Source organism: Microcaecilia unicolor, chromosome 1, assembly GCF_901765095.1.
Source record: "Microcaecilia unicolor chromosome 1, aMicUni1.1, whole genome shotgun sequence".
NCBI lineage: Eukaryota > Metazoa > Chordata > Amphibia > Gymnophiona > Siphonopidae > Microcaecilia > Microcaecilia unicolor.
In genome coordinates this window covers 306,596,931-306,810,335 of record NC_044031.1, presented here as the reverse complement: position 1 = coordinate 306,810,335, position 213,405 = coordinate 306,596,931, and the positions used below count along the sequence as shown (strand labels likewise).

The window sequence follows — 213,405 nt, the reverse complement described above, 5'->3', positions numbered from 1 at the left end:
AGAAAATACAAATATGCAATAAGACAGACCAAAAGGTCATACTACAAAACTAAAATAGGACCGGATTACAAAGACCTGAAGAAACTATTTCAACCGTAAATAAGCTACTAGACACCACCCCTATCACCACAACCAACACAGACATCCCATCCACAGACAAACTTGCTAATTATTTCAACGAAAAAAATAATAAAATTACGCAACTCGCTTCCTCAGCACAACACCAACATCGAAAATTTCATCAACAACCTGGATCTAAACCCTGGCAGATACCCAGCTGACCATATTTGGTCTAAATTTACTCCCCTCACCACTGAATCAGTTACACAAGCGACTCATAGGTTCGCCAACACCCACTGCAAACTGGATATCTGTCCCAGCCATCTACTTAAATCCGCCCCGATCACTTCATAGCAGACCTCACATCCCAACTAAACTTAATGCTACAACAAGGTCTCTTCCCTGAGGAATACGGCAACATCCTACTCACCCCAATACCAAAAGACACCAAGAAAAATACTAACGATCTCACCAATTACCGCCCAGTGGCATCTATCCCACTTGTAACCAAACTGATGGAGAGCCTGGTGACTAAACAACTTACTGACTACATGGACAAGTTTTCAATACTACAAGACTTACAATCAGGATTCCGCCCCCACCACAGCACGGAAACAGTACTAGTCACTCTCCTGGCCAAATTCAAAAAGGAAATAGCGACAGGTAAAAGCATACTTCTCCTCCAATTCGAGTGCATTCGATATGGTAAACCAAAATATATTACTAAGACTCCTTGGCCACTTTGAGATTGTTGGAAATATAATTTTTTTTTTTTGTTACATTTGTACCCCGTGCTTTCCCACTCATGGCAGGCTCAATGCAGCAGGCAATGGAGGGTTAAGTGACTTGCCCAGAGTCACAAGGAGCTACCTGTGCCGGGAATTGAACTCAGTTCAAAGTCCACCACCCTAACCACTAGGCCACTCCTCCACTTAATTGGATCAAAGGTTTTCTAACCACCAGAACATACCAAGTAAAATCAAACTCAACCATATCACCACCGTGGAAAGCAGCCTGCGGAGTACCTCAAGGATCACCATTATCACCAATACTCTTCAACATAATGATGATCCCACTGGCAAAGTCCTTATCCAGCCAAGACCTCAACCTGTTCATCTACGCAGATGATGTCACAATCTATATCCCCTTCAGACATGATTTGACAGAAATAACCAATGAAATCAAGGAAGGACTGAACATCATGGACTTTTGTGCAAATTCATTCCAACTGAAATTGAACACTGAAAAAATACACTGCCTCATCCTCTCATCTCAACATAACAAGTACAAACCCACAACCATAAACACTCCAGGACACACCCTCCCCATCTCAGACAGCCTAAAAATACTCGGCGTCACAATCGACTGCAACCTTACTCTTAAGAGCCAAGTAAACTCCGTAATAAAGAAAATGTTCTACTCAATGTGGAAACTTAAACACGTAAAACCTTTCTTCCCAAGGGAAATTTTTCGAAACCTAGTAATCTATGCGGGATGTAAAGAACAACTCACAAAAAAAACCTCCAAACCGCCCAAAACACAGCAGCCAGGCTGATATTCGGCAAAACACAATTGGAAAGTGCAAAACTCCTCCGAGAAAAGCTGCATTGGCTCCCAAAGAACGGATCATCTTCAAAATCTGCACCCTGATCCACAAAATTATCTACGGCATAGTACCAGGATACATGATAGACCTCATAGACCTACCAATCAGAAACAAAACTGGATCATCAAGAACATATTTAAATCTACATTACCCAAATTGCAAAGGACTCAAATACAAAACAGCTTACGCATCTAACTTCTCCTACATAAGCGACCAACTATGGAACGCACTCCCAAAAACTATGAAAACAATCCATGACCACCTAAACTTCAGGAAATCACTAAAAACCAACCTCTTCAAAAGGCTTACCTAGGGGTGTGCTGGTAAATTTTTAACAACAGGCTCTTTCTCCGGACATAGCCAGATCTGCAGTTGGAAGGGCCAGGGGCGGCATGGGGGGGGGGGAGCAACACTTGCCTCTCTCTCCTCCCTCCCTTCATGCGGGCACGCTAGGCATACCTTTGCTGGCAGCCAATAAATGGACTGCCACCACTCCCAACGTCTTGCTCTGAGCACCATGCTGGTACTTCTCTCATATGCTCGAGAAGTCCCAGCCTGCTGCCCAGAGCTGGAAACAAGGAGCGGGGAGCAGCAGTAGTCTATTTACTTGGCTGGCAGGGCTCAGCATCCCTACCAGCAAAGTAAAAGAGAATTCAGCAGGGGGCCCAAGCTCACATTTTGGGAGCCAGTTGTTAAAGTAGCCATGGAGGGCCCTACTTTAACAACCAGCTCCCAAAATTCTTAAAAACTTAACAACCGGCTCTTGCGAGCCTGTGAGAGCCTGCTCCAGCACACCACTGGGCTTACCCCACTGATCCAATGTAAACCCCTATGCCAGGCAAAACAGCAATACCAATGATCGTACTGCACAATATATAATCTCCACTCACCTCGACCCTCATTGTCCCGTTCCCCGGTCCTACCTGCGCTCCAGGTGGAGGGGGCGATGTTCAGCGACCCCCGCGACGCCCAGGGTGGCGAGGGGGGACCTCCGGGGAGACCGACGCGGTCGCGGGGACCGGCGAACCGCTAGAGCGAGCGCCGGCCTCGGAGAGCGGGGCATTGCGCCAACTAAGATGGCGGCGCCAGCATCGACGCCTCCAAGGGCGGACCAGCACAGAGGCTCCGCCCATCTCACGCCGGATTGGCGCGCCGGTCCTGAGGCCCCGCCTGGAGAGCGGGCCGACCAATCCCGAGGCCCATTGCCTCCTGGGGTCGAGTTGGTTGGTTCCTCTCATGGGGAGGGGGCGGGACGGCGCGATATTTAAACCTGCAGACAGGGGAACTCACTGCTTCCGGTTCGTTGGTTGCTGAAGCCGTCACAGTGGTTCTCCCTGTGCTAACTTGCTAGCTGTCCTGCTAGCCCCTCCTTCAGAGACTGTGACTTTGGCTAGCCGCCCTGCTAGCCCTCCTTCAGAGATTGTGCCTTTGGCTAGCCGTCCTGCTAGCCCTCCTTCAGAGACTGTGACTTTGGCTAGCCGCCCTGCTAGCCCTCCTTCAGAGATTGTGCCTTTGGCTAGCCGTCCTGCTAGCCCTCCTACAGAGACTGTGCTTTTGGCTAGCCGTCCTGCTAGCCCTCCTTCAGAGATTGTGCCTTTGGCTAGCCGTCCTGCTAGCCCTCCTTCAGAGACTGTGACGTTGGCTAGCCGTCCTGCTAGCCCTCCTTCAGAGACTGTGACGTTGGCTAGCCGTCCTGCTAGCCCTCCTACAGAGACTGTGCTTTTGGCTAGCCGTCCTGCTAGCCCTCCTTCAGAGATTGTGCCTTTGGCTAGCCGTCCTGCTAGCCCTCCTTCAGAGACTGTGATTTTGGCTAGCCGTCCTGCTAGTTATCCTACCGAGACTGTGCTTTTGGCTAGCCGCCCTGCTAGCCCTCCTTCAGAGATTGTGCCTTTGGCTAGCCGTCCTGCTAGCCCTCCTTCTGAGACTGTGACGTTGGCTAGCCGTCCTGCTAGCCCTCCTTCAGAGATTGTGCCTTTGGCTAGCTGTCCTGCTAGCCCCTCCTTCAGAGACTGTGACTTTGGCTAGCCGTCCTGCTAGCCCTCCTACAGAGACTGTGCTTTTGGCTAGCCGTCCTGCTAGCCCTCCTTCAGAGATTGTGCCTTTGGCTAGCTGTCCTGCTAGCCCTCCTTCAGAGATTGTGCCTTTGGCTAGCCGTCCTGCTAGCCCTCCTACAGAGACTGTGCTTTTGGCTAGCCGTCCTGCTAGCCCTCCTTCAGAGATTGTGCCTTTGGCTAGCTGTCCTGCTAGCCCCTCCTTCAGAGACTGTGACTTTGGCTAGCCGTCCTGCTAGCCCTCCTACAGAGACTGTGCTTTTGGCTAGCCGTCCTGCTAGCCCTCCTTCAGAGATTGTGCCTTTGGCTAGCTGTCCTGCTAGCCCCTCCTTCAGAGACTGTGACTTTGGCTAGCCGTCCTGCTAGCCCTCCTACAGAGACTGTGCTTTTGGCTAGCCGTCCTGCTAGCCCTCCTTCAGAGATTGTGCCTTTGGCTAGCCGTCCTGCTAGCCCTCCTACAGAGACTGTGCTTTTGGCTAGCCGTCCTGCTAGCCCTCCTTCAGAGATTGTGCCTTTGGCTAGCTGTCCTGCTAGCCCCTCCTTCAGAGACTGTGACTTTGGCTAGCCGTCCTGCTAGCCCTCCTACAGAGACTGTGCTTTTGGCTAGCCGTCCTGCTAGCCCTCCTTCAGAGATTGTGCCTTTGGCTAGCTGTCCTGCTAGCCCCTCCTTCAGAGACTGTGACTTTGGCTAGCCGTCCTGCTAGCCCTCCTACAGAGACTGTGCTTTTGGCTAGCCGTCCTGCTAGCCCTCCTTCAGAGATTGTGCCTTTGGCTAGCCGTCCTGCTAGCCCTCCTACAGAGACTGTGCTTTTGGCTAGCCGTCCTGCTAGCCCTCCTTCAGAGATTGTGCCTTTGGCTAGCTGTCCTGCTAGCCCCTCCTTCAGAGACTGTGACTTTGGCTAGCCGTCCTGCTAGCCCTCCTACAGAGACTGTGCTTTTGGCTAGCCGTCCTGCTAGCCCTCCTTCAGAGATTGTGCCTTTGGCTAGCTGTCCTGCTAGCCCCTCCTTCAGAGACTGTGACTTTGGCTAGCCGTCCTGCTAGCCCTCCTACAGAGACTGTGCTTTTGGCTAGCCGTCCTGCTAGCCCTCCTTCAGAGATTGTGCCTTTGGCTAGCTGTCCTGCTAGCCCCTCCTTCAGAGACTGTGACTTTGGCTAGCCGTCCTGCTAGCCCTCCTACAGAGACTGTGCTTTTGGCTAGCCGTCCTGCTAGCCCTCCTTCAGAGATTGTGCCTTTGGCTAGCTGTCCTGCTAGCCCTCCTACAGAGACTGTGCTTTTGGCTAGCCGTCCTGCTAGCCCTCCTTCAGAGATTGTGCCTTTGGCTAGCTGTCCTGCTAGCCCCTCCTTCAGAGACTGTGACTTTGGCTAGCCGTCCTGCTAGCCCTCCTACAGAGACTGTGCTTTTGGCTAGCCGTCCTGCTAGCCCTCCTTCAGAGATTGTGCCTTTGGCTAGCTGTCCTGCTAGCCCCTCCTTCAGAGACTGTGACTTTGGCTAGCCGTCCTGCTAGCCCTCCTACAGAGACTGTGCTTTTGGCTAGCCGTCCTGCTAGCCCTCCTTCAGAGATTGTGCCTTTGGCTAGCTGTCCTGCTAGCCCCTCCTTCAGAGACTGTGACTTTGGCTAGCCGTCCTGCTAGCCCTCCTACAGAGACTGTGCTTTTGGCTAGCCGTCCTGCTAGCCCTCCTTCAGAGATTGTGCCTTTGGCTAGCCGTCCTGCTAGCCCTCCTTCAGAGACTGTGACGTTGGCTAGCCGTCCTGCTAGCCCTCCTACAGAGACTGTGCTTTTGGCTAGCCGTCCTGCTAGCCCTCCTTCAGAGATTGTGCCTTTGGCTAGCCGTCCTGCTAGCCCTCCTACAGAGACTGTGCTTTTGGCTAGCCGTCCTGCTAGCCCTCCTTCAGAGATTGTGCCTTTGGCTAGCTGTCCTGCTAGCCCCTCCTTCAGAGACTGTGACTTTGGCTAGCCGTCCTGCTAGCCCTCCTTCAGAGACTGTGACGTTGGCTAGCCGTCCTGCTAGCCCTCCTTCAGAGATTGTGCCTTTGGCTAGCTGTCCTGCTAGCCCCTCCTTCAGAGACTGTGACTTTGGCTAGCCGTCCTGCTAGCCCTCCTACAGAGACTGTGCTTTTGGCTAGCCGTCCTGCTAGCCCTCCTTCAGAGATTGTGCCTTTGGCTAGCTGTCCTGCTAGCCCTCCTTCAGAGATTGTGCCTTTGGCTAGCCGTCCTGCTAGCCCTCCTACAGAGACTGTGCTTTTGGCTAGCCGTCCTGCTAGCCCTCCTTCAGAGATTGTGCCTTTGGCTAGCTGTCCTGCTAGCCCCTCCTTCAGAGACTGTGACTTTGGCTAGCCGTCCTGCTAGCCCTCCTACAGAGACTGTGCTTTTGGCTAGCCGTCCTGCTAGCCCTCCTTCAGAGATTGTGCCTTTGGCTAGCCGTCCTGCTAGCCCTCCTTCAGAGACTGTGACGTTGGCTAGCCGTCCTGCTAGCCCTCCTTCAGAGACTGTGACGTTGGCTAGCCGTCCTGCTAGCCCTCCTACAGAGACTGTGCTTTTGGCTAGCCGTCCTGCTAGCCCTCCTTCAGAGATTGTGCCTTTGGCTAGCCGTCCTGCTAGCCCTCCTTCAGAGACTGTGATTTTGGCTAGCCGTCCTGCTAGTTATCCTACCGAGACTGTGCTTTTGGCTAGCCGCCCTGCTAGCCCTCCTTCAGAGATTGTGCCTTTGGCTAGCCGTCCTGCTAGCCCTCCTTCTGAGACTGTGACGTTGGCTAGCCGTCCTGCTAGCCCTCCTTCAGAGATTGTGCCTTTGGCTAGCTGTCCTGCTAGCCCCTCCTTCAGAGACTGTGACTTTGGCTAGCCGTCCTGCTAGCCCTCCTACAGAGACTGTGCTTTTGGCTAGCCGTCCTGCTAGCCCTCCTTCAGAGATTGTGCCTTTGGCTAGCTGTCCTGCTAGCCCTCCTTCAGAGATTGTGCCTTTGGCTAGCCGTCCTGCTAGCCCTCCTACAGAGACTGTGCTTTTGGCTAGCCGTCCTGCTAGCCCTCCTTCAGAGATTGTGCCTTTGGCTAGCTGTCCTGCTAGCCCCTCCTTCAGAGACTGTGACTTTGGCTAGCCGTCCTGCTAGCCCTCCTTCAGAGACTGTGCTTTTGGCTAGCCGTCCTGCTAGCCCTCCTTCAGAGATTGTGCCTTTGGCTAGCTGTCCTGCTAGCCCCTCCTTCAGAGACTGTGACTTTGGCTAGCCGTCCTGCTAGCCCTCCTACAGAGACTGTGCTTTTGGCTAGCCGTCCTGCTAGCCCTCCTTCAGAGATTGTGCCTTTGGCTAGCCGTCCTGCTAGCCCTCCTTCAGAGACTGTGACGTTGGCTAGCCGTCCTGCTAGCCCTCCTTCAGAGACTGTGACGTTGGCTAGCCGTCCTGCTAGCCCTCCTACAGAGACTGTGCTTTTGGCTAGCCGTCCTGCTAGCCCTCCTTCAGAGATTGTGCCTTTGGCTAGCCGTCCTGCTAGCCCTCCTTCAGAGACTGTGATTTTGGCTAGCCGTCCTGCTAGTTATCCTACCGAGACTGTGCTTTTGGCTAGCCGCCCTGCTAGCCCTCCTTCAGAGATTGTGCCTTTGGCTAGCCGTCCTGCTAGCCCTCCTTCTGAGACTGTGCTACTTGCTGGCCGCCCTTGCCAGCTATCCTTCGGAGATGGTGCTACTTGCTGGCCGCCCTTGCCAGCTATCCTCCAGAGACTGTGCTTGGGCTAGCCGTCCTGCTAGCCCTAATTCTGAGACAGTGCTTTTCCCGCTCGGAGTGCTAGCCGCCCTTGCTAGCCCTCCCTTAAAGACTGCGTTACTGACTACCAGCCAGGTCAGCCGTCACCCCGCGGTTCCAGCAGTCCTGCTGGCCGCCTGCAGCTGAGGGCTCAACCCTCGGTGAACGGCGGCCGCCGCGGGTGAAGATTCGGGGTGCTCGGCTGTCCTCTGGGGCCTTGCGGGGCCTTAGGGAACCTAAGGGCTCACCACTAGAAACAGGACACTCATAATATCTGATACACATCTTCCTCATTCGACCACAATATAACCTTGTATTTGTTTCTCAACCGGACTTGGTGAACGCCTTTACGGTACTATGTAAGCCACATTGAGCCTGCCAATAGGTGGGAAAATGTGGGGTACAAATGTTAACAAATAAAATAAAAATAAAATCCCGATAGTGAGGTTGCAAAAGAGATCATAGTAGATCAGGTGTCCTTAAATAAAAATAAAAATCAGACAAAAGATTGCAAATTAATACTGTCAAGTACTGAGCATGATGTAAATAGGAACAACAAACAGTTTGAAATGTCTATGTACGAATGCCAGAAGCCTAACAAATAAGATGGGAGAGTTAGAATATATTGCACTAAATTAAAAATTAGATATAATAGGCACCTCTGAGATCTGGTGGAAGGAGGATAACCAGTGGGACACTATCATACCAGGGTACAAATTATATCGTAGTGATAGGGTGGATCGAATTGGTGGAGGGGTAGCATTGTATGTTAAGGAGGGCCTTGAATCAAATAGATTGAAAAATCTGCAGGAAACAAAACACATCTTGGAATCCCTATGGATTGAAATTCCATGTGTAAAGGGGGAAAGGATAGTTATAGGAGTGTACTACCATCCGCCTGGACAGGATGAACAGTGTGATAAACACAGGCCTGCCCTACCCTGAGGAGGCTGCTAGGGGGCGCTCCCCTACAAGAAATAGGGGAATGCCATGGTATGGTCCCTAGGGGGAGCTCCAATTGGGACATCTGGGTAATGACCTGAAGGGGCCAGCAGAGGGAGCTCCTGCTAAGGCCTGAACATGGGGACCAGGGAGTATCTGTAGCATAGGTTCCCTGTTAAGAGAAGGGCACCCAGAAGGCTCTGCACTCTTCCAGAAGTGGGAGGAGGGGCCCAGAAGGGGTGTGGTGGGCTAGTCAAAGCCCTATATAAACAGTACCTCCTGAGGAGCTAAAAGGGAAGAGAGGGGAACCTGGTGCCTGGGAAGCCTGGAAGAGGGAAGAGAGCGAGAAGGAGACCCTAAAAGTGAAGGTACTTACCAGGCCATGTGGTGGATGGACTTGTGAACCAGGCCATGTTGTTGATGGACTTGTGACTTATTGAAAATGAACTAACAGCCGTGGGGTGGAGGATAGTAACATAGTAGATGACGGCAGAAAAAGACCTGCACGGTCCATCCAGTCTGCCCAACAAGATAAACTCACATGTGCTATTTTTTGTGTATACCTTACCTTGATTTGTACCTGTCCTTTTCAGGGCACAGACCGTATAAGTCTGCCCAGCACTATCCCCGCCTCCCAACCACCAGCCCCGCCTCCCACCACCAGTTCTGGCACAGACCGTATAAGTCTGCCCAGCACTATCCCCGCCTCCCAACCTCCAGTCCCGCCTCCCACCACCGGCTCTGGCACAGACCGTATAAGTCTGCCCAGCACCATCTCCGCCTCCCGCCACCAGCTCTGCCACCCAATCTCGGCTAAGCTCCTTAGGATCCATTCCTTCTGAACAGGATTCCTTTATGTTTATCCCACGCATGTTTGAATTCCGTTACTGTTTTCGTTTCCACCACCTTCCGTGAGAGGGCATTCCATGCATCCACTACTCTCTCCGTGAAAAAATACTTCCTGACATTTTTCTTGAGTCTGCCCCCCTTCAATCTCATTTCATGTCCTCTCGTTCTACCGCCTTCGCATCTCCGGAAAAGGTTCGTTTGCAGATTAATACCTTTCAAATATTTGAACGTCTGTATCATATCACCCCTGTATCTCCTTTCCTCCAGAGTATACATGTTCAGGTCCGCAAGTCTCTCCTCATACCATTCTCGTAGCTTTTCTTTGCACCACTTCAATTCTTTTTACATCCTTAACAAGATACGGCCTCCAAACTGAACACAATACTCCAGGTGGGGCCTCACCAATGACTTATACAGGGGCATCAACACCCCCTTTCTTCTGCTGGTCACACCTCTCTCTATACAGCCTAACAACCTTCTAGCTATGGCCACCGCCTTGTCACACTGTTTTGTCGCCTTCAAATCCTCAGACACTATCACTCCAAGATCCCTCTCCCCATCCGTACCTATCAGACTCTCCCCGCCTAACACATACGTCTCCCGTGGATTTCTACTCCCTAAGTGCATCACTTTGCATTTCTTCGCATTGAATTTTAATTGCCAAACCTTAGACCATTCTTCTAGCTTCCGTAGGTCCTTTTTCATGTTTTCCACTCCCTCCGGGGTGTCCACTCTGTTACAGATCTTAGTATCATCTGCAAATAGGCAAACTTTACCTTCTAACTCTTCGGCAATGTCACTCACAAATATATTGAACAGAATTGGCCCCAGCACCGATCCTTGAGGCACTCCACTACTCACCTTTCCCTCCTCCGAGCGAATTCCATTCACCACCACCCTCTGGCGTCTGTTCGTCAACCAGTTCCTAATCCAGTTCACCACTTCGGGTCCTATCTTCAGCCCATCCAGTTTATTTAAGAGCCTCCTATGGGGAACCGTGTCAAAAGCTTTGCTGAAATCTAAGTAGATTACGTCCATAGCTCGTCCCTGATTCAATTCTCCTGTCACCCAATCAAAGAACTCAATGAGATTCGTTTGGCACGATTTCCCTTTGGTAAAACCATGTTGTCTCGGATCTTGCAACTTATTGGCTTCCAGGAAATTCACTATCCTTTCCTTCAGCATCGCTTCCATTACTTTTCCAATAACCGAAATGAGGCTTACCGGCCTATAGTTTCCAGCTTCTTCCCTATCACCACTTTTGTGAAGAGGGACCACCTCCGCCGTTCTCAAATCCCTTGGAACCTCTCCTGTCTGCAAGGATATATTAAACAAATCTTTAAGAGGACCCGCCAGAACCTCTCTGAGCTCCCTCAATATCCTAGGGTGGATCCCATCCGGTCCCATGGCTTTGTCCACCTTTAGCTTTTCAAGTTGTTCATACACACTCTCTTCCATGAACGGTGCTCTATCCACTTCAATCTCATTTGTACTTTTTGCAGTCCATCGCGGTCCTTCTCCAGGATTTTCTTCTGTGAAAACAGAACAGAAGTATCTATTTAGCAAATTTGCTTTTTCTTCATCATTATCCACATAGCGGTTTGCAGTATCTTTTAGTCTCACAATTCCTTTTTTAGTCATTCTCCTTTCACTAATATACCTGAAGAAAATTTTGCTACCCCTCCTTACATTTCTAGCCATTTGTTCTTCCGTTTGCGCTTTCGCCAGACTTATCTCTGTCTTGGCTTCTTTCAGTTTCATCCAGTATTCCTCCTCGTGTTCCTTTTCTTGAGTTTTTTTGTATTTCTGGAACGCCAACTCTTTAGCCTTTTTTTTCTCAGCCACTTGCTTGGAGAACCATATCGGTTTCCTTTTTCTCTTGCTTTTATTTACTTTCCTTACATAAAGGTTTGTGGCCCTATTTATAGCTTCTTTCAGCCTGGACCACTGTCCTTCCACTTCTTGTATTTCCTCCCATCCCATCAGCTCCTTCCTTAGGTATTCCCCCATTTTACTAAAGTCAGCATGCTTGAAATCCAGGACTTTGAGTTTTGAGTGGCCACCCTCCTCTTCAGCCGTCATATCAAACCAAACTGTTTGATGGTCACTGCTGCCCAGGTGGGCACCCACTCGGACATTTGACACATTATCCCTATTTGTGAGTACCAGATCTAGCGTCGCTCCCTCCCTCGTGGGACCTTAAGATTAATGAGAGTGAAGAAGGTCCTATCCAGGGGTGGTGGCTGTTTTACCCTGAGACCCCTGTCTCCCAAAGTAAAGGGGCTCAGGGTATTTGCAAGGGAATGATAACAGGAAAGAAGTTGTTCCCCACAAGACTGAATCCAAGTACCAATAAATTGAATTTGCATTTGTTGACTGCCTAATTTGCATATTGATGAAGGCTGGAGAATCCAAGTTATAGTCCCAGGTAAAGTGCGGTGGGTCATTATCCATGAATCAGAGGAGTGACCGGGGCGCACTGGATCTAACAGGGAAGGATATCCAGCAGGAGGAGGGCATGTCGGAGCAGTCACCCTGAGTAAGGGAGGAGCCCAGGATATAGAGGTGGGTGCTTACCAGTAACTGGGAGAAGACCAGTTGGAGTCCTGCTCAGGAGCACAAGGCCAGGTGGAGAGCAGGAAGGGCACATGTCTCTACAAACTGTCCCAAAGCCAAGTGCTAGAGAGCCTCAAGAGGGCTTAGCTGAAGAATACCCTGAGGGGGGTTATAAAGGAAACCACCTTGTTTTGAACTGTTTGCTTCTGTGCTGTTCTTGCTGGAGTTACCAGGGATCTACCACTGGTTGTTTTGGAACTACCTTGGTTGGAACCACCTGTAGCTGAGCAGTTTGCCTGGCCAGTTGCAATATGTAGCTTGGCTTGAGAGCCAAGAGAACTCCAAGGAGACTGGCAAGTGAGACTCCAGCCAGCAGAGGGCCACATTTCCAAAGCACCCAGTGTCCAGGAGCTTTACAACAGACAGATGTAGAAATGTTATCGGAAATTATGTTATCAGAAATTAGGGAGGCTAACAAACTGGGCAACACCATAATAATCAGTGATTTCAATTACCCCAATATTAACTGGGTAAATGTAACATCAGGGCATGCTAGGGAGGTAAAATTCCTTGACGAAATCAAGGACTGCTTTATGGAGCAGCTGGTACAGGAGCCGACAAGAGAAGGAAACATTCTAGACCTAGTCCTTAGTGGAGCACATGATCTGGTGTGGGAGGTAATGGTGATGGGGCCGCTTCATAACACTGATCATAATATGATTGGATTTGATATTAGCTTTGGAGTAAGTATACACAGGAAATCTAATACGTTAGCGTTTAACTTTAAAAAAGGAGACCATGGTAAAATGAGAAGAACAGTGGAAAAAAAAATTAGAGAGCAGCTACGAGGGTCAAAAATTTACATCAGATGTGGATGCTGTTCAAAAATACCACCCTGGATGCCCAGGCTAAATATATTCCATGTATTAAAAAAGGAGGGAGGTAGAACAAACGACAGCCGGTTTGGTTGAAAAGTGAGGTGAAGGAAGCTATTAGAGCTAAAAGAATATCCTTCAGAAAATGGAAGAAGGAACCGACTGAAAATAATACAAACAGCATAAGGAATGTCAAGTCAAATGCAAACCGCTGATAAAGAAAGCACAGAGGGACCACAGGAACAGCTGAAACAGAAGCGAAAGAAAAGGCTGATGGAAGCGGTGTCCCTGCGTGCAGGAGATAAAAACTTTTAAGCAGACAGCTCTTACGAAGGGGAGGGCCAGAGAGGGGTGGAGTGGGAGAGGGGTCATGAAACGACAGAAGGGGGGAGGGGGGTGTTTGCAGCACCATTATCAACACGACAGATCTCTCACCTCCAACATGCTTTCTTGCCTGGGACCGTGGCTCCCTGGGAGTTGGTCTGCTAGGCTCACGTCATAATGCGGCCAGTGACGTCAGTCTGATCTACGGAGCCTTCCTGACCAACTCCGAGGGAGCCACGGTCCCAGGCAGGTCAGAACGTTGGAGGTGAGAATTATTATATAGGATGTACTTAGATCTCAAGGAAAAATAGAAAAGGAAATTATACTATACTAATATACTACACTATTCCGGCATTTATAGCCTGCTTATATCAGCTCTGAAATCAAAGCAGGTTACTTACTGCCGGATTCTATATAAAGCGCCTAGAGATTTGCGCCAAAATCCAGGCATATTCTATAACAATGCACATAACTTAATTAGCTTAACAAGCTAATCAGCATTGATAACAGCACTTAGTAAGCAATAATAAGCACTAATTGGCAATAATTAGAGTTTACATGCACAACTCACTAAGCGTATTCTGTAATGAACTGCGCCTAAATTCTAACGTGTGCAGTTCAAAACGGGCATGGCTATAGGCAGGGAAATGATTATTCTGTGGGCATTCCCAAATTTATATGCATAGTTATAGAATATGGTCCAGTGCACAAAAATCTACATGCAGGGACTTACGCCATGTTTTCGCTGGTGTAAATGGAGGCATGTAGTTTTAGGCACCGGGATATCAACTAAATGTATTTTATATACCGCACCTAAATCTAGGAGCCACTTACAGAATATGCTTAGGCGGAAATATTTATCACACAGAATTTTTAGTTGCCTTATATAGAATCTGGCCCATAGTGTCTAACTACTTATAGGCTTTATCATTTTATAGTTAAAACAATGTTTAGAATACAGAAGTTAAAACACTCTCTCACAAAATAGGATCAAAATACTTACTAAAAAGATAGGTTTTCAAAACTTTACAAAATTGAAAGTAGTTAGGTAAAAACTGAATTTGAGCAGGTAAAGAATTCCATATCTTAAAAGATTGATAATGAAAAGAACTATTTTGAAAGCGCTTCAACTGAATACTTTTAACGAATGAAAAACCCAATTTAAATATGGAACTAGAATGATGTGTAAACCAAGAAGGAAAGGTTAACAGCTCTGTAAGAGATTGAGGGCAGCAACCAGATAATTTTATACATCCAACAGACAACCTTAAACTCGACAAGGGCCCCAACAGGCAGACAATGCAAATCTTTCAGCAGAGGAGAGGTCTGATCAAATTTCTTGCTTCTATATATCAATTTGGCAGCAATGTTTTGCAAAAGGTGAAGTCTATTTAGGAATTTTTGATGTATTCCTGCATTTAAAACACTACTGTAATCTATTTGAGTCAAATTACAGCGCAAGGTTATGGAAAAGCTGCGGAAACCCAGTCACCACTGGCCAAAAACAGACAGCTCGTGTGCTAAAATCAGTCAGAATAGGCTGCAGAAAACAGATGGGTTTTCAAAGCTACCTTAAAACTTTGGTAAGACTGTTTGGACCAAAGCACAAACGTGGAAGGGAATTCCATAGGGATGGACTAAGAAAAAACAATGCCAAACAACTTGTAGATTGAAGTCTAGTGTGAGCAAGAGCAGGAATAGAAAGTTGTTGAGTGGCAGAAGAATGCAGGGTGTGTAAGGAGGTGTATGGGACAATTAAAGCAGATAAATAAGAAGTTATCTGTGAAAAAAAAAACTTTGTGAATTAAAGAAAGAATTTTATATTGAGTGCAGAAGGGGATAGGAAGTCAATGATACTGTTTAAGAAGTGGTGTAATATGATTGAGAAAGCAGATCGCAGTATTCTGTAGATTGTAATTTCTTGGTAAGGGAAGAGAGGCCAGTATAAGAAACATTACAGTAGTCTAGTTTAGATGCTACCAGAGCTTGAAGAAGTATAGCGCAAGAGCATCAGTATCAAGGAAAGGGCATATCGTGCAGATGGAACATAATGATGAAAAACATGATCTTCCTACAGATGAGATTTGGGGAAAGAAGGAAAGTTGGAGGTCCAGAATGACACCTAGATATTTGAAAGAATCAACAAGTTGAAGGGGGAAACTACGATTTGATGGAGATATAAGGGAGTATGAGGAATATCCAGTTAGGTGTGCCTAAGCCACTAGAGAATACAAAGTTAAAGCTGTGTTGGTGTGCCAAAATTTAGGCATGGAAACAAACCAGTGAGGTAGGTCCAAAGAGGAAACTTTATTGAAACTGAAAAACGTCATTTTTCAATTTCAATAAAGTTTCCTCTTTGGCCCTACCTCACTGGTTTGTTTCTGTTTCTCATGGTTTCGTGAGGTCTTTTCCTCCTCCTCCTTGTTGGTTTCCTGTTCCAAAATTTAGGCATGCCCACTTATGACAGGCCAATGGCTGGTGTAACCTGGCACACCTAAATGTGCCATGCAATGTACACAGTTGATAGTATTCTGTAAATTGTGTGCATTGTGTGGCAATATGTCCATGATCCATCCACCCAGTTGTGTTTTAAGAAGGAAATTCTATAAATAGTGCTCAAAATTAAGTGCCAGAAAAGATCAGAAATCAAAGCAAATTGTGCCTGAGATATTCTAGCAGCAAGTTTGTCAATTCTTTCCTGGCACAGCTTAACTTCACCAACTTGTACTGCAGTCTTTACAGAGACACCAGAAAAAGTGGATGTTAAATAAAGAAATTGATATATGAAAAGAAATTAGAGCCTCCCATACAGCATCCAGCATAATCTGTTGTATCTTCTCTAAAAGAGAAAGATCAGTACTCAGTCACCTAAAGTCTATAGAGGCTCCACCATCCCGACTCGGGAAGTTCCAAGAATATTGGAACTAGCACCAGAGATAGTACTCACGGGATCTCTAGAAGGCAGAATGAAGAATTTGTGGTTCTCTAAAGCACTGACAAGTTTTCTGGTGACTTCGGTATAGCAAGGATAGTTCCTTCCAGGAGCGGTATGCTATTCTCCAAACCCAACCGCCCAAACTCCACACTCCCACAATGCTTCAATAACTGCAGGCAGGGCCAACCTCTCACCCGGTAAAAGTGATGTCTCGTGTTCCATGGGAGCTGATGCTCCTCTTGGAACCCCTGCAACTTCGAGTGAGTCGTTGTTGTTGTTGTTGTTGTTGCGACCTCTAGCGGAAGCCTTGAGGTACTTGTACTGCTGCAAGAGGTCATGGCAGCCAGTACCGGGCAGAAGCAAGTGGGCATCACTCCTGCTTGTTTCCCACAGACCACCAGGGACCAGCAAAGGCAAACTCAGGGGGGCCTACTGTGGTGGCAGGGCTCAAGCCTCCTGATTTTTTCTTTGAGAGGGGGAGAAAGAATCAGAAGGTGGGGTGCAGGAACAAATGTGCCACTACCCCGGTATACGCCCTAACAACATTCTTTCGCTTATTCTGCCTGTGGCAGTTAAAGAGGCAGTAAATTTGAAATCTCGTTGGTTGTCACGCGCCAATCGGCTTCCATATTCCATGCGCACGCTTATGCGGAGTCTTTCTTGCAGAGCAGCGGTCTTGAACCATGCATATAAGCGAATCTTGCACTTATCAGTGGTGCGCTAAACCGAAGTTTGTCCCCATAGAAACTGATGGTGCCAAAAACGGGACCGAAGTACGGCATGCAGTTAAACAGAGCATGCAGTTATCCGACATGCACTTAAATGGAGTACACTGTAGATCATTCCAAACTGTAGATCATATCAAGCAATAACAGACCAGAACATAGAGACAAAAATTACAGAAAAGAAAGGAGACAAAATAACCAACCATAATCAACCCACTTCAATCTAACATTCTAAAAATAAAATCATTGGGAGGATAAAAATGTTTTCAACTTCCTTTTAAAGAACATAAGATGCCTCTCTAATCTCAAATCTAAGGGAAGTATGTTCCATCATACTGGTGCCTGATCATGTGGACTACTACCTGATGTTGGCCACACTATCACATGGGCTCTGACCTCAGCACCTTGTAGCAACAAGAGGCACCAGCAGTTGCTCTCAAATGTGCAGGAGCACTTTTCTAAGAACATGTTTGGTCACACATGCCCAGTGGCGTGCCTAGCTTGTTCACCACCCGGGGCAGGTCGCCGCTGCTCTCCCACGAGTGTGTCACACCCCCAAAGCGTGGCACCCCCCCCCCCCCCCCCCAAAGCACATCACCCCACCACCTTTCCTCCTAGCAAGGGGGTGTGCGGAGCATGTGCATGGCTGTCGGCTCTGTCAGACCCTGCCCCGGAACAGGAAGTAACATCAGAGAGGGCAGGAGACCAGCAGAATCAAAGGCCGTGTGCCTGCTCCGCACACCCCCTTGCTGCCTGCACCTGGGGCGGACCGCCCCCACTGTCCTACCCTTGGTACGCTACTGCACATGCCCCTCTTCTTCCTAAATGCAGCAAGAGCTCTGAACTGTGGGAATTAATAGGCAGCATGTAGAGTATGGATAGCTAGGTCCTGTTTGGTGCAGCACACCCAGGACAACACTGTACCACCTCCTCTTCCCCTTCCCCCCTTCTGAGCTACTTCCTTTAAATCCTTTCAGATTTTTGGAATACTTCTATAATTGTTCTTTCACAATGAAACTGTAGAGTATGTTGTGTGGATTGTGAAACAATCTCCTGCTTTAATGCTCTTAGAAGTGTAGTTTTTAGACAGCAGAATGAGAAAAATGTATAAGGGTGTGAAGACTTTTGGTATGGAGATGTAACAAAACCACAAATAGATCAGCTACCCACGACAAATCTCACTTAGATAGAGTGTAGATACATACTTGTAGTAGGTATTCTCCGAGGACAGCAGGCTGATTGTTCCCACGATTGGGTTGTCGTCCGCAACGGCCCAGGAGGCCAGCAAATCCATAAGAAAAAATAAAAACTTCTAGAATGCACCTGTGCGCAGGCAGAGCGAGCCGCGCGTATGTGAACAGCTTCCTGCCCACAGTGCGAGCGTTCCCTCTCAGTTTAACAAAAAGCAAAACAGAGAATAGAACAACTCCAAAGGGGAGGAGGGAGGGTTTGTGAGAACAATCAGCCTATTGTCCTCGGAGAATAACTGCTAGAGGTATGTATCCACACTTTCTCCGAGGACAAGCAGGCTGTTTGTTCTCACGATTGGGGTATCCCTAGCCCCCAGGCTCACTTAAAACAATGAACACAGGTCAATTGGGCCTCGCAACAGCGAGGACATAACATAGATTGACCTGAAAAGAAACACAACTAAGTGAGAGTGCAGCCTGGAACAAAACATAAATGGGCCTAGGAGGGTGGAGTTGGATTCTAAACTCCGAACAGATTCTGCAGCACCGTCTGCCCAAACCGACTGCCGCGTCGGGTATCCTGCTGAAGGCAGAAGTGAGATGTGAATGTATGGACTGATGACCACGCTGCAGCCTTGCAAATCTCTTCAATGGAGGCTGACTCTAAGTGAGCCACGGACGCAGCCAAACATTATGAGCCGTGACATGGCCCTCCAGAGTCAGCCCAGCTTGGGCATAAGTGAAGGAAATGCAATCTGCTAGCCAATTAGAGATTGTGCGTTTTCCGATGGCGACTCCCCTCCTGTTAGGGTGAAAAGAAACAAACAACTGGGCGGACTGTCTATAGGGCTTTGTCCGATCCACGTAAAAGGCCAATGCTCTCTTACAGTCCAAGGTCTGCAACTTGTCCTCACCAGGGCGGGTGTCTGGACGGGGAAAAAATGTTGGCAAGACAATTGACTGGTTCAGATGGAACTCTGACACCACCTTCGGCAAGAACTTGGGGTGAGTGTGGAGGACTACTCTGTTATGATGAAACTTGATATAAGGTGCATGAACTACCAGGGCTTCGAGCTCACTGACTCTACAAGCTGAAGTAACAGCCACCAAGAAAATGACCTTCCAGGTCAAGTACTTCAGATGGCAGGAATTCTGTGGCTCAAAAGCAGCTTTCATCAGCTGGGTGAGAATGACGTTGACATCCCATGACACTGGTGGAGGTTTGACAGGGGGATTTGACAAAAGCAAACCTCTCATGAAGCGAACAACTAAAGGCTGTCCAGAGAGGTTTACTCTCTACATGGCGATGAAAAGCACTAAATCGCACTAAGGTGAACTCTTACGGAGTTGGTCTTAAGACCAGACTCTGACAAGTGTAGAAGGTATTTAAGCAGGGTCTGTGTAGGACAAGAAAGAGGATCTAGGGCCTTGCTGTCACACCAGACGGCAAACCTCCTGCATTTGAAAGAATAACAACTTTTTGTCGAATCTTTCCTAGAAGCAAGCAAGACTCAGGAGACACCTTCCGAAAGACCCAAGGAGGCAATTTCTAAGTTCTCAACATCCAGGCCGTGAGAGCCAGAGACTGGAGGTTGGGATGCAGAAGAGATCCCTCGTTCTGGGTGATGAGGGTCAGAAAACACTCCAATCTCCAAGGTTCTTCGGAGGACAACTCCAGAAGAAGAGGGAACCAGATCTGATGGGGCCAAAGGGCGCAATCAGAATCATGGTTCTACGGTCCTGCTTGAGTTTCAGCAAAGTCTTCCCTATTAGAGGTATGGGAGGATAAGCATACAGAAGGCCTGTCCCCCAATGTAGGAGAAAGGCATCTGATGTTAGTCTGCCGTGGGCCTGAAGTCTGGAACAGAATTGAGGGACTTTGTGATTGATCAGAGTGGCAAAAAGATCCACCGAGGGGGTGCCCCACTCTCGGAAGATCTTGCAGACTACATCCATGTTTAGCGACCACTCGTGAGGTAGCATGATCCTGCTCAACCTTTCGGCCAGACTGTTGTTTACGCCTGCCAGATACGTGGCCTGGAGAAACATATCTTGATGGTGTGTCCAAAGCCACATCTGGATGGCTTCCCGACACAGAGGGTGAGATCCAGTGCCCCCCTGCTTGTTGGTGTAATACATAGTAACCTGATTGTCTGTCTGAATTAGAATGATTTGATTGGACAGCCGATCTCTGAAAGCCTTGAGAGTGTTCCAGATCGCTCGTAATTCCAGGCGGTTGATCTGAAGATACTTTTCCTGAAAAGACCAAGCTCCATGAGCCCCCCACCCCAAGAGGGATGCATCCATCGTCAGCACGTTTTGCGGCTGAGGAATTTGGAATGGACGTCCCAAGGTCAGATTGGATCGAATGGTCCACCACTGAAGGGAACTGCAAAAGTCAGTGGAGAGATGGATCACATCCTCTAGATCCCCTGTGGCCTGGCACCACTGGGAAGCTAGGGTCCATTGAGCTGATCTCATATGTAGGCATGCCATGGGAGTCACATGAACTGTGGAAGCCATGTGCCCTAAGAGTCTCAACATCTGCCGAGCTGTGATCTGTTGAGATGCTCGAGCAAAGGATACTAGGGCCAGGAGATTGTCTGCCCTTGCCTGGGGAAGATAAGCTTGAGACGTCCGTGTGTCCAACAGAGCTCCAATGAACTCCAATGTCTGAACCGGGACAAGGTGGGACTTGGGATAATTGATTACGAACCCCAGTAGCTCTAGCACTCGAATAGTCATCCGCATGGACTGTAGAGCGCCTGCCTCCGAGGTGCTCTTCACCAGCCAATCGTCGAGATAAGGGAAGACATGCACTCCCAGTCTGCGTAGCGATGCTGCGACAACTGCCAGGCACTTTGTGAAGACCCTGGGCGCAGACACAAGGACAAAAGGCAGTACACAGTACTGAAAGTGCCGAGTTCCCAACCGAAATCGAAGATGTGGGTAAAGGCATCCTTTAAGTCCACAGAGCATAGCCAATCGTTCTCCTGATTCATGGGAAGAAGGGTGCCCAGGGAAACCATCCTGAACTTTTCTCGGACTAGGAATTTGTTCAGGGCCCTTAGGTCTAGGATGGGACGCAGCCCCCTGTGTTCTTTTGCACAAGGAAGTACCTGGAATAGAATCCCAGACTTCCTCCCCTGGTGGAACGAGTTCGACCGCATTGGCCTTTAGAAGGGCGGAGAGTTCCTCTGCAAGTACCTGCTTGTGCTGGGAGCTGAAGGAATGAGCTCCCGGTGGACAATTTGGAGGCATGGATTCCAGATTGAGAGTGTATCCTAACCAGACTATTTGAAGAACCCACCTGTCGGAGGTTATAAGAGGCCACCTTTGGTGAAAAAAATATCAACCTCCCTCTGACTGGCAAGTCGTCCGGCAGAGACACTTTTTCTGAGGCTATGCTGCACTGGAGCCAGTCAAAAGCCCATCCCTTGCTTTTGCTGGGGAGCCGCAGGGGTCTTAGTAGCACGAAGTTGACGGGAACGAGCGTGCTGGGACTGAGCCTGGATAGGCTGCCGAGAAGCAGGAGTGTACCTACGCCTATTGTAGGAATAGGGAGCACTCCTCTTCCCTCCAAAAAACCTCCTAGATGAGAAGGCGGTAGCAGAAGACGCCCGGCGGGAGAGAGAATCCATAGCATCATGGTGCTTCTTGATCTGGTTGACCATGTCCTCTACTTTTTCTCCAAAAAGATTATCCCCCCCGGCAAGGAACATCCGCCATTCGCTGCTGGGTCTTATGATCCAGATCAGAGACACGCAGCCATGAGAGTCTGCGCATCACTATAGCTTGAGCAGCTACTTGGGATGCCAAATCAAAAGTGTCTTAAGTACCCCAGGCCAGGAATTTGCAACATGCCTTCTGTTGCCTGACCACCTGGTGAAAAAGTTCAGCAAGCTCCGGAGGAAGTGCTTCGACCAAACTGGACAGCTGCCTCACCGCGTTCCGCAAGTGGATGTTCGTGTAGAGCTGGTATGTTTGGATCTTGGCTGCGAGCATAGCGGCCTGATACGTCTTTCTCCCAAAAGAATCCAAGGTCCTAGACTCTCTGCCTGGGGTCGCCGAGGCATAGTCTCTAGTACTCTTGGCTCTTCTGAGAGCAGAGTACACCACCATGGAATCGTGAGGTAGTTGGGCCTTCACCATTACTGGTTCTCCATGGACTCTGTACAGAGACTCAGCTTTTTTGGGGACCACTGGATTAGATAGAGGGAACGACCAGTTTCGCATAAGAACTTCCCTGAGTCTGTTATGCAAGGGAGCCATTGCAACCTCTGTGGGCGGAGAAGGATAGTCCAAGACCTCGAGCATCTCAGCCCTGGGCTCATCCACAACCTCCATAGGGAAGGGAATATCCTTAGACATTTCCTGAACAAAGCAGGAAAAAGAAAGACTCTCAGGGGGAGACATCCTTCTTTCAATAGGCAGAGTAGGATCAGAGGGGACCCCATAGGACTCTTCTTCAGAAAAGTCTCTGGGATCTTCCTCTTCCTCCCAAGAGCTCTGATCATCGGTATCGGACAAAAGCTCTCTAAGAGCAGCCCGAACCCAAGCCTGTCTTGACGTAGAGGAATGACGGCCTAGAGGGGGATATCGAGAAGTCGACTCCTGCCTGGACTGTGGCAAAGCTTCGCCGACGTCGAGGGAGAATAGACCCAGGTGGCGGCCGACACCAATGCCGCAAGCGGCACCAAGGACGGGGACCTCACCACAGGCGAAGGCCCAGATGCTGCTTCCACAGTCTATGCAGAAGGCACAAGCACCACTGGCACCGAAGCAGACTGGTGCAGCAATCCCTCCAGAAGCTGTGGAAGAAGGGCCCTGATGTGCTCATTGAGAGCCTCCATCGGAAAAGGCTGTGGGGCCGGTGCAGGAGCCAGTGGTAGAATCTGAGGGGGCTCGAGAGCCGGTACCAAGCTGCCAGAAGATCGACGCATCAGCAGCTCCTGTATAGAGGGTAAGCGGTCCTCTCGGCGCCGACGCTTCTCAGGTGCCGAATCCCTCGGCTCCCCGAAGCTCTCGGTACCGCTCATGGAAGGAGAACGATGACAGTGCTTCTTAGCCTTTGCTCGACGCCCGTCATCGAGACTCCTCGGTACCAAAGAGGAGGACGTGGAATCCTCACGCCTCTTCGGGGCCGGGTCCAACGAAGGTCGGTCCCAGGGGGCCTGCATAGCAGTAGGCCTCGAGACAGGTGGAGACCCACTCGATGCCTCGCTGCTCCCAGCGCAATGTGGTCATTTGGCAGCCATTACCTGCGCTCTCGAAGTCGATGCTTCCCTCAACGTTGCCGCCGCTGACCTCAGTACCGATGTCGAAGCCGACGTCGAAGGACCGGACCGATCAGCAAAAAGTCTTTCACGTTGAGCCTCCCAAGACACTTGGGTCCGCTTTTTCATTAAGGAGCACAGCTTACAAGCAGCTGGCAAATGTTTGGACCCAAGGCACTGGAGACACCACGCGTGGGGGTCTGTACCCAAGATGGTCCGGTTGCAGTGAGTACAATGCTTGAAGCCGCTGGGAGTCCTCGATGGCATGGACGGAAATACGGCGGCTGCAAAATTAAAGGACTCGATCGTGCCAAATAAAAAGGCACAAAAAAGTAAAAAGAAGACCCGGCCGAGCAGCCTAAAAGGCGGCCGCAACAAAAAAAGAAGGAAACTTAAAGAAGTGAAGAAAAACTAATAAAATAAGGGAAAAACTAACTTTTTTTTTTGTAATAAACTACTACAACGAAGAAAAAAGAAAAAGGGGAGCGGTAAACGCTAAACTAAGTCTCCTGAGCCAAAATTGAGCACAATCGAAAAAAAATATGTCACTCAAGATGTGGATCAAAAAAACAGAGGGCACGCTCACGCTGCGAGCGGGAAGCCGTTCGCTCTGCCCGCGCACCGGTGTGTTCCAGAAGTTTTTTTTCTTATGGATTTGCCGGTCTCCTGGGCCGTCACGGACGACGACCCAATCATGAGAACAAGCAGCCTACTTGTCCTTTGGAGAACAATAACTTGCACATAGTTAAATAACCCCATGCACACTAATGGCCTAATTCTATAAATTGTGCTAACAATTGCGGGTGGAAATTTGGACATGCGCCTAATTTCTGTGCGTGATTTAATTGAATAAAGCCAATTAGCATCAATAACTGGGTGCTAATGATCAATTATTGGTGCTGACATTGATTACAATTTATGCGTGCATTTTCAGGAGTAGGGATATGCATGTAAATTTTAGGTGCGATTCTAAAAGGGGCATAGCCATGGGAGGGTCATGGCCAGATCAGTGGTGTTCCTGCAATTTATGCACGCTCTGTTATAGAATAATAGGGATCCATAAATTTAGAAGCGAGGTTATGCACTGGGATTTAGTTGGTGAAAATCCTCACGCCTAAAGTTAGGTGTGGATCCTGGCGCTAAGAACTATTCTATCAATGGCACCTAACTTTGTGCGGTTTATAGAATAGCACTTAGCTCATTTTTTTGTCAGTGCCAATTTTTCAGCCCCATTTATAGAATTGAGTCCCAAAGGCCCACACACTCAGACACTTACCTTCTCGTAAGTTTTACTTGTCGTCAGATAGAAATCTCTGTCACTGGTGTTAGTTTGTCTAGTTAGGGGCTGTTCAGAATATAGTGAAGGGGGCATTTCTGAAGACTGGGAGTGGGATTTGTATGAGGCTGGTGAGAAGGATCTGTCATAAGTCCAGGAGGGGGGCCTGTCAGGAGTACAGGAAAGGGATTGTTGAAAACTCCATGAGGGACACTTGTCAGAAGGTTGGAAGGGGGATCTGATGGATGCTTGGGAGCTCTCAGAACATTGGGAGGGGGATCTATCAGAATACTGAAAGAAGGAACAATCAGACTGTCTGGAGGGAGATCTGTCAGATCGAAAGGATGATCTATCAGAATTTCTGGAGGGGGAGCTATCGGAATTTCGGGAAAGGCATCGGTGAGACACTTGGGAAGAGGATCTGTCAGAAGGTCGAGAGGGGGGCTTGTTAGAAGATTGGGAGGGGGTTCTGTTGGAAGTCCAATATAAGAATCTTTCAAAACTCTGGGAGGAGAATCTGGTAGAAGTCTGGGAGGGAACACTGTCATGTTGAGACTGTAAAAGAAAAAGAAAATGCAGAATTCAAACACATGGACCTATCTGGTATGTATGTATACATGTATTATGCATGTGTATCCCTAGGTATGTGTGCCTTATGTGTATGATTTATGCATGTGCAAGTTTAGGTAGGAAATGTGTCTGTGAATGTGTGTATCCACGTATGTATTTGTAAGCATGAGTTTCTGTGTATACTTTCAATATGTGCAATGTTCAGAAAGTATATGCATATATGTGCCAAATCAAATAGCTGATTTGCAAACCCAATAAATATTAAAGTGGCTCTTAAAGGAGCAGTCACACTAGTGGTGATTCTATAAGTGGGCGCCTCCTTTTAGGTGTTCCAATGCCGCACATAGAAAGCCTATTCTATAATGGCATCTGGTTTCCCACATTCCATTACAGCATACTAGTGTAACCTGTCGCACCTGCAGTTACTGCTAGCACCTCAATGCGGCCAAGGCGTGCGTATAGCGAATATACTTACCTGTAGCAGGTACTCTCCAAGGACAGTAGGCTTTATATTCTCACAAGTGGGTGATGCCGATCCGCGTTGCCCGATCCGGCTTTTGCCATAGTAAAAAAGAGAGCTTTGTAGAGTGCGAGCTGCGCTCCACCATGCATGCTCGAATGCAGTCTCCTCAGTTTAATACTAAAGCAAAAAATAAAGTAAAAATAACCAAGGAGACAACTCCAAGGAGAGGTGGGTGGGATTATGCAAATACGAAGCCTGCTGTCCTCAGAAAATACCTGGTACAGGTAAGTATCTTTGCTTTCTCCAAGGACAAGCAGGCTTCAATCTTCTCACAAGTGGAAAACAGCAAACATTGGTCAATTGGGCCTCACAACAGCGAGGACATAAACAGATTAACCTGAAACTATATACAATCTGAATGAGGGTGCCACCTGGAACAGAATAAAATGGGCCTAGGAGGGTGGAGTTGGATTCTAGACCCCAAACAGATCCTACAACACTGACTGCCCGAACCAACTGTCGCATCAGGTATCCTGCTCAAGGCAGTAGTGTGATGGAATGTGTGGACAGCGAATGATACATACCTGTAGCAGGTGTTCTCCGAGGACAGCAGGCTGATTGTTCTCACGACTGGGTTGACGTCCACGGCAGCCCCTCCAACCGGAGCAAAAATCTCGCGGGAGATCCCGCACGCAGGGCACACCCACCGCGCATGCGCGGCCATCTTCCCGCCCGTGCAAGACCGTTCCCGCTCAGTTGAATGACAAGCAAAGGAATGAGGAAAAACGCAACTCCAAAGGGGAGGAGGGATGGTAGGTGAGAACAATCAGCCTGCTGTCCTCGGAGAACACCTGCTACAGGTATGTATCATTCGCTTTCTCCGAGGACAAGCAGGCTGCTTGTTCTCACGACTGGGGTATCCCTAGCTCTCAGGCTCACTCAAAACAAGAACCCAGGTCAATTGAACCTCGCAACGGCGAGGGCATAACAGAAATTGACCTACAAAGAACAACTAACTGAGAGTGCAGCCTGAACAGAATAAAAACAGGTCCTGGAGGGTGGAGTTGGATTCAAACCCCAAACAGATTCTGCAGCACCGACTGCCCGAACCGACTGTCATGTCGGGTATCCTGCTGGAGGCAGTAATGTGATGTGAATGTGTGGACCGATGACCACGTCGCAGCCTTGCAAATCTCTTCAATAGTGGCTGACTTCAAGTGGGCCACCAACGCTGCCATGGCTCTAACACTATGAGCCATGACATGACCCTCAAGAGCCAGCCCAGCCTGGGCGTAAGTGAAGGAAATGCAATCTGCTAGCCAATTGGAGATGGTGCGTTTCCCGACAGCGACCCCCTTCCTATTGTGGTCGAAAGAAACAAACAATTGGGCGGACTGTCTGTGGGGCTGTGTCCGCTCCAGATAGAAGGCCAACGCTCGTTTGCAGTCCAATGTGTGCAACTGATGTTCAGCAGGGCGGGTATGTGGTCTGGGAAAGAATGTTGGCAAGACAATTGACTGGTTAAGATGGAACTCCGACACCACCTTTGGCAGGAACTTAGGGTGAGTGCGGAGGACTACTCTGTTATGATGAAATTTAGTATACGGAGCATAGGCTACCAGGGCTTGAAGCTCACTGACTCTACGAGCTGAAGTAACTGCCACCAAGAAAATGACCTTCCAGGTCAAGTACTTCAGATGGCATGAATTCAGTGGCTCAAAAGGAGGTTTCATCAGCTGGGTGAGGACGACGTTGAGATCCCATGACACTGCAGGAGGCTTGACAGGGGGCTTTGACAAAAGCAAACCTCTCATGAATCGAACGACTAAAGGCTCTCCAGAGATGGCTTTACCCTCTACACGATAATGGTAAGCACTAATTGCACTAAGGTGATTCCTTACTGAGTTGGTCTTGAGACCAGACTCTGATAAGTGTAGAAGGCATTCAAGCAGGTTCTGTGCAGGACAAGAACGAGGTACTAGGGCCTTGCTCCCACACCAAACGACAAACCTCTTCCACTTGAAAAAGTAACTGTTGTTAGTGGAATCCTTTCTAGAGGCAAGCAAGACACGGGAGACTCCCTCAGACAGAAGGGCGGAGAGGTCCTCTGCAAGTACCTGCTTGTGATGGGAGCTGAAGGATTGAGCTCCCGGTGGACAATTTGGTGGGGTGGAGACCAAATTCAGGGTGTATCCGCACTGCACTATTTGGAGAACCCACTGGTCGGAGGTTATGAGAGGCCACCTTTGGTGAAAAACTTTCAACCTCCCCCCGACCGGCAGGCCGTCCGGCATGGCTACTTTGATGGCGGCTATGTCCCCATGGATCCAGTCAAAAGTTCGTCCCCTGCTTTTGCTGTGGAGGTGCAGGGGGCTGCTTAGGCACACGCTGTTGACAGGAACGAGCGCGCTGGGATTGTCCCTGTGCCTGAGGAGGCGTTCGGGCCAGCTGGGTGTACCTACGCTTGCTGTAGGCATAGGGAGCAGCCTGCCGGGCCCAGGAAAAACGTCCACCTGCGGAGGTGGATGCTGAAGGCGCCTAGTGGGAGAGCTTGTCAAGAGCGGTTTCCCACTGGTGTAGTTGGTCCACCAACTGCTCGACCTTCTCGCCAAAAATGTTATCCCCCCAGCAAGGGACATCCGCCAGCCGCTGCTGGGTGCGGTTGTCCCGGTCAGAGGCATGCAGCCAGGAGAGTCTGCGCATCACTATACCTTGGGCCGCAGCTCTGGATGCCACATCACAGGTGTCATAGATACCCCTGGACAGGAATTTTCTGCATGCCTTCAGCTGCCTGACCACCTCCTGAAATGGCCTGGACTGCTCCGGAGGGAGCTTGTCAACCAGGTCCGCCAGTTGCCGCACATTGTTCCACATGTGGATGCTTGTGCAGAGCTGGTATGATTGTATTCTGGCCACGAGCATGGAAGATTGGTAGGCCTTCCTCCCAAACGAGTCCAGAGTGCGAGACTCCCGCCCAGGGGGAGCCGAGGCGGTATCCCTCGAACTCCATGCTCTCTTGAGAGCAGAGTCCACGACCGCCGAGTCATGAGGCAATTGAGGCCGCATCAACTCCGGGTCTGAGTGGATTCTGTATTGGGACTCCGCTTTCTTGGGAATGGTGGGATTAGATAATGGCTTCAACCAGTTAAGGGTATGCATTGCACAAATATGTAGAACATAAATCTCCTGCTATAAATGTCACTGCACGCCACCTGCACTGAAATCAGTGGAGCATTTTGAGCACACATTTAGTCTAACACTATTCACCTTTAGTGCTGGCATTAAGTTTTGATCTTTGGGACCTCAGAGAGAGAGAGTCCCAGACTCCCACCTCAGACTAGAAGTCTTCTCCTCTGCTGGGGAGCATCTTTCCATAGGAATTCTGTCAGATTCAGCCCCTCCACCTACGAGGATCTTCTCCTGTTATGAGGACATCTCTTACCCTATATTTGTGCAGTAAATGCCATGGGATATTCACTTTCCACTACAGCAGAAGGCAAAACTTAGAACTGACATCTTTAGACTTTTAAGATTCATAAAATCCACAGTGGTATCTCAAGTCCATGGTTTACTCAACAAATGCTTATGTGAATGATCTCAGTTAGACTTTACATGCAAGGTTCAACCCAATCATGGTTTTAGCAAAACATAGCTTTCACATACTTCTAGCTGAATCAGCTATAAAAACAGAAAAGTAATGCAGACTATTCAAACACACCTGTAGTAATGTGATCCATGGGTGTGGCTTGGAATGGGCACAAACTCAGTCATACGCACAGGGTTTTCAAGAAAAAAGGAAAATATTTTATTGGCTCAACATGCGCACCATTGTTACTTCACAGGTTTTAATCCACCACAAGTACAGTCTCTTTATTTCTCTCTATGGTTCCTTACATGTCTCTGTCAGCTTTCATTTTCTAGGGATGGCTCCCCGCATAGCCCAACACAGTATCCATTAACCCCTCCCTGTGTTCCCTCTGGAAATGCATCAAAACAAATACTTTCTATATACAATTCAAGGTTCTCTCCTACCTTGATAGTCTTCATACACTCCAGAGGGTTAAGCTTGAGCCACACTAGCCACACCCTGATGCTCTCCTAAGGTACTGCAGCTTAGCTTAGAATGGAGTTCTCTTCTCTCTGGACCTTCTTCCTGAAAGCCTCTACACTCGGGGCTTCTCTATCCTGTTTTTTTTTTTTTTTGTTACATTTGTACCCCGCGCTTTCCCACTCATGGCAGGCTCAATGCGGCTTACATGGAGCAATGGAGGGTTAAGTGACTTGCCCACAGTCACAAGGAGCTGCCTGTGCCTGAAGTGGGAATCGAACTCAGTTCCTCAGTTCCCCAGGACCAAAGTCTGTTCTGCCAGAGAGCTTTTGAATCCAGCCTGGTCTGAGCCCGCCCCTTTGACTCAGCTTCAGCAGACTAGCGCCACCTGTTGTAAGGTGCCTAAGCTGCATCAGTGAGGGAGTGTTTCTAAGGAAATCCTGCCTTGAACCATCCACTCCATCACACCACCACTAGGGAAAGACTCCAGACTCCTGGATCACCTTAGGAAGAAAGCAGTGGTGTGCTGGTAAATGTTTAACAACAGGCTCTCTCCCCGGTCCACCTCTGCGCCCCCCCCCCCAAATTGCAGAGCTGGCTATAGCCGGGGAGAGAGCCTGGGGGGGGGGGGGGGGCAATGCATTACTCCAGGAAAAAAAATAGTTTATGATCCCAGGTTCCAATCTAATTCATGTTTAATGTGGGATAAAATGCCATAAATAAGTAAATAAATATAAACTTTTAATGTTGAGCACCTGATTCTCAAAGTGGACATATTCCAAACACTATAATGAAAATAAAATGATTTTTTTCTACCTTTGTTGTTTGGTGACTTTGTTTTTCTGATCATGCTGGCCCAGTATCCGATTCTGCTGCTATCTGTCCTCTTAACTCCGTTTCCAGGGCTTCCTTTCCATTCCTCCTTTCTTCTTCATTTCTGGTCCTCCGCAGACTTGACTGTCCAGTGGATCCAGCTTCTATTTTCTTCATCCATGTGCAGTTTTTCTCCTCTCTTCCTTTTCCCTCATCTCATCTTCTTCCTCCCCTCCATCCATGTCCAGCATTTCTTCTCTCTCCCTTCCCTCTGTTCCATCCATGTCCAGCAATTCTCTCCCCACCCCCCCCTCCAGCCATCCATACCCACCCAGCGATTTTCTCCTCTCCCCTGCCCCCTCCACCCATCCATACCTACCCAGCGATTCTCTCCTCTCCCCTGCCCCCCTCCAGCCATCCATACCCACCCAGTGATTCTCTCCTCTCCCCTGCCTCCCCTCCAGCCATCCATATCCACCCAGCAATTCTTTCTGCTGCCCTGCCCCTCCTCCAGCCACCCATACCCACCCAGCGATTCTCTCCGCTCCCCTGCCCCTCCTCCAGCCATCCATACCCACCCAGCGATTCTCTCCGCTCCCCTGCCCGTCCTCCAGCCATCCATACCCACCCAGTGATTCTCTCCGCTCCCCTGCCCCCCTCCAGCTATCCATACCCACCCAACGATTCTCCTCGCTCCCCTGCCTCTGTCGCAGCAGCTGCAGTGAAAGCCCATCTCTAGCCTTCACTTCGTTCCCTTCAACGTCCCGCCCCTGCGGAAAGAGAAAATGACGTCAGAAAAAGGTGGGACACTGACGGGAACGAAGTGAAGGCTAGAGACGGGGTTTGACTGCATCTGCTGAGGTAAATCAACAATTTAAACCCCCCGGAGCAGTGGGGAATGAGGTAAGCATGGCTTGTGGCGCCCTCCTGCCACGCTTACCTCACTTACCGCCAGGTTGCGCCGCCCCTGGGAGCCGTCTCGCCTGCCACAACAACCGGCTCACAAGAGCTTTAAAAATTTAACAACCGGCTCTTGCGAGCCGGTGCAAGCGAACTCCAGCACACCACTGGAAGAAAGCCTCCCAAGGAATCATTCATTCTGCAAGGAGTGCTTCTCATCAGTTATACACGGAGTCATATAAGGGCAATTTCATAAAACAGGCATTCATATTTATACACGTTATGTTCATAAATGTGTTGAATAATGACATATACAAGCATATGTGTGTGCATACACACGCAAATGCCAGTATGCGGCCTAAGCGCTATTCTGTAAATATCTGCTTAACATATAGTAAGGGGCATAAACAAGGATGAAGCATGGACAACCCCCTAACCCACAGATTCTATATTAAGCACTTAGATTTAGGTGCCGAAATCAGTGTGGATTCTATAACACTGCGTATAACTTAATTGGCTTAACAAGCTAATGAGTGCTGATAAGAGCATAACTACACTGGCTCCCAATCAAAGAACGTATTGCTTTCAAAATCTGCACCCTGGTTCATAAAATTATCTTCGGCAAAGCCCCGGGATAAATGACAGACCTCATAGACCTACCAACCAGAAACACATCCGAATCATCACAGACATATCTAAATCTCCACTACCCAAGCTGCAATGGACTTAAATACAAATCAACTTACGCATTCAGTTTCTCCTACATATGCACACAACTATGGAACTCCTTACCTGAAGCCTTGAAAACAACATACGGCCACCTAAACTTCCGGAAATCACTAAAAACTAACCTGTTTCAAAAGGAATATCCTACCGACTCAACCTAAATGCCTGAACTCTGCAACACAGCAAAACTAAAGTACGTAATGGACGTAATACAACTCTTCCGCTTTACGATTCCCTAATGTGACCGTTCCTCATGAACCTTATCTTACCACAACATCACTTTGTATTTGTTCACACCGGAGTCTGCGAACGCCTCTCAGGTATTATGTAAGCCACATTGAGCCTGCAAATAGGTTGGAAAATGTGGGATACAAATGTAACAAATAAATAAATAACTATACCATCAATATACAATCAAATGATCAGGCACATAAAAGTGGAAATGCTAATTCCTCAAAATGGCAAATGGCATTTCCAATTCTTTTATGTGCCTGATCATTTGATTTGTTTGCAACCCCTGATGAAGCTCATGGAAGCGAAACCTGGATACACATCGGGGTGGATTTTGTATATTTGATACACATTATCTATTAGGTAGCTCTTCAATGGCAGTTTCCAGAATCAATACTTGACCCGAAGGATTACAAGATAAGTGATGCTGAACTCAGTTTCTATTATTGACGAAGAAGTGTTATATTTTGTGGATTGAGGTACCATTGGGGATTAATACTGCTCTGGATTGCTGTCTTAATTAATGAGGAACTGCAATGATAGATAACGGTGACTGTATGTGTGATTTTTCACTTTTAGTCACAGTGGGTTTCTGAGCACATTCACAAAAAAAGTCATAATTTTTTTTTGTTGATACTTAGGTAATGGAGTCATATTTATGATATTTGTTTACCTGGGCTATTGTTTTATTTTTTTTATTTTGTTCCCATTTGATTAATTTTTGAGAATGTAGGCAGTTAGGCACATAAATACCCCTATACCCAAGGATGCAAAGAAAAATGCTAATGAACTAACGAACTATAGACCAGTAGCATCTATTCCCTTAATTACCAAAATAACAGAAGGCTTGGTAACCAATCAACTCACGGATTATCTAGACAAGTTTTCAATTTTATACGACTCCCAGTCAGGATTTCGTTCTAATCACAGCACTGAAACCGTACTAGTCACGCTCATGACCAAACTCAAACAACAATAATATTCTACTGTTACAATTCGACATGTCAAGCACATTTGACATGGTTGACCATGGAATTTTACTACACATCCTTGAATACTTCGGAATCGGAGGTAACATTCTTAATTGGTTCAAGGGGTTCCTAACCTCAAGCTCATATCAAGTGACATCAAATTCGACCACATCAGCTACATGGACACCTGAATGCGGAGTTCCACAGGGATCCCCCCTCTCACCAACCATATTTAACCTAATGATGACGCCCTTGGCCAAACTACTATCGAATCAGAACCTAAACCCATATATATACGCTGATGATGTAACGATCTTCATACCATTCAAACAAGATCTAAGAGAAATCTCCAATGAAATCACGCAAGGCCTACACATCATGAATTCCTGGGCAGATGCATTTCAGCTGAAACTTAATGCAGAGAAAACCCAATGTCTGGTACTCACCTCGCAATACAATAAGAATAAATTTACCACTATTAACACACCGAAACTAAATCTACCAGTTTCGGACACCCTAAAAATTCTTGGAGTCACCATTGATCGACACCTAACACTTGAGAATCATGCGAAAAACATAACTAAAAAGATGTTTCATTCAATGTGGAAACTAAAAAGAGCTAGAGCATTTTTTCCAAGGACTGTCTTCTGCAATCTGGTACAATCATTGGTATTCAGTCATCTGGACTACTTAACTCAATCTACGCCGGCTGCAAAGAGCAAATACTTAAAAAACTCCAGACGGCCCAGAACACGGCAGCCAGACTAATATTCGGTTCATCAAAATACGAAAGTGCGAAACCCCTACGAGAAAAACTGCACTGGCTCCCACTAAAAGAGCTCATCACATTCAAACTCTGCACCCTAGTCCATAAAATAATCCATGGTAACGCCCCAGCCTACAAGTCAGACCTAATAGAATTACCACCCAGGAACGCAAAAAAATCTTCTCGCACATTCCTTAATCTTCATCCTCCCAAGTGTAAGGGTCTGAAATACAAATTGATGCACGCATCTACCTTTTCCTATACGAGCACGCAGCTCTGGAACGCGTTGCCACGGAACCTGAAAATGACTTATAAACTGACCAATTTCCGAAAACTACTGAAAACCTCTCTCTTCGACAAGATATATCACAAAGATCAACATGTGCAACTGTACTATCTTTAAAACTTCCAGAATTGTTTTTCAATGTCTGCTGCTTTAACACTATTATGTATTTCACCACCATGTAACACATAACCCTCTGTGAACCAAATGTATATTCTCTTCTACTTACAGTATCCATGATGAATTGTAAGCCACATTGAGCCTGCAAAGAGGTGGGATAATGTGGGATACAAATGCAATAAATAAAATAAATAAATAAAATGCCAGTATTCTAGAAACCGTGCATGTAAGTGCTGAGCACGCCCCTGACCAGCCCATGCCTCTCCTAGGTCCAAGTCCTCCTTGCAGTTGCATGCTACGGGTTTTGCGCTCACCATTTGTAGAATTCCGACTAGTTGTGCATGTAAGTTCTAATTAGTGCCAATTAACACCAATTATAACCAATAATTTGTAGTTAATGCCAGCCAGCAGCTAATTATTATATTAAGTTATGCATGCAACTGACACTATTCTATAACTTTCATGTGCAACTTTGAGCACTAAGTGTAAATTGTGCTCCCAAGTTTATAGAATTAAGGGGTAATTGCTTTAGAGATATGTCAGAGCTGATATAAAGGAACTGCATTAGAGTTTGCTGTGATAAATTGGTGTTTATTGAAATGATCTATGGTTTAGTGGATGTGGGTTCTAGCTAGAAATTTTATGTACTGTATTGCCTAGAACTATACTTTTTTTTTTTTTAATGCAGCTAAAAGCAGATACTAACCTTGATATACTTGTCTGTAGACTGGATCCAGTCCGAGTGTCCTAGCTGTCTCTGCTTCATGTCTTGGGCTGAAAGAACAACAGTCTGGAAAAGCAGAAGAAAACAAGGGGATAGAAGGTTCAGACAAATATAATGTACATAACTTCAGTCCCACATCACCAAGCTTACTGCTGTACATCTGGGAACCATCACACCTTCAATAAAAGTGACTACGCATACAGTGCAGCTGAAAGGGTCCTTCCTACAGAAGCAATGGAAAGCACATCGAAAGAATGGGAAACAAAGAATTTAGGGGAAAAGGAAAATGTATTTTTCTGTTCCATTTGAGAATTGTGAATCGAAAGTCTCAAGGGAAGCATGAAGGAGCAAGGACACAAAAGGAGGACAAGGAAATTATAACATGTAAGTGTGGATGAGAAGTATTAGTGAGACACGGGAAAAGTATAGGGATCAAAAATGTAATACATACAATAATCATGAGGTACACTATGCCTCCTCCCTCACTGTCCCGGCATTAGCAGTACCTGCCTGTCACATCATCACTAACAAAGACAAGTTACTGCTGACACTTAAGTCAGCTCCCACTTGTTTATGTCATGCAAGAAACAAAGGACACTCTGGAATTTCTATGCTTAGAAATTCCATGAGTGACCGGGAGGAGTACAGCAGTGCGAGTACACTATCATTCACCACACCATGGTGAGAAAGACACCGAGGGACCATTTTACCAATCTACGGCAAAAGGGGGCCTGTGCTGGCATCGGCGTGTGTTTTTCACATGCACCGAGGCCCCCTTCTACCACAGCGGATAAAAGGGAAGTCTCTCTTTCCCGCAGGAAATGGCCATGCGGCAAGTAAAGCATTTGCCACGCACCCATTTCGGGGGGATCCCTTACTGCCACCCATTGAGGTGGCGATAGGGGCTCCCACGCTAACCTGGCGGTCAGATATGACAGCACGCTAGGGGTGGGAAGCGCTACTTCCTGTTTAGTGAGTGGTAAGCCCGCGTTGGGCTTACCGCCGCTTAGTAAAAGGAGCTCTGAAATGCTAACAGAAACTAGAAAGGTTGCTTTCTAAAAATCCAAATACAATGTATCAATCAGTTCACCTTTGTCCATTTTGTTTACACCTTCAAAGAAATCTAATAATTTGGTAAGGAAAGACTTCCCTTTGCTAAACTCATGCTGACTCATGCCCATTAAGTTATTATCTATCTACTTGATCAGTAATTTTGTTTCTTAGAATAGCTTCTAACATTTTTCCCAGCAGTGGCGTAGCCAGACAGACAATTTTGGGTGGGCCTTAGCCCAAAGTGGGTGGGCACAAAGTTTTCTCTCTGCTCCCCCCAAGCACCTCCCAACTCAAAATATAAATACTTAGCTGATGAGGATCCCCAAGCTCTGTCAGCTGAAGACTTCCTCCAAAGAAGACGTGACAAAATATTTCCTCCTATTCATTTTAAAATATGTGCCTAAAATGTCAAATTAGTGCCAATTAGCATCTACTTATTTGCACTAATTGGCAATTGTCTCATTAGTCAATTTAGTTGGGTGCACATCTTGGCTCGGCACCCAATTTTGGGCACCATATATAGAATCCAGGACAGAGTGACTACATTCATGGTAAGGCTCTGTTGCTTACTGCATACTAGAACAGGAAGAAACAGGAGACAAAACCACTGCAACGTCAGACAACAAAAATAGCAGCAGTGATCCAGGGAATGAAGAACAGGCAAAAATTCATCCAATAAAAACTTAAATGGAATAAAAAAAAAAAGTATTCACCATGGTAGTGTCCATTTACCCTTTTTATTTTTTTAGATGAGAAGGGTTTCTATAGAAGGTTTTTTTTAATGTTTTATTTTTATTTAGCTTTTAGCCTGACACATTTTCTGACCAACACCAGTGTTGTTATGTGTAATATTCATTTACTATGTAATTTGAAATTATATTACTCATATCATATTTAGTTGGATATATAACTCTGATTACAGTGTACATACAGAGTAACAATGGAAATATTTTTTATATCATAAGTATCATTGAGAAAATTATGTTTCAGAAACTTACTGAATTGCTAAAATAAATTAGTCTTCTATGTCTTATATTGTTCACAGGGAACTGCAGCATAAGCAATGTTCATCTGTGATTTTGTTTCAGCAACCCATGTGGTAAAGTGTTTTGTTACATCCATTTTTAATTTGCATTATTTTTCATATTTTGTTTTTATTTGATGATCAACGCAATATGATATTATTTTATATTTATTTATTTGTAATTGTAGAACCCTGATGAAGGTTTTTCGAAACTTGGCCAGGTCGGGTCTTGTTTCCATTAAAGTTTTTATTGGATTAACTTTTGCCTCTTCTTCATTGCCTGGATCGCTGCTGCTATTTTTGCTGGCTTACTGCACACTCACATGTACATGTCTTGATGGAAGCCCATGCTGATAACTTCTCCCCTAAATGTCTGTGTGTAGGGTACACAAGTATTTGCATTGATTATAAAAGACACTAATCTATGAATGTACTTCATGGCACCGCCAGCAGTGCTTATGGTACAAGTATGCCTGACCTAGGTTTATAAAAGTATAAAGTAAACCTATCACTTATCAGACTTCTGAATTCCAATTTATCAATTTTCTAATTTTTTAATAAATGTTTAAACTTTCTAAATTTTTATCAAGCCTACTACTAAAAAAGGAGGAAAAGACCTCAGAGGTCCAGAGCTAAATGGACCAAATTCTCTTTCATAGGTCAAAAACCTCCTACTTTTCTTTATAGAATACTAGTGTAATTGACCAAAAACACATGTGCATTTACGCACGACCACATACACCAGCCATATAACTGGTGTAAATGTCTGTGCCTAGATGTAAAGACATTTTTTGGAATCTCAGACGGCCAATGAGTATTCATTCACTTCTCGAAAACTCAACCATGGCCAATATCTTCATTGATCCATTTTTCTTAATTTTTTAATGATGTTGTATTGTTAATATTATCTACTCCTCTACTATTTGTGACACAGATATTTTCAGCACTGTGTGCCTAGATCTATGCTAGAAAGCACATAAATGATAATAGTCTATATACTTGTGCACACTACCCACACTCCATCCAATTCCACCCATATACAAGCCCACCAGCCAAGTACACAAAACTAGAGGACATTTATGTGTGTAAGTGGCCACTTACGCATTCAAATGATAGGAATACCACCATTTATGTGTGTTCCTGTGCAGGGCAATTCTACATAAGAACATAAGCATTGCCATACTGGGTCAGACTGAAGCCCAGTATCCCTAATGAGTAAAAACAAATGATATGCTGCTTAATCCATGAACTTGTCCAAACCTTTTTTAAAAATCTTGCCTTAACGAATTCCAGAGTTTAATTACCAAGTTGAGTGAAAAAAATATTTTCTCTGATTTGCTTTTAAATTTTACTTCTTAGTGGCTTCACTGTGTCATCGTCTCCTCCCCCTCCCCCCCGAGTCCTTGTATTTTTGGAAAGAGTAAACAAGTGATTCATATCTAGGCGTTCCACTCCACTATCATATCTCCCCTCAGCTGTCTCTTCAAGCTGAAGAGCCTTAGCCGCTTTAGCCTTTCCTCATAGGGAAGTCGTCCCAATCCCTTTATCATTGTTGTCACCCTTCTCTGTACCATTTCTAATTCCACTATATCTTTTTTTGAGATGCGGTGACCAGAATTGCACACAGTATTCAAAGCACTCACCATGGAGCGATACAAATGCACTATAATATTCTTTAATAAGGTGCTTAAAATTATGCACCTTGCCTGGCAGAAGCGTGTTCTACAAAGAAATGCGGGCACCTACTTATCTTTATAGAAAACTAGCCCCTGAGTATATACACACTTAACATTTAGGTGTGCGCGCTTACATCAACCATACAGCTTTAGCACTTAAATGCTAGAGATACACACAAAAATTCCAGTATTCTACAATTTACATGTGGAAATGTGAGCTCCACCCATGCTCCACTCATGGATATGTCCCCTTTGCAAACACATGCTATATAAGTTCAGTGTATATTTACAGAATAGTGCTTAGGTGCAATTTTGGCACTCAAGCACATGCACATACATGCATATACACACATAAATGCCTTTATTCTAAACCAGGCTTGTCCAACCTCATCTATCGGGAGCCACATTTTATATGTTGTAACATTTGGAGGGTCAAAACACACACCACCACATTTTGCTCCATGTTTCATCAAATAGCAGCAAATTACAATGGTGCATTGTTCACTTCCCAGCCTTCACCCGGTCTCTCTCTCTCTCTCTCTCCCCCCCCCCCCCCCAACACCAGGTACCCCCTAGCCTTCACCTAGTCTCTCTCTCTCTCAAGTACCCCCTACCCCAGTCTTCACCCAGTCTTTTGACCCTCACCTGGCTTCAGCTGCAGAAGAAACAGTGGGATTCCCACTTCACCACTGTGACACAGCTCCCTGCAAGCTTGGGCCTTGTGGTGCTGGAAGTTCAAGTTGGTCTTGTGAGACTTGAAACTGCAAGACCAACCCGAACTTCCAGCCCTATGTGGCTCAAGCTTACAGAGAGCTTGAGTTGCAGCGGGAAAGCAAGAATCCTGCTGTAAGTATCACAAGAATTGCCAAGCTTCTGAGGGCCAGAAAAAAAAGCACTTGGTGGGCCGTAGGTTGGACAAGCCTGTTCTAAACACTTGTGCGTGTAATCGGTGCATAACTGTTAGCACCTATGTTATAGAATTGCTCCTATAGGGCTAGATTCTATATATCACACCTAAAACATCAGCGCTGAAAACAAATACGCCTAGGCATATTCTATAAACTACGTCTACATTTAGGCACGGTTTATAGAATATGCCCAAATCCATGTGTAGTTTATAGAATACACCCAACGCCCATTTTCTTCGACTATATTTAGTCGCGGCCATTTAAGCCAATGAAAACCTGGTGTAAATGTCAATGCCTAAATTACGCACGGAACGGGCATATTTATTTATTTATTTATTTCATTTGTATCCCATATTTTCCCACCTATTCGTAGGCTCAATGTGGCTTATATAGTACTGGAGAGGCCTTTGCAGGCTCCGGTGTGAACAAATACAGGGTGATGTTGTGGTAAGATCAAGTTCATGTGGTACAGCCACATTAGGGAATCGGAGAACAGAAGAGTTGTATTATGTCCTTTACGTGCTTTAGTTTGGTTGTGTTGCAGAGATTAAGCATTTAAGTTGAATCCGTAGGGTATGCCTTTTTAAACAGGTTGGTTTTTAGTGATTTCCGGAAGTTTAGGTGGTCGTACGTCGTTTTCAAGGCTTTTGGAAATGCTTTCCACAGTTATGTGCTTATGTAAGAAAAACTAGATGCATAAGTTGTTTTGTATTTAAGTCCTTTGCAGCTTGGGTTGTGCAGATTTAGATAAGATTGTGTTGATTTGGATGTATTTCTAATTGGTAAGTCGATCAAGTCTGTCATATAACTTGGATGATCTTGTGAACCAGGGTGCAGATTTTGAAGGCGATGCGTTCTTTGATTGGGAGCCAGTGTAGTTTTTCGTGGAGGGGTTTTGCGCTTTCAAATCGCGTTTTACCAAATATAAGCCTAGCTGCCGTGTTTTTAGCGGTCTGAAGTTTCTTTAAGGTTTGTTCTTTACATCCCGCATAAATTCCATTGCAGTAATCTAAGTGGCTTAGTACCATTGATTGTATCAGGTTGCGAAATGTTTCCCTCGGGAAGAATTGCTTCACGCATTTGAGAGTGGCACTTTTTTTTTTGTTGTGGATGCCACTTGGCTCTCTAGTGTTAAGTTACGGTCCATTGTAATGCCAAGGATTTTCAAGCTGTCTGAGATAGTAAGGGTGTGATATTGGGTGTTGATACTTGTGGGGATGTCCGCACTGTGTTGGGATGAGAGGATGAGACAATGAGTTTTTTCTTTATTGAGTTTTAGTTGAAATGCATTTGCCCATGAATCCATGTTGTTCAGGCCGAGCTTGATTTCATTGGTGATTTCTGTCAGTTTGGTTTTGTAAGGAATGTATATTGTGACATCATCTGCATATATGAAAGGGTTAAGGCCATGGTTGGATAAGGACTTGGCAAGTGGGATCATCATTAAGTTGAATAGGATCGGTGATAGCGGTGATCCTTGTTGCGTGTAAATTCAAGGAACACCCACAACCTGCCCATTTTCCTCTCACAGCCATGCCCCCTTTCCAGATCTGCATCTTATAATTTACACGCATCACTTTATAGAATACACAGACAGTTTTGCACATAAATTCTAATTAATGCCAATTAGTGTCAATTGCTTAAGTTCAATTATCAGCGCTGATTGGCTTGTCCAGATTTGCAAACACAACTTAAGTCCACTATATAGAATCCGTGAGATACATAAGAACATAAGAGTAGACATACTGAGTCAGACCAGTGGTCCATCTAGCCCAGTATCCTGTTTTCCAAACAGTGGCCAAGCCAGAACACAAGTACCTGGCAGAAATACTGCAAATCCCTGGGCAAGCAGTTGCTTCACATGTCTGTTTCAATAGCAGACTATAGACCTTTCCTCCAGGAATTTGTCCAAACATTTTTTTAAACCCAGATAAGCTAACCGCTGTTACTACATCCTCCAGCAAAGAGTTCCAGTGCTTAACTATTCATTGAGTGAATTTCCTCCTATTTGTTTTAAAAGTATTTCCATGTAATCTCCTCAAGTGTCCCCTAGTCTTTGCGCTCTAGAAATGTTAAATAGTAGTAGTAGTAGTAGTAGTATTTACTTCTACTCGTTCTGCACCACTCAGGATGTTGTAGACTTCCCCTCATCCGTCTCTTTTCCAAGCTGAAGAGCCCTAACCTCTTTCGCCTTTCCTCATACGAGAGGAGTTCCATCCCTTTTATTATTTTGGTAGCTCTTCATTTAACCTTTTCTAATTCCGCTATATCTTTTTTGAGATTCGGCGACCAGAACTGAACGTAATACTCAAGGTGCAGATGCACCATGGAGTGATACAAAGGCATTATAATATTTTCGGTCTTATTCACCATCCCTTTCCTAATAATTCCTACCATCCTGTTTGCTTTTTTGGCCGCCACCGAACTCTGAGCAGAAGATTTCAGTGTATTATCTACAACGACACCCAGAACTTTTTTTTATATAAAGTTTAACATTGTTTTCCAAGCAACCCAGATCTTTTTCTTGAGTGCTGACCCCCAAAGGTGGATCCTAGCATCAGGTAACTGTGATTTGGATTATTCTTTCCAATGTGCATCACCTTGCATTTGTCCATATTAAATTTCATCTGCCATTTGGACTCTTCATTTACTGCCATATACTCAGCCCCTGTTTACAAAGCTGTGCTAGCGGCTGCGATGCACTAATGCTGACACAACCCATTCACTTTGAATGGGCTGTGTTGGCATTGGCGTGAGGCAGCTACTAGCGTGGCTTTGTAAACAGGGGGGTTATTTTTTTCTTCATTCACATACATGCATTTGAAAAGCATTTTTCCAAAACTTACTCCCCCTCGACATAGCTGCTGACTGGTTAAATAGCATATTGGTGCCTAACCATGGATATTCAGTGGGAGATAACCAGTTACTTCTGCTGAATATTGCCAGTTAGCACCTAGCACATTATCAACTATATCGCACAACTTATCTGTTTACTAGCGCTACTAGATGTACGCAGCGCTGTACACATTATATGCAGCTGTTTAGGCACTGAGTCTGGTTAGGCGCCGATACTCAGAGCCTAACCGGATAAGTTTAGTGGTCAAATAGGACCACATAAATAGCTGTCCTATCTTTAACCACTAAAAATTTAACTGGTTAAAACTGAATATCAGTATAGCCAGTTAACCTTTTAGAGGTTAAAAATACTCAGATATTCAATACTGGTTGCCAGAAACAGCCCGTCGGACAGCAAAAGCGCTGCTCACCGCCAGCTGAATAATCGGGCCCACTCAGTCCATTTTTTGTCAGTTTTGAATTATGTGATTAATTTTGTTCATCAAGACAAGATTTATTTACAGTATTTATTTTATTTTATTTATTGCATTTGTACCCCACATTTTCCCACCTCTTTGCAGGCTCAATGTGGCTTACAATACATCGTGGATAGTGGAAATAAGAAGAGAATAGACGTTTGGTGTTACAGAAGGATTTTGGGTTACATGGTAATAGAATACACGATAGTAATATGACAGAAGGCATTAGTAAACATTTCTGGATATATCTGTGGAGTTTTACATGTGTTGATCTTTGTGGTATATCTTGTCAAAGAGATTGGTCTTCAGTAGTTTGCGGAAGTTGGTCAGTTCATAGATCGCTTTTAGGTTGCGTGGCAATGCGTTCCAGAATTGCGTACTCATATAGGAAAAGGTTGATGCGTGCATTAATTTGTATTTTAGACCTTTACAGTTGGGGAAATGAAGATTAAGGAATGTGCGAGATGATTTTTTAGCATTCCTGGGTGGTAGGTCTATCAGGTAGCTTATTCCTATGCCAAAAAGTCTCTAAGTCCATGTTTTTTTAATGACTTTGTGTTAAATACTCTATGCAAAACTCACTCAGTCAAAAGCCACTACCTATTTTTCTCAAAACTGCTGCTGATGACTCCGTGAGTTTTGGAAAAGTGCCCTTCATTTTAAATAAACATTTTTATTTTTCTTCACAACTTGCCTAGCAGCTGAAGGGGATAATTTGGAATCAAGTCTCTCTGTTCTTTGTTGTTGTTGTCGTTCAGTCTTTTTATGGACGCTTGAAAATGCGATACAGTAAACTTAAATGTTGTACTAAACAAAAAGTATAAAGTAAAAAAAAAAAATAATAAATAAATAAAAAGTTGCTGCATACATGAAATAATATATAGCAAGATCTATCACTGGGTACATCACCGCTGCTTACAAAAATTACCCAAAGGTGATCATATCTTCAGAAAGGATGCAGTGTTACGCCTCTTAAGTGCTACTACTTCCTCCTGAGGCATAGCTGCTCCCACCATTCACACACAGAGAACTCCGTGTTATCTTTCCAGTGTGAAAAGATGTAAAGCAAAGGCTAACATTATATCAATTAATTTGGTTTGCTTCTCAGGAACAGGGATCCCAAGTATAGAAGATCGCAAAACAACTATTTTGAATGAAAGATCTTGGAGAGAGAACATTTTTTATATCATTTCCCATACTGACTAGGAAAACACACAGGGCCCGATAATTCAGCATGCGGCAGTCATCGCTTTTGCTGTCTGCCGCCGACGTTAAACCTGGTTATTTAATGCTGGGCTGTTTCCAGCGACCGACATTGAAAATCTGGATGGTTTTAACCACTAAAAAGTTAACCGGTTATGCTGATATTCAGTGCTAATCGGTTAACTTTTTAGCAGTTAAAGATAGGCCTGCTACTTATGCGACCTATTTTAACCACTAAACACAGTCAGTTTAGCGCTGAATATCCACGCCTAACCGGATACTTAGCAGGAGATAACTGGTTATTTCCCACTGAATATCCACAGGCACTAAAATGTTACTTAACCAGCCAGGAACGGCTCCTGGCCTGTTAAATAGTTTTGAATATTGGCCAGACAGAAACTGGGGGCTATAACTGCCCAGAACTCACCTTGCTGCTCTTCTCTGTGCGCTGGGAAGGGTTCCTGTCCTTCCATTTCATCTGGTTTGATTCCATCTGCTTTGTGTTGTATCGCTCAACCTGGATCATTTGGAACCAAAAAAAATACAGAGGACAACCAAAGATGGAACAAGACTTTGCAAGTAAGTTTGTAGTAAAAGAAATCATAATCATGTTGAGCCTCAGAGTCGTACAGATACCTTTGACATTTTTTTGTTAAAGAAGTAATCTGTTGAGAGATGGGCTGAAAAGTTCCAGATATCAGCCCATGGCTGGAGTTTTTATTTATATATATGTTTTTTTTTAACTTTTGTTTCATCACATTTTACATTTTTTTCAGTATTAAAGGTGCACAGGTTTCATTGTGCAATATCTCCCACTCTGAGTCCGTGCAAGAGTTATGTGGGCTTTACTATATGCTAAATGTTGGTGTGGTATAGCGGGATTTTGTAATCCCCATTGTTATCCAATAACAATAAGCAAATGAGGTAGCAGATAGTATATATGATTCTCTCATATATACTATCTGCTACCTCATTTGCTTATTTCCGATCTGAGGAAGAAGGGCAACCTTCGAAAGCTAATCAAGAAATGTATTAAGTTATGTCCAATAAAAAAGGTATCATCTTATTTTCTTTTCCATGTTTTATTTTGTTTGATTTCTAATGATAACCTTTAAGAGTGGACTAACACGGCTACCACACCTCTTTACACATTATCAGTAAATTAGTGTGAACACTGCTGAGCTGTTGTGCTGGAGCAGGGCAGAGTTCAGATGAGCAGGGATGTTTAGAGTCATACAGAGTGCACAGGCAACAGAGAGAACAGGAAGGAGGGAGGAAGGTACAGAGGGCCATAGCAGGGTCACATCCGATTATGAGTTCCTTTAAGAGGAAACTGCACTGTGTGTACTGAGCATTAAACAGCCAGTGATTCCCTCACTGCCACTCAGACCTCAGTGCTGCTACACACAGAGGAAAAGCAGTCAAACTCTTCCACTGTACTTGGGAGCTGATAGAGAAAGTCACATGGTAGAAACACATGCTGATGGATCAGTGTGCAGCTTCTGCTGTGAAATTACCTCAAAAATATAATGCAACGATGCAGTAATCAATGAGCCTGCAAATTACTGCTGAGTTAAGTGTGCGCTGTCAGAAAAAAACAGTATGCATTGCGGCACTAATCCAAAGTTCATTGTGAAAATGTCCTCCTTCTTGTCTGTGTGTCCATGATCAGTTCATGCACTGACAGGAAAGGGGACATTTTAAAAAATGCTGTTAGTTCTGCATCTCCCCCCCTCTCCACCCCATCACGCTTCTGTATGGGTGAGCCCTTGGGCCATGACCAAGCGCCGCCGATGGTCTGGAGCAGTGGTGTAGCCAGACAGCCAATTTTGGGTGGGCCTGAGTCCAAAGTGGGTGGGCACAAAATTTTCTCTCTGCCCCTACTCCCCGCCCCCTTCCCCCCCCCTCTCTCCACCCCTCCTACGGCACCTCCTAACTAAAAAAAAGCAACTTTAGCCCATGAGGATCCCAAAGCTGATGTTTTGCACAGTCTACATGTAATAGCGGCTTCGGGTGGTTTTGTATCATCTGCAAATTTGATCATCATTTTCATGTCATCCCCATTTCCGGATAACTTATAAATGTATTACAAAAAGCACCAGGCCCAGTGCGGATCTCTGTGGCATTCCACTGTTCATCTTCCTCCACTGAGAGAATTGGCCATTTGACCTTGCTCTCTGTTTTCGATCTTTTGGCCAGTTCCCGGTCCATGGCGGAGCGCTGCCTCCTGTCCCATGGCTTTTTAATTTTCTCGGAGTCTTTTGTGGGGGGCTTTGTCGGAAGCTTTCTGAAAATCTAGATGTACAACTGACTGGCCTTTGTCCAGGTGTGTGTTCATGCCTTCAGAGGGTGTGGAGGATTTGTGAGGCAAGAGTTCCCTTGGCATAAAGGTTCCAGAGGAGATCCGGGAAATTATAGACCGGTGAGTCTGACGTCGGTGCCGGGCAAAATGGTAGAGACTATTATAAGAACAAAATTACAGAGCATATTTAAAAGCATGGATTAATGAGACAAAGTCAACATGGATTTAGTGAAGGGAAATCTTGCCTCACCAGTCTACTGCATTTCTTTGAGGGGGTGGGCGGACATGTGGATAGAGGTGAGCCGGTTGATATTGTGTATCTGGATTTTCAGGGGGCGATTGACGGGGTGCCTCGTGGAGGACTCCGGGGAAGGTTGGAGAGTCAAGAGATGGGGGGTAGTGTTCTGTTGTGGATTGGAGGCTGGTTGGGGGATGGAGGACAGAGAGTGGGGTTGGATGGTCGTTATTCTCAGTGGGGAGGGGTAGTTAGTGGGGTTCTCCAGGGGTCTGTGCTAGGACCACTGCTTTTTAACATATTTGTGGATGACCTGGAGATGGTTGTAACTAGTGAGGTAGTTAAGTTTGCTGATGACACAGGGTTATTCGGAGTCGTTAAATCGCAGGAGAATTGTGAGGAATTGCAGGGGGACCTTACGGAACTGGGAGGCTGGGGGTCTAAGTGGCAGATGACATTTGGTGTGAGCAAGTGCAAAGTGATGCATGTGGGAAAGAGGAACCCGAATTATAGCTATGTCATGCAAGGTTCCACCTTGGGAGTCATGGACCAAGAAGGGATCTAGATGTCGTCGTTGATGATACGTTGAAACCTTCTGCTCAGTGTGCTGTTGCGGCTAAGAAAGCAAATAGAATGTTAGGTATTATTAGGAAAGGAATGGAAAACAAAAATGAGGATGTTATAATGCCTTTGAATCACTCCATGGTGCGATCGCACCTCGAATATTGTGTTCAATTCTCGTCACCGTATCTCAAAAAAGATATAGTGGAATTAGAAAAGGTGCAGAGAAGGGCGACGAAAATGATAAAAGGGATGGGACGACTTCCCTATGAGGAAAGGCTAAAGTGGCTAGGGCTCTTCAGCTTGGAGAAAAGGCGGCTGAGGGGAGATATGATAGAAGTCTATAAAATAACGAGTGGAGTTGAATGGGTAGATGTGAAGCGTCTGTTCACGCTTTCCAAAAATACTAGGACTAGGGGGCATGTGATAAAGTTACAATGTAGTAAATTTAAAACGATTCAGAGAAAAGTTTTCTTCACTCAACGTGTAATTAAACTCTGGAATCTGTTGCCAGAGAATGTGGTAAAGGCGGTTAGCTTAGCGGAGTTTAAAAAACGGTTTGGACGGCTTCCTAAAGGAAAAGTCCATAGACCGTTATTAAATGGACTTGGGGAAAATCCACTATTTCTGGGATAAGCAGTATAAAATGTTTTGTACTTTTTGGGATCTTGCCAGGTATTTGTGATCTGGATTGGCCACTGTTGGAAACAGGATGCTGGGCTTGATGGACGTTTGGTCTTTCCCAGTATGGCAATACTTATGTACTTCCTCCAAAGACGGCCATAACTCCCTTTCACCAGGCTTGGCAAGCAGCAGCAGCAACTCCTTGAGGCACCGATATCAGCATCCCACACATGCTTAGTTAATCGGTGGCTCAAGGATGTTGCCGCTGCCGTCTGCCAAGCTTAGTAAAAGGGAGTTTTGTCTGTCTTCAGAGGAGGTCCTCCGTTGATGAGGCTTAGGGATCTCCACCAGCTATAGCAAGGGTCAGGGCTAGTGTTAGACATGCTAGGGCCCAGGGCAGAAAATAAAGAAGGTCCCCCCCTCACACACACACAATTCCCTCTCCTCTCTGTCTCCCCTCCAATCTCCCCACCTGCCATTAGAATCACACCAACTGACCCTCACCAAATACAGAACAAGGGATCACAAATTAGAAATTAAAATATTTTTATCACATTTGTACCCCACATTTTTCCACCTATTTGCAGGCTCAATGTGGCTTACATCAAACCGTAGAGGCAATCGCCAATCCGGTAAATATATAAATACAATATAGTGTAGTGATCAGGGAGCATCAAAAGAACAGGGTATACAGGTAAAAAGGAGGGAAAGTTAAGAATGTCCAAAATGGTCCATTAATTTGCTGTGTTGCAGGATGTAGGGACGTATGTTGAATCCTTGGGATAGGCCTTTCCAAATAAGCTGGTCTTGGGTGATTTCCTGAAATTAAGATGATTGTGAATAGCTTTTGACAGTGCATTCCATAGTTGAGTACTAATAAAGGAGAAGGTGGAAGCATAAGCGGATTTATATTTGAGGCCGTTGCAGCTAGGGTAATGAAGGTTTAAGTATGAACGGGATGATCTGGATGTATTCCTGGAAGGTAGGTTAATTAAGCTGGTCATGTATCCTGGGGCTTCTCCGTAAAGAATTTTGTGGACTAGGGTACAGATTTTGAAGGTGATTCGCTCCTTAATTGGAAGCCAATACAGTTTCTCTCGAAGAGGTTTAGCACTATCGAATTTGGATTTACCATAAATTAACCTGGCTGCAGTGTTTTGGGCGGTCTGAAGTTTCTTTGTAAGTTGTTCTTTACAACCTGTGCAAATTCCATTGCAGTAGTCTAAGTGTCTTAATACCATTGATTGTATTAGATTATGAAAAACTTCTCTCGGGAAGAAAGGTTTAATTCATTTAAGTTTCCATAACAAAAAGAACATTTTCTTTGTAGTGGAATTTATTTGGCTTTCAAGTGATAGATTGCGATCAATTGTTACACCAAGTATTTTTAGGCTCTCTGAGATTGGAAGGGTAAGATCTGGGGTGATTAGAGTTGAAGGTTTTGACTTATTGTGTTGAGATGAAAGGATAAGGCAGTGCGTTTTCTCAGTATTCAGTTTCTGGAAAAAATTGAACTGGGAACCTCGGCATGTACTGCAACAGTGGAGAAATAAAAATAGAAATGTATTTTCTTTTCTACTGAACGCAATAAAATTACATCTGCTACACACATTTCTCAAGCAAATATATTTCAGTTAATAAATTCAAAATAAAAAGTGCCTTTTCTACCTTTTGTTTTCTGGTCATTTTATTTTTCCATCATGTTGGTTTCAGATCCTCTTTTCCACTTTCCTGTCTTTCTGCTAATTCTCCTTCAAGCTGCTGCTGTCCATTTGTCTTTTCTCCTCTCTCTTTCCATTCCCTCACTACACTTGCTCCTGACATATTCATCTTTCCATTTTAGCTCTTTCCTCTCTTTTTTCTCTTCTGCTGTATGTCCACTCAAATTTCACCCTAACTCCTTACTTTTCAGATACCTATCAGATTTCCATCTCCTTCTTTCACCCATTAGCTCTCCTATTCCTCATCTCATTCCTTCCCCAGCCTTCCATTCCTTTCCATCTTCGATCTACTCCACATTATCATATTTCTATCCCCTGTAATCACTATCCTCCTCTCGTTCATTTCCTTGCCACCCTCCTTGGCCTTTCCCATATGGTTCCACCATTCCCAGTCTCTCCCGCCACCCTTCTAGCCCAGCATCTGCTCCCTCTTTCTCCTATCCCCATCCTCTATTGCCTCCCAGCATCTTCCTGTCCCTTCACTCTTTCCTCTTGCCCCCCCCCCCTCGGGGGCCAGCATTTCTCCCTCTCTCTTCCCTCCCTTTAGGGTCAAGGAGTCATGGACTTGATACATTGCCTTTCTGCGATACAAACAAAACTGTTTACATATTCTATGCAGGTACTTCCTCTGTCCCTCCTGGGCTCACAATCTGTTTCTGTACCCCATAATCCAGCATCTCTCTCACTTCCTTCTGCCCCTGGATCCAACATCTCCCTCCTTCTTCCCCCCTCCTGTGCAGCATCCCTACTTCTCCACCCTCATGTCCAACATCATTCCCTCTCTTTTTCCTCTTCCCTCTTTCCCATTGTCCACCATCTCTCTCTCTCTCTATCTTGCATCCCAAGTCTAACATCTCTCTTCCCCCCTGCAGCTTCTCTCCATCACTCCTTCCCCTCCACCAGCATATCCAACATTTCTCCCTCATCCCTCTCTCCCCTATGCAGCATCTCTCTCTCCCTCCCAGGTCCCACATTTCTTCCTCTCTTATCCTTCATCCCTCCTGTGCAGCATCTCTCCCTCCCTCCCCAGTCCAGCATTTCTTCCTCTCTTATCCTTCATCCCTCCTGTGCAGCATCTCTCCTTCTCTCCCCACCCCACCCTACATCCAACAATAATCCCTCTCTCCCCCCTTGCAGCATCTCTCCCTCTCCCCCCTCATGTCCAACAATTATTCCTCCATTCCCATGTCCAATTATCCCTCTCTTCTACCCACACCATGCAGCATCTCTCCTTATCTCCCTCCCTTCCACTCCCATCCTCCCATGCAGCATCTTTCAAAGGGTCAGCGGCAGTGTGTAAGAATCGCTACTGCTGCTGCCAGCTGACGCAGAAACCTTCTCTCTGCCACATTTCTCCCAGGAAATTGCATCAGAGTTAGAGGGGGCACAGCAGAGGGAAGGCTTCTGGGTCAGCCAGCAGTAGCGGCAGAGATTCTTACATGCTGCCAGTGACACTTTAAACAGACACCGAGAAACATTAAAAAACAGATGCAGGAGCTTAGCTTGCTCCCTAATGACAGTTTTGGCAAGGGTGCACCGCTGCTGGGGGGGCCCAAGCCCAAACTGGATGGGCCCAGGTCCACCTGTGGCTATGCCTCTGGTCTGGAGGATCCCGGTTGATGGCAGGCAAGTCACTGTAAGTAGAAGCTCATGGGTGGTTCTGTGAAGAGTTCTTGGGGGGAGGCCTAGTGGGATCATGACCAGGGTGGCCGTGAAAAGGGTCATTGGGGGCAGGCCTGGTAGGACCGGGGCCTGGAAGTGGAGCAGGAATCAAGGTTGAAGACAGGAACCAGGGCTGGGGACAGGAGCACTAAGGCAAGCAGGATGATCTGTTGTGAAGGCAAGGCAGAGGGGGTTCAGCTGCCTTAAATGGCTTCAACCGGGTGATGTCATCAAGAGGCACTGGGCTCTGCCTCTGGCTGCTGACCCTTTCAAGTATCTTCTTTGGTGCATGTGCACACCTAAGAAAGCCGGCTCCTGCTGGTGCGATGTGAAGGCCTAGATGCTGGGCCTGAGGGACGCCCCAAGGCGCAGGAGACAGACTCACAAGCAGCCTACCAGGACAGGGTTGCCTCTGAACCCCTGAAGAGGCTGCAGGGCAGTCCCTCGGAAGAACAAGGTGAGTCGGGGGGGGGGGGGCTGGAGCACAGCCATGGCCGTGACAGTACCTCCTCCCGGGTCCAGGCTTGGCTTCTGAGAAGCACTGGAGGCATGAGTCCAAGATCACAGCTGCAGCCATCAGTAGACTCAAGAGATGAGCTCCAACAGATCTTGGCAGGGTCCAGGATGGTCTATAGCTCAGTGCTCTCTTTGGTAGTCTCCAGAGATTGAGGAAGAGTCAGCCCATACATTCTTTACGGCCGGGCGGAAGACCACCCAAAAGTCAAATCAGGAAAAGAACAAAGACCACCGGGCCTGGCGAGGGTTATGTCTTCGGGCCTCCTGAAGATACAAGAGGTTCTTATGGTGTGTCTTCACGGTAAATGGGTGCTTGGCTCCCTTCAGGAGTTGGTGCCATTCTTCTAGTGCCATTCTGATGGCCAAAAGCTCCCCATCTCCTACAGTGCAAATTTTTCGGCGGATGAGAATTTCTTAGAGAAGAAAGCACAGGTTAACAACCTGCCCTTGACGTCAGACTGGAACAGTATGGCACCCGTTCATATGGAAGATGCATCGACTTCAACAAAGAAGGGCCTCTCAGGATCAGGATGACGGAGTATTGGGGCTGTCGCAAAGGCTTGTTTCAAGAGGTCGAAGGCAGCTACTGCCTCCTCTGGCTGGCCTCAGGTGTTAGCCTCTTTCTGGGTCAACACGGTAAGAAGCGTGGCAATAGGAGAATAGTTCTGGAGAATCTGGCAATAATAATTCGCAAAACCCAGAAAACGGTGTAAGGCTCGTCGCCCCTGGGGGACGAGGCCAGTCATGAATGGCGGAGAGCTTGGCACGGTCCATCTTCAGGCCTTGGTCAGAAATAATGTAGCCCAAGAATGGTAGCTCGCTCTGCTCAAAGATGCAGTTCTCTAATTTGGCGTATAGGTGATTCTCGCGCAGGAGCTGCAGGATCTGTCTGACCTGTTCCTGTTGTTGGGCCAGCAAATTGAGGAATATCAGAATGTCATCCAAATACACCAGGACACACTTTTGTAGCAAGTCTCAGAAGATGTTGTTCAGAAAATTCTGAAAAACAACTAGAGCATTTGAGAGTCTGAATGGAATAACTAGATACTCATAGTGACCGTCCCTGGTGTTAAACGTGATCTTCCATTCGTCTCCTTCACGAATGAAGATCAGGTTGTAGGCTCCTCTAAGGTCCAGATTTGTGAAAAGGCGAGCCCCTTGAAGGCGGTTGAACAACTCAGTTATCAGAGGAAGCGGATATTTATTCTCGATCGTAATGACATTCAACCCACGGTAGTCAATACAAGGGCATAGAGTGCCATCCTTTTTCCCCACAAAAAAAGCCCACCCCAGCTGGGGAAGTGGAGAGTTGGATGGAACCCCTCTGTAGGTTATCTGCAAAGTAGATCGACATAGCATGCATCTCCTGAATGGAAAAGGGGTAAATCTTTCCCCTAGGTGGAATCTTGCCCGGCAGTTCAATGGGGCAATCATATTCCTGATGTGGGGGAAAGGTCCTGGCCTGCTTCATGGAGAACACATCGGCATAAGCCCTATAAGCCTGTCCAAGGTCTCCATCCCCAAGATGGCTATGGCCATAGCCAGAAGCAGAGTCAAGACAACAGTGTTGGCAAATGCACTCCAGGCTGAGAGCTCCCCACTGCTCCAGTCTATTTCTGGATTATGTTTTTGAAGCCAGGGAATCTAATATAATGGGGTTAACTGCTGTCTGAATGACGTACAAGGTAATAGCCTCTCTGTGGAGGGCCCCAATTCACAGGCAAAGGGGTACCATCTTGACTTTAATATGCCCCTGAATACTCCCATATACCGAGAAGACTAGAATAGCCTTGGAAAGTTCCTAGGTAGGGATGTTGTAGTGCCGGACAAGGTCCTCATTGATGAAGTTCCCCCCTGCTTCAGAATCGATGAAGACCTCCACAGTAGCCAATATTTGGTCAAAATAGAGATGCGGAGACCAGAAATTGCATGCAGGGAATCCAAACAAAGGAACCTAGCGCCGTTTCTCCTGCCAGGGGTAGGCCCAATAATTTCCCAACTTCTTGGGGCTTCTGAGAGCATAGTGACCTTTCTCCCCACAATACAGACACAACTTCAGAGATTGGTGTCTCTGCTTTTCCTGTTCCGAAAGAATGGAGTGGTCCAGTTGCATAGGCTCCCCTGAATTGCAAGGAGGAGTCTTTTTAGGCACCTGCAGGGCACATTGGAAGCTAGGTGCCAGATTAATCATTCTACAGTCCGCTCCTGAAAATGAATATCCACTTGATTGCAGAGGCAGATGAGCTCATCTAGGGATGAAGGAAGATCACTGTTCCAATTCACTTGAGCAGCTAACATGTGGAAATGGATTGCACAGTTCACAAGAGTTTGGGAACCTTGCCTTAGGTTAAGAAGCTTGGCAGTTGCAGAGGAGGCTTTTCCGGGTTCTTTGAAAACCCTGCGGAATTGATCAAGGAATCCATCCAAACTATTAAGCAAACTCCCAGAGAGGAAATGCCCAGGCTAAGGCTTGGCCTGACAGGAGAGATATGATGTAGGCCACCAGGCTTTATCAAAAATGAAGTCTCAGGCTTGAAGTTCAAAAATTATCATACATTGGTTAAGAAAACATCTATAGGTTTTGGGATTCCCTTTGTAGCGAGGAGCTGCGAGCTGTATCCCTGACACTGCAATAGGAAAGGCACACCAGAGCACAGGCCTGAGGTGTTGCCAACATCTAAAAGGTGGTCCATGCGAGTAGGCAGTTCTTGAACTGAGCCTGAGAGTTGTTGAAGCTGAAGGGCCAGTTGTTAGAGCAACTGCAAGGCCGGTGACACACCTGACTTCATGACCTTCACAATCTGTCATGCTTCAGGATGGGTGAGCCCCTTGGGTCGTGGACTGGGTGCCGATGGTCTGGAGTGCCCCAGTTGATGGCAGGCAAGTCACTGCAAGTAGAGGCTCACATGTGGCTCTGAGAAGAGCCCTTAGGGGCAGGCCCGGTGAGACCAGGATCTGAGGTGGCCCTGAAAAGGGCCCTTGGGGACAAGGCCCAACAGAACCGGGACCTGGGGTGGCTCTAAAAAGAACCCTTGGGGGCAGGCCTGGCAGGACTGGGACCTGGAAGTTGTTAATAATTCAAAGTGAAGCAGGAACTAAGGCTGGAAATGAAACAGGGCTCGAAACAGGAACCAAACCTGAAGATAGGAACCAGGGTGGCAGACAGGAACCAGGGCTGGAGACAGGAGTGCTAAGGCAAGCAGGATGGCCCATTGTGAAGGCAAGGGTGAGGAGGATTGTCTGCCTTAAATGTTCCCAGCCAGGTGATGTAAGCACTGGGCTCTGCGTCTGGATGCTGACTCTTTAAAGTATCTTCTTCAGCACGACCACGCCTATGCAAGAAGGCTCCTGCCGGTGAAGTACGATGGCCTCAACGCTGGGCCTAAGGGACGCCCTGAGGCGTGGGTGACAAATGCACAAGCAGCCTCCTAGGACAGTGATGCCTCTGAACCCCCGAACAGGCTGCCAGGTGGTCCGTCAGAAGAACAAAGTGAGTCCAGGGGTGGGGGTGGGGGGGAACCGGAGCAACCCCCATTACCACAAAACTACCTGGTAATCCAATGGACCCCACTTCCCTCCCTCCCTCCCTTTTCTTCCTGACCCAATCCCTCTGCTCCTAACATACAAACAAAATCCCTGCTAGTCTAGTGTTCCCCTGACATGACTCTCCCCACCTTAAAAAAATCCCTGGAAGTCTAGTGTACCTCCTCCCCTCCTCAAATCCTCCAGACCTTCATCACCCACCTCAGAAAGTAAAGAGGCAGGAGTGATGCTCAATTGATCCTGCCTCCAGCACCGTCATTAAAAATGGTGATGCCTGAATCCTGACAGTGCATTGCAACACACCACTAGGGGTCAGTCTAGCAAATAAGGCAATAAGTCTTATTTCATTTGGTAGGTTGCCTCTGGTGGTGAATCAGAGGCAGGAGCAAGTGGGCATCACCCCTGCCTAAATTTTCTGAGGTGGGTGGTGAGGTTCTGGGTGATTTGGGAGGGGGAGTACTCTACACTACAAGGGCTGTGAAGTTGCCAAGGAGTTTTTATATTTCCTGTGCTTGCCTACAGTCCCTTCTTACCTAACTCTATGCACTAGAGCCTGACCAAAGCCAGGATCTTTGCAGGCCCCACTCCCGAACAGCCTCCCACCCCTGACCAGCAGAAGTCTCACGAGTCCACCATTGGAAGTCTCGGTGCCATTTTGAACAGCGATCCGGCAGCGGGGGAGCGTCAGCACCAGCGCCAGCAGCGGGCAGGCAGGACCAGAGATCTTTCCTGCCTGCCTCGAAGAATTGGTTACACAACCTGAGTGGATGAAGGAGGGGCAGGTGAGAGAGCAGGGTCGTTGGACATGGTGGCTGGAGGGAGGGCAGGGGGAGAGTATGGTCGCTGGACATGGATGGATGCAGGGGGGGCAGGGGGAGAGGAGGGTCGCAGGACATGGGTGGCTGGAGGGGGGCAGGGAAGAGGAGGGTCGTTGGACATGGGTGGCTGGAGGGGGGCAGGGGGAGAGTAGGGTCGCTGGACATGGGTGGCTGCAGGGCAGTGGCGTAGCCAAGGGTGGGCCTGGGTGGGCCCAGGCCCACCCACTTTGGGCTCAGGCCTACCCAGTAGCAGCACACTTATGATGTGGCTGGCAGGGATCCCCAAGCCCCACCAGCCAAAAACTCCCAAACACCTGTCCCTCCTCCTACAAACCTTGTAAAAAGCAGATCTTCGCCTGCAGTGACAAGTGACTGATACATACTGCTTGCACCAGCCCCACAGCCTTCTCTCAGATGTATTGCCATAGGATGAGCAGTGTGTATTAGTTGCTGCTTGCTGCCAGTAAAAATCTGCTATTTAAAAGGTATGCGGGAGAGGGGAGATGTATGAGAGACCATATGGCATACAGGTGAGAGGGAGAGACCAAACCACTTGTGGGACAGGGTGGAGTTCTTCTGCCCACCCATTCTTGGGCCAAGGCCCACCCAAAATTGGGTGTCTGGCTACGCCCCTGCTGCAGGGGGGGCCAGGGGGAGAGGAGGGTCACAGAACATGGGTGGCTGGAAGGGGGACAGGGGAGAGGAGGGTCGTTGTTTGATGTGCCACTCCCTGCCACTTGTTCCGCGTGTTTCCCTACTCCTCCCCCTGCCTGGGAATCAGCTGTGAGTGACGTCAGCCTGGGTGGCTGGAGGGGGGGCAGGGGAGAGGACATGGGTGACTGGAGGCAGGGGGTGAGGGGGGCCCTGAGACCAGAGAGGTGGGGTGGAAGGGGGGCCTCAAACTATAAAGGGAGGGGGGGCACACACTCACTCACTCTCTGTCTCTCACATACACTCTCTCTGACACACTCTCTGTCTATCATACTCTCCATCTCTCACACACACACACTCTCTCTCTCTCTCTCAAACATATACTCCGAGGAAAACCTTGCTAGCGACCGTTTCATTTCTGACAGAAATGGGCCTTTTTTACTAGTAGTTGATAAATGTAGACTGGTAGCGGGTATTCCTTGGTTAGCTAAACTAATGCAATTCACAGTTTATCAACAATGACATGATTTTATTTTATTAATGATTCATTACATTTTTCTGAACATAGATTCTGCCTGCTACATAGTACAGAATCATTATTATAGACTCTGACTACTGAGATTAAGGATATTTTGAGTAGGGGTGGCCAAGCTGTTCTACAGTTTGATATTTTATCAGCCTTTGATGCAATGGACCTTTCATTGATGCTTTATAGGCTTAGGAGCCCTTTTACCAAGCTGCGCTAAAAGCGGCCCTGCAGTGGCATCAGCATGTGGATTTGCTGTGTGCCGAGGCCTCTTTTACCAAAGCAGATTTGTTTTAAGGAAATGGTTGTGCGGTAAGTACAAACTTGCTGCGTAGCCATTTCCTGGGGAGCCCTTATCGTCTCCTATTTAGTGCGTGCTGGGGGTGGCACTTCCAACAGCTCCCGCGGTGGGCCAGCAGCTGTGCCGGATTGGTACAACGCCAACACCACAGTAGCTCTACCACAGCATTGTAAAATGGCTCCTTAGTGAATGGGGTGTTGCTGGTAAGGTGATCAAATGGTTTGAGGATTTTTTAAGGAAAAGATCATATAGGGTTCAGAAGAATGGGGTTGTCTCTGTATCTTGGTTGCCTGGTTGTGGCGTCCCTCAGGGGTCATCTCTTTCCCTCTTGTTATTTAATGTTGATATGAGGCCGTTAGGTGAGATTTTAACTTCTCTTGGTATTCTAATGTATGTCTTAACACTGATGATATATTTCTTCTTTGTCCAGCATTGGACACTTTTGAGAATACTAGGGATATGTTGGGTAAGAATAGTCTTCTGGTTGATTCATGGGTCCATAAGAACTTTTTAAAGCTCAACAGACAGAAAACCAATGTTGTATGGTTTGGGGATTTGCAGCTTGCCACAGGTGAAACTTTAAAAATTGAAAATATAGAGATCACGTGACGCCATGCTGGAGAGTGGTAGCACCTGAACGCTGCTCCGGCGCCTGACCTCTCCCCCACGCGCATTGAAACACGATTCTGACTTGCTGTAAGCTATTCCTGGAAGGGGAAAAAGAGCTGATTTCGGATACGGAATTAATAGAACAAAAGCGAAGGGAGATGGCGGCTAAAACGGCTCAGAAAGATAAGCTGCGCCAAAAGGCAACGGATTCTAAGATGGCCGCCGTACCCAGCAGCGCGGACCCGACAGTAGCGTCGATCTGGGTCTCAGAAATAACGACAGAGATGACCGCGGTCCTAGAAGATCTACTTGAAAGACGCCTCACACCAATTGACACGAAATTGGAGAAATTACAAACGAGAATGGAGGATCTCACACGCGAATGTGTTGCCTTCCAGACTAGGACCGGAGAGGTAGAAGACCGGGTTACTGTAGTAGAAGAGACACAAAATACACTTTTACGAACAGTAGAGACATTGGAACAAAAGATAGAGGACTTGGAAAATAGGTCCCGCAGAAACAACCTCCGATTGGTGGGCCTACCGGAAAAGCTGGGAGGTAGAGATCTAACATCGGCTCTGGAGCGCTGGTTAATGGAGCAAGTGAGATTTCCCCCTGATCTAGGCCCACTAAGGATAGAAAGGGCACACCGCTTGGGGACACGCAGAGATACAGATTCTCGACCTCGGGTGGTCATATTGAAGGTGTTAAACTTTGCCCATAAGCAGTGGATTTTACAAGCCTCACGAGGAGAGAAGAATCTAACATTTGAAAACAAACGGATTATATGTTTTCAAGACTACTCAGTGGGAGTGGCGGGAAAGAGGAAAGCTTTTTCACCCATTTGTTCCAAATTATTTGCAATGAAGAAACGCTTTACCTTGATGTATCCAGCGGTCTTAAGGATAATGCACGAAGGAACGACTCGCACTTTTGAAAAGCCAGAAGAAGCCAGGGAGTTTGTGGATCAGATGGAACAGGAGGAGAGGAGTAATCGGAGCGGAGGCTTACCGGATTGAGTACTGGCAAAAAAGGACGCCAAGAGTCAATATGGAATATATGGAATATATGGACATTTATGTCTGGTAACTATTGATACAGAGGATAGTCTTGGACTACTAGAGGAAATAACCGGAGTTGATATAAAGTTAACAGGTTTGAGAGACTATGTTAGCAGGAGGTCAAGTATATGGCTTGGGAGGGGGAGGAAGGACGGAAAAAAGGAGTGAGTAAAGTATGTATGAGAATATGGGCGAGTTATAAGAATATATATGTATGTTCAAATGTTTAAAGGTTAATCTGTTAGATTTATTGTTTCCTCACTCCCACGGTTATAAAGAGACAAAAACAGACATAATGGGAGGAAGGAGGGACCCGGGGTTTTCTTAAAAAAAACGGCAAGCAGTGTATAGGGGGGAAAATGAGGGAGAGAGGTTGGGGGGCGACTATACGTGATGAGTCCCTATCAGGGAACGGTCAAAGGAGGGGAGGAGGGGATGAGGGGATGGGAGGGAGTAAAGGGGAGGAGGGATAGGGATAGGAATGGGGGGAGGGAGGGGGGGAATGGGAAGAGTGACGGATACATTAAAAGAAGAAAGAGGAATCAAGTGAGGGGAGGAGGTTCAGGCAAAAGGGAGGGAAGGAGTAATGTTCGACGAGTCTATGGGTACAACACAAATTTTGTCCCGGGAGGGCAGTGGCTGGGATGCCCACCGGGTAGAGTTAGGAGCAAGAAAGCATGCAATATTAGTCGCAGACCAACCAAGATTCCATGGTTAAACTGATCACCTGGAACGTAGGCGGGATCAATTCACCCATTAAGAGATCCAAAATCCTACAGCAATTGCAAAGATATAAAATAGATGTGGCACTGTTACAAGAGACACACTTAAGTCAGGAAGAACACGCTAAGCTGCGCACCTGGTGGGTACAAGAGTGCATAGCGGCAAATGCTCTGGGAAAAAGAGGAGGAGTGGCGATTTTAGTCCGCAAAGGAGTGGCGGCCACAGTGAAAACCCTCATGATAGACCCCGGGGGGAGATATGTCATAGTAGAGCTAGACATAGATGGGCATAAATGTGTGATCTGCAATGTATACGCACCAAATCAGTATGACAAAAAATTTTATAACTCGGTGATAGGACATCTGATGAAATATGCTGGGTCACCTATAATAGTGGGGGGAGATTTTAACACAGTATGGGAACAAACGATAGACAGCTCCCAAGGACAGAGGAGGGATGTGGTAGCATCTAACCAGGGATTAAAAAGACTGGGGAAAATGATAGACTTGATTGATATATGGAGGATGCTACACCCCTTGGAGAGGGATTTTACACATCATTCTCGAGCTCATGCATCACAAGCTAGAATAGACTATTTCCTGGTCACTAGAGATCTGTTTGGACAGGTAGCCACAACCAATATAGGACCCTACACGATTTCAGATCATGCCTGGGTATATATGGAGTGGGAGGTGCCTACTAGAAAGCCTAAACAAAAATTCTGGCAGTTCCCACTGGAATTATCTACAGATAGACAGTTGGGTGAAAGGCTTCAGAAGAGTTGGGAGGAATATAAGACCATTAACAAGGAACACGAGACTGACCCTTTACTGTTCTGGGATGCCGCCAAGGCGGTGCTTAGAGGAGAAATTATTAGTCACACACATCATGTCCGAAAGGCCCGAAATAGAGAAATACTAAGATTGAGTTCTATGATTTGTAGGGCAAGACAGTCATATGGGAAGACAAATCAGCCTGAGCAACGCACTAAGTTACTGGAGTTGCAGGTGGCCCTGAATGAACTACTGCATAAGAGAGCGGCTAAATCACAAACTTATTATAGATTCCAATTACATAGATATGGTAATAAATCAGGTCGCATGATGGCTCGCTTGGCTAAGCCTAAGTCACAAAACAGGAAGATACTACAAATGAGAAATAACCAGGGACAGATGGTACGGCAAGATGAGCAGATAGGAGAAATCTTTGCCAGATTCTATGAACAATTATATGAAACGCCAGTTGACCAAGGCCTCCAGGGCTCTCTTTATTTAGATACATTACAACTCCCAGAAATAACGCAAAGTGAGAGAGAAGTGTTGAATAGTCCAATTCAAGAAGAGGAAGTAGAGCTGGAAATAACGAGAGGGAAATTGTCGAAGGCTCCAGGACCGGACGGGATGCGTATGGAGTTTTATAAACTTATGAGAGAGAGCATTACTCCCACGCTTGCTAAGTACTTTAATCAGATAATAGATACAGAGCGTTTGCCATTCAATCTTTCTAGGGCACAAATTACAGTTATACCAAAACCTGGTAGGGACCCACTGGTTCCGGAATCATATAGACCAATATCATTGTTAAATGTTGAGGTGAAATTGTTAGCAAAAATAATGGCAAACCGGTTAGCGAAAGTGCTGCCAAAGTTAATCCATGAGACACAAGTAGGGTTTGTAAAAGGGAGGACGTCTGCAAAGAATCTAAGACGAATATTAGGGGCATTGGAGATGAGAAAAAGAAATAACACACCAGCACTACTTATCAGCTTTGACGCAGAAAAAGCGTTCGATAGAGTGCATTGGGAGTTTCTCTTTGCCACGTTAGAAAGATACGGAATTACGGGACGGTTCACTTCAGCCATTAAAGCGTTATATCATGAACCGAGGGCTACAATTCGAGTCAATGGATTGGAGACAGAGTCGTTCCCGATAAGAAGAGGTACCAGACAGGGGTGCCCATTATCTCCTTTACTCTTTGTACTGACGTTGGACCCCTTGATCCGTACCATCATAGAAAACCCTTTGATAAAAGGGATGCCCATTGGTAAACATCAATTTAAAGTAGCAGCTTTTGCTGACGACCTACTAGTGATGATTACGGAGCCCCAGGATTCCCTTCTTAATTTAATGGAAACGTTTGAAGAATATGGAGACTATGCGGGTTTTAGATTGAACCTCCTAAAATCGGAGGCATTAGCCTCCTCAGACGAAGTAAAGAAGGGATGGAGACGAGAATTTCCCCTGAGTTGGGCGAAAGACTCATTCAAATATCTAGGGATTAGATTGACTATGGACACCAAACAGTTATACTCGCTTAATATAAATAGCCTATTAACGGACACGAAGAAACATCTAGGTAATTGGGCGGGATTACCCATATCTTTGAGAGGCAGAATAAATTTAATTCGCATGATGATTTTTCCTAAATGGCTCTACGCCATGCAAACACTACCCCTCCGTCTATTGCAGAAGGACTTGAAGAAGGTTAACAGGGCTTTTAGCCAATTCTGCTGGGCAAAGAAAAAGCCCAGATTGAAAATGCATTTTTTGATGGGGGGCTGGCAAAATGGAGGACTGGGTTTACCGGACCTTCGTAGTTACAACTGTGCCTGTTTACTGAGGCATATAGGAGACTGGGTGAATCAGACAAGTGAATACACCCCATTAGAGATTGAACAAGAATACTTCTCGCCCTACGACCCTTTAACACTTTTGCATCAAGAACGGCGAAACCTGCCGATAAACCTTAAACACTGTGTGATATTACAGCCATTGAGAGAGACTTGGAGAGGGTTCATGAAACTTATGAGGGGAAAGGCCACAATCACTGGATTATTATCTATAAGGGGTAATTTGAACTTCGATCCGGGACGGGAAAACGTGGCATTTCTAAGATGGGAAGCCCAGGGGATTTCAAGGATAGAACACATGTTGGATGGGGAAGGGAAGATGATAGAATTTGAAATGATACAAACCAGACTAGGTACACATTGGGGAGATAGGTTTGCATATGCTCAGATTAAGCACTACATTCTTAGTTTGGACCAACCAGCTTTGCAGTTGAAAACGGAGGAGAAAGTGAGAGATTTCTTCCAAAAATTGGAGATTACTGGGGTAACAGTGTCGGCTATACATAGGGCATTAACATTAATTTCCACACCCAAGGACTTTCAGTCCATTAAGCACATGTGGGAAAAGGATTCTGGAGGGAATTTAGGGAATTGGGATGTAAGAGCCACTCTGAGAAGTATTCCTGCCCTTACGGTAGATGAGAGGTTGAGAGAAAGTGGATACCGAGGAGTAATGAGAGCTTATTTCTCCAGACAGCAACTTGCACATATAAACCCCAGAAGTAGTGATAGATGTGTTAAGTGTAATGCTACAGTACATACATTGTATCATGCATTTTGGGGTTGTGTAAAGATCAGAGCTTTCTGGAGTCGGATCCAGACGTATATGTCTACTATAGCGGGAAGGGTAATAAAGGGATCCTGGGACCACAATATTTTAGATACACATTCAGGTTTTCGGATGCTGGATAAGGGGATAAGGACTTGGTGTCGAAAAGTATGTTTAGTGGCCAAGAAAACTATACTACAACACTGGGTTTCTCCAGATCCCCCGTCCTACTGGCAATGGAGGAATCAAATTCATTTGCTAGCCACCTGGGAGGCCAGAGAGACGCGGGGATCCCCCAAAAAGAAACAGGCCTTTATGCAAGTTTGGAATGGATATATAGATACGTTAAGCCCGCGAGGACGCAGTCTGCTTTTGAATTTTACCTGTTAAATATAAGATTATATATTTGTACCTATGGCTCTCATTGTTGAAGTAGAGGGGAGATTATGCTCCTTTGGAGGGAAGTAGGGGGGGGGAGGGGAGGGGGGGAGGGGAAGGGGAGAGACGCCAATGGGGCCCAGAAGAGTACAGGGCTCATTTGGGAGATTCATGGGGACTGGGAGGAAGGGAGGGGAGAAAATGTTTAAAAGATTGATGAATGATGTTATCACTGTTTGTAAGGTTGGAAGCATCTGGGGCGAATTGTTGTAGACCCCTGATTCTGGTTGTGATACGATGTGTACATCAATAAAAATTGTTGAAACATAAAAATTGAAAATATAAATCTAAATTCTAGCTAAAATATCAGACCGCACCTTGAGTATTGTGTTGAATTCTGGTCGCCGCATCTAAAGAAAGATATAGTGGAACTGGAAAAGATGCAGCAAAGGGTGACTAAAATGATAGCGGGGATGGGACGACTTCCCTATGAAGAAAGACTAAGGAGGCTAGGGCTTTTCAGCTTGGAGAAGAGACGGCTGAGGGGAGACATGATAGAGGTATATAAAATAATGAGTGGAGTGAAACAGGTGGATGTGAAGCGTCTGTTCACGCTTTCCAAAAATACTAGGACTAGGGGGCATGCGATGAAACTACAATGTAGTAAATTTAAAACAAATCGGAGAAAAGTTTTCTTCACCCAACGCGTAATTAAACTCTGGAATTCGTTGCCGGAGAACGAGGTGAAGGCGGTTAGCTTGGCAGAGTTTAAAAAGGGGTTAGATGGTTTCCTAAAGGACAAATCCATAAACCGCTACTAAATGGACTTGGGAAAAATCCAAAATTCCAGGAATAACATGTATAGAATGTTTGTATGTTTGGGAAGCTTGCCAGGTGCCTTGGCCTGGATTGGCCGCTGTCGTGGATAGGATGCTGGGCTCGATGGACCCTTGGTCTTTTCCCAGTGTGGCATTACTTATGTACTTATGTAATTCTGGAGGATCAGATTAATGCTCTTGTTAAGAAATTTAAATACTTGTACTTTTTTGGTATCTTGCCAGGTATTTGTGACCTGGATTGGCCACTATTGGAAACAGGATGCTGGGCTTGATTGACCTTTGGTCTGTCCCTGTATGGCAATACTTACATACTTCTGTACTAAATTTTGAGAGCATTTCCATTTCTCAGGCAATTCTTTTATCTTACATGGATTACTGTAACTCTTTATATGGGGGAATTACTATAAAGCTATTGAGGAGATTACTTCAAAATACGGCAGCTAGGTTAATTTTTAAATTGAATAAATTTGAGAGAGCATCTCCTCTTCTTAAGAAATTGCACTGGCTTCCAGTTTCCTCTCATATAAATTTTAAGATTGCTTATATGATTTTTAAATCACTTGAAGTCAAAATCCAGTGAGTTTAATAAAGTACAGTACTGTCTTTTATTATCTTCCAGTAGGGCTTCTCAAATAGCCCATTCTTATACTTTGGTCTTTCTGAGCTGTAAAGGAATGAAATTAAAGAGATATTTGGATTCCTCTTTTAGGGGCATTTTTACTAAGCTGCGGCATCTGTTTTTGCCACGCACCAGGGCCCCTTTTACAGCAGCAGGTAAAAAGGCCAAAAAATGAAATGGCCGTGTGGTAAGTTTGCACTTGCCAAGCAGCCATTTCAGGGAGAGCATTTACGGGCTCCCACGCTAGCCGCAGCAGTAACTGGGCAGCGCGCAATGCTGCCCGATTACCGCCGGGTAACCTCCTGCGGAACTACTTTTTAAATATTTCCACTAGCGCCAGAAATGGCATGCACTGGGGGTGGAACTACCGCTGGCACCCGCATTGGGCCAGAAGTAGCTCCAGGTTGCTGTGCGGCAACCCTTTAGTAAAAGAGCCCCTTAAATATTTGCCTGTGAAAGTCTAGAATAGGATACTGAATTATGTAAAATCCGCTTACTCTTTTCCTTTATTTAGAAAAAGTTTGAAGACTTATCTGTTTTCAGATATGGATATAGACAAATTTATGATATGTTTTAATTGTACTGTTTTTGGATTCTACCAGTACTATGTAATTCCATCCGTTTGGGATGTTTTTCTATTTTGTAATCCTCAATGAATCTATATGGAGATACTGCGGAATATAAGACATGTATTGTATAGTATATGACGATTATATCACCATTACTATTCCATTCATAAATGATTTACAAGGGATTTTACCCAAAATCCAGAATGGCTTAAATGTTTTGGAATCCTGGGCTACAATATCTAGATTGAAATTAAATAGGAAAAGAAATTCCTGGTATTAAGGTATTCTGGTGCTTGATAAAAAAAAATCTGGTAATTGATAAAAATCTCATATACTTTAGAATCTGAACTTAGGAATAATCTTTGACAAGTTTCTTAATTTTGAACTTCAGATACAAGTAGTTACCACAAAAGTTTTCAGATTGCAACATGGACCAAGAAGGATGTGTGGCGATAGAACACTGCTGAAATTGCAAGTAACCTTCTGATGGTCCATATTACTACTTTGTTAATGCAAGTGAAGTTAGAAAATTTGATATGATGCTGGGATATTTGTGTGTTTGATTGCAATATCCCTTGTGTATAATTCAATTCTTGGACTAGTTTTTTGTACACAAGCAGAACAGGTATGCATACATTCAAACTCCAGCCCAGAGCTGTCAACTCACCCAGGGGGCCTTTTACCAAGCTGTGGGAAAAAGGTCCCTGTGCTGGCAGCAGGGGCCGTTTTTCCCGCGCCCCAGGGCCCTTTGTACCATAGCGGGTAAATAGACCCCAGGTACACATGGCCATGAAGTAAGAAAACTCTTACCGCATGGCTATGCAACGGAGAGCCCTTACCATCACCGAGGTGGCGATAAGGGCTCCTATGGTAACTGGCCAGTGCACAGTAATGCCTGATTCCCACTGGGTTATCGCCGCGCAAGCCATTTCCAGGGATTTCTTTTTTCCCCGGAAATGGCACGCTCAGGGCAGGACTACTGCCAGTGGCCGCATTGGGCCAGCGGTAGTCCCGAAAGAGCGAGCGGTAAGCCCGCATTGGGCTTACTGCCCTTCTGTAAAAGGGCCCCCCAGTACCATAAGAGAAATTTTAGACCTTTTCTGGATTTTTGACAGCTCTAGCTTGATGCATGTAATCCCTGATTTCAATTGTCAGAATCAGGGATTACAAATACCAACCTGCTTCGGGATGTAAATTCAAAAGCAAGACTGGCTAAAGTCTTCCTCCTGAACCTGGGTAACTTGGCAGCTCTGCTATAGATGGGGAGGTGGAAAGGGTGAGCAATATCTTGTGTAATGCTATCTTACCTGTGTCCTCTGCCTCACCTGATTAGATTTTCCAACTGGTTTTAAGACATTCTCCCAGTGCCTCTTTTCAGCCATAGGGCTCTTAGCCAGCTTCTGATTGGTCTAGGGAAATTTAACAAATTAAAACAACATGAATTTATCCTGATTTAAAGTTTAAAATCTGCATGGTTGATCAAGAATTAAAAAAAAACCCACAAAAAACCCTCAGTCACCCAGTTACAGAGCTGCCAACTTACCCATTCCAGGAGGAAGACTTTTTGGCTAGTCCTGGATTTCTGCAAACCTCATCCTGGTGCATTATGGGACCTGCAGCACTGATTTTAATGGATAGAATCATGGAGTACAAATACTACACTGCTTTGGGATGCAAGTTTAAAACCAGAACCAGTCAAAAAGTCTCCCTCCTGGAATGGATAACTTGGCAGCTCTGCAGTTAGTAGTGTACCAGCTGGGTATACAACAAAGACACATCAATATAACTATTCACTTGTACATTAAGACAGAAAGCAAGGCCTCTGGGATCAACATTAAGGATACAACACAAGCAGCTGTCTGATCACCATGACAAACATATCTATGGCCAGAACAGAGAGTGTAATTCTCCTGCGTGTCATAATGTCAGTGCAGCACATATTCAGGATGACATCTTCTGAGCCCCTCACCTTATTCTGCTTGCATGTTGGGTGAAGGAGCCCATCTCTGTTCTTCCAATCTGGCTCTTTTGGCCTTGAAGCTTTCTCACTCCCCTAAATCCAAAAGTAAGTCACAGAGAAGTGTTAGGAATAAAGAAGAATACCTCCTAGTACCTACCCTCCCCATAATGCACTGCCTCTCTAGCCTCCTATCTCCTCATTGTGCACTGTCTCTCTGGATCCTGAGTCCTGGGAATTAAACTGTCTTGGAAATAATTGTGGGCAGTGCTGCAATGACCGCACCTGGTGTAATCTGTTTGCCAAACCCTGGGTCTGGATGTTTTCCTCCTAGAGATAAATTCTGAGAGAGCAACAAATTGCAGCCCACCAAAGCAAAAACCTAGCAGAGAAGGGGGTAGAATGGGAAATCTTGCTTGTCATCCTAGTAAATCTGACTGCACTCACTCTTATTCACTGAACAGTAAATTAATGTCACTGAGAGCTCATTAGTTTTATCCTGCTGCTCCAGTTCTAGCTTCTCTAACCCCTTCAGACACTGAAATTTAGCTTGTTATTTCCAAGTAAAGGTAACTGAGCAACTTGCTCTGCTCATTTCTGTGGGGCTGAATATCTGGTTTAAAGTTAACCCCCAAAAAAACAAGGAGTAGGAGGCTCTTTGAAAACAGCTTTAATTTTACATTGGGAGTCCTGAGTCTGTTTTCAAAGAGCCTGGTCCAGTTCCCACTCCTTGTTTTTTGGCTCTGTTTCATCTCATGGGACTTTTGTGTATTTTCCATTTTTTTGTGATTTTTTTTATTTTTTTTTGCTTTTTTTAAAGTTAACCCAGACTTGCCAAGTCACAAGCATTTGGTGTGTAACACACACAACTGGACCCCTTCTCCAGCTCACATGCTTAAGGGGCCCAATCTCATTAATTGGCTTCCGGTGTCCCGCGCAAGTCTGGCATTACCTCACCTCTCTTTCCCCTCCCCTCCCGCAGGTCCGGCATCTCCCATTCCATTTTATCTGCCCCCTCCCCTGCGTGTGCCCTACAAACTCACCTGTTTATTTATTTATGACATTTGTACCCCACATTATCCCAAATAAGTTTGGGTTTAATGTGGCTCACAATCAAGCAGAACAATTGACAACATATTCAAGCTACATTAGATATACCGTCAGAAACGTGTTTAAATGCAATATAATTAACAAAATAGTATGCGTAGAATTAAAAAGGAATAGTACATTTTGAAGATTATACAATGAATCAGTTATTTTTGTCAGTGAGAGATGATCTTACCAACTGAGTTTTTAGCAATTTGCGAAAAATGAAATAGTCAGTTGTTTGCCAGCACTCTTATATCAGCCCTCTCTAGCTAGCCCTGGGATCCTGCCCTCTGTCGCAACTTCCTGTTGCCACGTAGGCAGGATGTGGCAGAGGGAAAGAAGCCTCAGAGTGGCCGGAGACAGCTTGATATAAGCACTGCTGGTAAACCTGCAAGTTTGTAGGGCCCATGCTGGGGGGGGGGGGGGGGTTGCAGAGAAAAGGGGAAAGGAAAGATGCCATACATACAGGAAGAAGGGGTAGGCATACTGCACATAAATGGAAGGAGTGGGAACGGGGGTGGGGGAGGAAGTAATGCTGCACTTCAATGGAAAGGTACAGAGTGGGGGAAATGTGCATGAAGGGAGGGGTGAAATGCTGCACTTGGCTAGGAGAGAAGGGAGAGGGTAAATGTTGCACATGGATGGGACAGCGTTGGGGGAGGAGAAAGGCAAGGATGCCAAGATGGTGGGGGGGGGGAGAGGAGAGAAGAGATGCCAAGGTGGTGGTGGTTTGGGGGGAGAGGAAGAGATGTCAGGATCTATGGGGAAAGAAGGAAGAAGGAGAGGTGCTTGACATGCAAAGGGGAGACAGAACAGGAACGAGGAAGAGGAGCACTTGCTGGACCTCTGGGTGGTGGGTAGAGAGATGAAAGAGGGAGGGAGAAATTCTGGCTTGGGGGGGAAGACAGGAGGGAAGGAAAAGAAAGAGAGAGTGAGAGAGATGCCAACACCTGGGGAGGGGGCATAGGGACACAGAACAGTTATGTTGGATAGGGCAAGAATAGGGACACAGAGATGGGAGATGCCCAACATGGCGGGAAGATAGGGGCAAGGACACAGGGGTGATACTGGATAGGATAGATAGGGATGCAGCGAGAAGATGGATGGTGGACATGGAGAGAAAAGAAGTGCAAACTGAAGAGGAAAAAAGTGGGGAAAGGACCACGGACTCCAGAAGCAGGAGGGACTATCTTGTGCTTAAAAACGTTTATTGATCAAAGATTCGGCACAATGCTGTGTTTCGACCCAAAAGGTCTGCATCAGGACTCTTATGAATGGAAAGATCTAACAATCTTCGGATGTTAAATATTTCTGAATGTATCAATCAAGAAGATAGTCTTGAAAAAGACCTTAATGACGGACAATACTAGCCTTCAGATAAAGTCGGCAAGCAGTCAGAACCAAACGGACAAGGAGACTCTGGCAAGATAGTTAAGAAAAAACAGAGGAAAGCAGAAACCAAAGACTAGGACCAAAATCATTAGAAAAATAATGACCAGACGACAAAGGTAGAAAAAACAATTTCATTTTCTGTTTAATGATTAGAATATGTCAGTTTTTGGAATCTGCTTCTGCCAGAACTGGTTTTAGACATGGCAGGGGACCACAAGAAAAACTTCACTCATTGGCCTTCATTCTCCAGCAAAGTGGTCATAAATCTCCAGTTTTGGGATGGGCCACCCTTGGCATCTCTGTTAACCAGTGTAACACTGACAGAAATTAAACAGATTAGCTGTAGGAATTTTTTTTCACTTTAAATGTTTTTATTAAAGAAGCAAAATACATCTTGCAAAGCAATACATGTAAGGCAAAATCACTCTAGAATGTTGATCTTACATTTGATACCACAGGAACCGACAAAACAGCAGCCCAGTTACCCCTACAATTAAGCACAAAAGCGCTTGGACTGTCAACACATAATCCATACATCCAGGGGTCTACCCCTTCAACTCCTCCCTGCCCCCTGTAACTTATTGGAACATGTAACTGCTTCACATCCCTCCCTGTCCCTCCCCTTCTTAGCTGTAGGAATTTATCCCTGCTCTTCCCATATTAGTTTTGAGCCTGTATGCCTATGCAACCTTTTCTGTTTTTGACTTTCAGCCAATGAGAGCAGGCTGCCTGCAAATTCTGAAGCATTTTATTTAGTGGCACTAGAAATCCTAGGCTGCCCTTTTGCAGAACTTTATTTCCTGCACTTGCTTAGGAACTCAGCCTTCTGGCACCAGAACCTCCTAGATATTTGGGGAAGTCTCTGGAAGGAGATGGAAGTGAAGGAGGGATTTTGAATTTTTAAGGATGCTCTTGGTGGCAGCCATGAACTCCCTCCCCCCACCACACACACACACACAGTAAATATTGCTATTTCATCTGGTTTCATCAGTTGAAGTCAGGTAAAGTTTTGTTGGTTCAAGTTGATAACGGATGTAGACTGAATTATTCACAGTACATAAAGTCTGGTGTTGTGCTTGCAATCAACCTACCAGGTCATATTTGAGCCCAGCCCTAGTCCCAAACAAATAAATTATTTGTGTGTCCTTTCTTACCAACATCCTGGGCTTACACTAGGCAGCCACCTAGGTGTACAATAACAGCAGGGAACTTACACATAGTTGTCTGATTTAACTTTACACATGCCATTTTGCCAATCTGAGTTACTTGGACTATCCATGCTGGTTGGCCAAGTGAAACCACATCCCAGGGCAACCCCCAGTGCCACCTTTCTTGCCAGCCCAGATATAGACATATGCAACACTGGCAACTGCCTAGGGCACCAAATTGTGAAAGAACCAAATAGCTGGACTAAACAGGAGCCTGATTCTGCTTACTATAGGACTGTGTTGTATGATTTATGGGGGAGAAACTTCCCCTCCCTACCATTCTCAAGTCCTCCCTTGGGTGTCAATATCTTAAATCAGGCCCTACATTTTTGGCCCAATAAGGTTATTCCCAATAAAAAGTTTCCTCAAAATAAAATGTATCTGCTGAGCAGGAAGACATTTCAGCCATTGTGATTTGCCTGGCTAACTTCAAAAGATAGCCCAAGGAGGTTAGATTGAGAACAGGAGACGGCATGAGTCTATCTAGCCCATTATGTGGCCTGAAGCCAGTAGGTGGAGCTTGCCAGAAGCAGGGGTGCAGGGGAGAGGAAGGTTGCTGGACATGGATGGAGGAGAGAGAAGGGAGAGAGAAGAAATGCTGGACATGGATGGAGGGGAGAGAAGAGTGAGGAAGGAGATGAGATGAGGGAAAAGGAAGAGAGGAGAAAAATTGCACATGGATGAAGAAAATAGGCAGAAGCTGGATCCACTGGACAGGACAGTGAAGTCTACGGAGGACCCAGCTTTTACTTACGGATGTAGGGCAAGAAATGAAGAAGAAAGGCGGAAAGTAAAGAAATAAATGGAAAGGAAGCCCTGGAAACGGAATTAAGAGGACAGATAGCAGCAGAATCAGATACTGGGCCAGCATGATCAGAAAAACAAAGTCACCAGACAACAAAGGTAGAAAAAATCATTTTATCTTCAGTATAGTGTTTGGAATATGTCCACTTTGAGAATCAGGTGTTCAAAAAGTTTATATTTATTTACTTATTTATGGCATTTTATCCTACATTAAACATGAATTAGATTGGAACCTGGGATCATTTAAAAAATTTTTTCCTGGAGAAAATAATGCATTGCCCCCCCCCCCCCCAAGGCTCTCTCCCCGGCTATAGCCAACTCTGTAATTTTGAGGGGAGGCGCAGAGGTGGACGGGGGGGGGGGGGGGGGGGTGCAGAGGTGGACCGGGGAGAAAGCCTGTTGTTAAACATTTACCAGAAAACCACTGTCTAGTGCCCACCCATCCAACCTTTTGGCCCACCCAAAAATTGCCTTCTGGCTACGCCACTGGCCAGAAGTAGGCAGATCTTACTACTACTACTTATCATTTCTATAGCGCTACTAGATGTATGCAGTGCTGTACACTTGAATATGAAGAGACAGTCCCTGCTCAACAGAGCTTACAATCTAATTAGGACAGACAAACGGTACAAATAAGAGATAAGGGAATGATGATAAAATAAGGGTACTGAACAAGTGAGTGAGGGTTAGGAGTTAAAAGTAGCATCAAAATGGTGGGCTTTTAGCCTAGATTTGAAGACAGCCAGAAATGGGGCTTGACGGATCGGCTCAGGAAGTTTATTCCAGGCATATGGTGCAGCAAGATAAAAGGAATGGAGTCTGGAGTTAGCGGTGGAGGAGAAGGATGCAAACAAGAGAGATTTACCCAGTGAACAGAATTCCCGAGGAGGAGTGTAGGGAGAGTGGAGAGGTACTGAGGAGCTGCACAGTGTATGCACTTATAAGTCAATAAGAGGAGTTTGAACTGTATACGGAAATGGATAGGGACTGGAGCAGAGGGCTAATATGAGCATAGCGACACTGGCAGAATATAAGTTGTGCAGCAGAATTTTGAACAGATTGAAGAGGAGAAAGATGGCTAAGTGGGATTTCTGGTGTGGAGAGGTAGATCTGGGAGTCATCAGCATAAAGGTGGTACTGAAAACCATGGGATGAGATCAGAGTACTAAGGGAAGAAGTATAGATGGAGAAAAGAAGAGGTCCCAGGACAGATTCCTGAGATACACCAACTGACAGTGGGAAAGAAGTGGAGGAGGATCCACCAGAGTATACACTAGAGGTATGATGGGAGAGATAAGAAGAAAAACAGGAAAGAACAGAGCCATGAAATCCAAGTGAGGACAGCGTATCAAGGAGTTGGCTATGATCAACAGTGTCAAAAGCAGCAGATAGATCAAGAAGGATAAGGATAGAATAGAGGCCTTTGGATCTGGCCAGGAACAGGTCATTGCACACTTTAGCAAGTGTGTAATAAAAAGGATTTTAGAGATTGTTTTTCAACTCTATATGCCTTGACCAACAAGTGCACTTGGGGTCTGTATTTGTGATTAGAAGTAATTCTTTTTCAAAATGATTGTTTAACTTTGATTGTGTGAAAACAAGTTAGAATATAGAAGATAAGACACAGCTCTAATTAATTTGGTATGTGAAGAGGGGGATGGAACTTGTTTTCAAGTTCAGATTGGCCACCTGGACTTGAAAACATGTGACCACATCCCCACAATATGGCTTGTTTACCTATTCTCAAGCATTCTGTAATTTTCCTTGGCTCTGAAAATAAGCTTTAGCTTAATAAAAAGGGGGGCTTGTTGCAGCAGAGCTTTGAGGCTCATCTGTGGGTGGACGCATTGCGCAGAAAAGACTGTTCCTGGTCATAAAGAGACTTTGGGCTTTCACTGCAACGGGCCTCCCAGCTGATGAGATAAGGGCCTGAAGTTCCTGACCAGTGATGTTGTATGTATAATATGTATATATTGTCTTATAGCTTTCTTTTAGTTAGATGATTTAATCATTGTTTATATGTTAATCATTGTAGATTTTAAAACCTCTAATAAAGGTCTCATTTACCTAATACAAATCCAAAAGAATCCACAGTAATTATTGAGTAGTCTGTGTTAGTGAAGCAGGTTGTAAATCCATAGCAGTACAAAGTGCTCACCCAAAACAATAGAGAACACTATTGAAAATAATATCAAAAGATTATTAGAAATAAGGGAGTGCCTACGTGTGGTCCATCTGTAATAAATCTAAAACTGTTCCAGATGGATAGGCAGTTCCTTAAAAGGTGAAGGATAAAAGATTTTGTTTATTTGACAACTTTTTTATTTCTTTTGAAAGCTTCCCATATCTAGATATATATAATGAAATAAAAACTGAATATCACTAAAACAGCTTAAAAATTATTATAGCTGGTAGAAACAGCAGTAATAAACTCTGTTTTGTGCTCATTTTTCTATTCTGTTTTATAGAATACAGTAATACATGGCCAAATTTAAGTGAGGATATCCTGTTTTCTGATAGGTTCATCTTAACTGTTGTTGTAATCTGCCTTGGGAAGCCTGGTATTATAAAGATGGAATATATTGCAAGTAAATGGAAATAAAATTAAACTCTCCTTTCATTGGGCCACATGGAATCACATCCTCACTTCATCTTTTTTGTAGAGGTTTACATTTTAGATACACAAATGGATTTTTCTGTTTTGAGCATGTTTCAGGGACAAGTGGTTTTATAAGTCACAATAATAAAAATACACATTTTGTTTGATACAGATCTCTCATTTGTTGAAACATAACTATATGGGCTATAAGCCCCTAATGCAGTCCATTGGTTTTCTTATATTTTGTTCTTGTGATGACTTATACAGTGCCAAAACTGAAAACTCTTATCTCTTCTACCTGATCAATAATAAAAGGAGCTCATTGTGAACACTATCCACTCTAAAAGCTTGTACATGAGGAATTGTGATATTGAATAAATAAGTGTATGAGGCAGTGCCTTAAAAGATGAAAGATAAAGGATTTTTTTTTTACATTTATATCTCACATTATCCCAAGCAAACTTGGGTTTAATATGGCTTACATTTGAAAACACAGTGAGACAGAATAATAAAATTCAGTAACATCATGGGAGCAAGTAGATGAATATATTAGAAACATTTAACAAAGTTGAGATTAGCATATATATACAACTGGGTATTTAAAAGTCTGTCCTTTAATGATGCCGCATGTTCAGAAATCAGTCATAAGTATAGACAGTTATTCAAACATTATCACACACACACAGGCATCCACATACACATTTCAAAAGTAAACACAGATTACATCCAAAACTTAATTTTTATTTCCTCATTTCTCTCTTCCAAAATTCTAGGCAGCAAATGTACAGTTCAGTATGACCCAAAGCAGTCCAAAAGATGTCAGAAGCAATACAGATTATACCTAATTGTTCAATCACCCTTAGGATTCACCTTTGGGTTTAAAAAGCAATATCATGTGCATGTAAGGTCTAGATAAACGAATTAAAACAATCAAAGTTAAAAGAAAATGCCCGTAATATGTAATACCTGGTAGAAATAATGAAACAGTGATGGAATATTCACATAGCAAACACTCTGAGCCAACAGACTTATTTTCCACTGAACATAATTAACTTTGTATGAACTTGGCAGCTGATAGTGTGCTGAACTGGACAATGTTGGCACATTTAGACTGACTCTGTACAGAACTTCTGCATGAAGGAAGCGCTTCCTTCATTATTTAATACCTCTCTGTGAAATAGTAGTAATAAAAAAAGCAAGTGCATTTTTATAATATATCACTGCAATGGTATGGGATTTGCGTTACAAGACGTATGAGGAGAGACTTGCGGACCTGAACATGTATACTCTGGAGGAAAGGAGAAACAGGGGTGATATGATACAGACGTTCAAATATTTGAAAGGTATTAATCTGCAAACTAACCTTTTCCGGAGATGCGAAGGCAGTAGAACAAGAGGACATGAAATGAGATTGAAGGGGGGCAGACTCAAGAAAAATGTCAGGAAGTATTTTTTCACGGAGAGAGTATGATGCTTGGAATGCCCTCCCGCGGGAGGTGGTGGAAACGAAAACGGTAACGGAAATCAAACATGCGTGGGATAAACATAAAGGAATCCTGCTCAGAAGGAATGGATCCTAAAGAGCTTAGACGAGATTGGGTGGCAAAGCCGGTGGCGGGAGATGGAGATGGTGCTGGGCAGACTTATACGGTCTGTGCCAGAGCCGGTGGTGGGAGGCGGGGATAGTGCTAGGCAGACTTATACGGTCTGTGCCAGAACCGGTGGTGGGAGGCGGGGCTGGTGGTTGGGAGGCGGGGATAGTGCTGGGCAGACTTATACGGTCTGTGCCCTGAAAAGGACAGGTACAAATCAAGGTAAGGTATACACAAAAAGTAGCACATGTGAGTTTATCTTGTTGGGCAGACTGGATGGACCGTGCAGGTCTTTTTCTGCCGTCATCTACTATGTTACTATGTTACTAAATCACTGCATTCCACAAACAAAAGGAGCAAGTCCCCACATACCATCTTTTTCTTTTGATGTACACACAGGAAAAAAAGATGTTAAATGCTCCCAGGTTTCAACCTAATTAATGTTTAAAAAACCTTTGTACTTATAAATAGTGACTCTGATTGTTGAGCATCTGATTCTCATAACATGTCTGTTTTGGTGGCCCTTTACTAGGTGAAAACATCTCTTCACAAATACAGGGAGTCCCTATAACCAGCCCGCCACATGACATAATGATTATGATTTAGAACTAATTACTAAGCTAACAGATGAAACCAATACATCCTTTATGTAAGTCCATATGCTGCACAAGCTAGCATGTTTGGAAATATAAGTGAAATCAAATAAAAATGCTACCAACACCAACAGTAAAGAACAACAACATGGATGCAGCAGCTCATAGGTTTGTTTGCTTTGTTTTTGGTGTTCAGGAATGACAGCTGTGCGGGGGAAAGAGAAAGGAAGACTAACCTTTTTTATTTCAGCTTTGTGACGTTATGCCATCTCCTGTCCCAGTCTAACCCTCCTTGAGATAGCCAGACAAACCCTTTGAACATGAATCTATGCACTGCGTTCTATGGAAAATGAGTAACTTTGTTCCCTCTACTGTTCCCATTCATTCATTCTTGCATCCATTTCTTCTATTCACTTACTATATTTATTTATTAGGATTTATTTACTGCCTTTTTGAGGAATTCGCTCAAGGCGTTATACAACAAGAGTAAGTCAAACATAAGCAATAGACAATTACAGCAGTAAAAATATTTAAACAACAAAACAAAGTATGGCATAGTATGCTACACTACAATGTCAACACCATACATTTTCATAGACAGCCTAGGGTATAAGCAAAGCCTACTAAGGGGCCAATGCTCAAAACTACCTGCGGCATTAACACGCACGTTGTACAGGACCAAATGCTCAGTGGGCTTGAGTGTCACTGTTAATGTGTGTGCTAAAGATGGCTGTACTTAAATGGATGTTAATGAGGTCAGTAAGTGTTCTTTCCCCAATGGCCAAATAAAAGCTTTGCAATGCACAGAAGGAAATGATGGCTCACAACGCCACAGGTCAGGAGCAGTGTAGGTGATTTTTAGGAGAAGATTTCTTGTCAATTTCTCACGTTAAACTGAGAGTTTTGTATTCTTTTGCAAGCAAAAGGATGCCCATGAAACTTTAAGTGCTGATAGAGAGAAACAAACATGCACGCAAATCTGAGCAAATCCAAAAGCAAAAGCACACATCAGCACTTGTTTTTCTGCACTTGAATTTGAGTCTTTCAAAAGTGCAAACAATTTTTGAAAGGCTCATATTTAAAAGTGCAGAACAACAACGCCGAAGCGTGCTTGCACTTCCTGTTTTGTCTGGACATGCGCACAGGAGCCACACTTACCACAAAACCTTTGCCCATGTGCACCAGCACATTGCTTTCAGTTTCTTAGCACAAATTAACTGTGCATATTATTTACATACTAGTAAAAAAGGCCCGTTTCGTATACAAATGAAACGGGTGCTAGCAAGGCTATAGAGAGAGTAAGAGTGTGTATATGTATGTGTGTCTGTGTGTGTGTGACATAGAGAAAGTGTGTGTGTGTGTGTGTCTCTGTGTGAAAGAGAGTGTGCACAGGTAGGGTGAAAATGAAGAGACAGCAGTGAAATTTTTCAAAGGACAGCTGAACCATTTGAGGCGTGCTTGTGTGACTGTGTGAGAGAGTGTGTATATGTGTGTGGGTACGTGAGATACAGACAGTGTAAGTGTGTGTGTATGTGTCTGTGTGAAAGAGAGTGTGAAAGGGTAGGGTCAAAATGAAGAGACAGCATTATAATTGTACATAGCACAGCACAAACATTTGAGGCAGTTCTTGCCTTATCTCCCCTGCCGCCCCCTCCATACCCAACGATTCGTTCCTTGTCTTCCATCCCCTCTGTGTCCCGTGTGTATGTGTGTGAGAGAGAGAGAGAGAGAGAGAGAGAGGTGCTAGCAGTCCCTGTGATAGTGGCAGGTCAGTTGCTCATTATAGCCAGTTAAGAGTGAGAGTGTATGTGTATGTGCTGGTTTTTTTTCCTTCTCTCATATGCCCTCCGTGTCCGTTGTTTGTGTGGAGAGCAGAGATCTATATGGTCCTTTTAGCGTTGCTGTTGACGTCGCGTAGCAACTGTGTGCTGCTGGTTTTCATTGTTCCGCGATGTGTCTTATGTCAAATTCCGTTGCTTAGTAACAGGTTTGCGATGCGATTGGTTGAGTGTCATTGGTCCGCCCTCGACGTCATGACGTTTTACATGGGGGGCGGGGCCAACACTCATGGGCGAATTCCTGGTTTCACCACCATGCATTTAGAACGTTGGGACTTGTGGAGGCTTCAGAACATTGGAGGTGCGTTTTATATAGAGAGATTTTTTCCTTTGAGCATCACTTAGCTATTTTTCTGTGCTATTGTTGCAGTACAAGGCTTTGAATTGTGCTTTAATGTCCAGCCTTAAGCATCAGCCCCCAAGTCTCCTACAATCAGCAGGGGACTCCAGCTTTTTAATGGGTCATCTCCTGCATTCCTCTTGCCCTAAGAGACTGGAGACTTTTTGGCCAGTCTTGGCTTTGAACATACATCTCAAAGCAGTATGGGATTTGTACTGCCTGATCCTGCCCATTGAAATCAGTGCTGCAAGTACATTATGCACCAGATAGGGATGTCAGAAATCCAGGAGTGTTCCAAAATCTGCAGCCTGGCTGGAACTGGGTAATTTGGCATCTCTGTGTGCCTCAAGGATCTACTGAATTAAACAGGAATTCTGTTTACTGTTGTAGCCCCTCCCCTCCAGGTAGCTTGTAGAAAAAAAAGGAGTGGAGGGGCAGGAGAAGGCACCAGAGCAACAGTTTTCTTCTTTGCTCTATCTACTCCAGCCTCATCCTCTCCTTCTTGTCCGTCCCCATGTGAACAGATAGCATGTGGGGAGAAACAGGTGGAGAGGGGCTAGAGAAGGAAGCAAAGTCCTTGGTTTCTACTCTACTGCATCCCACTCCAGCCTCAGCCCTGCCACTTGTCCCTAGCTAGAGCAGTATTCTGGGATCCCAGGACAGGGACTTATCTGTGAACAGAATACAGGCGGAAGGAGGAGGCATCCTGGACTGGAAGTCAGAGAACGGTAGTGGTAAAGGGAGTAAGGAGAAGAGGAGGGAATGCTTGAGAGCAGGGGCGTATCTGAACTTCAACGGTAGGGGGGCCAGAGCCGAGGAGAGGGGGCACATTTTAGCCCCCCCCCCCGGTGCCGCTGACCCCCCCCCCACTGAAGACGAAGACGACGCCGATGCCACCACCACCCCCCCGCCCGCCCGCCTACTTTAAAGCCCCCCTCTCGCGGAAGACAGCTCCAACTACTTTGAAACCCCCTCCTCCCGCCGTCACTCCGCCGTCGCGCCTCACCTCCCTTTGCTGGCGGGGGTTGGCCCGCCAGCCGAAGTCTCCGTCCTTCCTTCCTTTGGTCACTCCGCCGTCGCGCCTCACCTCCCTTCGCTGGCGGGGGACCCCAACCCCTGCCAGCCGAAGTCTCCGTTCTTCCCTCGTTTGGGTTTGGTGGTTTCTGGCGTCCTGCATGCTGCACGTTGTACATGCATGTGTGCAGGACGTCAGAAACCACCAACCCCAAATTGAAGGAAGGAAGGACGGACGGAGACTTCGGCTGGCGGGGGTTGGGGTCCCCCGCCAGCGAAGGAAGGTGAGGTGCGACAGCGGAGTGACGGCAGGAGGAGGGGGGGTTGAGAGTGTCGTCGGTAGGGGGGTCCAGGGGCAAATCTGCGGGGGCCAGGCCCCTGTGGCCCCATAGCAGATACACCCCTGCTTGAGAGGAAATGACTGTTGGAGAAGGTGAGGAATGGATGAATGTGTTAGGGAGATGGCACAAAAGGGAATGATCACTAGTTGAGGCAAGGAAGGGTAAATTCATAGGAGGAGGAAGCTGGCACAAAAGGAGGTGAATGATGGGGATTTGTATGACCCACAATATAGGAAGAGAGGATGGGGAGGAGTAAGTTGCTTTGGGTGAGTGGGGTATTAGATGCTCTTAAGGGTGATTGTGAGTTGCTGGGAATGTTAGTTGTGCAGGATATTTCACTTGGGGTGGGGTAGGGTGGGGTGTGAAGGTGTCGACAGTGTCAGTTACTCCAGAAGTGTCAGTGTGTTGTTTTTTTTAATGACCAGTGGAGGAGGGGAGTGAGCAAGTGAGGGCCTTAGTGCATGTGCACATGCTGAAAATCCCCCTCTTAACAATTGCTATTTCTCCCCTTTTTCCTTTTACTCTGCTCTTGTCTTTTCTCTAGTACAGGCCCTGACTCTTAAGACTGCCGTGGTCTGTGCTATTTTTAAAAAGTCTTTTTCAGACCCTTATTTTTGCAACCTATTCTCCCTCAGATATTGATCTGAGATCCTACAATTTGCCTTCTGTTTGAGTTTCATCTCGTCTTGCATTCCAGGTCCAGAACTTCTCTCTACACAAATTGCCTTTTCCCACTTATTCTCTTCCTGTTTTCCCTGTGCAAGGCAGCATTCTCCTATTTATTCCAGCCACACTCAAGTTTTTCTGGGTTTGCCCCTGCCTGTTTCTCCTCTTATCTCAGATTCATATTTTAGAGTGTTGATGTTTGCTATCCATTTCCTTCCTCACTTTCTGCTGGTGTCCAGCAAAGCTCTGTCCAAGGTCCTCTGCTGCTATATGAAATATCTGAGCTCTCCGATTTCCTTTTGTTGTTTATTCCTATCACTGTTTTCCTGATCGACATCCAAATATTTCTGTTCATTCTCCCACCCTTTTCCGTCTCTTTCCTCCAAAGTCTCTTGTGTCTCTCAGCTTGTGTCCTCGTAGATGGGTTCACGCTGCCTGATGCTGAAGCAGAGTAAAACCAAAGTCTTACGGTTCCCTACACCTTCTAGTGTTCTCGGCTTCACATACCCACCAGGACTGTCTCCTTGGCAGACCGACAAAGGACGCCCCTTCCTGTTACTCATCTGTCCATCCGATTTTGCCAAAAGCACTTCCCATTTTCTCCACGCCCATGTATCCACACTTTCCACTTTCTCCATAATAGAAACATTAATAAGTATAGAAACAGAGAATTCACCAGCAGGGAAGGACTGTAAATTTCATCTAATCTCCCCCCTATACTTCCTTTTGATGCGTCATATAGCCCAGCTGACCCCTGGCTTACCTTTCACAACTAAGGATTCTCTGTGTCTATTTATTTATTTGGATTTAGCTCCCACCTTTTCAGTAGTAGCTCAAGGTGAGTTACATTTAGATACATAAGTTATTTCCTTGACTTGAGGGCTCACAATCAGGAGAGATACTTAATTTTGAAACATCTTCAAGGGTGTTGGGTGTTTATCTGATTTTCCATATTCAATTGTGTATCAAGTTTAACAGTTTGATTAAAAGGATATTTTTTAGGCTACGTCAACTGAGGGCAGTGCGGTCTTTCTTTTTTTCCAGAACAGTTTTGAGTGATAGTTCAAATGATAATTCTTTCACAGATTGACTATTGCAGTGTTTTGTAGGCTGGTATACATCAAAAATTGCTAAATAGACTTCAATTGATGCAGAACACTGCAGCAAAATTAATATACAGACATAGGAAGAATGATCAGGCATCACCTTTATTGAAAGAACTTCACTGGTTGCCGGTGAGAGCTCGGGTGGATTTTAAAGTGGCCTGCTTGGTTTATAAGATCTTTACAGGTTGTTGCCCAGTTTCTCATGGTCAGTTATTAACTTTTCCCTCTGGTAGGATAGTGGCCTGCTCTAGCTCCTTTATGAGACTTGGTTTTCCTTCAGTTAAAGATGTACGCTATAAGTACTTTCATGATAGTCAGTTTGCGTATCAATCTTGTAAGATCTGAAATATTATTCCTGTTTATATTTGGACTATTCCTATTTACTTAATGTAGAGAAAGGCTTTGAAGTATTATTTCATAAACATTTATTTATTTTTAATATTTATAGCCCACCTATTAACTAGGAGGGTTACAAACAAAACACAATACTCCAATAAAATCACATACAAACAACATACTCAACATATAACCCTTTCATCTTCATAAAATACAGAGGCACTGAATTAAAACCCTAAATATGCCTGAGCAAATAAAAAAGTGCCTTAAGCTATTTCTTAAAAATGTCAAACTTCTGCAGCAGACGTAATCTTAGCAGTAATTCATTCCACCCACTGGGGCCAGCATAAGATAATACTGTCTTTGCTACAGCAGAAGAACACAAGCACTTTAAATGATGGAACAATCAAGCGCTGTGTATTTTCAGAATGTTCCTCCCCGGGAACTCCGTTCCCTGGGTAAATCTCTCTTGTCTGAACCCTTCTCCTCCGCTGATAACTCCAGACTCCGTTCCTTTTATCTTGCTGCACCATATGCCTGGAATAGAGTTCCTGAGCCGGTACATCAAGCTCCATCTCTGGCCATCTTCAAATGTAGGCTAAAAGCCCACCTTTTTGATGCTGCTTTTAACTCCTAACCCTCACTCACTTGTTCAGCACTCATTTTTAGCATTCTCACCTTAGAAATTCCCTTATTCCTTATTTGTCCTGTTTGTCCTAGTTAGATTGTAAGCTCTTTCGAGCAGGGACTATCTCTTCATGTCCAGTGTACAGTGCTGCGTATGTCTAATAATGCTTTAGAAATGATAAGTAGTAGTAGAACGTAATACTCATGTAGGTTTATAGTACTGCAATACCTTCCTAAAATATTCGGAAACGGAATCATGCAAAGTCTTAAAGGCCAATGATAGCAGTTTAAAATGAACTTTATAGGCAACAGACTGCCAGTGAAGAGCTTTCATCGCACCCATAACTGATTCAAAACATCTTAGACCAAAACTCATACGTACTGCAGCATGCTGAACTACCTGCAGTGCATGAATTCTAGCCCCTGTAATACCCAATAAAAAACTGTTAATCTAGTTTTGTAAGCACTAAACTCTGAACCACAATCTGAAAATCATGTTTTGACAACTGGTGTATTCTTTTTATGTAACCCACTTTGATTCCTTGGTTGATTTAAGTGGAATATAAGCAACGGAATCAGATGGAATGGAAAAGGGAAATTCTATAACTATGTGTGTAAGTGCTGAGATAATTGGTACTTGTGCACTTATGAGCACTATGCACTATTCTGTAAACCAGCACATACTTGTGTAATTTCAAGGGGCATACGTATGAGTGGAGCATTGCCATGTAATCTGTAGTGTTTATGCACACTCATTTACGCCTTCTGTTGACCTGGCATAAGTAGGTGCGCTTAATATTTTTTCCCCACTTTTTCTCTTTAAGTATCTCATATACCATATTCCCCCGTCCACGTCTTATGTTCATCTCAACAGCAACTTCTTACAGTGCCCTCGTTTCTCCAAATCCATTCACATCTCGCCAGAACCACTTCATTTTCAGTTGTTTCATCCAGCTTGCTGGATGGGCAAAATGGAAGTCCTTTGGAGAGTACAGAGACTCCATGCTGTGATGAAATTCAATTATACTCAGACCTGGAAGAATTCTTTAGAAAACTGCGCCTGAAGGCACATTTTCACAACAAAGGAATTCCCTCCCAACAGACCGGAATACAGTTTTAAACAAAACAACATTTATTTCACCCCACAGGACGGATAAAACAACAAGCTGGACAACTACATAGAAAGCTTCAGACATAGGGTAAAATCACAACTTTCCAGCAAAAAAAAGAAAATTCTGTACAATCTTACTCCACCAGAAAGAGCAGCCATAAGAACTCTACAAAATAACCAACGCATTATCATCAAACCCGCAGACAAAGGAGGCTCAGTGATGATTATGGACACACAAAAATACATTGAAGAAGGGCACAGACAGCTCTCAGACAATACATACTACAGGAAACTAACTGAGGATCCCACACAGGATTATACAAAGCAGCTGAAAGACCTGATCAGAACATTTCCTAAACAAGTACAGCCACATCTGAAGAAACTCATACCAAACCAGCCTTCTGTGGGCACATTCTACATGCTACCCAAAATCCACAAACCTGGAAACCCTGGAAGACCAATCATATCGGGTACTGGCACACTCACGGAGGAAATATCTGGACTCATAGAGGGCATTCTGAAACCTCTCATGCACAAAACAAACAGCTTCATACAAGACACCACAGACTTTCTGAATAAATTGAAAAATATCAAGCAATTACCACCGAGTACCATTCTGGTCACGATGGATGTAGAATCACTATACAGCAACATTCCCCATACAGATGGCATAGTTGCATGTGAGAAGCTCCTAAAAACATCCACACTGGACCATCAATACTCACAAGAAACTATTACAAAATTAATCAAATTTATTTTAACTCGCACCTATTTCCGCTTTAACAATGATATCTATCTACAAATAAAGGGCACTGTGATGGGCACCAGGACAGCACCCCAATATGCCAACCTCTTTATGGCTGAGCTGGAAGAGACATTTCTAAATACATACCAGACCACACCCTTAAAATACTACCGGTACATCGATGACATTTTTATGATTTGGACTGAGGGGGAAGGAACTCTGAAACAATTTTACAATTCCTTCAATACATACCATCCTACAATCAGATTTAAAATTGACTACTCCCCAGAAAAAGTAAATTTTTGGGACACCACAGTCTCAATCAGTGATGGCTCTAGACAAACATCCATATACAAGAAACCCACAGACAAATGCAGCTACCTCCACAACTCCAGCTTCCACGCTTCACATACAAAAAGATCCATTATTTACAGCCAAGCCACAAGGTACCACCGTATCTGCTCTGACCCAGGGGACAGAGATAGACACCTTGAAATCCTGACTGCATCCTTCGAACAGAAAGGCTACAACCCCAAAATAATCTCCAAGAATATTGCCTCCTCCCTCAAAACACCCAGAGAAAATCTGCTACAGTACAAAGAAAAAAAAAGCTACAGACAGAATCCCCCTTATAGTGACATACAACCCAGAGCTGGAAAAATTAAGAAAAATCATAAAAGATCTACAGCCTCTACTTCAGGAGGATGAATTACTGAAAGAGATATTCCCATCCCTACCAGTGCTGGCCTTCCGACAGCCACCTAACTTAAAACACAGGCTAATTAGAAGTAAGCTCCCAACACAGACTCAAAAAGAAGAGAATGGCACACATCCTTGCAATATATCCAGCTGCAAACTATGCCAAAACATTTCACAGGACCCCACAGTCATTCACAAAGGAAAAATATTCAACATTAAGGAATCTTTCACGTGCTCATCTTCCAATGTGGTATATATCATTCAGTGTAAAAAATGCAACAAAGGCTGCTACATTGGAGAAACAAGTCAAATGCTAAAGAAGAGATTTAATTTACATAGACACCATATGAAAAATGCTAGTACCGATCAGGATGTCACCTCTGTGGGGCAGCACTTTACAAAACCAGAACACTGTACCAGTGATTTCATGGTAAGAATCCTGAAAGGGAACTTTAAAACAATACAGGAACGTAAGACCTTTGAAGTCAGAATGATTAAATATTTTGACACCCACCAGATAGGACTTAACAAAGATCTGGGTTTTCTAGCCCATTAAAAACCATAAAATTGTACTGCTTTGTCACCCTCCTATCTCCATGCATATCTCCCTGTCCCTCAGCCACCAGACTCTTCCTGTCTCTCACTCATCCACCCCCATCCTGTTAGACCGTCACTGAAATGCTTTGATGTTTCACTTATATATACTTTCATCTACCAACGTTTGCTTATTTCCGATCTGACGAAGAAGGGCAACCTTCGAAAGCTAATCAAGAAATGTATTATGTCCAATAAAAAGGGTATCATCTTATTTTCTTTTCCACATTTTATTTCTATTGATATCATCCACAAAGAGGCAAACATTACCAGCCAGCCCTTCCACAATATTATTACAAAAATGTTAAGAAGAATTGGACTAAGGACCAAACCTTGCAGAACACCACTGGTAACATCCATATCCTCAGAGTGAGCTCCAGTTACCACTACCCTCCATTGACTTCCACTCAACCAAATCTATCTCATGCATATTCATTGAGGATTTCCTGAAAACCTGACTGTCTGTGTGTGTCCCGAAGACTAGGTTGAGAATCACTTGATTTAGACTGAAAAATAAATAGTTTACAAAAATTAATAAATAATCCAAGGGTTTGAGGGGCCCCTTTTACAAAGGAACATTAGGCTCTATGCGCATGCAGTGCACACCAAAACAAGACTACCACCAGGCTAGTGCATCCTCCTGGCGGTAATTTCAGATTTGGTGCGCGCACATACCGCCGGGACAAATTATTTTTTTATTTCCTCCATTAACATTTCCAGCATCAATCGGTAGTTGGCATGCACCGACCGGTCACTGGTCACCACACGTTTAGTACGTGAGCCTTACCACTAGATCAATGGGTGGCGTTAAAGGCTCAGGCCGTAAATAGGCGAGTGCTGGTTTCAATTTCAATTTTACCACAGGCCTTTTTCCTGGCCCATTGAAAAAAAGCCCTTTTTCCCAGACACGGTAAAAACTGGCCTGGCGTGCACCAAAACATGTGCCCACACTACCACAAGACACTTTTTGCCACAGCTTAGAAAAAGGGCCCCTGAATGAACAGCATGGCCAGGAAACAATTCTCCCATCATCAATCCACTTGTCTTATTGTTGCTACTCACTTTGTCTGGATGGGATAAAGGTCGTAGGCTCATCCTCCTGGACATCATTTCCTTCCTTGCCAGGGTTGCTTCCTGCCATCAAATATGAAACAATAGATCACATCATATAGGGCATACTTCCTAGCTAACAGTGACAAAAGAACGTACCAATCATATTTGTCCTTCTATGCATCAGACCATCTTATTTCTGTATGAGCACATAACATCATAATGCAATCCAGGAATAAAATTCTGTAATTACTGTAGTTCCATATGTGCCATAATGATTTAACAGGCTCTCGCCAAAGTCAATAATGTAAACCATGTCCAGTATAAAAGACTTCCTTGAAATATGCAAGAGCTCTAAGTTAAAACTGACTATTCCATAAAGACTGTAGTCCCTTGGGAGGCTCCCAGGAGGCACTGTTCTACTTTAGGGTTTGGGCTAGTTATGTTTTGTTCAGTTCTTGTTCTCACCGATCCTTTTCTAGGGGATATACTGCTCATTTCCAGTCTCAGGCTCTAATACAGCCATTCTCAACCCAGTCCTTGGGGCACACCTAGTCTGACTGGGTTTTTAGGATATCCACAATGAATATTGTGATAAACACAGGACTGTCCTACCCTGAGAAGGCAGCCAGAGGGCACTGTCTTAGGGAAAAGACTGGAAAATGCCCTGATCTGGTCACTAGAAGGAGCCAAAGGGGTATACAAGTGGGATGACTTGAAGGGACAGCTAAGGGGTGCTCATGGGATAGGACTTGCCCTTCCCTGAAGGGGCCACCGGGGGGAGCTCTCAGAATAGGAGATGGAAAGATAGAGAGAGTTGTAGGCCTGGACCTTTCTGGAACCAGAGGGAGGGGCCTAAAGAGGTGGGAAGGATTATTAGTCACCCTATAAAGAGCACCCTCCATGAAGAGAGAGAAGGAGACCTTCAAGAGGAGCTAAGGAGGAAACCTGCTGTAAGAGAACTAGCGTTGGCTAAGGAAGCTCCAGAAAGCATGAGAAAGAAGGTACTTTACTTACCTGGATATGATGCTAAGGGTAAATGCAGAAACCAATGTGGAAGGAACATTGGGCCCGAGGGAACTGAATACTATTTGAACTGGACTAACAGCCGTGGGGTGGAGGACAGGACTGTAAAGTTAAAGTGAGTGATGAAAAGTCCTGTCCAGGGGAAGAAATAAGTGGGCTCAATGGAGAAGAAACAGGATGAATGATTTGGTGGAAAGAAGTTGTTCCCCCACAAGGCTGGATCAGTGATGCTAATAGAGTGGATTTGCATCTGCTGATTAATTTGCATATCTGGAAAACCTGAGAAACCAGGGTTATAGTCCCAAGGAAGGTGTCAGGGGCGCAGCAGGTGTACCAGAAAGGTGATCTGTTACCCAAGGATACATCAAAGAAGGACTCTAAGAAATTATGATAAATGAGGAACAGTCACAATGAGTTGAAAGAGGAGCCCAAAAGATTAGACTGAGTTTACAGAGTGCCATAGAGAAGAACTGTCTCTGAGCTTTTCTTAGAGGCAAAGTTCTGGTGAGTTCTGGCTGTGGGTTTATAATGCTAGATAGGAGCTGCCAGGTGGCCCTTGGTACATGACAGTACCAATGGGGGATTATAATATATACAAAATAGATGAGTATTCATTGTGGGAATTTTGAAAATTGATGGACCTAAGGATTGGATTGGAAATGGCTATTCTAATAGCAAAAAAAACAAACCATATTCTCTAAAGTCCTGTTGCAGATTCCTCCTGCATCTTGCTCCGAGTATGTAGTGATAGGTTTGGTTTAATTGAGATCTCACAGATATGGTAATGTTTAGAATTTTATTTAGAAAAAATACAGTATTTTTGATCATTTGTATATGTTACTGTCCTCAGACAACCAGTTCATGTGTATTAAAAAATTAATGATTCATAATGGACTCTTACTGAAATTATACACTTTTTTACAATGAAGAAAATGTCATTTTTGCTGTACATTCCTCTGCATATGAAATACCACTACAATACATCAAGTATTGCAAAAGTAACATTTCAATACACACAAACTCACAGAGATGAATACCCAAACACACATGCTCATGCAGATGAATACACACACAGACACAAAAATACCTGATGCAGTTTTTGAGTACCTCCTCAGGTGATCTCTCTCACCTGTCTCCCTCAGTCTTCTTACCTCTCTATACAGTATTGGACTGGACTGTCTCCTCCTCTGCAGACCCACAAAGGACTTCCCTTCCAGTCGGTGTATTAGCCCCGCTTCCAGTGCCTGAAATGCTTCCAGAACATCGGCCTTCCTGACAGCCACAGCCAGGGCACAATCCAAAGAGGGAAAAGGAACATTAAAAAATGAACAGAATCTAAGCCATGAAATTGCAACGCAGCCTGGTATGCTGCAGGAATTTCAAGTTACTCAGGTTCAGGAGGAAGATTTTAGGTCAGTCTGGGATTTTTATTTATTAAACAATTTATTATACTGCTCAAAGCCAAGCATCAAGGCGATGTACAATTAACCAAACAGGGGATAAGAGACAAACGCACAAACATCACATAAACAAAGGACAGCAGAGGTTTAAAATTATAATTTGTTTCATAAAGTATTAAACGCAAGGAAAAATGGTGTTGTTTCTGGGCCCTGGATTCCTGGGTGTGGTGTTCCTCAGGGGTCCCTCTTGCCTCTTTTGCTCTTTAATGTATATATGAGACCATTGGGTGCATTCTTAACTTCACTTAGTGATATCCAGACATATTTCTTTTATGTCAAGCGTTGGACACCTTTGAAAACACTGCAGCTTTGCTGAGAATATTTGATTGATTGACACATGGGCTCATAAAATTTTTCTCAAATTAAGTAGGCTGAAAACAAATATTGTCTGGTTCGGGGATTTCGATTCATTGTTGCAAAAATTCCTGCAACGTAATACAGGGGAAATTTTAAATATCGCAAAAGTCTTAGGTATTATACTGGATTTGAAGTATTAATCTTCGAAGATGAGATTAATGCATTTGTTAAGAAGTTTCATTTTTGTCTTAGTCAATTAAGGGCAATTCAGTCCAGTATCAGTGTAGAAAGTTTTAGAAGTATTGCCTTAGTTTGATTATTGCAATTCTTTATACAGGGGAATTACCATGAAACCTTTAGGAGATTACAGCTACTCCAGAACACTGCAGAGAGATTCATTTTTAAGCTGAATAAATTTGTGTTTCTTCACGCCTTAAAAAAAATTATACTGGCTTCCAATCTCCTCTCGTATAAAGTTTAAAATTGCTTATATAGTTTTTAAATCTTGATGTCAAAACTCAGCAAGTCTATGTAAATATTGTCTTTTGATTTCCTCGGGTAGGACTTTGTGTGTGGTTCACTCCTACACTTTAATATTTCTGTGTGCTAGAGGCATACGCTTGAAAAGTTATTTGACCAATTCTTTTAAATATTTGGCTATAAAAATATGAAATGTTATTTCCCACCAGATTAGGGCTGTTTGTTCTTATTTAATATTGTTAAACACAGACATGCCATACCCTGAAAAGGCCACCAGAGGGCGCTCAAAGTGAAAAGCTTGTAAAATGCTGTAAAGAAGTCATTAAGGGAGCTCCAGCAAGGGTCAGGAGCATAGGGGCTGGGAAGGGCCCTAGCAAAGGATTCCCCTTTAGGAGGAAAGCACCCAGGAGAAGGTTCTGGACCCTTCAAGAACTAGAAGGAGGAGCCCAGAAGGGGTGTGTTAGGCTATTACCAGCTCTATAAAAAAAGCACAGGAACTGATTGGAGCCAGGACTAGTAGACCAAAGAATGTACTTTCCTTGATGTTTTGTTAAGACAACTGGGCCAAAAAAGGTACTTATCTTGATGTTGTGATAATGAAGTTTGTATTTAGTTGGGGAACCCCAGTATGAGGCAACACTGGGCTGATGGACTTAAAAAGTGGACTAACAGCCTGGGGTTGTGGACAGGACTGTAAAATTGTGCTGAAAGTTGAGAAGTCTTGTTCAGGAGTGGAGGCTGTTTTACTGAGACTCCAAATCTTCCTAAGGAGTGCTCAGGTGTAGAGTATTTGATGACTTATTGATGTGAAGAAGTAATTCCCCCACAAAGTAACTTTCATTAAAATGCTATAGGAAGCTAATTTGGATATTGGTGGAGTCTTAGAACCACTTAATTTGCATATTACCTTCAGCCTAATAACCAGTGTCTTAAAGTGAATGAAAGAAGCCTGATGACCAAGGGATGGTACCAGAACTGTTATATAATCCTTGAATAACCTTCTCAGAAAAGTTGGGAGTGAAGAACCAGAGGTGGAAAAAAGTCACCTAAGGTGGAAGGAAGGCCCTAACATTGACTCTGATTACATTAGGTGACAAAGGGAGAGCTGTTTCTGAGCCCTTTTGTAGAAACTAAGCTCTGGTTAGCCTTGGCAGGGCCATGAGGAGGGCCTGTCATATAGTAGCATTCCAGGTAGAACTTGTTGAAGAGTCAACACACAGTAAACAGGCTACAGTCAAGTCTATGAAGAACCAGGGAACTCACACTAAGTCCTCAACTGTCTAAGAAAGTGGTTAGAATCCAGTGTCTTAAGAGAGAGAGGAGATCAGGTGCAGTGAACTCTTGGCTACAAGGTGCTCATCATAATATTTAGAAAGTACTTGAAGGCTTTTATGTACTCAGATACTGATTCTGTTTCATATTATAATTTCCTTTTTTGTATGCTTTGCTTTGTACTTCCATCTGAATGTGACATTTTCTTCTCTTGTAATCCGCAATGAATCCATGTGAGGGTGAAATATAAGCTTTGACTAGAATGGAAGGGAACTTACAGTCTACAACTGTTATGCCATCTCTTGCTTTGGCCAAAAAACCTCCACAAATAACCAAAGGCCTAGTATTCAACAATCATTACATAGGGGATCTTTTACCAAGTGTCGGTAAATACGATGCGGGCTTACCAACTGCTAAATTGGGACTACTGCTGGTCCAATGGAAATGGCTTATGCGCTGGTAACCCAGCAGTAATTGGGCATCGCTGTGCTCTGACCGGTTACCGCGGGAGCCCTTATCGCCACCACGATGAGTGGCGGTTAGGACTCCCTGCTGCATGGCCACGCAGTAAGAGTTTTCTTATCGCATGGCCAAGTTTGTCTGGGATCTTTTTACCTGTTGCGGTAAAAAGGGCGCTGGCACACCAGGAAAAACAGCCCCCGTCACTAGCGCAGGGCTCTTTTTTCTCGCAGCTTGGTAAAATGATCCCATAGTGCCTTTCTAATTACTAGTGACAGGTAGCCATGTGCCTTAAACTAACTACATAAGGTCTTTGCATGACATCTACACTCTATCTGCATCAAACAAATCCTTTGGTATTGGAGGAGTTGTGAAAAAGGGATACTATCATTCAAATTTTTTAATATGCCCAGTAATTAGAAAAGCATATTGAAGGGCACTATATAATGATCATGATTTGTCATTACAGAATTAACGCATTTCTGTTGAAGATCAACTAGTTTGTGTGACAAAATATTCATCTTTATCAGATCAAATTACTTTGATTAAAAGAAAATATAGGCCCATCCTGTCAGTGCACTCCGGCTTTTCCGAAAAAAGACTTCTAAGGGCATATAATAGAAACAAAAATATAAAAGAAATACTTTTGCATCTGTTGAATTGAGATTTGCAAATGTGCCGCAGAGTGATTAGAGTGAGATAGGTCACTTTAAATATAGTAGCTATAAGATATGACATCATACCGTTCTGATATGCAACCTCAGTCCCCTCTCTGATAGCCATCACCCCCCCCCCCCCCTCCAAAAGGCAAAAGTACCTCACACCCCTCATGCGTTAATCAATATTCGAATCAGGGGCATAGCCAGACCTCAATTTTTTTGAGTGGGGGGCACATTTTGCCCCGCCTCTCCGCTGCTCTCTGCCCCCACTGAAACCCCACATACCTTGGTTAGTAGGGGTCCCCAAGCCCTGCCAGCAGAAGCCTTCCTCCCATAGGCGGGCAGTGACATAGATGTTTGGGGAGGATAAAGTGGGGTGGGGCTGGGAACCAATTTAAATCTGGAAGGACAAATTTAAATCTTTGGGATAGCAGAGAAGGCCCCCTTTACTATGTTGCTCTGGTGCAGCTGCACCAGCTGCCTCCCCCAGTATCAATGTTACTGATGGTAATATGGACAATGAACATATTCCAGTGAATTATGTGCCACAAGTCAAAATAAAGCACCAAAATAGAACACTTAAAACAGAAAATGAAGATACATACCTGTAGCAGGTATTCTCCGAGGACAGCAGGCTGATTGTTCTCACGACTGGTTGATGTCCACGGCAGCCCCGAGGAATGGAAATCTTCCTAGCAACAAAAGTTTGCTAGAGCCTTCAAGCGCGCATGGGGGTGGCCATCTTCCCGCCCATCGTGTGAGAGTCCCAATCAGTTCAATAACAAAGCAAAGAGGAAAAGGACAACTCCAAAGGGGAGGCGGGCGGGTATGTGAGAACAATCAGCCTGCTGTCCTCGGAGAATACCTGCTACAGGTATGTACCTTCATTTTCTCTGAGGACAAGCAGGCTGCTTGTTCTCATGACTGGGGTATCCCCAGCCCCCAGGCTCACTCAAAACAAGAAAGAAAGGTCAATTGGGCCTTGCAACGGAGAGGACATAACAAGGATTAACCTACGAAGAAACATCTAACTGAGAGTGCAGTCTGGAACAGAACAAAATGGGCCTAGGGGGGTGGAGTTGGATTCTAAACCCCAAACAGATTCTGCAGCACCGACTGTCGCGTCGGGTATCCTGCTGAAGGCAGTAATGAGATGTGAATGTGTGGATAGATGACCACGTCGCAGCCTTGCAAATCTCTTCTATAGTGGCTGACTTCAAGTGGGCCACTGACGCTGCCATGGCTCAAACACTATGAGCCGTGACATGACCCTCCTGGGCATAAATGAAGGAAATGCAATCTGCTAGCCAACTGGAAATAGTGCATTTCCCGACAGCAACTTCCCTTCTGTTGGGATCGAAAGAAATAAACATTTGAGTGGACTGTCTGAAGGGGCTTGTCCTCTCCACATAGAAGACCAATGCTCTCTTGCAGTCTTGAGGTTTTAATGCCCCTGTATAAGACGTTGGTGAGGCCCCACCTGGAGTATTGTGTTCAGTTCTGGAGGCCATACCTGGTGAAGGATGTTAAAAAAATGGAAGCGGTGCAAAGAAAAGCTACGAGGATGGTATGGGATTTGCATTCCAAGACGTATGAAGAGAGACTTGCTGACCTGAACATGTATACCCTGGAGGAAAGGAGGAACAGGGGTGATATGATACAGACGTTCAAATATTTGAAAGGTATTAATCCGCAAATGAATCTTTTCCAGAGATGGGAAGGCAGTAGAACGAGAGGACATGAAATGAGATTGAAGGGGGGCAGACTCAGGAAAGATGTCAGGAAGTATTTTTTCACAGAGAGGGTGGTGGACGCTTGGAATGCCCTCCCGCGGGAGGTGGTGGAGATGAAAACGGTAACGGAATTCAAACATGCGTGGGATATGCATAAAGGAATCCTGTGCAGAAGGAATGGATCCTCAGAAGCTTAGCTGAAATTGGGTGGCGGAGCAGGTGGGGGGAAGAGGGGTTGGTGGTTGGGAGGTTAGGATAGGGGAGGGCAGACTTATACGGTCTGTACCAGAGCCGGTGATGGGAGGCGGGACTGGTGGTTGGGAGGCGGGAAATACTGCTGGGCAGACTTATTCGGTCTGTGCCCTGAAAAAGACAGGTACAAATTCAAGGTAAGGTATACACATATGAGTTTATCTTGGGCAGACTAGATGGACCATGCAGGTCTTTTTCTGCCGTCATCTACTATGTTACTATGTTAATGTGTGCAACTGATGTTCAGCAGGGCGGGTATGAGGACGGGGAAAAAATGTTGGCAAGACAATTGACTGGTTCAGATGGAACTCCGACACCACCTTCGGCAAGAACTTAGGGTGCGTGTGGAGGACTACTCTATTATGATGAAACTTAGTATAGGGAGCATGGGCTACCAAGGCTTGAAGCTCACTGACTCTACGAGCTGAAGTAATAGCCACCAAGAAAATGACCTTCCAGGTCAAATACTTCAGATGGCAGGAATTCAGTGGCTCAAAAGGAGCTTTCATCAGCTGGGTGAGAACGACGTTGAGATCCCATGACACTGGTGGAGGTTTGACAGGGGGCTTTGACAAAAGCAAACCTCTCATGAAGCGAACAACTAAAGGCTGTCCAGAGATAGGCTTACCCTCTACACGATAATGAAAAGCACTAATTGCACTAAGATGAACTCTTACGGAGTTGGTCTTAAGACCAGACTCTGACTAGTGTAGAAGTTATTCAAGCAGGGTCTGTGTAGGACAAGAGCGAGGATCTAGGGCCTTGCTGTCACACCAAACGACAAACCTCTTCCATTTAAAAGAGTAACACCTCTTCATGGAATCTTTCCTGGATGCAAGCAAGACCTGGCAGACACCCTCAGAAAGACCCAAGGAGGCGAAATCTACGCCCTCAAAATCCAGGCCATGAGAGCCAGAGACTGGAGGTTGGGATGCAGAAGCGCCCCCTCGTTCTGAGTGATGAGGGTTGGAAAACACTCCAATCTCCACAAAGTCTTCCCCACCAGAGGTATGGGAGGATACGCATACAGAAGGCCCTTCCCCCAATGCAGGAGAAAGGCATCCGACGCTAGTCTGTCATTGGCCTGAAGTCTGGAACAGAACTGAGGGACCTTGTGATTGAGCTGAGTGGCAAAAAGATCCACCGAGGGGGTGCCCCACACTCAGAAGATCTTGCGGACTATGCCTGTGTTGAGCGACCACTCGTGAGGTTGCATTATCCTGCTCAACCTGTCGGCCAGACTGTTGTTTATGCCTGCCAGATACGTGGCCACATCTGGACGGCTTCCCAACACGGGCAAGAACCGGTGCCCCCCTGCTTGTTGATGTAGTACATGGCAACCTGATTGTCCGAATTTGAATAATTTGATTGGACAGCCGATCTCTGAAAGCCTTTAGAGCGTTCCAGACCGCTTGCAACTCCAGGAGATTTATTTATTTATTTATTTTGTAGCATTTGTATCCCACTTTTTCCCACCTATTTGCAGGCTCAATGTGGCTTACATTTGCCGTTATGGCTATTGCCATTTCCGGACTTTAGATATGCACATGATTTTGCAATCAAGTGCGTACATACATGGTAGAAGAATGCATTGTGTGCTTGCGTACTTGTTAACACGTGGTTTGCAAACAAGTGCATATATGTGTGGTAGAAGAATACATTGTGGTCTTGTGTAGGTGTCGGCTTTATGTAGTTGCTCAGGTGATGGTATTATGGTAAGAGTAATAAGTGTAGGGCAGTGGTTATGTCGTTTCGGTCTTATTCTTCATTGTTGTTTAGAAGTTAGGATGATTGTTTGTTGTATGCTTTTTTGAATAGGTCCGTTTTCAGTAGTTTACAAAAGATGGTTAGATCTTGCGTTGTCTTTATGGTCTTCGGGAGCGCGTTCCATAGCTGTGTGCAAATGTAGGAGAAGCTGGTTGCGTAGGTGGACTTATATTTTAAATCTTTGCAGTTGGGGTAGTGGAGGTTAAGGAATGTATGTGCTGCCCTTTTAGCATTCCTAGCAGGTAGGTCTACGAGGTCTGACATGTAGGCCGGAGCTTCTCCATTTATAATTTTATGGACCATGGTGCATACTTTGAACACAATTCGTTCCTTTAGTGGAAGCCAGTGTAGTTTCTCCCTTAGCGGTTTGGCGCTTCCGTATTTTGCTTTCCCGAATATAAGTCTGGCTAAAGACCTGATTCCTGGAGGGACCAAACTCCCTGGGTGTGAAGCCCATCTACATGTGCTCCCCACCCCAGAAGGGATGCATCCTTTGTCAGCACTTTTTGCGGCTGAGGAATTTGAAATGGACGTCCCAAGGTCAAATTGGATCGAATCGTCCACCACCGAAGCGAATTGTGAAAGTCGGTGGACGCTGGATCACATCCTCTAGATTCCCTCCAGCTTGATACCACTGGGAAGCTAGGGTCCATTGAGCCGATCTCATATGAAGACGAGCCATGTAAGTCACATGAACTGTGGAGGCCATATGGCCTAGAAGCCTCAACATCTGCCGAGCTGTGATCTGCTGAGACGCTCTGGCCATGGAAACGAGACAGAAGGTTGTCTGCCCTCGCCGCGGGGAGATAGGCATGAGCTGCCTGTGAGTACAGCAGAGCTCCTATGAATTCTAGTTTTTGAACTGGAAGAAGATGGGACTTTGGATAATTTAGAACAAACCCTAGTAGCTCCAGGAGTTGAATAGTCATCTGCATGGACTGTAGAGCTCCTGTCTCAGAGGTGTTCTTTACCAGCCAATCGTCGAGGTAAGGGAACACATGCATCCCCAGTCTGCGTAGCGACACTGAAACCACTGCTAGGCATTTTGTAAACACCCTTGGCGCACACGTGAGACCAAAGGGCAGCCCACAATACTGGAAGTGTTGTGTCCCCAGACGGAATCGAAGATACTTTCTGCTCACAGGAAGTATCAGGATGTGTGTATAAGCATCCTTTAAGTCCATAGCCTATCGTTTTCCTGAATCATGGGAAGAAGGGTGACCAGGGAAAGCATCCTGAACTTTTCTCAAACCAGGAGTTTGTTCAGGGCCCTTAGGTCTAGGATGGGACGCATCCCCCCTGTTTTCTTTTGCACAAGGAAGTACCTGGAATAGAATCCCAGCCCTTCTTGCCCGAGTGGAATGGGCTCGACCGCATTGGTGCTGAGAAGGGCGGAGAGTTCCTCTGCAAGTACCTGCCTGTGCTGGAAGCTAAAGGATTGAGCTCCCAGTGGGCAATTTGGAGGTCTAGAGACTAAATTGAGGGAGTACCCTAACCGGACTATTTGAAGAACCCACCGATCGGAGGTTATGAGAGGCCACCTTTGGTGAAAAAATCTTAGCCTCCCCCCCCCCCCCCGACCGGTAGATCGTCCGACACAGGTACTTTTAGAGCGACTATGCTCATCTGGAGCCAGTCAAAAGCCCGTCCCTTGCTTTTGCTGGGGAGCTGTAGGGGCCTGTCTGGGCGCACGCTGTTGACGCGAACGAGCGTGCTGGGGCTGAGCCTGAGAAGGCTGACGGGAAGGTGGATTGTACCTACGCTTATTGTAAGCATAGGGAGCATTCCTCCTTCCCCTGAAAAATCGTCTACCTGTTGAGGTAGATGCTGAAGGCGCCCGGGAAGAAGACCTGGGAGAATGGCTCGGATGCGCTCGTCCAGAGTGTCTGCCGGGAAAGGCTGAGGGGCCGGTGCAGGAGTCGGAGGCAGAATCTGCAAAGGGCGAGGAGGCGGTACCGGGCTATCCGAGGACCAACACCTCTTGAATGGAGGGTGAGCGGTCCTCCCAGCATCGATGCTTCACGGGTGCTGAATCCTTCGACGCCCCAGAGCTCCCAGTACCATGTCTAGAAGGAGACCAATGGCAATGCTTCTTAGCCTTCGCTCGAGGCACGTCATCTGTACTCCTCAGTACCGACGAGGAGGACGTGGAATCCAAGCAGGAAGTTGCATCATATGGGAGTGGGACCGACAGAGCTGTCAGTGACGTGCAGACTCTATGGCCCCACACAGTTTCTACTGAATCAGAGGCAGCGGGCCAGGCAGAAAGGCGGCAGAGAGAGAAAGCTCCAGCTTGTTTTTCTTTTTGCTGTGGGGAGGAAAACTGAGCAAGCATGGGGGGGGGGGGGGGGGAAGACAAGCAGCGCAGGGCAAATACCCTAGAGAAAGGCTTCTGCTGGTGGGGCTTGGGGACCCCTGCCAGCCAAACCAGTAGACCTTGGGGGGGCAAGCCCAACTTGGGGGTCCCAGGCTCCCAAGGCCCCCTCTTGGCTACACCACTGATTCAAATACTTTTTTATTCAGACAGCAAGGATTCAAACTCTCTTCTTGAATGCACATAAACAGGTAAATATTTAAATCACACAGTAATCATTTGTTTAAAACACTGGCCAGCGCATTTAAAAAAAAACAAACACACACACACAAGCATGGAAATGGTGCTTAAATTTATGCAACCTGTTTGCAAATGTGACCTGTACAAAACCACACTGGACACATACACAGAAGGTTCTGCAGCATAACAGTACCTGACAACTTTTTCACAGTCTCAATGAAGAGCATGGACACACATCTGCTAGAGGGCAACTGGAATGTTTTTTTCTTATTCTTTTTTTTTTTTGTTTCAGCCAAAACTAAATCTGTGGCTGAAATTAGTTGATCGGTTTTAGCCAAAATTGAAGCTGAAACCGAAATTGGCCCTGCTCCTAAACCGGATGCAGTGGTGATCCCAAAATACAGCGGCAAGACTTATCTTCAATAAAGCCCGGTTCAATAGTGCAAAGCCTCTTCTTGCTAAACTTCATTGGTTTCCAATCAAGGAGCGAATTGTATTCAAGGTTTGCACCATGGTACACAAAATCATCAGTGGGGTTGTACCAAGTTACATGCTGACCATGATCGATTTGCCTGCCAGAAATGCTGACCCGACATCGCGATTGTATCTCACCTTGCATTACCCAATCTGGAAAGGATGTAAGCATGGCTCTATTCAGGTGTCAAGCTTTCCATTCATCAGTGCGCAAAGCTGGAATGCACTTCTAAGAGCAATAACAAGTCTGAGTGACTACCTTCTCTTTTGCAAGGCACTAAAAACGCATCTGTTTGCAAAAACATTTTCTACAAGACCTATGTAGGCCTATAACCCCTGCAAGCATGCAAACGTGGATTCTGGTTGGACCAATTCTTTTGTACCGTTCTATGTAAAGTGTCTTTTCTTTCTTGCACTTTTGCTCTTTTCTAATTTGTCTCTGATATCACCCAGAGATCTCTGTCTCTCTCTGGTTTTGTAAGCCACATTGAGCCTGCGTGTTTGTGGGGTATAAATACATTGATAAATAAATAAATAAATCCTTGGTCGGCTGCCACTCAGGGCGGATCACTGCTGCTCACCCCCCACCGGGTGCAGCACGGCACTCCCCCCCCCCCCCCCCCCCCCCGGGTGCATTCTTACCTGCTGGGAGCAACCGCGCGGCCTTTGGCTCTGCTTGTTCCCTACTCCCTCTGCCCCAGAACAGGAAGTAACCTGTTCCAGAGCAGAGGGCGCAGGGAACCAGTGGAGCCGACAGCTGCGTGGCTGCTCCCTGCACCCGTCCAGCAGTTTGCACCCGGGGCGGACCACCCCACCCTCAGTACGCCACTGACTGGTTGTAACCACCCACTCCCTCGTATTCTTCCCCTTTGTTTTATAATTTTAGCTATAAGCTATAAAGTTTTACTTCAGATATACTGCATTAATTCCCACCCCCCATCTCTCTTTTCCTATCAGCCACATGAAGGAATTTCTGGCTGGTCACATGCTCTGATGGTGAAAATGTTGCTAAGGCAACTGGCAACTCAGATACCTGGTATATCCTGGTACAAAAGTAATTTACTGAAAAGAGGAAATGGCAAGGACAACAATTGCAAGCCTCCAGCACATATGAAAGTCCCAATTACAAGTCTCCAGCCCATATGCAGCACCTATGATTGGTCCAGGGTAGAGGAGAGGTGGATGCTCACCACAGCCTATAAAACCACGCTGCAGACAAAGGAACTCTGAAAAACTAGGCTTGGAGAGAGTTTCAGAACCGTCCAATGGCCTATGGTTTTTCCCGAAGGGGTTTGCCTCCCCACCTTCGTAGAATCTAATTCTCAGTATCTAAGAATCCTTCTTTCATTTACTCTTTCTTTCTTTCTCTGCTTTCTCTCTGTTCTGTGACTTTTGTATGAGGAACAAACTCTCCTTCCTTCTTTTTCTCTTCTTTATATAATTAGTCTAATTACTTATAATTACCAGAGGTACTGATGTTAGATTTTGTATGTTTTGTTATAACTTTACAACTGATGTCAGATGCTGTGATGGTGGGTGAGTAATTAAAGACTTTTAATTCTCTCTAATTCCTGTAAATTATTTCTATAATATTTTATAAAATTTCATAAGTTGTTTAGCGAATGCAAACCAAAATACGCAGCCTAGTACACCTTGAACAATAACAGCCTCCACTCTCCTCCCTCTCTCTCTTCCCCTGAACAAAGATAGCCACCACTCCCTCCCCTCCCGGGCCTACCTTAGAGTCCTTGGAAGTCTAGTGGCTAATCAAGGCAGGAGCAATCCCCAGTCACTCCTACCCATGCCATCTCCGACTATGGATCACTCCAGCCCATGCCAGCTCCAATCTCCAAAATGGTTGCCGAGAGGCTGCTGCTAGGGTTCATGTCGTCCATTTTGACGGCGGAGATGGCATGGGCAGGAGCAACTGGGGCTCAATCCTGCCCCAACTAGTCACTAGACCACCAAGGTAGGCCTGGGGGGGAGGGGCAAGCCCTCTCCTGAGGCCTATTCAAGGGGGGAGAACACACACCGCACTACACTACATTGATTTTTTTTTTTTTATTATTATTATTATTATTTCAGCTGAAACTGCACCAAAACAAGACCAAATTTGGATTTGGGTCTCGTTTTGGCACCAAATTTGAAACTGAAATTCAGTTGACTTCTAATATTGTACATGTGCTGAAATGTTATTCTTTACATAAACATCAGCACTGCAAACATTTTATGCAGAGCATTCAGCATATGTGAAGGAGGAGTATCCTAAGGGTTAGAGCAGAGGGCTGAGAACCAAGTTCAATTCCCACTACAGCTCTCTGTAACTCTGGGCAAGTCACTTAACCCTAAATTGCCCCAGGTAGAAAAAAAACTTAGATTGTGAGTCCAGTACCACAGAAAGGCAGTATACCAAATCCATAGCCCTTTAGCCTTTACAGACGTGTGCTGATACAATTTTTTTCTGCTCGGCCCTGTGCACAGCTGTAGCTGCTCTTAGTGCAGAACCATCATCTCTCCCATTCTGTCTTTTTGGTAACCATACTGTTCATGGAGGCCATAACAAAGTTTGCAGGTACTTTTATGTTCACAGCAAAAAAGGAAATGGACATTAAATCCTCAGACGCTACTGCAGAAGAATGAACTAATCTATGCCTCCTCAGATCTGGCATTCATGCTCCTGTGTTGTGCTCAGCCTTTAATCTTCCTCGCACTTCTCACAGTGGAATAGCTAAAAGCATCATTACTATTGATTTTAATATTCTGTGCACTTGTGTCTAATGCAGGGTTTTGTGCAGAGTTAGCTTCTCAAAACCTTTTTCTGCATCATGAGAAAATTATGTGGAGATATTACACTAACCCATGCTACCATCTGTGCAAGCTTTCTCTATTGGCCCCTCAGCCAGGAAGACTACAACAGCACTGTAGTATACGGCAGGAATTCTTATGCAACTGTAAAACAGATGGACCCTCCATCTCCTTTGATCAATGAGCAAGCATTCTCCATCTCTCTTGAGATCTGTTCCCAAATCCCATTCCCTACATCGCCAGGATACACTACTTACTTGCGCTCCTGTCCAAACATGCGCTCCACCTCTGCTCTCCCTGGGCTCTGAGTTCGTAGTCCAAGCCCAGCCTGTTTGTGCTTCCGATCAAAGCCCTCCTGGCTACTGAGGCGCCTGAGTTTGGGGATGTCAGCCAGTGCTGTGTAGTTATGCCTCACCAGTCCATGCCCACTGCTGCTTGTCACGGTGCCCCAATTCAATTCCGAATCCAGAGATCTTACAGAAGATGTGAGCTTTCTGCCAGTGCCCAAGCTGATGCTGCTGGCAACAGGGTCTTTGCAGGAGGGACGGCGGCTGCGGCTTTCACTTGCTGGATGCACAGGGGAAGGAACCCGGTTGGACTCTGACTTTCGTCGCTCCAGGGAAAAGTAGCCACTCTCCATGCGACCCTTCTTCCAGCCTTCACTCTGGTTCCTGCTGTTCATGTTGGAGTCTGAAGGGTAAAGAAGAACCAAATTATCAGAACACAGAGCTCTATAATGTCTTTATACCACTGTTCCTCCCACAATCCTAGAATCATCTAATAGTGTAAAAGAAATATTTCTCTGCCTTGGGTCAAGGACTTCAGCACAATCATCTCTATTAAGGATATCTTAACCTAAAGGCCCCCAATGTCCTCCATACATATGTGCCACTGAGAGTAGCTTTAAATTAAAAGCAAAAACATTTAATTTTTTTTGTAGGCCACAATGACTAAGTTAATTCCCTCAATATTAAATCACAAAATATGTTGTTTTCTTGCCAACAACAGTACAGAAGCTATAATAGCACAGCCTGATATTAAAGAGGAAATAAATGGACCTATTTATTAAGCACAATACACAAATTACACTGTGTAATTTTATATTAAGAATAAAACTTTGGGTCCCCAGCACGTAGAACAAAATTTGCTACAGACTGATATGCATTTGTTATGTATGTTTTTATATTTGTATCCAAACCTAGGTGGTGAACTCTCTAGTTCCTGAGCCCAGTTCTTGTTCTTTAGAGCACTAATCGGTTCCCCCTCCCCCCCTCCCCCGGAGAAGGGAATCTCGATCATTGTACAACAACAACAACTAATGGCCAGGCTCAAGGTACATGCAGAATCCTGAGGAAGACATCATCTGTAGCCGCTGGTCACTGCAATGACTGGACTACACAAGGGACTGGGATGGAAAAATGGAGAAAAAACAACCTAGGACAAGAGGGTAATGTCAAACATAGTAAATAAAAACAGATAAAGACTGCATGGTCCATCCAGTCTGCCCAACAGTTGCATTCATTATCAAATCATTATTGAACCAAACATCCACTGGTATTACAATTTTTTACTCCTAAGCTCCACTTTATGATGTCTTCCCCTCCCCCAAGGAGACATACAGCACGCATAGCATGCAATATGAATGTGGTATAAAATGTACATATTTGATCCTGATCTGTCCTTGCCATTTTCAAGGCTCAGACCATAAAAAAAATGTCTGCCCTGCACTGGCTCTACTTCCCAATTACCGGAGTTGCCGTTGAAACCCACTCCATCCCATCCTGATCTGATTGTCGAATACAGAACATAGACCATAGAAATCCATCTGGTATTGGCTTCACTTAATCATTGATCACTACTTCTGCCCATCATAAATTAACTTACAGCTCTTGATGTTTTAAGTTTTGTTTTGATATTATCCTCTTTCTATTAAGGGATCCTTTGTGTTTAAATTATGCATTTTTGAATTCCGTCACTGTTTTTGTCTCCACAACCTTCACCGGGAGGGCATTCCAAGCATCTACCACACTCTCTGGGAAAAAGTATTCCCTAATGTTATTTCTAAGTCTACCACCCCACAACCTTAAATTATGTCCTCTTGTTTTACTGCTTCTCTGTCTCTGGAAATAGATTTGATTATAGACTATCTCCTCTATCCCTTCCTTCCTCTACAGTGTACATATTCAAGTCCAAGTCTCTTCTTGTACATCTCTTGGCCTAATTCTGATCTCATTTTTGTAGCCTTCCTCTGGACCACTTTGAGTCTTCTTACATCCTTAGCAAGATCTGGCCTCCAGAACTAAACACGATATTCCAAGTGGGACCTCACTAATGACTTGTACAAAGGCATTAACAGCTCCCTTTTTCTACTGGTGATTCCTCTCTCCTTGCAGCCCAGCATCCTTATGCCCACCACCTTGTTATGTAGGGTTTGAGGATCTCAAGATTCTGGTATGCCAAGTACCACTATGAGCTAAGTAGCAGTACTTGTCCTTATATTTTTAACAGCTGTTGGATGTAATTGACAAATGAAACATAAGTTCCATACTTTGTGCAACAGAAAATAGGTAGGGAGGTGGTGTGCAATGATGTTTTAAAGGGGCTATGGCAGTATGTACTGCAAGTGAGTCCTGTGGACGTAACCCCCTCCACTGAGCACTATCAGCATATTTAAAAATGATAAAAAAAAGTATTGGTGTTTCACAGTGCACTATTTTAGGCTTGATAGGTTTCTTGATATATTACTTAGAAACAAGTTAAAATTTAATGCCAAGAAGTGCTGAGTAATGCACTTGTGGAGTAAAAATCCAAAGAAGTTGTATGTGCTAGGGGATGAGAAACAGACCAGGAGAGGGACCTTGGGGTGATTGTTTCATGGCCTTGGAATCGACCAGTGAAGCCGATGTAAAGGGGAATCCCTTGGGGTAGGAGAAATCCCTAAAGTATGGAACCCCTCCTGAAGGTAAAGAGAGTAGAAGGTAGAAACTGCTGCTTTGTGATTTAACTGTGATGATGAACTGAATGAACTGCTTCTATTTGGAACTGAACTACTGCTTATTGTGCACTGCATAAAGAGCCCAGACTGAAGCTGACTGTGAGTCTGTATTGAATCCTGGTATGTGCTGATAGCCTACTGCTTAAAGGGGACTATTTGCCACACACTTTCAGGTGGCTTATATGTGCTTAAGATTGAAGGTGAATGCTGCTGTTGGAACTGTGTATCAGGTCTACTAGAAACCTGCATGGAATAAAGTCCTTAAGATTGAAGTTGCTGGTGGACATTTATTTCTTGACTGTACCGGGAGCCTGTGGCTGGAGGAGATTGTTCTATCCTTGGCTGCACCTAGAGGTACCTGGTTACAAAGGGGACGCCCAAGTTTTTCTGAGGACGTCCCTGTGAAGGGGCGGGGAAACCTGTATTATCGAAACAAGATGGATGTCCATCTTTCATTTCAATAATATGGTCGGGGACGCCCAAATCTGGAAATTTCGGTCGTCCTTAGACTTGGTCATTTCTGATTTTCAGCGATAATGGAAACTGAGGACGCCCATCTCAGAAATGACCAAATCCAAGCCCTTTGGTAGTGGGAGGAGCCAGCATTCGTAGTGCACTGGTCCCCCTCACATGCCAGGACACCAACCAGGCACCCTAGGGGGCACTGCAGTACATAAGTACATAAGCACTGCCACGCTGGGAAAAGACCAAAGGTCCATCAAGCCCAGCACTCCGTCTCTGACAGCGGCCAATCCAGGCCCCAAGAACCTGGCAAAATCCCAAAATTTAATAACGATCAATGGACTTTTCCTTCAGGAATCTGTCCAGACCCCCTTTAAAGTCAGCAAGGCCAGCTGCCGTCACTACCTTCTCCGGCAATGAGTTCCAGAGTCTAACCACGCACTGAGTAAAGAAAAACTTTCTCCGATTTGTTTTAAACCTACCACATTCTAATTTCATCTTGTGTCCCCTAGTTCTATTATTGTTAGAAAGAATAAACAAACGCTTCACATCTGTCCGCTCTACCCCACTCAAAATTTTGTAGACCTCTAACATATCACCCCTCAGCCGCCTTTTCTCCAGGCTAAAGAATCCTAGCCTTCTTAACCTCTGCTCATAAGGTAGTCGTCCCATCCCTTTTATCATTTTCGTCGCCCTTCTCTGCACCTTCTCCAATTCCTTTATATCTTTTTTGAGATGAGGCGACCAGAACTGAACACAATACTCCAGGTGGAGCAATATAACGGCATTATAACATCCTCATGCTTGTTTTCCATCCCTTTTCTAATAATACTCAACATTCTGTTCGCCTTCTTGGCCACCGCAGCACATTGAGAGGAAGATTTCAACGTCCTATCCACGATGACTCCCAGATCCCTTTCTTGGTCCGTAACTCCTAAAGTGGAACCTTGCATGACATAGCCGTAATTTGGGTTCCTCCTTTCCACGTGCATCACTTTGCACTTGTCAATGTTGAACTTCATCTGCCATTTGGGCGCCCAATCCCCCAGTCTCACGAGGTCCTCTTGTAATCTTTCACACTCCTCCTGCGACGAGACGACCATGGATAACTTTGTGTCATCTGCGAATTTAATTACCTCACTAGTTACTCCCATCTCAAGGTCATTTCTAAATATGTTAAAAAGCAGTGGTCCCAGCACAGACCCCTGAGGGACCCCACTAACTACCCTTCTCCATCGAGAATACTGACCATTCAACCCTACTCTCTGCTTCCTATCTTTTAACCAGCTCTTAATCCATAATAATACACTGCCTCCGATCCCATGACTCTCCAGTTTCATTTGGAGTCTTTCATGAGGCACTTTGTCAAACGCCTTCTGAAAATGTAGATATACAATATCCACCGGCTCCCCTTTGTCCACATGTTTGTTCACCCCCTCGAAAAAATGCAGATTTGTGAGGCAAGACTTTCCTTCACTAAATCCGTGCTGACTTTGTCTCAGTAGCCCATGCTTTTGTATGTGCTCCGTAATTTTATTCTTAATAATAGCCTCCACCATTTTTCCCGGCACTGACGTCAGACTCACCGGTCTATAATTTCCCGGATCTCCTCTGGAACCCTTTTTAAAAATCGGCGTTACATTGGCCACCCTCCAATCTTCCGGTACCACACCTGATTTTAGGAATAAATTGCATATTACTAACAGTAGCTCCACAAGTTCATTTTTCAGCTCTATTAATACTCTGGGATGAACACCATCCGGTCCTGGTGATTTACTACTTTTTAGTTTGCAGAACTGCCCCATTACATCCTCCAAGTTTACAGAGAAATCATTTAGTCTTTCTGACTCGTCCGCTTCAAATACCTTCTCCGGCACCGGTATCCCTCCCAAATCCTCCTCGGTGAAGACCGAAGCAAAGAATTCATTTAATTTCTCCGCTACAGCTTTGTCTTCCCTGATCGCCCCTTTTAACACCACAGTCGTCCAGCGACCCTACTGATTCTTTAGCTGGCTTTCTGCTTTTAATATACCTAAAAAAAATTTTGCTATGTGTTTTCGCTTCTAACGCTAACTTTTTTTCAAAGTCCTTCTTAGCCCTCCTTATCTCCTTTTTGCATTTGGCTTGACATTCCTTATGCTTTACCTTATTGTCTTTAGTCGGTTCCCTTCTCCATTTTCTGAAGGATTGTTTTTTGGCTCGAATAGCTTCCTTTACCTTACCGTTTAGCCACGCCGGCTGACGTTTGGTCTTTTTTCCTCTTTTTCTCATACGCGGAATATATTTGTCCTGTACTTCTAGGATGGTGTTTTTGAACAGCATCCATGCCTGATTCAAGTTTTTTACCCTTTCAGCCGCTCCCTTCAGTCTTTTTTTCACCATTCTCCTCATTTTATCGTAGTCTCCTTTTCTAAAGTTAAACGCTAGTGTATTTGATTTCCTGAGTTCACTTACTTCGTAGCCAATATCAAAACCGATCATATTATGATCACTGTTATCAAACGGCCCTTGCACCGTTACCCCCCGAACCAGATCATGAGCTCCACTAATGATTAAGTCTAGTCTAGTATTCTCTTGTCGGCTCCTGAACCAGCTGTTCCATGAAGCAGTCCTTGATTTTATCAAGAAAGTTCACCTCCCTTGCGTGTACCGATGCAGTGGACTTCACAAATTGCTCCCAGGTGCATAGCTCCCTTACCGTGTGCGCTGAGCCCCCCCAAAACCCACTACCCACCACTGTACACCACTACCATAGCCCTTATGGGTGAAGGGGGGCATCTAGATGTGGGTACAGTGAGTTTCTGGTGGGTTTTGGAGGGCTCACATTTACCACCACAAGTGTAACAGGAAGGGGGGATGGGCCTGGGCCCGCCTGCCTGAAGTGCACTGCATCCACTAACACTCCTCCAGGGACCGGCATAGTGCTGTGATGGACCTGAGTATGACATTTGAGGCTGGCAAAAAATATTTTTAAATAATTTTTTGAGGGTGGGAGGGGGTTAGTAACCACTGGGGGAGTAAGGGGAGGTCATCCCCGATTCCCACTGGTGGTCATCTTGTCAGTTCAGGCACCTTTTCGTGGCTTGGTCATAACAAAAAAGGACCAAGTAAAGTCGTCCAAGTGCTTGTCAGGGACGCCCTTCTTTTTTCGATTATGGGTCGAGGACGCCTCCGACACGCCCCTGGGAACTTTGGTCGTCCCCGCAACAGAAAGCAGTTGAGGACGCCCAAAAGTGGCTTTCGATTATGCCAATTTGGGCAACCCTGTGAGAAGGACACCCATCTTGCGATTTGTGTCGAAAGATGGGCGTCCTTCTCTTTCGAAAATAAGCCTGATGATGTTTTAAAGAAGCTCTTGTGAGGAGAGGTTTTTTTCTGCTTTTATCTGTTTGGTTGCAGCTGGGGTATATAAATGTGCATTGGCAGCAGTAATATGTAAGCTGTTTTTTTTTTTTTTAAATATTATATTCTTTTTTGTAGTTACTGTTTACTTTGTGAGCTGAACATTGTTGACAACCTTATGAGGTATTATAGGTGGTGGCCTAAGTAAATATACAATATTCTATATTTTTCTATATGCTTTTTTTTTGGGGGGGGGGGGGTCTTTTTATGTGATGCTGGGTGTTCCTTAAAGTTCTTATCCCCTGTTCTTTCTGTTTATAGGTGGTGTGTTGATTCAACCGTAGCCGAAACATATTGGGCTAATGATTTAACTAAAAGTATTTTGGATCCACTATTTCCATTTGTCACAAGGCTGTTTTGGGAACATTAAAGATTTTTATTTAAAAAAAAAACAACAACTGGCATGTTTGTGACTTATTTGGATTGCAGCATATTTGGATTTCTTTTTTTGTTTGCTAAAAACCTAAGGGCCCTGTTTACTAAGCCGCGTTATAGGCGCGTTAGTGTTTTTAATGCGTGTTAACAGTGTACACGCCTATAGTATCCTTATAGGCGCCTACAGAGTTAATGCGCACTCTAATTGTAGGTGTGTTACAAATGCTAACGCGCCTTAGTAAACAGGGCCCTAAATCTGCCATAGGTGGCAGGGCCAAACAAATAAGCAAGAAGGATTTGAAGGCAAAAACAAAGAGGATGTGGAAGAGTGGAAGACATACTGGGGGGGGGGGGTGGAAGTTGGCAGGGTGAGCAATGGTGGAAGTGTGAAAAGAGAGGAAGGGTGAACCTTTTCCTGAACTTGAGAGATGATTTTTATAATCTATGCTAGGCTCAATAAGAGAAGCACTTGGTCTGAATCATTCTGGGCCTATTTAGTGATTGACCTCTCAGCTGCAGGCTCTCCTGTCGTCCCACTGGAAACATTCTGTCTTGCTTTTCATATGTGGATACAGTAGGCACCATGAGTCTAGTCATTTCCCAAGCCTGCAACAAGGAAGAAAAAGGCTTTCATTCAACATGTACATACTATACAAAGCAGTCAATATTAAACAGAATAAGAAAAATGCATATCACCCCTTCTCAGCAGGAGTCCCTGAAGTATGAAAGACCTCCTGGGCCCTCCTATCCCAACCTTGTCCTTCTAAGGAATTGTCCTAGGAGGGCTGAATGTGGGGACTCTCAAAAGAAGGTGTAATAACACTGAAGGTTGAGGAACTTGTATGAAAATACAGCAACACATGAAATGGATAGGGCACTCAGAACAGGATGTAAGAGAACTCAAAGGAACAGGATATAAGAACACTCTATGGAAAATGCTGCACATCCAGTAAAAATATAAGAAATACTATGCTGTGTTACATCACGTGTCCATCAATCTTTGACAAACAGCCAGTCGCAAATCCCAAAGATTAGACTGACTCCCAGAGTTAAGCTGTGGTTTTGGTAAGCATAACTGGCTAATAAAAGTTAATGGACTTTGTTAAACCTAACAGTGCTAGATATTTTGACTATATCCTCCAGCAACTAACTCCACAGCTTGATTGTGTGCCAAGTAAAAAGATACTTTCTTTAATTTGTTTTAAATCTGCTACCTGTTAATTTCAAGGAGTGTTTCCTAGTCTTAGTAGTCTTATTCTCTGTTCACTTGTTCCATCTCATTCATAATTTTATAGATCTCTATCATATCCTCTCTTAATCTCTTCTTCATGTTGAAAAGCCCTAATATCTTTCTTCATAGGAGAGCTGTTCCATCTCATTTATCATTTTGGTCGCCCTTCTCTGTACTTTTCTTAGTTCTGCTTTCTCTCTTTTGAAATGGGGTGGCTGGAACTGCAAATTAATATATTGAAAACTGAACTGTATCTATATTTGGGTTTAAGCATCTCTTTTTATAGATGAATACATCTATATAAATAATTCCCACCTCCAACATTCTGAAGCTCACTCCGTGGCAGTGAAGCCCTGAAGTGTTGTAGGGTCTCAGCACCAATCATAGACCCGCCCTCAGCCCCGCCCCGCCCCATAATTCGCACCTTCAACGTTCTGACGCTCACTCTGTGCCCCTGAAGCCCTGTAGTGTTCGTAACCTCTCAGCACCACTCATACAGCCGCTCTCAGCCCTGCCCCCTGCACAATACGTCACTCGCTACGCAGCCCTACTTCACACCACACAGCCAATCACAGCACCCCTCTCACTCCCACTCCAGCCAACCTGCATCTTCTCATGTGATCGGTCTCAGTGTCCCGCCCTCTGATTACGCTGTCACTGCCCCCCCCCCCCTCGGAGATCTCCATCTTCTGATTTCAACAACAACTGCCTGCAACGGAGACCTCCATCTTTTGATGTGAAGAAAAACTGCCTGCAACAAGCCCGCCTGATTACAGTCTCAGTGCCCCGCCCTCAGACACCTCCATCTTCTCAACTCATCGGTCTCTCAGTGTCTCACCCTCGGAGCTCTCCATCTTTTCATCTGAACACAAGCTGCCTGCGACTGCGATGAGCCCACCTCACCCCACTGTCACGCGACAAACCCGCCTGATTCAACAAGCGCAACTGCCGAAATTGTGCTGCTCAGCTGTCCACATAATTCCCCCTGCTGGCTGCCTTAACACCTACCCCACCGTCACGCCTCGCACTGAAATCCTACTCACTGATCACAGGTTCAAAGATATTTGGTCATGTCACCCTTCTTAAACTTGGTACTGCCTTGCCACCCGAGTTCGATCCACTTTGGTGCTCCACATCCTTTGCTTTTGCTCCCATATTGGCAGACCGGGAGGTGACAGATGAGATTCTTTTACAACTGGCACGTGCCACTTTCTACTCAGCAGGGCTGCAGGATATTTTCTAATTGGTTCTAGCAACTGGAGAGGGTCCTTTGGGAAAAATGGAAGATCTACCTTTCAGTTTTTTAGCACAGAAGGGTGTGGATGTCTTTTCTGCTTTCCCTTGATCACCAAGCTCATATTTCTCAACATCATGATCTGTGGTTAATAGGAGAAGGTGATTACCTTGCTAGTGCCCATTTCATTTCAATGAGAAACGGGCTTTTTTTTACTAGTTATCAATAAGAAACATTTCTTATTCTCAAAGGGTAAATCTAAGTTCTAACTACATATAATAATAATGTCTATGCAAACTCTTTTCTGAAGGGAGTAACAGTCTGTGATTGCTGGTTGAAAACTATCACTGTAATGGCTTGATTAGAGAGGAGTTAAGGAGTTTAAAATAGAGAAAATTCTTGGATAGTTGTGAATGAAGCATAATGACACAGTAGTAGGGATAAGCTGTCACTTGCAATGACATGGAAACGTCACCAACATATCCCCTGTCGTCATATGACGTTAAAACCTGAAAATGTGCAGAAGTAAAACACTAAAAGTCATGTTTTGTTTGCTAATAATTGTGCACACTCTTTTGGAAAAGGATGCACATACTCTTTTCCTGATAGAGTGCCATAGTACATGTACAAACCGTTGCACATGGGTGAACACTGTGCATGCGCATGCTAACAGAGAAAGAGTCTGCCCTTTTTCCTAATTGTGCATCCTCTTTCAAAAGAGTGTGCATCCAACTTGACTTCCAAAAAAAAAATGGCCAATGAAAATGATTGAAACAAACATTCCAGGAAATGAGACAAAAGAAAATTGTCTGGCGGTCCATCCCTATGCAATAATCCATTGAGTTTGTTCCCAATTAAGAAGGCAAAAAGGGACAAGAGCCTGCTGAGCAAAAATACAAAATCCAAGAAGGAATACAGAAATCTTTACATGGAACACTGGTCTTAGCAAGCTTGAGTAATGGTTGAGTTTGGTAACTATTATTCACTACATGATTACCGAGTTGTGTTATTATTACATTTGTACCCCACAGTTTCCCACCTCTTTGTAGGTTCAATGTGGCTTACATAGTGCCGGAGAACAGTTGCAGACTCCAGTGTATACAAATACAAGGTTTAGTTGTGATAGGGTAAGGTTTATGTGGTAGGACCACATAGAGGAATCGTTCGACAGGAGAGTTCAGTGATTACAAACGTTTGCGTTGTTGTGTCGCAGAGATCAGGCATTTACGTTGGATCTGTAGGGTATGCCTTTTTAAACAGGTGGGTCTTGAGTGTCTTTCTGAAGTGTAGACAGCTCAGGCAGCAGTACACAGTGGAGAGCGAGATAATGATGTATACTAGGCAGGGTAGAAATCCTGGGGTGACTGTATCTGAGAACCTCAAGGTAGGGCTAGAGCAATACTGGGTGGCGTAAGGACAGCTGTAATCAGTAGAAAATAAAGGAAGTAGTAATGCCTCTCTATCAGTCATTGTTGAGACTTCATTTGAAGTATTGCTTCAAATTCTGGAAGTAATCCAAAAAAGAAAACCAAAATGGTGCAGGGTCTGTATTCTGCACCAAAACAGCTGTACAACAATATTTAAGAAGCTAGAAATATTAATCTTCAGCATGTTAGCAATGTACTCTGGCAAAGTGCCAAAATATTCTCAGTATCTCACTGAGTAATGAGGGAGTTTGAATAGTCTTGGGAGGGGGAGGGGGACTGACATAGTCTCATCTTTAGACCTATATTTTTGCTTATTGTATCTGATTAACTGTTCCTCACTAATAACAACTGAGCAGTTTATAATAATATATATCAATTATATCCTTACAAACACAGACGGAACATATGCAATAAACTAAAACATGCAATAACTCAGGTAACAGTAGCCAGTACCTGCCTTCACCAACACTATCCCAATAACAAGTCCTGCTCCAGATTAAAAATGCTGACTAAACCACCGTTTTTGCTGCATAGTGTACTACTTTGCCCACTGAGGGAAGTGTAGCAAGTTAGGGTGCAACAGCTGGGGGGTAATCCTAAAGAATCTGATCAACTTCCTATCACTGGTACCTTCACTTCTCCCCGGGCAGGGAAAATCCTAGTTTTAGATGATGGGCTCAGAAGGGGGTGACCTTTTTGCAACATGTCTTACAGGAGAGGCGTCATATGGTCTCTTGGGCCAAGCTGCAAACACGTGGTATTACTGAGATGTGAGATTTTTTAGCATATAGGTAGTTATGCACTATATTGGATCTTTGGTCTCTGGGGGTCTGGCGACTTCTTTGGGAGACAGATTGCAGGCAGTTTTGGAGAGATTGCCAGAGGATGGTATTTCAGTATTTTTGCTGCATGAGGAACTTCATACATTGTCTGGGGATGGAGCTGGGCTGCTCTGTGTTGTAGGTGGAGTGTGGACCCAAGGATCCCTTCAGAGGCTTTAGAGTTAGGCTGGCTGGCTTTTCAGCTTGGAGAAGAGACGGCTGAGGGGAGATATGATAGAAGTGTATAAAATAATGAGTGGAATGGATTGGGTGGATGTGAAGCAACTGTTCACGCTATCCAAAAATACTAGGACTAGAGGGCATGAGTTGAAGCTACAGTGTGGTAAATTTAAAACGAATCGGAGAAAATTTTTCTTCACCCAACGTGTAATTAGACTCTGGAATTCGTTGCCGGAGAACGTGGTACGGGCGGTTAGCTTGACGGAGTTTAAAAAGGGGTTAGATAGATTCCTAAAGGACAAGTCCATAGACCGCTATTAAATGGACTTGGAAAAATTCCGCATTTTTAGGTATAACTTGTCTGGAATGTTTTTACGTTTAGGGAGCGTGCCAGGTGCCCTTGACCTGGATTGGCCACTGTCGGTGACAGGATGCTGGGCTAGATGGACCTTTGGTCTTTCCCAGTATGGCACTACTTATGTACTTATGTACTTATGATTAAGAGAATTCCAGAACTTTCCATCAGTGCAGACTTGAGGGAATGTCAATTTTGCATCATACATTGTGCGTATTTTACACAAGAGCAGTTGGTTATACTTCCTACAGACAGCAGATTCAAGCCAACCAGATTTAAGCAAGGCACAAATTTTTTCTATCATGCTATCTGGAGCTGCCTGAAGATAAAACATTTTTGGTGCACTTTGGTCAGGTATGTGGAGGATCTGCTGAGGTGTCCGATTCCTTTGTCACCTGTGGGTTTGCTATTAAATATGAGGCCTTTCATCTTCAACACAGAGGTCACAGGCTTTTTTTTTTTTTTTTTTGCAGAAAGCAGGGTGTTCTGTCCCCACATTCATGGAGGCAGGGTATATTGTGATGTACATTTAATATGAGTATTATCTGTATTCAATCGTGTATAGATAGCACTGTGTTGTAGGGTTGCTTTTCCTATAGTTTGCAGTATCCTGTGATTGACTTCTTGTGAGCTTTCCCTATTGACTCATAGGTCTGAGCAAAGGCCAGCCCTCCCTCTCTGCCCCTGTGAGCTGTGTAAGAAAACCAAGTATTCCTAGCATGCTTTGTGATCAGCAGATGTTCTAGGGCTGATCTCTCCTCAATCTCCCCAAGTCATTCCCCTTTTATTTACCCTGAATTTCTCCCCCTTATTTCCTTTGAGAGTTACAGCTTTTCCTCTCAGCTGGACTGAGGTTCTGGCCAACTTCAGAGCACATTACACACAATTTGTTAATAAGGTTATAGGTTTTAAAAATTACAAAGTCTGGTTTGGAAGTATTAGAGTGCAGAAGATCTTCGCCAATTATACAGAACAATAGTCTAAATCTACAGAGAAGCATTACACACATCAACAGCTGTATATCTTTTTCCTCTAAAAAACAAACAAATTGCTCAAATCTTCCATAGAGCAAGGAAAAAAAAAAAAAAGATTGTACCACCACAGAAGTCTGTTAATGAAACTAAAGAGCAGGGTCCAAACGCACTCTTAAGTCTTAACCAGGATTACCATATCCCCAGTAAATGGGAAAAACCTCAAAGCTGACTTCTTGGGGAGCCAACATTTTCTCAGGTTCAGCTTAAGCCAATCAGCTACCACCTTCAAGCATGCATTCAATGTAGATAAGTCAGGAGAACCAGGCCCAGTATAAGCAACAAGTTGTAAGTCATCTGCATACAAAGGTGCTGGAACTCCAAACTCTTATGGCAAAGTAAAGTAGCAAAAGAGTTATTTACTTATTTATTTATTTATTCATTATGACATTCATCTCCTCTAAGAATACCCTCAATGTGATGTACTTATATATGTTAAAAACATATACCAACACCTTGTTTTTGGACGCTTTGGTGAAGTAACTGTATTTCTGCAAGAAGTGTATACTTGTGATGTTATTTTTGAAATATAATAATTAAAAAAAAAACATACACCAACAATAAACAAAAAACATAGGTGACTCTGGTGGAATCCCACGCTCCAGGGGGCAATCAGATGACACTTCACCGTTCCACTCTACTTGAATACACCAAGTATTCAAACAGGAACATAACAACTGAAGGAACATCCCCCTGATTCCAAGTTCTACAATGCACGTAATTAGCAATAAATGATCTTTGGACCAGCAATAGAAATTGTGGGGCCCTGTGCAGGCTAGTTTGGTGTGTTCCCCCCTCCCCCACCCAGGACTTAAGACTTCAAATGAGAGTCAGGGATTGATTTATTTAAGTTGGCGCTACAGCAGGGCCCACCCACATCACGTAAGGAGGTGAAGCCAAAAAGACAATAAAATGGTGCTGTCTGAGAAGCACATACCAAATTTGCGAGGGGGAGTGAGAGGAAGAAGAGGTAAGAACTGGCCAGCAGCGCAGTGGGAGGAGCATAGAGTGTCCGTGTTGACAAGCACAATTAGCAAGGGGGAGGGGGAGGAAGAGAGAAGGAGACAGAGAGGGGGATGGAGATGGAAAGGAAAAAAGTTTTATCTTTTGGTCAGCCATCAGTTTCAAAGCTGATTTGGTTTAGAAAGGGGTTCCTACAGCATGGGGTCTTTGCAGCTACCCCTGTTGCTCCTGCTTAAGGCTGGTCCTGAATGATCTACATGATCAATGACCAATACTGCATGCAGCCCTACCCAAATTCAGCTTAACAAAAATGTAATCGATGGAGGGGTCCAGGGGTCCAATGAATCTCCATATCCTGCGTTTGACAGGTCCGGGCTCAATCCTCCCAGACTTTTACCTTATAATTAGAGATAACAGCATGCCTAAAGCTCTGATCGTACGGGTGAAGCTCACTAACTGGATCTCCAGCCCCCCTCCTAACCCTCCCCACACCCAAAAAAATCCCTGGTGGACCAGTGAGCTGCAAACCTAAACCCCACCCATCCTGGTGGTCTAGTGGCCCCCTACTCACGTACCTCTGTGATGGAGGAGGGAGTAGCACTTCCTCCTCTTCCAGCGCCGCCTTCAAAATGGCGGTGCCAATGCCCACTGCATCCTGGGATGCGCTGGGCGGGGCTTCCCTACCATATAAGGGACGCACTAGGCAGGGTAGGGTGCCGCTATTTTGAAGCAGAGCTGGAAGAGAAGGGAGTACTACTCCCTCCTCCATAGTGGAGGTATGGGGGGAGGGGGCTGCTAGACCACCAGGGTTTGTGGGGGGTTGGGTATGCAGCCCAAAGGGCCACCAGGGATTTTTTTGGGGTGTTGGGGGGGGGGGGTTAGGAGAGATCCACTGGATCTCCAGCCCCCTCATGCCCTTGTGTTGGGAGGGTGGGGAGTCTGGAGGTTCACTGTCGCTGTCTGGGTGGGCTTGGGGGGGCACTAGGCCAACAGAGCCTCATCGATTGGGGGGGTCCAGGAGTTCAATAGACCCCCAGGACACAGTGGTAGCCCAGGCTGACAGTGACAGCCTGGGCTCCCTGACTCTGACTGGGGGTGGGGGTGGGAACAGAGGGAGCCTTAACCCTAACGCCAGCTCTGAGCTGGCATAAGGTTAAGGTGCTATTTCGCCCCTATGATTGGAGTACTGTTCTCTGATTATAGGGGCAGAATACCGCAGAGCTCATTTAAATCTAATTTAAATGAACTCTGTGCTATTGCCTGGCGCGGGTGCTGTTTGCTGCGCCAGACCCCTCTGATCATATGTGAAAAGGTAAATCCGGGCGCTAGTGGCCTCTATTGCCCGCATTTACCTTTGATCATCTGGGGATAAGTTCATGCAGTGGTGTTAAAATACCCATTATGAAAATAAAGCACCAGATCCCTTAGCTCCTGAGAACAGGCTTCTAAAGAGACTATGTTATGTCTTCATACAGGACAACATTCATCCCCTTTGTCTTACCGAGAGAACATCAACATTAGTGCTCGCCTGTAGACTTTCTGCTTTGCCTCTCACAAGGGTACATGTTAAGGTTTCCTGGCAGCTGTGAAAAGACAGAGGAGACTCATGACAACCACTGTGCTCGACCAAACACCTGGAAAGACAGCCCACCCCTTCAGCCCACTCCGGTCCCCTCACATTTCTCACCCTGTGCTTCCCCTCTCCTTATGTGCCACAACTCAGACCACCTGCTCGCCTTGCGTCCTTATCTGTCTCATTCCTTCAGACTGCACCTTTCATCTCTTTTTTTCCCCTCTTCTACTTCTCTTCCTATCCCCGAAAGATAAAATCACCATATTGCACCAAGTGTGGACCACACAGAAACACTAGTGTCTCAAGTCTTAGCTTCATTTAAAGAGGTGAAAATTTGTGCCCCTTCTCTTTTTTTCTGTTGATAATTGCCAATTACAGTTTATGTCTCCTGATGCGCTGCCCCTATACCCACCTGTCTGACCTTTCCTCCGAGCTCTGGCAGATGTACAGATCACACTGGGGGGCTAGAATGCACAGAGGGTCCTGGGCCTCCGATTCACTGGCCACATCATAGTACGAAGCTTCCAGAATGGCGTGGTCCTCTGGGTGCTGTGGGAGCACAAATATGGGTCATGCATTTGATGCACTGCCTTTCTGTGGTCATTAACACATGCACACACACATACAAAAACTATGGAAACATACACACAAACATCTATGCTCTGAAACTAGTAGATAATGATAGATTTGAATCTATCTTATATTGTCATTCTCTTTCTATCCTGTGTTGTCCATGCCATCAAATTATTGATTCCGTATAGTCCTTCTGGCACTAAAATGTTGTAACGTTTCTTTTTCAGCTCAGATCCCTCATACTTCAGTGTTCCATTTAGCTTAATTTAATGTAATAAGGACATTTATATTTCACTTAACCAAAAACAGCTCAAGGTGGACTGAAATTCAATTTAACTACATAACAATAAATTTGAATACACATTTTTACGAAGTCCAATAATTCAACTCCTTTAAATATCTACCTAGCAATCATACTTACATATATATTAGGATAATCAAAATTAAAATATATAAATCTTTAAAACAAAAGGTACATATCTTAGTAACATCTTTGAGACCAAGCCAACAGAAAAAATATTCAATTCCACACATTAAGGTCACCACACCTCATCTACATGTAAACATTATCCGACTACTGTATACCTGCAGATATCTTTGGAATAACCAATCCCCCTGTTTACTAAGCTGTGATAGCGGCTGCCACATGGCAATGCTAGCGCGCCTTAGCAAACAGGGGGGCAAGTCTTTAAAGGGCATCTAAAATCTTTATAGGATGTCTGGCACATAAATCATTTGGCAATGGATTCCAAACCTCTGGGCCCCTTCCTCAAGCAGTTTTACAACGGATTTCCCCCAAGTTATTGGTGTGATGTTAGGAATCTGTAAGCAAACCTCCTCTACAGAATGTGTCATCTTGGCACATATACTTTAATGTAACATGTTTGCTTAAGTATTCTGGGGCTAATCCAAATAAAATCTTCAAAATAAACACTCTTAACGGTTTAAACATAATTTGCACCCTAATCAGAAGACAGTGCAATCTAATCAAATATGTGTAGCCCTATTTGTTCTTTTCTCTCCAAAATCAACTTAGCTGGGTACAGCTGGCCTACAGCTTTCTCCAGCAATCCTCAGAATCCCCCTCCCCCCCCCCCCCCCCCCCCAAAAGCTCTTCATGTGCATAAGAAGTAAGAAAAGCCATGCTGAGTCAGATCAAAGTCCATCAACCCCAGGATCCTCTCTCCAGTAGTGGCCAGTCTGGGTCAAAAATACATGGAGGGGCATAATCGAAAGGGACGCCCAAGTTTTGTTGAGGATGTCCTTGCAAAACATCCCGATGGAGGGGCGAGGAAACCCGTATTATCGAAACAAGATGGACGTCCAAATCTTGAAATTTAGGTCGTCCTTAGAGATGGTCGTCCCTAGACTTGGTCGTTTCTGATTTTCAGCGATAATGGAAACCAAGGACACCCATCTCAGAAACGACCAAATGCAAGCCCTTTGGTCATGGGAGGAGCCAGCATTTGTAGTGCACTGGTCCCCCTGACATGCCAGGACACCAACCGGGCACCCTAGGGGGCACTGAAGTGGACTTCATAAAATGCTCCCAAGAACATAGCTCCCTTACCTTGTGTGCTGAGCACCCCCCCCCCCCAAAAAAAAAAACAACCCTAAAACCCAGTAACTACCCACAACTGTACACCACTACCATAGTCCTTACAGGTTAAGGGGGGCACCTAGATGTGGGTACAGTGGGATTGTGGTGGGTTTTGAAGGGCTCGCTGTTTCCTCCACAAACTAACAGGTATGGAGGGGGATGGGCCTGGGTCTGCCTGCCTGAAATGCACTGCACCCACTAAAACTGCTCCAGGAACCTGCATACTACATCTGAGACTGGCATAGAGGCTGGCAAAAAATATTTTTAAAGATGTTTTTTGAGGGTGGGAGGGAGCTAGTGACCACTGGGGGAGTAAGGGGAAGTCAACCCCGATTCTCTCCTGTGGTCATCTGGTCATTTCGGCCACCTTTTTGTGCCTTGGTCATAAGAAAAACAGGACCAAGTAAAGTCATCCAAGTGTTCATCAGGGACACCCTTTTATTTTCCATTATGGGTCGAGGACATCCATGTGTTAGGCACCCCCAAGTCCTGCCTTCGCTATACCTCTGATATGCCCCCTTGAACTTTGGCCGTCCCTGCGACAGAAAGCAGTTGGAGACGTCCAAAATCGGCTTTCGATTATAACGGTTTGGACGACCCTGTGAGAAGGACCCCATCTTCCGATTTGTGTCGAAAGATGGCCGTCCTTCTCTTTCGAAAATGAGCCTGATAGTAACATAGTAGATGACAACAGATAAAGACCTGTATGGTCCATCCAGTCTGCCCAATATGCTGAACCAAGTATAAGGTATAATGTGATACTACATAAGCATACTTGATCTTGATTTGTCCTTGCCGTTTTCAGGGCACAAACCATAGAAGTCTACCTGGCACTGGCTTTGCTTCCCAATTACTGATGTTGCCATCTAATCACTGCTAGACTTGTTTGGTTCCATATACCTTCTATACAAGATTTCTTTGTGTTTATCCCATGCATCTTTAAATTCTGTTACTGTTTTCATTTCCATCACCTCCCGCAGGAGGGCATTCCAGGTATCTACCACCCTCTCCATGAAAAAATACCTCCTGACATTATTCATGAATCAGCCCCCCTGCAACCTCAAGTCATGTCCTCTAGCTCAAACACTACCCTGTCTCTAGAAAAGGTTTGTCAGTCTGCCCAACAAGATAAACTCATTTTACATGGTATGTGATACTTTATATGTGTACCCGAGTTTGATTTGTCCTTGCCATTCTCAGGGCATAGACCATAGAAGTCTGCCCGGTACTGTTCTTGTACTAAGTTCTGAAGCTAACATCAAAGCCCTTTAAAATTTACACTCCAGCCCATCCCTATCTATTAAGTCACGATCAGGGCGTAGACCGTAGAAGTCTGCCCAGCTCCCATTTTGTTTCCCAATTATCGGCGTCGCCACTCAAACTCCGCTAAGATTCCACGGAACCAAACAGGATTTCTTTGTGTTTATCCCATGCTTGTTTGAATTTCATTACCGTTTTCATCTCCACCACCTCCTGCGGGAGGGCATTCCACATATCCACCACCCTCTCCTTGAAAAAATACTTCCTGACATTAGTCTTGAGTCTGCCCCCCTTCAACCTCAATTCATGTCCTCTAGTTCTACCGCCTTCCCGTCTCCGAAAAAGGTTCATTTGCGGATTAATACCTTTCAAATATTTGAATGTCTGTATCATATCGCCCCTGTTTCTCCTTTCCTCCAAGGTATGCATGTTCAAGTCAGCAAGTCTCTCCTCGTACGGTTTACAACGCAAATCCCATACCATTTTTGTAGCTTTTCTTTGCACCGCTTCCAGTCTTTTTACATCTTTAGCAAGATACGGACTCCAAAACTGAACACAATACTCCAAGTGGGGCCTCACCAACGACTTGTAGAGGGGCATCAATACCTCCTTTCTTCTGCTGGTTATGCCCCTCTCTACGCAGCCTAGCATCCTTCTAGCCACGGCTGTCGCCTTGTCACATTTTTTCTTCACCTTCAGGTACTCCGACACCAACACCCCAAGGTCTCTCTCCTAAGTCGAGCTTACTAATCTCTCCTCTCATATCCAGTATCTCTCTTTTGGGTTTCTGCACCCCAAGTGCATCACTCTACATTTCTTGGCATTAAATTTTAACTTTAAACGCAAAAGTACCCTGCATCAATTTATAATACGTATTGTTTAATCCAGAGTATCAAACCACACACATATACATATACATATACACATAAGGTACCCACGGAACTCACTCATACAAACCTTTCATACCGCCACCCTTCAGTAATGCATGTGTTACAGATTTTTTCACATTGCAGACAGCTGAATATGTAGGTCCATGTCCACTTTCATTGATGGGAAAATAGCCCCATTAAATAGTTCTACTAACAAGCACCATTCTTGAATATCAGCACAGCGCTAACTCTCCCGCGTTGTAATACATAAGCAGATCTCCATCCACTGGTGCACACATCCAAATATCTTATCAGCTACATAGTTGAACTCAGCTCTCCATTTCAAACGAACATTCCCATGTAGACAATGTAAGACGATGTGATCAATTTGTGTACCCTAATATATGTACAAGCTCATTTTCAAAGCACTTAGCCTCCCAAAGTTCCATAGAAACCTATGGAACTTAGCCTCCCAAAGTGCTTTGAAAATATGCCTTGTAGTATCCCCCATTGTGTTATAGACTATTAAATTTTAACTGCCAGACCCTCAACCATTCTTCTAACATTCGGAGATCCCTTCTCATCGTTTCTACTCCCTCCAGGGTATCCACTCTATTGGCTATTTTCGTGTCATCCGCAAAAAGGCACACCTTTCCTTCCAACCCTTCAGCAATATCTCCCACAAATATATTAAACAGAATAGGCCCCAGCACCGATCCCTGAGGAACTCCACTGCTCACCTTCCTTTCCTCCGAGCGAATTCCATTTACCACCACCCTCTGCCACCTGTCAGTCAACCAGTTTCTTATCCAGTTCACCACTTTCGGTCCTAAGTTCAACCCTTTCAGCTTATTCACGAGTCTTCTGTGGGGGACCGTATCAAAGGCTTTGCTGAAGTCCAAGTAGATTACATCTAGCACACGTCCCTCATCCAGTTCTTTGATTACCCAGTCAAAAAAGTCAATAAGATTCGTTTGGCAGGATTTTCCTTTGGTAAAGCCATGTTGCCTCGGGTCCTGTAACCCGTTGGCTTCTAGAAAGTTAACTATCCTTTCTTTCAGCAGCGACTCCATTATTTTTCCTACCACCGACGTGAGACTTACCGGTCTGTAGTTTCCCACTTCTTCCCTGTCTCCACTTTTCTGAAGAGGGACCACATCCGCTCGTCTCCAATCCTGCGGAACCTTTCCCGTCTCTAAAGATCTATTAAATAAATCTTTAAGAGGTCCCGCCAGGACCTCTCTGAGCTCCTTCAGTATCCTGGGATGTATCCCATCCAGCCCCATAGCTTTGTCCACCTTCAGATTCTCCAGCTGTTTATAAACTCTTTCTTCCGTAAACGGCGCAGTATCCACTGCATTCCCAGATGTTCCCTCGGCAGCCAACCACGGTCCTTCTCCAGGATTTTCCTCCGTGAACACCAAAGAGAAATAATTGTTTAGTACGTTCGCTTTATCTTCATCACATAGCCATTCTCATTATCTTTCAGTCTCGCAATTCCATTCCTATTGTCCCGTATGTGGCCGTGCCACCCTTCAGACTTACCCTGTTTCTGGGAGTCAGTGTCTGTGCTGGCTTCTGCTTGTCTCTGTGTCTGTGTCTGTCTTAGGTTCTCTCTGGCTCTGTGTGCTGATTGCCCTACTGAACCTCACCTGTGTGGGCTATGCCTCTTCCAAGATGGCTGCCGCCTCTTCGTCTCTGCCAGTATCCAAGATGGCTCCCGCTGTTACTTTCCATGGGATGCCTGCTCTGAGTGTCAAGCCTCTGTTTGGTTGCAAGGTGATTGCTGCACCTGTGGCTCTGGTGTTGATGGGCTTTATTAGTCACCTGAAGACTACAGTCCTGGCCTTTGTATCTCATCTCATCTAATCTCATCCAAAGGTCCTGGAGTATAGAGTGCTCTGTACCCAGCGTCAGTGTTTGCTCTGTGTGAGTGTTCTGTGTTTGTTTCCAAGGTATGACTAGTTAGCTTAGGCACCGTCTGGCTTGTTGCCTGTGCATAGCTTTACTGTTGCAGGAATTGAGATAGGAATTTGTGATACTTCAGGAGTCAGACAGCACACACCAGAATGAGAGAGTAATCTTCTTTATTTGCCAGCAAACAAAGCAGGACATCAGTTCTAGCTCTCTTCTCCTCTGTCTCAGCTCTCTGTATATTATGGCTTTTTCCTCAGCTGCTTCTCTTCTGCTGTCTCTCCTGTTGTCTTCCAGCTTTCTTCCTTTCTTCTGAGCTCCTTCCTACATAAACTGCTTCTGCTCCTACTTAAATAGGGTCCTAAGCCCTCCTCCTAGCCTAGCCCCCTTTACTCCCAATTGGTTAAGGAATAGATTGGTCACCTTGCCTCAACCAATCATTACTTTTGAAATATCAGTTACATAGGTTTGGTATTCCTCAAACTGACCTCTAACCTGGGGCCCCTCAAGCCAAACAATATGGCACTAGAACTCTTATCTTCTCATCATGATTGATTTCTCATCTATAGCTTAAATTGCTTACTGGACTCTGGCATTCATTAAAGGGGTCAAAGGCTAATCTTATTTAATAGCATACGGCTATGGTCTGTTATTTCTTTCAGGAGGCCAGTCCTACACTTAGCTTATAATTAATCAAGGAGAAGAGAGCTAACTAGCCCTGACCTCGTTCACCTATCAGCTTATACATTGAACCAGCCAGAACTGCAGATAAGTCAAAACACATGTTTGACCTCTTCACTGCAGTCCTTGCTTAAAAATACAGCAGAGAGTAACATTAGATTTAAAAAGGTATTCTACATTTAACTACACAGAATCAGTATTTCTTATAAGACATATTCTAAATATCAAAAACTTGTAAATACTAATCTATTGCCTCTCTCTAAACAGTATTTCTTCTAAGCATTTTAAACTAATCCTAAACAAACAGCCTGCTATATACCGGCTCATAATAGAATACATGTGTTTGCTTAGCAATCCATTACTCACAAGGGTGAAAGAAATTCCTGTCTCTGACCTTTCTAACCCAGCCCGGCAAACGTAAATAACCTAAACCAGATAACATTCCTTCACTTGCTAGCAGAACTGAGAATTTAAAATAATATCTGAGCACCTTTAAACAAAATTAACCCTTCATATGATTTCTCAGAATTATTCAATTTCTTTTGCTCACTGCCTCATTACTAGTGCTCTATGTTTGTTTCCAAGGTATGACTAGTTAGCTTAGGCACCGTCTGGCTTGTTGCCTGTGCATAGCTTTACTAGTGCTCTATGTTTGTTTCCAAGGTATGATTAGTTAGCTTAGGCACCGTCTGGCTTGTTGCCTGTGCATAGCTTTACTAGTTCTCTGTGTTTGATTCCAAGGTATGACTAGTTAGCTTAGGCACCGTCTGGCTTGTTGCCTGTGCATAGCTTTACAAGTGCTCTATGTTTGTTTCCAAGGTATGACTAGTTAGCTTAGGCACCGTCTGGCTTGCTGCCTGTGCATAGCTTTACTAGTGCTCTATGTTTGTTTCCAAGGTATGACTAGTTAGCTTAGGCACCGTCTGGCTTGTTGCCTGTGCATAGCTCTACTAGTTCTCTGTGTTTGTTTCCAGTGATAGCCTAGCCAGCTTAGGCACCGTGTGGCTTGTAGCCTGTGCATAGCTCTGCTAGTTCACTGTGTCTGTTCCTAGTGTTAGACTAGCCGCCCTTTGCTAGTCCATATCCCAAGACTGTGTTTGTTCCTAGTGTTAGACTAGCCGCCCTTGCTAGTCAATATCCCAAGACTGTGTTTGTTCCTAGTGACAGACTAGCCAGCTTAGGCCCTTCTGGCTTGTAGCCTGTGTTCAGCTCTGCTAGTGTTCTGCGGTTGTGTCCAGGGCATGACTTGTTAGCTGGGGCACAGCTTAGTTGTTAGCTGGTGTATAGCCTTCCAAGTCTCCTGAGTTTGCTCTGTGTATGTTCTTGTGTATGACTGGTTGGCCTGGGTATAGCGTTTCTATTAGCCCGGGTACAGTCTACTAGTCATTGTGTTGATTCCTGCCGCCTGCCAGAACCCGGACAGTTCCTGCTTGTCTGCCTTGCCTTCGCCTAGGTGCCAGGGGGCACTCCTGGATCTTCATTCCTGCTGTTCCTGTAAGTCCTACCGGCTGCCAGAACCTGAGGGCTCAACCCGAGGGAGAAGGCAGTCAAGTGTAGGTGAAGCCTAGGTCCAGGGTGTTCCAGTTCCGCGGGTTCCGCTCCAGTGTGTTCCAGTCCAGCGGGTTTCACTCCTGTACGTTTCAGTCCAGTGGGGCCACTCCAGTGTGTCCAGTCCAGTGGGCCCCACTCCAGTGCGCACCGGTCCGGTGCGTTCCAGTTCCGAGTGTTCCGGTGTAGTACTCCAGTCCGGAGTTCCGGTCCAGTCTTATCTCCTCTCTACCTGGAAGGTGATTTTGCCTAAAGGACTCACAAACCCCGCGCTCCCGGGGAAGAAGCCTGAAGGTATGCCAAGGTCCTCGAGAGCGCGACCAGCGCGTGAGGCGCGACAGAATACAAAGGCCATGAGTTCGGCGAGACCATCAGTCCAGGTGGGCTTCATGCCCATAAGTCCGTGCCCTATGGACAATCCGAGGGGAAAGTCTGATTATTTTTCTTTTGATCCCAAGGACTACCTAGTTTCTTCTTATGGTCCCGAGTTAAGGCTGTGGAAGTACCGAGAGGATTTCCAGGACTGCTCAGTTTCTTTTTTTGATCGGTCTCTCAACCCAATTTCTTGGGTGAGCGGATTGGTGACCCTCCGCGACTACCGGAAGGGACTTTTGGCTGATCCAACCCTGAGAGAGACGTTTGAAGCAGCGGCTGAGAGAAAGCGTCTCCAGGGGCGTGGGGTCCGCCATAGCCCTGTTTCGGATATTGATCCTTCGATTGAGGTTGGTAGATATCGTCAAAAACTTATTGCGGAGCCAGCCCTGTGAGATACTCTAGAAGCGGAGGCTGAACGCATACGCTGTGGACGCCCCACGTTTGAGGCTCCCCAGCGGGTGGTACCGAAGAATCGGGGTGTTCCTCGCAGTTCAGTTCCTGTTCGGGATGTTAAGTCCAGCCAGGCTCATAAGCCGGTACGAGGGGTACTTCCCATCAAGCCCCTGACTCCAGTTCAAGTAGCGCGGCCTCCTAAGCGCTTGAGTCCAGTCCAGGGGATGCTTCATACTGAACCTCCTATTCCAGTCCAAGTAACGAGGAGGCTTAAGTCTCCGAGACCAGTCCGAGGAAGGCCTTCAATGGAGCCCCAGATTCTTATGCAAGTGGCCCTTCGGGTCGAGCCTCCAGTCCTCCTTCAAATGGCACGCCCTTTGAAGTTTCCGAGTCCCGTCCGAGGGAAGCTGTCGATGGAGCCTCAGATTCCTGTGCAAGTGGCCCTTCGGGTCGAGCCTTCAGTCCTCCTTCAAATGGCACGCCCTTTGAAGTCTCCGAGTCCAGTCCGAGGGAAGCCTTCGATGGAGCCTCAGATTCCTGTGCAAGTGGCGCTTCAGGTCAAGCTTCCAGTCCTCATTCAAGTGGCACGCCCTTGGAAGTCTCCGAGTCCAGTCCGAGGGAAGCCTTCGATGGAGCCTCAGATTCCTGTGCAAGTGGCGCTTCGGGTCAAGTCTCCGGTTCTTGTTCAAGTGACCCGTCCAGTCAAGCCACTGAGTCCAGTTCGAGGGGGGCTTCTAACCAAGCCTCCGGTGCCAGTCCACAGGGTGGTTCAGGTGGCACCACCGCTTCCAGTCTTGAGGGCACCTCCAAGCAAGCTCCGAAGCCCAGTTCGAGGGGCGCTTCGGATCGAGCGACCGATCCCTGTCCTAAGGGTGTGTTCGGCCAAGCCGCAGTTAAAGTTTCGTCCCTGCCAGGAGGCAGAGGGCGCCTCGAGTTGCAAGTCCAGTCAAGATGCTGAGTCTGGACCGAGTTGCAAGTCCAGTCAAGATGCTGAGTCTGGATCAAGTTGTAGTTCCAGTCAAGATGCTGAATCTGCACCGAGTGCAGAGGTCAGCCACGATATTGAGTCTGCTATTGAGGAAGAGATGACGTTCCCAGAGGACTGTGATAGACCTTGTGTTGATTCAGCCTGGGAGAAGACCTCCGAAGCAATAGCTGAGAGAAAGTGTGTTCAACGGCTTGGGGCCCGGAGAAACCCATTTTCTGCATTTCAGCCTGCTAGCATGCTCTGGGGATACCAGGACCGTCTCCTCTTGAACCCTGCTCGGCAGAGGCCGCCTGAAGCTAAGGTTAGAGAGACGTCCCAGTCCGGCCAGAGGGGTGCGTCCAGCCCTGCAGCTGAATCTCTTCCAAGTTCCAGTTCTAACCAAGATGCTAAGCCTGTTCCGAGTTCTAGTTCCAGCCAGGAGGCTGAGTCCGTGTCTAGTTCCAAGTCCGACCAAGATGTTGAGGTCGTCCTAAGGTCCAGTGTCCGTCAGGAGGCTGACTTTCTGTTGAGTTCTCGTTCCAGTCAGGCTCCTGAATTCAGTTCCAGTCAAGGGGTTGAGGCCAACCCAGGTGCTAGGTTCAGATCCATTTCTGTTCAGACTTCTAGCTCCTGCCAAGATGGGAATGCCACCCTGAGCCTCAGCCCAGCTTCTGATGTCAGCTGGGGTAGTAACTTCAGCCCTGTTCCTGTCATTTCATGGATTTGCCAAGAGGGTCAGGACATTGTGGGTTCCCTCAGGGGAGGGTTACTTTTGAATTGTGTTCCTCTTGATGCATCCATGTTCCTGAGATTGCCCCGTGGTGACTCGAAGGAGCTTCCTGGTCACAAGTTCTATTTTTGTTTGCCAGTTTTGATCTTCCTTGTGACTTCCAGCCCAGTGATCTATGTCTGGCTTTTGAGACCTATCAGGAAGTTTCATCATAGTTACCCCTGGATACCCGACCGCCTCCGGTAGACCGAGAGGGGGGTCTTGAGGAAGGGATACTGTCCCGTATGTGGCCGTGCCACCCTTCAGACTTACCCTGTTTCTGGGAGTCAGTGTCTGTGCTGGCTTCTGCTTGTCTCTGTGTCTGTGTCTGTCTTAGGTTCTCTCTGGCTCTGTGTGCTGATTGCCCTACTGAACCTCACCTGTGTGGGCTATGCCTCTTCCAAGATGGCTGCCGCCTCTTCGTCTCTGCCAGTATCCAAGATGGCTCCCGCTGTTACTTTCCATGGGATGCCTGCTCTGAGTGTCAAGCCTCTGTTTGGTTGCAAGGTGATTGCTGCACCTGTGGCTCTGGTGTTGATGGGCTTTATTAGTCACCTGAAGACTACAGTCCTGGCCTTTGTATCTCATCTCATCTAATCTCATCCAAAGGTCCTGGAGTATAGAGTGCTCTGTACCCAGCGTCAGTGTTTGCTCTGTGTGAGTGTTCTGTGTTTGTTTCCAAGGTATGACTAGTTAGCTTAGGCACCGTCTGGCTTGTTGCCTGTGCATAGCTTTACTAGTGCTCTATGTTTATTTCCAAGGTATGACTAGTTAGCTTAGACACCGTCTGGCTTGTTGCCTGTGCATAGCTTTACTAGTGCTCTATGTTTGTTTCCAAGGTATGACTAGTTAGCTTAGGCACCGTCTGGCTTGTTGCCTGTGCATAGCTTTACTAGTGCTCTATGTTTGTTTCCAAGGTATGATTAGTTAGCTTAGGCACCGTCTGGCTTGTTGCCTGTGCATAGCTTTACTAGTTCTCTGTGTTTGATTCCAAGGTATGACTAGTTAGCTTAGGCACCGTCTGGCTTGTTGCCTGTGCATAGCTTTACTAGTGCTCTATGTTTGTTTCCAAGGTATGACTAGTTAGCTTAGGCACCGTCTGGCTTGCTGCCTGTGCATAGCTTTACTAGTGCTCTATGTTTGTTTCCAAGGTATGACTAGTTAGCTTAGGCACCGTCTGGCTTGCTGCCTGTGCATAGCTTTACTAGTGCTCTATGTTTGTTTCCAAGGTATGACTAGTTAGCTTAGGCACCGTCTGGCTTGCTGCCTGTGCATAGCTTTACTAGTGCTCTATGTTTGTTTCCAAGGTATGACTAGTTAGCTTAGGCACCGTCTGGCTTGCTGCCTGTGCATAGCTTTACTAGTGCTCTATGTTTGTTTCCAAGGTATGACTAGTTAGCTTAGGCACCGTCTGGCTTGTTGCCTGTGCATAGCTCTACTAGTTCTCTGTGTTTGTTTCCAGTGATAGCCTAGCCAGCTTAGGCACCGTGTGGCTTGTAGCCTGTGCATAGCTCTGCTAGTTCACTGTGTCTGTTCCTAGTGTTAGACTAGCCGCCCTTTGCTAGTCCATATCCCAAGACTGTGTTTGTTCCTAGTGTTAGACTAGCCGCCCTTGCTAGTCAATATCCCAAGACTGTGTTTGTTCCTAGTGTTAGACTAGCCGCCCTTGCTAGTCAATATCCCAAGACTGTGTTTGTTCCTAGTGACAGACTAGCCAGCTTAGGCCCTTCTGGCTTGTAGCCTGTGTTCAGCTCTGCTAGTGTTCTGCGGTTGTGTCCAGGGCATGACTTGTTAGCTGGGGCACAGCTTAGTTGTTAGCTGGTGTATAGCCTTCCAAGTCTCCTGAGTTTGCTCTGTGTATGTTCTTGTGTATGACTGGTTGGCCTGGGTATAGCGTTTCTATTAGCCCGGGTACAGTCTACTAGTCATTGTGTTGATTCCTGCCGCCTGCCAGAACCCGGACAGTTCCTGCTTGTCTGCCTTGCCTTCGCCTAGGTGCCAGGGGGCACTCCTGGATCTTCATTCCTGCTGTTCCTGTAAGTCCTACCGGCTGCCAGAACCTGAGGGCTCAACCCGAGGGAGAAGGCAGTCAAGTGTAGGTGAAGCCTAGGTCCAGGGTGTTCCAGTTCCGCGGGTTCCGCTCCAGTGTGTTCCAGTCCAGCGGGTTTCACTCCTGTACGTTTCAGTCCAGTGGGGCCACTCCAGTGTGTCCAGTCCAGTGGGCCCCACTCCAGTGCGCACCGGTCCGGTGCGTTCCAGTTCCGAGTGTTCCGGTGTAGTACTCCAGTCCGGAGTTCCGGTCCAGTCTTATCTCCTCTCTACCTGGAAGGTGATTTTGCCTAAAGGACTCACAAACCCCGCGCTCCCGGGGAAGAAGCCTGAAGGTATGCCAAGGTCCTCGAGAGCGCGACTAGCGCGTGAGGCGCGACACCTATCTCTTCTCCTTTCTCCAATATATCTGAAAAAGGTCTTGTCACCTCTCTTTACATCTTTAGCCATTTTTTCTTCCGCTTACGCTAGCTGTATTTCCCTCTTCGCTTCTTTGAGTTTAATACGATAATCTTTTCCGTGATCCTCTCATTGCGTTCTTTTGTATTTCTTGAACAAAGCTTCTTTTGCTCTTATTTTTTCAGCTGATCAGACACTGCACAGTGTATACAAGGGAAATGTCCCTTATCATCATCTCCTAATCCTTGTTTGGTCAAAGGTGGCAAATCAGAGTGGACCAAATTGCACAGGTGATATATGTCATTTGGTGCCCATGTTCCCTGATGTATGTGGACAAAACTTGGAGACCATTGAAGATTCGTATGATAGAACACCGGAGCTGTCTACAGTGCCAGGATCGAAATGCACCCCAAGTTAGTGTCCCACTGTTTATCTCATATGCACTCTTTCAGTGATCTATGTTTTAGTGTATTAGAAGTGGTGACAACTTCCCGCCGTGGTAGGGATGCAGACACTCTGCTGCTTCACAAGGAAAGATGTTGGATCTTTTTTCTGAAAAACGTTGAGCCCTATGGTTTTTAAATAGGGAACTGGACTTGTGATTTATTTTAGTAAAGATTTGGTGAGCTGGTGACATCAGTACATCATGCGGCTCTCTTTTTAGACACTTTTTTTTTTCATGCACGATGTTCCTCCTTTTCTTACTAGCCCTGAGTATTGTGAAGCTGTAGGCATTGTTATGCCAGGTATGAATTGATGTAATATTCTATTGAGTGATAACGTTACACATATGTTGAATATATATATTGATGCACGTTGTTTTGATGTTTTTACAGCAAGTGCATGACTGCTGCCGAACTGCCATTCTACACTCTCCTGTAGGCGTCGGGTGTGGGCTTGGTTATCAGCACTGGATTTTTTAGAACAGATAAGTGATTGTTTCTTTAGATATTATAATGGACATTTAATGTTTGATGTTGTGTCCTAAAAATGTTCTTGAGACAATTATTTCTTGAATCACAGCAGTGATGTTTTTTTGAGTTTCCGCGTATATCTAGGGTTTCTTGTTTCCTTTATTCGATGAAGGTATAAAAGACTGACCATACCAGGTGGAGGAACAAATGATTGTACTCATGCTTGTTGATTGTGACCTGTAATAGCTTTGTGCTATAAGAGGTCTGTTGACCTGTTTGGACTGTATTTGGTCTTATATGATGTCCTCCACTCATTAAAAGTAAAACGTTATCACTCTATGACCTATCTCTGTTTCTTTAGATCTTGAGAAACCTCATACATCAGAGGATGAAACCAGATGGTTCTGCACATACACCTGTCCATGAATGTCAATTCTCACATACACCACTATTGCCTTCAAATGAGTTACGTCCTCATCAAGCACCAAATTCAGTATTACAATGTGCCAGTTCTGTCTATGCTCAGCTTTTCTCTTTGCTCGCCCATGTTTCCACATCTGGATCTTTTTATGTCGTCATTCCAGGCTGGTTCAGGCTGTCAAATGGCCCAGTTTATGGAGGAAGCCTTTTAATGAGTCCTGACTTTTTGGCATCTTCCCTCCTCTTGATTCATATTGTTACCTGTAATGCTGATTTCAAGTAGAGAAGCAGAAGTACCCCTGCTACAGTGCACTGGGATAAAAGTTGCAATGATTGAAACAACAGGAACAGCCAGAAATCTCCTTCTGTTACCCCCCTCAAGCCTATTATCAGTGATATTTGCAAGACAGGAACCATAAACTTGTCAAATAGTTTTCACAATCTCCCTTCCCAAATGAGAAGGGAAATGCAAAGGATCTCCAACAGTTTCTATGGGGAGAAAGCAAGGCCTGGAGCAGCCACCAGGTAATTGTGTCAGACAGGATATGCTGGGCTGAGAGAAACTGCAGGAAACACACACCCACACAATGAGGGGTTTGCCTTCACTCGCTTTCCCTTGGCTACTGGGGTCTGTGACAAATGTCCTGACTCTCATACCCCGGCCATAACTGAAAAGTATAAACAGAGGTCAGAAACTGCTATGCAGTGTAAATCAAACCATGCGATTCCCATGTCATACAATATTCTTCCTTCATTATAAGGCTTTCTCCATTACATATCTCCCTGCTGTAAGGCTGCTGCCCTGGGATCTCTATTCAAACACTTTTTCTGAAAGAAAGTTGCTAAATTTCTATTTCCAATGACTCCAGACCCCCCACTATAATCCGTAGTGTTATGTAATAATCTCTGTAGAGGGTCATGCCCGTGTTTGTTCTGGCATGGCATCAGAGGGCACTAGGACCAGCTGCTCCGAGTCATGCTCACCCTGTCACAAGCTCCCCCCCCCCCCCCCATAGCCTACCGCTTTGCATGAGATAAAAGAATTAGTTGAATTTCAAGCTGGTACCGTCTTGGCTGTCAGTGTCAGCTGGCCTCCATTGTCATGCTGCGCTTCAGGATGTGGAACCGAGACAGATAGATAGGTGCTGTCACCACTGCCACAGTGCAGGGGGATGGAGGCAGAGAAGCTGTAATCTTACCTAGCTGAGCTGGAAGCCTCATAATTATTTCAGCAGTTCTATCTGGCACCTCGCAAGAGACAACAGCAGCTTTCAGCTGGGAGACAAAGCTGGAGAGGAAACCTCCAGTACATATGACACCTGTAGCTGGGCATGGCTTTGTGTGATGATGGGAGGAGGGTGATGAAAGTACTCTGAGCCCTACAATAAACCTGCTCTTTCCATTATTATACAAAGCAGACTTTTTTTTTTCCTTTCTGAGGGGCAGATTAAGTTGGAGAAGTGAATTTAAGCACAGAAAGGGCTTCCAATTACATATAAAACAAAACTTGAACCCTCGATTAATTGTTCTTTCTCTTTAAAGTTTGAGATCTCAGTGTTATTTTAAATCTGGTTAATGCACATATTTCCATTTCACACAACTTAAACTGAACTCGGGAACACGGTGAATCTGACCTCTCTCTTGAGGAGAATAAGGAGGCTGGACAATCAGGTTGGAAATTCCAAGGAGGTTTTATGTCAAAATATCTTTTATTGAGTTTTGAATACCATTGCAAAAGATGCAGTAAGTGGCTGTAGAAACATAACAAACCATATACACAAAAACAATTATAATGCAAGTCAGCCAACCTCCAACTACTACACATTCCCCCCCCCCTTTTTTTTTGATAACAAGGCAGCACAAACAATCCCGAACATCCAAGTCATTGAGTATGATAGAACGTACACGTAGGGAAAGTGTGTCCAAATACGGCGTCCAAAGGCGGAGGAATTTACGTTTCATATGTGTGCCTCTCGCTCCATGCGCAAGAGCTCATACATATGGCACTTCCACTGCGTCAACTTTGGTGGGTCTGGTGATTTCCACTGAAGCAGCAAATAACGCTTGGGAATTAGAAATACTTTTCTCAGGAATAATCCTGTATGTCTAGTACCTTCTTTAATCATTGTCATATTTTCCAGCAAAGCTGCTTGTGAGGTGGGAGGCATACATATGGGCCACAGTGTGCCACACAATCTGTCAGAGACACTGCATTGGTGCACAGTCCCAGATACAGTGTTTATAGGAGGCATCTGGGATGCCACACTTCAAAAAGGTACCATCGGATAGGAATCCCATTTTCCTAGCCCGAGAGGGATGGATATACATACACATCAAGAATTTGTAATGAAGTTCTTGCAATTGCACTCTCTCAACAATCAAAGGCACAGAATGCAAACTAGCTGGAATTTTTCAATATCCTGGTATCCAAAATCTGTAATCCAACGCAATGCTACTCGATACAATGGGTGGAGTCCAAGGGGTCATTTCAAGATTTCATAAAAGCGAACCACCAGGTCTTTCATGACCGCCGCTAAGGGCAGGGCATCCTCAAATGTGATTCCTCAAAAGTTGCACAATGATCCCTCAACACGGTCGCGGCATAAAGATGAACTTGCAGGTAGTCATACCAGTCTTGAGGATGGAAATCATAGACAATATGCACCACTTCATACGTCAATAACACAGGTTCATCCTCCTCAACTAGCTGGTGAATGTGGGTCAATCCCCTTATCTGCCACATCCGGAAATGTGGGTTCTACTACCCTGGAGGGAAATCCACATTATCAACAATAGGATGATACTTAGAACAACAACAAGGCAGGTGGAAATTAGATATTTCCACCTGCCTTGTTGTTGTTCTAAGTATCTTCCTATTGTCCAAGCCCAGCACAAAGGTCTCACCAAGAGATGTTGTTTGAAGTTTACAAGGTAGTTGTCATGCTTGAGCATGTAATAGCGAGGATAAGGACATGTCCGCACTTAGCATGGATTCAAAAGCTATATCACTAAATACAGAGATGTCACAAACACAGTCACACACAAAGAGCAACTGACTCGCTATAGCATAGGTCGTAAGGTTTCCCCTTCCCAGCACAGCCGTCATCCCCATTCACTCAAAACAAAGCAAGCAAACCTATGAGCTGCTGCATCCACCTTTATTGTTGGTAGCATTTTTATTTAATCTCACTTATATTTTCAAACATGCCAGCTTGTGAAGCATACAGATGTACACAGAGGAAGTATAATAACAGAATAACCTTTCATAGGTAGAATAGTAATATGATAAGTAGTAGTAGTAGTAGTAATTTGTTACAAATCTTAATCAGTGATCAGTTGGAGGGTCTGGCTATAGGGACACCCTAGCATGTGTTATATTCGTGCAGAGATTTTTTTTCTCCAGGTAATGGTCACTAAAACAGACATCATGTTATGAGAATCAGGAGCTCAACATTCAGAGTTTCTATCTATTTATTTATTTATGACATTCATATCCCACATTTAACATGTATTAGGTTGAAACTAGGGAGCATTTGAAAGCTTTTTTTTTTTCCTGTGCCTAGATCAAAAGAGAAAGATGGTTTGCGGGAACTTGCTCCTTCTGTTTTGAAGAATACAGTGGTATATTATAAAAATGCACTTAATATTGTTTATTACTATTATTTATTACTGGTTGATATATAGCAGAAGTTAACCAAGTCAACTTCATGCTTTGTAATATAATTTTTAATAGCATTTTCTCAGTTATTATCCAAATACAAATAAAATTATAATGTTAATTATATGACCGTGTCTGCCTCTTATGGTAGTTAGGCTAACCTGGTCCTGGAGTTACCCAAAGCAGTCAGGTTTGTCAGGCTATTGACAATGAATATTCATGAGAGAGATTTGCATACAGTGGAGGCAGTGCTTGTCATGAAATGCTTTGAGTCCTACTGATCTGTACATCTGTTGTGTTATTTTGGCGGGTGGAAACAGTCAGGTGGGCTTATAGGGAGGGAGGGGAGTACGGGAGGGGAAGGGTTCTTGGGGTATGTTCTCTGTAAAAGTTTTTATTGTGCCATGTTTGATGGTTTACTGTTTTTTTCTTGTTCTGTATGAAGCTTATCAACCAACATGTTTTGCTTTTAATAAAGATGAATAAAACATACAAAATATGTTTTGGATGTTACTGAAATCTATTATTCTGTCTCACTGTATTTCCAGTTTTGGCACAGTATAAGCCATCATAAGAACAACCATATAAGCCATATAAGAAAACCAATGGACTGCATTAGGGGCTTATAGCCCATTTAGTTATGTTTCAACAAATGAGAGATCTGGTTCACAGAAAATATTTTATTATTTTGACTTATAAACCACTTGTCCCTGAAACATGCTCAAACAACAGAATAATCCATTTGTGTATCTAAAAGGTAAACTTCTACAAAACAGATGAAGATGTGATTCCATGTGCCCCAATGAAAGGAGAGTTTAATTCTGCTTATATTTAATTTCAACATATTCCATCATCTTTATAACATCAGGCTTCCCAAGTACAGAATAACACGGGGATAAAGTTTGTCCCCGTTCCCGCCCATGACCCGTCCCCGTGGGTTCTGCCTTCATCCCCACCCCATCTCCGCAGGCCCTGTCTCCATCCTCGCCCCCTCCCCGCAGGTTCTGTTGTCCCCGTCTAAGCCCTGTCCCTGTGGGTTCTGTCCTCATCTACAGAAGCCTTGAACACATGGTTTTATATTTACATCTTTTTATTAAAGTATAAAACGGAACAATATGCTATGCAACTGTTGTGTATAAATTACAAATAGAAAACAATAATAACAATGAGCAGCTATAATAACCCTCCTTCCCACCACCACCCTTTACCCTTCCAACTAGAAAATGACACAGGGACAAAGTTTGTCCCCGTAGGATCTGTCCCCATCCCCACCCCGCAAGCTCTGTCCCCGTCCCCATCCCCGCGGTTCCCCGTCCCCGTGTCATTCTCTATTCCCAAAGCAGATTACAACAACTTTTAAGATGAACCCATCAGGAAACAGGATATTCTCACTGAAATTTGGCCATCTGTATTGTATACCGTGTATTTATTTAGTTTTTAGTGTAGAAAAATTAGCACAAAATACAGAGTTTAAAATAGCTGTTTCTACCTATAATAATTTTTAAGCTGTTTTGGTGATATTCAATGGTTATTTCATGATATTTATAACATGATATTTATATCTACACTCTCACTGTAAGCCTACACTTACTTTAGAACTGTTAAGCTCCCACTTTTACAGCAGCCTACACTCTTATTAGAGCTGCTGTGGTCCAACCTTTATTGTAGCCTGCTCTTGGGGAAGGCTTTCCTCAGCCATCATCTTTCACAACATAATTTCAAACCAGGCAGACAATTGGCAATACCAGAAAGCACCTCCCACAATAGGCAGCTTGCTTCTGAGGCTCTACTTCTATCAGAACTGCTGAACTCTCACTGTGAGCCTGTATTCCCATCAGAACTGCTGAGCTCCCACTCTCACTGTAAGCCTGACTTATAGGTATCCAGGACTCCACTCCTGAGCATCTGACTTGTGACTAACCTATATATCCTAAATTGACACCAAAATGAACACAATCAAAATACTTCTGGTAATCTACTCCCTTTCACTGATCCACCTAGCACTATCCATCCCACCCACAGAACATTACTTCATACCCACGCTACAAAATCACCAAAGACTGATCAAACATTCCACAGTCCACCAAACTGACTCTCATCACACTAAAGAAAAATTATCTAAACATAGACATCACCAACAAAATGAGAGGAAAGTCCACAACAAACACACATCACCCAAGGAACGACAACTAGCAAAAATACACATAACACCAAACCTAGATGCCCCATACCCAGTGCATTTTTTGTAGAAAAAAAGGTGCCAGTACTCATTATAGGCGGGGTCACCACATATGGCCCCACCCCTGTGATAGCCACACCCACATTAGCCACACCCCTTATATCAGCCATGGCGCATATAAACAGACATCATTAAAAATATACTAGTATAGGAGAAAAATAACGTGATTTTTTTTCATTATAAATCATTTCTGTAAGATGTTACAGCTCCAGTATACCCAGTGCAAAATAAGACAACAGATGTAAATTCTCAAATTGGACAAATTCCAAACACTAAAATGAAAATAAAATAATTTTTTTCTACCTTTGTTGTCTGGTGACTGTTTTCTATCCATACTGGTCCAAGTGTCTGATTCTGCTGCTATCTGTTCTCTTAACTCCATTTCCAGGGCTTCCTTTCCATTTATTTCTTTACTTTCCTCCTTTCTTCTTCCATGTCCAGCATTTCTCCTCTCTCCCCGCCAACCCCTCCATCCATGCATGTCCAGCAATTCTCCTCTATCTCCTGCTCTGCTCTCCTCTCCATCCATTTCCAGCATTTCTCCTTCCTCCCCTGCCATCCCATCCATGTGGATCTCCTTCCTATCTTCCCTCCCCTCCCCTCCATCCATGTCCAGCATGTCTCCTCTCTCCCCTGCCCTGCCCTCCCCTCCCATGTCCAGTGATTCTCGCTTCCCTGCCTTCCCCTTCCATCCATGTCCAGCAATTCTCCATTCTCCTCTCTCCCCTGCCCTACTATCCCATCCCCTCCATGTCCAGCGATTCTCTTTTGCCCCCTATCCTCCCCCTCCCTTCAATGTCCAGTGACTCACCCCAGCCTCCACCTGCCCCCGAGATCATTCAAACCCCAGCCCCATTTGCCCAGCCCCCTTGCCCATACACACATACACCCAGCCCCCTTGCCCACACACACACACTCCCAGCCCCACTTGCCCACACACCCCCAGCCCCACTTGCCCACACATCCCCACACATCCCCGACGAAAATGATAGTGGGGATGGGACGACTTTCCTATGAAGAGAGGCTGAGAAGGCTAGGGCTTTTCAGCTTGGAGAAGAGACGGCTGAGGGGAGATATGATAGAAGTGTATAAAATAATGAGTGGAATGGATCGGGTGGATGTGAAGCGACTGTTCACGCTATCCAAAAATACTAGGACTAGAGGGCATGAGTTGAAGCTACAGTGTGGTAAATTTAAAACGAATCGGAGAAAATTTTTCTTCACCCAACGTGTAATTAGACTCTGGAATTCGTTGCCGGAGAACGTGGTACGGGTGGTTAGCTTGACGGAGTTTAAAAAGGGGTTAGATAGATTCCTAAAGGACAAGTCCATAGACCGCTATTAAATGGACTTGGAAAAATTCCGCATTTTTAGGTATAACTTGTCTGGAATGTTTTTACGTTTAGGGAGCGTGCCAGGTGCCCTTGACCTGGATTGGCCACTGTCGGTGACAGGATGCTGGGCTAGATGGACCTTTGGTCTTTCCCAGTATGGCACTACTTATGTACTTATGCCCACACACACCCCCAGCCCCACTTGCTCACCCTCTCCCCTGCTCGCTCCCTGCCTCTAAAACTTTTATTTTTTTCGCGAACCGGCAAACAAGAAAAAAAACAAACAGCAGACAGGCTTGCCTCCTTCCATCGCGTCGGCCGCTTCGTTTCCCTGCATTCTCAGCGTGTCCCGCCCTCGAGGAAAGGAAATGACATCAGAGGAGGGCAGGACGAGCTGAGAATGCAGGGAAACGAAGCGGCCGACGCGATGGAAGGAGGCAAGCCTGTCTGCTGTTTGTTTTCTTTCTTGTCTGCCGGTTCACGAAAAAAATAAAAGTTTTAGAGGCAGGGATCGGCCGGGTGCAAACAGCAGGGAGCGAGCAGGTGAGCCCCAGAAAAAAGGTGCTGGTATGCCGTACCGTCGCGTACCGGCACAAAAAAAGCACTGCCCATACCAAAACATCCAGGTAGGCTACATCAATGCTAGATCCGTAATCAACAAAACAACAACAATATCAGATTGGATCACCTCAGAAAACCTCAATCTCATCTTTATCAATGAAACATGGATTCACAACCAAAACGAGCCCATAATCCTTGAACTGTGCCCGCCAGGATACAATATCACCCACCGAACCAGATCGGAAAAGAGAGGTGGAGGCATAGCACTAATATACCGAGAAAAATTCACCACCAAAACCACAGCCGCCTCCATAACACCCCAACTAGAAATTGCCTCATTTAGAATCCATAACAACTCCATAACCAATCACCTGAATTGCGTATTATTCTACAGACCACCTGGCAACTGGAAGGAAAGTCAGCCCACCTTCATGGATTTCATATCAAACAACTGTGTAAACAACAACAACATACTGCTACTAGGCGATATTAACCTTCACCTAGAAGACCCCAACTCCACAAACGCACTTGAATGTAAAGACTTCCTACAGTCCTGGGATTTTAAATGGCCCCACAGGCAAACTCCCATGTCAAAGGACATACATTGGACCTCCTATCACATAAACTACCTACAGACAATAACCTATTAATAACAGACATCAAATGGACAGCAATACCTTGGACTGACCATTACAAACTGAACCTAACTCTAAACTGGCGGAAGAAGGGTTCAAACAGTACACCAGAACGTACTACTTACACTACAAGAGGGTGAATCGATCCACAAATATTCTACTACTACTATTAAACATTTCTATAGCGCTACTAGACTTAAGCAGCGCTGTACAAATTAACATGAAAAGACAGTCCCTGCTCAACAGAGCTTACAATCTAAATTGGACAGACGAACAGACAGCTAGGGGTGGGGAAATTGCAGTGGTAGGGGTGATAAGTGAGGGTGTTGAGTAAGAGAGTCATGGTTAGGAGTCGAAAGCAGTAGCAAAGAGGTGGGCTTTAAGCCTAGACTTGAAGACAGCCAGAGACTGAGCCTGACGTACTGGCTCAGGGAGTCTATTCTGGCAACAAATATACGAAAACAAATGGACAACACACACTGATTCCATACTTTATCTCAACCACTGGGATGGCAGATGCAACAGTGTACTAAACAAAACAGAACCCTTAAAAACAAAAAATATCAAAAAGACAAAACACTATACCTTGATTCAATGATGAACTAAAAAAACTCAAAACACAATCTAGAAAACTTGAACGAGTATGGAGAAAGACAAAAGATGAACACACACTCAACGCATGGAAACAAATACATAGAAAATACAAATACGCAATAAAACAAACCAAAAGGTCCTACTACAAAACCAAATTAGGACTAGACTACAAAGATATGAAGAAACTATTCCAACTCGTAAATAAGTTACTAGACACCACCCCTATCACCACAACCAACACAGACATCCCATCCACAGACAAACTTGCTAACTACTTTAATGAAAAATTAATAAAAACTACGCAGCACACTTCCTCATCACAATACTGACATCAAAATCTTCTTCAACGATCTGGACCCATCCTCCGAAGGATACCCAGCTGACCGCATTTGGACAACATTTAATCTCCTCAGCACCGAATCAGTTACACAAGCGACTCACAGGTTCGCCAAGACCCACTGCAAACTGGATACATGTCCCAGTCATCTACTCAAGTCTGCCCCAGACTGCTTCATAACAGACCTTACATCCCATCTAAACTTCATGTTACAACAAGGTCTTTTCCCTGAGGAACAAGGCAACATCCTACTCACCCCAATACCAAAAGACGCCAAGAAAAGCACAAACGATATCACCAATTACCACCCAGTTGCGTCTATCCCATTAGTAGTAAAAATGATGGAGTGCTTCGTGACTAAACAGCTTACGGAATACCTGGACAAGTTCTCAATACTACATAATTCACAATCAGGATTCCGATCCCACCATAGCACCGAAACTGTCCTAGTCACTCTCCTGGCCAAATTCAAGCAGGAGATTGCCACAGGCAAAAGCATACTCCTCCTCCAGTTCAACATGTCGAGCGCATTCGACATGGTAAACCACAACATACTACTAAGAATACTAGGCCACTTTGGGATTGAAGGAAACGTACTTAACTGGATCAAAGGCTTTCTAACCACCAGAACTTATCAAGTAAAATCAAAGTCAAACATATCACCACCGTGGAAAGCAGTCTGCAGAGTACCTCAAGGATCACCATTATCACCAATACTCTTGAACATGATGATGATTCCACTGGCACAGTCCTTATCCAACCGAGGCCTTAACCCATTCATTTACGCAGATGATGTTACAATATACATCCCCTTCAGACATGATCTGACAGAAATAACCAACAAAATCAATGGTAGTCTGAACATCATGAACTCCTGGGCAAACTCATTCCAACTGAAACTGAACACCGAAAAAACACATTGCCTCATCCTCTCCTCTCCATATAACAAATACAAACCCACAACCATAACTACTCCAGGACATACCCTCCCTACCTCGGACAGTTTGAAAATACTCGGTGTCACACTCGATCGCAATCTTACCCTCAAGAGCCAAGTAAACTCTGTAACAAAGAAAATGTTCTATTCAATGTGGAAGCTCAAACGATTAAAACCTTTCTTCCCAAGAGCAACTTTTCAATACCTAATACAATCAATGGTCCTAAGCCATACAGATTATTGCAACGGAATCTACGTGGGCTGCAAAGAACAACTCATAAAAAAAAAACTCCAGACCGCCCAAAATACAGCAGCCAGGCTGATATTCAGCAAAACACGCTTCGAAGGTGCCAAACCCCTCCGAGAAAAGTTGCATTGGCTCCCAATCAAAGAACGGATCATCTTCAAAATTTGCACCTTAGCCCACAAAATCATATACGGCGTAGTCCCAGAATACATGATAGACCTCATAGACTTACCAATAAGAAACAAAGTCAGATCATCAAGATCCTACCTAAACCTACAGTACCCAAATGGCAAAGGACTGAAATACAAAACAACTTACGCAGCCGGCTTCTCCTACATAAGCGCACAACTATGGAATAGGCTCCCAAAAGCTGTGAAAACAATCCACGACCACTTGAACTTCAGGAAATCACTAAAAACCAACCTCTTCAAAAAGGCCTACTCCAACGACCCCACGTAAACTTCTTCACCTACCAACACAGCATGACTAAGATCGAACAGGACAACACGCAATCTTCATCCATTCCGACCCTCCACTTATACCTCATACGATCACTATACAACTTTGTATTTGTTATTCACCGACTGGGCAAATGCCTTTGACAGTACTATGTAAGCCACATTGAGCCTGCAAATAGGTGGGAAAATGTGGGGTGCAAATGCAATAAATAAATACATAAATACATATGGGAAGCTTTTAAATTAAAAAGCTGTCCAATAAGTTAAAAAAAAAAAAAAACAACTTTTGTCCTCCACCTTTTAAGGCACTGCCTATCCAATTGAAACAGCTTTAGACTTGTTACAGATAGACCAACAATAAAAAAATGACAATGTGGATGCAGCAGCTCATAGGTTTGCTTGCTTTGTTTTGAGTGAACAGGGATGACGACTATGTTGGGAAGGGGAAACTTAGACTGGCCTAATTGGCTTCCTTGCTTATAGTGGACTAGATAGGCTCACTTCCACTCCTGTTTATTAAACCTCCTTGGTTCTGCCCAAGGGTTTTTCCTTCCTGCCTCATAGCCAGGCAGCCTAACATCCCTATACTAGATCAGCTTTGCAGTTCAGCCTCTGACATAGCAGGTTTAGCGCCACCTGCTGTAAGGTGGCTCAACTCTGTAACCTCAGTGAAGGAGTGTTTCTAGGGACACCTGCCACTATGTCACTCACTTCCTCACAGACGGTTTAAAAAACTAAGGCTGATCCAAGGAGAGGTTTCTTCCAGCAAGCAGTAATCGTGGAGTGCTCCAGGTGGGAAATAGGGGATCCCAGCCTGGGAGCAGGCACAGGGAAGTGCCTGTTGGAGCCCAAGGTAGTAGCCTGGAGAGGTACACCTAGGGGAAGCATGTGGACAGAAGGGAGGACTGGACCATAAGAAGATCGCTTGTTGCACCAGTGCTGCAGGTACAGCCTTAGATTGTTCCACCCAGAAAGGATGGGTAATGGAAAGGAGGAGTTGTAAATAGGTACATACTGTTGGATCTACAAATTGGATGAAAGGATTTACACATTTTCCGTAAGTTGGCTTGTGACTGGTTTGTACGAAAGTATCAAGTTGGATTACAAACTAATTGTCTTATTTTTGGAAGGATTTAAATTGCTTGTTGCAGCATTTTCGTTAAAGTTTTTGTTGTTTTATAAAATCCTATCTTTTCATTTGTGAGAGAGAGAGAGAGAGAGAAAGTGATTGACTCCTAGAACTATCAAAAATAAAGCAGAAGAAAGGAGGATAACTCAAACCCTTCGACCTGCCAGATTTTATCCTGCCCCTGGCCTGCGCCCAGCTCAGTATAAGGTATAAGAAAAGGAAGAAAAGTACTATTATGTTTTGTGGCTTGGATTGAGGGTGCTCAACCCTGACAGCTAGTCAGTGCCCAGGACACTGGTGAAAGTATGAGACCAGGGTTACATATGCTAAACTGAGGAACTTTCCAGGCTGGTAGGGTTCTGAAGTCAGAGAGCAAGAGATGCTGCCCTTTTTCCCCAAGGATGGGGGTCAAAGTATAAAAGAGAGACTTAAAGATCATTTGATGTTTCTGACTAGAGCAATCATCAACAATCACCTTTTCTATTGTTGTGTGCATGAGTTTTTCTTTCCTATTTCATTTTCTGTTTTTATAATTATTGTACACCGCTTTGAACTACTAGTTAGCAAAGGCAGTATAGCAAATCGAAATAAATAAATAAACCAGGAAGGTAACACGGAAAAAGTGGCTAAGGAGGAGGAGAATGAGCAGACTGCTTATTTTGTCCAGCAAAGGAGAGAATCTGTTTCTCTGTTATATGTGTGTGAATTTAGAAGTCTGTGTGGGTGCCAAGAAAGGCCCATTTGCAAGCAGTGCTCTGTAAAGACTGGGAGGCAGGAAGCACCAACATTGTTCCACATTAATCAGAGAAAAGAGACTTTGAGAGGTTTCCCCAAGGAGGGACCACCTAAGGGAGAATTCTAAGAGGCTCAGCTTTACTAAAGTGACCCTCAAGGAGTGAAGGGAAGTTTGGGAATGTTCCTGCTTCATAACCCTAATACTAAAGAACTTAAAGAACCCTAATACTAAAGAACTTAATACTAAAGAACCCTGAGCACTACACAGGCAGAACAGACTTTCTACAAGTTACTTCTTTCTTTGGTTTACCTTTCCTTTTCTGCTTAGAATTCAAACATATAACACCCTACCGGTACACAATTGTTCTTACAGTGCACCAGCAACATAATGACATGCAGCTTCTATGGGTTTCCACTTTACCCTCACGTGCTTTGCTTCCTTTTCTTGAAACTTAAATTTTTGGAACCACAACAAATCATGCCTATGCGATGCATAATCTCTGCATTAACAATCCACAAAAATCACTATTCTTTACATACCGACTTTTTTAGGTTCCCATACTGGATCCCCTCCTTCTTCCGCCCCCCTACACAATTCTTTTGACTTCCCTTTCTCTCTTCCCGCCTCCTCCCCCTCTCACCTGACTCCATTCTCCCCTTAGAGATTTACAGTGCTAAAAAAAACTTTTACAGTTTTGCATACTGCACATACCATTCAAACCTCTCCCATATTTCCCAGTGGTGATTTATTTTATGACTCTTCCATGCCCCTATTCTACAAATTACACTTATCCCTTGGAGTCTATCCACCAGCTCTGCTTTTGGAAGTGGATTCTCTTGTTTCCATCTTGCTGCAAGCAGGCAGTAGTCTACTAATCTGTTCACTTTTATATCCTGTCCCATGAGTGGGACATCCAATAACAAACATATTCTTGGATCTTTCTCTGTTTCTCTCTCCGCTATAATTTGTACAAACTCCAACAATTATCCCAGAATTGCAGCACGCTCCCACCACACATGTAGAAATACAAGCAGCTTCTGTTTGGTTTTGGATTGCCACATGTATAGTTCTTGACCTACTAACGTATCACTCAGAAGTATGACATATAAATACTCTGTAGGTATAAATAAGAAAGAAAAAGCCTCAGAACTTCTTCAAAGCACTCACTTCAACTCTCATGCTTAATAAATCCAGTCACTGGCAAAAAAAAAAACCTTTCCTGTTTCATAATAGTGAGAAAAAAAATAGTTGACTTCATCTTAAATACAAAATCTGACCCTGGAGTTCCTGTTTCTGGCTGCTATTTTACTATTTTTTTAAGCAAATTTTCTTTGGTTTTGGAGTGAAGATTCCTTCTTCAAATGACTGCCTGTGATCCTCTTGGATTTCACAACTAACACCCTGTGTTTCTCTCTTATTTTTTAAATAATCTTTATTGAAAACTGATATTACAAGAACAAGACAGCAAAAGTCAAAATCCAGACAGAATCCTAAAAGTACCAATGACATATTGCCAAGCCTTGTTCCAACAAAGATAAATAACATAAATTGGGTTGTTTAATTTTTAATCCAATTTATACTCCAAAATACCACCCCACTCTCCCTCCCCCTCCTGTTAATAACAACATAGGAAGAAGTCTGAATCCCACAGTGTTCCTTACACTGGAATCAGACCCAACTGCAAAACAAGAAGTAAAAGACCTTCTGCGTTAGTAATTAAGAATCTAGCTGTGTTGCCCTATGAGGCATCTCTCTCCAAATTGGCTCCATATTTTTTTGAAACTTGATCCATCTGGCATCTTTCCAGCCCACTCTATAATTCTCAAAAACAATCAGAGCATAGACCAGGTTCAGCTATTGTGTCATATTCGATGCAATATCGTTATGCCATTGTAGGAACAGACGTGAGTCATGTTCTGCTGAGACTCCTGACGGCGTGCTCAGTGCTGGAGTACGGTTGGTAAGAAGATTTAGAAATTAACGGTTCTTTGAAGTATTTGTATGATATTTTGTGTCTCTAATATGTATTGATGTACATGTTTGTTAAGGATCTCCTGAAGAAGCTAACGATTGAAACACGGCCTGTGTTGGGATCCATTAATTTGTTTTGGAAAAGTGTGGAATACGCTACAGACACCTACAATTGGACATTGACTGGTGGATTTTGAATTTACATGAGGATCATCCTGGTTTGTCTTTGTCAATACATGAACAATGGAATTTACTGATAGCTAACCATGAATACGGTCAACAAATTATTGCATTGTTTGGAGAGTTCTTAATGATTAAAGAGTCTACAGTGAGCAAGTGGACTGACATATTGGGATATCAAGTGACTTTGCTCCATTTTCAGTCATAAATACTGGGATTAAGATCGATAGAATTATTTGTATGGTTGATCTGTTTGTATTTTTAAAGCAGGAATAAATGAGATGTGATATATTGAGTGTATGTATAAATTGATATATGAAAATGATAGTAGAACTTTGAAATAGTCATATGTAATTGATTGTAGGAACAGACATACATTTCCTAGCTAGAGGAAACAAGTAATAAAGCAGTTGCTTTTCTGGTGCAGCAGTAGAGCACCTAATAACAGAACAATCATGAAATAGAAAGAGCCAAGGACTTAATGGAATTTGCTTCTACAATACTCGAATTATGTAACAGTGTACGCACTCCTAAAATCTTTGGATGCATTCACAAGACCAAAATAAATACCCCAATGTAGTCCCCCGTTCTTCTGTCACGGTTCAACCGTGACTGCTCCTGGTCCAGCGCACTCCTCTCCTTTCTGGGTCGCTGGTCACGGACCTGACGGGACATCGAACCCAATCGAAGTGGCATCCTTCTGCACCTGTGCATGCCTTTCCCTTGAAGGGGGCACGCGCAGGTCGTGATTCACTAGATTGGAGCTGACGGCAAGAACGTCAGAGGCAGGGCACGCCTGGGCGTCACAGGGGCTGAGGATTATTTCAAGTTCAGCCCTGCTTACAGCGTCTTCGCAATGAGTTAACCTTGTTCCTGAAAGCCTTGCTTCTGGTTCCTGTCAAGCCTTGCTCCTGGTTCCTGCCTAGCCCCAGAGATCCAGCTTCCTGCTTCTGTCTCTCTTTGTAGGCCTTGGTGATCTGTCTGCCACAGTAGACCCTGCTTCCATGGTCCAAGGGCTCATTACCCTGAAACACGGGAAAACTTTATGTTTCCTTTGAGCTGCTGAGTAATTGGGAGTTCCCTATAAAACCTGGTGTGGAGTTGTGCTCCGGGACTGGACAAGGCAGAGCACAGCCAAGCCGTAGAGAAGGGGTGACATATTCCTTAAATTAATATGTTTGTTCTCTTCTTCTGACTTTGTGATGTTTGTCACTCTCTTTGTAAGTACTGTGTCATCAATTTTCAAATAAAAAAAAAAGAAAGAAAGTTGCCAAACAAAGGGGGTCTTTTACTAAGGTGTGCTACCGTTCTTAGCTCGAATTAAAAATCAACTGATAAAGCTGAGACACCGATAGGAATATAATGGGCATCTCAGCGTTTAGCAGCAGCTGATTTCTAGCGTGAGCTACAAATGGTAGCACACCTCAGTAAAAGACCCCCAAAGGGAGGAAAAATTTATTTTCTATTATTGATTAGAATATGTCAATTTTTGGAATGTACACATGCTAGACTTTAAGACTTGGAAATCTCACTCATTGGCCTTTAAATCTCCAGCATTGCAGTGGTAAATCTCCAGCTTTGGGCTGGGCCACATTTGGTGTCCCTGATTGTCACGTTTTCCAAAACGCAGGAACTAGGATTGTGAGCCCTTGGGCCACTGCCGAGGAGCAGCAGCGGCAGGCAAAACCACCCCACACAGGGATAAGGCAGAACTCTGACAGGGCCAGCTAGACTTCACCTGCACTTAGCCACCATTCCTCAGGAGTTGAGCCCCTGAGTGCAGGTGGCCAGCAGGGCTTACCAGACAGGGCAGAAACTGGATACCAGCAGGATACACACAGGGACTAGAACACACAGGGAGGCTAGGCAGGATACTAGACTAGGACTCTCAGACAGACAAGGGATAGAACTGGAAGCTGCAAGCAGCCACTGAAACAGGGAACAAACACTGGTAGACCAGAGACAGAACTGAAAAGCTGCAAGCAGCCACTGAACAAGAAACCCAGACAACCCAGCACTAGACAAAGACATACAAACAAGAACAAGACTGGGCAACAAGCAGTACAGAACACAAAGCTACACAAAGACTAAGCTAGAATCAGGCAAGAATACAAACTATAAACTGGACTAGGCAGAAGTGCAGCAAGCACCAACAAACCAGAGCCTTAGATGATGCAAAGGCAAAGCAGAGAGTTTCCAAATGGCTAATAAGCCCAGCAGCAGCTGAGATTCACTGCAGCAATCACCAGACAACTATGGGTGCTGTGCAGGCTCAAACAAGCCAAGCAAGTCTGGCAGGCCGGAAGATCTGGACTGGACTGAGCTGAAGTCTGGAATGGGAAACAGTACACAGAGAATCCAATGCAGCCAGCACACAGAGACAGAACTAACTCAGGAAGAACAGACAGGTGCCAGCTCAGAAGCTGACCACCGGAAATAAGGAGAGTCTGAGAGGGGTCACGGCCACACAGACGTGACACTGATATTGTGCTTTCCAGGTTCCCTGGAGTCCTGCAGAGCTTGCCTGTACCTCACTATTGAAAATGTGATAATGAAACAGCGCCACCCACTGGCAGAACTGAAAGTGGAGGAATGCCGCTCAGCTTAGAGCAAACAGTGGTGCTAAGCTACTTACATGTACCCTTACAGAATAGCACATAACTGTTTTGCTGCCACTTACGCACATAAGTGTGCATTTACTTACGAGTGTGCCGATATTCTGTACATTCATGCATGCACATGGAACTCAAATGTGGGTACCCAATTATTCAATTTCCTCCTTTAAGGCTATTGGTTGCAGTAGTCTAAAAGCTGCAAACAAACTCACTGTAAAGTTTAGTTTATTAGCATTTCATATACCACTTTTCAAAATACAAATCAGAGCAGTTCACAAAATAAAATCAATATTAAAATACAGTAAAAGAACTAAAAAAATGTAAAGAAAAGTAAAGATACAAAAATCATAGGAAGAGAAAGCACCACAGCTTCACTGAACACAGACCACCCAAATTAAGCAAAACACTCAAATGTTAAGGAAAATAAATGGGTCTTGAGAAAGGCCTTAAAACAAGGAAAAGAGGCCTCAGCATGTAACTCAGGCGGAAGGGAATTCCAAAGGGATGAGGCGGTAAAAATCGTAGAGTGTCATGTGGACTCAAGCCTGGAGCATGTTACAGGAGGAGGAATGGATAAATGATTCGCAGTAGAACACCGTAAGCAGAAGGCCTATATGGGACAATGAGTGATGACAAATAGGATGGAGTTCCTGTATGAAGAACCTTACGTGCTAGGGTTAAAACTTTAAACTGTACACGATAAAGCAATGGAAGCCAATTGAATTGTATGAGAAGCAGTGTGATATGATTAAAGCGACGGACCCCAGAAAGGACACGAACAGCAGTTGTTTGAACTGTCTCCAGTTTTTTAAGAAGAAGCTGAGGGCTGCAGTACTCAAAGGGATACAAGCCAAACTGCAGTGAGCAGATTTTGGAGGGGATCCAGTTATAGAGGCTTCTTCATCTTTCCCCAAGTAGTCCTTTTCAGACCTCCACCCCACATCCTGCTTCTCCATACCCACCACAGTGCAGTCCTCTCTCATACCTCCTGCATGATTCTCTCAAGAGGTCGACCGAATTTCAGTTTTGGTGTCGAAAGAAGCCCAAAATTAATTTTATGCTCAGTTTCAGATTCAGCCGAAAGGTTATTTTAAATGTCGTCCAAAAATGACCATGTGTTTACAAAAATGACCATCAGGCTTATTTTTGAAAGAGAAGGGCGTCCATCTTTTGACACAAATCGGGAGATGGGCGTCCTTCTCACAGGGTCGCCCAAATCGGCATAATCAAAAGCTGATTTTGGGCGTCCCTAACTGCTTTCCATCGCGGGGATGCCCAAAGTTCCCAGGGGCGTGTCGGAGGTGTAGCGAAGGCTGGACTTGGGCGTGCCTAACACATGGGCGTCCTCGACCCATAATCGAAAAAAAAGGGCGTCCCTGACGAGCACTTGGCTGACTTTACTTGGTCCCTTTTTTTCTTACGACCAAGCCTCAAAAAGGTGCCCGAACTGACCAGATGACCACCGGAGGGAATCGGGGATGACTCCCCTTACTCCCCCAATGGTCACTAACCCCCTCCCACCCTCAAAAAACAACTTTAAAAATATTTTGTGCCAGCCTCTATGCCAGCCTCAAATGTCATACTCAGGTCCCTCGCAGAAGTATGCAGGTCTCTGGAGCAGTTTTAGTGGGTGCAGTGCACTTCAGGCAGGCGGACCCAGGCCCATCCCCCCCTACCTGTTACACATGTGGTGGTAAATGTGAGCCCTTCAAAACCCACCAGAAAACCACTGTACCCACATCTAGGTGCCCCCCTTCACCCCTAAGGGCTATGGTACTGGTGTATAGTTGTGGGTAGTGGGTTTTGGGGGGGCTCAGCACACAAGGTAAGGGAGCTATGCACTTGGGAGCAATTTGTGAAGTCCACTGCAGTGCCCCCAAGGGTGCCCGGTTGATGTCCTGGCATGTGAGGGGGACCAGTGCACTACGAATGCTGGCTCCTCCCACGACCAAATGGCTTGGATTTGGTCGTTTCTGAGATGGGCGTCCTCGGTTTCCATTATCGCCGAAAATCAGAAACTGCCAAGTCTACGGACGACCATCTCTAAGGTCGACCTAAATTTCAGGATTTGGGCGTCCCCAATCGTATTATCGAAATGAAAGATGGGTATCCATCTTGTTTCGATAATACAGGTTTCCCCGCCCCTTCACGGGGCCATCCTGCGAGGACATCCCCAGAAAAACGTGGATGTCCCTTTCGATTATGCCCCTCCATGTGTTTTCAGTGGACACTGCAAATTTGTGCTTTGACCCATTTATTCTCACTCCCTCCCCCAAACAGGGGTTGCCCCTTCTCCCAGACTCTCCCCCCTCACCCATAGGCAGTGGTGTGCTGGAGCCGGCTCACACTGGCTCACAAGAGCCAGTTGTTAATTTTTGTGACATTTGTGAGCCGGTTGTTGAGACAGAGCGAGCCGGTTTGCCTTTCCTCCCCCTGAGTCGCAGGGTCCCAGCACATACCTGAAGGCAGTCGCCCTGGTGGTCTAGTAGATTCTTCGGGGCAGGAAAGATCCCTAGTCTTTCCTGCCCACTGCCAGGGCTGACCCTCTTGCTGCCGCATTGCTCTTTAAAAATAGCTGCCAAGACTTCCAGCGGCAGTCTCACGAGACTTCCGCTGGAGTCTTGCGAGGCCGCCCTTGTAAGTCTCAGCAGCCATGTTAAAGATGATGCGGCAGCAGGAGGATCAGCACAGGCAGCGGGCAGGAAAGACTAGGGATCTTTCCTGCACCGAAGAATCCACTAGACCACCAGGATGGCTGCCTTAAGGCATGTGCTGGGACCCTGGAGATCGGGGGACCGGGGAGGAGGTCTGGAATTGGGGGGGGGGGGGGGGGAACATGAGGAGGATACAGTAAAAAAAAAAAAAAAAAGAAAGTTGTATTTTCAAACATGCCTGCTTTTGAATACAGATGTACACGGAGGAAGTATAATAAGTATAATCAGGGCTTTTTTTGAGGGGGTACTCGGGGGTACTGAGTACCGGCACCTTTTCCAGTGTTTGCTAAAATTGACCCATGGACCACAAGTTTTAATGAAAGAGCTCAGGCTCAACACACCAATTCTGCCTTGTCATAGATTCTGTGACTGGTTGCAGGGGGCCTGGCTATTGTGGGGTGAGTCCCTCAGTGATCACCCCATCCCTGAAGGGTGGCCTGGCATTTGAGTACCGGCACCTTTTTTGCTAGAAAAATTGCACTGAGCATAATAATGAGCCTGCAAATTGTTGGGAAAATGTGGGATACAAATGCTATAAATAAAAAAATAAGAGAATAACTTTTCCTAGGTAGAATAGTAATTTGTTACAAATCGTAATCGGTGTGTCATTTGGAGGGGCTGGTTATAGGAACACCCTAACTTTGTTATACTGGTGCAAAGATTTTTTTTTCTCCTGGTAAAGGGCTTCTAAAACAGACATCATGTTATGAGAATCCAGTACTCCATATTCAGAGTTTCTATCTATTTATTTACTTATTTATGGCATTTTATCCCACATTAAACGTGAATTAGATTGGAACCTGGGAGCATTTAAAATCTTTTTTATTTTTTCCTGGAGAGAGTAATGCATTGCCTCTTCAGGCTCTCTCCCCGGGTATAGCCAGCTCTGCAATTGGGGGGGGGGGCTCAGAGGTGGACTGGAGCCCCCAGTCCACCTCTGCCCCCCCCCCCAAATTGCAGGGCTGGCTATTCCTGGGGAGAGAGCCTGTTGCTAAAAATTTACCAGCACACCACTGCCCATAGGCTTTCATCTTACAATCCCTGGTGGTGTAGGGGTGTAGTTAGGGCAGGAGCAGTCCCCAGTTACTTCTATCCCATTCCAACTCTGCTCTCAAAATGGCTACCGCGAATGAGACATCGTTCCTGTCTTGTCTACACCACTAGACCTCCAAGAATTGTAAATTGGACTAGGCAAGGGGTGGGGGGGGGGGGGGGGGCTATTGTTTGTATTCTATATTCTTTTTTTTGTACTGCGATTGCAAATAACGCAGTTATGACCTCGCACAATAGTTTATATGGTAAATATAGTGCTCCAAATGTAGAAAAGTGTTCAGCAATGTGGCTTTCTCATAGACATAATGATTTAAGAGTTTTTCCTGGGATTAATGACCATCCTTTGTCACTCTCCCCAAGTACAGTTTCTTTGGGAGTTCATTGTGATAGTGAACTGTCATTTTCATCTTCAGAGAAGTGATGTACTGAAATCAGGTTAAAGCAATTGAAAATTATTCTTATTAAAGAAAATTTGACAAAATTGGTTCATACATTCATCACTAGTAAGTTAGACTACTGTAACTCATTATTAAATGGCTCGAGCAAAGTTAGCTTAAAACATTTAGAACTGGTACAAAATAACCCTGCAAGATTGCTATCAGGAGCTAAAAAATTAGATCATATTACACCAATATTGTATGAACTGCACTGGTTGCCTAGTGAAAAACTGATAGAATTTAAGATGTTGTATCTTGCTTTTAAAGCATTGAATATAAACAGTCCTGAGTACTCATTTAAGAAGCTAATCAGGAACTCTGCTTTAACGTTCTCTCAGAAAAGATTTCTTAAATTGCCCAGTGTGGACATTGCTAGACTAACTTCGACTCGACAGCGGGCCTTTTCTTACAGTGGACTAGCTTTATGGAACTCCTGGTTGCGTTGTTTTTCTGACTGTTCTTCATATCATGGCTTTCATAAAGTATTGAAGACTTTATTTCAGCAACATTTTAGTTGATTTTATAATTGCATGATGAATTTTTAATTTCTCAGTGTTAAGGATTTACTAATGTGTAATGTATATATTTTTTGGTTGTAAACCGTTCGGACACATTAGTATTGAGCGGTATATCAAGCTAATAAATCCAATCCAATCCAAACACCTTGGTACAAAATTTTAGCTGGAATTCAAGTCTGTAAATTTGAAAAAAGCTTCTTAGGAATTAGCTAAGGAGTTATGAATTCTGCTGTCACTCCGAGTGTGGCGTAATGTCAGCTACTGTAAAAGTACCATAGCTTTTAGTTTCAGCTTTTATTAGCTGCGGTCCATGTGTGTGGAGGGCTGGAGGCTATTTTGCTTGGAAGTAAAATACAATCTTTCTTTATTATATTATTATATTCTGGCATGGATACTGTGGGTTTAGCAGAGGGATGAGGACTGCAAACTCTGACAGTCCCTAATAGCCTTCACTGGTTCACATTCACACAATTCACCTTCTTGAGTTTTTGAGTTGAATTTCAGTTTTGGTTTCGAATGGTGATGAGTTTCAGCTTCAGCGGAAAGCTTTCACACAGTTTCAGTGGCAGCTTTGGTTTTCGCTGAAACTGAAATAAAACCAGTTTTGGTTGGCCTCTAATGCTCTCTCTGATCCTTCACACTCTGCAAGATTCTCTTCTCTTTCTGTCAGCTCCTGTTCCCCACCTTCTCCCTCTTCCCCTCCAATCCCAACCCCAGCCAGCAGGAGGAGAGCTATAGTTCATGCTGAATCTGCCTCTTCTGGTGACAGGGTTCACTCTGGCACTTTGAACACACAATGCTAGCAGGTTCCGTGAGAATGTGGGGCCCTGTGCATTTAGACAGTAATTTTATAACAGAATGCCTGAGCAGGAAAGGCACATAGGCTCCTATGATGTGCCTTGATAAAACAGCTGCTGCGTAAAGTTACAACTGTTCTGAGACAGGAGGAACATTATTCCACAAATTCTACAAAAAGCACTACAATTTGCGTGCACAATTTAACTGAATAACAAGCTAATTAGTGCTAATTGTTTTTTAAAAAAAAGCAATTACTGCAACTAATTAGAATTAAATGTACACGTGTAAATTTAGACATGGGATACGCCCCTAAATTTTACATTCAAGTCAAAAAAGGGGGTGCGGAAATGGGAGAGTTATGGATGGGTTAAGGGCATTCTTTTCAGTCACGCGCATAATTATAGAATAAGGTGGGATCCACGCTTAATTTAGACGTTAGACACAGGCATTTGCGTCACATTTCCATTGGTGTAAATGGCCATGTCTAAATGTATTTGCAGTTCCTGGGTGTAAGAGCTATTCTAAAAACTGCGCCTAACTTTAAAACGTGGTTTATATGCTGAGTGGGTTTTTGGCAGGGGTGTAGACAGACCTCGGCGGGAGGGGGGTCCAGAGCTCAAGGTGGGGGGGGCACATTTTAGCCTGCCTCCCCCAGCTGCCGCTCCCCCACCACCACCCCTACCCCGCTACTTCCGACTCCCCCCCAGCTCCGCCGCCACAAGGTACCTAGACGTCAGGACTCAAGAAGACAGCAGCACAGATCAGCGAACGCGCCAAATGCCTTCACCTGGCGGGGGGATGGGGACCCCTGTCAGCAAAACCAGGGGCCAGGATTAAATATGTGGGGGCCCATATCCTCGTGGCCCCATGTAGCTACACCCCTGGTTTTTGGGCACCAATTTTTTAAGCACTATATATAGAATTTAGTCCTATAAGAATCAACACTTACACCTGTAGTTTGTAAAATAAAAGCCCAAGTGGTGATCACTCCCCACCTTCCTATGATAGTAAGAATGTGCTTCGGGGGGGGGGGGGGGGTGTCAGCCGCCCTCGCTACAGCACTGGGACCAGTTAATGATTTTTGGTGGCATCTTCTAGATCAAGTGTGGGCAATGTTTTAGACAGAGGGCCGCGTGAATGTCGGTACTATCCTTAGCAGGTTGCATATAGAAAATTTACAAATGTACTATATAATTCACTGTCAACAAAACTCAATGCGATGACTGAACATAAATGTGACCACCTCTGAGAAAAGGTGTTTAAAGACAGTCACCAGAAACCAAAAATTAGGTTTTAATGAATTATGTTAGAGCAAACAATTTGTAATACAACAGTCCAAACCCCATCCCTTTATGAGAAAAAGTTAAAATGTTACAGAAGTTCAAACATGTGACTGTTTTGCAGACTGCTTATGGACGCATGGCATGGAAAATCAGCTAGTCTCAACATTTTGGGATCTGCTACGTTAGTCACCTTTTCCCAGAGACAGTCAAAAATGATTACCAAGGTGTTACTGTATATTTCTGTCATTACTTTAAATGTTTAATGAGAACTCTGCTGCTGTTCCGAAAATATATACAAAATACAGTATTTAAACCCTCCCAAAACTCTGGTTAAATGATGTTTGTGCAAGCTGTTTTCTGTGTATACTTCCCATGTCTCACAGGCTGCATAAAATTCAGTGGCAGTCCACAGGTTACCCATCCTTGATCAGTATAATCCCATGGTAAATCACTGTAGACTGCCCTAGTACTATATGAATAGCGCCGGGATGGTCCGAGGGTGCAGTCAGAATAAAATCCAGATAGCAGCAATATTCAGCACTGGTATCTGGATGACTATCCAGATAATTCAATTCAAATCAATTCTTGTATACCACTAATATCCCCTTTCCAGGGTTCAGTGCAGTTTACATTCTAGGTGAGACAAAAGCAAATAGTGTTAGTGTGAGGTTTGAGAAACAGAGACCATTGCATTAATGCATGAGACAAAAAAATATTAAGGAAAGAATAATGGATGATGCTAGGAGGTAGAAATCATGATGGATTGTTATGAAGCAGTCTTTGGGAAGAGAAAGGTTTTTAGCCTCAGTAAAGCACAAATGTATTCTAAGTTTTTTAGTTACCAGTGCTGAACATCAGATAACAGCAGCAGTTAGTGACATATCCTCTCAGTACCCTTCTCCACCACCGCCAACTCCAGGCTCCGCCCTTTCTGCCTCGCCTCATCCCATGCTTGGAATAAACTTCCTGAGCCCAGACGCCAGGCCCCCTCCCTGCCCATCTTCAAATCCTTGCTCAAAGCCCACCTCTTCAATGTCGCCTTCGGCACCTAACCACTACACCTCTATTCAGGAAATCTTGACTGCCACAACTTGACATTTCGTCCTTTAGATTGTAAGCTCCTTCGAGCAGGGACTGTCCTTCTTTGTTAAACTGTAAAGCACTGCGTAACCCTAGTAGCGCTCTAGAAATGTTAAGTAGTAGTAGTAGTATATCCAATTGGCAGCCAGTACTGAATATCAACGTATACGTTTAAACATCACAGCTAGTGCTTAAAAGAAAGACTGACCACAGAGTTTAAATACTGCACATATACCTCCAGGACATTCTGTAAGTGCCTACTTCAGCGTGTAAAACACCGCTCTGTACGCTCATAGGGTTTATAGAATTACCTCCTCAGACTGCAAAGTAAAGCCAGCCAGTGCTACAGGTTTGAAGACCTGCCCTCCTCCTCCTCCTCCTGGGAACTGGAGAGAGGGAAGGGGCTGCCACCATGACCACGCGCCTAAAGGAACAATCGCTGTCTACCAAAGCTCAAAGAAAGAACAACATGAAGTGGAATGTAGAGACTAGGGAAGGATTTTCTAACAGCAGGAAAGGGTTCTTGACGATTAATGACAAACAGGCAGCCTAAGTCTCCTGAATCATCTGGGGGACTCCTGGGCCGCTTGATCCTCTTCCTGCCTCCTGAGTCCCATGCCATATTGCCTGAGTATTATCAGGTTTCAATTACTGTTGCCTCTAAGCTAGAGAATGGCACGGGGACAAAGTTTGTCTCAGTCCCCGCCCCGTCCCCAGGGTTCTGTCTCCGTCCCCACAGGTTCTGTCCCCGTGGGCTCTGTCCTCATTTGCAGATGCCTTGAACACTTATGATTTTATATTTAAATTTTTTTATTAAAGTATAAAAAGGAACAATATGCTGTGTAACTATTGTGTATAAATTACAAATAAGAGAACAATAATAACAATGAGCAGCTATAATAACCCTCCTTCCCACCACCACCCTCTACCCTTCCAACCCCAACAATAGGTGACTTCTACTACACCAAGGAATCCTAATTCACACTGTTAGAATGTCCAGGGGTATAAAATACAACCCGTTCTATATGCTCTAGAGGGGAAAAATATGCCCTATAAAGCACTGTTATGGGTTTTTAATCTGTGGCAGGGGCGTAGCTACGAGGCCCACCCAATTTCAGCCCAGGCCCGCCCGGCACCAGCGCCAGCTCCCATTGCCGGCCACTGCTGCTTTTCCTGATGAGCAGCAGGGCCGGCGCTACAAAAAGAAGAAGCGCTCAGCTGACTGAGCTGAGCGCCAACGCTAACGACGACTCGACGAGAAAAAATGTTTTTTAAAAAACGCGGCACCGCAGGCAGCCTCAAATCATTGGCTGCTGGCTCTGCCCGTCTCTTACGTCATTGCCCCTGGAGCGAAGCAGGGGCAGTGACGTAAGAGACGGGAGGAGCCTGCAGAGCCAGCAGCCAATGCTTCGAGGCTGCCTGCAGTGCCGCGGTTTTTTAAAAACATTTTTTCTCGTCGAGTGAGTCGTAGTTTGCGTTGGTGTTCAGCTCAGTCAGCTGAGCGCTTCTTCTTTTTGTAGCGCCGGCCCTGCTGCTCATCAGGAAAAGCAGCAGTGGCCGGCAATGGTTAGCTGGGGCTGGTGGGCCTGAATTGGGAGAGGGAAAACGGAAGGATGGGGAGAGAAAGAGGGAAAACAGATGGGAGGATGGCAGAGAAAGAGGGAAAACGGAAGGATGGGGAGAGAAAGAGGGAAAACAGATGGGAGGATGGCATAGAAAGAGGGGAGATGGATGAAAGGATGCAGAGAAAAAGGGGAGAGACTGGAAGGATGTGGAGAGAGAAGGGACACTGAACAGAAAAGGGTAGAGAGATAGACACTGGTTAGAAGGAGGGAGAGAGACATTAGATGGAAGGATCAGGAGAGAGGGTAGATGGGTGGAAGGATGGGGAGAGAAAGAGGGAAGACGCTGGATGGAAGGGTAGGGAGAAAGAGGTGACACGATGGAAGGATGCAGAAAGAAAGAGGGGAGACTATTGGAAGGATGGGGAGACAGAGGGGAGAGACTGGAAGGATGGGGAGAGAAAGAGGAGAGCTGCTGCATGGAAAGGGGGAGTAGTGAAAGATTGTAGAATAAGAGGAAGGGGCATGGGGAGAACAAGGGTGAGAAAAAGATGAAAAGCCATAAGTAGATGAAGGAAATTAAAGAATGGATAGTAAGAATGAATTAAATCTGGACACAGAGAGAGGCAGAAAAATATTGAAGAAAGCAAAGAAAAAGGAGAGAAAAATGACAAATGGCCAGGAAACCCTGGCAGAAGAGTTAAGCGAAAACTAAGGAAAGCAGAATCTAGAGACTGGGAGCAACACAATGAGAAAACGTAAATGGCCATACAACAAAGGTAAAGAAAATAATTTTTTTTAAATTTAGGATAAAGTAATATGGTGTTAATAAAGTTTCAGAGTCCAATACTTCCTTCCTTAGGTCAGGAAAGGATACCGTAACAGCATTATACTGACCTGAGGCAGGAGGTTTTGGCCTCTGAAAGCTCACTGAAAAGGATTAGGCTATTAAATAAATTGTCTGAAATCAGATGCACTGAAAAGCAGCACTTTACCCTGTGTGATAAATGCATCTGAGTGTGACTAAATTTTGCTGGGGGGGGGGGGGGGGGGGGTAGAGAGAAAATTTTGTGCCCACCCACTTTGGGTTCAGGCCCACCCAAAATTGGCAGTCTGGCTACGCCACTGATCTGTGGATAAATAAGAGGTCATCAACAATCTCAGGATTCAATCTAGCTCTCCTGTCTTCCACAGTCCTTCCTGGAATAGAAGTTGTCTTCTTAGAAGATGTGCTGGTAGCAGGATGTACAGGATCCCCCCATGCAAACTTTGCTAGTTGTGGCCAGTATGTTTGCTTGTTTTTCCAAAAAAACTAAATATCTTTGTAGGCATCACTTAAACATAAATAATAGTCCAGTTCATTAACAGGCTTCAAAGTAGAAAATGACACGGGGCTCTGTCCCCATCCCCGCCCTTCCCCGGATCTGTCCCCACCCCATCCCCGCGAGCAATGTCCCAATCCCTGTGGTTACTGCGGTTCCCCGTCCCCGTGTCATTCTCTACTCTAAGCTGAACGGGGGTCCTCCATCTATAGTCCTGCCAGTGGGTGGTACTGTTTCACTATCACATTTTCAAGTGAAGGGCAGGTAAGCTCTGAATGACTCCAGGAAACCTGCCTGTCCCTAGTGAATGAAAACACAATGTTGAAGCACCATTCCCCACTGGCAGCAATGTAGTTGGAAGACTCCTGCTCAGCATAGAGGGAACAGTGGCTTCAATTAAGGCAGAGATAATTGCCTAGGGCACCAAATTCTGATGGTACCAATCGCTAAACTGATCCTGTTTGTAATAGTACCAAACTCTATAATCTCTGGGGGAGAAACTTGTCCTGCCTATGAGCATTAACGTCTTAAATCTGGCCTTGATTATTCTGACATTGGGGAGGTGGCCATGATTAGTGGCAACACATCGGTTCACCTCCAGTAGTCCTTAGAATGACAGTGGGTGGTAGATACCTGGAACCAATTTCCAGCAGAGGTGGCAGGAATCCAAACCATGATAGAATTTTAGTTTGCTTGGGACACACAGAAAGAGCTTTTGAGTTTGCTCTCCCTATTTTCTTTTCTTGCCCTTGCTGGTACCAAGAATAGCTCCCTGTCATGATAATCTTAAACAAGAAGTTTTTCAAAACACCCTCTAATGAAACAGTCAACATTTTGCAAGGAAAGATGATACCTCCACCACGTCATCAGGTTGATGAAAACGTAGGCTGCGCAAACAGTTCTGGCATCGACTGCTGGCAAATACATTGGCCTCAAACTTCTCACATGGTTGGGAGTTGTCCGTTGGAGGCAACATGTTCAGCTCCACGCATCAAAGGATTACGAAAGACCTGGAGAGGAAACAAGGAGAAGACTCAGCAAAAGACCCTCACCTGTCTAGTCCTAGAGAGTTACAATTACATCCGACTGGCCTGATCCTTCACATTGCAGTTACGCTACCTGCAACAAGCATCAAGGGGTTCATTTTATAAAAGTGGTTGTTAAGAAATATATATGTATACACATATGTTCTGGTTGGAGTAAATACTGTGAACAGAAACTGATGTGATTTTGCTGCAAGACAGGATTAATCTTGTTTTAGCAGTTTTACTGAATGTATAGTTTCTATGGGGGTTGTCACTCACACTATATAATTTTTATAAGCTTTTTATTGCATTTATGTCTATGTTTTGAAGTATGACTTTAAAAAGATTTTTTCAGTATGGTTTGTTTTTATTTGCAGTTGTAAAGTTAATAAGCATGTTTTATATGATTTGTTGTTAGTATGAATATTTAATTCTTATGATTTATATGATTTTAATACAGATGTTTGTTTGAATATTAGTTCCTACCCCTGATGCAGCCTGTGGGCGAAATGTGGCCACATCGGGTTACTGTCCATAATAAAACTGCACATCTTTCCAGTAAGATAGCACAGGGGTCATAATCATAATCCACAAATCATTTAGGAAAACGAGTTAAAAACTAGACTACCCTACACGCCTTATGTATTAGAGATCGGCTGCATATCCCCCAGGTATCCATAAACAACTTTTTCTATTTAGCAGTAAGTTTGGCTTGTCTCTGCTCCAAAAGCATCAACATGCGCAACCAGTTTCGCCAAACCCAAAAAGAAGGCATTTCGTTATTTAGCCGAACAGTAAGAATAATCTTTTGACCAAGTGCCCCAGTCTTCCAAAGCGGGAGATGATTAGACTTTGACATCAGTCAGGAGAGCTTTAGACATTGTCACAGCATACTGCACGATTCCCGCTAGTGTGCATTTTAGTGCAAACTCTATACTATGCACTACAGGACCCCTGATGAAGGCTTGTTAGCCAAAACATGGCCCACCTCTGACCAGAACTATACACCTCTTGGGCCTAGTGTTGTGGATTTGAGTATTTGTTAAAGTTTTCACTCCTGGATCATGTGTTTGGTCTTTCCCACTGTTTTTGTACTTTTTCTGTAATTTAAAGGCCTCATATTTGTCCAAGAGCAAACCCACCTGTGAGAGAGGAGTACACTGGCCCACCAATCTTTCCTGCCCGACAAAAGCCTTTAATTTTCAGGCAAGACCAAAAAGCATGAAAAAAAAAAAAAAAAAAAAGAGATATGCCCTTGAGTACATTTTAAACAAACCAGGGTGTCTACCCTACCAAACTTGTAAGCTTGTTGTTGAGTAAAATATACTCTGTGGAGCACTCTAAATTGGTATTCTCTCAATTCTGCACTTACTGAGATCTCTGCAACATGTTTGACCAATTGGTTCAAATCCAGAGCCTCTAATGAAATACCCAGATCCATAGTCCACCTCATCTTTAAAGCCGCAGTCTCTTGCCAGGGACAATTTTTGTAATTCTCAATGAACTGCAGCAACAGAGAGATCATTATCTGGAACTTCATCAAACAACTCTTTCAGATGGGTCCCCAAATGGAAACCCAAGTCTCTAGGGTCTAGGGATTGTATATAATGTTGTAACTGATAAAAAGCAAAACAGTCCTCTGGAGCCAAGGGATGTTGATTTTGGAAATCCACTCAGGTGAGCATAGAGCCACCTTCCTGTAATACATGCTTTAATAATGTAATCCCATGTTACAGGCAAGGAATGAAACTTTGATTTTCCAGGCCTGGTGAAAATTTAATATTACCCTGAACGGGCAACTGATTCGACACTACCGGGTTCCCCCCCCCCCCCCCCCCCCCCCCCCCCCACCTCTTCTCCCATCTTTAACAGGTCACACCAATTATCATGCAGCGGTCGAAGTAACACATTTTTCCATTAGTATTTGGGAAGGCTGCCAAGGGGAGCATGTAACAAGGAGTTAAAATGCCACGGCTTAAAAATTTCACCTCATAGTCCTGTGGAGTAAAAGTCTGTCTTTCTAAAAACCAACCCCTAAAGTAATGGATAATGCAGGCTTGACTATATTTATGAGTGTACATCTTCAGCATTTATGGTGAGCACTTACACCAAATCATTCCTGTAAAAATCTTACAAGAGAAATGAGTTAAACATATAGACTATGAAATCAAAGAGGACCAAGAATGAAAATACACAGGAAAATGGATATACATCTAGAGAAACAAATAAGTGTAAATATTAAGACACCCCATAATTTTAAACAGGTGAAATGTAATTAAAGAAGACCAGTCCCACAATGAAAAGGTAACCCTTTTTCCTTCCAAAAAAAAAATCTCAGTTGGGTTGGTTCATATAATGATTATTTTAACAGGAATTAGATCTCCCTGTAAATATTTTATTTCCTATCACAATAATTGTTATATATTTCATGAACCAGCTCAATTGAGATTTTTTTGGAAGGAAAGGGCACCGCATAGGCTGTACACTTGGTTTGTCAGCAGCTTGTGGGGAGGGAGGAACTCTAAGCTTCTCCCTTACATTTGGGCATTGAAGTAAAATAAAATAAGACAACAATAGAAAAAAACAACAACGATTTAAAGCACAAAATGCTTGGACAGCCAGCCTCTGCGTCTTACTCAGATGCCATCTTGATCCTCCTGAACAAAAGATTTCAACTTATTATCCACAGTAACACCTAGATTTTTTTCTTGAGTGGTGACTCCTAATGTGGAGACTAGCATCAAGTAGCTATGATTTAACTTTTTTTTTTTAACGGTTTCTTTTCTTTCTTTCTCCTTAGAAGCTGTAGTGTGCTGGTGCAGTCAACTAGAGCAGCCTTTCAAGGAAGTGCAGAAGCCTAGGCAACTCCTGTTACCTCTCACAACTTCTCGGTTCCTCCTAGTACATTGGCTAGTCATTAATCTTAGTCCCCCTTGCATTGTGGTTCAATGGCCAGTGAACCAGAAACCAAAAACAAGGATTTCAGATGGGGCAGAGGTTTGACACCCGTCCAAGCTTCTCTCCAAAAGGGGTCTCCTCCTAGCATTACCTCACTGGTCAGGAAAGCCTTACCCTGGGTCTGGAAACTACAAACAGGTCAAAGTATAGTACAGCCATTGGAGGTCCCCATCTTCCACCCAAGCCAGAATTTTAGGGATCTCTATACAAAAATATCATAACATTTCTAAAAAAAGTTCTATGTGTGCCGTGAAAACATTATAAATAACGGGGTCAATGTTCAAAGGAGTTACATGTTTATTAGTGGCCAGTACATGTAAAACTCTTTCAGCTGCTGGTTTTCAAAGGCACGATGGACCCCTTTTACCAAGCTGCGGCAAAAGGGGGCCTGTGTTGGCATCAGCGCATATTTTTGATGACCGGTTAGCCTGACATCGGTGCCGGGCAAAATGGTAGAGACTATTATAAACAACAAAATTACAGAGCATATTCAAAAGCATGGATTAATGAGACAAAGTCAACATGGATTTAGTGAAGGGAAATCTTGCCTCACCAATCTACTACTTTTCTTTGAAGGGGTGAACCAGCATGTGGATAAAGGTGAGCCAGTCGATATTGTGTATCTGGATTTTCAAAAGGCGTTTGACAAAGTACCTCATGAAAGACTCCAGAGGAAGTTGGAGAGTCATGGGATAGGAGATAGTGTCCTATTGTGGATTAAAAACTGGTTAAAGAATAGAAAACCGGGAGTAGGGTTAAATGATCAGTATTCTAAATGGAGAAGGGTAGTAGTGGGGTTCCCCAGGGGTCTGTGCTGGGACCACTGCTTTATAACATATTTAAAATTATCTAGAGATGGGAGTAACTAGTGACATAACAAAATTTGCTGATGACACAAAGTTATTCAAAGTTGTTAAATCACAAGAGGACTGTAAAAAATTGAAAGAGGACCTTACAAGACTGGGAGACTGGGCATCCAAATGGCAGATGATGTTTAATGTGAGCATGTGCAAAGTGATGCATGTGGAAAAGAGCAACCTGAACTATAGTTACGTGATGCAAGGTTCCCCATAGGAGTCACTGACCAGGAAAGGGATCTAGGAGTCATCGCTGATGATATGTTGAAACCCACTACTTAGTGTGTGGCAGTGGCTAAGAACACAAATAGAATGTTAGGTATTATTAAGAAAGCAATGGAAAACAAAAATGAGGACATTATAATGCCTTTGTATTGCTCCATGGTGCAACTGCACCTCGAATACTGTGTGCAATTCTTGTCACAGTATCTCAAAAAAGATATAGTGGAACTAGAAAAGGCACAGAGAAGGGCAATGAAAATGATAAAGGAGATGGGATGACTTCCCTATGGGAAAGGCTAAAGTGGCTAGGGCTCTTCAGCTTGGAGAAGAGATAGCTGAGGGGAGATATGATAGAGGTCTATAAAATAATGAGTGGAGTGGAATCGGTAAAGGTAAATCACTTGTTTACTCTTTCCAAAAATACTAGGACTAGGGGGCATGCAATGAAGCTACAAAGTATTAAAATTTAAAACAAGTCGGAGAAAATATTTCTTCACTCAATGTGTAATTAAACTCTGGAATTTGTTCCCAGAGAATGTAGTAAAAGCAGTTACCTTAGTGGGGGTTTAAAAAAGGTTTGGATAGTACATAAGTACATAAGTACATAAGTAGTGCCATACTGGGAAAGACCAAAGGTCCATCTAGCCCAGCATCCTGTCACCGACAGTGGCCAATCCAGGTCAAGGGCACCTGGCACGCTCCCTAAACGTAAAAACATTCCAGACAAGTTATACCTAAAAATGCGGAATTTTTCCAAGTCCATTTAATAGCGGTCTATGGACTTGTCCTTTAGGAATCTATCTAACCCCTTTTTAAACTCCGTCAAGCTAACCGCCCGTACCACGTTCTCCGGCAACGAATTCCAGAGTCTAATTACACGTTGGGTGAAGAAAAATTTTCTCCGATTCATTTTAAATTTACCACACTGTAGCTTCAACTCATGCCCTCTAGTCCTAGTATTTTTGGATAGCGTGAACAGTCGCTTCACATCCACCCGATCCATTCCACTCATTATTTTATACACTTCTATCATATCTCCCCTCAGCCGTCTCTTCTCCAAGCTGAAAAGCCCTAGCCTTCTCAGCCTCTCTTCATAGGAAAGTCGTCCCATCCCCACTATCATTTTCGTCGCCCTTCGCTGTACCTTTTCCAATTCTACTATATCTTTTTTGAGATACGGAGACCAGTACTGAACACAATACTCCAGGTGCGGTCGCACCATGGAGCGATACAACGGCATTATAACATCCGCACACCTGGACTCCATACCCTTCCTAATAACACCCAACATTCTATTCGCTTTCCTAGCCACAGCAGCACACTGAGCAGAAGGTTTCAGCGTATCATCGACGACGACACCCAGATCCCTTTCTTGATCCGTAACTCCTAACGTGGAACCTTGCAAGACGTAGCTATAATTCGGGTTCCTCTTACCCACATGCATCACTTTGCACTTATCAACATTGAACTTCATCTGCCACTTGCACGCCCATTCTCCCAGTCTCGCAAGGTCCTCCTGTAATCGTTCACATTCCTCCTGCGACTTGACGACCCTGAATAATTTTGTGTCATCGGCGAATTTAATTACCTCACTAGTTATTCCCATCTCTAGGTCATTTATAAATACATTAAAAAGCAACGGACCCAGCACAGACCCCTGCGGGACCCCACTAACTATCCTCCTCCACTGAGAATACTGGCCACGCAATCCTACTCTCTGCTTCCTATCTTTCAACCAGTTCTTAATCCATAATAGTACCCTACCTCCGATTCCATGACTCTGCAATTTCTTCAGCTTCCTAAACATCCTAAACATCTATAAGCCATTATTAAGATGGACTTGGGGAAAATCCACTACTTATTTCTAGGATAAGCAGCATAAAATGTATTGTACTGTTTTGGGATCTTGCCAGGTACTTGTAACCTGGATTAGCCACTGTTGAAACAGGATGCTGGGCTTGATGGACCTTCGCTCTGTCCAGGTATGGTAACACTTGTATTCTTATATTTAAAGTTCTTTGTTTGGATCATAGAGCACTTCACCAGGGATGTCTATTTATTTGTCAACAGTCACAATCCCATATACTCCTTCCCAATCGCTTCGTTCCTTGGATTCCTACAGGTTGGTCCTTCCATCTTCTAAGAACGTTCACTATGAGCCTACCAAGCACTCCACTTATTTTTTCTTGGCACCTTCTCAGTGGTGTAGGAAGGGGGGGCGGTCCGCCCGGGTGCACGCGCTGGGGGGGGGGGGGTGTCGGCGCCGCTGGTTACCTGCTCTCTCTGCCCTGGTTACTTCCTGTTCCGGGCAGAGAAAACAGGGAACCAACGGAGCCGACGCAGCTCCCAGAGATGACGTGCACTCGGCAGGGCGGAGTGCCAGCGGTAAAGATGCACTCCGGGGGCGGGTTGCGTGCGCTGAGGGGGGGTGTGCCATGCTGCACCCTGGGGGGTGCACAGCGGCGACCCGCCCCGGGTGTCAGCCGGCCTCGCTACGCCGCTGCACCTTCTCTCTGGAACAGTCTGCTTCCCTATTTATGCTCTGAACTTTCTTTTGTAGGATTTAAATCCCTTCTCAAAGCATATTTTTTTGAATTGGCATTTGGAACAAAATTATCTGTATTGGAGCCTAGCTGACCTGTAATCCGCCTGAGCATGTAGGGTTAAGAATTTTTACTTATTGTTTCTACCCTTTTTAAATTAAATTTGTATATATGTGTGTTGTGACTGAACATCCCGTCCTATTTTCAAATGGTGTTCCTTTCTACTTTTTTTTCCTATTTTTATTGTTTGTCGACTGCCATGACCCAGCTTTGATTTGATGGGTTATCAAGAACGTAATGGACATAAACATCAAATTTTGAAACCCCTGAGATTAACCTAGTTGATGCTACAGGTGTCATCTCTATATAGGTACAGTAGGATTTTGGTGGGTTTTGGAGGGCTCACACTTTTCACCACAAGTGTAACAGTTAGAGTGGATTATGGGCCTGGATCCCCTTCTCCACAATGCATTGCATCAACCATTAGTCTACCTCAGGGATCTGCTTGCTGCGACTGGTCATAACATCTGAAGCTGTCAGAGAGGCTGGTCCGTGAGAGGATCAGTGACCACTGGGGGAGTAAGGGGGGGTCATGCCTTAATCCCTTCAGTGGTCATCTAGTCATTTAAGGCACCTTTCCCCAACTTAGTTATGATAAAAACAGGTCTAGACCAAAACATCTAAATTGTAACCCAGACATTTTGTTTTGTTCCATTACAGCAGAAAAACGTCCAGGTTTTGGGAACGCCCAAATTCCGCCCCCTTATGATTTGAACGCACTGCCTCCAAACTGCATAGCAAACATTTAAAAAAATGGGTTTTGAAAATAGCAATTTGAATATTTTGGCAAGCAAAACGTCCAAATGCCGCTGTGTGTCACTTTTTGAACATCATTCTGTTTTGAAAATGAACCCCTTAAGCACACTATTAATAGAATAGTGCCTAGCAGTTACAAGTGTAAATGGTAGTACAGCAACTGGTAATAAACTATAAACAATCATTTGTGTGCATATGGGCTGCTATTCTATAAAGTTGTGCACACACTTGGCGCCTAAACATAGGTACCCTGTATAGAATTGCTCTCTATGAGGGTAATTCTATAAGGTATGTGCTGACATTTACGCACTGATTTGTGTGTAAATTATTAGAATAATCACTGGGGGGGGGGGGGGGGGGGGGAAACCATGTGATGGATGCTGAGGAGTGATGATCCAGGCTCCTGCTATAGCTTTGGGCCTAACTGCTCTCAATCCACCTCATCTGCCATTTAAAGTTGGTCACAGAGACTTGAAGACGCTATGCCTCTCTGCTCTGACCCTAAAATGCAGACCAAGTCGTCTGACCTTCTTTCAAGATGGCGCCTCAGCTCCCTGGCGCTTTCTACCACCAGACACTGTTTGCAGCACTCCCCAACAGAGGAAGCCCATGACTACCAGGTCTCGGAACTAGAGCTAGTGCTTTGGACCATCGAAAAAGGTAACACAAACCTTTGCCTCAGCTCAGAAAGATAGATACAAACTTGGCAGGGATTCAAGAGGAATTTCAAGCATATCGCCAACACACCGAAGACAACCTAGTGCTGGTTAAAAGTACATACCAATTCACATGACGTTGTCATTTGCCAAACTCTTGTACAAAACTGATGACTTAGAGAACAGGTTTCATGGTACAAATCTAAGAATTTTAGGCCTACTGGAGGGGAGCGAATCGGGTCCAATAATGGAGTATGTATTTTATTTATTAACAAAATCATGATATACCACCGATCACATATGTTGCAGGAAAGTGGTTTACAAAATATAAAAACCCAGTGTAAAGTCAAAAGAAAAAAGGAGAAGGTGAAGTAGGAAGTACTCCTGTAGCCAGGACCTGCCCACCAGGGGATGTACTATCCTCTCGGACCGAGGATATGTCTCCAAGTGCTGCCCGGGAGGGAAAGGTTAGGACAGCTGTTGTAGTTGGTGAGTCGATCATTAGGCATATAGATAGCTGGGTGGCTGGTGGACATGAGGATCGCCTGGTGACTTGCCTGCCTGGTGCGAAGGTGGCAGACCTCACGCATCACCTAGATAGGATTTTAGATAGTGCTGGGGAGGAGTCCGCTGTCTTGGTACATGTGGGTACCAATAACATAGGAAAATGTGGGAGAGAGGTTCTGGAAGCCAAATTTAGGCTCTTAGGTAGAAAGCTCAAATCCAGATCCTCTAGGGTAGCATTTTCTGAAATGCTACCTGTTCCACATGCAGGGCCCAAGAGACAGGCAGAGCTCCAGAGTCTCAATGCGTGGATGAGACGATGGTGCAGGGAGGAGGGTTTTAGATTTGTTAGGAACTGGGCAACATTCTGGGGAAGGGGGAGCCTATTCCGAAAGGATGGGCTCCACCTTAACCAGGGTGGGACCAGGCTGCTGGCGTCGGCATTTAAAAAGGAGATAGAGCAGCTTTTAAACTAGAAATGGGGGGGAAGGCCGACAGTCGCTCAAAAGCGCATGGTTCGGGAAAAGGTATGTTGCAAAGATACCTCACAAACAGGGAAGATAGGGTTTCTGGATAGTGAGGTTGCACAACAGACCGTGGTAGACCAGGTGCCCTTAAATACAACTAAAGATCAGACAAAAGATGTCAAATCAATAGTGTCTGGTACTAAGCATCATGCAAATAGGTAGAACAAACATACTCTGAAATGTCTATATGCAAATGCTAGGAGTCTAAGAAATAAGATGGGAGAGTTGGAATATATTGCACTAAACGAAAAATTGGTATAATAGACATTACTGAGACCTGGTGGAAGGAGGATAACCAGTGGGACACTGTTATACCGGGGTACAAAGTATATCGTAGTGATAGGGTGGACCGGACTGGTGGAGGGGTAGCATTGTATATTAACGAGAGCCTTGACTCAGATAGATTACAAATTCAGCAGGACACAAATCACACCTTTGAATCATTGTGGGTAGAAATTCCATGTATAAAAGGGAAAAAAACGGTGATAGGAGTGTACTACTGTCCGCCTCGCCAGGATGAGCAGGTAGACACAAAAATGATAAAAGAAATCAGAGACGCGAACAAAATGGGCAATGTGATAATAATGGGTGACTTCAATTATCCAAATATAGACTGGGTAAATGTAACATCGGGACACGCTACAGAGATACAATTCCTTGATGAAATCAAGGACAGCTTTATGGAGCAACTGGTGCAGGAGCCGACGAGAGAAGGAAAAATTCTAGACTTGGTCCTTAGTGGAGCGCATGATCTGGTGAGGGACGTTATGGTACTGGGGCCGCTTGATAACAGTGACCATAATATGATCAGTTTTGATATCGACCTTGAAGTAACTGTACACAGAAAGTCAAATACGTTAGCATTTAACTTTAAAAAAGGAGACTATGATAAAATGAGAAGAACGGTAAAAAAAAAAACTTAGGGGGGTCAACTGAGAGAGTAAAAACTGTACAACAGGCGTGGACGCTGTTCAAAAATACCATCCTGGAGGCCCAGGCCATACATATTCCACGAATTAGAAAAGAAAGACGGAACTCCAAAAGACAGCGGGCCTGGTTGAAAAGTGAGGTGAAGGAAGCTATTAGGGCTAAAAGAAACGCCTCCAGAAAATGGAAGAAGGAACCGTCTGAAAATAACAAGAAGCAGCATAAGGAGTGTCAAAGCAAATGCAAGGCGCAGATAAAGAAGGCCAAGAGGGATTACGAAAAAAAGATAGCATTAGAGGCAAAAAAACATAGTAAAAAATTTTTTCGGTATATTAAAAGCAGGAAGCCGGCAAAAGAATCGGTTGGGCCGCTGGATGACCGAGGGGTAAAAGGGGCGATCAAGGAAGACAAAGACGTAGCGGAGAGACTGAATGAATTCTTTGCTTCGGTCTTCACCGAGGAAGATTTGGGTGGGATACCGGTGTCGGAAATGGTATTTCAAGCGAACGAGTCGGAGAAACTTACTGACTTCAAGGTAAACCTGGAGGACGTAATGGGGCAGTTCGGCAAACTGAAGAGTAGCAAATCTCCTAGACCGGATGGTATTCATCCTAGAGTACTGATAGAACTGAAAAATGAGCTTGCGGAGCTACTGCTAGTGATATGCAACTTATCCTTAAAATCGAGCGTGGTACCGGAAGATTGGAGGGTGGCCAATGTAACACCCATTTTTAAAAAAGGCTCCAGGGGAGATCCGGGAAATTATAGACCGGTGAGTCTGACGTCGGTGCCGGGGAAAATGGTAGAGGCTATTATTAAAAACAAAATTACAGAGCACACCCGAGGACATGGATTACTGAGACCGAGTCAGCACGGCTTTTGTGTGGGGAAATCTTGCCTGACCAATTTACTTCAATTCTTTGAAGGAGTAAACAAACATGTGGACAAAGGGGAGCCGGTTGATATTGTGTATCTGGATTTTCAAAAGGCGTTTGACAAGGTACCTCATGAAAGGCTACAGAGGAAATTGGAGGGTCATGGGATAGGAGGAAATGTCCTATTGTGGATTAAAAACTGGTTGAAGGATAGGAAACAGAGAATGTGGTTAAATGGGCAGTATTCACAATGGAGAAGGGTAGTTAGTGGGGTTCCTCAGGGGTCTGTGCTAGGACCACTGCTTTTTAATATATTTATAAATGATTTAGAGATGGGAGTAACTAGTGAGGTAATTAAATTTGCTGATGACACAAAGTTATTCAAAGTCGTTAACTCGCGACAGGATTGTGAAAAATTACAAGAGGACCTTACGAGACTGGGAGACTGGGCGGCTAAATGGCAGATGACGTTTAATGTGAGCAATTGCAAGGTGATGCATGTGGGAAAAAAGAACCCGAATTATAGCTACGTCATGCAAGGTTCCACGTTAGGAGTTACGGACCAAGAAAGGGATCTGGGTGTCGTCGTCGATAACACACTGAAACCTTCTGCTCAGTGTGCTGCTGCGGCTAGGAAAGCGAATAGAATGTTGGGTATTATTAGGAAAGGTATGGAAAACAGGTGTGAGGATGTTATAATGCCGTTGTATCGCTCCATGGTGCGACCGCACCTTGAGTATTGTGTTCAATTCTGGTCGCCGCATCTCAAGAAAGATATAGTAGAATTGGAAAAGGTGCAGCGAAGGGCGACTAAAATGATAGCGGGGATGGGACGACTTCCCTATGAAGAAAGACTAAGGAGGCTAGGGCTATTCAGCTTGGAGAAGAGATGGCTGAGGGGAGACATGATAGAGGTATATAAAATAATGAGTGGAGAGGAACAGGCGGATGTGAAGCGTCTGTTCATGCTTTCCAAAAATACTAGGACTAGGGGGCATGCGATTAAACTACAGTGTAGTAAATTTAAAACAAATCGGAGAAAATATTTCTTCACCCAACGTGTAATTAAACTCTGGAATTCATTGCCGGAAAATGTGGTGAAGGCGGTTAGCTTAGCAGAGTTTAAAAAGGGGTTGGACGGTTTCCTAAAGGAGAAGTCCATAAACCGCTACTAAACGGACTTGGAAAAATCCAAAATCCCAGGAATAACATGTATAGAATGTTTGTACGTTTGGGAAGCTTGCCAGGTGCCCTTGGCCTGGATTGGCCGCTGTCGTGGACAAGATGCTGGGCTCGATGGACCCTTGGTCTTTTCCCAGTATGGCATTACTTATGTACTTATGTAGGCTGTGAATATGAACTTTATGAGATGAAGGTTTGACTGAATAACCAGGTTTTGAGGAGTTTCTTAAATGTAATGCAGGTAGGTTCAGTCTTAATTTTAATTGGTAATGTGTTCCAAAGTTTTGGGGTGGCACAAGCGAATGCTGTCTCACAGGTTATATCCAAATGGTGGAGGGAGTTGTAGAAGCAAACTTTGGGAAGATCAAAATGTGTAAGTTGGAGCATAAGAAATGAGTAGGTTAGAAATGTAATCTGGCATATTCCAATGTTATGAGTTTGAACTGAATTTGAGCTGAAATTGGTAACCAGTGCTTTGTTTTGAGTAATGGTGTAACAAGGTCAAATGTATGTGCTCCATGAAGGAGCTTCACTGCTGTGGATTGTACAAGTTGTAATTGTTTAAGGGAAGAAAGTGGAAAACCAGAAAATGAATTGCAATAATTTTGCTGTGGTTACAGCTGCTCTTTATTATGCTGGCCTCCCCCTCCTAAGAAGCTACCACCTAATTTGCCCTGTCTCCTTTCCTGTTAGTAGTAAGCAGTGGCATAGCCAGTTGGCTGATTTAAGATGAGCCAGAGCCCAAAGTGGGTGGGCCCATAATTTTGTCTCTTCCCCCCAGCACCCTCCAAAACTAAAATAGAAATATCTGAGCTGGCGGGGATCCCCAAGCCCCAGCAGCCGAAGACCTCCTCCTGGACAGAACGCTTCCAATCTGGACAGCTGATGGCAATGTCCCTAAGCTACCGCCACCAGCTGCTGCCCCTGTGTGAAAACTGAACAAGGGCAGGGAGGCGTGGAGCGGGGGGGGGGGGGGGGGGGGGGGGGGGGGGGGAGGGGGGGGGTCAGAATCCAAGGGAGTAATTCTGTAATTCTGCCAACCTTTAAAGAGGCAAGCGAAGCGAATGCAGAGCAGCCGGACATAACATGGCGGCTGCCGCATGCTCGCTCCCTGGTCCGAATTGCCCCCTGCTTCCGGCTTCCCTGCCATCCCAGGTGACGTAGCGGATGACCCGCTGCGTCATTGGCAGAGGGGCCGGAAGGGGGCGGGGTCACAGCGGGTGGGCTGCAGACACAAGAGAAAAGGCTGCCGAGCGGGTCTGAGCAGTCTTTTTGAAGCGGTCAGAATCCAAGGGAGTAATTCTGTAATTCTGCCAACCTTTGGTTGCCAGTAACTACTAATACTTATCATTTCTATAGCACTACTAGATGTTTGCAGTGTGAGTAGAAGTGAACCGATTTTTCGCTCTTTCCAAAAGTACAGAGGACACTCAATCTAGTTACATGGAAATACTTTCAAAACAAATAGGAGAAAATATTTTTTTTTACTCAACAAATAGTTAAGCTCTGGAACTCGTTGCCAGAGGATGTGGTAACAGTGGTTAGTGTATCTGGGTTTAAAAATATTTGGACAAGTTCCTGGAGAAAAAGTCCACAGTTTGCTATTGAGGCAGGCATGGGGAAGCCATTGCTTGCCCTGGGATTTGTAGCATGGAATGTTGCTACTATTTGGGTTTCTGCCAAGTACTTGTGACCTGGATTGGCCACTGTTGGAAGCAGGATACTGGGCTAGATGGACCATTGCTCTGACCCAGTATGGCTATTCTTATGTACATAAACACATAAGAAACAGTCCGTCCTCTACAGAGCTTAAAATCTATTGAAGACAGACAAACAGGACAAATAAAAGATTAGGGAGTTACGCTTACAGGAACAATTAAAACAACATGGAGAACGAACAGGTGAAATAGGGGCAAAGAGTTAAAAGCAGCCTCAAAAAGATGGACTTTTAGTCTAGATTTGAATAGGGCCAGAGACCAAGCATGATGTACCAACTTAGGAAGTCTATTCCAGGTGTACGCTGCAGCAAGATGGAAGGAATGGAGTCTGGAGTTAATAGAGAAGGGTACAGATAAGACTACTACTACTACTACTACTTATCATTTCTATAGTGCTACTAGACATACACAGTGCTGTACACTGGACATGAAGAGACAGTCCCTGCTCAACAAAGCTTACAATCTAATTAGGACAGACAAACAGGACAAAGAAGAGATGAGGGAATTACTAAGGTGGGAATGATAAAACATGGGTACTGAACGAGTAAGGATTAGGAGTTAAAAATAGCATCAAAAAGGTGGGCTTTTAGCCTAGCTTTGAAGATGGCCAGAGATGGAGCTTGAAGTACCGGATTAGGAAGTCTATTCCACGCATATGGTGCAACAAGATAAAAGAAACGGAGTCTGGAGTTAGCAGTGGAGGAGAAGGGTGCAGATAAAAGAGATTTACAGTTCCCGGGGAAAAGTGTAGGGAGAGAAGAGTGGAGAGGTACTGAGGAGCTGCAGAGTGAATGCACTTGTAAGTCAATAAGAGGACTTTGAACTGTATGCAGAAATGGATAGGGAGCCAATGAAGTGACTTGAGGAGAGGGCTAATATGAGCATAGCGACACTGGCGGAATATAAGTTGTGCAGCAGAATGTTGAACAGATTGAAGAGGAGAGAGATGGCTTAGTAGGAGACCTCTGAGAAGCAAGTTGCAATAGTCTAAGCGAGATGTGATAAGAGTGTGGATAAGGGTTCTGATAGTGTGCTCAGAAAGGAAAGGACGAATTTTGGTGATATTATAGAGAAAGAAATGACAGGTTTTAGCAGTCTGCTGAATATGTGCAGAGAAGGAGGAGAGGGAGGAGGCGAAGATGACCCCAAGGTTACAAGCTGAGACATGGAGGATGAGAATGTTATCCACAGGACAGAGAATGGGGAAGAGGAGAGATTGGTTTAGGGGGAAAGATAAGAAGCTCAGTCTTGGTCATGTTTAGTTTCAGATGATGGTGAGACATCCAGGAAGCAATGTCAGACAGGCAGGATGATATTTGGACCTGGATTCCTGCTGAAATTTCTTGTGTGGAGAGGTAGATCTGGGAGTCGTCAGCGTAAAGATGATACTGAAAACCATGGGATGAGATCAGAGTACGAAGGGAAGAAGTACAGATGGAGAAAAGAAGAGGTCCCAGGACAGATCCCTGAGGCACACCAACTTATAGTGGGCTAGAAGTGGAGGAGGACCCACCAGAGTATACACTAAAAGCGCAATGGGAGAGATAAGAAGAAAACCAGGAAAGCACAGAGCCCTGAAATCCAAGTGAGGACAGCATATCAAGGAATAGGCTGTGATCAACAGTGTCAAAAGCAGCAGATAGATCGAGAAGGATGAGAATAGACCTTTGGATCTGGCCAGGAACAGGTCATTGGAGACTTTAGCAAGCGCTGTTTCAGTTGAAGAGGGCGAATGTCAGGGCCAGTCCAACCCAGTAAGTGAGGTAAGCATGGCAGGAGGGCGCCGACCTCTGGAGGGCGCCACCATGCCATGTTTACCCTTGCCGCTTACCTCAGCTCCCGGACCCCGACAGCAGCCCTGCCTTCGGTTTCCTGCTCCAGTACCCGTGCAGCACTGGGGCATTTAAATCTTGTATTTAATTTTACCTCCGATGTCGCAGCAGCTGCACAGCGTCAGTGAAAGTGCTGCTGACCGACGTCTCTAGCTTTCCCTTCACTCATTCGTTCCCTCTCAGTGTCCCGCCCTTGTAAGGAAATGACGTCAGAAGAAGGTTGGACTCTGAGGGAACGAACGAGTGAAGGGAAGGCTGGGAGACGTTGGCAGCAGCGCTTTCACTGATGCTGCGTAGCTGCTGCGATGTCGGAGGTAAATTTAAACACAAGATTTAAACCAGAGAAGAGGGCGGGCAGGTGGACATGGGAGCGGAAGGGCAGGGGAGAGAGGAGCATTGGACATGGATGGGAGGGTAGGGCCCAGGGAGAGAGGAGAAATTGCTGGACATGGAGGGGAAGGGAGGGAGAATTGCTGGATATGGATCGATGAAGGAGGGAAGGGGAGAGAGGAGCATTGATGGACAAGGATGGACATGGATGGGAGGGCAAGGCCCAGGGAGAGAGGAGAAATTGCTGGACATGGAGGGGAGGGCAGGGGAGAGAGAGGAGAATTGCTGGATATGGATGGATGGAGGGGGGAAGCCGGGGAGAGGAGAATTGCTGGATATGGATGGATAGATGGATGGAGGGCAGGGGAGTTGCTGGACATGGGTGGATGGAGGGGAGGGCAGGGAGAGAATTGTTGGACATGGATGGATGGATGGAGAGGCAGGAAGGGAAGACAGGTGTAATATTTTCAATGATGCCATGGCTAGTAAAAGGGGTGTGACTACTGTAGGGGCGGAGCCATAATGATCCCGCCCCTGGATGGGTAGGGGCGCTGACTAATAGGCTGCAGGAGGGCGCCAGAAACTCTAGGACCGGCCCTGGCGAAAGTCAGATTGAAATGGATCAAGAATAGCTTCAGATGAAAGAAAGTCAAGACAACGGCAGTGAACAACACGTTCAAGTATCTTGAATAGGAAGGGAGGAGGGAGATGGGGGCGATAGTTGGAAGGACAGGTAGGGTCCAATGAAGGCTTTTTGAAGGAGTGGTGTGACTACAACATGATTGAAGGCATCAGGAACAGTCGCAGTGGAAAGTGAAAGACTGAAGATATGACAGATAAAAGGGATGACACTAGGAGAGATAGTGCTAAGTAGATGGGTGCAGTGGCGTACCAAGGGCGGGGCGGTGGGGGCAGTCCGCCCCGGGTGTCAACGAGTGGGGGGGTGCTCTGCTGGCGATCCCTACCAGCTCCATGCACCCAGCAGCTGTGTGGTGCGGTGCAGCGCCTCGTCGGCCCTTCCCTCACTCTGTCCCGCCCTCAAGGAAATAGGACATTACATCAGAGGGCAGGACACAGTGAGGGAAGGGCCGATTTTCTTCTTTTACAGCAGTGCAGAGTCGCGCAAGGCGTCAGGTGGACGGAGCTGGTAGACAGGTGGGGACTGGGTCGGGGGGGGTGCCCTGTTGCCCTGCAGCCGGGGGGGGGGGGGGTGCACACAGCAGCGATCCACCCGGATGGCAGTGAACCACAGAATGCCACTGGATGGGTGGGAATAGAATCAGAGGAACAGGTAGTTAGTTTCAAGCAGGAAAGAAAATGTGCAGTTTCCTCTTCAGTGATTTCAGAAAAGGAAGCAGGGGTTGAAGGAGAGTTGAGAGAATGGACTTAGGGAGGAACAGAGCTGGAGAAGGGTGTAAGGAGAGACAAGAGAAGAGATACTCAAACACATAAATGCTAATAACCAGCTATGTGCTATTTCATAAACTGTCACTTGAATCAAAGGTATGTAGTTTGAAGGCCAGTGTATACTTGGGTGCAGCATGGGTGGGGCAGTTATGTGAGGAAATTAACTGCATTTTAAAATAATTAATCTTGGTGCAAGCATTTACACCGGCTCTATGGCTGCTTTAAGTGTGCAATCCTACATTAAATATGCATCTGTTAACACTAGTATTCTATAAAGGAAAATAGGGGCAGCCTCAAGACACCTAAATACAGACACCCTTTTATAGAACTGCCCTCCAAAAAAAATGTAGCTACATCTGATGTGTATTCCTTGTGGACTCTTTGATAAGCAGATCTGGTTTATGTGATTTATTGAGGTGTAGCCATGACAACACTGTATTTTGCAAATGAATCATAGAGTATATGATCTTACAAGTCATAGCAAAAAAAACAAAACAAAACCCAAAACAATCAAAAAACACTGCATTACACAAACATTCTAAAACACCCCTGATAGCCACATTTTCTGTTCTGCCTCACCCTGCTCTAAATATAGAAACTGAAAGATCACACTGACAGGTTGATTTTAGGTTGCACCTAGGGCTCGGTTTATTAAAGCGCTAATTAGCCACCATTCAAACCTTCACCAGGGAACAGAAGCATCTGTGGTTAATACAGTCTGTAATATATGTTTTCAATCATTTATTTATTTCTGTCTAGGTCTCATTTGTGCTAGTTCTTTAAATGGCATCTGAAAAAATATATGTAGATTACTATGAGAACTGAAAAATTCACATACAAGGTTGTATCTTTCATTTTGGTCCAATGATTGGGATTCTCTTATTTTCTTACCACAAAACTACAAAAATTCCAGAGTTCTCCAATATCAATAGGGCTTCCAGAATACAATACAGCTCATTAAATTATGCCATATCTGCAACTGATCATACATGCCCATGCTGTTTGCTTAATGGAGGAGTGGCCTAGTGGTTAGCGCACTGGTCTTACAATCCAGCGGTGGCTGGTTCAAATCCCACTTCTGCTCCTTGTGATCTTGGGCAAGTCACTTAACCCTCCATTGCCTCAGGTACAAAATTAGATCATGAGCCCTCCTGGGACAGAGAAATAGCCAGAGTACCTGAATGTAACTCACCTTGAGCTACTACTGAAAAAGGTGTGAGCAAAATCTAAATAAACAAATATTTCCTGTGCTGTGTGCTTATCCAATATTACTTGGTAGTTTGTCTTTTCAGCTGTATGGCCTTGACTCAGTGTGTACCAGGATGTTTAGCATGGTTTGGCCGTCCCTCTGGAATGCCCTCCCGTCGTATTTATGGCTTGAGGAGTCATTTCATGTCTTTAAGCGATTGCTTAAAGCCTATTTATTCCAGGCTGTCTTTCAGGCTTAATATAAGTCTCATCTTGCCTCTGCAGATGAGATGTTAATATACTGCTTTTTGTTTGAGTGTGTTGTGTTTTGTTTTAACTTTGCTTTTATTCTTTCCTATAACTTTTTGCGTTCTTAAATGTTTAGTTTTGTTATGACTTGTAAACCGCTCAGGGGGTCATTCCAATGGGTGGTATATCACATTTAAAATAAAGTTGGAAACCTGAAATTCTAGCAGCACCAGTGAATTCTATAGAAGGAGTAGAATATGGCAGAAATCTGTACTCAGCCTGAATATGTGACCTTCCCCCTATCAAAATGCATGCCTGGAACATGGGTGGGTTTACACAGAGCTGACCTTCAGCTGGCGAAGCTCAGCATGAGGCTGGTTATTAGCACTCTGAATTTTCTCTTTCATGGTTTATAATATTTCACTTTGTTTCTTGGAAATGCTATAGAAAAATGCTCTCCCACTTTGCTGGCAGAGGAGCAATTGAGCTAATGATCCCCTGCTGCTTGTAATTTGTAGAATCACTTCTAACAAAAATTTGCTGGAGGGAAATGTAGTGCATGTTAAGGGGAGAAAAGTATCCTAGGGCTTCTGTACAAGTATGTGCAACTTTACAAGTTGAAGTCCTGACATGCAGCACTTTAAGGCAGGGAGAGCAACTGCACTTGATCAAGCTCTCTATAAACCTCAGAGCTGCTCATTTTGCATCCACATAAACTATTGAAGATTTCTATGTTACAAACATCATTTTACCTCTGGCTTCCTCAATGTGGCTGTATCCCTGTCCCTAAACATAATACCAAACACTGACACATCATTACGTTTTGGGGAAACGCAGCTGGCTTCTTCAGATTCTTTTTGTTTGTTGTTATTGTGGGAAGTCAGAACGTGCTAATATTAAAGACTTCCAAGCATACACACACAACAATATGAGGGTCAACCAACCTTTCCCCCTACTCCCATTACAAAAACCTCCCTGATTCCTTTCCAACACGTCACTCTTACCACAATAAAACTAGGGACACAGAGTGGGGGTTGGGGACCCTCACTACGTGCAAAACTGTGCCACCCTGTTTTATTTCAATTACCATGCACATCAATAGCTCCGAAGTAATACAACCTGCCCTCTCCACAAAAGCATGCCTGTGCCAGTCAGAAGAGGAAAAGGAAGATGTTTGCAGCTTCGGTCCCTGCACACCTACCCCCGCCCCGGTGAGTTACCTGAGCCAAGCACCGGTCCTGGATGGTAGCTCTGGTCCGGGACTTGTCACAATTTAGAAACGGAGGAACGACATCACACCTTCTCACCTCTGACTGGCTCCCCTCGGGGGACACTTCATTTGAATACCGCTCGTGATTGGCTCCCAAACAGAAGTTGTGCTCGCCTCGGGTGTGGTCAGGTGTTCCTTAGTTCTGATGTTTTGTGTTTTCTTCGTACATCTGCACCTAATTTTAACGCGCTCGACCGTGCGCACATAAAAGTGAATTAAATTAATGTAATGAATGCTCTTAGCTTAGATGATCATCTTTTATTTAGCACATGTTTGTAACCGGGGTACTGCATATTTCGTTTTCACCGATTGTGGTTGCCACAGGGCAGATTAGACTTGGAGGAGCCAAAATGGTGAAATTTCAGTCTGTAACTTGAATTTATTTGTACAGGTTTGTGGTGCAAATATTTACATTTTTGACCAAAACTGACAGAATCTGCATTTTTTAATCAAAATAAACTTAATTGATAAAAATATAATTGCATGATAACGATCATTAATGCAGCATCAGATGCAAATTCAGAGTCTCATGTGACAAGTGATGCACATACCTTCAGTCTTCACCTGGTCCAAGCAATGACATACCAGTTTGTCAGTGAGGATGCGGTTAGGAAATGTGTGAGGAGAACGAACTTGGAAAAAATTGAAGGCAAATCAAATACACAAGAAATCTCCTGAGAAGTTGTAAGCCTTTCTCTGGAAAGCATCTTGACCTTGCCAAAAAATTACCATGTTCTGGCATGATTTTCCTAATACAGTAAAGGGATTGCTCTTTTCTCTCATAGTTATGGATAACTTGAGACAGAAACATCAAGTCACATTGGAACATAAGTACCTGTATACAATATGTAAGCCACATTGAGCCTGCCATGAGTGGGAAAGCGCGGGGTACAAATGTAACAAAAATAAAATAAATAAACAGAATCCAGCATCATAGAATATAGATATTGTGCCTCCTAGAGGAGGAGGGTGTGGGGAGGGAGGATGGGGAAGGAGGGCTGGCAGTATCCTCCTCCTGCTCATTTAGGCTTCCAGCCTAGTCAGAACTGGATATAGAATTCAACGCCATGGTCTTTCATTTGCAGCTACCTGGGGATTTTCCTCTATGTTATGCCTCCTCCCTCAGCCCCCTACTTAGTTCAGTTATAGACTAGAGGTCATGCTCTAGGACTCATTTTGGAATTTAACGATTATGAACCCAAAACAGAGCCATTCATTTTCACCATTGCACAATGACTGGGGATTACTTCGCAATAGGGAGCAGTAACATACAGGGGATGAACTACTTTTGAGCATGAAATAAGAGTGGTACTTGGGACATATTGTATGTGATGATCTTAAGGTGACTAAACAGGTAGAAAAGGTGGCAGTAAAAACCAGAAGAATACTTGGGTGCATAAGAGGAATGGCCAACAGGAAAAAGAAGGCAAATAGTGCCTCCTACAGAGAGACCACATTTAGGGGAGAAGTTATCAAGGTGTGGTAAAAGGCAAACTTTTACCACACTTTGATTTACCACAGGAGTCATCAACCTGTGGTATGTCTTGCAGGTTGGTTATTATCTTGGTAAATGAATAACGCTGCTAACGCGTGGCCCGATGCTCCTGGCTGTGACTTCCAGGGCCCACCTTGAATCCCACCCCACCCCAAAGTACAGCAACTACTGCTAGGGGTCATGTTTCCATATAAGAGCATACTGGGTCAGGACCAATGGTCCATCTAGCCCAGTATCCTGTTTCCAACAGTGGCCAATCCAAGTCACACGTACCTGACAGAACCCCAAAGAGTAACAAGATTCCAGAATCCCAAATAGTAGCAACATTCCATGCTACCAATCCCAGGGCAAGCAGTGGCTTCCCCATGTCTATCTCAATAGCAGACTATAGACCTTTCCTCCAGGAACTTGTCCAAACCTTTTTTAAACTCACGTACGCTAACCACTTTTACTGCATCTTCTGATAACGAGTTCCAGAGCTTAACTATTCATTGAGTAAAAAAATATTTCCTCCTATTTGTTTTAAAAGTATTTCCATATAAGTTCATTGAGTGTCCCCTAGTCTTTGTGCTTTTTGAACGAGTAAAAAATTGATTCACTTTTACTTGTTCTACATCTCTCAGGATTTTGTAGATCTCAATCAAATCTAGCCATCTCTTCCAAGCTGAAGAGCCCTAACCTTTTTAGCCTTTCCTCATATGGTAGGAGTTCCATACTCTTTATCATTTTGGGTGCTTTATGCGATTAATTGTGCAATTAAAATTTTTAATCAATGTACAGTCCTAGTAAAAACTTAGCACATCTTAACTGGCAACTGAATTCAATGATAACTGCAGAAGCTACTTTTGGATTTAAATGAAGCACTGTTAAATGGCATCATTTTTGTTTTGTCTGCCTTTGATGTGGTAACAAGAGTCTGCTGATCAAACTCCTACTATCTGCAACATCCTTCCATCACATGCCCAGTTGCTGAAGCATCTTACTGTTATTGCAACAGATTCATCCATTGTTGCTGGCATCTAGGAGCATTTCCAACAATTAATTGACACTTATTTTCCTGTTCATCCACTACATGGTTCTCTTCTACACCCACGTCTGAAAGACAATCCAATTATCTTCCCAGGTTATGTTATAACACAGGCAACTGAATCTTTGAGAAGGTTGTCCCGAAACCAGATCGAAATGGAAGGCTTGAGTCCATCAACAAATCGGGATCCTCCACAATCCACATTCCCAGAAATCGCCACATCTGTGGAACAGCCCTTGGGGTTGTAGAAGTCAGATATTGTTGGGGTTACATAATATAAGAACATAAATATTGCCATACTGGGACAGACCAAAGGTCCATCAAGCGCAGTACTCCAACAGTGGCCAAGCCAGGTCACAAGTACCTGGCAAGATCCCAGAACAGAAAAACAAATTTTATGCTGCTTATCCTTGAATATGTAGTGGATTTTCCTATCTTAATAATGGCTTATGGACTTTTCTTTTAGGAAATTATCCAAACCTTTTTTAAAACCCTGCTAAGCTAACTGCTTTTTACCACATTCTCTGGCAATGAATTCCAGAGTTTAATCACTCATTGAGTAAAGAAATATGTTCTCAGATTCATTTTAAATTTACTACTTAGTAGCTTCTTTGCATGCCCCCTAGTCCTAGTATTTTTGGAAAGAGTAAAAAAGTGATGCACATCTACCTGTTCCACTCCACTCCGTATTTTATATACCCCTATCATATCTCCCCTCAGCCATCTCTTCTCCAAGATGAAGAACCCTAGCTGCTTTAGCCTTTCCTCATAGGGAAGTCGTCCCATCCCCTTTATTATTTTTGTCACCCTTCTCTGTACCTTTTCTAATTCCACTGTATCTTTTTTGAGATGGCGGTGACCAGAACTGCACACAGTATTTGAGGTGCGGTTGCACCATGGAGCGATACAAAGGCATTATAATATTCTCAGTTTTGTTTTCTATTCCTTTCCTAATTTTAGAGGGTGGGGGGGAGGGGGGTATTTCAGTTGCTTGTTGGTGTTATTGTTTTCTATTTCTGATTTATAAACAACAGTTGTACAGAATATTGTTCCTTTTTATACTTTAATAAAAAGATTTAAACATAAAATCATAAGTGTTCGAGGCTTGTGCAGATGGGGACAAACGTCTCTGTGTCATTCTCTAGTTAGAACCCTTTAACATGCATTAAGGGGCAAATTACATGGGTTAGTGCCCAACACAGCTTCATAACTATCCCCCTTAATACATAGAGAGGGACAATTTTTATGTGCCATCCAAATGGTGAAAAAAAAACGTTTTTAGGAAAACATTTGAAAAACCATGTCCATAATGGAAGCAGTAAAATAAACATTTTCTGATATTCAAAAATACACTAATAAAAGGTTTATTAAGAAGACACACTGCAAATGTCATAAACATTTAGAGAAAAACATCACCACTAATCAGAAATATGCTACACAAAACGTGTAACGGCGGTACTGGTCCCGGAGTTGAGGAAACGTCTGCAGCAACAGCAGCACATTCCCACCCCATGCAAAACGTGCATCTATATCTCTGCATATGGAGGAATATTCCTCACTGTGCTCAGTTATGTCTCTGCGCAGGGAGCCAAACGTTTCTGTGCCAGAGTCAGAGCTCCTGGTCTTCCAGTGCCTCAGGAACAGGAGAGAGATTTTCAAGCACCACCACCTGCCACCCCATAATGTCTCCATGAGGGCATGGAAATCCATCAGGACACAGTTAGAGGAGGCAGCGTTCAGGTGGTGGGTTTTCTTGACATTACATATATAATTCTTTTCATGACATGTTATTTATTTATTTACTAGTAAAAAAAGGCCCGTTTCCGAAACAAGTGAAACGGGCGCTAGCAAGGTGATGAGTTTCTGCCATTAATGTTGCACATTGTATTATTTTCTGAAATGTTTTTCCATGTTTTAAAATTTGTTGTATTTTTTTTGTTGTAGTATGTGTAATCTAATGTTGAAAAATGAGCTGTGTGACATTTGCATGTGTTTTCTTTTGTGTGTGATATAAAGGGATTTAAAGGATTTTTAAAAAGGGTTTGGGTGGTCAGAGGGTGTGTGTAGGTGATTGTGGTTTCATAGGTGTGTAATTTCCTTGTTTCAGTTAGTGAATGAAGGGGTGGGAGGGAGTGTGTGTGTGTGAGTGAGATGCTGTCTGTGCATGGCACAGTGCGTGTGTGTGTGAGTGAGAAAGATGTTGATTTTGCATTTAACAGTTTTGGCTATGGGGCCGTTTGTGTGGAAGGCTGCTTTTTTTTGGGGGGGGGGGGGTTTGAAGTGGGAAGCAACTTGGTTGAGGTGCCGGAGACGTTGGGACAGTGGTTAGTTTTGTCTTGGAGGGCGTTTGTTAGGTAGGCTGCCTTGTTTCAGTTTGTGAATGAAGGGGTTTTGGGGTGGGGAAGTGTGTGAGTGAGAGAGATGCTGTCTGTGCATGGCTCAGTGCGTGTGTGTCTGTGTGAGTGTTAGAGATTTTTATTTTGCATTTGTCAGTTTTGGCTATGTGGCTGTGTGTGTGGAAGTTTGCATTTTGTTTGTTGTGTGTGTGTGTGTGGGGGGGGGGGGGGGGGGGGGGTGTTTGAAGTGGTAGGCAACTTGTTTGATGTGCCGGAGACGTTGGGTCAGTGTGTATGTTTTTCTGGTAGGGCGTTTTTTAAGGAGGCTGCACATACCGGGAGCTGAAGCATGGGTCTCAAAATTGTAATCTCCTTCCAGTGATGTTCGTCGCCTCGTTGCTGTTCAGAAAGTGATTGGTTGTGCTGCTCTTTCTGCTACTTTGTTACTATGCTGTTTTTCGTGATTGGTCTGTTTCATGATGCGTTTGTCATCACGGTAAGTCGCATAGCAATGGTTTGGCGATCCCTTAATTGTCAGCTGCTGGTAGTCCTTCCCTCTTTCATGTAGTTCGTTCTCATTGGTCCGCGATGCATCTTAAGTCACATTTCATCACGTAGCAACGGTTGCGCGATGCAATTCGTTGAGTTTGTGTGCTCCGCCCTCGACGTCATCATGTTTGACGCGAGGGCGGGGCAAACACTCATGGGCAAACTTCAATCTACACCACCATGGATTTAGAACATTGGGACTTTGGGAGGCTTCATTAAAACGTTGGAGGTGCGTTTTATATAGAGAGATTAGGATTTATTTACCACTTTTTTGAAGGAATTCACTCAAAGCGGTGAACAGTAAGAATAAATCAAACATGAGCAATAGACAATTGCAGTAAAAATATTCAAATAATAATACAAAGTTTGGAATAGTATACTACTTACAATGTCAACACAATACATAATAGAACATTTTAATTGACAGTGTAGGGTAGGTGAGTGTGAAGCAGTGCCCCTCAGGATCACATCAGCACTCATTACTGAACTCAGAATGCCCAGAATATTCAATGACAAGTAATTATGGGGCCCCCCTCCACTAACCTTTCAATGCTGAAATGAGGGGCTGCACATATCTAGCCCCCCCCCCCCCCCGCATCAGCATGCTGCCCCACGCCTACATACTGATGGGAATATTGGCAGCAGCTCACTAAAGTACACCTGGTTTACCCCACTGCCCATCCCCACCTCCCAGCAACAGTGCATATGCTCCACAGAAAGGCTACCATGCCATCTTCTGTCCCCATGGCCATCTCCGCTCACACAGCACCTGTATATTGCATACCTACCCACTCAGCACCCCCTACCCCAAATCTGGCTGTAGCCATCTGTCACAGGCTATATGAGGTGTGTATGCACGCAAGTTTTCAAGTTTATTTTTCATTTAATATACCACACCATAGGTACATACCATTTGAGTATAAAGATGAAAAAGGAAAGTGAACCATAATAACAATAGGACAGAGAAGTTGTTAGGTTGATCGTGAGCCCATGGGCATAGGCCGAGGCCTAGGGCAGATCAAGCTCACGCTATACAGTAACAACGGGCTACGAAGCCCAGGACACTCAGGGAGACCAGTGAACACCACCAGAAAGGGAAATAGATCACTCATACGGGCTGCAAGACCGAACTGAAACCTGGATCAAAGCCTGAGTATGCAGCTACCCTCATTACAGTGTGCCTACATGTGTCGCAGCCAAATCCAAGCTTATGAGATGACGTAGAAAAGAATGGGGAGGGGGGAAGGGATGTTGGACAGCACATGGGAAAGTGATGCATGTGGGAAAGAGGAACCAAAACTATAACTACATCATGCAAGGTTCAGCGTTGGGAGTCACGGAGCGAGAAAGGGATCTAGATGTCATCATTGATGATACGTTGAAAACTTCTGCTCAATGTGCTGCTGCGGCTAGGAAAGCAAATAGAATGTTGGGTATCATTAGGAAAGGGATGGAAAACAAAAATAAGGATATTATTCTGCCGTTGTATCGCTCCATGGTGCGACTGCACCTCGAGTATTGTGTTCAATTCTGGTCGCCGCACCTCAAAAACGACATAGTGGAATTGGAAAAGGTGCAGAGAAGGGCGACAAAGATGATACAGGGGATGGGACGGCTTCCCTATCAGGATAGGCTGAAGAGGCTGGGGCTGTTCAGCTTGGAGAAAAGGCAGCTGAGGGGAGATATGATAGAGGTTTATAAGACAATGAGTGGAATGGAAGGGGTCGATGTGGAGCGTGTTTACACTTTCCAAAAATACTAGGACAAGGGGGCATGTGATGAAGCTGCAGTGTGATAAATTTAAAACGAATCGGAGGAAAATTTTCTTCACTCAACGCGTAGTTAAACTCTGGAATTCGCTGCCGGAAAAGGTGGTTAAGGCAGTTAACTTAGCGGACTTCAAAAAAGGATTGGATGGCTTCCTGGAGGAAAAAGCCATAGAATGTTATTGAATGGACGAGGGAATAATACAGTAGTTCTAGGATGGGCGGGACAAATTGCTTGTTCTTTTGGCTGCTGTCGGTGACAGGGTGCTGGGCTCGATGGACCCTTGGTCTGCCCCAGCATGGCGATGCTTATGTACTTATGTACCCTCCTGTGGCCCATAGAAAAGTGACTAGCATGTTACACACAGTGCCTAGCATATTGCAGCAGCTATGGCAGGTTAAATATAAGACCCAAAGGGGAATCAAACCCATGTTCACTGCTTTGAGGGTCCACAGCCCTAACCCCTCTGCCATACAGGTACCTGCCAAAGGAGTATGCAAGGAAGACAATACACCAACCACAGAGGGCTATGCGAGCACAAGTTGCCACCCGAATGGATGACCTCTCATGGGCTAGACCCCACATTGATTGTATATTGCATTGAGGTTCAAAGTTAGGTATGCTGCTCTGTGAAACATTCCTCAAGACCCAAGCTGGGGACCCTTCAAACCTCTACATGATAGTGGCACACAAATCCCTCCTTAGGGAAATCACCACCTATGCATTATCCCCCCTCCCCCCACCAACATACCCCAAGAGAATGCCCATGAGTCATGGGATGATGTGCAGCCACTGGCATCATTGAGGGCCCCAAGCCAGCTAGCATGATGACTTCATAGATAGATGCCCCCAAACCCAGATTTCCCACCTTGCAGTATGTAAAATGCCTTTCTGGGGGGGTCCCAGCAGAGGTGGCCAGAAGAATAGGAGGGTCAAACAGGGTCCTCTGTCATCTCCCAGCCAGCTGTAGACTGCATGGCATGGGGACATACACACCCACATCCCTAAGAAGAACTGTAACAATGGCCCCAGCCATGCAACAGCGCAGTGGCATACTACCTCTCATCCAGTGCCTGGTCACAGATTCATCTTGCATGCCTGTAGAGAGACAGCCTTCTCAGGGGACAAACAGTTATCATATCCTTTGCTCTGGTGTTGCCTGCTATTGTCATCGCCTTGGTGCCACAGTTCAGAGATGTCTCCCGGGTAACAACCAGCAGCCCCCAGCTGTCCCTGTCCCTGCCTACCAAGAGCCAGCTGCACCACAATGCAAGCCATGTAGGATGTGTTGATAACAACATAAGAATAGCCCTATAGTAGGAACAAAATAAAAATTAAAAACCCTACAGGAGATCTTGATAATTTGAACTGCTTGCCCACATTGGACCAAAACATACACATAACTAAGTTAGTCACCATAAACGAGAATAACAATGGACCAGCAATGTGTTTCAACTATAAATTTTTATTTTTACAGAAACTTCTTTTTTAACAGAGAAAATAGGTGTGTTCTTTTTAAAAAAACTCTGGGCGCATAAGGTGCTATCTCTATGTATACAAAGTAGGAGGTTACGTGGAGGGGCATTTTTGATATGACATCTAAGTCAGAATGTCCAAAATCCGAATACTGTTTTGAACAAGGCTTTGTGATTTGGATATTTTGTTTTTTTGGTTTATTTAAAAAAATGAATAGGTGCAAAACATAGAGATTCATGTCATTGGAGTGTAGGAGGAGCCAGCATTTTTAGTAGAATGGTCTCTCAGACATCCCAGGAGAGTAATGGGGCATCCTAGAGGGCACTTCTGTGCACTTCATAAAAATGTTCCCAGGTACACATCTCACCTTTGCTCCCTTATCTTGTCCCCTGAGCCTTCCAAAACCCATCCAAAATCCACCACTACAATAGCCCTTATGGGTGAAGGGGGCACCTACAGTGGGGGAAATAAGTATTTGATCCCTTGCTGATTTTGTAAGTGTGCCCACTGACAAAGACATGAGCAGCCCATAATTGAAGGGTAGGTTATTGGTAACAGTGAGAGATAGCACATCACAAATTAAATCCGGAAAATCACATTGTGGAAAGTATATGAATTTATTTGCATTCTGCAGAGGGAAATAAGTATTTGATCCCCCACCAACCAGTAAGAGATCTGGCCCCTACAGACCAGGTAGATGCTCCAAATCAACTCATTACCTGCATGACAGACAGCTGTCGGCAATGGTCACCTGTATGAAAGACACCTGTCCACAGACTCAGTGAATCAGTCAGACTCTAACCTCTACAAAATGGCCAAGAGCAAGGAGCTGTCTAAGGATGTCAGGGACAAGATCATACACCTGCACAAGGCTGGAATGGGCTACAAAACCATCAGTAAGACGCTGGGCGAGAAGGAGACAACTGTTGGTGCCATAGTAAGAAAATGGAAGAAGTACAAAATGACTGTCAATCGACAAAGATCTGGGGCTCCACGCAAAATCTCACCTCGTGGGGTATCCTTGATCATGAGGAAGGTTAGAAATCAGCCTACAACTACAAGGGGGGAACTTGTCAATGATCTCAAGGCAGCTGGGACCACTGTCACCACGAAAACCATTGGTAACACATTACGACATAACGGATTGCAATCCTGCAGTGCCCGCAAGGTCCCCCTGCTCCGGAAGGCACATGTGACGGCCCGTCTGAAGTTTGCCAGTGAACACCTGGATGATGCTGAGAGTGATTGGGAGAAGGTGCTGTGGTCAGATGAGACAAAAATTGAGCTCTTTGGCATGAACTCAACTCGCCGTGTTTGGAGGAAGAGAAATGCTGCCTATGACCCAAAGAACACCGTCCCCACTGTCAAGCATGGAGGTGGAAATGTTATGTTTTGGGGGTGTTTCTCTGCTAAGGGCACAGGACTACTTCACCGCATCAATGGGAGAATGGATGGGGCCATGTACCGTACAATTCTGAGTGACAACCTCCTTCCCTCCGCCAGGGCCTTAAAAATGGGTCGTGGCTGGGTCTTCCAGCACGACAATGACCCAAAACATACAGCCAAGGCAACAAAGGAGTGGCTCAGGAAGAAGCACATTAGGGTCATGGAGTGGCCTAGCCAGTCACCAGACCTTAATCCCATTGAAAACTTATGGAGGGAGCTGAAGCTGCGAGTTGCCAAGCGACAGCCCAGAACTCTTAATGATTTAGAGATGATCTGCAAAGAGGAGTGGACCAAAATTCCTCCTGACATGTGTGCAAACCTCATCATCAACTACAGAAGACGTCTGACCGCTGTGCTTGCCAACAAGGGTTTTGCCACCAAGTATTAGGTCTTGTTTGCCAGAGGGATCAAATACTTATTTCCCTCTGCAGAATGCAAATAAATTCATATACTTTCCACAATGTGATTTTCCGGATTTAATTTGTGATGTGCTATCTCTCACTGTTACCAATAACCTACCCTTCAATTATGGGCTGCTCATGTCTTTGTCAGTGGGCACACTTACAAAATCAGCAAGGGATCAAATACTTATTTCCCCCACTGTATATATGGGTAGAGTAGGGATTTGGTGACCTTGGGAGGGGTCATAGTTTCCACCACAAATGACAGGTAGAGGGAGATAGAGACCTGGGTCCCCCACTGTGTACTGCACCAAACACTACACTACTCCACAGACCTGCATGCTGCTCTAATAGACCTGACTTTTTTAACATCTGCAGCAGTCATAGGTAAGAGGCTGCTAAGTCATATTTTTATTCACATTTTGGGGGGTGGGAGGGGTCAGTGACCAATGGGAGGTATTGGGGTCACCCTTGATTCCCTCCAGTAGTCATCTGGTCATTTAGGGCTCTTTTTTGTGTCCCTTATTCATTCTGAAAACAGGTCTAGACCAAAACATTTTGGTTTTAATCCTGGACATTAATGATTTGTTTCATTATGGCTGTAAAACGTTCAAGTGTTAGACACGCCATAATTCTGCCTTCAAAATGCTCCTCACACATCCCCTTGTGATTTGAATGCACTTCTGACTGACTTCATAGAAAAACATCTAAAATAGGTTTCAAAAATACTGATTTGGATGTTTTTGTGAGAAAAACGTCCAAATGCTGCTTTATGCCACTTTTTAGACATACTATTAAAAGTGAAAAGTTAATGGATGTGGAAGGTATGAAACATCATTCTACATAATATAACAAGTACATGCGCATCCAATGCTACAAAAGCCCCTATATTACACATTGAGGTGTATTTTTAAAGACTTACAAAGTTAAAAAGTGGACAGAAGAAAACAACACAGCAAACAAGATAGAAGAGATCCCAGAGGTGTCGAGGAAATCACTCCCAGACCCAGCCAACGAGGGAGGTAGTGAAAGGCCAAATGTTAAGTGTATAAAGCAGCAGTAAACAAAAACACATTCAGATGTTTTTTGAAAAGGGAAAGGGACTCTGCCTGATGTAAATCCTTAGGCAATATGCTCTAAAAGCATAGGTCCTGAGACAGTGAACAGTCTTATTTCTAATAGTTTGAAGGGGAGGAACTCCCAAACGATGTTGAGTGGAGGACCTAAGGGTCCTAGCAGGGATATGAAAGATTAAAACGTCAAGAAGATACAGAAAGAACCTTGTAGATAAGATATAAGATCTTGAAAGTAATCCAAGAGGTACGAGAAAGTCAATGTTCCTTTTGAAGTAATGGTGTCACAAGGTCAAATCTCTTGGAACCTTTAGCAGCTTAATAGCTAGATTTTGGACTATCTGAAGACGTCTATGATTGAACTGACATAGCTCATTATATAAGGCATTAAAATAGTCCAGCTGACTGATCACAAGAGAGTGAACTAGCACCTGAACAGCCAAGATAGAGAATAGGTTTTGGACAGAGTACAGCAGTTGAAGTTTAACCTCCCTGCAAACCTTGAGAAATTTGAGCCCTAAAATTAAGATTTTGATCCAATAGAACACCCATTATTTTCACTGTATGGTGAAAAGGAATACTAGTTCCTGCTATCAGCTGTGAAGACTGCAAAATCGGTGCCCCCAGTCTAGCAAAAAGAATCCCAGATGACTTTGAGTTCAGTTTCAACCCATGAGAACCAAGCCATGCTGAAAGAAGATCAAGTTCAGACGATAAAACAGCAATATCATGAGAAGTGTGATCTATGGGACATAGAATTTGTATATCGTCTGCATAGACATAAGGCGTAAGACCAAGAGACTGTGCTAGAAAAAGAAGAGGGGAAAGAAATATATTGAAGAGTATAGGAGCCAGCAGAGACCCCTGGGAAACCCCAGAGGGGAGAGAATATGGGTGAGATTGGGAACCATGCCAGCAGACAATACTGTGGCCGTTCAGCTGATATTAAACCAGGCTAAAATGGTGTCAGCTACACAGGTATCCTCCAGACGATGAAGTAGCAGGTCTTATGTCAGAAGCTGAGGAGAGATCCAATGAGATAAGGACAGCAGACTTATCCTATTCAAGATGATGGAAAGAAAAGAAGTAATCCCAAGCAGAGCAGTCTCCGTACTGTGACCTTTCCTAAACTCAGTTTGATTAGGGTGGAAAACATCAGTACATACTGCAAAATGTCCTCTTGCTATGAGAAGACAAGAGATTCTGTCAACTTCCCTAGGAATGGCAAATTAGCAATGGGCCAATAATTGGCTAGATCTGATTCCTTAGATTTACAAACCTTAAGTTCGGGGCAGACAGCTGTTTGTTTCCAAGCCTGTGGTACATGTCCAGACTCTTCTAGGCTCTCTACCACTATCATGTAAATATAAGATTAAAATAAAGGAGTAAATCACTTGACAAATGCAGTGGGAATGGGGTCAAATGGAGCCGTAGGAGGCCTAACTATATACTTAAGGTCTTATCAAATGATGACTTAGGAGTTCAAAAATAGAAAAGATCTCCATCAAATAAGTCTGCACTGTCAGGAATCCTTTGAGGATGGACAGGGACCAGAGGAGGTTTGCAACAGGATCAATGAAGCTTGAAGTGTTGAAACCTTATAACAAAAGTAGTCAGCAACTGCCTGTGCAGTAGGAATGGAAGAGACTGGCCGAGGCAGTGCCATAGTCAAGGCACCAAGTATCCAAACAATGCAGCTGAATACGGGGCCCTCAATATTTGTGAAGAAAAAAAATTCCTTCTTGGCATTCTGAACCAATTGCTTGTAGGAATAAGCTGAAGTCCTATAAACTTTTTAAGCTAGACAAGGAATGAGTTTCCACCACAAGCATTCCTGATGTCTTAACTGCCGCCTCTGAAGGACAACACAGAAGGTACACCATATAGCTTGTTGCTTACAAGAAACAGGAGCTCAAGAGTGACATGGAGGCAATGTATCATAGTTAGCCGATAGCACTGAATTCCAGAGACAAGTTTTGTGTACAAGAGAAACAGATTGGAAACTAGCAAAATAAAGAGAGAATAATTTTGTGACATTCTCTGGTGTAGGTTGTGACAAGTCCTGATATGTGTGAGAGAGTCTCTCCACCCGTGATGTTAGAAAAGTACCAGATAGACAAAAAGAAAGGAAAAAATGATCCGTTCAGGGAAGAAGTAGAAGGAACAAGAGGCAGGATAAAATAATAAATCCAGAGAGTGTCCCTGTACATGTGTGGGACCACAAACAAACTAGGTAAGGTTGAGATCATGAACCAGGGTCATCAGATCAGAGACATAAATGGCAGATGAGTCTTCCCAATGAACATTAAAATCACCCAAAATCATTGGCTTAGATGACAATAAAATGTTTGAACCAACAAATGTCAATAAAGATTGTGGAGAAATGGTTGTAATTGGAGGGGCAATATATAACAACAGCAAAATCTAAAACTACAGAAGTCACCTGAAAGGCAAACAATTTGAGAGGAGCAGTTTGAGCTGAAGAAATCTGGTTAACTTTAATCGTGGAACAGAACAGCACCCCCAGGCCTTCTCCATGCCTACCCTGTCTCGAGCTTTGCAAATAAGTATAGCCCACAGGATGTATGGAGGGCCAGCATTCTTAGCAGGCCAGCCACACAGACATCCCAGAACAGCAGGGCACCCTAAGAGGCACTGCAATGGCCTTTACCTAAAAGGTCCCAGATATACATCTCATCATTACCCCTTTATATTGCATAGTGAACCCTCCAAACACCTAGTGTACCCAACTGTACACCACTATAACAGCCCTTATGCCTGCGGGTGTCACCTACATGTGGGTACAGTGGGTTTTTGGTGGGCTCACACTTTCCACCACCTGTACCAGAGTAGGATATGGGCCTGGGTCCCCTTCTCTACAGGCCACTGCACCAACCACTAGGCTACTCCAGGGACCTGCTTGCTGCTCTAATATAGCTAGCCACAACATCTGAAGCTGTCACAGAGGCTGCTCTGTATTGTTTCCTTCATATCTTGGAGGGGGTGAAGGGGGTCATCTCATCTTTTAGGGCATCCTTTTGTAACTTAAGCGTGATTGACCAAAATGTCTAATTTTAAGCCCTGGCCATTTTTGCTTTGCTCCACTATGGCAGAAAAACATCCCAAGTTTTGGGAATACCCAGATCCCACCTCAACACACCCCCTTGTGCTTTGGACACACTGCAGAGAAAAACATCTCAAATCAAAGTTTTGAAACGTGCAATTTGGCTGTTTTTTGGAGAAAAATAAATGCCACTTTATGCTGTTTTTGAGACCTTTTTCTCTTCTGAAAATCAGCCCCAAGGTCTCTACCACTGACATAATGTGAAATGAGCAGTGATGTGGCAGAAAATCCTAATAGGCAAAAACCATGTTACAATGATGAACGGTGTGTTCAACAAGAACTTAGGGCATATTGGACAACAGTTTGAAAAAAAAGAACACGCACCACTTTGGTACTCCGGGCTCCTTTCCCTAAGGTATGCTAACAGATTTAGTAAGTCCTAATGATTAGCACACACTAAATGCTAAGAAGCCCATTTTATGCCTGTGGACTTCTACGCATTTAGTGCTCGCTAACCATTAACGCATCTTAGTAAAAGGAGCCCACCATTTGTTAAAAGAACATGACAGTATATGTTCAAAATAAAAAAGGGGCTTATTACATGAATTTTGGGTTTACGTAAGGACAAATTAGGCAACATAAGTACATTTCATATGTTCCTCATCCCAAAATATGCAACTAAAGGATTAGCTGTAAATGAATTTCAAACTAAGACTATGTTTAACATAATGGGCAAATAAAAATATGACTAGAAAAGAATTTCTTTCGCTTAAAAATGTAAAAAAAGATTCCACTATACATAAGAACAACAGAGAAAATTCACAAAATGCTTACATCATAATGCATATGCATTTGAGACATTCTTAAAACAAACAGTGGTCTAATTTGGTAAAAACCATATTACTAGTATCATAGCTTTAATGAAGATCAACTACAACACCAATAGAACTCCTAAAATATTCACACCATCTTGTCTGAAGCACACATGGCTTGGCGAGTCATAAAATCAATATATCCATAGGTACCTGGAAAATACAATATAATGGATAATTTCCTCCTTCCTCCCCCAAATCCAATTTAATTTGACTTTTAAATGAATTTTATTACTTTAAGCCCAGGGGTTCTCAATCCAGTCCTCAGAACACACCCAGCCACACAGGTTTTTAAGATATCTACACTGAATATGTAAGAGAGAAATTTGCATGCACTGCCTTTGTTATATGCAAATCTCTCTCATGCATAGTCATTGTGGTGAAAATTAAACTAGCTGGGTGTGAACCCCTGCTTTAGCCTAAAAAATATAGTTATTAGGCATGTAATAAATGAAAATAAGTAGATACAATAAAACACATGATATTGTCCATTGTTATATGTTAAAAGAGAACCGCTTAGTATTCTGCAAATATTGTGAAAATGTGGAGAAAATATGCAAAGCATGGCTCATGGAATTCTTTCCAACCCCTGTGTGTGTGTTTTGTTGTCCAGGAGCGTGGCAGATAGAAAAAGGAAAAGAAAAAGAACTATTTCCCAACTGCTGTGTTTCAGTATGTCCCAGTTTCTATGCAACAAAAGCTGGAACTCCTTCCCTCATGCAAATCCAGTGGGTCTTGGTTTTTTTTTTTTTTTTGGAACATATTCCTTCTGGTGCGATCTGGCCCATTTAAAAACTGTACGTGCCTTTTCTTCAGTTGTTCTCCCATTCAAAATTCAGTTAATTTTGTTAAAATGTTCAGAGTTCTCTTTAATGCGCAGTTTCTTTCCAACATCCATTGGGTGTAAAAGAATAAGAAGTGCCAAATTCCTGGTTTGACAAATAATAAAGAAACTAAAAAATGGGACAAGGATCCAAGATGGCGTCTTGAGCAGACATGGCGTGGTGGAGCTCCTGAACACCAATGAGTGGAGTTATTTTGGGAAAATTCCCCATGTCAGAAATGGGGAAAAGGAAGGGGAACCCCAAGACACCTACCTCCTCGGGCATGGTGGAAGCCCCTACCGCCCGACAAACCACTCTGGAGAGCTTTGGGGTCCATGCGCTGGGACAGAGTACATAGCCTCGACAGAACCCACAACTTCGGAGGCAGACCGCAGCAGAGGGTGTTTCGTTAAGCCCACAACCAGACGCAGCTCCTCCAAGACCAGGAAGTAGCTTTATGTCAACGGGGTTACAGCGTGGAGAAGCACCAGAGAGCAGCCAGTCTTCCCTGTGCGAGGACCAGTCGCGATATCGACCCCGGGAAGGTTGTCAACTGAAGAGAGTCAAAGTTCTTTGCTCTCTTCTCCTGTTGCCCAGGCTGCTGCTTCTGGAAATGGAGGTATAGTGAAACCGGAGGTAGGAACCATGGAATCATTATGGGATGCGATACAAGGAGTGAATTCCTCCCATCTTCAGTTAGCTAACTCCTTTAGGGGAGAGATTACAGAACTTAAACAGATGTGCCAAACTCTGTCTAGCCAAACTGATAATCATTTGGAGAAAATTACTTCACTAGAAGCTGAGGTTGTTCATTTGCAGCTACAGCTGTCAGGGAGAGAGAGTTTCAAGTGCGTAAACTTGAATACTTGGGAAATCAGGGGAGGAAAAATAATTTGCGGTTTCTAAATTTCCCAAAGTCTCCTCTCGTATCTGCCCTTGATATGCTGAAGAAATATTTCGGGGAAGTATTGGAAATCCCGTCGGCTATCCACCTATTGTCAGAGCCCAATATATTACAGGAACTTCCAGAACTGTGAATGTGAGGTCTCAACTTGATTTAAATTTGACTGAATTCCTAGAGAGTTCTCTGGAAGTAATTACAGAAAGGACAACCCTTCTAGTGACATTTGCTTTAGAGCCAGACAGAAATAATATTTTCTGCATGTATTTTCAGTTTTAGGGTCTAAAATACAAGTCTTTCCAGATTTAGCAAGGGAAACACAGAAAAGAAGAACTGAATTTCTGGCTTTAAAATCCAGAGTTCTCAATGTTGGTGGATCCTTTGTTTTGAAATTTCCTTGCAGATGTTTAATGACATTGAATCAAACTAATTATGTTTTCTTTGACCCTAAAAAATTGAATTTGTTAATTCTAAAGAAGGTATTAGGGATACCCTGGTCACACCCAATAATTGATTAGCTGTAGATCAGCTGCGTGTGTTTACATGTCCATTGCTCTATTGATGTTTTATTGTTTTGGGGGTTTTTTAGTGTTTAACTTTGTCCACATAATTTGGATGCAAGAACTAGGAAATCAAAGTCTTTGTTTTCCAAATTTGAAGTTCTGATATTGCTGAAACATTTATGTTATACATGTAAATGTAAAATGAAACTAAAAAACATGCTAAAGCCATAGTGATGAGCAAACAGATTTCCCAGCAGAAACGTACTGGAGGAGATTCTATTTCACATATTGCATAATAAAGAGGCAGAGCACAATAAAAATTAGGAATACTTTGAGATTTGAACATAGCTGCAAGATGCCTGTGGGGCACAAGAATGTCTTGTGCCCCACAGCTTAGCAGTATACAATGTTTGTGTGTGTGGGGGGGGGGGGGGGGGGGGGGGAAGGGGGGTGGAAGAAGTGCCCACCTTAGCATATGTCACTCACCAACACCTACAGTAAACAGTAGCGGCGAGAGCCTGTCGCACTATTCCTTACCACTCCACCTTCCTTTCCCAATATGCAGTCAGCACCACACGTGCATTGAAACCTTGTTGGTGGCATGTCCTATGCACAAGCTTGCGAGATCATAAGGATGTATTATTTATTTATTGCATTTGTATCCCACATTTTCCCACCTATTTGCGGGTTCAGTGTGGCTTACAATACATTGTATTGATGGAAATACAATTTGTTACAACTCGATTATGGGTTACATTGTGAGGAATTAGGTTAAGACAAAGTCAGAGTATCATTAAGGGAATAAACAAGGAAAAGAACGGTGGAACAGTGGAAGAACAACGGATGCTGATACAGTAACAGAACAATAGCAAGAGGACATTCGGGTATAACATTTTATCTGTAAATTGAGGTTTAAATGTGATAAAATTACTGGGGATGAGAGTATAAAAGAGAGTGTATTGATGCATTGCTAACTGTGTGTGTGTAATTCATTTGTTTTGATCCTTTCAATAGATTTTTCCAACGAGATGAGTCTTTAATAGTTTGCGGAAGTCGGTTAGTTCGTAGATCGTTTTCAGGTTTTAACATGTGTGCTGTGTCAACTGAACATTGGAGGTCATAGCTTGTGGCTCACTTCTGCTGGCAGGGTTTTGGGATCCCCACCAACCATGGTAATTCGTGCTGACCATGCTGGGGAAATTGGAGAGGCCGAGCTTAAAGTGGAGGAGCCTGTGCCCCCGAAACCCACCCCCAGTTACACCCCTTCAACATAAAAGGAAGCCATACTGCAGGCAGCTCAAAGCCCCTTTAGGCTCCAACAAGCCTTGCTAAACAATCATCACTGATTTTTACAAGCTCTGAGCTGGTTACCTAAAAATCAGCTGTAATGACTGAATCATGAGCTGATGACAGCCTGTCCTTGGCCTTCTGAGTAAGACTGAGAACTTGTTCTATATATGGGGTTAACATCCTGTCACTTCAACCCCACTGGAGACAGTAATCTGTTTGGATTCTGGCCTAACCAGGAAAATTATACCTTTCATTAAAAACTGCACACCATGTGGAGTTGCTGCAGTTATGAAGTCCTTATCCCACAATGTCGAGCAGGAACTCAAAAGGTCAAAATAAGACAAAGCTGCCCAAACAACAGGAAATATAGAAACACTATTTTCTGCCACAGTGACTTGCCAAAATGTAAAAATGGAAAACCATGCAAGGCTCCTAACAAGTTAGCACTGTTAATGTAGCTCCATCTAGAGCATTGCAGAAACAATATTCACAAGCCCAAGGGAAGGGGACCTGGCTCTCACACAACAGCAACACCTACTGGTCAGATGAACATGCATCAGATTCCAAAGACAGTCAACTGCTGCAGCTAGACAAGTATGATTTACAATGGGAAACTCCCCCTCACTTGTGGCAAATGAGGTCTCATGAGAAAGACAAGGAAAAAGCTTGAATGTTGGAATGAATAGCTAGGACTGTCCTATTATAATGGAGTTCCTTTTCTTTTATGTAAACCACTGTGACCTGACAAAGCTAGGCAGTATATCAAATTTTAATAAACACTGTACCTCCTGTAATGACAGAGCCCAATTGATGGAGAGATCAGGCTCAAAGGTGAAAGACTCAGCAATAACATTTAAAAAAATGTTTCTTCAAACAAATGGTAGACTGAGGAATGCAGGGAATGACCTCTTAGGAGAAGTGGTGGAGACAAAACCAGTAACAAAATTCAAGAAAACATGAGACAAGCACAGCAGATTCTTAATTGCAAAAATACAACATGAAAGCCAGAGATCATCTGAGCTTTACAGCATAAAAAAAGGACTTAGTCAGCCTTTATCTACCCCCATATTCTGTTCCTATGTGCTAGAAACCCAAAAGAGAAGAATGTCAGACCCAAAAAAAGTAAGTGTAACAGACAGCTTTTAAACTTGTGAAGAGTAATTCTAAAGTGTGCTCAGGGGTAGTCTGAATAGCACTAATTTCCCTTCTAGAACAGTTGTGTAATTGGGTATATACCTGTACATGTGATTAGGCGCAAAGCTGGTGTAAACGTTTGCACCTAGTATCCAGATATGTGTGTAACGTGGAGGGGCATTTTCGATATGACGTCTAAGTCTGACTTTGGACGTTTTGCAAAAAAATATCCAAAATCTGAATAGCAAAGAAGTTCATTTTCAAAAAAAGAAAAACATCTATTTTTTTTTTTTAATACTGTTTAGAACAAGGTTTTGTAATTTGGACGTTTTGATTTTTGGTCCATTTTCGAGAAAAAAAAAACATGCAAGTGCAAAATGCACAAAATCAAGCTAATAGGATGTAGGAGGAGCCAGCATTTTTACTAGACTGATCCCCTTGGCATCCTAGGGAAGGGAAATGGGACTTGATATACCGCTTTTCTGTGGTATTTTGCAACTACATTCAAAGTGGTTTACATATATTCAGGTACTTATTCTGTACCTGGGGCAATGGAGGGTTAAGTGACTTGCCCACAGTCACAAGGAGCTGCAGTGGGAATTGAACCCAATAGGGCACCCTAGGGGGCACTACAGTGAACTTCATAAAATGCTCCCAGGTACACCTCACCATTGCTCCCTTACCTTGTCTGCTGAGTCCCCCCCCCCAAGCCCACTACCCCCAACTATACACTACTACCATAGCCCTTACAGGTGAAGGGGGCACCAATATATGGGTACAGTGGGTTTCTGGTGTTTTGGAGGGCTCACAGTTTCCTCTACAAGTGTAACAGGTAGAGGGAGGTAGAAGCCTGGGTCCACCTGTCTGCAGTGCACTGCACCACTACTAGACTACTCCAGGGATCTGCACGCTATTCTAATGGACCCAAGTATAACATCTGAGGCTGGCAAGCAATGGCGTAGCAAGGGCAGCTGCCACCCAGGGCAGTTTGCCGCTGCGCACCCCCCTGGGTGCAGCATGACACCGCCCCTCGGTGCATCAACCCCCCCCCCCCCTCCCAAGTGCATTCTTGCCTGCCGTGTGCATGCCACTGGGGGGGGGGGGGTGTGAGTTCCGCTGGATCCCTGCTCCCTCTGCCCCGGAACAGGAAGTAACCTGTTCCAGGGCAGAGGGAGCAGGGAACCAGCGGAGCAGACCCCCCCCCCCCCCCCCCCCCCAGCAGCATGCACCCGGGGCAGACCACCCCGCCCTTGCTACGCCACTGCTGGCAAGTAATGTTTTTAATCACATTTTTTGGGGGGTGGGAGTGGTCAGCTGGTTATTTAGGGCACCTTTTTGTGCCTTATTAGTTACAAAAACAGGTCTAGCTCAAAATGTCTTACTTTTAGTCCAGGACGGTTTTGTTTTGTTCCATTATGGCTGAAAAACGTCTAAGTCTTAGGAACGCCCAAATTCCACCCTTCACATGCCCCCTTGAGATTTGGATGTACTTCTGACGGACTTCATAGAAAAAAGTCTAAAAATAGGTTTTGAAAATAATAATTTGGACATTTTTGTGAGAAAAACGTCTAAATGCTGCTTTATGCCACTTTTTAGATGTTTTTCTATTTTGAAAATGAGCCCAATAGTATTCTATAAGTTATGCACATAAAATGTGTACACTCACCTGCAAACTCTATACTACTGGAAATGTGTGTGCTCTAAACACATATGCGCACAACTGGCACATTCAATGTTTGCGAAGCAGAAACAGGAGACAGTTTACTGCAGAAGTAGAACAGACAACGAAACAGCAGCAGCAATCCAAGGAAGGACAAACACAGCAAGAGTTTATCCAAATGTCAACTTTAATGGAAACAGGACCCAACCTGGCCAAGTTTTGGAAAAACCTTTGTAAGGGGTCACATAGGTTTTCAGAATACAGTCACAGATTCAAAGCACGTACTGCAATACCTGCATTTAAAAGAAAAATGAGGTCCAAAGGCAAAAGTAAAAAATGCAGCCTAAAGCATCTGCATAGACAAAGCTCTGGTCCAATTTCAAAAGTCAGCAACCACTAAGTGTGAATGTATTGTGCAGTGCTTTTTTTTTGTGCCGGTACGCAACGGTACCGCGTACCGGCACCTTTTTTTTTTTGCCCCCCCCCCCCCCCCCATCTGCTCCCCTGCCCTCCCCCTCCAGCCATCCCGTGCTTCTGTTCGCTCCCCTGCTCCCCGTCCAGCCATCCACACCCACCCCGCGATTCCCTTCACGCCCCTGCCCGGCATCCATATCCATTCCGCGATTCTCCTTGCTCCCCTGCCTCCGTCGCAGCTGCCGTAGTGAAAGGCCGTCAGCCTTCCCTTCATTTCCTGTCGTGTACCGCCCTCGCGCAATGACGTCAGAAGAAGGCGGGACACTGACAGGAAATGAAGGGAAGGCTGATGGCCTTTCACTACGGCAGCTGCGACGGAGGCAGGGGATCAAGGAGAATCGCAGAGTGGGTATAGATGCCGGGCAGGGGAGCGAAGGGAATCGCGGGGTGGGTATGGATGGCTGGAGGGGGCAGGGGAGCGAAGGGAAGCGCTGGGTTGGTATAGATGGCTGGAGGGGGGGGGACAGGGGAGCGAAGGGAATCACTGGGTGGGTATAGATGGCTGGAGGGGGGGGGGACAAGGGAATCGTGGGGTGGGTATGGATGGCTGGAGGGGGGCAGGGGAGCCAAGGGAATCGCTGGACATGGGTGGATGGAGGGGGGGCAGGTGAGAGGAGGGTTGCAGGACATGGATGGAGGAGAGGGAAGGGAGAGAGAAGAAGTGCTGGACATGGATGGATGGAGGGAAGGGAAGAGTGAGAGATGAGATGAGGGGAAAGGAAGAGAGGAGAAAATCTGCACATAGATGAAGAAAATAAGCAGAAGCTGGATCCACTGGACGGTGTCTGCGGAGGACCCAGCTTTTACTTACGGATGTAGGACAAGAAATGAAGAAGAAAGGCGGAAGGTAAAGAAATAAATGGAAAGGAAGCCCTGGAAACGGAGTTAAGGGAACAGATAGAGAGCAGCAGAATCAGAGACTGGGACCAATATGGAAAGAAAAACAGTCACCAGACAACAAAGGTAGAAAAAATCTTTTTATTTTCATTTTAGTGTTTGAAATATGGCCAATTTGAGAACTTACATCTGCTGTCTTACTTTGCACTGGGTATACTGGAGCTGTAACAGCTTACAGAAATTATTTCTAATGAAAAAAAATCACATTATTTTTTTCTCCTATACTAGTATAATATTTTCAATGATGTATATGTTTATATGCGCCATAGCTGGTATAAGGGGTGTGGCTAATGTGGGTGTGGCTATCATAGGGGTGGAGCCATATGTGGTGACCCCGCCGCCCATAATGAGTACCGGCACCTTTTTTTCTACAAAAAAAGCACTGGTATTGTGGAAACCTATATGACCCTGGACAATGGTTCTTTTTCCCCGAAACTTGGCCAGGTTGGGTCCCGTTTCCATTAAAGTTGACGTTTGGTTGTCTGTCACATAAATGTTAGCACCTACTTTATGGAATTACCCCCCAAATTCCCTAGTGTAGTGTTCTGGCATCTAGACTTGCAAATGATGATTTCTGTCTAACTTCAAGATACCAGGAATGACTACCAAACAGCACAACCCAACAGTTCAGCAGGAGCCGTGCATGTTCCCAGACTCCCAGCCTGTTCTATTACAGCACAAGTTAGCACAGGGCGCAAAGGACAGTCGAACATCCCTTAAGCCACTGGGTACACCTGGATCAGACTCCTGAGGAAGTTGCAAGTCACAGCCTTGTAGTGGAAGGTCAAGGTTAACCCTGCGATGCAAAGGGATTGTCCATTTTTAATGTTACCAAACCACTCAGTAGAGGCAAATAAAAGCCCCTCATGGAACTATTGTTAACTTAATTGCCAGAGAAGTGCTATTCCATCTAATACAGCACACTCCACAAAATGCAACAGCAGTTCATTTTTTCCATTTTGTTTGCAGGTTCCTCCAAGAGCTTTTCAGCCTAACTAGAACCAGCCTCTGTGAGTAACAGCACTACAAGCCCTACATTTACAATGATCTGAGATTTTATTCCTTATTTTAAAAATTCCCCATTTACTGTAGCCCTGCCACTGTCCACTAACCCCCAAATTCCAGAAATGGAGCTCTAAATTGCACACATGAATTTGGACACACATGCAATTTAATTGAATAAGCCAATTAACACCAATTGGATTTTTAACAATTATTGCTTCCAATAGGCTTTAATTAAAATTTGCACTTGTAAATTCAAGCGCAGGTCCAAATGGGAGCATCATGGGTGGATCAGGGGTGTTCCTTTAATTTATGCCTGATATTATAGAATTCAGGGAAACTGTGCCTAATTTAGGCATGGCAATTTACACCAGGGTTACGCTGGTATAAATGACCACTCCTAAAATTTGTTGTGGTTCCTAGTGCTAAGTGCTATTCTATAAACAACACCTAACTTTGAGTGCTGTATATAGGATAGTGCTTAGAGCACATTTTTAAGGCACCATTTATAGAATTTGGGCCTAAATGTCACCAGTGTCTCTCTCTCTGCAGTTTGCCCCTGACCCAAGGAACAAAAATCCTGAACCAGGAATAAAATCCAGATCTCTCTTCATGGCATCACACAGCATTGCCACTGGGCCATCAAGCTGGCTTACACTTGGGTCTTACTTCTGACTGAATTGCTCCCGTTTCTACAAAATTGAACCACTAGCTTGAGAATACATTAACCATTGATCAACAGACAATTTTAAATGTTCAGGATTTTGTCTGGCTCTCGCTACCAGCGCCACCCACATGTATGAGTCACAACAGCTGGCTGGAATATTCCACAACAAGTTTAACAGTCTATGTTGTTTGAAATAGAAATGACTGAATGAAGCAGGGTTCCTTTGTCTTTCTGTAACGATGGCTGGCAAACCCCCCCCCCCCCCCAAACTACAAACATGTTATACTTAAAAAAAAAAAAAAATTTCCACTCATCTGGCTAGAAAACATTTATCATCAGATTTTGTTGCATTTTAACAATTCTCAGGCTGTGCTCTCAAAAGTATAATTTTTAGTTACCATACTCAATTTAGTTTGGAAGTTTTATTTTTGTTCTGTAAATAAAATAACTGCACTTGTGAAACCCAGTTCTCCCATTACTGTTTGGGTATATGCCCACAAGCAAAAACTAATGTCAAGTTACACAATCCTTACAACCTCAAGACTCTCAACTATAACTGAAATAAAGGGGCCTGATGTTTAAAAGTAACTTCTATTTCATAGCACCTGGTCATAAAGGAGACTTGTGTAATTGGACTGAAAAGCTATCCTAGAATTCCTGTTATGTTTGAGTTCAAACCAGTGAACTAAGCACTCCAGATTCTTCTACTATACAGTTCTGTTTTCCAAATCCCAGAGTCACTTAAACACAAACCATGCTAAAAGAAACAGACAAATGCATTTTCTGAAAACAATACTATTCAGTGTATTGTTCAGCAAGTAAAAAAAAAAAAAAAAAAGTCACGTTTTAACATTTTAAAAAAGTCAAATCAACAACCCGTAGCTTGAAATCTGAAAACAACAAGAAAAATAAACCAAAACAAAATAGATTGTAGTTTTATGCCAATCTTTCATGTGCAAGAATCCAACTCCTGGATCTATATAGGTTGCCCAAATTTGGGCACAATCCCACATCCACATGCAAACTTAGTTAATGAACTGTTAACAATTATTGATGTTAACTGACACTAATTAGGACTTACTTGTGGATCTGCCTACATGCTACAACACTGGGCACCTACTGCTCAGTGTGCAACTTTAAAGGGGGCGTAGCCCAAAAAGCAAGGTTACTAACCTGTAGCAGGTATTCTCCAAGGGCAGCAGGCTGATTGTTCTCACTGATGGGTGACGTCCACGGCAGCCCCAGGATCGGAAGATCTTCCTAGCAACAGAAGTTTGCTAGCTCTCGCGAAATCCGCATGCGCGACCATCTTCCCGCCCGCTACAGCATGCTCCTCAGTCCAGTATAAAGCAAAGACAAGGGAAGACACAACTCCAAAGGGGAGGAGGGCGGGATTGTGAGAACAATCAGCCTGCTGTCCTCGGAGAATACCTGCTACAGGTTAGTAACCTCGCTTTCTCCGAGGACAAGCAGGCTGCTTGTTCTCACTGATGGGCTATTCCTAGCCCCCAGGCTCACTCAAAACAACAAACATTGGTCAACTGGGCCTCGCAACAGCGAGGACATAACTGAGATTGACCTAAATAGAACCAACTAATGGAGAGTGCAGCCTGGAACAGAATAAAAAATGGGCCTAGGGGGGTGGAGTTGGATTCTAAACTCCAAACAGATTCTGCAGCACCGACTGCCCAAACCGACTGTCGCGTCGGGTATCCTGCTGTAGGCAGTAATGAGATGTGAATGTGTGGACTGATGACCACGTTGCAGCCTTGCAAATCTCTTCAATAGTGGCTGACTTCAAATGGGCCACTGACGCCGCCATGGCTCTAACACTATGAGCCGTGACATGACCCTCAAGAGCCAGCCCAGCTTGGGCGTAAGTAAAGGAAATGCAATCTGCTAGCCAATTTGAGATGGTGCGTTTCCCGACAGCCACTCCCCTTCTATTGGGGTCAAAAGAAACAAACAATTGGGCGGTCTGTCTGTGTGGGCTTGTCCGCTCCAGATAGAAGGCCAATGCTCTCTTGCACTCCAATGTGTGCAACGGACGTTCAGCAGGGCGGGTATAAGGCCAGGGAAAGAATGTTGGCAAGACAATTGACTGGTTAAGATGGAACTCCAACACCACCTTTGGCAAAAACTTAGGGCGAGTGCAGAGGACTACTCTGTTAAGATGAAATTTGGTATAAGGAACATGGGCTACCAAGGCTTGAAGCTCACTGACTCTACGAGCTGAAGTGACTGCCACCAAGAAAATGACCTTCCAGGTCAAGTACTTCAGATGGCAAGAATTCAATGGCTCAAAATGGGTGAGAACGACATTGAGATCCCATGACACAGGAGGAGGTTTGATAGGGGGCTTTGACAAAAGCAAACCTCTCATGAATCGAACAACTACTACTACTACTACTAAGGCTGTCCCAAGATAGGCTTACCCTCTAATTGTGCTAAGATGAACTCTTGCAGAGTTGGTCTTAAGACCAGCCTCAGACAAATGCAGAAGATATTCAAGCAGGGTCTGTGTAGGACAAGAACGAGGATCTAGGGCCTGGCTGTCACACCAGACGACAACCTCTTCCACTTGGAAGCATAACACCTCTTCATGGAATCTTTCCTGGAAGCAAGACAGACTTGGGAGACACCCTCAAAAAGACCCAAGGAGGCAAAGTCTACGCTCTCAACATCCAGGCCATGAGAGCCAGAGACTGGAGGCTGGGATGCAGAAGCGCCCCCTCGTTCTGAGTTATGAAGGTTGGAAAACACTCCAATCTCCACGGTTCTTTGGAGGACAACTTCAGAAGAAGAGGGAACCAGATCTGTCGCAGCCAGAATGGAGCGATCAGAATCATGGTTCCACGGTCCTGCTTGAGTTTCAGCAAAGTCTTCCCTACCAAGGGGATGGGAGGACACGCATACAGGAGGCCCTTCCCCCAATTCAGGAGAAAGGCATCCAACGCTAGTCTGCTGTGGGCCTGAAGTCTGGAACAGAACTGAGGGACCTTGTGATTGGTCTGAGTGGCAAAAAGATCTACCAAGGGGGTGCCCCACGCTTGAAATATCTTGCAAACAACTCTCGAGTTGAGAGACCACTCGTGAGGTTGCATTATCCTGCTCAACCTGTCAGCCAGACTGTTTACGACTGCCAGGTACGGGGCTTGAAGAAACATGCCATGACGGCGAGCCCAAAGCCACATCCTGACGGCTTCCTGACATAGGGGGTGAGATCCGGTGCCCCCCTGCTTGTAGATGTAATACATGGCAACCCGATTGTCTGTCTGAATTTGGATGATTTGGTTGGATAGCCGATCTCTGAAAGCCTTTAGCGCATTCCAGACTGCTCTTAACTCCAGGAGATTGATCTGAAACCCTGTCTCCTGGAGGGACCAACATCCTTGGGTGTGAAGCCCATCCACATGAGCTCCCCACCCCAGGAGAGACGCATCCGTAGTCAGCACTTTTTGCGGCTGAGGAGTTTGAAAGGGACGTCCCAAGGTCAAATTGGAGCGAACTGTCCACCAATGCAGGGATTTGAGAAAGAGTGTGGACAGCTGGATCACGTCTTCTAGTTCCCCGCAGCTTGATACCACTGGGAAGCTAGAGTCCATTGAGCTGATCTCATGTGGAGACAGGCCATGGGAGTCACGTGGACTGTTGAGGCCATATAGCCGAGCAATCTCAACATCTGCCGAGCTGTGATCCGCTGAGACACTCGTACCCAAGAGACCAGGGACAAAAGGTTGACTGTCCTGGCCTCGGGGAGGTACGCATGAGCCGTCTGGAGTCCAGCAGAGCTCCTATGAATTCTAGTCTTTGAACTGGAAGAAGGTGGGACTTTGGATAATTTATCACAAACCCCAGTAGCTCCAGGAGTTGGACTAGTCACCTGTATCGACTGTAGAGCTCCTGCCTCCGAGGTGTTCTTGACCAGCAAATTGTCGAGATAAGGGAGCACATGCACTCCCAGTCTGCGTAGAGACGCCGCCACTACAGCCAGGCATTTCGTGAACACTCTGTGTGCAGAAGCGAGACCAAAAGGTAGCACACAGTACTGAAAATGCCGTGTTCCCAGACGGAATCGAAGATACTGTCTGTGAGCTGGCAGTATCGGGATGTGAGTATAAGCATTCTTTAAGTCCAGAGAGCATAGCCAATCGTTTTTCTGAATGATGGGAAGAAGGGTGCCCATGGAAAGCATCCTGAACTTTTCTCGGACCAGATATTTGTTCAGGGCCCTTAGGTCTAGTATGGGACGCATCCATTTTCTTTTCCACAAGAAAGTACCTGGAATAGAATCCCAGCCCTTCCTGCCCAGGTGGCATGGGCTCGACCGCATTGGCGCTGAGAAGGGCGGAGAGTTCCTCTGCAAGTACCTGCTTGTGCTAGAAGCTGAAAGACTGAGCTCCTGGAGGACAATTTGGAGGTTCTGAGATCAAATTGAGGGCGTATCCTAGCCGGACTATTTGGAGAACCCACTGGTCAGAGGTTATGAGAGGCCACCTTTGGTGAAAGAACTTTAACCTCCTTCCGACTGGCAGCCTGTCCGGCACAGACACTTTTATCTTGGCTACGCTTGCCTGGAGCCAGTCAAAAGCCCGTCCCTTGCTTTTGCTGGGGAGCTGCAGGGGGCCTGAGGAGGCACACGCTGTTGACGTGAACGAGCGCGCTGGGGCTTAGTCTGAGCAGGCTGGCGGGCAGGGGGATTGTACCTACGCTTATTATAAGCGTAAGGAGCATTCTTCCGTCCCGCATAAAACCGTCTACCTGTAGAGGTAGATGCTGAAGGCATCCGGTTGGAGAGCTTGTCGAATGCGGTGCCCCGGTGGTGGAGCTGTTCTACCACCTGTTCGACGCGCTCACCAAAAATGTTATCCCCCCCGGCAAGGAACATCCGCAATCCGCTGCTGGACTCTATTTTCCAGGTCAGAGGCACGCAGCCATGAGAGTCTGTGCATCACTATACCCTGAGCAGCGGCCATGGACGCTACATCAAAAGTGTCATAGGCACCCCTGGACAGGAATTTCCTACACGCCTTCAGCTGCCTGACCACCTCCTGAAAAGACTTGGCCTGCTCCGAAGGGAGCTTATCGACCAAGTCCGCCAGCTGCCGCACATTATTCCGCATGTGGATGCTCGTGTAGAGCTGGTAGGATTGGATCTTGGACACGAGCATAGAAGAATGGTAGGCCTTCCGCCCAAAAGAGTCTAGAGTCTTAGATTCACGGCCCGGGGGCGCTGAGGCGTAATCCCTACTACTCTTGGCTTTCTTGAGAGCCGAGTCCACAACTCCAGAGTCATGAGGCAACTGGGTCCTCATCAACTCGGGGTCCCCATGGACTCGATACTGGGACTCAATCTTCTTGGGAATGTGGGGGTTACTTAACGGTTTCGCCCAGTTCGCCATCAATGTCTGCTTCAGGACATTATGAAGGGGAACAGTGGACTCCTTGGGTGGTGAAGGATAGTCCAAGACCTCGAACATCTCAGCCCTGGGCT

The 213,405-nt window shown here is 44.8% G+C and overlaps 1 protein-coding gene across 1 annotated transcript; it reads right to left on the bottom strand.

Annotated features, from left to right (window-relative positions):
- Positions 1-15,338: 15,338 nt before the first annotated feature.
- Positions 15,339-162,943, bottom strand: LOC115477295. Its single transcript, XM_030214117.1, has 13 exons — positions 162,821-162,943; positions 119,251-119,387; positions 118,767-118,848; positions 110,530-110,629; positions 103,047-103,479; positions 89,729-89,849; positions 87,564-87,635; positions 67,820-67,903; positions 67,176-67,259; positions 44,622-44,711; positions 34,999-35,082; positions 24,402-24,956; positions 15,339-15,431 (listed from the first exon to the last, which is right to left on the bottom strand). Exons 1-13 carry the CDS (start codon positions 162,941-162,943, stop codon positions 15,339-15,341), a joined length of 2,058 nt encoding a protein of 685 aa, XP_030069977.1.
- Between the last annotated feature and the right edge of the window lie 50,462 nt (positions 162,944-213,405).

Excerpts from the sequence above, each read along its gene's own strand:
- LOC115477295 (XM_030214117.1), bottom strand. The coding sequence starts at position 162,943 with ATGTTGCCTCCAACGGACAACTCCCAACCATGTGAGAAGTTTGAGGCC. Across the intron at positions 44,712-67,175 it reads CAGTTGGAAAATCTAATCAG|GTTGAGCGATACAACACAAA; the intron begins GTGAGGCAGAGG and ends CAAATGATCCAG. Across the intron at positions 24,957-34,998 it reads CTACAGACAAGTATATCAAG|TCTCAACATGACAGTGTTCC; the intron begins GTTAGTATCTGC and ends TTTCTTTTACAG.